Source organism: Plutella xylostella, chromosome 26 (assembly GCF_932276165.1).
Source record: "Plutella xylostella chromosome 26, ilPluXylo3.1, whole genome shotgun sequence".
In the NCBI taxonomy this organism is placed as follows: domain Eukaryota; kingdom Metazoa; phylum Arthropoda; class Insecta; order Lepidoptera; family Plutellidae; genus Plutella; species Plutella xylostella.
The window spans coordinates 6555517-6841980 of NC_064006.1; the positions used below are offsets into that span (position 1 = coordinate 6555517).

Genomic DNA, 286464 nt, shown 5'->3' on the forward strand with positions numbered 1-286464 from the left:
TATTAAATATTAAAATTAAATAAAAAATTAATCCATTCCAACATTTTCCCTGTGCGCCCGATATTTTGTCCCGCGACTTGCATTTTTGCGAGTCATAGGTACCTACGCACTTAGAGTACTTACACACTACACACATACCTACACACAGGGTGTGTACACGTACAAGGACGGATGTGTACGAGCCTTAACTCCATTAGGCTGGCCACTTATCGCGTCTGGAATTCGGGGATAAGGCTTTCTTTTGCGTGTAGGTGTGTTTTAAATATTTTATTTCACTGTATACGAACATATTCTGATTTGTTCTCCCTGGACCTCCTGCAGGTTCACTGATAGAAAATGCATTTTATTTAAAGTACTTAAGCATGAAATAGAATAATTAAGTATAATTTATTCAACACACAAAGAAGATTCAACATCAATTTTACATTGTCAGACTTACCACCATTTCATAAAGGCTCATTCACTGACGAAAAGAAATAGCTAGAGAATTAAGTAAGTATTTGTTTTTCTAATTTTTGCACTAATTCCTCCAGTTTAAACCTTAAGTAAATTAGACATTAAATAATAATATTTAGACTTGGAATGTTTAACTAAATACTTAAATAAAAGTTTGACTTTGAAATTTATGTAAGTAAGTCCGAGAATTAACTTCAAGTGTCCCACTGCGACTTTTCGTTCTAAAACTGTCGATATGTCCAAGTTACGAAAAAGTTTGTGGCCAAAAAGTCTTGCATGATAATTTCGTCACACCAGCAACGGTCGTGCACCCTCATCATCACACAACATACATACATACACATCTGGGATATGCATCCGTCTCCTCGTATAGTCGGATGTCCCGACATCCGCTCAACATTTGGCTGTACTTTCTTATATTTTTATCGACGTATTTACTTACAAAGGGTTTCATACGTGCGAGCTTCATAAATCGGCGTGGAATAATCAGAAATTCGACTGTTTTTGTCAGACTATGGGCGTCTTGCACAACAAAGTTAAATAAAATTAAATAGTTTGTCTCTTGCTCTGACAGTATAATGTCAGAGCAAGAGGTCATAGATTTAATTTTATTTAACTTTGTTGTGCAAGACGCCCTAAAAGTCAAAATTGAATCTAAAATAAGTACCACAATAATTAGGTACGCATTGCAAGCGTCTTGTAAACTGACAGTTAGTTTCAGGAATATGGAGGTTAGTTTTGAATTAGTGAATCTACCACATTATGAAATTGATCGAAAAAGGGTAGCTTAATTTTAAATAAAAAAGGGAGTAAGTAATTAAAAGATAAACAAAAGCCATTAGGTAACCGTACCCAGAGCTATGAATTGAAAATATATCTAGGCCGCAGGCATTGCCACCCCAAGCTAATCACTAGAAAAAGCCTAGGATGCCTACATTCTGGTCATTGCACCCTACCCTCGTGAACTAAAATGGCGGATTTCACTGTTTTCGTTCGGGAACGCAGAAAGGGCTGTTCCAACGACCAATGGTAAGCGGCCCCATTCCTAATAGACAGGGGATGATGCGGCCAACTCAGCGGAAAGCGCCTCATAGACAAACCTATGCAGCGGTTAGCGCTAGAATGTGGGGGAGGGGGAGCGTTTTTGAAAATTTGTCGTTCTGGCTGAGAAAATAAATTGCATTATTATGTGATCAGGTGATCACTATTGAGGTGAAGTTAAAAGACAAAGTTCAATACATGGTTATACCGTGTGCTGTTCTTATGGGAATTTGACAGGATGCGCCTGAGGGCGCGTTCAAAATGTTTTTTTTTTCAGAAGTTTTTTTAGATATCTTTTTCACTTGTCTTTAAACAATAAATCTTTTTAACAACAAAATTACTATATGAAGTTATAAAATAATAAATTAAATTACTTTTAAGTTATAGTTATCTTAAAAAACCCGCTACATGTTGGTCTATGAAGCGCTTTCTGCTGCGCACAGCCGGCGCCCCCCATCCCGCGCGAGCCGCGATGGAACAGTTTGTTTTGTGCCTTTATTATACTAGTTTGATGAACTGGCGGTAAGGCTGGCAGGACGTTCAACTTTACTAGCCGTATTAGCTTTTTTCATTTACTGCGCAGATTAAAAAATACAGGGGATATTATTAATAATAATGTTATTTAGGGCTGATTTTTCAATAGCCAGATAAAAATGATATGCGATGAATTAAATTGTACCTGTCACTCTACTACAAAGATTTAGTCGCGACAGCATCAGAATCATTCCTCAGATAACTTTTATCTGACTATTGAAAAATCAGCCCATAAAGTTAGTTTGCAGGTACCTATTTATTGCCAATTTTCAAGAGATCTAAATCTGCCTGGTTTATACACTGAAATCCTTACGTTTTTAAACAAATATTACCGATGTGATATAAATTCTTTGATAAAAAATATCAAACTGTATAACATAGAATAGAGGTAGGTGTAATTATAGCATTGGACGAATGTAGGCTGATGATGATGGTCTCTTCTCAAGCCAACTTCACCACTAGAAAGCCATATTTCTCTAGAATCTAAAAAGTACAAGTACACTAGGGCAGATTTTTCAATGGTCAGATAAACGTTATCTGAGGAATAAAATTGCAACAGCATCAGAATTAGATATTCCTCAGATAAGTTTTATCTGACTACATAATATTTAAAAATCAGCTTTAAGGAAAACTTTCTAATTATTATTTTTATTCATTTGTAAATTAACATGGTTATTGATTACCCAGTTTTCAAAATGAGATGACGGTACTCAACTACATGGCTAGTCGCATCTCTTGTGGTACAAATCAGTTGGTTTAATAACTAGTGGAGGAGTCAGGGCCCTCCGGCCACCTGCCCGTCGCAAAAACCTAAACTTGAAATGTACAACTAGTTGCTACGGTGACCATGCGTTCGGGTTTTGTGCGGGACTTTTGGAAAAAAACTAACCAACGTTGAAAACTCCCGAAATTCAACACTGAAAATCGCATCACTTTTATTTCTAGAGCATTATACAATTAGCGATTCATATTTAAACAAAACCGTAAAGTTTTTTAATCACGGTGTTAATGCCAAACTCTAGTCTTGATCTAGTGTTTGTCTCCGAGAGAACCGAGCTAGAGAGACGCTAAGAAGAACGAGATACTTGGTATTCTAGTACTGAATGCATTAACTAGATGTCGCTACCGTACCTACAGGGCTACATTTATAAATTCAAGTAATCAGAAGAAAAACTTTTCTAGATTTTAAATTTACTAAAAAAAACTAGCATTACAATCCATGATTGATATACTTACTTAGATTTGAATTATTTTGATGATACTATTGTAAATAAGTAGGTACCTAAGTATGTCATGGTAACCCTCTTAGGACTAGATCTAGAGTTGATGACCTAACGAGCTCCTAAGTTTTAATGCTATCCAATCTGTTAGTGTAACTATGTTTTTTATAATTATATTACTATCCTAGGTAAGTGCTTATTACCAAGCTACAGTTTTGAATTTCTATCTTTATTTTGGTATTAATACTAACTGTTTTATGTAAAAAAATCAAACTTTTAATTTTTATGTATATATTTTTTATAATATTTATAACTGAAGACAAGCAGAATTTACAACGCTAACTTTGCAACGGGTAAAACATAGAAGCAAGTTTTTGGTACCCTAAAATGTATGAAAGATTATTATTTAGTCCTATTTTGGTTATTTAAATACATAAATACACACTAAATACATTTATTTATTTTGGTTCTTGTTAAAGTTAGTCTCAGACTCTATAATAGAATAGTGTAGATACTCGTAGTTTGAATAATGTATAGACGTAAAGGGATCTAATCTAATGCACTTCTAGGGGCGGACTACAGTATTGCCCAAGCCTAGGTGGCTAAATATTGGTGGCTAAATATTGGGGGCGCCAAATTGATTAAAGTTACAAATTTAAGAAAAAAAACAAAAATATTAATGTAAAGTGAAATAACTACTAACAAAAATACACACGTAGTTTTTTAAATATTTTCCCTAATCCCTACCTAAAACTTCAAATTTTCCTTATCTCGCTTGATTGGGATTTCAATATAAGAAAATAAAAACAGATTACAGCCAATTAATACCTCAATTTGCTCGATTCGTTTTTAATCAACTTTATAATTTTTTTTGAGTACTTACTTCATTGGTTTGTACCTACCTACGTCACGCACCTACATTAACAGTGAAATAAGTAATAAAGGAGAATGGCCAAATCTCTATGGCGCCATGACCCGCAAGAGCAGCCATTGATGAAACATACACTGATGTGTAGCCCATGAATACAGTATATTCTGGTGTTAACTTTATTATTATGACTTATGAAGCATGGGAGAACGAAAATATAGGTGCTGAAAGATCAAGTCTTTGTACTGTACTAGATGTTTCCCTTGAACTTAGTATAATTTTTAAAAGTTGTTTACCTAGATTTTTTTTAATATTATTCCCTTAGGTACTTAGAACACCTTTATCACTGAATAAAAATAGGTTTGGTTAGTGGCTGCAAAAGCGCGTCATATTTGGCCATTCTCTTTTGGATATTTTTGATTGATCTATTAACATCCACATTGAGTAGGTAGAGTACACCCGAGTCCGCGAGTTCTATGAACATCCATGTTTAATTTTATAAGTACTTAACAAAAATCTATAAGATTTACATTATGTACTTACCTAACTTACTAAACGAAACCTAAAAAATAGGTAGGTAGGCCTTAAAAGTCTTCGACCAATAAGAAGCGATAAAAAAATAACCCAAAAAGAGAATAAACCAGTTTGAATTGAAATTAGAATGCCGAAACCCTGCGCAGACGCAACAAACGAAATAAAAACAAACAAAACACTACACACACACCCATGATGACCTAACCCAACACGGCATGCCTTATCAAAGGAACGAACTTATACTTAAATTATGCGACCGTTACATAAAAATACTACACACACATTCAAACACCGAACAGCAAAAAGGAACAAGATCATCAATGTATAAAATATATCGTGAGCAGCGCAGGAAGAATCCAGAATAAATTATAAATGAATAACTTCAGCGAACGAAATCGAAATAGAATAGCGAAGAATCGAAATATTTAAACAATCGATTCGTATTCAATACAAAGGATCAAAGATATAATTCGTTGCGATCGCGATGTTACGCACACATGGAAGCGAATTTCAAAAAGCGAATGCTGAATGAGAGAATCGGAATTCATCACGCACTCGAAAATGAATAGGCCTTTTTAGAGGTGCGACAGAGACGGGGATAGCTCGGTCGTTTCGTTCGTCCAAAATGCGGCCAATATAAGAATGACGCTTTTGAGGTTGTTGACCTCCCTGGGTGGAGTCAGTTTGGCTGTTGAACACAATTTTGTTTTATTTTTCATCTTTCTTTTTACATTATTATTTTTGTTAGAGGGGAAGGGCTTTATGGGAAAGCTTTTAAAAGTAAATTAAGTACTTACTGATGTAAAATTTATGGCTACAATTTCGCAATTTAAAATTTACCAGGTAGAACATGCATGATGGCAATGACCAAAAAACCGATAAATTTAAAAATAACTCAAACCGTCCATGTGGCTGGACATTTCACATTACGAAGCAACATTGTCTTTAAGCTGGATCTTGTGTCTCGCTCTTTCGCGTTATTTTTGCGAATAATAAAAACTGTGAGTCGTCGACCGGCGTCAAGGCCGCGACGAATTCGCCTGCGCCCGCGCCGCCATGCGATCTTTGCAAAGGGGCGCTAAAATGAAGCTGACATTGGTAGGTACTCATCACGACCCATCACGTCCCTACTGCTGGAGCACGGGTCTCCTTCCAATGAAGGAAGGGTTTTAGACCTAGTCCACCACGCTGGCCTAGTGCGGGTTGGAGGACCCCAACACAAGCAAGCTTATTCTGAGAGAGTTGCCGGGTAAGTGTTCGGGCGAGTTGCTGTCAGATGTTTTCAAGGTAGGTAGGTAATTACAGCATGAAAAATAAGTTTAGAAAACGGAAATGGAAACTTAATTAATTATTGTTGTTGGCGGCTGGCTGGTACTAAACTTCGAATCGATAGGACAAAAAGAAGGTATTAAGATCGCCTCATCATCTATGAAAGAGCCGATGATCTTCAAACGGCTGATTAGGTCATGATTACATTACCTTAAAGGTACTTTCAATACCCTTGCAGTAACACGCACCACGGCACCAAATTTCGAAACGATAGGACGAATGGAAGGTAGTTAGATCCCCTGTTAGAGCTGATGACGTTCAAAATGCTGAATGTAATTCTAAATTCGTAAATGCTAAGAACACTCGGGTAAGCGAAAATTGGATCAGCCGTTTGGGTGCTATGCTACCATACACAATATGTCATAATTATAAACTGATACGTTATACTTATAACACCCCCCTTTTTCCGCCATTGTTATGCCAATGCACATAAGTCTCAAGACGTCGATATTTTATATCGAAATAAACGCCATCTTATTGCTCCTGCGCTGCAATTTTCGATGCAGCGCGCGCATTCGTTCCAAGCGACGCTCCGTAATGATATGACACTTTTGTTAACTTTTGTTTTATTTATTATTTTCCACTTTTGTTGCTTCATTCTTCACAGTTGAGGTAAGATGGAGGAAATTCTTTGTATTTTTGTACTGAGGTCATAGTCCTTTGTCGTGGTTTTCGAAGCTGGCATAAGATGTTAGACGTGGTACCAATTTGGCTCGAATTACCTGCAAGCTTTGAAAACCAAAAATTTATGTGACTAGGCTGCTAAAATATTAGGTGCCGGACAAGACTGTCCAATTTTCTAAAGGATAAAATATTTTTGAGGACAATTTGAACGAAACGGTATTCCTATGTACGTCTCGTCTGGATTTACTAAAGTCTATAGTGGCTATAAAGAAAGCAAGCCTTCTTTAGCTAAAACTAGACCCTTGCTGAAACTAGCAACACAAATAATTGTGTATTAAGTAAGTACTAAAGCACGTATAAGCACCAAGCATCCTTTAAATGTAGACAAGGGACCTTTCCCTCCCAGCAACTCTTTAAATCAGTCAGCCGAAAATTTTCTCGACAAACAAAACCAGCTCGAAACCGGGTCGACCATGACCTATGAGAACAAGAAACGAATTTCCGAGTCGCGGCCGCCGCCATTTTGGATTTTAAAGTTTTATTTCAGGAAAAGAACGCGACAGCGACCGTGGCCTTGGGGCGGGCGTTGACCTGCCAACTTGCATTTTGGCGCCCCCCTGCCGCCGCCCCGCGCCGCCGCCGCCGCGCCCCCGACGTCCGTCACGTGGTGCGCTTGCGCATGGCCGACCAACGCACACGATGCAGGCATCCTGGAGATGGAAAAAATATATATTATGTAAGTAGGTATATTAGAATTTAGGTTTTGTAAAACCTTTCCACGATTCGATGATTATCATAAAGACGATCAGGGTCCTTCGTACGTTGGTAGTCCACTAGTCTGATGAAATAAGTAAAAGACATAAGGAATGAGTCAGTATTTTTTATTTATACAACAGAAAAAAGCCTATGTCAGTTACAGTTTTTTGGTTTCAGGTTTTACCTAAGTATAAAATACACGGTCAAAATAATGATAATATGCACTTGATAGGAAAACGGAAACGTCCGATTTTTCCCAAGAAACACATTGCATAAAAAACTCATCAATCACACAATCTCCAACCCGATCCCAAGACCTCGAGTCGTGTGCATCAAAATTAACTTTCGTGCTCGAATGATGCATGTATGCAACTGAAATCCCGTTCTTGATTGTGTCAGTGTGTGTGTGAGCGTGTGCGAGTGTGCGAGAGTGCGTTGACACGGATTTTTTTGCCAGCTGCACAATCTTGGGATAGGTCGGTTCATTATGATTGAGTCTGCGTTTTGAGTTCTGCGAATTTTGAACTTGAAATAAGAGTTGGCAGGGGCTTGATTAATTAGTGCTTGTACTTGCTTACTGATGTGATTTTAATTTGGTGGTCCGTTTGTTAGTGGCTAATCTCTGCTAGCTTTTAGAAGTCTGACAAAACAGCAAGCCTTTATACATAGAATCTTCAGATGTGACTGTCGGATTTCTGTCTAGACTAGAGTACTTACCGATTAAGACTTCATTAGGTCCATTTAGGTTAATTAATTCTTCTGACCGCTTTCCGTTTTTTATAACTTCATAAGGTAGGTAAGTATAAAATATACTTAGTACTTACCTATCCCCGTTAAAATGTACTAAACGTAGGTACGCAACGAATAGTTAAGTAGTTCTTAAAGCTCCCATTAATAATTTACCCCTACAAAGTAATTAATAAATAAAAAACTAATTAATATTCAATGCAACTCATACTTTTGGATGACATTTACTTAACGTATCTTATCATGCAATTAGGTATTTGACATCTTCACTCTACATTCTTTGTACTCGTATGTTACTATTACTATTGTTATTGAACTAAGGTTGAAAACCCAATGTATGAAGTATTTCCCGAGTTGGAATGGGTTGTATGAACTTGTATGAATGTATGGGGACAGGTGGCGCAGGTGCTCTTGAATGGTCTAGAGTTCTAGACCAGTTCTAGTCTAGGCTAAAGAAGGAAATGCGAACGTTAGAAAAATACATTAGTATTGTTTAATTTATGGCGGAATTATCGCTTTCTTTACTTTGTATGTGACAAGTAAAGTGGCAACGGTGTGATAGTGATAAGTTGCTTGTAATTTAAAATTTATTATTATAATTTGTTGATTACAAACGGTGTTTCATTGAAGGCTGTCTGGATAAGGTTTCTTACTTCGCAAAGCTAACAAGTACCTAACAATTATTAAATTTTAACCCCAATGCATGCTCGAAAATAAAATATTTCTTATATTTCAAATTACATTCTCAGTCTCTGTTGTAAATAGAAATGGGTATCTGTTGTAATACACACAGGGTGTACACGTACAGGTAAGTATATAGGGCGTTATTTACATAAAATATATTAGATACAAGGGAGTCACAAGGGACCCTAGGGCTGGCTCGTACCTCGCTCAAAGGATAAGCATCGCCATACAGCGGGGTAACGCGGCCAGCGTCTTGGGTACCCTACCCGACAGTGGCAGCGATCTGGCCAGCATCTTCTTTTTAGTTTAATTTTAATTTTATATGAGTTAGTTTTAGTTAGGGATTAATAATTATAATTTTATCATGTATTAGACACTTAAGTAAGTAACTACCTACCTAATAACTATATCCTACCAATAGTTCACACTACCACCACCAGTGTAAGTAAGTAATGAACGGAACACACCGTACATGAACCAATCGGCTCGGCCGGGACTCGAACCAGCGAGCGTCCACAAAGCAGCTCACGCTGCGCGCGTTTAGGACGGCGTGACGCGTCGCCGGTAGCGATAGCAGAAAACTAATTTATTTATTTATTTATTTATAATAACAATAATGCTTAACAGCTACGGCCAACACGCAATTATTGCTAAAAGTACAAAAATATATAAGTACCTACTTACAAAAATTATATACAAAATAGAATTTAGCATTCACAACAAATACAATTAAAATTACACAAAATCAAACACTGATAATGAGAATGTAACGCCAATCAGTGATAAAATGTTTTTTTTAATATCATTCATGTCATTTTATCATTGATTTATTGAGGCACACATGAAAATGGTGCTAAAAATATTACAAAAAAATATCTGTTCTACATTGTTACTTACCCAAAATATGCATGCATTGGATTCGCCATAATAATAACTAATATGCTTAATCCACCTCCGAGGTCCATTCTCGTCAATATCTACGATTCATAAACAACCTGTTTGAGGTTAGGTTACCTAACTAGAGTATGGTGAAACTGGGGCTAAAAGGCTTATAGGTAGGTACTGGGTGCTGGGAGGAAGGTTCTAATAATTTGAATTAGCATGATGAACAGGACGTGAAACGTGGCAGTTTTGGAAAACGCTTTCAAACGGAAGTTATGATTTTTTTTCAATTGGCGGCGCTAGTTGAGCTTGCGTTTACCTGAGGTAAACGCAAGCTCAACTAGCGCCGCCAATAAACTATTAGATCATAACAAGACACATCTGTCAAGAATTTAATATGGAGATGACGTATAATTGATGACATTAAAGTGTAACAGGGGTGTTAATGATCTAACTATGGTGAAATTCGGGCTTAAAATAGTAAATTATCACGAGCACGCACAGTCGCTGCCGACGCTCCCGGCATGTCCATCTGGCTGGGTCGTACTTTCGATTGGGCAATAACCTGCCGCCTGTGATCATAGGCGGCACCCCACACGTGTTTACGTGGATCAGCTTCACAGTACTTGTGGGCATAGGCGCATTTTCAGTTTTCAGTATTCACCAATCATGAAATTATAGTGTGGTTGTGTATCTGTGTGCCTGGGGCTTTCGGTTCTGGCGAGATTCTATACGCTATATTTTTAGGTCATTATTTATTTATTTATGCTTTTATTGCACAATTTACAAAAGTCATTCATTATTTATTTAAATTTATTATTGCACAAATATTATAAAATAACAGTAAAAGGTTGGTGGTTTGGTTAATGCTAAAAGCGTTATCTGATAGTCAACACACACGAAAATTATGTACTAATAATGGTGTTATAGTATAATAAGGTGTAACACAAAAAAGAATTGAACTTAATAATTTATTTATTTTCAGATATTAATAATAATCAGATATTAATTTCAGATATAAATTATGGTATGGTTGTGTATCTGTGTGTCTGGTCTATCTGTCTGTAAATATCTACCAGACAACCTTTGGAAGGAAGAGAGTTTAAAAAATAATGGGATTAGAGGTTGCTGTGATATTAACTAAGTAAAGATGATCAAAGACAAAGAAAATCTTAAAATAGAATCACTGAAGACATGAATAAACCTCGTTTATACAGAAAACACCTGCCTCCCGACAATCACAATAAAAAGACAAACGAAGAAAGCTCTTAAAAGAGTTCTAAAAGACAATAAAAGCTGTAATCCCGAGCTTTAAGCTTTATTGATCTGAAATGGAGCCGTCTCATCAAGTGATTGGAGAGAACACCCAGTAAACATTAATTTATTCATTTATTTTTAATAGGTACATAGATAATTAATAAGGGCTGATTTTTCAATAGTCAGATAAATGTTATCTGAGGAATAGAATTGTTGCTATTTAATCACATCTGAATATTTGTATTAAAAGATTAATTCATTTAGTTAGAGTATTATGAAGATGAACTTGACTCAAACACCCATGATTCCCTTTAGATACAGAGATATAATACCTTTACTTCATTTGTACACCAAAATCTAATAATAAAATTTAAAAGTTGTACTTAACTTAATTAGGGTACAAAAGCTGATCTTATCACTAAAAGCGATCTCTGCCTGACAACCTTTGAATGGAGGGAATAAGAAATTAAGACTGGGTGCAGTGTATATGTTAGGTTTACTTATTACTAGGTAAGTATGTACTTACCTATGTCTATAGTTACAGGCTGATTTTGCTGATGACACCGTGCTGGCTGCAACATCATTGGCCAAAAATACCAACAGAATGTCGAATACATTTGAGCCGTTTGGGGTGTGCAGTGGACACGCATGAAATATGGGAGTCACAAACCAGGATATCTATTAAAGAAATCTCCAAATGGCTGGTCGAGGCTGCATAGAGGTTCGTAGCATTTGCCTATCCCTTTGGGAGAAAGCTGTTAGTAGGTAGACCTGCGTATTCTCTCATTTTTGCTTATACAGGATGTATCTTCTGAAGGCGGTCGATGCGACAGCAGTCCCAGTTTATGTTCCCATAAATACGGAGTGGTCGTAACTACGGTGCATTAGCCGTATACACAGGCTGCTCCAGCGATATATACAGGGTGTGTATGACGACTTTAATGACGGGTGCTATGGTTTCTTGAAGTGAAAAATGCAATTTTCGATTATCGTTAAAACGGTGGTGAAAATATAGTTCAATTTTGTTGGGAAATATTTCGATATACTTACTTACATCGTAATTTATTCTTACCGGGTAATCTCTATCCCTACCATGCCAGAAATCTAACATTATCTATTGGTAAGGCAAATTTTAAACTTAAGTACCTATGTGATTTGCATTGTGATTGATTCAGTTTTTTATTTTACTCTTACTTGAATGATGTCTATGAGCTATCCAAATGGAACATAAACTTTGATAGATTCCCCAAAATGAATCACTTGTACTTACTAGATGTAGAGACTATAAATGTTTTTACTGAAAGGTTGCTAAGCAGGTCAGGTCAGACTCAAACCCTACCTACCCCTTTCCCATCAATCATATTCAATCTTCACGTCAGATAAATCTAGTACATAAAACTTCACATGACCTACATAAAGCACACCTTATTGCCAACACTCGATACCTATATCAAAATAAAACACGGTATATTAACGCATTGAAACCCCCCCCCTCTTCCCCCCTCTCGTACGGAAACACACGAAGTTGTCCGACGATTTCCGACAGATGGCGATACTGTCCGGCAAAAATAACGCGATGCAAACTATGAAATGTGTCGTGGAGGTAGGAACTGTAGAATACGATCTGGGTTTTAGATCCGGCAGTTTTTAGTGCTTTCTAGTCATGATGGTAGGCTGTAGTTGTCCACTGCTGAACATCTACCAAGGAGCCAAGCAACCTTATGTCCTCGGCCTTACTGGTCTAGGTACTACCAGACCATCTAACTCTAGTCTGGGTTTGTATATTTGTAAAAAGACGGAAAAGTTTGCTTGTTGTAAGTGTTGTAACATACAAAACAGAGCCTCTAGAGGTCACTACTTAGACAATGACATTTTTCTTTCTGGGTCACTATCACTACGATAAAACAAATTACAGAAATGTGTGCAGATGACAGATGAATTCGCTAACACCCTCCTTTGGGTAATTAATAATCATCGAAACTTATACTTCAGGCACTATCAAGTATAGTATCTACCTCTATAATGCTGTTATGTATTGAGCGCTATTTGACAGATTTTCAGTATTATCACTAAAATAGTTTTCCTGAAAACTTGAACTGTACCTACCCTTAAACCCTTAGTATACTTACTCATTTTTTAATACTTTGAAATATCGTAACTCGGCAAATTCCTACATCTTTGTACCTTTATGAAATCATAATAGATTATACCGTTTCCCATATTTCCTTTTCAGAGTTAGTTTTCCATTTAATCGCTAATATTGTGTATGTGTGTCAATGTTCTCGATGGCTATTCCAATTTTCCATTCATATTGAAAAGTTATAGATATTTTTTTCGACAAGCTTCTAACTTTTGATTGCCACACCTTTGATAGAAATTACTATGCTACCCGGGTTAGTATACACTCGCAATCAATGAAAAAGTTCCAGTAAAAATTACTCCTAAACGGAAAAGGCTTGCATAAATTATGATCTCTACAATATTGAAGTACATTTAACAGCGCATCAGAATATTAGCAACTGCAGTATATTATTGTGTTCAAAGTTTAAATAATTTATAATAATTTTTAATTAGGGCTTTTTGGTGTCGGCTTTTGTGGGTGGATTTTTTTAATTACTCATTTGCACCCTGTAAATTGTAAATGGATCAATAAAGTGATACGCAGCCTATAGTTGAAGTAAATACGGTTACAGTTAATGCTTGCATTACGAAACGTCGCGATTCGACCCCGGCTAATGAGATTTGTTAGGCTTTCACAAATTAGTGCTTAACTCGCAGTCTAGGTACTCCCGGTGGCCTAGTGCTTGCGGGATGCACTTGGTTTGAACTCCATTCGGACCTATGACTACAATTTTTTGACCTGAAATATTTGAGTTTACTGAGAGTGATGAAACTTTTATGGTTGGATTTTTGGGTCTCCATTACGCAGACCAGTACCCGTATCATGAAAAACCGCAGCATATTCAATTCAATTCAATTTTGGTTGAATGGCTCTTTGCCGTGTGTGACTAACACGGCTAACTGGGCCAGAGTCACGTGACCAATGCTCACAGTATTGGAAAGCAGTCGTTACGGTTATTTTAGACTATTTACACAGTTAAAACCTGAAACAACCAGACAAACACAATATATACAAACAATAAGTGGACATCACAAGTAATGGTTAGATTTGTTAGTATATATGTACAAACACATTTACAGTTTAATATTGTTAGTCTTAAGGAATTTGTACAGTATATTAACAAGGGGAGTATGTACAAGGGTAAGAAGATAGTTAGTATTTACAGGTTTGGGAATGGTGGGGGGGAGGATGTCATATAGGGAGGTTTGAAGGTTGGGACATTCGAAAAAGAGATGATCAACAGATCCTTCACTGGCACCGCAGTCGCAGACAGAGCTATCACGGACCCGAATCCTAGCCAAGTGCACCGGTGTGCACGCGTGGCCCAGACGCAGTCTACAAAGAGTGGAAGTTGCTGGTTTATCTAAGTGTTTTGCTTTAAAAAACCATGGCTTTTTTGGGATATGAGGTTGGATATGGGAGTAAAATTTACCTTTAAAATTCCTAGAAGTGTCCCAGGACACTTTCCAGGATCTATCCAGCCTCGGTCCTGCGAGCGAGGCAAGGTCATGGGCAAAATTTTGGTAATGAGTGTCCAGGCCCAAGCTAACGGCATCCTTAGCAAAGGAATCTGCACACTCATTACCAATAATACCACTGTGCCCAGGTATCCAAGCGATAGCTACTTCTATACCCTGAGTCATGCAACGGAATAGGGTTTCTCTAATTTTTAAAATGATAGGGAATTTGGATTTGGATTTAAAGGGAAAGGAAATAATTGCTTGTAATGAACTGGCCGAATCAGAAAGGATAATAGTTTTGTTAAGTTTGTGTGACTCAGCGTACAGAAGCGCCTCGAGAATAGCTGTTGCCTCGCCCGTGAAGACCGAGGACTCAGGGGGACGCTTAAAACTGAGTGCAACTTTGTACTTGGGCAGCCATACGGCCAAACCCACGTTGCTGTTTTCGGAGAGTTTGGATGCGTCAGTGAATATGGGGAGCCAGCCTGACCACTCTGAATTGAGTTTCGCACTTAGAGCTTTTTCAGCGGCAGGAGAGTCTTTACTGATACCTAAATCCATTACTACATTGGGCTGAAAAACTAAGGCGTCGTAAGGAACATCAAACAGAGGGTAAATACTAAATTTGGATGTAGGGTGGGGGAGGTTAGAAGAAAAGATATAAGTTTTTAGTAGATAGGAAAGTCCATGGGTTTCTTGAGCATTACACAGACGCTTAAGGATATCAAGTTTGGGCAACAAAGGATGGGAGTTAGATTGCCAGATTCGAAAGAAAAACCGATCACATAAGTATTGTCTCCGAAGTGAGAGAGGAGGGTCAACACACTCAACCTGGAGGGCATTGGTAGGGGAGGATTTCATCGCACCTGAAACTATGCGAAGGCACTTGTACTGCACTTTGTCAATTTTCTCCAGAGCTGCTTTATTGCAAGGGTCTATAATGAAGGCAGCATAATCGAAATGGCTCCGGACAATCGCATTATATAGCAGTTTTTGTGAGTAAGGGTGGGAACCCCACCAAACACCCGACAGTGATCTGAGGACGTTGACACCCCCCTCACACTTCCGAGCCACATAGCTCATGTGATGGGTACCTGATAACTTGGAATCCAATATCACGCCTAAGAATTTTACTTCACTTGATACAGCAATTGAATCTTCTCCAATAACGATGTCCACGTCAGGGACGTTGCGCTTCTTGGTAAATACGACTGCTGTACATTTTTGAGTGGAGAGGGATAAGCCATGTCGAGTCAGCCAGTCCGAGAGGTATCTTAGGGCCAGGTTCAGCTGGACATTTGTCTCTCCTAATGAAGAAGAAGCGTGGTAGAGTGCAAGGTCATCAGCATATTGTAAAATGTCGCAAAAGCAGTCAACGGACCGTTCAAGATCGTATGTATAGAGGCTGTACAGGAGAGGGCTCAAGACTGATCCCTGGGGGAGGCCTTTCCAAACAAATTTTGGGTGGTCTAGGGAAGATGATGGGGATTTTATAAATATGGATCTCTCCATTAGTAGGCTGCAAACAAGACGGGTAAGCTTCACTGGAATACTCAGCTGGCGCATTTTCTGCCTGAGCACAGGAAGAAGTACGTTGTCGTAAGCAGATGCTACATCAAGAAAGACACCCACCAGGTATTCTTTCCTCTTAAAGGCAATTTGGATGTCTGTAGTGAGTATCGCAAGGCTGTCCAAAGTACTCATGCCTTTCCGAAACCCAAACTGGGTTTTGGCTAAGATACCTTTGTTTTCGACTAGCCATTCGAGCCTGCACTTTATTATGTGTTCGAGAATTTTAGCCAAGGAAGAGGATAGGGCGATCGGTCGACGGGAGTTTGGATCACGAGGGTCCTTTCCGGATTTCAAAATAGGTACGACTATTTGTTTACTCCATGAGCTCGGAGTAACTCCGTACTCAAGGAAGTAATTTATCAGCTCCAAGTAGACCTGCTTGACCTTGAGGCTTGATTTTGAAAGAAACGAATATGGAATGCCATCAATGCCTGGAGTTGAATCGGATAGACCTGATAGAGCAGATTGAAGTTCGTCCATAGAGAACGGTGAATCCAATCTGTCTGAAGATTGTATAATAGACGGGGGAGGAGGAAGAGAATCATAGTGTGGGACATATGGAGGGGCCAGCTTGTCGCTGAACCCTTCGAGCCATACAGAGGGATCATTGGATGTGATGTTTTCGACGTTCAGAGATCCACGGAAACGTCGAATGTATCTCCACACTAAGGAAGGGGGAGATCTGGGGGAGAGACGTTCACAAAACCTGAACCAGCCCTGTTTCTTCTTTTTTTTAAGAAGCCTTTTAGTGCGAGCCGCAATGTGTTTATAATTAATAAAATTTTCCATGCTCATGTTTGAGAGATAAACACCCTCAGCATTATTGCGCTCGTCTATGGCCGTGGTACAGTCGGAATCCCACCAAGGCGGTGAGACTCTTTGGCATTTGCGAGTTTTCTTGTTTTTCGCTGAGGATGTCAATGCTCTCTCAAACATGTCGTAGTTGGCGAGAAAATTGTCACTAGTACAGGGCTGGATCAGGCTAAGTTTATCTTCTACTGATGAGATGAAGTTGGACCAGTCTTTCTCGCCAACCATGTACCTTGGAAAGGCACATCTGTCGGTAAGAATGCTGGACCTGTTGGGAATAGTGATTGAAATGGGAAAATGATCACTTCCAAAGGTATTTGGAAGGACCCTCCAGAATATTGATGATGAAAGAAGAGGAGAGCAGAAGGATAGATCCACTGCACTTTTAGAGTTTTGATGAGGATGGACTCGACGGGTTGGAGACCCGTCATTTAAAATGCAAACATCTAAGGTATCAAGCACGTCTAAGAGGGCGACAGAGAATGAATCAGTACGATAAGAGCCCCAAGAGGAATGGTGGGCGTTAAAGTCCCCCATGATCAGGAGGGGATGAGGGAGGGAAGAAATTAAATTGTAGAAAGAAGGAAGAAGAGAAGGGTGAGGATCAGGGAAGTAGACGGACACGAATGTAACGCCTATAGCCCTAAGAGCCACGACGTTAAACTCCTGCCCGTGGGGGGGGATAGGGATAGAAGAAAAGGTAAGGGAACGCTTTACTAGCAAAGCGCACCCAGCATACCCGTCATCCCTGTCATCCCGCAGACATGAGTAACCAGAAACCCGAAAACGGGAACCCGGCACAAGCCATGTCTCCGAGATGGCAAGGACAGCGGGCTTGATGTCATCAATTAATGTGAGCAGTTCGCTTTTCTTGCTGTTAATGCTCTGAGTATTCCACTGAAGAACCCGGATCGGGTTCGCAGCCATTGGGGATGGGTTCAGAGCCATTGTGGCATAGAGACGAGATAACTTGTAATTTTTGGGCAACGTTGGGCGGTAGGGTGTCACTGAATTTAGCCAGCAGACTAACAACCAGAGACAAGAGGTGGTCAAGTAAATTGTCATTAGGAGTGATTACACTCAGGGCACTTCCATTAGGAAGTGAAGAAGATGGAGAAGAGATGATAGCCTGATGGGCAAGTTTGTCGTATCCAGGACGAAGGGGAGACCTAGGCCTGCGTTGTGTGACTACAGTTTTTTTGTAGGAACGGTTGGGAGACTGGCCATTTGGTTTGGTTGAAGCAACTTCAGCAAAAGACTTTTTGCTTGAGGGTAAGCGAGCATCTGCCTCAGCAAATGAGATGCTGTCCTGCGACATAAGCACTTTAATTGATTTTTGCCTCGACTGTTCAGGGCAATTCTTGTCAGTTGAGGGATGATTACCAGAACAGTAAAGGCATGTTGGTTGGGAAGTATTGCACGATTCACCCAAGTGTGGTTGAGCACACTTGAAGCACCTTGGTTTTGAACGGCATTGAGCCTGGGTGTGTCCAAATCTACAGCAGGCATAGCATTGAATTGTGGGGTAAGTATACCTCACAACTTCTACTACAGCCCGGAAGGAGTAAATTTTCTCAGGTAGATATTGTCCCCTGAATGTAATCACTACATTTTGTGTTGGGACGTGTGTTGTAATACCTTCGTTGACCACCTTTCGGCTGAATCTGCGGGCTTTCAGGACAACCCCGCAGCCATGTGGGAGATCAAGGGAGTTGACAAAGTCATCTAGTGATAGATCCACCGGGACTCTTTTGGCAACACCCATTCGGGTTATGTTGTATGTGGGGATTTCAGCTTTAAATTTGTTTGGTGCAAGTGCGGGATGATGGACAAATTCATTGGCTGCCTTTGCGGTCTTAAACTCAACTGAGACTCTGTTTCTACCAGTCATTTTTACACCATCTCGTGTTATGTCAGCTACTTTGTTTTGATATAAAAATTGACCAAACTTGATAGCCCTAAGGGGGGCACCAGAAGCAGGATTTCCTGATGGGATCTCCTGACTAACATTAACAAGAAATGGACCTGCGTCTGTTTCGTCGTACACCTTGGTGGCGTCGAGGCTTGGGTGGGTATAGATAGTCTGGATGCTAGCGGATGCCAGATCTGGACTAACAATAACGCGCTTACCTTGCGTTTGCGGTAGTTGATCATCCCTGGGACGCTTTCGCGTCTCCTGGGACGGTTCCGTGAACATCGGGGGGGATAGCGGGGGTTGATCGGGTGTAAGCATTTCGCCATCAGGGGGATCCGGCGGGAGCCGGATCGGAGGATCCGAATGATGCTCCATTATTTAGAATGGAACCGACACTTTTAAAGAGAAGGGATTTATGGACGAACACAACACTAAACACTTACCAGCACCACAATTACGACAAAAAACAAGAGTTAACTGGTTAAATTGACCCAGAAAGGGGTCCAAGAAACGCGAAAATTGAGGAACACGTGAGCACCAACCAACGCGAACCCCGGACCGCAGCATATTCTATTCGATAGTCTATTCGAAAGTGCTGTCAACCTGTCAACAACAAAATGGCGGTGTATTGCGGTGTACAGATTTGCGAAAGTTTGACAGCTATCATTCCATAGGTCATTGTCAGAATAATATCATGTACTCTGTGGTCATTCTTTTCGAAACTCATTCGAAAGGTAAAAAGTGTTCGAAAGTGCTGTCAAGTTGACAATAGTCGCACTCGCATTCGATTCTATTCGTTAGTTCGAATTTTCATGATACGAGTACTGATAAAGGATTCTGCGGCCGCTACACGGGTTCGTTATCAACTGCGATAAACTTGCTTAATGCGTGATTCACCAATCACAGAGCCGTATTCATGGCGAATGGCGATATAGTGAAGTTTATCTACGTCGATAACGAACTCGTGTAAGGGCAGCTTTATCATATTTATGGTATTCATCGACTAATCGCGAATATATAATAAAATGTCCATGTCAAGTGTTAATCTCATAAATATGCAAAGTTTTATCCATAGCCAAATAACCAACGAACGCCGCACAAAAAAGCTAGCTTCTATAATATAAAAAAAAACTGAAAGTGATTCAGCCCATCCCTACGGCACGTGAAATGGACTTAGCTCCGAACAACGCGAAGCCTTAAAACCTCGCTAAACCCCGCCCAGCACCAACAGAGCCTAAAGCTGCCTAATGCCGGCTTCTCTAAACAAACCCACCAATATATTACTTAATATACGCATAGATAGATAGGCCGTTTTGTAGAACTGTAGGACTTCCATGGTTGTTAGAAAAAAATACTGAATATATTTCGGTTCATTAAGCAGATTTGTTTTCTCGGCATAACTGCTTATAGAAGTGAGGTGCCTTATGTTTTATTCTAGGTTTCGAATGAAAGACATATATAATAATAATATACTACGGTTGGACATAGGACTCTCTCACAGCTAAGCAGTCACGCTAAGAAAACGATCCCATGCAAAATTCCTAAGTCAGACGGACTATGCAGTAGCTTCTAGAATTAAAAAAACAACTGTATTTCAATGAACCAGTTGAAATAAACAAGCGAGTTATTATGTGGGCAGACGAGGCTGAGAGTTAACATTCCAGTCAAATTGATTTGTCTGTCTGTCTGTCTCTATTTTTAGACAAATTGAGACTATTTGTCTCGCCGTGGAGGTAGAGTTGGCTACCTGGCGTCATTATTTGAATTATTTCATGATGATACTCTGATATAAGTAAGTCATGATGCCATTTTACAGATGATTCCAAATCTAGCTTGTCTTCTAAGGGGTAGGCACAACAGCAAGAAGCTAGGTACCATTTGTGCCACATTCAATAGCATTTCGTTAGTTATTTCAGCTAATGTACGACCACCTGTCAAACTGAAATCTTGCTTCCTAATGAAAAAAGTCCCGTCCCCGAGCTGCTCGGAGTGTGGTGTCCGGATTGTCCGGAACGAATCTTTTAGACGACAGATATATCACAATGATATGTTTAATAACTTGGGCGGTTGTAACGTAGTTCTAGCTAGTCCCCTATCAGATGAAGCCAAAATATTTGTATATACACTACCTAGTTAAAATAGGTTTAAAAAATAGATCATAAGTTAGAATAAGATAAAGCCCCTACGAGGGTGACATAGTCACTTTAGTGTACTAAGCCCTCAATAAAACAAATAGATTTAAAAAAATATGCTTAAGTGCTAGTCCTCTCTTGCGGCTTTCTCCCAACTCGTTGACGATTATTATCGGCGTAGTTCTTGTGTCCAATTTATAATGTCACATACAAACATACAATACAACATACAACGTTGGTACATTTGTCACCTCGCTGTGTCACTTAAAAATGAGATATTCTTGTGATTCCCTTGTTATTCAAGATCAGCTGTTGTCCTACACGCATTTATACCTACAGGCTGTTATATTTTGGAACTGTATTTTGGCGTTTAAATTAATGTTACATGCAAACCACCAAACTTACAATTTATATAATATCCACTTCTAACTTAAATACGGCGGCAAACATTTTCTTAAATTAAATGCAAAATGCGGCCAATCCAATAATGAAATGTTGTAGAAATCAATAGGTCCCTTCTCGATAGTCTTAGCATAATCTATGCTATCTGTTAAATGTGTCTAGGTACCTACCTACAGTCGCCCACAGATGTGGTCTTAGATTAACAATACACGTACAAGATGGTTTCACACAAAAACAAAGAAAAAAACTATCCGCTTTTTGTTTCAAACCGTTTTAAGTTCAACCTAATCACAATTATTAATTGTAACAATTAACAAAGTCACAAATTTTCTTACCAAACTAATTAAAAATAACATCTCAGCAGAGGTAAAAGTGGGGTGTTATTTGTCGAGATGCTTCTTCTGCACTGACACTCCATCTGTTCGTATATTGTAAATCTAAGTCAGTGATCAATGACACATTTGCCCACAGAATTCTTCTGTGATACCTTAATTGACCACTTGCATATCTTCTACAATTAACTGCCACATCTGGCCAATTAAACAGGGACCCGTTACCTAGATATTTCTGAATAATTGTTTACTTGGTAATTGGTGTTAATTAGTAAGTATTTCGTTGAAAATGTACCTGTGTGAGGAGTTTAGATAAATAACACTCCCGGATCTACCTGTAAGAGATCTCTCTTAGCGATAAGGCCGCCCATTGTTCCTAGTTTAGAAGTATTTTGTGCTATTTGTGGTGACCAATAAAGTTTTATTAAGTACTAGCTGTTCCCGCGCGCTTCGCTTCGCCTTAAAAAGTTTTCCCGTGGAAATTCCGGGATAAAAAGTAGCCTATGTTCTTTCCCAGGGTCTAGACCGTATGTATACCAAATTTCATTCAAATCCGTTCAGTAATTTTTGCGTGAAAGAGTAACAGACAGACAGACAGACAGACACAGTTACTTTCGCATTTATAATATTAGTTAGGATATTCTATTCTACCTAGTCCTAGAAGAGAAACAGAAGTTGCGTTGTTTAATTATTAAAACAACACAACTTTAAAAAAACCCCCAAAGTTGCAATTTCCACTAAAAACAGCCAACATAAAGGTACAGTCAGACAACTAATTAAGTGCAGCATGTCCCTAACCTTGCATGTTTAGCGTCGTCGCTCGCCAGGGGGGTTACTCTATAAATAATATATATATAAATATGTGGGGACATCTCACACACGGCCATCCGACCCCAAGCTAGGCAGGACCTGTGTTATGGGTGTCGGACAGCTGATATATCTACACAAATACATAGATAGATACTAAATATAAATATCAACACCCAAGACCCAGGGTACAAATATCTGTCTTTAAACAAATATCTGCCCCAGCCGGGAATCGAACCCGGGACCTTCGGCATAGCAGTCAGGGCCACTAACCACTACGCCATTCGACCGTCTATATCACGAAAAACGAAGTTTCGGCGCGCTGCTGCGCGAGCCACGACTCTACCTCGTTGTATTAAACGTGCCGATTGCACGACAGCTCTCGTTCATTCATTTACCGTCAGTATAGAGTAACCCTTCAGTGTTGTGCAGTACAGTCGGAGTACACTCGGCGAACTAATGCCCCGTGTCGCCGGATGACATTGACGGACACCGATAATTAGTCTTAAAAATTGCGATCCGACTGTACATTTGAGGACAGCTAAATTGGAGTGACAATGTTTTTTATAGTTTACTTTAAGGACGTCAAGAACACTTTAACTGTATTGCCGATTGCCATTAGACGTTCAAACTGGGTTTAACTGGTGTTTAAAAGGTTCTTATGGTATTTAACGCTGCTAACCACATTTTAATGAAGGTAACTATCAAATCAGTCGGGATTACCTACCTACTTTTAATTTAATTTTGTAAGTAGGCGCTTTGATACTACTTTTTGCAATACCTAGTTAATGCCCAATGGCTATCTAATATAATATGCATTGGTGGCCGGTTTGATAGCACTTTATTTAAAAGTAAAGTGGGTAAAGTAGTAGTAGTTTTTTTTTGCACCTTTCTACTCGTTTTCTTGTACCTACCTTCTGTAAGTTGGCTGGTATTAAATGCTTTTATCATTAAGTCCACCTTTTGTACACTTATGTTATATTTGTGCAATAAAGTATTAAATAAATAAATAAAGCGTCTCTAATTCCCTGCCTTCCATTGTACCAGACCGGCACTAAAACATTGAGAATACTGAAGTGCTGAAAAGATCTGCAACATGTATGTCTGTCTGTAAGAGTTGTTCATGTCTATGTTATGTCCCTACCTACCTCTTACATTATGTTGTTTATGTGTTTAAAACTATCTTCCGTGTAGGTAAAGGCGTTTAGATAATTAAATTATGTACTCAAGCCTATATACATAGATATAGAATACCTATCTAGAGTGCTAGGGCTAATTTAATGAGAACTAACTTATTTAGGTAGGTAAATCTTCTATGGCATCGATTGAAATGTCGTAAAAAATAAAAAAAAAACATACTGTTAGGGGTGGACTGTATTTGAAAGTCTTCTTCAGTTTTCTTAGTTGTTTATTGTTCCGCTTCTGTTTTCTGAATGACAAATTTTCATACAAATTGGGCCTATATATATAGTCAGAATTAGTCACGCAAGCGATACCTGTCTGAGTGAGATACCTAACTCTAATTTACCTACCAATGAAATCAAAGTATTTACATCTTACAAACTATGATTACGAAACTATTATGTACATGTTATTTCTAAGCTAAACTTAATCTAATCTTCTTAGCCTAGGTATTTTCGTCGTGAACATTCTCCCGCCGTCGCTATCTTGCGATTCTATTGGCAGCACGACGATCCTCTTCGTTGGTCGACGCAGCACGTGCCCGTTGCTCGTAGTGATGTCGACGACTCGCACGATGTTGTCCTTCCCTGGATGGACAGCTGTGACTCGTCCTCGGGGCCAGGTGTTGCGCGGGTTGTTGGAGTCGCACACGATGACCAGGTCGCCGATCTTCGGTTGGCTGCCGGTGCTGTGAGGCTCCCGCCGGTGTTGGAGTAGCGGTAGGTACTCCTGCATCCACCTCTGCCAGAAGACGTCTGCCAGCCGTTGAGCTCGTCTCCAGTGCTGTCGTGCGTGGTCGTCCTCTTCACTGAAGGTCCCCGGCGTCGGCACGTGGCAGTTGGGCCCGATGAGCAGCAGGTTCGGTGTGAGAGCCACGGGGTCGTCCGGACTCACCGCCACGTGAGTGAGTGGGCGGGAGTTCACGGTGCTCTCCACCTCAGCCAGCAGGGTGCTGAGTGTCTCGTCGCTGGGGTACTTCTCGTGCAGCGTCGCTCGCAGGGCATCCTTCACCGTGCGCACCATCCGCTCCCACGCCCCGCCCATGAATGGTGAGGCGGGCGGTATGAAGCGCCACATGATGTGTCGGCGCGCAGCTTCCTCCTGCAGGGCCTCCGAGGCGGCCTCGGTGAGCTCCTTGTCGGCAGCCTTGAAGCCCGTTGCGTTGTCGCTCCACAGCTCGGTCGGACAGCCGCGCCTGGCTATCAGGCGGCGCAGCGTAGCGATGGTGGAGTCCGCGCTGAGTGAGGCCGCTACCTCCAGGTGCACAGCCCTCGTAGTCATGCAGGTGTAGAGTGCGACGTATCTCTTCTCTCGGTGTCGGCCCACAGTCACCTCGAGCGGGCCAAAGTAGTCTAGACCCGTGTAGGTGAACGGTCTGACATGGTGGGCCAGGCGTGCTGCAGGCAGGTCTCCGGTGGCGGGGCTGGACGGCTTCGCTTTCTTCATTCTGCAGGTGAGACACGACTTCACGACATTCTTCACAGTCGGTCTTATCTTGATTATCCACAGCCGTTGTCGTAATTCATTCACGACTATTTCAGTCCCGCCGTGGTGCAGCTGTTCGTGTACATGTTGGATGTACAGCCTCGTGTATCTGTGCTTTCCATCTAGCACAGCTGGGTTCGCCGTCTCTTCATTGATGGCGTCGGTGGCAGCGATGCGTCCCTTCAGGCGAAGTATCCCGTAGTCATCGGTGTAGGTACTTAAGCTTTTCAGCTTTTCGGTACCAGTGTGCGCGAACTCGAAGCATTCTCGTTGTGAAAACTCGATCCATAGTCGCTCGGCGTGAATTAGGTGTTCCGCCGCGACTGTCTTGTATTTTCTTCGTGGAGTGTTTTCGTGCTTCTTTTTCGTGTTCGTTGTCGGTGCTCTTGCTGTGTTCTTCCACTCGCCGTCTTGAGGTGCGTTTTCTCTTGTTCTCTTGCGTCGTGCGGCGTGAGTGGCGTGCTTGTTGGCACGACACAGGCTGACGAACTGTAGTACTCGAGCGGTAACACGTATGAGTCGTGTCCACCTCGAGAATCGCTCGATGTCCGGCAGGTGGGCGTGTCCGAGCGACACGACGGCGCAGCTCTCCTTCTCCTCGCCGGTCTTGGGTACTTCTTCCCTGTTCTCCGTGGGCCAGTGTTCTTCAGCGTGCCGCAGGAACTCGGGCCCGTTGAACCAGCGGTGTTGCGCGTCGAAGTCGTGCGGCGTGGCTCGAGTTGCGTCGTCGGCGACATTTTCAGCGGTAGGTACCCATCTCCACTCGCTTTTCTTCGTTGACTCTTCTATTTCAGCGAGCCTGTGAGCGACGAAGGTCTTGAATGTGCGTGGCTCAGCACGTATCCACGCCAGCACCGTCCGTGAGTCGCTCCAGAACACTCTTCTCGTGATGTCTTCATAATCGTGTTCTGATCGAGTTGTGTTCGAGATGCGAGTCCCGAGTACCGCAGCCTGTAGTTCCAGCCGCGGTATCGACGTAGGCTTGATTGGTGCCACTCTGCTCTTCGCCATGGCTAGTGTGATCTTCACGCTGCCGTCTGCTCGTTGTATTCTCCAGTAGGCGGCTGCGACATATGCCTCTTCACTTGCATCGACGAATGTGTGTAGTTCTCGCGTAGCAGTCGGCTCGTAGTCGTAGCACCTCGGAATTCGTAGCTCTCGTAGCGCTCGTAGGTTGGACAGCCAGTTGTGCCATCTGCTCTGTAGTTCCTCGGGGATAGGGTCGTCCCAGCTGGTCCCGTAGCGCCATGAGTCTTGCATTATTCTCTTGGCCGGCGTAGTCACGGGCGAGATCCAGCCGAGCGGGTCGTAGAGCGACATGATCACGCTGAGTGCTTCTCTCTTCGACGGCGGACGGTCCCCTCGTAGCACCTCAGCCGGCGTCTTATGAGTGTTAAGACGAAAGCCGAGATTGTCTTCGTGTACGTGCCACATGAGGCCGAGTGTCTTCTCTATTTCGCTCCCGCCGATGTCGATCGTAGCTGTCTCGGCGTCGGTGACGAGATCGCGTAGTACTCGTCGCTCGTTCGATGCCCATCCGCGTAGTTCGAAGCCCGCTTGTCGATGTATCTCGTTGACTGTCTTCGTGACGTGCTGGGCCTCCTCCACCGACGTGAAGCTTTGCAGGTAGTCGTCCATGTAGTGGTTCTTCTCGATTGCTCGGACGGCCTCGGGGTGCGTGTCGGCGAAGTCTCTGGCGTTTCTGTTCTTGATGAAGAGTGCTGTGCACGGTGATGATGATGCGCCGAAGATGACGGACGTCATGCGGTACTCGTCTGGTGTACCCTCCCGCCGGTTGCCGCGCCAGAGGAAGCGCAGCGCGTCTCGGTCGCACTCCTTGATGCGTATCTGCATGAACATCTCTTTGATGTCCGCGCTGACTGCGTAGGGGTGCTGCCTGAACCGCATGACCACCCCAGGGAGTGACTGAAGCAGGTCGGGGCCGGTCAGCAGCATGTCGTTCAAGCTGCGTCCATGTGACTTCGCTGCGGCGTCGTGCACCAGTCGTATCTTCTTCTTCTCGGGGTTGCAGACGGCGAAGTGCGGCAGGTACCACGTTCTGTCTTGCGTCGGGAGTGTGGTGGCGGGCTCGGCGTATCCGGACTTCAGCATATTCTCCATGCGCTCTTCATACTTCTTCTTGAGTTCTGGGTCACGGTCGAGCTTGCGTTCGAGGCTGCAGAGTCGTTTCAGTGCATCTTGACGGTTGTTAGGTATTTTCTCATTTTCTTGTTTCCATAGCAACCGAGTTTCGAAGCGACCATCGGGCAGCCGGCGACTTTCCTCTTCCAGTTTTCTCGTGGCTTGCTCTTCTGGATCTGTCGTCGGTTTTCTTGCTTCGATGCCCAGGGACTCCAGCTCGAAGTAGTGCTTCATCATTTTCTCCATTGATTCTTCAGCGCTCGTGACGTGTCCGCAGAAGTTGATTGGTTTGCTCTGTGTGGTGCGGCAGCCGTGCAGTACCCAGCCGAGCTGTGTGCGAGATGCCACAGGCTGGTCGCGGCGGCCGTCTCGGACTTCCCTCGAGACAATTAAGTCCCAGTTGTCCTGGCCGATGAGCAGCTTCGGCGATGCCCCCTCGTAGGCGAGTTCTTCTTGGATGTCGCTCAGGTGGCTGCAGTCGTCGACTTCTTCTTTCTTCACCGTCTGAGTGATGAAGTCGAGCTTCTCGACTGTGCGTGCGTCTTCAAGCTTGAACTCTTCTTGTGCGTGCTTGCCCCGTATGGTGAAGTCGACTTTCTTGCTCTTCGAGTGTCGAACTTCTTTGCCGCTGACTCCTTGCACCCACATCGGATCAGTGGGTCCGTCGAGGCCGAGAGTGTTGGCCACGTCTGCGTCGATGATCGTGATGGTGCTTCCCTCGTCGAACAGTGCGTAGGTTTCTATACTGGAGTGAGGGCCAGTAAGTACCACGGGCGCTATTTTCAAGTAAGCGCGGCGGCGCTCGCTCTTGTTCGCTGCGACGGTCGGCTTCTCTGTCGTGGACGCGGTGACTTCTTCGTGCTTCTCTTCTTTCTTCGCGGCTTCATGATGTAGGAGCTTGTGGTGGCGCAGGTTGCAGCCGGAGACACCGCAGGGCTTCGCTTTGCACGTGAAGCGGCGATGTGTGCTACGTAGGCAGCGGAAGCACATCTTGTTCTGCTTCGCTATTTCCCAGCGCTCGTCAGTCGTCTTCTCGTTGAACTTCGTGCATTCAGGTAACTTGTGAGCCTGTTTGCACATAGGGCAGCCGTCCTCTTCTTCCTTGTGTGTGTTCTCGGCGGCGTAGGTACGTTCCGTCTTCTTTTTCGCAGCTTTCTCCCTCGCACTCACGGGTGTAGGTGCGCTGTTGTTGATCTGCTCGAGCGCGGCGTATGGGCCGCACTTGTCCGCTTCGTGGTTCAGGTAGGTGGACAGCTTCTTCAAGTTCGCTTCTTCTCCATGTTGCGTGAAGTTGTACTCGTACCATTTGTCACGAAGAATCGGTGTGAGTTTCTCTATTGCAGTGCGCTCGATCTCCGGGTTGTAGAGGAAGTGCGGTTTCTTCAGTGCTTCGATCGTAGCTACGATGTTGGCCAGCTTGCTTGCAAAGATGCACAGGTCACGTGGGCTCTCAGCTAGCTTCGGTAGTTTCTTCACTTTGTCGAGCTCGTTGAGTATGAGTGCTTCTGGCCGCCCGAACCGTCGTTCCAAGCCCTGTATAATGACGACAGGGTTCGGATCGCTGATAAGTAGACAGCTGACGGCGTCGAGGGCGGCCCCACGCAGGCTTTTTCTCAGGCGGGCGACGTTTTCTATCTTCGTGAAGTACTTCTCGGTTTCATGGTAGGCCGCACGAAACGGTAGCCACTCGCTGCTGTTTCCGTTGAACGTAGGTAGATCTTGAATGTACCGTGGCGGCTCTCTGTAGCCGCCACCGCTCAGCACACTCTTGAATAGTGCGGCGAGCTGCGTGACGTCTTCACTCGACGACTTTTCTTGTTGGCGCTCGGGAGGCGCGCGCTCTTCGTGCTGCGGCGCCTCGACGACCCGTGGTGGTTCCGTAGGTATCCACGGGGTGGGAGGGGCCTGTGTCTGGCCCCTCACGGGGGACGAGCCTCTTGCATGGCCCGCTGTGAGAGCGAGAGCAGGGGGCGGGGGCTTAGAGGATTGCTCCTGCACCCACTGCTCGATGCGCTCGCTCTTGTCGACGATGTCTTCGTCTTCCTCGTCGGACGAGTCCTCCGCTTGTATCCGCATGAGCTTCACCTTCGCTAGTTCGGCGGCGGCTTGTGCTTCCTTCTGTTGCGCCTCGGCCAACCGCTCCTTAGCCTCCAATTCCGCGAGGAATCTCTTGCGGGAGGCTTTGGAGTGATGTGACCGGGGCCGTAAGGTAGCTGGCTGCGATGTGACTTGACGCACCACAGTGACCACGCTCGTTTCCTGAGGTGGCGGCGTCGCAGGGCGCTCTGATCCGGTAGCGCTTGCGTTCGCTGCCGACGTGGTCGTGGCGGATGTCTCAGTCGCACCGCTTCCCGTAGTCGTAGTCGTCGTCGCGGTGTTGCTTGTGCAGACCGTGCTTGATTCGGCGGTACTGGACTCTTCCTTCCGGCTACTGTGGCTTCTAGTAACCGGCATGGTCGTTCTTCTTTATTCCCTTTTCGGCTCTTCGATAGACCACTGTTCAGTAGGTCTGCCAATTTTCTTTCTTCTGATCCGGCTCCTCGAAGGTCCAATGTTAGGGGTGGACTGTATTTGAAAGTCTTCTTCAGTTTTCTTAGTTGTTTATTGTTCCGCTTCTGTTTTCTGAATGACAAATTTTCATACAAATTGGGCCTATATATATAGTCAGAATTAGTCACGCAAGCGATACCTGTCTGAGTGAGATACCTAACTCTAATTTACCTACCAATGAAATCAAAGTATTTACATCTTACAAACTATGATTACGAAACTATTATGTACATGTTATTTCTAAGCTAAACTTAATCTAATCTTCTTAGCCTAGGTATTTTCGTCGTGAACACATACCTAAGTAAATATTTTTGTTTAGTCAAACGTAAACAAAATCTCGCACAAAAACTAATATCTACTCGACCAACCAAAAACCCGTGTAACCAAATAAATATTCTAATCACAAACAGTTGACACTTCTATTCACTAAATGCTAATACACACACACACACAGAAAGCCACTCACGATAACGCGAACTCCATCATACAAGTATTTATGCGGACACGCACACACAGTCGAAGTCGAGGGTCTGTGACCTCGAAGCGTTAGAATTTCGGCCACTCTTGCGCATCTCCCAAAAATGAAGCGCTCCGATTGGCCGAAAAGAAATTAGAAAAAAATTGGAACGCCTTTATTTGTTAGAGGGTTCCTGTCTTGTGTGTGAAGCATTGGTAGGTTGGTAGTGATTGGTTGTCTATTTTTGTTAGTTTAAATTGGGTATACTATGTAATCACACGGTGATCACGATGTAATCTAGTAGTTTCGAACATATACCTACTTAAAAAATTATGTGACTGTTTATGTTAGTAGTTCATCAATATCACCACGCTCTCATATAAGAGATAAGTAATGTATTTTATATTTTTACTTATAACTTTAAAAAAATCTATTTTCCAAAAACGCAACGTATAATTATTATTATTTAAAAAAAAAAAAGCGATGCAAAATTTGCGTAAATTTGTATAAAATTTTAAAATAGCCCATTGATAATATAATACTTCCTATCAATAATAATTCCGTTTCTAAGAAACAAAACACGTTTTACAACAGTATATGAATAACAAATTAACGTCTTTTCCTGCGCCGAACCCCAATCCAAAGATATCGCACACAAATACACCCTTCTTTATTTGCTCTATGGTACAACCATTAGATATGCGTACCAAACCGGTCTTATCTCCTGAACAACTAGGCTTATTTTTGTTTGCAATGGGCGCAAGGATAAAGTTTTTTGTTTCTGAACAGCTTGTTTCAATGTGTGCATCTAACGCTTGCCCCTCCACTCCTGCACATCCGAAATTTAAACCCTGTTAGATGATTGGACGGCAGCCATTTTCTATTTTTTGCGTCTAAAAACCGGTTAGTTACCAGTTGTTCAAGTTCATTTTATATTCTAAACTTGTATTTATGTGATGGTGGGGATCTGATGGCGTCTTTTATGGCCACTTAAAATGAATTTTATAGCAGATTTGAAATAAAAATGTTTTGTATAAATTTGAATTTAGGGTACCTGCCTACACAATGAAATGATAATTCTTGGTTATAATAATTAGTGAAAGAAATATATAATATAGGTATTATATAAGAAGGTACACAAGACAATATCTATAGAGACCAACAATGAGATAGAATACGCTTCCTTGTCAAAATAAAAATATATGTACTTACTCAATCGAAATATTAGTACTTGTAGAAAATTAAGATGCATTGTACCTATTGTTTTACTTAACATGGTTAAGAATGTAGATAAGTTCCTAGACTATAATAGGTAGGTATATGTTACTACTGTAAAAACCAGAACTACGGTCAATCCTAGGATTTAAGAATAAGTCTTAGGATTTATCGACATGAGTTGGTATGGTAAATGTAAGGATTTATTAAAATTCATATTTTTTTCGGACTTTTACCGTTATGAGTTGGTAAATCTTAGGTTTTACCACAAATTCTTAGGTTTCTCCGTAATTAGGGAATTTACAGTAACATATACCTACCTACTATATCGATCATTACGTCATTACAACAAGGAACTAAGCACCTATTTTACATGTGCTGTACTTAATCATGATGATCGAGCCTAGCAGCAGCCATTGATGGTAGATGATGCTAATGAGTTAAATAAAACATTTTATTGTTTAAACATAGCTAGTTTTTAAATAATATGATGGCTAGACTATGTACCTAAGTAAGTACTGGATTGACCATAAATAGGTATTTAACTACCTACTTACTAGCACTTATACATGTATTGATTAATTTTTCATTTTAATTTCACATAATAATTAAGAGTCACATAGCTTATGATGACTAGGAGGTTATTTATAAAAACAACAGTGCGTAAAAATAAAAATAAATAGTGGTTTATCAGATAAGTACCTACGTCATTATCTAATTCGAGAAACGTAAACGTAATAAACCCGGAATTAACCTACCCACACAGACACAATCAAAACGTTTGGAACGTGCCTCACCCAAATACGAAAACCATCTCTCAAGAGGATTCTGTCAATGTCTGTCGCTTCACAAACACTAACAAAAACATTGACAATACAATCGCCAAATAACACGAAGTTCACGCACACTATCAAAAAACTGCCAGACAGTCTTTTCATTCAGCCTCGACCCACACAGCAACAGGATAAGGTTGAAAATGTATTATAAGTGAGGAGTTCATAAATTGGCAAAACTGTAGGCCTCAATTCGAATTCCGAATGCGCGCAACACAGTTTCCGCAATGGCTGCGGGGTCGTCGACCTCGGTTTTGGAGGGCGCCTAGTGACGTCACGGCCTGACCTCACTCAACGCGACCTTGAATCGCTGAATCGAGCCAGACGATTTTCGGGGCTTTGTCCCCTCCTTGCGTAATTCGGCCACCGGTTGTTTGAATTTGAAATTCGAACGCGCGTTGCGTTCGGAAACACCATGGGAACCAATAGGCGGGTCTTGGTAATCTTTTGTTTTCATTTTGAGTCACGAGTGTGTTGGTTTTTTTTCGTTTTATATATTTTTTATGTGGTTTATACGAGTATGATATTATGTATAAGCAAGTAATATTTAAGTACTATTAGTTAAGTAAGTATGAATTTTTGGTTTATAAATTTTATAATAAGCTTGGTGTTGAAACTAACCAACTACAAAAAAAAAACACAGATAATCCTGCATGCAAGAGCGTGGGTCTCGGAAAGTCCGCAAAAACACTCGTTTATTGTCACCCTATTTTTGTTTACTATCCGATTTTTCCAAAAAAAATAATGTTATATAGGTACTTATCTTAATATGAATACCTTATTCTTGCCTTAGCCTCAAACAGCGAGAGTGAAAGAGACAACAAATTCACGAAATATAGGTTGGTCAGACAGAGACGATTCAGACAGGTCATTGAACCTTCATTTTGATGATGTTTCATGCTTTTAGCTTCAAAGTTAGTTCATTTCGCAACTGCCATCCGAATTTTAACCTTATATGTATTGAATAAGACCACAATTCCTATAAAAGTAGTTAGTGTTTCAGTTAAATAAATAGTGTCAGTACCTTATGTGACGTGTTAAATTAATTTTCCAATTTCTTTGTCTAAAAATATCTTTGATAATGGATCCGTACTGAAGTCAAATTATAATTTTAGCGCAGAGGCAAAATAAAATAAAAAAAATACTTATGTAATTTTTGACAATGCTAAGATTTCTCATATTTTTTTATACAGCTGTGGCGTTACGCCACCACCGAACATTAGCAATAAACAATCCTTAAGCAGCGACGCTTGTCCAATCTGACGTAACTTGTATGGATCTGACGGAAGATGTTTTCAGGCGAGCTGCTTATGGATTGTTAATTGCTAACGTGTGGTTGTACCTTAGCTGGAGTAACCCCAGATACGTACCTAGGTACTTACGTATACTGCGCATGCGACATACGTTACGTTATCAGGAGCCACTGACCTGCTCAATGTCAGTTTGAATATGGAATGCCTTTTTTATTTTTTTCCTGGTTCGTAATATTGTATGTAACCCGTGAAGAGGTAAGGTTAAGAAATTAAGCCACGGATTATAATTAGGTAGAGAATATGCACGAATAGGTATATAATATATATGGCTGGTCCTTAGCTACAGTATAACATTCATAGAAAAGTTATAGAACGTTTTTGTTCTTTGAAAGAAAGGGACAAAACAATTAAATAGCAAAAAGCTCCCCGGCTCTGAAAAAGATACCAACATGAATATTTTTGTACTCAATTACTTTTTTTTTAAAGCGAAGCGAAAGTGCCAATATCTTGCCTATTCTCAAGTCGCATACCCAAATATTTGTAGACTGCAAATAGAATACAGTTGCCAATAATTGTTTACACTTATATATTTTGTTATCGATCGATTGTAACCACATGCATTGGTGTTGATTCAGCTGTGGTGTTAATGTACTTTTGACTTTTTGGTCCCGGGTCGTTTAATGCTAAGTCACACATTAGTCATAGTTTAAACCTAGTTTATTTGAGCTCTTTAATTTGTGTAGAAGCTGATGTTTCGGCGCTCATGTTGTAAGTTGAAGGATACAGGAATTATCGTCAATTTTATGAATTCATAGCTCATAAGATAATGTACAGTTGTTTGCACAGAAACCAGACCGCCTCTCAGTAGAAATGTCACTCTAACAGAGGTCAGGTTTCTATGTAGGCCGATGTAAGTACACTGACTTATACCACTGGATAGAGCTCGGTACAGAAGGGTTACTTTAACTTGCATCAAACGCACAGAATCGCTATATTTACTCGAAGAAGATGTAGAGTGGTGACTGGCGCGGGATGTTCAGCAACTTTGGTGTTTTTCTTAATGGATATTTTTCATTGCCCGTGAGTGTAAATATGTAAACAAACAAAAAGCGTATTTGTCAGAGCAAGACGGCCATTTTACGTTACGGCACATTTAAATACGTTAATGTTTTAAATGTTTCGTGTAAATCGTCCTCAGAAACTGCACACAGTCGCAATGTTTTGTAACTGTTACGGAGCTAAATAAAGTTTTAAATAAAAATGAGGCGTTTGTTAAAAAAAAAAAAAGTTCCTTTTTGGAGAAATAGATGGCGTTGTCTGGGGTTGTACCAACTTTCAAACCCTCAGAACACACTCAGATCCTCAGATCACAATATGTTATTCTGTGGGGCTAACGAAATGTGAAAGTGACGTAGGTAGGTAGAATTATAGTATTATTTTCTCTATGATGTCGATGTCACTGTTGCTTCAGCGTTCAGTGCGATTGTGCGTAAAGCCGTTCTTTTCAAGTTTTCTCAGTTTCCTTGTGTTTCTCCTGTATTAATTGAGTTGTAGTTGAGCTATCTGCTCCTCCTCCCTTGATACTGTAGAGTTAGTGCACTTGAGATAGTGACTCTTTTGAGATAGTGACTCTTGTGATAGTGACTGCTATACTGTAATAATGCCTAAGGACTATGGATCATGGTCCCTTGCCAATCTGAAGATAGAGTTACGAAAACGGAATGCCAAACTAACTGGACGGAAAGCCGTCTTGGTTCAGAGGTAAGTTTGATCAAAGAATAAAATAAAATAGAAAATCAGTTCTCGCACGCAGCACCCGTTCAAACGGCGCGCATAGAGAAAAGAACACTACGTGACGGCGCGGGTAGAACTATTCACAGAATACTTAGCACTATCCCAAGCCACATGCAGTCTGAGCCTCGGAAGGATGGCTCGCGCTACCACCCGACATTTAATCACAACTAGTGAGTTCTTATTCTGAGTTTAGTACTCTTTGCTCTCTATGTAATTTTTGACAGTTGGTACACTGCGTTTTCACGCCATCTATCGGCTTACCCAAAAGCTCAACTGACAGCTGTCAAGGAAAACGGCTCATTGCGCCTAGTATTGTTTAGTCTGATTCGGAATGCGCCTAGAACGGAACGTACCTTGTTCAGTACAAGACTGCCACCAAACCATACAAATAACGCCAAATGTGAACACAAACTGAATATTCGCATTCGCATTCGCATTCGCGAATGTCGATTTCAGATATTCGCATTCGCATTCGCATTCGCGAATGTCCAAAAACACACATTCGTTACATCACTAGTACAGATACAAAATCACTGCACATTGGTTGTCATTGCACTTTTTCAACTTTTATGACACCAACATAATTTGATTTGAAATTGAGGAAGCATAATTCTTACACTATATTCAATACATTAAATTAAATTAGATAGTGGGCAATGTTCTCGCGTGACATTACAGTCTCGTAAAGGTCCGATGAGGAGCAGGAATATAGCGAATGGATCTAAGTGATGACAATACGTAGGAACATTAGGTTAGGACATCAAAAACACAGTCTCATGGTACTGGTTGAGGAATGGTCTCGTGAGGATCTGATGAGGGCAGTAACAAGGTGGTGACTGAATTTTATTTCAAAGATGTTAATAGCTAAAAGCATCGAGTTTGGGCTATTAAGTACAGTATTGTGCAAATTAATGTGAACACGAGTGAAAATTTGAAAAAAATACATTTATTGGCTCTAAAATAAAAAAAACTGATTTATGTTAATACAATTTAAGTTATTTTAATAGAAAAAGTGTCAGGGAGGGCTTTTATAACTTCTTCAACACGTTTTGGCATAGAATCGACATGATTTTAACAGTTTTCTGATATTTACTGGTCTAAAAAACTTGTATGGATTACAGCCTCAATCATTTTAGTTTTTCTTGTGCAATCCGTTTTACGAAGTCTAACTTTGACGATGGCCCACTTATTTTCAATGGGATTAAGTGCCGGTGAGTTCTCTGGCCATCCAAAGGCATGATATCTTGTTGTCCTTGAAATATTTAAGCATAATCTTGGACACGCGGAATGGAGGCGAATTTTGTTGAAAAACTTATTGACCGATAGCATCAACTTTTCTTAGTTCAACTTCTAATCTCCGTTCTTGCAATCAATCAATCAATCAATCAATATTTGCTCTCATCTTACGAGTATCTATAATGTATCTATAACAAAAAAACCTACTTAGGTATACTATATCATAATAATTACACACCTAAAGAGTTTTGTTTAAATTAAAGAAACTACAATCCCACATACAAAATGTATTTATAAAAACAGTTTTATGGGACAGCAAATGTAAACCAAAAGATACTTTAATAAATAAATAAATAAAATAAGAGTCTTAGTAAGCCGAGGAGGGGTGCCTCAGGGAGACCAACTGAACCACTTTTGTTCCACGACTTCTCAACTATTTACGATGACGAAGATAATTTAGTGGTATCAAAGAACTCTCGTGAGTTCAATGGCAGGCTGAGTGTGAAGTGTGAATAAATCGTTGTACAAAATTGACGTAAAAACACTATTATCTGGGTTCTTCGACCGATATCCGGGCAGACTCGCAAATGTACGGCTGTTTGAGTGTGTCATCATTCTGTGTGCAATAATTATTGTACACTTGAAATAAAATACTTATCGGGACAAAAACCTATTTTTTATACTAAATACTTACTTAGTTAAGTACTTATATTTTTTTTATTAGCCTGAGATTATTTTTTTGTAATTTCGGGTCTGATAATAAGATGGGTGTCCCGGTTGCTGCTTCGGCAGCAGTCGTTAAGCCTAGTCAGAGGCCTTCGGGCAGTTAGAAAACATCTGACAGTCGGGTTGCCCACTTACCCGACAACTCCCTCAGCACAAGCTTGTGTGGGGGTCCACCAACCCGCACTAGGCCAGCGTGGTGGACTAGCCCTAAACCTTTCCTTAATAGGAAGGAGACCCGTGCCCCAGTGGGGACGTGATGGGTCGTGTGATATTGAATAAGATGGAACGCACGCTTAGATTAACAATGAACACGATGAAGTGTCAGTGAAAAAGAAACGTCTCGATACATAGCACCCCGTTTCTACCACTAAGCTCGTATTTTGAATTAGTTCGGTTAGAAATTTTTGACCTTATTCATTGGCACAATGTTTGTCATTAGGTTGAACAGTAAACAAAATGCTGACAGTTTTTACGTTTGTTTTTTATTTACATTTGACACACCATCTTGTTCCGATTATTGTTAATCTAAGATGCACGTTTGCAATGTCTTAGTACCTATCGAAATCACCACTTCAAAAAGTGTCTTGTTAGTAATAAAGTTAGAAATTTTCAGTAGATAAGTGTATGATAACGGGCAGAGGTCGCCTTGTATCTGTGGGTCAATGTCGAAATGTCGAAGAGGTAGGTATTAGAACATTAAATGTTTGATGCATTTCGAACACTAACTTAGTTTGTAAATAACTCTACAGATAGTACCTAATATTCATAATATAACTACATAAGTATCTAATTGAATATTCGCGTCTGAGTTGAATTCTGAAAAATTAACACCTGAATAAGGTTCTGGTGTCAATTTTTCAGTAACATTCCTTATAGGTACCTACTTATTTTTGTTTTAAATTAAAACATCTTCATAAGTAATATGTATGTATATTAATATTTATTAATACTTAATAGAGATTTATACTTTGGATGCAAACTGGCAAATTATTAGGGGAATCATTAAAATGATTGAAAGTAGTGGTAATGGAAATAAAACATACTGTAAGTATAAGAAGTTATAGTAGGGTACCTACCTAGAGTATATCTACATTACAATTTTTTTATTTTTCTTTCACTAAAAAGTTATTTAAGTATAGAAATTGTTTCGTTCTGAGTTGGTATGTTCCTGTATCTAAGTATAAAGAAATTTCACAATTTTTTACCGACTTCGAAACAATATGAAGGCTCTCAATTTGTCTGTATGTAGGTAAGTATGTTCTTTCCGTGGTTTGTTTCAGACTACTATGTTTATTATCGACACAAAAAGCCGCGTCACTCGAGCCGCTTTGTGTGACGAGATACATTTTTATCTCCAAATTAAATAGCAATTCTTAGCCGAAATTGCCAGTTATCTTATCTGACTGTGGGTATATAATGTAGATACAGACCACTGGGTGACTGCCCGACTGTTTCGGTGGTTGAGAAAGGTCATGGCAACCTATTAGAGGTAAAGTCAGCTTTATAAGTAGCTAACTAGCTAGGTAGGTATACACTTTTGTACCTTGTCGTCAATATTTTAATTAATAAAAGGCAGTTTGTGAGTTTAACAAGGTTCAAAAGTAGTTTAGCTTCTTATGCTAGGTAGGTACTTAAAATAATGTTCATAAGTAGGTACGTCACATAATATTAAAAAGGTATACTTATGCATAACGCTTCCAAATTTTCTGTCACGTACAGAAAACCAACCCATCCCAATCAGATTTTAAACTGATACCTGCCACAAGTCGATGACACACAATTTATATTCATCATCACATTCGGAAACCGCAGCACACATCGAAAGTAAAAGGGCTACACGTACAGACCTGACCTTCCACAACGAAATGCATTCTGACGCCCGAATGCAGAGGTCAAAGAACTTTCCAATGAGGCTGCATGTTGGGTTCAAACCTCTTTGCAAGTTTATTTTTTTACACTTTCACCGAATGAAATGAGTTTCGGGATTGGATTTAAATTTGGAATTCGAAATTGATGGCTTCCCTTTTTCAAATTCAGGGATAAATTGGTTCGATAGCGTTTGAATGTTAAATTGTAGGGGGCTATTAATGTTACGTTGCAGTTAACCAGTTTGATGGTAATAATGATTGGATTGAGTAAAGGATGGATTAAATTAGGTACTCTACACATCTTAGTACTTATACGTATGTAAGTATAAGTAATATAAAAAAAAACTTGCTTTGATTTAGAGACCTAAATGTATATGGTAAAAATGACAATACTTTCCAATGACAGCTGTCAAATCCGCACAATTTGTTTGACATTTGTTTTTTTTTCAATGGAAAACTTACTTTATTTACCAGACATAAGGATCCGTCAATCAAACATCAACACAAAAATTTTGATGGACTCATGCTGTATTTTACAAATTATAATTTACAATAATAATAAGCAATTGATTTTTTTTTCAGGGATAGACCAAGCCCAGCTGTGGGACACAGTGGTTGAAAAATAAATATTGTTATTTTTCGTAGCATTAACGTGAGATTTTGTTTTATTTTACCATTTCCTATTTGTTGAGCTGTGTTATTTTTATACATCATTCAATGGCATCAATCACTGCACTGTTTATTATAGCATTTAATGTGTTTCATACGGAAATTATATCAATACAAATATGATTAACATATTATTATCTATTGTTTCCTTAATTCCCTATTACCACTAGCTATTGAAAAATTACGTAGCTTTTGACTCATACGAACACAAAGAGTGATGATATTCACGTATAGCATCAGACATAACGACATAGGATGCTCAAAGCTTATGGTTGTGTCGTGTGACTCGTGTGATATAAAGTTACACCGACGACGGTTTGTTGACGCGGTGCTGAACTTGGTTTGAGGCCGTGAATGTCATCTAGGCTCAGTGCAACGGCAGTTCCTTGCACGCATGCACGGTCGCGCGGCATAATAAACCTGTGACAGTGGCCCTCACGAAAAAAAAGAAAAACCAAACAGTTCCAAGACAATTCCAAACTCAAAACTAGTATTTTTTATCGCGCCGCTGCACTTTGCGCGACAGGGACAGCTATAGTTCCGTCAGCACGCGATTTCGGTGACGTCGACCGGTGCATAGCGAAATATAATAATGAAAAGTGGCATTCAGTAATTTCGTTGTGTTTACGCGCGTTGCTAGTTTATTTCGTTTGTTAATCGGACAGTTGTTTCGGCTTCCTGGACGGGGGCAAGTGCAGTGCGACTGTGGCGCCCTCTGCGACGCATGTGTCCCACATTCGCGTTACTACTAAATACACATGGTTGTAATTCATGGATCTGTCATAACAACAATAACCCGGTGATGCCTTGAAGGACGGTCAGGACTGATTCAGTGTGAAATTTAGTGTTATCGGGATTCCCCGCGATCATGTGTGGGAGTGTGTCATTATTTTGGAACAGCGGTGAAACGGTCGCAGGCTCGTAAGGCGGAAAATTGAGCTAGCGGTGTTTTTCCAAACTTAACCTACGACAATCTTCAGTTGCGCGCGAGCGGTGCAGCCCGCACGCGCCTCGCGTCCCGAACACACGAAAATCCACGGAAAACTCCCGAACAACCCCGAAACAGTGACAGTTCCCGCCCAAATCCACAACGGCCGACTCCGAATGTGTGGAAAGTTTGAATATCGAATGCAAAATAGTTAACGCGCGTTCGATGACCTCATAAGGTGAAACTATTTTTTCTTTCACTTTGCTCAATTTTGTGATTCGCTAGACATAGTGCCTTCTTTGTACAAATTATTGTATTGAATATTTGTGATGTTAAAGTGCAAACTAAGTTAAAACTAGTTATTAATAAGTAAAGTGATAGTGAGATTAAGAACATATTTTTCGAACACTGATGTATCAAATCGACAAATTAAATTTACGAGCTTATGGACAAGCGGCGGAGGGGAAATTTTAAACGGTACGTACATTTTTTATTTGTTTCTCTGCAGCTCAAAACGCTTCGTTTCAACATTAATTTATAAATCGTCGGTTAAATAATTTAATCTATGAACTTGATTGTGCATTGCCGTGAAGTTGACCACGTGTGGCTTGCATTCCCGTTTGCGACTTCAAAACCGCTCATGTTTCCACTGCAACGTCACGCCAAACTGCATCTGAGTCAATGGCAACCAATTTTGGACTCAAAAACGTTGGTTTCCTTCGACTGTTAAGGTTGAAATTCGTCGGTGGTCTGCCATTTTGGGGTGAATAAAGAGCTGTGCTATTTTAGTTTCATAATGATGATTGTCACATAGGTCTTTTTGCAGTGCATCGCCTTACTGAGTCCAATGGCCTTCATTTTGCTATCACTATGTTCACAGCTATAGCTATCGCAACTATACTGGGTCTCATAGATCTAGCTACTCGTGATGTACGTAGGTAATTTACTTATTTGTTACTTATCAAAAAGTATTTTAGGTGTGGGAAAATTACTGGTTTTTGAAGCGCAATTTTCATGTTGCTTACATTTTTACGCTTAAAATCAATAAGTAGGTACTTGAGTACCTAAAATCATAGGAAATTTACTACGTTCAACTCCTTACAAACCTTGTGAAAATGCATCGATCAAAACTTCTGAAGTTGGAAATAGATCGAACAATTAGAAGCATAAAGGAAGAACTAACTAAAACATTCATTTTAATTCCATTCAATACATAAAGAATGTCACATAGGCAGTAGGACAATAGTGAAGTTTTGACTTTAACAAAGGGCATTCAAACCTACAAATTAATCACTATGACCTAGGTACCCAACAGCTGCTTCTACTTTTGTGATTTACTTAATGGTAATCTTTAAATCCTAACTAATATTATAAATGCGAAAGTAACTGTGTCTGTCTGTCTGTCTGTCTGTCTGTCTGTATGTCTGTTACTCTTTCACGCCAAAACTACTGAACGGATTTGAATGAAATTTGGTATACATACGGTCTAGACCCTGGGAAAGAACATAGGCTACTTTTTATCCCGGAATTCCCACGGGAAAAACCTTTCTAAGGCGAAGCGAAGCGCGCGGGAACAGCTATACTTAATATAAGTATTATAATAAGTATTCCGTAGACAGGTTAACTTGAATTGATCAGACATTCGAGTTGCCCATTTACCCGACAACTCTCTTATTAGCACAAGCTTGCTTGTGTTGGGGTCCACCAACCTGCACTAGGCCAGCGTGGTCTAAAACCTCTCATTCATCGGAAGGAGACCCGAGCCCCAGCAGTAAGAACGTGATGGGTCGTGATGATGGGTACAGTTTCAACACAACATCTGATTATGATCAATGAAACGATCAATAGCAGATCAGTGCAGCAATGCACCTCTGCCTGACCCGCAAGGGAGTACAAATTAGTACAAGGCGTGAGTGCGTGTTTTTTTGTTTTTTTTTTTTGAAACGATCAATAAGACTATCCAGAGCCCAATGTCCCTGTAAAACAGCTGGCCATTATGTACCTCTAGATCTTAGGCAGGGAAACTCACTAGATGCAAACATACCTAAAGCCTCCCCAAATCAATTCTCACTTAAAAACAACCTACTAACCAGCCTTGACTCTTGTCTCTTCGAAAAAGGTTCCATATTTTTATTTATTCATCTATTAAAAGGCCGTAGTGACGTACTTTGCTACTAAATTCTTCGTACAAAGTTTCACGGCACAATTCGGTGAACCCATATCATTTTCATGTCGCGTTTAAACAATGTCCTTTTAAAATTTTAATGCCAAAAATGCATTAGGACAGTACATTTCGTGCGGCGCCCTGCTATCGATTGTGTATGCATGTCCCAACGAACATCGAAGAGGGAGAAGTGCTATGAAATACATATCCGACTAGTAATTAAATTAAATTCATTTATTTCAGGTAACTTGATCCATATTCAGTACATGTCATAAAAAAAAATAAGTACATTAACAACGAGCACAAGAATTAACATACAATTTATCATAAATCAAATCAATTCAGGATTAAATACAATAATAAAAATAACAATAATAATAATGTCAGATTATAAATTTAATTACATGTGTTATAATAATAATAAAATAAAATGATCAATACTTCCTTAGCGACATAGTTTTAGCGACGTGTCTGTCACAGCAGTGTCGGAGAAATGGACAGTCCACTCTGCCGCCAATCATTTTCAGGACAATATTGGAGCTGGCCCGGACCCTGCGCACCAGGGACGAGGCGCGCTTGCGCATGGTGTAGTAATAAACGCGAAAGTTTTGTAAGTAACTCTTTCATAAGAATAGGACTGGACCATTTTTTTATTAAATTTGACATTTAAAAATAAAATGTCTATCATAAGTTTTATGATAGTTTCCGCTAGAGGCGCCACTTTGTATGCGAGAGATCGTAAACTTTCAATGACAATTCCAGTGACAATCTTCTTAAATTTAAGAGCCTTGCTCTTGTCGGTATAGGACCAACAATATAGCACCAAAAACTCTTAAAAGAAAAATACTAGCTTAATGCTACAATATTATAGGCTACAATATTGAAGTACCCACATTGAATAGCTTATTATCCGTATATTACCAACTAAAACGTAAATATTTTGATCAAATCCATATTTGTAAAATTTTGCGGCATTTGGTGTCGACATTTAATTTTTGTCATGGAACTTTTCCATTCCTCGCAACTGCACTATGTCCTAAAAAACTTATGCTACTTATTAAAACTTAACTAGCTGTTTCCGCGCGCTTCGCTTCGCCTTAAAAAGTTTTCCCGTGGGCATTCCGGGATAAAAAGTAGCCTATGTTCTTTCCCAGGGTCTAGACCGTATGTAGGTACATACCAAATTTCATTAAAATCCGTTCAGTAGTTTTGGCGTGAAAGAGTAACAGACAGACAGTCAGACAGACAGATACAGTTACTTTCGCATTTATAATATTAGTTAGGATAACGTAAATTCCACTTCTCCCACACTAGGTGCTCGGAGGCATGTCCGAATTTCCGTCTCCTAGTGAAATATTAAAAAGCTGTTTGGACATTTTTGTCGTTCGATCGATAGTTGGCGGGAGCTATCATGGCACTTTGAAATGCAACCGTTATTTTTACAGTTAAATTGGTACATAATCGCTTTTTAACTACGACTGTTTCTGAAATTAACTTTATAATTGTTGCAGATTTTGAAATTAACTTTATAATATTTGGGACAAAAGTACCTACCTACACGGACTTAAAAAAAAGAATGATGATTATTATGTATACATACGTTTCTAAAAAAAGATTTAACTTTTCCTGTCAAAGTACTTAAGTATAGGACCTATTATTGTGAAGGCATAAAAATAAAAGCTCTACATAAATTAATAGGTCAAAGTAAGGGGTTTCAATAGGTCAAACGTGCGTTTTTAAGATAACCAATAACTTGTAGGATCACATTTACAGTTGAACAGTTAATTTTTAAAAAAGGTAAAGATTTTATCCACAAAATGGCACCATTTCCGCTTCCCGCCCTCCATTCTGGGGGTCACTCTAGATAACGAAAAACTATCGGAGCGCTACTTCGCAAACCACGTCTCTTTCTCGTTATATTATGTACTAGCTGTTCCCGCGCGCTTCGCTTCGCCTTAAAAAGTTTTCCCGTGGGAATTCCGGGATAAAAAGCCTATGTTGTTTCCCAGGGTCTACACCGTATGTGTACCAAATTTCATTCAAATCCGTTCAGTAGTTTTGGCGTGAAAGAGTAACAGACAGACACAGTTAATTTCGTATTTATAATATTAGTTAGGTTTTAACACTCCGCTTGTATAACAGTCCTCGTTTCTTCTTTTTTGTCAAGCTAGACTAAACCTCTGGTCCTTTGGTCAAATAGCTCGGACATACTTGGAGTTGCACTGTTTGTATGACTTTTAGCTTTTTTTCTGTATTAATATTGGGGTTAGTCACGAAACTAAACGCTTGTACAGTGCACCCTTAACGGCCCTTTGTTTAGTTGCACGCTTTTGGGCCGACTGAAAACAGTGACAATGAGTAAAGTTGACCTAAATCTTTCAGAAATCTGAAACATAGAAAATATTAAATACATAGATAGATAGAGTACTCTTTATTTGTGCACCAAGAAAAAAAAATCAATTTTACATCAAAATTAGGGTACAAAAGGTCTTATCGCTTATAGCGATCTCTTCCAGAAAACCTTAGGAGGATGTATGGGTAATACTTACTAAAGGAGCTTTACCATACCACCATGTTTATGCGATAAATCTGACATAACTTGTATTGATTTTTAACAAAGCTGGTTAACTAGGACTCTATCTCGTTGCATTTAACGTACAGATTGCTTGGCGATTCGTCAGTTCTTAGATGGAGGGAAGAAGAGCATAGGAATATTCTTGGACCTAAAAAAGGCCTTTGACACTGTGGCTTTTCCCATACTTCTCGGCGAGCTCGAAGCTCTGGGTATACGTGGACTACCCCTGCAGTGGTTTGAAACCTACCTTATGGATAGAAAACAGCTTGTTTACGCTTCCCAGGAGTTCTCTGATGAGCAGAGGGTGAGCTACGGTGTGCCGCAGGGTAGCGTCTTGGGTCCTGTCCTATTTTTGACATATTTAAACGCACTTTGTGACCTTAGTCTTGATGGAGGCAACGTAATATCCTTTGCTGATGATACGCTACTAATATTTACTGGTGACACCTGGGAAGCTACGTTTGAGTTTGCTCAAAAGGGATTTACGACAGTAATGAAATGGCTAAACTCCAAACTATTGACTCTCAATAAAACAAAGACCAAGTATATTTGCTTCTCCATCTACAGTAACTCACAGCCATCTACATTATTCACTTTAAAAACGTGTCAATTGATGTGCTCCTAGTCTGCGATGCCACTGTGTTAATTTGGAGAGGGTAAGCCAAATACGATACCTAGGAATTATCATTGACCAGAATCTCTCTGGGAAACCGCACATAATCGCCATTTCCAAGAAACTTCGGTCTTTGATCCACTTTTTTTGGCAGCTTCGTAACATCGCTGATAGTAGCTTAATGTGGAGTGTCTACTATGCTCTTGCACACTCCGTCATTGACTACGGCATTTTAGCATATGGAGGTGCTTGCGCCACTACGCTTAGTTTGGCTCAACCTGCCCAAAATAGTATAATTCGTGTGATAAACAAAAAACCGTCACGCTATCATAATGAGGATCTCTATAGAGAAGCAGGTGTCCTTAATATTCGACAACAGTATATGTACAGGCTGTGTAATTATTACCACAACAATAAACATCTACATAAACTGAATACTCGAGTTGTTACTCGATCCGCACACGTAGGTAAGTTACTGGTAGATGCTACAAATACTGTTTTTGGGCAGAGATTTTACTATTGGCTTGGCCCGCGACTGTATAACAAAATACCAGCCGATGTAAAATCTCACTTAGAGCGTAATAAAAGGGCATGTAAAAGGTGGATAAATAGTATTGGTATTGTGGACTCAGAAATACTATTAAAACACATCAATAAATGAGAATAGTTACTTATACTTAGTGTCACACACATTATTAACCTATTATATGTAAAATTATATTGAGGTATACATTACTTTTCCTATATATATATATATATATATCATATCTTATGTATAATATATATTATATTTTAGGTATTCTACCCAGGTTTAATATATTTATGTTAAATTATCCTGTTTATATACGTATTATATATTTAAATTAATTAGTTTGTTTAATACAGTAGGCAAAATAAAATATAATTTACTTACCTAGTTGTTGTTTAATAATAATATGTTCAAAACATTCCATTAATAAAATTGAAAGCATAATGAGGAACGGAACAGAACCTTCACACTTCAGCACGGGCCTGCCTAGTGAAGTGTGCAGACAACTTACTGCGATCTTATGATCCTACAAAATTGTAATCTCATTATGTAATAAATAAAAATAAAAATAATAAATAGTTATTTAAGCTAGAGTAATCTCCTTTGAATCGTTAATATGTGGATCGGTTCGGTACCTTTTTATGTAAGTAGTACCTAAACATCTTTTAGGTATATTATGTAATTACTCGTATGTAGGTAAAAAATTAAATATAGTTTTTGCTTCTATGATTATTTATAAGCCTTGCATTCTTTCATGAAAAATAAGTTAAAAAAACTTTTCAATAAAAGGAAATAAAAAAATATGGTCTACATGTGTATGTACTGAGGCGTTTTTTACTACAAAATGCCAATAAAAGGTCACAAAGCAAATTCGGACTAAAACAATTACTGAATAGTCCGAAAATAGTTTCCAACAACAACAACCGAATGCCATTTAGCATTTCGAACAAACAAATTGCACTCGAATTATCAAACGTACACTCGTGAATTTAGCCGAAGCATTTCTAGTAATTTCGAAGTAATGCGCCTAGAGACATTACGCGAAGAACACTTAGATTAACGATGTAAGAAGTAGATGTTGTGTTATGTACAAAAAAAAGCAAAAAAGTGTCCGCATTTTTTTACTGTCAAACCGTTTTATGTTCAACCTAATGACAGCCATTATACCAATAAATAAAGTCACAAATTTTCTAACCCAAATTCAAAATAAAAACTCAATAATAGAAGTGGGGTGTTATTTGCCGAGACGATTCTTTTACACTGACACTCCATCCAGTCCGTATATTATTAATCTAAGGAAGAAAACTACCATCAGGTTTACCAAGATGCAGTTTTTGTCATCACCAACGGCTATCCAGGCTTAGAACCAGTTTTATATGCTTTAACCTTGTCATTAGACCTGCGTAGACATTTTTAAATTTCGAATGGCTTAGTCTAAGCTGCCAGCGCGTTTGAGTTTAATGGCAAAACTTTTTGCTCTGGAACTCGTTGGGCGACTGTGGAAATTGGTACCAAGATTGTTGTGTTGATGTGTTGGTATGAAGAGGCAGTTGTGCGTTTGTTCTTATTTGAGATGAATTTAAGTATATATTTATGTCATAATATGAGTAATATGAATCGAAAAATAATATCGATAAATACATATATAATTACAAAATATCTAACCTACCTACCTATGTAGAGATGTGTCAATCACGACTGTAATCCCCGAGGGGGTAGTCAGAGGTGGCACCCACTTTTCGCAGCACATTTTTACTCACGTGATAGGTTGCGAACCATATCGCCGTTTTGGAATAAGTACAATGCACTTAAGATACACATCTAGAATCTTTTATTATTTTACACAAATAAAAAATCTAACACAACTTGTAACAAAATTAACAACTAGAAAGACTTGTTTCTCATCGCAATTCCATCCAAGGTCTTTAATGGAGCATCTTTGCACGCGACTCTACGGGGTCTCTCTAGCTTACAAACTAAGTGCCAATTTCTCCATTCTCGGTTAGAGCATAACCAGGGAGTAATGGTTATCTTTTGACACATCTGTCGTGAATTTTATATGGAGATGACGTTTAATTTATAAATCAATCCCTGTTGGTTAGATAACCGACAATGGAGAAATTGGCACTAAACGAAGCTTCGGAACGCTGCTGCGCACGACTCTATATCGTTGTAATAAAAGAACGACTGTAAGACAGGTCTCGTTCATTTGTTTTTTGACAAGATAGAGTAACCTTAATGATGCTTGGAGATAACTGTCCTCAGTCCATCGTCATTCCTCACAAATAGATTGATATTAAACAAAACTATTGTAAGTCAAGTTTTACCTATGTAATGTTGTCAACTTCTCTGACAAGAAATATCATTAAAAAATTAGTGTTTTTTTTACTTGATCTTGATACCTAACTCCTGTTGCACTATTACAATCCCATAAGTTTTGGATCTCAGCTATAATCTTTCTCATAGTACCTAGTCTTAACATTACCAATAAACTATTATCCAATCTAGCTCTAGGCTAACTTGCCATTTACGTTCGACCTCTACAGCCTAAGATCATAGGCGTAAACTTGAATATTCTAAGTTCAAATTAAACTGGTGGCTGCCAGTGAGCGTAACCGAAGTTTCGCGACGCAATCCAAGATGGCGGCTTCACGGTTTTGAGGTTAAGGTTTGACATTTCCACGAGTTCTAAAATGGCGGGAGCGGCTGTCATTTCTTACGTTCACAGCGGTAATAGAAGGTCTTGATCTTTACATTGAATTCGCGCTTAGGTTAAGGCTCAAACTTAGACGGACTCATTATTACTTAGTGTTTTATTTGGTCTTGTTAATTGAAGGATTTTAGGACATAGGTTATTTTGGAATTTTACCTAAAGTTTTGATATGCTTTTATTAATCTTGGTGCTTTCAGAATCGGATACGTAAATTATGAAAACTTACTAACCTAAATGAAATAAACTTACGTGGGCTAGTTTTACTCGAAATTGTTGTTGTAAATTATCATTTTCGTGGCACAATAAAATTACAAATTAAATCGAATAAAGTCGTGAATAGAACAGTGAAAGGTGACGGTTGGCTGCAACCAGGTCTTAAGGGGAAGCACTTAAACCTCAGTTATAGCACTAATCATCGTTTCTAAAGTGGCTCACCTATTCTATTCTCTGTGAGGGTGTAAGTACCTGCACCTGTCCACCTGGCACTATCTAATGGGAACTTTGTGCATTCCCTTATTGCCCTCCTAAGCTTGGACCATTTCCCACCACGCTGGTCCAGGCTTCACATATCCAGATGTGCTAAATCTAGATATGCAGGTTTCTTCACGATGTTTTCCTTCACCGTTACAGCGATGGTATACATGCCGGGATTCGAACCCGCATCTCTGGCGTAAGAAGCGGTCGCTTACCCGACTGAGCTATCACCACCTATTACTCCATTCATTTTATAGGGCCATGAGATAAATATTTTCAAATGGATTAATGTAGAGCCCTACCTATTGACATTTTCGTTTTTAAACACCTTTGAAAAGCTCAGTTTCGCACTTATGTACTTACATAAACGAACCAAGGCATGGAGTTAAATCACTTTTTGGTGTCTTCGTAAGACTTGACTATATACATAAATATGTATAAATAGCTAAGTACCTACACATTTTAAAGTTCGTTGTTAAAAATAACCAATAAACTGCAAATATTTAAAAAAAAATAAAAAAAAATCTATCTATCTATCTATTTTGAAGAGTTGCGAAGAGATGTGCCTTAACTAGTCGTCTTGTTCTCACGGATGTCCACATTATATCAGCTCGTATATTATTTACAGGTGCATATTTGCCATTGTGGGTGTAGTTGATTCTTGCTTATTATTGTTTTATTTCGTACCTACCTTAGATAAAAACATATCAGCCTTACCAGCCTTAGAAAAGTGTAGAAAAATGATCGATTTTGTCACTTTGTCAAAGTTGTCTGATACCTATAGTTAAAAAGATAATGTACAAAGACACCCGAGTCCGCGTTGTTCTATGGTACAAGAAGTTAAGATACCGTGTAAGAAATCTAATAAATACTTTAATAATAATGTACTTATAGTAAAAAAAATAACCATAATAATGATTGCATTCCCAAATACGGTGGCGCCAAGATTAGGCTGAATGGCGAATTGAACCCACTGACATTACAACAATGCACTCTTATCAACTGTGGCGTCACGCTTGTGGCAGGAATATGATACTTTGCCTACACTTGCTCTGGGGGGTTACTCCATACTGACGAAAAACGAACGAACGAGAGCTGTCGTGCAATCGGCACATTTAATATAACGACAAAGAGTCGAGCCTCGCGCAGCAGCGCTACGAAACTTACTTTTTCGTTAAATAGTGAACCAATGACCCCCCAATGAACGCATTTATAAAAAAATATAAGTATTTTAAATTGATTTTACATTATTGTTGTTGTGATATTTACTTATTACCAACATAATTTATTGCTATTGTTTTTTTCTCTACTTATTAGGAGTATTTTAGACTAATATGCAGATCTAATAGCACCACAGGTTATAGTCTCACTCAACCACAACACAAGGTAGGTTTTTTTATTTATTTATTTAATACTTTATTGCACAAATATGAGATATAAGTGTACTTACAAAAGGTGGACTTAATGCTAAAAGCATTTTCTACCAGCTATGTTTAGGTACGCTATTTTATTAATTTAGCTTATTTTTATTTTGTGCGTCTCTTAGGCATAACACTCCATTTAACCGCCGCTCCCGATATTGTGTTCTCAATTCGAAATCCATTCGACGAACTCGAAAAGATAACAAAAATTTCCGCGCCACTTCCAGACACGACACCCGAGCCGCAGAATAATAACTAGTACCACGAGCCGCGCTGTTTGATTTCAATTTCAGAACGATTTCGGCGAACGCGCGAAAACTTTTGAATTTAGAATTTTGTAAACACTATTGTTATCCCGGCGGTTCTGTGGCCAGCGATAGAGTCGCATGCAGTATAAGTTTGGTGTATTCTGCCACAGAATGTACCGAACTTATTTTTCCGTATGTACGCAAAAACTTTTTGCCAGCAACTTTCATTCAGCCAACTTTTTTTACTCGTGTATCTATGAAACGTATCTTTACGGTTATATTCGAAATAATATTAATGTAAATTATAAAATTAAATAACATATCGTTCCACACGTGAATATGACACCAGATCCGCAGTTAAATCCCAAATGAGTTTTCTAGCTTTAGAAAATTTCTGAACGTGTCTTTAACCGACTTTCGCCTAACTAGGAAGTGACAAATTATCCAGTAATGGCCGCCAATGAACCTGTCATCAGAATACGGCCGTAGCCAGAGATAACGAGATAGTTTAGGATCTATGCCTAATAGGCGCTTTTATTAATTTAGATGCAACGTCACTACTAGTTTCTACGAATTTCTATGGGATTTATTACGCGAACGGTCTGACAGACTGACATGACAAATCTATAACAATTTGGATTTTGCCGCATTCCGCTATGTAACCCAAAAACAGATTGTGAATGTAAATAAGTGAGTACCTAAAACAATAATAGTTTTCCCAACAAACTCATTTAGCGGTAAATCAGTACTTAGTAAACTTTGAAACACAGAGCTGTCCCAGAAATGGCGGTAAAAGCCGACAGAACGGTATTGTTCCAAGAGAGTGAAATTCTTTTTAATAAAATAACAACGCCATTCAGAAATAGTTCCGCATTTCCAGCCAGTTGCCAAGTTTTGTCACCATGGAGGTTTAATTTCCTTTCGTTACACAATATTAATAGCAGATGCAACAGGCACACTGGCAGCTTACTCTTGCACCTGTTTAGAGAAAAAAAAACATGACAGTGAACTTTGTAAAGTGCGTTCTTGTACTTCTAGTGAACACTTAGTTGTTCAGTAAAAAACAAGTGGATTAAATAAATTTACACCTGTATGCGTTATTATGGTAAATGCTTACATCTAATCGTAACAGAGAAAGTATAAGTAGGTACTTATGTACGGTCAGCTGCATAAGTCGTTTTACACTTCTGTACCTTGTCAAACTGACGTACCGTCAATGTTTCAATGAATGCATAGGCGGTTTCAGATTGACAAGGTACAAAAGTGTATCTAAGCTACTTATGCAGCTGACTGTACCTACCTAGTTAATTTTATACGTCTGTATTACGTAGGTACTGAATGAAACTACTTAAATAAATCACAATTGTAATTCACAAGTTACATGGACATCAGACATAGTTAGACAGAAACAGATGCCTGAAAAGACCATTGAAAAACTCTGTGACCCTGGGCCCACCCATTAAGACCTACAATGTCAAAACTATTAACTACGCCTAACAACTAACAACCCTCTTCAATAGTAAGCAAAATGCTTTCAATAGACACACACACACACACGCACTCACGCCTTGTACTAATGTACTCCCTTGCGGGGTAGGCAGAGGTGCATTGCTGCACCCACTTTACGCCAGAGTGTTATGTTAGTCCCAATGTAATAGGGGGCGGGCCTATTGCCATTTTACGGGCACATCCAAGACCCGAGAACAAATATCTGTGTTTAAACAAATATCTGCCCCAGCCGGGAATCGAACCCGGGACCGTCGGCTCAGCAGTCAGGGTCACTAACCACTACGCCATTAGGTCGTCCTTTCAATAGAGTAAGATATTTTTGAACTGCTGAGCTAGTGGTTTCGGCCTGCTTCGGCTAAGTTCGGCTAATCTCGACTGTCGATTGCCTCGACAGCTTTGACGCGAAAACTGCGCTCAATGCGTACCGACAGCAATGCAATTGAAATGACGAGAATTGAAAAATGCTTGCATTTTAGTATAAAAATGGCCTCATGCGAATTGTACTCACGTGATAGGTCACGAGCCGTATCGCTGTTTTTGATGAGTACAATGCACTGAAGTTGCCGGGTTAGTGCAATGGGCAACCCGACTGTCAGATGTTTTCATGCTGCCCGACTGACTAGGCTTAACGACTGCTGCCGAAGCAGCAACCGGGACCGTCCGAAGCACGGAAGCGTCCAGAAAAAAAACCATTTGAAATCGGTCACCTATCCAATAGCTGACCGTGCCATGTGCTGCTTAACCTCAGTGATCAGTTACGATCACTGAGGCCCGCTCGACTACAGACACTAAGCCATGGCTTGCTTGTGTTGGGGTCCACCAACCCGCACTAGGCAAGCGTGGTGGACTAGGACTAAAGAACAAATTTCCATTCTGTACTTCCTAGCTTCCTACCCCGTATTTTAAGCTGCAGACTTATTTTTTTCAAATTTAAATATCGAACGTTGTCAACGGTCCCCACTTCCGGCCGCGTCGTGTTTCGTTGTTGTGTCTGTGCGATTTGGCCGCCAACAGATCCGTTCACAGAGTAGCTAGACTGCACTTTTGGCGCGCTTCCGTGCAACTCTTTCATCTGTGGTTGTTCTCTATTCAAAATCGTTGGTTGGGTTTTCGTGTTGCTGTTAGGGTCTGTTTGCCTGGTAGAACTTTTAGTTTTAGCTGTTTGATACCCCTATTTAGTAAATTCACTTCAAATATGGTAAATCTGTCAGAATAGTAAGCATTAAATAATATACTTCCCCCGTATTCATAATCTTTTTTGTCTATTATACAAATTTCTAACAGCTGTTAAAGTTTGTAAGGTGGCGTGGAGCACATACATTCAAAATTACTAAAAAAGGTTATAAATCAGTGTGAAAAAGAAGTATGAACTATGAGACTATGTAAGTAACTACCTACCTATACAAATAGGACATTAATAGCAGCGATTACAATTCCGCTATTTCTTTTCTTCAGGCCGAGGTTTCAGGACTTGCAGGCGGCGCAATTCAGCGCAATTATGTACGAATAGTGCAATTTAAGATTCGTAGCAACCGCCCTACTTGCCCAAATTGAAGATTGGGAACAAAAAGATACAGAATAGTGTCTTTTAATAATACAAAAATTTGCTGTATGTTTTTACCACGAAAAGGGACTTTTTAACAGCTATGTGAAAGTGGTTTTGAAATCCGGAATGATCGCCTCTGTCCAAGATTTATAAAATCTGTCTTTCATAGCTTAAAAAAGGTGCCTTTACTAAACAAACACACTTTCAATACATATACCGATGACAATGACCTAAATTGTTAAAAAAAAAAACAGAAAAATACAGCCTAAAAGCTGGCCCAGATTCTGAAAACGTTACTTACCCGTAAACAATGGGTTTAAATTTAAATTCGTCCACTGCTCGTCACGAACAATATCTGGCTATTGTAGCTTTAATAACTAGTTCATCAAATTCAACGGAACAGAGCGGGGATGGATGCAGGTTTGACTTAAAAAAATTGAAATTTGTTTGAAACAATTTGTAGTGAGTTAAAAATCCACAAAATGTGAGTACAAAATACATAAGCCCATAGGTAGGTTGTCTTCTCCTTTTATGTAGAGTAGAGTGGTGTAGCTCTGTATACCCTGTTAGAAGAGGAGCAATTAGAAGACGTTAGGGTAGACGTTGGGGAACATAAATACGGAATTCAACGACTTACAAAAATAAAGGATCACGACCCATCACGTCTCCACTGCTGGGGCACGGGTCTCCTTCTAATGAAGGAAGGATTTAATATTAAAATTTAAGATTTACATTAAACAATGAACGCTTTCTCCACGCACGCCGCTGTTCCGAGGTTGTAACGGTTTTTTTGTGAAAAATCCAGCCGAGTGAAAAACTCGGTGAAATTCGTGGAAAAACACAAAACGATCCAAACCGCTCGCCTCTACCTATGGCCGGGGCGACCCGGGTATACCCGGCCGGGTTCCTCTGTGGACCGGGTAATACCGGGTGATACTAGAATAAATTTTGAGTAAGCAGTGTATGCTGTGTAGGTCACCCAACTCAAAATAGTTACTGAATTTATCCATTTTTACTATAGGAAATTTGGAAATATGCCTAAAAAATTAAAAAAACTTCGAGAATTTGATGGTTACCCCTTGTGAATACCTGCGAACCTACAGTGCAGCGATTACAGGGTTCGATACTATTTTCGAATCTACAAACAAACATAAGGAAAAAGAATAGTTATCAATCGACGACTGTCACTGTGAAAATGTAAGGCAAATTTGTCTGTTCCAAAAGTGACATTTGTTTTTTCCATACGTTTGTGTAGATTCGAAAATAGTATCAAATCCTGTGATCGCTGCACAGGGTGAAATTTAGTTTGTTAGGACACAAAATAACCTCGATCATCTTAAAATGTCGAATGGTTCGATCCGAATCATCCCTGCGGGTCCCAATTCCGTGGTGAAACAGAAACAAGGTTCGGATGACACAAAACGACAACTGCAAGCCTCGTGTCAGGAGGGTCACTCTATACTGACAAAAACGAACGAACGAGAGCTGTCGTGTAATCAGAGCCGCGAGCACAGGATTCGAAACTTCCGTTTACGTTGCGTATCGTCAAATGTCACTGTCAAAATGTAAGGCAAATTTGTTAGTTCGAAAAGTGGCATTTGTTTTTTCCATAATATGTTTGTGTAGATTCGAAAATAGTGACAGTTGACGATACTGTGTAGCGACCATAGGATTCGATACTATTTTCGAATCTACACGATGGATCACTTTTACCAAACGCTAAACGTATTTATACATTTTTTACTAACTGACAGGCTACTAAATACGTTTAGCGTTTGGTGAAATTCCACCTAAAATATGGAAAAACCAAATGTCACTTTTGGAACTTACTTTGCCTTACATTTTGACAGTGACAGTTGACGATACGCAACGTTAACGGAGGTTCGAAACTTGTGCTCGCGACTCTGTTCTTTTTCCATATGTTTGTGTAGATTCGAAAATAGTATCGAATCCTGTGCTCGCGGCTCAGCATGTTTAATACTACGAGATAAAGTCGTGGTTTGCGATATAGATTTGCTTATCAGAAGCTGCGGAGCGCAGCGAGAGCCACGACTCAGTCTCGTTGTAATAAACTTGCCGATGGCGTGAAGTTTCTTGTTCATTAGTTTTTCGCTAGTATAGAGTAACCCCACAGCTACTGGCTCCAGTAAGTGGTTCTGCAATTGAAACTTGTGTCTATTCCTTCACTTCTTGTGTTCGTTTTTGGGGACCGTTGGGATTGTTAGTTGGGGTTTTTTTGGCTGTATTTGGGCTACATTAGTTTAGCAGTAAGTGAGTTTAATGATAACAGAATATTGATGTTTATTCTAAACGCACAATATTTAATTTTAGCGATGTTCTACTATAAATTCTGCCAGTGAAAAATAATATTTACGAAAGCCCTCATAAGGTCTAATTTATTGCGGTTCTGTCACATTCCTCCCGCGCCTCACCCCGCACTTCAAAGGGGGCCTAAATAGTGTCTTCTGTTGGTGAAGTTACGTGGTTTTTAGCTCAATTTCTCTATAGTCGGTTATCTAACCGAATAGAATAGAATAGAATAGAATAGAATAGAATTCATTTATTCACCAGAAACAAGGTATACAGTAGTTCTTAAAGTACAGTTTATAGAGACAATCATGTTTCACCGAGCAGACGGTATGTGAAATACAATTTTAATGTAATTATAGGTACAATTTTAATTCATGCAATTTATTTATATTGATTTAATATGCTATTAAGTCAACAACAATAATAATTTATAATACTTTATGTCTATTTATAAAAGCTTAAAATACAATTTATATAATTTAATTTCATTCTCATTTCTAATAATTAATAATACAATTTAATAACACTTAATATTAGTTAATAACTATTATCAAAAAAATCTTTAATTGCATAAAACATTTTTTCAGTCAACCACTGTTTTAGTTTTTGCTTAAAATGATTGAGTGGCAACTGCTTTATATCGTTTGGAATACGATTATAAATCTTTATGGTCATGATATGACAGTTTTTGCTGTATAATGCACTTTTATTTTTAGGTAACACAAGTCGTTCTTGGTTCCTGGTGTTAAAATTTACAACATTACCTACTTTTGTATAAAGATTTGGGTTACTTTTGACATGTATGCCAACCTCTAGTATGTACATACAAACAAGTGTCATTATTTTTGATTTTTTGAACAGTGGCTAACATGAGTCTGTTTGTTTTTTGCCATATATTGCCCTCAAGCATTTTTTCTGCACTATAAATGCCTAATTGAAATCTGTGGAATTTCCCCAAATTAACAAACCATATCTTAGTACAGAAAGTACATAGCCGTGATATGCTGCCAATGCAACTTTTTGTCCGGATATTTTGCTTAACCTGTAGAGAGCATATACAAATCTATTTAACTTCTTACATACAATATCAATATGGGATTTCCAATTGCAGTGTCTATCAATTGTTACACCAAGAAATTTGATTGATTCAGACTCTTTTATTATTATATTTTTATGTTTTATTGTAATTTTAGCTTTTTTATTATTATAATTATAAAATTGTACATAAGTAGTTTTATCTAGGTTAACTTTAAGATTGTTCGACCGACCAGGGATTGGTTATCAATTATACGTCATCTCCATATAAAATTCTTGACAGATGTGTCAAAAGTCAACCACTAATACCTGGTTATGCTCTAACCGATTATGGAGAAATTGGCGCTTAGTGTACCATTGATGTTATGTTAGTTTAAATACTAGTTGACATGCTTCGTTGCTTCATTTGTACCGATTTTCGTGACTAAGTCCTAAGAGTTAGTTTGAAAGGCGGTCAGTTTTGTGATAAAGTAAGTAAGTATTTGAGTTATGTGAGTTTGCGGTGGCTAGTGCTTTTTTAAAGCACATTTCAGACGACCGAATGGCGTAGTGGTTAGTGACCCTGACTACTGAGCCGATGGTCCCGGGTTCGATTCCCGGCTGGGGCAGATATTTGTTTAAACACAGATATTTGTTCTCGGGTCTTGGATGTGCCCGTAAAATGGCAATAGGCCCGCCCCCTATTACATTTGGACTAACATAACACTCTGGCGAAAAGTGGGTGCAGCAATGCACCTCTGCCTACCCCGCAAGGGAGTACATTAGTACAAGGCGTGAGTGCGTGTTTTTTTTATTTTTTTTTATTTTTTTATTTCTATGAATAAAGGTTTTGTGGAGCTGAAAATTATGATACATAAATGCAAAGTTATACCTGTATGTAGAGGTACTTCAAGTTATTTTCAAAAACTCTTATGTGCTGTAGACAGCGGTAGTTATAATAAGGACTATTCAGAAAACCTATAATTTTAAGCTATACTTATATAAAAAATATGAATAAATAAGTATCCCTTTCATCCAAAGGTTGTCTGGTAGAGATTGCTATAAGCAATAAGGCCGCCTCATTGTACTGTTTTATTTGAAAGTTATTGTTCTTGGCACAAATAAAGTACCTATAAGAATGTTTTGTTTAGAGTAATATGTTAGGATAGCAACAGAATCTTCAAAGAATAAATAATTAAGTGAAATTGTAGTCATGGCTCCAAACCGTCTCAAAATTACGTCGAACAAGCAAATAGTCACTAATAATAATAATTAGTAAACCGCCAAAGTTCAAAATAAACACTTAAACAGCTTACAACAACAATTCTAGGCATTCACCGTATAACCTATATATTTACGACACGAGTTAGACACCAAATCGCTGAGTTGTGACCTAGATCTTAAGACCTTCAGGCTGATAGACCTATAGGCACAGATACTATGTCTGATACTGTTTGATGTCATCATTGGTAGTTTGTATTTAAACTGTTTTCTTTTTTTCCTCCCGCGAAGAAAGGGGTCTTATAAGTTTGGATAATGCCTATTCACATCGAGCCATCAAAGATATTGATGTCCTTTGGATGTACGCGAAAATGACATATTTTACAGTTATCTGGTAGGCAAATATGTAGGTAATTTTCCTCGTGTTTAAATGTAATTGACATGTATAAAATTTAGCAGACTTGTGGCTTGGGTTGGCTTATTTATTTATTTTATTTAAACTGTTTATTGCATACACATAGAAACATACAAAGTAGGTACAGATCATTACAGGTTGACAATCTATGTACACAAAGGCGGACTTATCGCCTTAACGCGATTTCTTCCAGTCTACCTTATGTATAGGAAAATAAAAGGTTATTAATTTTGTGCATGGTGTACAGAGTGTTACAAAAAAGCTCGACAAAGCTCGCCATAGTTGGCAAATTTAATAAATTTTGAAAAAATTGCCCAATCTCAAATTCTCAAAAAGCGTATGAAATGTCTCAGCCTTTCTCATCCAGTCCTTCTGCCATCAGACAAAACCAAAACAAACCGTAATAAAAAATAAATCATTAGATGTTTTCAAAAAAAATATGTGAGACTGACCTAGCGTAAGAATATTATAATAATAGATGTTTTTTATTTTACTTCCTATTCTTACCAGGAAAGTTGTTTAAGTATAATAATATTATTATAATATCCAATGAAAAAGATTTATTCTATTCTATAGCTTCCTAATTATGATTTTAAGTGATGTTTACAAATTGAAATTAGTACTTTTTTTTTACTTTTTACTTTTGTAATGTTTACAGACATAACTTAACTTACTTATGCAACTGAAAATGTCACTGTTGTAGGTAGGTAGACAGGCGACATTCAAATCGAAATTTTATGCCAAATTATTCGTTGTTCTGTCGGTCACTGGGTCTAGATCTAGAGAATGCGTTGTTATTTATGTATTTCTCCACATACCTATCCGTCTAGACTTCTGTGGTCAAGGGCACTGAATTTCAAAAAGTTCTCTTCATTCCTGTTATAAAAGTTACTACTTATTCTTGACACTTAAAGTGCTGGTAGCACGATTATAAAATTACCTACACTCAAATTGCCAATAAGATAAATAGAAACTATTTAAAATATCTGAAAACAGGCTGACTGAAAAATTGCAATTTTGCAAAACAAAAAGCGAATTAATTGATCGTGATTTTCACTGACGACAATTTTTTTTCATACTACCAATAGCCACGATATCTTAACCTAGTTTACCGTCATTTTAAATAATTATGACAGACACTCAGGCAGACTTAGTTAATATAAATAGCTCACGTAGTTTAGTATTAAGTATAAAAGTTAACCTTTGAGGTTCATGGCTTGTAATGTCCAAGCAATAATATCTATAGGTACAAAGTGTATGGTAAATTTATCTGTCAGAAGTGTCAGATCCATACAAGTTATGGCAGTTTTGACAGATAACCAATGCTGCTTAGGATTGTTGATTGCTAATGTGCGATGGTGGGACGCTGTACCATTTGTGTAATCGCTAGGTACCTATGGTATAAAAGTCATGCTGTCACTGTCTAAGAGAGTGACAGCATCTATTTTATCGTACAGTTATGCATTATCCAGACATTGTGAAAAAGGTCCTTAGAACAGATCTACTATTTACAGTACAATACAATACTCTTTATTTGCACCAAAAAAGAACAACACACAAAATAAAATAAAACTTAAAAATAAAAATAAAAACAGTACAAAAAGGCGGCCTTATTGCTTATAGCAATCTTTACCAGACAACCTTTATTTACGGAAAGAGTAAAAAAATAGATGCCGCCCTAAATTGTTGAATAGTAGTCGAATTTCGTGAGCTCACAAAAAGTGAGTCGTGTGAAACAACAGCTTAATTAATTCGCAAGTAACATGACCTACTAATTATTTAGCTGCGATTAAGAAGGTTTACATACAGGCTGTTTTTTCTTATAACAAATATTTGAAACATAAGTGCATATTAAAACTTAGCACCTTTGTATATTTATAACCTTCTTTGCAAGTGTTCCATTCTATCGATGTTCAGGTTTTAGATCAGACTCAGTTTGTGTATAATGATTCTTTTAATTTAAATTTTATGAAATGCCATTCTTGATTCTAACCCTAAACTAGAGATTATATATTTATTATGAATACTAGATTATATTATATATTGTTATTTACCTAATCCAAACGTTAGTCGCCTCTCTAACATTTGTCAGTTAGTACAAAAAAAATACGTTAAGCGTTTGGTAAAATTTACTGTAAGGATCACCCTGTATTTTTATGGTAAAATATAATTAGTCGCGTGTTTTTTTGCTCGCGTCTTCTGTCTGGGTGTAAACTAAGTGCTGGCGGGCGTAAAATGACACCTTGGACGAATATTTTTTTTCTTATGTTAACTACTGAAGTTGCAGTTTTAGGTATCCTTACGAAATTGGAGATTAGAACCATAGTAAATGCACCACTGATGATAGTTGATTGTACCATCCGGGATACAGATGTGGGATTCCCGGGATTTTTCTTCGCATTATATATTTCTGCTAAAATTAAAAACTAAACAACTTGTTGCTAATTTCTCCATAGTCGGTTATCTAACCGACAGGGATTGATTTATAAATAAAACGTCATCTCCATATAAAATACATAATTCATACAAATAGATGTATCAAAAGTTAACCACTACTCCCTGGTTATGCTCTAACCGACAATGGAGAAATTGGCACTAAAGGAATTAGCCTAAATAGTTCTACATTGATATCGATTATGAAGGTATAAAATATAATTTTAGCAATGCCATAGGTACTATAATTTTTTCCTGCCGAATATGAGATTTATACAAACACTCATAGAATATCATTTTAAAAACTTATCCCCTTATTCATAGAAAAGTTTTAGGACGTTTTAACTATTGCACTGTTTGGTCCATCTCTGTCAGGGAACAATTTATTCTTATTTAAGGTTTAGCGGGTAGAAAATGCTGCTAGCTTTAAGTTCGCCTTTGTACCAGTTTACTTTGTGCAATAAAGAATTTAATAATAATAATCACAGGGTAAGAATTTTTGTTTTTTTCAGCACTAAAATTAGACTTGACATCATTGTCGTATGTCCCTGTAGTGCAATGACGACACAAAAACAAACATAAAATAATACTATTGATAGAAGATTACATTACAATACGATTGTCCCATTTACTGCATTGACTTTGTTGATGGCGGATTTTATACATCAAAACAAAGCTGTGTGTTTGCTTACTCATTTGCTATAATTATTCATCATCAGTGGGGTTACCACCATCGAACATTATCAATTAACAATCCTTCGCTCGCCCGTCAAACGTTTGTCAGATCTATACATAGGCCTATCTACAGCAAAAGGACCCCTCCAAAATAAATTATACATGACATTTTTACAACTAAGGGCTGATTTTTCAATGGCCAGATAAGTGTTATCTGAAGAATAAAATTGTTGCTGTCACTGTCTAATACAAACATTCAGATGTGACAGCAACAATTTTATTCCTCAGATAGCACTTATCTTACTATTGAAAAATCAGCTCTAAATACAATATCAGTTGTGCTTGTGTCTGATTTCAAGCCAATCTTGGGGTTAATGATTTATTGGACACATACATAAATATATAAAATAAAAGTGTGCAAAGGTTGACAAAAATATTCCTCATCTAGCAAATTTTACGATGCGTAACAGCAGCTATATATGCGGCTAGATCAGTAACGAATTTTCCTCCAGTGCCTACAAAAGTATCATAAAAGTACTTACACCGTTACACCTCGCATAAAATAATATAATACCTAGGTACAGAATATCCTAACAGCAGCGTCGTTGCATAAGTTATTTTCTAAAACCCTTGGACTTTGCGTTCAAAAGGAAGCCATTTTAGCATAAACAAAATCCAATATTGCACTCACCTACACACCGTGTGTTTGTGTGTGTGTGTGTTTGTATGTGTGTGTGTGTGTGTGTGAACGCATCGCGTAGACTGATCACTGACGCTGCCAAGGGTGATGGGACGTATTCATAGACACGACCCAATGCAATGTAAATAATATTCCATATTAATATATTATTGTGATTAAGTACCTATAGGTAGGTATGTGTTTGGCATTTACTTTGTTTTTAGTTCCTAGGTCCTTTTGTTATTTTTATGCATTTATTAAAAGGAAATCAAGTAAATAAAGTAGGCACCTATTAGTAAGTTACTTATAGCAGACAAAATCATACTTTTAACAAGCACTCACGCCTTGTACTAATGTACTCCCTTGCGGGGTAGGCAGAGGTGCACCCGCTGCAAAATCATACTTATGACCAAAATAATATTTGAACGAATATCCCTCTTCATCTTTGAATTATTTTTAGGGTTGGACCCCTAATCTTTAAATAATCTGTCCGACCAATCCTATCAACACGCCGGTATGTCACCTAGGGGCCTATCGTTACGTCAAAACGAAGAAACATTTGCGTAGTTATTAGTATAGTGTCAAATTCAATACAATTTTCATTTTCAAAAATTGAAATTTTGTAAAAAATGTAGCTGTAATTTTTTTTTCTACTTTGTCTGTGTATATGTATATGTATGATAATAAACGGTTTCTATTCTATTCTACAATTTGAATCCCAAAATCTTTGTCAAAATAGTGTTATGGGTCGCGATAGAGGACCTATATAGTGTACCTTTATTTAAACAAAACTATTATATTTAGCATTTAGTCCACCTTTTTCACTTTTATTTATAATATTTGTACAATAAACAAGGAAAGGCACTATGGGCTCGGCATTTTCAGCGGCAGATCTATACTTGTTGATTCAGTCAGGCTTCTCTGTAACTTATTTGTAACCCGCCCGTCGACAACCAAACACAATTAGTAGAAAAGGACGCCTTATCCGACTGCTGTAGAAATGTAGATTATGTAGCTTGACAGATTTGATGCTTTAATGTACTTACTTACTGAAATACTTATTGTGAGTTTGCTCTAGGTTTTGTCTTTCGATGATCGGCTCAGAAAGATGGACTCTGATTTGAAAAATTTATGATAAATGATGAACATTTACTTATAGTCGGATCATTTTATAAACTACTTATCAGACGATTTTGATACGGTTTGATAGTTAAGTACCTACTAACAACTTCAAAATAATTAACAAATCATAATTGTTATTTAGCAAACCAAACCTGTCAATCATCCAACCAACTTCAAAACAAAACACGGTCAGAAACAAAACGCACCTGACACATCTGTCAAAACTGCAAACGCGTTTAAAAAGTGCAGCCATGTAAAAAGTGGAACGCCCAAAATCGATACCGACAAGGGGAAGGGAGGAGGGGGGGGAGGGCTAAGTAAGTGCCACGGATAGCCCTGGGGCAGGACAATGGGTTAGCTTCAGAATTCGAACGTGAATTTTGGAAGTTTTCTTCCATTTCTTTGCGGCCAGTCTTGCTCGTAAGTTTGTTGGAAATGTAAGGAGGTTGGGTGTAAAGAGTATGTTATAGTTGGTTGAAGTTTTTGGTAGGACAGACATAGTCAGAGTATTGGGTCTGTCTAAACTTATATCTATTTCCCCACATATTTATTTATCATGCCCTTACATATTTATTTATTTATAACTATCTCGATAGGGGTTCATATTTTTCTAAGTACTGGCAGGTTTTAATGGTAAAAAGTGATTTGTTACGCTAATTGCGTAGCTCTTTGAAGTCTAGACCGTATCGAAGTCGTTTTATTTTACGAATCGTAGGAATCGGTTTTCGGTGGGAGGGCCCTTTCAAAAGCTACTGGAGACAAAATAAATATTATGTTTGGAGAAAATAAATCTGTCGATTCTACAAGAGATAATGTCAGGCTACTTTGCTCCAGACTGTACTGAAATTATAATAAGTGAGTCAAAAATGTAACAAAACTAGGTTCTAACCTGATAAATATTAAAAAGTGAGAAACATAAATAGAAAATAATATTCGCAGAAATCTACAAGTTGTTATGTGTGACCACAATACCCTTTTGAAGAAAATCTCTATACCTATACATAGAATGTAGAAACGTATGGTATTGTGAAGGTTTCATTTCGGCCCCAGTCGGTCGGTATACACTGTACAGTCAACCTCATAAATATCTGTTCTACAGGGTGTTGCAAAAAGGGTTATACTAAGCCGAAACCTATTAAGCATATTTTGAAATTCTGATGTCATTTTCGGGCTTAGATATACCATGCTGCACATTTAGGTTTCGGCTTAGTTTACCCTTTTTGCAACACCATGTATAGACACTTTAATACCATTCATGAAAAAGTAAAAATACCGTAGCTGTCAATTACTTCATTGTCGATTTCTTGAGTTTTTCATTGAAACGGTACAAAAGTGTACACTTACATTATAAAAGTGTACATGTTAGTGGAGGTGACTGTACAAATGTACAGTCGCGGGAATCAATACAATTGTATAGTTTTTAACGTCAATACCTGTCCCGGTCGCTCCGTGCAACAGTTACTGTACACTCGGTGGCAAAAGAGGTGCAAGGAATGATTTTTTTAAACTTTATTATAATTTCAAAGTAAATTGAGGAAGATTCAAATACTGTATACCTACTATTACCTACAGCCTACAAAAAGGTAACGTAACGGATCATCAATGAAGTAAACAATACAATATGACTTTATTGGTCACCACAAATATTAAAACAGACATACAGACAATACTTATAAACTAGACACAATGAGCAATAGGCGGCCTTATCGTTAAGAGTGATCTCTTACAGGCAACCTTAAACATAAATAAGTATCGCAAATACTTTCTATACCTATTAATATTTGACAGAGTCGACTGTCTCTGCATAAGTATTCAAGTTAAGTACCTATAATCCTATTTTTTTTCAATAATGACTCCACATTCTGCCTGATATAGACTGAGGTGTACCTATTACATAAAGGCACAGAATAATAACTAGTACAAGGTATTAAAGGTAGAATATGTTTGAGTTCGCTGCTGTGCTGCGTCACACACAATTTTGAAAGGCCATTTCCAATTTGAATGTGTAAAGGCATAACAACGTAGAGTTATATATAGAATAGAATAGTAAACATTGCCATATACAGGGCGTTGCAAAAAGGGTATACTAAGCCGACACCAGCATGTGCAGCATGTTGTATCTGAAGATGGAGAATGAAAATTTGTTTTCGCGAATTTTCAAATTCTGATTTCAGATTCGGGCTTAGATATAACATGCTTACAAGCTGGTTTCGGCTTAGTATACCCTTTTTGCAACACCCTGTAGAACACGGCAAGGCGACGTCGGAATGAGTCTCCTTTGTAATTTAATTAGGCCTAGTTTCTGAATGCGCCGATTCAGAAACGCTGTGCTAACGCTAAAGCGGTTTTGAAGTCCTACAGTTGGAATACCACCACCGAACATTAGCAATTAACAATCCATAAGCAGTGGTAACCCCACAGATGTTTGATATAAAAAAGTAAATTACCTATAAGGCTAAAGCTGAGATACTATTACTTATGTCTTAAATAACTGATATCATAGATAATTATACATTGTAAAAAAAAACATTCATGTTTTAAAGCGTAGTTGATAGAGTATTTGGCCTCATTATCATACTTGTGTAGTAGAAATTTGACAGTGCTAAATATTAACCTCTAAGGCCCTGTTTCACAATGTCTGGTTAGCGGCTACCTGTGGGATAAAATACATGTTGTCACTGTCAAAAAAATTATAACAGAGAGTGACAGCATGTCTTTTATCTCACAGGTAGCCACTACCAGACATTGTGAAACAGGGCTTAAGTGTACTTATAAGACCTTGATTTTATCATAAGACTGATATAGTATTAAATAGCTAACTGTAGATAATTAATTATACTTATCCATCCAAATAAGATCTCTTTTATGTTAAATACTTACCGATATTTTGATCCACAGTGAAATAATTTTCATATTATCACACTTGCACACAATTTACAGAATAAGACCACGGCATTACCATTTTGTCAATGACGCGTCAGCTATCGGCTACACCTGCCAAGGTTAAACATTAGCGTTTACATTACATAACTAGAGAGTTTGCTGTGAACCACCGTTTCAGCCTAATCTGGTTTTCAACCAGTCTTCGATTTAGGTTTGCTCCGGCACTCTAGGCCGGAACTTTTTTAAATATAGGTACTAAGCTATTTTCTTTTTACCAGTGGAAAGTCTGATATCTTGGGAGTAAACAACTAGAGTTCCGAGTTTATTGATTAATTTTTATTTAATCTCTCCTTGTTACTGTTTAATTAAATAAAAAAGTTGGTGGCCAATCATTTCACCACGGTGACAAATCCAAATCAAATATTATAAGCTATTGTTTCTAACTAACTCGCTAAGACTAAGAATAAAATACCATGAATAAGATTTTCCACATATTTTCATAAGCATCAACAGCAACCATACCATCAGTACCGACAAATTAGCAAATACAAATTTATAAGTAGCATCGCTCGCCCGTCCAACATATCTCAGATGCAGACTCAGATGACGACCGAATGGCGTAGTGGTTAGTGGCCCTGACTGCTATGCCGAAGGTCCCGGGTTCGATTCCCGGCTGGGGCAGATATTTGTTTAAAGACAGATATTTGTACTCGGGTCTTGGGTGTTGATATTTATATTTAGTATCTATCTATCTATGTATTTGTGTAGATATATCAGCTGTCCGATACCCATAACACAGGTTCTGCCTAGCTTGGGGTCGGATGGCCGTGTGTGAGATGTCCCCACATATTTATTTATTTATTTACACAAGTTACGTCAGATTTGACAAGCGAGCGACGCTTAAGGATTGTTAACAGCTAATGTTCGGTGGTGGTAACCCCACTGTATCCACCATACTGTGCCTTGGGCTAAACTATTTGTGCCATGACCTTCTTTACTCGAAAACTGCATTAAATCATTTGAACATTTAGGTTACAATCTCTCGGTGGGTTTATTATTTAGGATTAGGCTCGACAAGGCCGTTTAGATGTCTTTTGAATTAATCTGTTTTAAATCGAAATGTTTAAGTTCGTAAATTATTATCTTCTGACAGTTTATCCTAATTCGCAGACTCCAGAATATTATACAGAGATCCGTATGTACAAAGAGATTGATTTTAATTACATCGTCACTTTGTTAATTAACTAACCATAAGTTATATCAATAAAAATGACAGACGGTGTTTATGCAGTAAAAATTATAATAAGTTTTATTTAACTACAGATTTACTGTTCATACATCCGTTAAGATTTTAGACAGAGCATCCAAATTAGTTTCATCATGCCTAAGTAAAAGCAAATTCAAAGCAATAAATACACCACGACTACAAAATCTATTACTGCATTCGTTCAAATAAGACATTTAGTCCACCGACAACAAAAAAAGTCTTAGCTTCCCGTAGTCCATGTCCGAAATGTATGCAAAGTGATTTCCCTGCCATCTGTCCGACTCCCACATGACTGAAAAACTGAATGTGGATCGATTTTCAGGCCAACATTATCTACTGGTTAAATTGTTACATCTTTTTCATGAGTTTATGATGATTGAAATGTCATGAAACACATAACTCATAAAAAGGATGTAACTATGTAGGTATAGAAGGTAATTAATCAATTATTAGATATGTTTTATACAGTGTGGAATTAGACCTAGCATTTTATAGAGTCAATATTAAGTCTATTTAAGGAATTATTTTGATAATAAAATATTTATTGATAAACAGCACATTTAGTAAGAATTCCACAGGTTTGGTGATAATGGAAATAATGAAATAAACTTCCACAGGTAAACTCGAAAGTCAAAGCTTGTACATTTAATATGCCTTTTCATAGCTTTTGTTATAGCCGGGAGCTATGACATAGAAAATTGCACCACTCATAGCAGGCATAAACGGCTCCATTAGGAATCATTTAAAAAAAGCCAAATCATTTTGAATTGTAGCAATTTTCAAGCGTTCTCTAATTTTTCTGTGGGAAATCAACAACTGTAAAAAAAAAACTATACAAATTACAAGCAAACTGTGAAGTAGTCAAGTGCCAGTTTATGTAGAAAAGAGTACCAACATTCTTCTGCCATTGTTTTTATCGTCTACTAAAGTCTGTTTTTTAATATCATATACTAAATTGACAAATTCTGAACGGTTCATCAACAGTCGATTGTCCCACGACAGTTGTTAAGTGACGTATCGTTCTATCATCTATTGACTTTAGGCCCATACTTTTTTTGTTGTTGAATTTGTGAGAACTGATAGGTACTTTTGTGGAAAATATCGTAGAATTTTTCTTGAACCATTCGTGCCAGCGTCTGTACACCCGGTATCACAACCTGTGGCTTCGTAAATTTCGTCTACACCCGTCCTTTTCCGGCACAAAAGGATATTCTATACCCTTCTCCCTCGCACAGTATTTTCACAAACAACTTCCATCCGAAAACAACATAGAAAACTACAATAGTTCCGCTAGAGGAACTTGGTCTTTACCCAGCTGGTTTGAAAGTTCAGTTTGTCTTGGTAATGTTATTTGGCTGCTGAAAGTTTCAGGCTACAGGCAGCGTCACGTTGTATTCTCTGATTGTAATATAACGCGATTTAAAATAAATAGAGATGGGACTTTGTCGATTCGATATGACAGCAATAAAATATTAGAAATTGGGACTCAGTTGTTTTTAGAATGTATAATATGTATGTGTCATTATTATGTATTTAAAAACATGACACATTCTTGCCTAAATAGATTTAGGTACAGTTTGAAAGATAGCATTTGCTATAGTTACCATTAGTCTATGGTTACCGCCTACGCTTATCAATGGTAAGTATATAACTAATAAGTAAGTAATTATTTTATGTAGGTATTTTTTTTTTTACAAATTATTTTCAAAACACTATTTTAAGCAATTTTTTTAATAGTTATAATTATTCGATTTTATCTACGGCGATACCGAAACCTTGGGGCCTGAATCATCTGTTTTCTGTAAACCTATAGAACTGTTCGATAAGTGTCCCGCAATACAAGCACATACCTACTAAGTGAGCCGACTGAATTGAGGCTCTAGGTTATGTAATGTAGAATTGTACTGGAATAACGTTAGTGGAGCCATGTTTATTAGTTCAATTTTGGCTTTCGTGTTTGGGTATCTGAAACTGGAGAACTACCTATTTATGATAGAGTTACATACATCTACCTATAGATAGGTAGATGTATGCTACTCGGGAGCTAGGCTGGCTGAGCTGAAATCAAGGGGATATGTACAAAGGTTCCACTCGAGAGAGCCACGTACAGGAACTTCACCCCCTATGAGAATAGAATAGAATAGAATAGGTAGATAAGTTAATACTTACTTTATAATAGTAATAGGTGGGGATATCTTACACACGGCTATCCGACCACAAACTAGGCAGAACCTGTGATATGAGTATCGAACAGCTGATATATCTACTTACATACTATAGGTACACTTACGAGCGATGAAAAAGTTCCAGTGATATATATGTCGCAGGCAACTGGTTTAATCTCCTGTTTGATTGAACCACTAGCCCATTCATTGGATGGCGCTGTTCAGTTGTATGACTAGGCCGAACGTTGATTGTACAAGCGTCACAAAACGTCCAACTAGTTAGCTGACTTAAAATCAGTCAGGTGGTGAATAAAACAAATATGGCGTCTAACAGCTAACAGCTGACACAAAAAGCACCTATATTGTTAGTTTTTTGCAAATAAATTAGCTTTAAAGTGCGTTATTTGTGTTAAAATAGTGTGAAAACATTGATTTACCTATTATTACGCCGCGGGCGGATAGTTTCAAAGAAAAAAAGTGGCGAAACTGGATAATTATGAACAACAATATGAAGGTACGTTTATTGTTATTGTTAAGTTCATGTGTGAGATAAGAGCTTTGTAACATAGTGTTTTTGTTGACTCTTGTCTGGTGATGTTCACCCTAACCAGACATTACAAAGTTGCTATACTATATCCCATTCAACGACTTCGCTGAATGACGTTCAGTCAAGACGTCGAACGTTACAATCAACGACTTGACGAGTTGTCCTTTAGTCATTCAACTGAATAGCGCCATCCAATGAAAGGGCTAGCGGTTCAATCAAACAGGAGATTAAACCAGTTGCCTGCGACATATATACTGGTAGCACTAAAGTACTCCTAAACAGGAAAGGCCAGCGTAATACGCCGCCTGAAATAATGGAGTAAGTACTTACATATTTAACAGCCAACCAGAATATCACGAACTAAAACGTAAATATTATGGTCAAATTTTAAATTAAATCTTTTAAAAAATTGGGTAATTTAGTGTCGGCAAAACAAGTAAGTGTAAGTAAATTTTTTTCACTACTATTGCAACAATGAAATGAAAGCAAAAATACGCTCCGACATCACCTAGATCTGAATCCTTCTGCTGAAGGATAAACACTGCCCACTCTTGAAAGCCCACTGGTTTCCCTGATCCAGTGGCACTTCGATAAACATAATATTATCTTCATGTTTAAAAACTAGATCAAGGTTCTGACACAATACACAACCTAGATGTTAGAATAATAATACGCGTGGGTTGCAATCCTGAAGGATGTTAACAATACACAATACAAGTACCCAATGTACAGACAACAAAAAAGATTAAGACTCACACCCAGCCTTATCCTAATCCTAACTATCCTAACTAATATATATATTATATATCCTAACTAATATTATAAATGCGAAAGTAACTGTGTCTGTCTGTCTGTCTGTCTGTCTGTCTGTCTGTTACTCTTTCACGCAAAAACTACTGAACGGATTTGAATGAAATTTGGTATACATACGGCCTGGACCCTGGGAAAGAACATAGGCTACTTTTTATCCCGGAATTCCCACGGGATAACTTTTTAAGGCGAAGCGAAGCGCGCGGGGACAGCTAGTAATATTATAAATGCGAAAGTAACTGTGTCTGTCTGTCTGTCTGTCTGTTACTCTTTCACGCCAAAACTACTGAACGGATTTGAATGAAATTTGCTATACATACGGTTTAGACCATAGGAAAGAACATAGGCTACTTTTTATCCCGGAATTCCCACGGGAAAACCTTTTTAAGGCGAAGCGAAGCGCGCGGGAACAGCTAGTTATGACTATAACTACATACTTACTATGAGTATTTACATAAGTGACAAATCAAGTGACCTTTCACATCATTGGTCCATCTGTTTTGGGACTTCACTATACTACCTACCTAGACTTTGTTTGCACGAAGAGGGCTACTCTACCTTAACAAAAACAACCGAACAAGACCTTATGCAATAACTAAGTGTAATTCAACGAGATAGCGTCGTGGTTAACGCACTAGTGATACTACATAAGTGCCAATTTCTCCATTGTCGGTTAACTAACCGACAGGGATTGATTTCGGTATAAATTAAACGTCGTCTTCATATAAAATTCATGACAGAAGTGTCAAAAGTTAACCACTATACTCCCTAGTTATGCTCTGACCGAGAATGGAGAAATTAGCACTAAAGCTATTAGTATTTCATAATGTAGAGTAGCCCTGCCTTTTCACCGAAACGGGGTCCAACGAGTTAGACAGTCCCAAAGCAGTAAAACAAACAGGCGTCTGTGCTTTAAGCCCTAGGGGGGAAAGTCGACCTGTGACCCCAGAAACCTGTCGGTGCGCTGAATCGGTAATTTGTGATTTTATACAATAAACGCGGGAATGTTTCGCGAAAATTGTTACGAATGTGAAAGTTTATCGCTTGTGAGCTTTTGCCTGCGTAGCCATTATGTTTTGTTTCATTCGGAATTTAATCTATTAGGCATACTTTTTTAAACTTATTTAAAGTATTTGGGTATGTAATGTTTGACTTTTAAAATTCGACACCTTTAAGAGGCGTTTGATAATCGGAGGGCGTTAAGCATGTCTCTATATAAATTTTGATGGTAAAGCCCTTAGTTTTTTGGTAATTTATAAAACTGATTAGAGATCTAGATATACCTATGTACGTTATTTGTACACTTTTGTGTATAAAGCATGTTTATAGGACTGCTCCTAATTATCTTATGAAGTCTTGAACACTAGGCGTTCTAGACCATTGGTACTCAACCTTTTTTATATAAGGGCCACAAACACGTTCAAGTCATGGTGTCGCGGGCCGCAAGCAATTTTTTTTAACTATTATAAAGCGTTGTAAACTATCGAATAATAATAAAAAACACATGCATACACTATGGCCGAATGGCGTAGTGGTTAGTGACCCTGACTGCTGAGCCGAAGGTCCCGGGTTCGATTCCCGGCTGGGGCAGATATTTGTTTAAACACAGATATTTGTTGTCGGGTCTTGGCTGTTGATATTTATAATTAGTATCTATCTATCTATATATTTGTGTAAATATATCAGCTGTCCGACACCCATAACACAGGTTCGGCCTAGCTTGGGGTTGGATGGCCGTGTGTGAGATGTCCCCACATATTATTATATTATTATTATTATTATGTGTAAAAAGTATCGGGATTCGGGATCAATAAAACAAAAACAAAAAATGTGGGTGTGCGGCAAATTTTGAAGATAATAAAATAAATTTGGATGAATATCCAAAATTTTGAAGGTGATAAAATAAATTTGGACGAATATCCAAATCTATTTTATCACTTTCAAAACTTGCACCTTCAGAAACGATACACATACGCCAACGAATTATCCAATCACCACAACATTTTTTTAAACGCTGTTTTCAGAGTTGTGTTTAGTAGTCGCGGCGATTTTTCCTTATTGTCTTCTATCGATTGAAAACAGTGCCTCGAAGTAGTAATTCACGGCTCTAGCTTCTTTTTTAGAGCTAGAGCCGTGAGCTGCCGCCATATCTGGTTAATATGGTGGATGCTCGATGGTATTTTTTGAGTGTTTGCTCAAAAATTCATTGACAATGATGATCCTTGTGCGAAAGGCGCGATATCGTAGTGCAAAATCTTTTCTAGATTTTTTTTCCACAAATCTGGCCTTCTTCGTCGAATTTGCTGTACTAAATTCTACATAACCCACAAATAATATTATTTTCCTACCGTTTGACTTTATGGCAAGAATTCCGAGTGCACAACACCACGATAGTCATAGAAAACAGTCAACATGACTCTGACTAACAATCGATAGACGAAAAAAGAAAATTCGCCACGAGTAATAAACACAACTCTGGAAACAGCGTTTAAAAAAAAGTTGTGATGATTAGATAATTTGTTGGCGTATATATCTTTTATATGGCATGTGTATCGTTTCTGAAGGAGCAAATTTTGAAAGTGATAAAATAAATTTGGATGAATACAAACATTTCTTGTTTTTTATGGATATAATCCCGATACTTTTTACACAGAATGTATATTCTCTATTATCTCTCATGGCACGCGGGCCACTGAGAAAGGCCCGGCGGCGGGCCACATGCGGCCCGCGGGCCGCAGTTTGAGTATAGCTGTTCTAGACTCTATCTAGAGAGTTCTTATCACTGAACTTTTTTTAATGATTAATCTGATCTAAGTAACTTTAACCTAAACGTAAAATAGTTAAAACCTTTTTTTATGTTAGTCAGTCTGCTGCATACCTCACTTATAATAAATAACTTGTAAGTCTTATAACAGTTAAAAACACTTAATGCCATAATTATATGACTACAATTAGGTAGCTACAAAAGGTCGAGATTGTTTAATACTTTTCACCTTTCTCAAGCGGCCATAAAATAGTGTTATTACGAGGTTATTATAATATATTATTTGTACTATACTTACTTATATGTATAAATTTAATTGAAATGACTGTAATAAAAACTACACTAAACTGCTTGTATTTTTGACGTTCTTGTAAAGTTAAGGAACCAGTTGAAAATTTATTACTTATCAAATAAGCAAAAAAATATAAACATGCTCTATGTTCCACCACTCTCAACAAGCTCCAATCAAAAGATTCCTACAGTATTTTTTTCCATCACAACAAATTGCACCAATCAGGTCAAATATTCCAATGTCAAACTCGCCTATTAGTTTTCAAGATGGCGGATGGCTAACGAAACTGTTATCTATCATAGCAATAATGTGGCCTAGACAATCACTAGGAAGCGAAGTAGACACGATAGCGCGAGTTTTGACATTGCTCGCGACCTTGGCGGGACCGCTTCTGATTGGCCGACGCGCCAAAATGGCGTCGCCCGCGCAGCCCATGTCATTGTTTCCTCTAATTAGATGACCGGTTTTAGAAGTTTTTCAAACGCAAATGTAAATTCAACGGGCTAGAACTCCAATGGCGGACAAATTTGCATTTTTATGTACTGCGCAGTTTTTGTTGCGTTCGCCATGTTTGATTAGATAAGACTGTTGCCTATTTTCAGTATTTGATAAGGTTTACGGTCTGATTGCGTCAATTTGGCCTACGATATCTAGTTTACTGGTAATTCGCCTATCATAGTCATATTATTTTCATTATCAGTTGATAGTTTTGCAAGGGATTAGGTCGTAAGTAGTCTAAGTACCTACCTACATACATACCTAATTATCTTAGTAAGTAAGTACTTAAGTATATCATGATATACTTAACTAATTTACCCGAGTTTATGTAGCGATAATGAATGATCATAATAAACGAGTGATTCATTGAGAACAATAACTTGTCAATGTAGGTAAATAATACAACATAGTAAGTACTTAGGTACTTACATTCTTATTTACAATCATTATGTAACATTACATAATAGTTAATGATACGACCTACTATTACCTATATGTAATTATGTGTGTATGTATGTAATATGTATGTATGTATGTGTACATGTGATAATGATAACATAATCTTTGCAACCTTCCCGATATATAACAAAACTAGCTGTTCCCGCGCGCTTCGCTTCGCCTTAAAAAGTTTTCCCGTGGGAATTCCGGGATAAAAAGTAGCCTATGTTCTTTCTCAGGGTCTAGACCGTATGTATACCAAATTTCATTAAAATCCGTTCAGCAGTTTTGGCGTGAAAGAGTAACAGACAGACAGACAGACAGACAGACCGACAGACACAGTTACTTTCGCATTTATAATATTAGTTAGGATTAGGATAACACACAAAAGTACTAACCTAGTAGTTTTCGACAATGGTAACTTTGCAATAGAAGCAACTGCTAAAACAAAAAAAAAATTTCTTAGGGCACTGATTATTCTATGGGCGTCATGAGGACTGGAGGGTTAATGCCATACTATCAACGTTTGTCAACCTAACCTAACCAGGTTAAATGTAAAAACTTGTATGAAATATACACAACCCTACATACCTACTATAAGAACTACTTACACTAAGTAGGTACTTATACTCTGACTTTAGAACGTCATTTTTATAAACCCAATCCACAAGTTATTTTTGCATACATCAACCCCTACGAGTATTAGAGCTCTGAGTTCTGACACGGTTCTAAAAACTCAACTCGTGCTGCCAAAAATAGTGATCGAGTAGTGGAATTTATTCAGGAACTTTGAAGAAGTAAGAACCTAGGAGGCCTCAAAATAATAAATCTTCGTAAAGGCGTTCCAGACGCCACCCATAATATTTTTCAATTTCAAAACGAATAAAAAACCCATTTGAAAATCCACCAGAATAAACTTAAAAAGTTCTTTTTATTAACGGCACTTTACCTTTAGAAGGTGTCCGGCGAAACCTGTTCTAGCTGCATTTCGGATAGACATCCCCCCTAAAGGGGGCATTCAAGAAAAATATTAATTATTCCGGACAAAAACTTAAGGCGCCGTATAATAATAACGACGAGAAAAACTAAAGGAGAGTACTCTACGAAAAATTGATAAAGGGAGGTTGATAAGGAGCACCCCCGCTCTACTATTGATCGGATCCCCTTACCCCCCTCCAGTGTATAAGTATAAAAAGCGTAACAAATTTTCGTCTTAAGAAAAGGAAAAGAAAAAATGTATACAGCCACCCGCGGGCGGGCGCGGGGCGGGCGCGGGGGTGGGGAGGGTGGCGTGCATTTTTCTCGCGGTCTCACTCGCACGTTTTCCGGGTCCAGAAAACGTTAAGACGCTCGCTCGCTTACAAAGCTCTTTGTGCGTTATACACTTAATTAGTTTTGAGGTTATATTTTATGCAATCACGTTTTTAATTTCGATTTCCTAGGGTTTTCAGCTGGAAGACTGTTAAGTATCGAAATTCAGTTTTTGTTCCATTATTTATACTCGTTACTAGAATCTTAGATGTTTTGGCACGTTGCACTTTGGACACCTCAAAATGAAATTGTGATGGTATGATGCTACCAACCAAGCCTTTGTAATTCCCTATACTTATTTATGTTAAAGTTATAGTGAGAGATGTGAATGATGTGATCCTAAATATAGCTGACAAAGACCATCTCGTCTTATTAAAACCATGGTTAGGTTTTACAAGCACCTTCTGTTGACACCAAATAGTGACCACTGGTAAACTATTTATAGACACAACACTAAAACATGTTTAACATGCAGTTATCGTCTCAGTGTCAAGAACTTCATTCAGACCAGGCAATCTGAATGTATCATTATATTCAGAGGCATAGAGGCAAAAATAATGCTACCTCTGCATATAATTTTGTAAATTCGTGCAAGAGGATTCACGTTTCGTTAAAGCTTAATTTTCCTTAATAATAGTATCTATGCGTACTTTACCTATGTATTCAATTGTGTGTCTTACAAAAGAACTCATAATTTCTAAATATTACCTAATTATTCCTTGTCATTATCAGTGCTTTTCCATACATACAGATTTTCAAAAATGCCAAAAAAACTCTTTCGACACATTAGGTAGGTAGGCGCAGTAATAAGTATGTTTATACGTACATATGTACCTATGCAAAAGCATATACATATACTATGTATGTTCTGTACCAACCAACATGGTAAGCTATACATTATTTATATTGTTTCTTTCGCTAGAATTCTATAAAACACAGGCTTCCATTAGGAAATAATAAGATATGCAAGTATTTCTAATCAATAAATTCTGCCAAGCAAATAGAAAAATACGTCGGCGCAACACATGCAAAAAGGTTTAACAAGAGGACGTTTAATATGTATACGGACTACTTAGTGAGAATAATAAAAAACGTCATAAAAAAACAAAACACGGCGCGCGCGGAAAGAGTGTGTGCGTTCGAAACCACCCAATATCCTCGAGTTCCATCTAAAATATTCACAGAACACCACAAAATTCAATTTGTACGTTCAGAAAGTGCGCTTCCTTGGTCCAGAGCAGACGAAGTACAAAATGAAAACAGGGTTCGGAAAAAAGTAGGGTGTTATACCAGGAATTAAACTTAGGGGGGTAGCCGGGCTATTCGGGGGGTGGGGAGAAGAAGTGGGGAAGACGCTGGATGATTAATTATTAGTTTGTGTGTGTTGGAAGATGGTCTAAGGGGGTGTGTGTCGAAAGTGTGCAATTTCAGGCGATATTGGCAGGGGGGGAGTTCGCTTCTTTTCGGCATTGATTGTCTGGGTTGTTGCGCTTTTTTTTTAATTGGTTCAAGTTTTTTTGTGTCTGATTAGCGAGCGGGTCTTTTAGTCCTAGCCGTGGTTTTTGGTGCGAAGCGCAAAAAAAATAGGGGTGTTTAAAGGTTGAGAATGTGCTCATAGTAGCTAACTAGCTAAGTACATACAAACTTACATTTTTTTTAAGTTATTTGTAAGATGATTCAGTATGTGGTCGTTAAGTTTTTTTGTTTCAAAAGTTTTACAAAAACCCTTCAACTTCTTTTGAATAAAAATAAGTACATACTAAGTAAAACTACTAACACTAACATAAAACACTGAAACCTACAACAAAAAAGAGCACGAAAAACCCAAAACACGTGCACCATAAATCAGCAGCGGGACAAAGACTTGTCAGTCGTCCGCCATATTGGTTCGCGAGGTCATTGCCCCTGAATTTGGGCAGGGTAGGCGCGCCAAGGCCAGACGCTGACCGAGATCGAACCCTGACCCGCCTCAACGCGAGCCTACCAGACCCGAGGGGAGATGAGTGCGCGGATTTTGCGTAGCGAAATTTATATTTTGAAAATGAAAATTTTGCTCTTGGTGTTGCTTTCGCCATTTCTTTTCCTCAGTGACTGAGCCTTTGTGAAATGGTGGTAGATGCATTATCTTGGCAATCACCAATAATTGAAAAACGTTTACGTTAAAAGCTAGATAGTTAAAAACGTAAACGTTTTACGTTTTACATCATAATGTTAGTCCACCCTCTACCACAATGAAGCGAAAGCAATTTTTTAGTAAGCATTTATTTGTAGTTGCTGTTTTGACGGCACAGGGGGGTCATTCTACGTGATATATATCACGAAAAGCGAAGTTGCCAAGCTACGAGTCTATCTTGTTGTATTGAACGTGCCATTTTCACGACAGCTCTAGTACTTATGTAAGTTTTTCCTCAGTATAGAGTACTGATTCATTTTCGGAATTTTTTGTAAGTTCTTATAAATCTTGTTAAGGAATTTTTACTAAAATATTAGTGAAATAATTAAGTAAGTATGTTTAGTCTATCCTACTTACTTAAATTTTTTACAGTGCTTGAACTCTCAGGAATATTGAGTATTTTTTATTTAAATTTCAATCACAATAAGTATTATATTTATAGTAGTTATAGGAATCTCAAAATCCTATTCCAACAAAACAACAACATCTAAAACATAAATAAATGCTAAAAACAAACGAATCAATCATGTCGTCAACATTTTAATGCATAAAGTAGGTCCTTTATAAGGATTTATGTAAAACAGGCTGGCGTAATAGAATGTAAACCAAGGTCAATTCCTGAATGCGATTGTTAACGCAGTTTTCCGACGTATAGGATGCTGGAACTATGCCAATCGACAGAGAGAATATAACCTCTCTGCCAACGGTTTGTAATATACACCATAGACACGATAGAGCAGCTTTTTTTGCTGAATTGGCAAAAAGGTTTCATTTCTAGAGCTTAAAAATATTTGGTTATAATTTTTAAAACTAGTTCATCTTCATCATTTTATATAAATTGATGAAATACATATTTATTTAATGGGAATAGGTAATGTTTTAAAATCTCTGCAATTCTTTAGACTTCCATAGGTAGAAGGAAACCTAAAAATGGGTTTAAATTTTGCCAAGCGTCGTCGTCGCTTCACACAATGCAACCAAACAATTATAAAATTTATAAAGCTTTTTTTTTAATTTCATCTTAAACCCATTGTATTTTAAGTTTAATTTTGACTTCCGTCAACTGAAGAAGATGTGGCCTGGCTCATTATGTAATTAAAAAAAAACAGTTGTGGCCCAGTTCTTCGCACTGTCTCCTGTAGTGTTGCCCAAATTCAGTCTTGGTCTTGCAGTCTTGGTCTTGTTCTTGCGTTTTTGCAAGACCAAGACCAAGAACAAGACCGCGTATTTTTTGCAAGACCAAGACCAAGACTGACCGTGCAAGACTTGAGCAAGAACAAGACATAGCCTGCAAGACTCTTGCGTCTTGCAGAGCGCTATTTCACTGAGTAGTTAGGTGTAACAGTTCGGTGTATAGGTAAGTACGCTTAGGAATTCTATGAGATGCAAAAAACTGTATCAAAGAAAATGAAAAACTGGACCTATGCGCATTACGACTTATACCATAAACATAGCGAATAAAAAAATATCTATTAAAATCAAAAAGTAAACTTTAATAAATAGTAATAGACTAATAGGTAATTGCAAGACTTGCAAGACTCTTGCTGCAAGACCAAGACCAAGACCAAGACTGGGAGCGCAAGACCAAGACCAAGACCAAGACCAGGTGTATTGGCGCAAGACCAAGACCAAGACCAAGTGTATTGGCGCAAGACCAAGACCAAGACTGGCTAAGTCTCGTCTTGTTCTTGCATTTGGGCAACACTAGTCTCCTGTAAAAAGGTTTTTGTTAGTAGCGTCTAGAAACTCGGTAGCTCCCTTGGAAAATTTATTTGTTTTTTGACGTTTTTGTATTAGGGTTTCGTATCTGTCACCAAAGGAAAAAAAACGGACTTCGTACAAGATAACTTTGCGTAGGTAGGTATGTCAGATAAGATCGTTTATTTTTTTTATTTCTTATAAGTAAATGCTAAATTTTTGATAAACCTACCTTAAGAACCTACTTTAGAAGTATCAAACTTATTTTAAACAAAAGCAGGCTGGCCAAAATAAAAAAAAACTCAACCGTCCGAAAAAACCGCCAAAACTGGGACAAAAGGAGGTCAAAGGCTGAGCGCGCCTCGAGCCAATTTAATGAGCGGCCCGTATTGATTCCCTTGCATTCTTTCACACAGGCGCGGAAGACTTCCCCCCGCGCTCCCCGCCTCCCCCCGCCGCCCCTCGGATAAGCGGCGGGCGAAAGAAGTTTTCGGCCATATCTCTTGATAAAGGTTTGTTGCGATATGCAACCTCCGCGGAGGATGCAGGAAGTTAAGAACTCTTTGGTAGAGGGAGGATTGTGAAATATGAATATGCTTTTTTGATTGCTAGAGAATCTGAATATGTAGTTTCTAATGTGTTTTAACGACTATAGTACAAGAGTAAAATAAAGTAGACAGTTAAATTAAACTGTTCATTTGTAAATGATGTCGAAACACAAACGAACCTCGAAATCCGACACAAAAGCAATCTCACTGCAGCTGACATTTGAGCGAGTCAGCGCCAAACAATGCGAATCCCTTTCTGGGAATCAAATTAAACGCAGCCAGCCCACTAACCCCGAAATCGAGTAAAACGTCCCCTAAATAACCAGAGGCTGGCGTTCAAGCACACATGGCGGTAAACAGACCAGCTGGCAGCGCAACAGGTCTGCTCCATCGCTGCGATGTTTGTTTCTGAACGCAACAGACGGATTTTGAAAATGGAAGCGGGTTGGAGACGCAGCCTGGAGTGCAACCTTCTTTTGAGCGATCGATAGCGTTATTGTCTTGAGGATGAATATACTTGGCTGGTTTTTTTGTCTTTTTTGTGTGGTTGTTTGATTTGGATTTCCAAATTATCGATACCTATGTTGCAGTCATCGGGTTGAATCCGCTTTTTATACTATAGGTAATATAGCTTGAGTCCTATGACGTTTTATTGACAGATGATTATGCCATTAGACAGCAGCAGTTCTTGGGGTCATGCTATATTTTGCAAAGTATACATTTTAGACCTGAAGAAGATTGAAATTAGTACATACGTACATCCAAACATTACATTGATTTTTGTTTCGATAAGCTTAAATTTTTTTGCATTACGATTCAGGTTCTCAATCAAACCTTCACGAAGCTCACAACTGTAATCCCCGTGGGGAATGACTACGAAAACTAAACGCAGAAAACCAGCGAATTCAGGAGCCAGCACATCAAATAATTACATTTCTAATAACTAGAAAGTTGTCAGCAAGAGCGATTCAAACTCACATTCGAGGCTCCAACTCCGACTCATCTCGGCAAACGCAGCCTCAAAATGTATTTAAGCGAGACCGAAGCTAATATACAGTTAAAGCAAGTTTAAACGTTAAATGCCCGCGTTCATAATAAACTTGTTTCGAATCTAAACTGTGGAACGGCTCCAAACCGAAACTAGTCGGCTATCAACAAAAACAAAAGCCGACGGTGCAACAGGTGCCTCTGCCTACAATAAACACTCACAGAGGAATGCTGGCTGGATGCGTTACGGTCACTGAAGGAATTTCATGTATTACATACAACCCTGGCGGTGATAGCACAGTCGGGGACCCGCAAGCTTCTCACGCCAGAGATGCGGGTTCGAATGCCGGCGCTGACATTCTTGGGAATTTAAGTACAATGTATACCATCGCTCTTACGGAAAAGAAAAACATCATGAGGAAATCTGCATATCTAGATTTAGCACATCTGAGAACCAATCAACTTGCAGTGGACCAGCGTGGTGGAAAATGGTCCAAGCTCAGGAAGGCAGTTTAGACCTTGGGGATATGCACAAAGGTTCCATTAGAGAGAGCCAGACGCAGGGAGATACACCTCGCAGAGATTTGAATAGAATGTTACAAAACAATCCTGCTACGGTAGTGTCGCAGCTAACGCAAAATAATCAAAACTGTCACCATACTACCGAACATTAGCAATAAACAATAAATCCAGTAATCCTTGTATGGATCTGATAAATGTTTGACTTTGCTTTCCGTACATCCAACTTTACCGCAAACATCCTATTTCCTAAGGTTACTTACTTTGAAAGAAAGAAAGAAAATACAGATAGGTACTTGATGTATATATATTGAACGAATGTTGACTTGATCGAAATTGGTTCAGCCGTTCATAGCACCAATTCTAAATCGTCTACGTTATTTCAAAATAAAAAGTCCATGCGCTCAGAGCCATGGCGCCGGAGAGTTCTGAAACTCTGAAATTAACTTGCAAATAAAATAAGTTTCAGTCAAAATATGTACCTACGTTCAAACGTTTCGTTGTTTTGAATTTTCATGAGTAGCTTTCATGGTAGGACTCTTGTCTGTACTTAATACTCCAGATGGAGATAGTGCTATTACATAAGGTCTCAATTTAAAAAAAAACACACGCACTCACACCTTGTACTAATGTACTCCCTTGCGGGATAGGCAGAGGTGCATTGCTGCACCCACTTTTCGCCAGAGTGTTCTGTTAGTCCCAATGTAATAGGGGGCGGGCCTATTGCCATTTTACGGGCACATCCAAGACCTGAGAACAAATATCTGTGTTTAAACAAATATCTGCCCCAGCCGGGAATCGAACCCGGGACCATCGGCTCAGTAGTCAGGGTCACTAACCACTACGCCATTCGGTCGTCTCAATTTACTACATAGGTAACCAGGCGGGTTACTCTATACTGACGAAATACGAACGAACGAGGGCTGTCGTGCAATCGGCACGTTTAATACAACGAGGTAGAGTCGTGGCTCGCGCAACATCGCTCCGAAACCTATACAATGTGTTGCAAAAAGGGTATACTAAGCCGAAACCTACATGTGCAGCATGTTATATATCTAAGCCCGAAACTGAAATCAGAATTTCGAAATTCTCGAAAAAAAATTTTTTTTCCATAGTAAAAGTCACGCGACCAACAAAGTTTCTATGAATTTTTTTTTTTTTTTTATAACTTTCCAAATTCTGATTTCAGTTTCGGGCTTAGATATAACATGCTGCACATGTAGGTTTCGGCTTAGTATACCCTTTTTGCAACACCCTGTATACCTAGTGTAATACCCCAGTTTTTGGTCATATAGAGTGAACCCTCAGTATTAGATATTTACCTATATGCCCGGCGTACCCTGGGCAGTGAGCGATTGACGCTACCTGAGTCGCCAATTCTTCCACCATGGTGATAAACCCAGTGGGTTTGTCACCGACACGCTAAGACGGAAGAAGGTACTTTTTGTGTCCTAAAATTAAATAAATTTCTTTTAAAAATACTTACAACTTTTTTCTTGTTCTCATCATGTCAGATATATATAATTGAAATAACATACCTAACATCGAATTTTCGGAATAACTTAGAATTAAATTGACGCCTAATGATTTTATGACCAGGGTCGCCCCTGTTGCTCTCGGCATATGCGGGTGACGCTCACAAAATGACCTGTCCATTAAAAGATATAAAGTGAACATGATAGTTCTTTCATTAAGCCTTTGACAGCGAAGGGCGGCGCGGCGCGGCAAACTTCTCTCCTATTGAATTTTCCCTTACAAAAGGAAACTTCCGTCAAAATGCCGGTTTCGCCGCCATGCTCAACTTTCGCCAAACTCTTTTCCCGACACACTTAACAATGCAACGCTTTTAAACCAACCTAATACAGGAATTCGATTAGAACATTCGAGAGCGCTCACAAAATATTGTCAGATACAAAACAGCACTAAAAGCGATCGACTAATTAAAAACATCAATTCCCGGCTCCCTGGATATTTCAGCCACACGCACACACACGCCTCGCCACCCCTACCACGCACACACGCTCAGCCAAGACGCATACAACGGTTAAAAATAAGTTCCGGGCCATATCCGTGCGAGAGAATAGCTTTGAGACTTGGCTGTATGGAACGAATCTTTGCCGTCAAGAAAAAAAGATAAAGGAAAAACGTCACACTCATTTCCCACGTAAATTCCCCGGTTATCTGAAAGATGGTTAAAGCTTATATTGTTTCGGGAAATGCAGTTTTGTGTTGGCTTGGTTGTCGTTGTGTGCAGATTATTCTTAGGTGTCTCAAGATGGAATGAGAGGGAAGGTTTGCGGGAGCTATCGTAAATTGATCAGGGCCGGGGTGGCGGGTGGCACTGACGTTCATCCAAATTTGACAGCGATGGAAATTGGCGGGAAGATTATTGCTCCGTTTTTACTGTTATTCCTTTTTCAAATATTTGAATTGGAATTCGGAATAGTCCGCCTTTCCCAAGTAACATTTTTGGTTTTAAAAAGGAATTGAAAAGGTTCTAGAACCTTTGTATGGAAATCAACTCGTGAGACTTAGAAGGCTCGATAACCTTATATTAACCTTATATTAACCTCCTGAGTGCAAAAAGGGCCCACGTTTTAGAACCTTTCTGAGAGCTACAGCAAAACCTATAGCTCAAACCCAGAACCTTTTGAACAACTTACACAGAACCTAAATAAAACCTTCACAACCTTAATTTAACGTTAACATAACCTTGGAAGACAGCTTTTAAGTTCTAAATTAGTCCTGGATGTAACTCTACTATAACTTGAAACATATTTGATGGATATTTGTAATGCCTTCCCAGGACTCTCGGGTCTTAAAATGTTTCTGTGTAAGATTTTATAATAATTATAATAAATGGCGCCATTACCTGACACTTTCCAAGACTCAAAATGGCTAACTTGTAAGTGTTGTATTAATACAAAATATAGTAAGTAGTTAGGCTGAAGTCAGGAAATATGAAAACCTTGTGCGACTAGCACTTTATTGTGATACTTTCGGATAATAGTTCTGTATAAGTGACGGGCCTTTTGTAAATGATAAATTTGAAGATATTTTAATTTAAAAAAATAGATAAAATTTTATGTTTGGTGTAAATTTATATTAGAAATAAAAGTACTGTCTATATAAAAAAACATATATTTGGAATAGTATAGGAAAAGCTACTGAATTTTCCCTTATTAATTAAAATGTATCTTTTTGGTAAGTTTTTTTTTTATTTCAGTGAAAAAATATGGCGGCCGTTAGGAATTTCTAAAAAGCATTAAACATATTTTGAGGATGCCTCTAAAGCTTTAAAATATTCTTGTAGGACTTAAATCATGCCTTTAGCTCATAGCCAGTGCTTAATGCTTTTGGTTTTCACCAAGTAGTCCTAATTTGTTTGCCTAGACAACTCTTATCAACCTAAAGGTTTAAGATAGGTTTTAAAAAATACTTATAAGTAATTTAAATATTCCATAACTTTATGGTTGTATCAAGGTTAAAAATTTAACCTTAAGCTCTCACTTTAGCATTAATGCTAGCTTTTCTAGAAGTAAATCAGGAGTCTACGACAACTATAAGATCCTAGAACTATATGCTCCTGAAATACATGTTAAAATAACGTTAATATAAACTCTTATCAGCAGCTACAAGGTTGTATTAATAAACAATTAGTTTTAGGACTTAGTAATCATTCTCAAGTACTCAATATGACCAGATAGCAAAGCATTAACCTTTTCACAACCCTTATAAAACCTAAAGGCATTTCTTACAACCTAAGCTCGAATGAAATGTTACTTGGGTTGTTCAGAACATTTCTGAACTTTCTGGAAAGAAAATGGAAAACTATCAGAAAGCTTTGTGTCTAGCTATAAAAACGAAACAGTATTTAAATTATCGGTTTACCCCTCTCGTTATGCATCTGTAAAATACCATGTTAAATATGTCAATATCGAAAATCAAAAGAGTTGTTCCCAGAATAAGATTACGGCCTAAAATCACAAAACAACTACACAAAAATATCATGTCAGCACGCGAGGCTGAACCAGCTATATTTATTGCCGACTTTTAATATCCGAGAACCATACACAGTCCAATATAAAGACGCAGCCATTGGTCTTAAGAAAGTCCCTTTTGTGTTCTCCAACGTTCTGGTGGTCTCATAAAGGGACCAACGTCTTTATGTAACGAAAAATCGGAACGCTCCAAGCGATTTAAAATAAGAATACCATAACTGGCCACGGGGGGAGTGGGGAGGATTTCGAAATAAGAAAAGGAGGTGCGAACGTTTTTAAAATAAGAAAATTTCGGTGGAGCGTGATATTTTTAAAAGAAGCGAGCGTATTCCGCGGGGAAAGATTTTGAAATAAGAATAGTTTCGCGATACGGGGGTCGGGGGGTGTCTGGAGATTGAAATAAGAATTTTCGGGGTACGGGGTGGTTATTAGGGGGGGCATTTCGGCGGTGGGGGCGCCTCCCGGGTTGCCGATACTCATATTTGGTAGAAATTTTCTTCTTATTGGGAATTTCACGAGGATGTATTTTTAATCGTGTGCAGACTGAAAAGATCCTTATATGCATTATCGATCAGTAAATTTTAATTTTTCATACACACGCTTAGTATAGCTTTGAGCGAATGTGTCACCAGACTCATCTGCATTAGCCGAAAAAACGTTTTCTCACACTTCAAAATGCTACGCCGAAATCCAATCACCCGTCCTCCTTGCAGCTTCATGCTTTAAAAAACCGAACCTTTTTTCAGTCTGGCAACACAGGGTGCACTCCTTGATGAGAGGAGGTTTTCGTGAAATTCGCAACCTCCTTGCTGGGGGTCATTGACCGGCGTGCGTTCGATGTTCGATGAATTTCATAGTAATTGGGCGGGAATAGCTATGTATGTGTATTGTATTTGTATTTGTATTAAATGTTGCCGTGTTGGCTTTGTTTTCGGCTAGACGCGGGGATATTGGGTTTTTCGATGCGATGTTTTAAATTCTGTTTTCTTTTTAGATTCTGTGCCGTTTGTTAGTAGAGCGAGTTCTTGGCTGTGATGTTTGGTTGTGAAAACATTTGTATGCCTTTGAAACTCAATCACTCTCATGTACTTATTAGGTTGTTGTATAATGTATATAATCAAGGAGGCTGGCACTTTTCGTGCACCCCAAATACAAGCGCGGATCCACGGAATTTATTATTTGAAGACCGCCTGGTGTAGTGGTTAGTGACCCTGATTGCTATGCCGGTCAGATATAGATATTAGTACTCTGGTCTTGGGTGTTCTATACTATTCTGGTCTTGGGTGTTAAGTCTACACTGTAGATATATCAGCTGTCCGACACCCATATTACATGCTCTGTTTAGCTTGGGGTCGGATGGCCGTGTGTGAGATGTCCCCACATATTATTATCTGTGTAGATTTATATCAGCTGCCCGACAGCTTTGGGTCCGATGGCTGTGTGTGAGATGTCCCCACCTTATTATTATTATAGAGACATGCTGAAAAAACAGAGCGTTGCACTGCCCTGTAGCTCGCAGCAGATGCTGAGTCTGGACCTTTTTGTCTCCAAGTACCTATTATTATTTTTTATTTATTAATGACATCTTTTTTTTCTTTTATTATTATATGTATAGGTTAAAATATTTTTCTTCCACAGAGGCGTGGAGCTACGATGGCCGAGTGCTCGTTCTCGCGCTGCCAACAGGAGCGACGCGCCATCAGGAAAGAGCTGCAGCGGTGGACTAAGAACATGGTCTACATACTCGGTGAGTCACTCACAACTTCACAAGATACACATTACACACACACACACACACACACGCCTTGTACTAATGTACTCCCTTGCGGGGTAGGCAGAGATGCATTGCTGCACCCACTTTTCGCCAGATATAGAATTAAAAAATACAAACCACCACGTTTTGAACGGAAAGCTGGAGATCGCATCCAGTGGCGTGCTTTGGGAGAGGCGTACGTCCAGCAGTGGACTGCTATAGGCTAATGATGATGATGACGTTTTGAACAGGATACTGTTTATTTTGTTTTGAACCATTAAAGTTGTTTTTATGGTGCAAAACAAAATAAACCATGTCTTTTACAAAATAACAACTTAAAAATAAAACACCAATGCGCTTAGGCCAGCGTGGTGGACTAGGTCTAAAGCCATTCCTACATTGGAAGTCCAGGACAACAGGAGACCCGTTCTCCAGCCGTGGGGACGTGGTGGGTCGTGGTGATGTGATAAAATAAAAGACACAATAAGGCGGCCTTTTGCTTAAAGCAATCTCTACTAGATAACCTTTGGATGGAAGAGCCGATTTTAACATAAGGTGTGCGAGTTGTGGTTTCTTTATATGTTTGACTTATACAGGGGGTTGCGAAAAGGGTATAAGTAAGCCAAAAGAAGGTAACGCTAGGGGTCAATCTAGGCAGCAATTTTTTTTCGGGAACGATGAGTCGCCCCCTTTCGGCTTACCAGTTTTCCTGTACCTCCTGTAGGTTGGCTGGTAGAAAATGCTCTTAGCATTAAGCCCACCTTTTGTGCATTTATTATATATTTGTGCAATAAAGAATTAAATAAATAAATAAATATACTGACCACTTTACCAACATCCTTTACGTATAACATCTAACACTTAACTTACATTCAATTGATTCTACCCGTCTTCGCCTTTCGTAGCTTCGAGATATTTACGTACAAAGTACAACTTACAAATTGTTATTCGCATCTTGAATAGCTTTAGACGGATTTGGGCCGGGTGGGTCTGGGTGATTGACCTTAGGAGATATTGATTCCTTGTTAGGAAACCTAGGTACACTGCGTCTTAGCCTAACTGTAGCCTAACCCTGTTACTGTGTAGAGCAACAGGATGTTACAAAATTGAGATTCAAAGGGTATCTGCCGGCGTGTCGGTGTGAAGATATAGGTATATACGGTGTTCATGTGTAGGAGTGCAGGGGGTTACCTGAGAAACTGTGATTTTCGGTCATGTATTGATTATTACGAAATAGGTAGTCTGTTTGGATTAACAGTAAGTATTCGAACAAGATGGAGTGTCAGTGCAAAAGAAACGTCTCGAAACACACACACACACACACACTTCTACAAATGGTTCTTATTTTAAATTAAGTGTATGAGGAAATATAAACTTTTTCTTTCATTCTATTTTCTGTACATTATAATGTCTCCGAAGTTGTGGTTTGTTCACCATTACATTTATCATCAAACAGAATGATTTAGATGCTAAATAGGCATAGGCTATAGGAGATCTATGTCATGAAACTTCCCCATCGAGGCTCCACAGCCTTCAATCTCAGTTAATGTAATGAAACCTGAAAACCCGATCGAAACATTACTTAAAACAAACAAAATGCCCCAAATTTTTATGTCTGACAAGTTTCATCCCCAATTTATTTGTGCAAAAAGACTTTTGTCCAATCCACACTAGACCTTGTTTCATAGAGTCCTGAACACAATTTCGACTGGTAGAGTTTCGGGATATATGTATTTCGTATGCTGCGATGTATATTATACAGAAGTGCATACTGGATCCGTATATTTGGGCCTTGTCACATGGATGTTACTTTGAAACTATGAGTTTACCGATAATTCTGATGAGTTTTTTTTTTGTTTTATAGAATTAAAATATTGAGGCTTTCTCTGAAATTTTCTATTCTATTTTCTTTGAAATTTTTATCGGGATATTTTACACAAGGGTGTACGAGAAACTGTATATTTTTCACCCCCGATAAAAAAGCAAGCTGTTATAAGTTTAACGTGTATGTGTATCTGTGTATGGTGGTATATCTGCTGTCTGTGGTAGCGTAGCTCCCGAATAGGCTGAACCGATTATCGATTTGTTTTTTTTTTGGTTAAAAGATTATTGTTAGTTTTTTTATTAGTTATATAATAGAATTCTGTAATTTCTTATTGTATTATGTATGTAGAGATTTGGAGATATTGGTTCCTTGTTAGGAAACCTAGGTACACTCACCCTACCTAACTGTAGCTAAACAGAATTATTATTATATTATTATTATTATTATTATTATTTTAACATCCACAGGCGTAATACGAACTAGATGGAGTGTCAGTGGAAAAGAAATATCTCGCGAATAACACAGGGAGTGTGTCCGCCACTGAGCTCTTATTTTGAAGATTTCGATTAGAAAAATTGCGTCTTTATTCATTGGTACAATGGTTGTCAGTAGGTTGAACTTAAAACGGTTTGACAGCAAACACAATGCGTTTCTTGCCATCTTTTTGGTGTGTGACACACCATCTTCTCCTTACATTGCTAATCTAAGTCTACAAGTGTTAAAAAACTCGAGTTTCATTTGGTCGCTCGTACTTTTGTCGCTAGACTCGGCATATTGAGCGGTTAGAGCTGGCTCCCAATTGTAATCACATTTGCATACTTCGTGCCCCATTCTGTTTTACTGTGTACCACCAAGTATTGTCCTCATTACCTACCGATTATATTTAGGTATGTATTTTGTTTAGTGTACTTAGTGTTTGTCAAACTAAATAAACGGCTAGATAATTTAATCTTGCAGCCTTAAAATCGCTTTAGCCCTGTGCACAGCATTGAGTTTTTTCATATTGCATTGAGCGACAGTAATTACCTGCAAATAAATCAATAAGGATTTTCAAAATTATGAAAAACTCAAGCCAATCAACATTGCAATTCCAGTGACTCAATCCGCGTCTGACCCATCGGCCACAGACGTGTCTGCTAACAACCAAGCATCCCAGATTCTAGAGGGTTAAGTGTTTCTGTGAATTTCGCACAAATTTCCACGACCACTGTGGATGCACCGTCCACCGCGCATGCGCGCGCCGCCGCTGCGTTGTATAGACAACCTGTTGCAAGCCGCCCGCGTGCAGTGATGCACCCACTTCTCTCGCGACACAACTAAATTCTAAATTCAAAAAACACCCTCTCGGCTCCTCTACACCAAACGGATACTATTCCAAATTCAAAATTTTCAATATTCAAATCGGAATTCCATTCGCGGCGGTCGATAAAAGTATTTTCTTAATATTAAAGCGCCTGAAACGTCTTAAGACGGATTAAGGGACGCAGTTAAGTGCAGTGCTGTGAACGGAATTGAGATACGCTTGGTGCTTGCAAATTGTAATTTTTATACAGATATTTGTTCGTTGTCCGGTTTTCGGTAAAGTTTTTGAACTATTTCGTGAAGCGCATTTTTTCGTTTTATTTTTTTACCGATAGACAATTTATACAATACATTCATAATAAAATAGTTCCTGCTTCAAATCTTCCCATTGCTAGCTCAAGTGCAAATTTAAAATACGAACACCAACATTACAATAATCAGCTGATTTTAAATCCGTGGTTCCGGTCGCGCCGTTTCGAAATTCGAACTTGAAAACAGTGAAGTCGATTCTGAATTCAAATTTTGGCAGCCGTTTCGTGTGAGAAGTTTCTGAAGCCGGGAAGTTGGCTGTGAGAAGCAACAAGTGGGCCCCGGATGCCTTCCCCGGTAACTATTCCAGCCTTGCATGCCAGCAGGATTATGTGCCGACCTACGTGCTGCGAAATTCGGGATTTGCAAACTCTTTTGTTTGTTGATTTGCTGGCCGTTTTGTGCCGTATATTTTTTCTGTCTCGTTTAAACTGGCTTGCAGGCTTCGCTTTTTATCGTGCTTTTTGTTGACCCTTTAAATAGTGTTCGCTTTTTTAACTGATTAACTGAAATTCGTTTTTCGAAAGTCGTCTTTGAGAATTTTCTTCGAGTGTTACGCAAGTCGGTGCAGTTAAGAAAGGGGTGGGGCGCTTCGATTGGATTTTCTTTTGTTTTAAGCTTCCGGGACCGCCATCTTGGAAAAAATGTCTTGACACCCGGTAGGTACTTGCAGTGCTGGCTTCCTAATTCTATTTTTTTCTTGACTTTTCCACTCATTTTCATATAGTAACTTCATTATTTATGATTATGATTTATGTTGAATACGTATGTACACCTATAATTATTTTGAATATTAACATTTCCATAAGGACTTATAATTGTTTTAGCGTGTACTAATTAAATGCTTGAGTAGGTTAATGTTATTATTTTTAGCTTACAAGATACTTCATGATTCCCTTTAGTGTCTGTATAATAATTTCTGACTTTTGAAGATAAATATACAAACTGACATTTGAAAATTTATTTTTTAATATAATACAATGCAAACTTTTTATCACTATAGTCTTTTCTCTTCTTGGTATCTCATAATAGTTGTGGCTAGGTGCTGAATTCAGATGACATGCAAATGAAATTGTTTTAGCACTGTTGCTAGATCTGTATTTAGCTAGGATATATACCTAGGTATGTAAGTAGTTAATATTCAAAATATGTTAATAAAGTTCCTATATCCTTTATAATATTTTACATAATTGTATATTTTATAATTTATTACTCTGTATTTGTAATTATGTATGACTACATTTAAATGGGGTTTCTTGTGATATTGCCTGAAATAAATGAATTAATAATATGTTATAATGTATATTATCATCATCAAATTTACCATACTTACGGCTGTCTGGACTGAATTGATGGACTGCAATGGACGCCTAGAAAGACTGTAAAAATAATTTTCTTTCCACAATATTTTCGGCATGTAATTGACGCGGCCTCACGCTCAGTGGTGGCGCGTGGGGGTCCCTGTCAGACGCACGCCGGTTCGATGCTCATCGGTGACATTTCAAAATACCCTTTTCACCCATTTCCCGGACAGGTGACAAGACGTTTTTGCATTAGATGGAAATAAAACGTGGCTACGCGTTTCATTGAGGAAAGGTTAGCCTTTTTTGTAACGCAACTACTTAGTCAGAATAATATTTATAGTTTGTACACATAGATACCTATATAATATGTGTTTTAATCCCCGAAGGGTATAGTCGGAGGTGACTCACTAGAGAACCACCCACTTTTCGCTGTACATTTGCAATTTTGCACTCACGTGATAGGTCTCGAATTCGTATCGTAAATAACATAATATGTTGTCAAATATTTTCATAAATTTAGTACGAGTACGGTAGTTACTTATGTAATGAAATTTAATTATAAGAAGTCTTGATGAAATGGGGCTATGATACAGACAAACGTACAGGTACTGGACATACGTAATGATATTATAGCACCCTCCTCTTCATTCATAGGTTAGAAATCGCCAAATTTCGTCGAACAAAATTGAACTTAAAATGACAAAGTAAGGACAAAGTACAATTCCTTTAATTAGATAAGTCGTACAGGAAAATATGTAAGGCATTACACAATTATAATTACCCAGCTTCTTGCGGCAATCTTCACATTTTTTGCGAAGGTTAAACGAGAAAAACTCAGGTTAATAATAATCTGGAAACCCTGGAAATTTAATTCCTAAATTATACCTAAATAAAAGTTTAGGTAAATAGGATGTTATGACAGGGATTTCGATCTACAATAGACATTTTGCGCAATGTGTTTGTTTTAGGCAGCTAGAGACTGGGCTACGATTACTAAGTGGGTTATTCCGAATGGGTTTTCGGTAAGTGTATACTTGAATATCCTACCTTCTAAAAACCCACAAAAATCTACATTACCTTATTAGGTAATTACAAAAAAAATATTTTGTACAATTTTTTTTAACTCCAATGCCACTGTAAAAAAAAGTTTGTGCCCCATTAGGCTACATTGTGCTTCTCGTGACGAGATTTAGCGTGGTCACTGCTATTCCTCCAGATTTGAGGTCTGAAGACCAAAAGTAATGACATATTTATTTAAATCAGTAGCTTCTTAGAAATAGCAAACTAATACTCGTACTTACACTTTCAGTCGATATCGTCATAATATAATGCTTATATCATCAATTGTCGTTTTGCTACATCAGTGTTTTAGTCTGACCTTCTATGTAATAGACTTTCTAGATCAAGTCTAGTTAGACTGTATGTCTGTAAATAGAACACTGTACTTATACTTATGTTATGCGATTACAAAATCACTTTATCATCAAAATCTTTCATAATAGGTATATTATAATGAATGTTGTATTGTTGCAATTATACGCTCACAAGCATTGAAAAAGTTTCAGTGACATAGCAACAATAAACTACTCCTAGACGGAAAAAAAACTAGCTTAATGATGCCGTCTGCAGTATTAAAGTATATTTAACAGCGCATCAGAATATTTATTTTGTCGAAATTTTAAATTAGATGTTTGAAAAAATTGGGGTCGTTATGTGTCGGCTTTTCGTGTATTTATTGCTCTATGTCCTAATCTAATATTGTACCATAAAGTTGTTACTCCTGACCTCCTCAGCCACCCCCTTTCGGCTTAGTATACCACTTTAGCAACATTCAGTACTTATAGCTATATGACTTTTTTTTTTTTTCTTTTTTTTTTTTTAAGGTTAAACTACTCTTTATTGTATACAAAAAACAATTGTATATGACTTATATTTTATTTTGGAGAAATACAGTTCAAATCAGTTAATGTTCAATAAAACTATAAAGTCCTGAAAACGGAAGTGGATTCTAACTAATACTTACAGACCGTATTTAATCGAGGTATTATATTTATTTAAGGCCAAATCCGTTTAAAAACCATAAGTATCAAAACGATATATTTTTTTTTAAATGTATGTAAATGTAAATAACTGGTAATGATAAAAAGTCTTAGAAAAATCGCACTCTTTATTGTCATTACTTTATAGTTAGACTGTGATGCAGACGTGACAAAGGTTACATACACACACACACACACGCACTCACGCCTTGTACTACTGTACTCCCTTGCGGGGTAGGCAGAGGTTACATCTGCATTTAATAAATACTCAATCTTACAACTCACGAATTAAGGATTTATTTATTATTTATTTATTAAGCTTACATATTAATTCTAGTTTTACAGTATGTCCCACAAAACTGTTTGTATACAGTTTGCCTGTGGGATCGGAGTCTCTTTATACTAAACAAAATACGTTTTAAGTATTATTATACATAATTGGTAATATCTTCATACAACAAATAATAACTAATGTTAAACATTAGCCTCCTTATTATAAAACAAAGACTAAATACTATACTTAGTTCTAGTTTAAATCCGGGTTTAGGCTACTGATTTATATGAATCGGACTATAACCGGTTCTAATCCAGAACTATCTTCAGTCTACGTTTTATAATAACGTAGGTTAAGTTTGTAACAAAAGGTTACAGTTCATAGCATAGAATAACCCCCGAATTCATAGAACTAACAGTCAGCAACAAGAGGCTTGCAACTCTTGCAAGCGTCATCGTGATACTAAAGTTTTTGACTTTTTGTCTAGCACAAAGAGTAGAAATACAATATTTTAATCATCATTTAAAGGAGTTATAAAAATAAATGCCCACTAACAGCCAAGTACATGAATCGTGATTCATCTAGGTACTAGCTAACAGCCCATTAAAAAAACACCGATTGTCATGAAACAACATTTATTAATTACAATTCGTCTTTTAATTCTAATTCTAATTAGGGCGTGCAAAACCGGAAGGTTTTCAAAACCGGTTTTGAATTTTCGGTTTTTAGCATCAAAACCGGGTAACCGGTTTTTCACCGGTTTTGATATTACTTAAATATTTTTTGTCATACAGTACTAATTAAACAAGGAACCCATATTCTTAGATAGAGATATCCACAAAACATACGAATAAAACATTTTTTATGATATACTTACCTATTTTTAATCAACCATATGACAAATTAATAATTTAGTGAACAGGAAAAAAAGTTAAATAAGAATTATCATAGTACTTACTGTTATCACATCTAAAAAAAGTGTGTGGCACCTTAATGGTGTTTTTATATCGTTCTGTTATCATAAATAATTGTATATTTTAAACATACAGGCAGATTTTGAAAAAAAAAAACATTTATCGTCTGATTCTTACGACCACTCTATAGTAGCAGTAAGATGATGAATGTTTTTTTGATGTATTACAGATTTGTTCATATCAACGCAACGAAAGAAAGCCTAACTCATTGATGGACACGACTGCATTTGATTTGACGTCCTCAACACTTCATGAAAAATTCCATAACGTCGAATGCAGTCCCCGCACTTGGCCTAATTATATTTTCAACAACGGTCAATGCAGTCCTGTTTTACCTAGAGTTAGTATGAAGACCACCTTGTTGTGCTTTATTGGGCCAGATTTCAACGTTATAATTATGTGCACCCAGAGTACATTTTTTTCACACAGCAATAAGTTTTCATACAGCAAAAAATGTGAACTCACACGCACACATCGGTCACTGACGTCGTGTTTGCTTTACTGCGCCTAGGCAGAGTGCCGGCATGTGCACCAGAAAATCGTCACTCAATTTCCATACAATATTTTAGTTCTTTTTTATGAGTTTCAGCATTAATCTAGTGTCCATTATGTGCCAACCGATATACAAATTCTTTTATTTTTAGAGTTTATGGGTTCAACTTCTAATGTATGTAAAAAAAAACCGGCCAAGTGCGAGTCGGGCTCGCGCACAAAGGGTTCCGTAGCAGCAAATATAATAACCAAAATTACAGTTAAATCAACCTATCTCAAAAACTATAAGAGATACTTTGATCAAACCAAAAATCGTTGAAAGAGTTAATTAGCATGCATCACCTCTATTTTTTTTAGAATTTTATACCCTGTAGTTATAAAAATAGAGGAGGGGGACATACTTTTTACGACTTTGAGAGCTGATATCTCAAAAACCGTTCACTTTAAGAAAAATGTTTTTTAGAAAACTTTATATCATTTTAAAAGACTTTTCCATTGATACCCCACACGGGTATGTACATCGAAAAAAAAAATTTCATCCCTCAGTTACATGTATGGGGGGGCCCCACCCCCAATTCTTTTTTTTACTATTTAGTGTCATATTTTTGTAGCGGTTCATACAACACATATTCCTATCAAATTTCATCACTGTAGTACTTATAGTTTCCGAGTAAATCGGCTGTGACAGACGGACAGACGGACAGACGGACAGACGGACATGACGAAACTATAAGGGTTCCGTTTTTGCCATTTTGGCTACGGAACCCTAAAAAGTATATAAAAATACGATCAAAATCGGTGAAAACCCGGTTTTCGGTTTCCGGTTTTGAACTCTCAAAACCGGTTATGAAAAACCGTGATATATTGTCCGGTTAACCGGTTTTCCGGTTAACCGGTTAACCGGTTTTGCACGCCCTAATTCTAATGCAATAGTAAATTTATTCTGAGACGACGCTGATCGCCGTCTAATTGGCTACTTCCGCGATGACGTCACAGGTCACGTGACGGGCTCGGCCAATCAGCGACGAGCTCTCGGCTGAAATATGCGCGTGACCTTCTCCAGTTTTAATGAGGCATTTTTTAGCGAGATCGTCACTTGTTTCCTGTTAACATGGAAAATTCTACATCTAGAGTTCTAGAGGCTCAGTTAAAAGGCGATTATATTTATCATGCGAATTGTTTTGTCGTCTCAATTGATTACTTGTAACTGGGATACTGTTATTTCATACAAAGACATATTTGTTATTTCATTCAGCAAATTCAGATCCGTCGAAAGTAAATGCAGTGTGGTAGCTCAGTCAGCTTCTCACGACAGAGACGTGGGCACAGCTACCACCTAACTTTTAAACTGTCTCTTCCACCCAAAGGTAGTCATTGCTACACGCAATAAGGCAATTTTGTAAGATTTTTCTCACAAAAATCTCTAGTAAAAAATCACGTGACCATCAGTATCTATGGAGAAGCAAAATTTTTGTTCCAGAATATCCAAATGTCGTTGAAAAAACATGTTCAGGCTGAACCCCCTGAGCCCCTGAGTCACCCTCTTTCGGCTTAGTTATACCCTTTTTGCAACAGGCTGTAAGTACTATAAGTTTGTGTCTCCATAAAATTTATTGCAATGACATTTCACATTCCTGACTACACACAATTAAAGCACTTGTTATAAAATTGTATATAATTTTCATGAAAATGCATTTTCATAATGCTCATTGCACGCAGTTATGTACATACACCTATGTTAACAAATAACTGACCTTACTTACTCAGTTAATGTTAAGTTACCTAAAATAATGCACATGTTACAACAATACAAGTATCAACAAGGTAACATCTGAGCATATAACATGTCAGAATTGGAATAAGTTATTTAATATCTATATTCGACATTCGCATGTAAGTAATATTTTGATGATGGAAAAGGTTAAATTTAGAGCTGTCAAACTGAAATCTGAATTAAAAACATAATATACTACATACAGACAAATTCAGAACCTCTTCTTTTTTCGGAGTCGGTAACAAAAAGTATCTCAATCAATTATTATAATAGTTCTCATAAGTTATTGTAAGTATAATATTGGTTTTAGTGTTATCTTTAAAGGATCTGCTACATCAAATACATTTTCTAATCTTTGGATTATTTTATTTGCTATCTATAGTTTTCATACCGCTACTATACTATACTAGTAAGTACAAAATCATTTGTTAATCAGGTACAAATAAGGGCTAATACTGTTACTATACATTATATATATATATATGTGACCTGTTTTTGTACAAATAAAGAATACATGTACCTGTATTTTTAAACCGAAAAGCTCAGTAACATACAAAAGCGATCAAAACCTTCAACAAACACATTTGATTGATTTATTCCTTGGCATACAAGTTCATTTTACACTTGACTGGGCTGGTATCTTTCATACCAACGCATATCTATAGTATATTATAGTTTTCGAGGTTGCCCAGTAACACGATCTATGTAGCCGGGATACGACGTAGTTCGATTTGTATTCCGTAGTGGTTACAGTCGGATTTTGATTGCAGCTGCGGTGCTGATAGGTTGGTTTGTGTGCAAATGTTGAGATGTGGAATGACCTTCAAGCTAGGTTCTAGATAAACTCTAGCATTTAATTTAAGACCTGTGTTTGGATGTTGGAGGTTTTTGGTCCGGTTTGTTAAGGGTATGATACGATAAATGATTTGTTTGATGGGGTAAAATCAGTATTTTAGTTCAATTGATTTTGAAGCGGGGGAACATATCAGACCAAAGCACATTTTACTACATTAATGAATTATGTTTTTTCTGACCGATTTACCTAAATACCTGTAAGTAGGTACCTACATACAGGGTGGAATTTCATCAGTGATCCTCCCATTATCAGTTCAATTTCCAAGGCATATAGGTACCTCAGTATACTCCGCAGAGTATGTCTCATAATGAAAATAAGTAACTCAGGAGATGTGAGGGGTACATTGACCTACCGACGGGAAACTCACTTATAAAATTTAAACTAAATAAAAATTTATTCTCTTTGTTACAAAATGTAAATTTAACTACTTAGGTACCTGTATTGTTATGAGTAGGTATAGTTAGCATAATGTAGGTATAGATGAGTCAGATTTATCCTAATACAATGTGTCATTTCCTATATTATTAATTGTTTTATAAACATTGCCTAGGACCTAACTAGAAACTGGTTAGTTCACATAGAATCATATAAGTATTATAATATTTTTAGAGATGAGAAATAAAATAAGTTCCTATAGAGATTTATATTGTGATGCACGTATACCTAAGTAAGTGGAATAATTTTATGTTCTGGAAATCCTATATCAATATACCTATATAAGTAAATTTAGTGTTATCCACTTTTTTGTCCAATTTATTTCTAATCTAATTTTAGCTGGTACCCAAAGTACACCCTCCCAACCTTCCATAGCAATTTCTGAAGGCACCAAATTCAATATAAATGTCTGAAATTTCAAACTTTGGTATTTTCATGTAGCACACTAAAAATACTTACATTAATATAATAAAAGCAAGATGTTTTAACAATGTAAGCAATCTCTCCTTAACTTGCACTGTAAACTGTAAGCAATTGTATTTTTTAGGCGCAAGTGCAACGCAGAAACTGAAATTACTTATAACAAAATGAAAAATTATCTGATGTACTATCTACATATTTTCATTAAATTATGTTCATTAAGTTCATAGCAACCCGGCCAAATGACATAGACCTCGGCAGGTCGGCAGCCTCGCAACAACCCAACCGACTTGTATCAGCCGCCAATGCTCATCTCATAACTCCTATCCTAACGCCATCTATACGAATCCAGACAAAAATCCACCCAAGCATTTCTTACAAGAACACACACACAAGCACACTCACACACACAGCCGCACTGACGCGACGCTACACAATCGAACGCACCCACACGCCGAGAAAAAAACGAAAAAAAGCGCGCACACCAATATCTATACCCGTGTACGGACACACACACCATCAACCCCTATTGACGAATTCAAATGTAGAATCTTAAGTTACTGGCCGAAATTCCTAATTCAAATTTTCTATGCGCTGGTTTTGCCGAAAAAAAAAGTTACGGTTACCAAAAAGTTGAAATTGATAAGTTTAACTGAAATGCATTGGTTTGTATTGGAGCGCACTCACACGACTGCAGTTTCATACTTGGACGACATTGCACTTTGCGTCTGTAGTTGTTTATAGTTGGATGGAATGGTCTTGAGCTGCGGCGCTCGCTTCAGTTTCAGGACTTGCGCTGCTGTGCTACTTAGTATTATTTAGTAGATTTTCATGAAAGTTTGGTTTTATTGAAGCTTTTGATGGATTGATATTTGGTGGAAAATTACTGTATTGAAAAATGATTTATTGGCTTACTTTTCTTTACATTACTTAATTAGTCATCATAGGCGTATAATATGTATCATTTATGTATGTCATAAAAATGGACGTCCTAAAATATCAGTGCTTTTTGGAAAAAAAATATGCTTATTGCATTAAGCTTCATTTTTAAAAAAAACAACGGTACTTATTCCATTTTGTAGCTACTACTACTTAAATTCCATACTGGCAAAGTCTACTAATATCTCATGCCTTCGGGCTCAATATTTTTTTTCAAATTTAGCTTTCTAGACAAATTGGACGTAAGAAGAGACTGTTTAAAAAATATCCATTAAAGGGCTCTTTCGATGTGAATCATCAGATCACAGAAAAATGCTAATTGACAGATTATTTCACTAACATCCTTTCCTAGACGCCAAACCTCTCAAAACTGCACAGAACCCTCCTTGCATCCCCTAACCCGCCGCTCAGGCAGGCTGCTGTCAGTGCAGACGGCAAGTATCAAGACCGCTCGCGCCGCTGCTCCGGCGCGCAGTAAATACAAGGTAATGGCTAAGTACGCACGCTCGCGGACCTAGTACTTGGCGCGCATTCGGTGCACAGCCGCCTATGCACAAACTAAGGAAACCCGCATTTCCTACTCCCGACCACAACGCGAAAACCTCCAAAACTACCTTGAAAAAAAAACATATTTTCGAAATCGGAACTCTATTTACCAAACTCAATCGTATACCTTGTTCATATCATTCGTGTAGTGGTGTTCTAATTCTAAATTTAAAATTAAAAGAAGAAAAAATATTTTGCGAATTTGTAGTAGTGTGTTTTTTCTAATCTTTAAAATTAGAGTGCGGCTGTTTATTAGCGACCTGCGATGCCCAACGACACATATCAAGAAACTTAGGACCCGAACTATATTTTTTATTTACCAAAAATTGCCTAAAAAGTTGTAAACAAAGGAATATTTTGTTAAATTCAGTGACTTGGATAGTGATGTGTTTTTACAAAACTTGTGCCAGTGTATTTGCTGTGAAGTACGGTTGAATGATTCTGTGACAGTGTTTATGACAGATCGGTGACACGGATTTCGAAATTGGAACTTATACCTTTTCAAAAATTACCACCAAAGTATCAAACTGGAGCGAAGAAGGCCAGGCCACCTCTGACGCATGTGAGTTTTTCATACTGCCATTACTAGAAGAAAACTAAACTCGAAATTCAAAATAGTGATTCTGTGATTTAAAAATTTTGAGTCCTCATTCGATTCCATTTTTAAAAGTCAAGTACGCGCCCTTATTCTGCCGTTTCCGTGAACTTAAAGGGTTGTGCGTGTGTGCGTGACGCACATTCAAGTTCCCGCCTAAATATTTGTCTGTGTGCGTGAGCTCACGCATTTTTCGTGTTTTTCTTACGAGGCCCCCTCCACCGGCCCCACCTATAGTGGTATCATTTATCTATCCCACTCTTTTTCTATGACGGCACGCGTCATGCGCGTGTGTGCGTGAGACGACACGTATCCATGTGTGCGTCGATAAATTGCAACCTATATTTTGATCGAAGGCCATGAGTCCAAGGAGAATTTATGCGATTAAATTATTATTTTTCATGTCTCCATAATAAACTTTAACGTTTATTGTTATTGTCTTTACGCGGGACAGCTTAATCGACGATCGTCAGATAATTATTTCGGTAATAATTCGACATTGACAAAAAATATGTACAAAAGTTTATAATTTCTCCCTTATTATTCATGTAAATACACTAATTTACGGTTTAAGATGAATTTAAAGATATAATTAAGATTTATTGAAGACTTTTGAAGTTTTCCAAAAGGATATAATTTTCGGCTGCGATACACTAATAGCCTACGCGCGTAGGCTAAAATATTGCCGTCGGGAGTTGATAGTTCATTGTAACTGAACTTTTTTGCAATTTAAAAAGCAATAAACATCGCAAACAACTCGTGTTTTAATATTTTAATTAATAAAAAGTCAAATATTCCTTTTTTAATTGGTAAAAAAATTGGTGCTACGAAAATTGAAATTTGGGCGCTACGACGCGGCGTAGGCGTTAGAAATAAATTTGGCAATATTTTTTTGTCTTTTTATGACAAATTATTTGTACATTGACTTTGTGTGGCATGATAAAAGTTATTTTTGTCAGACAATGCACAATAAATATTGCACTTTTTATTGAAAAGAGGTCAGCGGTGCATTCAGGAAGTCCGATAAAAAAAACATTATTTAGTTCGAACTTAAAACCTACTTTGTTATCTGTGACTTATTTACCAAACAAAAAGGTCAACCTCATTTCCACAAAAAAAAATCAACTAGCCCAAAATCGAATTTGGAATACAATAAACCATTTGAAAAATGTCAAATGAGTGTTCGCTCTAAAAGTTCATTAATTCTCCAGTCAGCCAATCCATTTTTGAATTAAGAACCACTTCATAACTTCGAACATCCTCATTCCTTCCTCACCTTGGACTGTGAAGCAACAGAATACCGGCCAAGTTTGAACATCGAACGCCGCGAAAAGTCCTTGCGCGCGCGCCTTGTGGCGGCCAAGGCGAGCTTACACAACCCGCGCCGACTGTCAATGTTACTACATAACCTACAAACGCTACCAGTTACTTTAGATAGTTGATTGCGTCCGCCATCTTGGATTTAGGATTAGCGCGGCTTGAAGGTTATGTCTCCATTTTGTTTGCGGGTTTCAAGTTTATGTGCAGACAGGTGTTTCTGTATGTGCTCTTTGCGTGTGTTTTTTACTGTTGGCTCTTAGTTACAGCATTGTTCGTTTTAGTTTTTACTGAAACAACACAACATTTTTTTTTTGATATTTTTCGTTGCTATCAATTAGACTCTTAAGACACAACACATGTACTGTACCTACCACCTATCTAAGGAGGACTGTAACCTTCTCCACAGCACCCCAAAAAATGGCAATCAAAAACCAAAATTATCATTTCTATATCCGTTAACCCACATAGGTTTTAGGGCAGGCAGCCTCGACTCGCTAATCGAGGTGAATCAAGTCCTAGCTGCGCCCGCGCAAGGGGCAAGGCGAAAGCCGTGATTCGTGCGACCGAGTGCCGAGCAATGGGGGCGCCACTGCTGCCGGCATATTTGTACAGTGCGGTCGAATACCACTTTTAGAGATATTTTATAAATGTTTTATGTTCTCTTAGATAAATACGGCTAGACAAATTTCAAAATGTAATAGAAAATGTATCTAACGCCTGTTTCATCAAAATCAATTTAGTTTTAATTGTAGTTTGTTTTTAACGCCAGTTAGAATATTTTAATTTTAATAGTTTAATTTTTTAGGTAAGTATGCGAAAGATTAAAGCAAAGAGATCGATTGGATATTTTCATAGACACATTTTTATGCATATTTTCGTCACGCTTCATATATATAAGTATACTGATTAGGTTAACCCATAGGTTATGTAGCAACATAACTTATGTTAAACAACAATAAACCACCAATGAACTTAAAAACCAGCGATCTAAAAATAAATTCGCTCTTGTGACTCAATTTATTCGGAAAACATCTGTCGCTCTCAGTGTACTTGCATTATAACAATAAAACCACGAGACTGACCGTGGCCGCCAGACTCCAAAACGAAACGTAATGAAGGGTTAAGAAAAAAAAACAAAAGTTTCTTTATGACATGAGCACTTTCGCTCTCGCCCGCCAAAATTGAGCCGACCTCATTTCTCGAGATGCGTCAGTCTGTGAGCCCGAAAAAAAAACAAAACGAAAACTGACAAAGGAGTTCCGATGTGTTAAATAAAAGTGAGATTTTGGACTGGTAGACAAAGCGCACTACTTTAGGCAACGAATTTTAGGGTTCGTAGGGTTGTTTTGGCTATGCTTATTCGTAGGGCTACCTATGTCAAAGGGCCCTTTTTAAGCGTGCGCTATCTGTCTATAACATAGTTTGAGACAGACTGTTTTGCATCAATAGTCAGGCTTTTCAGGAGCATATAGGTGATCAATTATCACTAGCAAATAGTCTTAACCGAATGTCAAATGAATAATGTTTGAAATGAAATGAAAACTTAGAATCGTCGACATTGTTATTTTTATCGTTAAAATATTTAAACGGCTAACGTTCTACGAACCTGCAGCTCCTATTTCGCGTCTTTAAATATAAAAAACAAAATCTACAAGCCATAAACTTATTACAAAATGGCCGCCTTTGGCAGATCGGGTTATCTATCGCAACTAGCTCGCGAGCGGGAGCAAGCAAAATTAATTCCTTCAAGTAAAAACTGATGTGCCTCGTCCATCCTTTGGTTAAAACGAGAAATAAGACCCAACAAAAACTCGGAGCAGGTTATGTTCTAGCATTTTCTAAGGCGGACGCTGGCAGTTATTTGTTTAAACCCATTTTTATCTTGTCTATGTCTTTTTCATGTTGCCAACTTTGTAGCGCTTTTTAAGCAGAAAGTTTTCTTTTTGTTTCCAGCCAGCGTGAACAGATGTTTTTGTAAATGATTGTTCTTAATTTACTCTTCCTGTTAAATAAACAAGTACTGAGATAGTAATTAGCAATATAAATTGAGATATATTCTGTAATTAAACATTTAATTATAGACTTAAATTGCATTATAAGACTTTAAAATAAATATTAAGTTTGATTCGATAAGCTACGAGTCGTCTGTTTGACTCTAATCATTCCTCATTTATTTAAGTAAGTATATAAGTGTAACTACTTAGAGATCTTATCCAAAAATCTACCATAAACAAAACAAAAAAGAAGTAAATGAGGGTTGTTGCGTCCGCGGTCCAACGGCCTAAACTAAAGCTACCGGGCGCCTCATACATCAACTACATAAGAATCCGGCCACAGACCAGTTCCGAACGTCAGATACGAGAGTTATGCTTTATATTTATATCTAAGAACGCACTTATTACGTCTCTATACGTATGCATTTAGTTTGTATGCGGGTAAAAAACGAAATAAATCGCCGGTGAACGACCGCCGTTGAGGCAGGGCAGGTTTCTGAACGCGGTGTCAGCACAGCAGTTTGACAGCTTTTGAGATAGGTTCTCTTTTTGAAATGTGGGCGGCGTTCCACTTTTTCTTTTTTAAATTTGATTGGCTTAGACGCAGAGTGCCAGTCATCCTCGCGCTCTTGGCATTTTGATGGTGTGCCATTGCCATTTTGCTTTTTTTGTTCTGTTGGGTTGTTATTGGTATTATACTCGTATACGAAAATATTTTAAATCGACTATGTGCGATTGTGCGCCCAAGCGAACATCAACAAAATAAAAGTAATTTACTTAAATGTTTTTATTACCTACAGTACTACATGTTTTGGTCGTTATGTTGTGTTTTTAATCGACTTTTTTATCAGTTCAATATACGGTTTATGAGCCGATCGATCGTTTAGTGCGAATAAATATTACTATTGGAATGGCAATATACGAGAGTTATTACGAGTATTGAACTTTGGCGGAGAAAATGTCGAGAATTTTAACCTTTCGGCAAGTTCTTGAGACATTCAAGTAAATGCAGTCTTTTTCCGTATTTTGTATGAACCAAGATATCACACTCACCCTCAATGTCCCGTAAGAGATAAGTTTCCTGAATTTTAATTATTAGTCCACTTTGTAAATGAGATAAAAATATGATACAAGTATATATAATAAGAAATAACAAAGTTAGATTATCATAGTGAATAATAAATATATTGGACGGTCTACTTACAGAGTTTAAAATGACTGGTATACAATACAAATTTCTCTCCTCTGATGTTAATTTTAGAACCGCTTCTTGCTAAATAGTGAAGAATGTATGCTGAGACACTTACACGTTGGGTAAGTGTCTCTATATTTCATATAACCTTACATAAAAGATTCTATGCATAATTTAAAGTGAAATATAATTTATCTCGTCAAACGTCCAGATGACACGGCAATCTGCATTTAATTTTATTTATTAACTTTCATAAGCATTTTGATTTCTAGGTTGTTGTAAAGTTGTAAACTTATTTCTCCAAGATCTTAAGAGTAATACAAAATGTACGAATTTTAACACAAACCTTCCACGCTGAGATAGTCAAATCTCTGAAATTGCTAGAAAAAAAACAGTTTTGTATAGATTTTGTATTAGAAAATGTTCTGCCCATAATACAATTTTTTTAACTCAACTGAAATCGCAGACATCAATCCCTAAAAAGTAGAAAAAGAAACCCATCCGCCATCTTGACTGTCGTTTTAAAGAATTTCGCCATATCAGTTTTAACATCGGATCAATATGGATGGATACCCTTGAGTGGAGTGGCCGAGACGGCCAGGGCGACCTATAAAACTGCAAGATCGGAGGGGCAAAGGGGGGGCAGCTTCAATAAGTGCTTTTTGGATGTGGCTGTCTGACGTTTGCAGTTTTTTTTCGAATCGCAAAGATTTTTTTGGCTAAGGAGTGTTGTTTGCGAAGCTAGTTTCTGGTTATTTTTCACTAAAAACTCTTTTGTTGGTTGGTGGTTTAAAACAACGATTCAGAAGCAACATTACAAAATGATGAATAAACTAGACAAGAAAAATAAAATTAATTAAAAAAAAAATTGCGATTCATAAACAAACATTATTTTTTTACTAGGTATGTACTATTATAAATAACCGATGACAAAAAATTAGTTTCTTATAAAACAGAATTTTTGTTTTTTTTTTGTTTTTAATGCCGCCTTCTTCGCCTACACAGCCTGGTTGAAGGACCTGCCAGACGAGACGGTCAAAGATCTTGGCGGGAAAATGTCTTCCTTCCCTCCCAGACAAAGGGACGGGGCACGCCACTTTTAGGTCTTTAGGTTGCCATCGATTTTTATACATCCGTTGTTAACAAAAAAGGGTTTGTAACTGTCTTTATTAACTTTATTTTACGAACGATGATTTAAAAATGACTATGACTAAAAATTATTTCTTTATCTCAATACCACGCTTAACGTACCTACCTACCTACACTTATCTTTTGAATAACGTTTGCTGACATTAATAGTTTTCTTATAAAAAAATAATGATTATAATTAGGTACTTGGCTAAGGTGTCACTTTAATGCAAAACAATAAAAAAAGTATTAAAAAATATGTTAGTTTTTAAAATATTTTGCTTTTAAACATAAATTTAGGCAAAAACCTAAAAAAAACTTAAAACTTAAATACTTAACTCAGAAATGGTTGACTTTCGGAAAATGCATTATGGAATTCAATCGACTGGAAATGCCTTCGTCTATAACCCATTTGAAGGAATACATCGACTTACCAATCACCCTGTATATATTTATGTTTAAGCATGTTTCAAATGGTCAAAACTGTTTAGCTGATGTAGGTTTAGAGTTTAATCGTCAGAGCTTGTCACGTGTATCACCGAAGTCTAGACTTAAGTCGTTAGTTCTGAACGTTGCATTGCCTAGGTTTCGTTGTTCGATCGAATTTCAATACAAATGCGTTATTTCGTATGGATTCCGCAATTAAGGAAACTGCACGTTTTAAGGTACTCGAGAGTTGTAGTAATTATAAAGCCTTTTTAATAAACTATATAACTTTTAATTCAACAAATTATTGGAATAATTTCAAGGCAAAAAATAGAAAATGTTTGATTAAATAATGATGCTATAATATGCCCATAAAAATGTTCGTTTCTAGAACTGTTTGTTCAAATGTAATTTTTAGGTGGAAAAACTTTAATTTCGGTAAGAATAGAGATTCAAATATGGTTGTTTAGGTGAAGTTTAGCTGTAGGTGTGCTTTAGCCTAAGTGTGTTACTGAAAAAATAAGTATTTTTGTACTTAACATTTCTATTCTATTCTATTCCATTCCATATTCTATTCTAACCTACCAAACAGCTAACTCACATGTTAGCCAAATGCACATTTCATGATTCTCATGTACAATTCATATTATTCTTATCACCAGCGTTTCATGAAATTTTATAACCAATATACGAGTACAATAAGGTTTAATACCTACATCGGGATACAGTTTTCAGGTACGGTCAGCATCAGAAGTAGCTATTCACTTTTATGTGGTACTAGCTATTATTCTGTGCTTTTATACCTTGTCAAAATATAATTGTTTGAAAATGAATAGGCGGTTTGTGAGTTTGAAGAAATACACAAGTGTAGATATAGCTACTAAAGTATTTTCTTTTATCTCAGACACTAAATTGACAGGTACAAATTTAATGTCAAGTTGAATAAAAGATTTACAAAAAACTATGCGCACTTTGTTTACTGTCAACCGTTTTAAGTTCAACCTCCAACCATTGTACTACCAATGAATAAAGTTACAAATATTCTAACCAAACTTCAAAATAGGAGCTCTGTGGTAAGGTGGGGTGCTATTTGTCGGGACGTTTCTTTTGCACGCTCCATCTAGTTTGTTTTAAAACATCGTTGACTTTAATGAAGGTGACTGTACTCAGGTACTTATTGTTATCGTTATTAGCCCTGTGTTATCAGTTGATAACACTTTTACTTGCGGTATCTAGACCTATCACTATGGAGTGGCTCGGTCTATGTGGCCCTGATTAGAAGGTGCCGTTTGACCAACCATAAGCCAATTTCATAGATATTGGCAGATATCCGCTATGCTATGGTACGAGTTGGGTGTTTTTTATGTCTATTAGTTTTGTTGTAGCAAAATTAAGCACATTTTATAAATACTCACATCATTTGATAAAATCTTCTCCAAACATGACTTAGGGGATATTCTATTTCTTGGGCTTTCGCATTGCAGTCTGATTTAGATTGAATTATTTTACATGATAAAATATTATGTAGGTGATTGATCGATATCGAAGTAAAATAAATATACTTAAATACTAGTTAACAGTAATTGAAAAACTTTCCCCACTCGCAAAAAAACAGTTCAAAATATTAATTGAAATGGGAATTAAAATAGTAAGTTGCTCTTTGGAGGCTCGGAGCGTTATCGCTCTAGCAACATAGCGCTTTACTATTAACGAAAAATAGAACAACGTTCAGCCATTTTGCTTCATTAAAAACATTTTAGAAGGCGTAACTAGGACTGGTTTTGTTCAAAATTCGAACGGCCGCCCTCCAATCGCGTGCTGGGCGGGGCCTGTCAATTCTACTGACTTGACTTTTTTTTCGGCCGATGATTCTGGCTGGCAAACAGCCTGACGGGCTTGCGTTAGATTTTTCTTTTTTGTGGCCAGTCTCATTTTGGTCAGTTATTTTTGGTCGGCTTTTTGTCTGTGCACAATGATGATTGCACGTTCCATTTTTGTGAGTCGCTGTTTTCATTGTTGCTTTGCAGATTATATTTTGGACGGCTTTGTCATGTTTGTTTTTTAATATTTTTTGTCCTCTTTGAGTTTGCAAATCATAGTAAGCTCAGTAAATAAATGGGCACAACAAAAGTTATTTTTTGTGATGTTCATACAAAAATTGAGCCTATTTAGTTACAGGTACAGGTAATACTATTATGTTTTTCATATTGTTTATTTTTTGCCAAAAAAGCAAGTATATTCAATAAGTAATTTAAATATGCGAAGAATTTCTGTAAAAACTAATAATTTACCATTTCAAATACAAAAAAAATATTTCGTCTTAAGTAAGTACTTAGTTCATCATCATCAGCCAATAATCATCCACTGCTGGACATAGGCCTCTCCCAAGGAGCGCCACAACACTCGGTCCTCGGCCTTCCTCATCCAACCACTATAACTACTACTGATGGATCGTATCAGAAATGAGGTTATCCGTCAGAGAACTAAGGTTACCGACATAGCTGTCAAAATATGCAAGCTGAAGTGGCAGTGGGCTGGTCATATCTGTCAAAGAACCGATAACCGTTGGGGTAGACGAGTTCTCGAGTGGAGAACGAACAGGCAAACGCAGCGTGGGACGCCCTCCTGCCCGCTGGACTGACGACCTTAGGCGGGTGGCGGGTAGTGGTTGGATGAGTACTTAGTTATAATGATTAATTATACTTTTTTAATTCTTTTCTCTACTAGTATTTAATTATAGTTAATTAGGTAATAAGTTATTTTATAAGCTTGTAAACATGCTTTACATTTTCTTTGATAAATCAAATTTATTCTCTCTTTCCATCCGAATTTTACAATACAATCAAACTAATCTCTGAACTCCTTCTCCTCTATGATCGAACCACATCAAACCAGAGACATTATAGAGCGCGTGGAAGTTATTATTCTGAGGCTACATTCGTAAGTTATCGGTGCGTTCAGTAATGGCGACACACCTCGCCCCGCATCGCTCAGCCAGTGTGTGCCCTGCACACCTTACACACCTTTATTTGATGAAGATGTGTTTGTTTGCAGCCTTATAACTAATTGTTGCACTTTATTTCGCTAGCTGTTAGAAAAACTGCAGGAAAGTTTTAAAATATTGGATGGCGGATTAAAAATTTGTAAGCGCTAACATTACACCCTGAATTAAAAGAATATAAGTAATTTATCCAAAGTAAATTTTACAATTATGTGTTGATTGTCAAGTTACACAGAAATAGAAATGACGAAAGATACATAAAAATATCTAATAGTGTAATGAATAAAAAATATTGCCAATTTTGAGAAGAGCTTTGTGTCCATCCAACCATCAGATAATTTATGATATTGTATGATGGTTAAAGACAATTAAAAAATATAATACGGATTGTTAAAATAATCTTCGTACTTACATAGTAGTTACTTATAGGTACAACGATACACAAATCAATTTAATTTAATAGAAAATTCAAATCCCAAAAATAGGTACTTGAACGAGATAAGAAATTAAAAGCTCCCAAGCTTTTTGAAACTTTTCTTATGCGCAAAATTAGTTTTACTTTTTTTATACATAAACATATTATTTTTCAAGTATTTTTTAACTTATGATCAAGGCCTATCTACTTTTGAACCGGTAGTTAATGAAAATAGTACCTAGATATTTATTATTTTTCTTAGCGTGTCGGTGACAAAACACTAGAGTCGGTCTAGGGTTTGTCACAGTGATTAAAGGAGTAGTCAGTCAGGTCAGTGGTGCGTAGTCAGACTAAATACATACTTATCACTAAAATATTAAATAAAAGCTAAGGTAAGTACTGCTATAGGTATTTAAAGAGATTCATAAAGAGCATCAAAAATATTTTTTTGTTCAATAATTATCTAGTAACTAAATTAAAAAAAAAACCCAAGTAGGTAGTTTGTATTCGCAATGAAAAGTGCAAATTTGTCTTCATAATTACTTTTCATCGTCCTAACATCACGCAAAAAAGCATTATTTAATTCATTAAATTTCTTCGACGCAGCTGACATGGTCCAACTATTTCATTCTAGTAATTCTCAAAACACAATTGCTGTCTTCAGTCGCCGTAGCATCTACAGCATGATGTTTTTTCGAACGCAACATGCCATTCCGTTTCGAGTGAAATTAGTGGCCATTACGGCACAAGCATGGCCACAGCAACAATCCAATGTGGGCAATTTTGTCCACATTGTGGTGCGTAATGACAAAATTAAGAGCGAAACGCGTAACCGGGCACACTGACGCAGGCACGCACACACGCGCGCGACGGATGTTACACTTTTACACACGCACTTACGCACACAGACGCGTTCGAAGGACACGGCGCTAGGTCGTTAACCCTCGGTTTTTTGCGAGCGAACGCAGCCCGCGCACTGCCTTCAACGTGCATTGGCCTGACGATTTTTTTGTATTCATTTTTTTCGCGCGCAAAGATCGTTCGCTTACTGCGCGTCAGTTTATCGCTCGCTAGTTTATGTACTGTGGGAATACGGCTATGATGTCAGTGCCATTTTCTTTTTTTGTTGCGCGTTCAGATGCCTGTTTTAATGATGCTCTAAGATTGTGTGTGTGTGTTTTAATTTGAATTCTTTTTTTGCATAAATTATAATGCGCAATATATTTCTGAGGACTGATCGGTTTGCCTCAATGTATGTTTTTAAGGTTCATTTTAGCGCCGAGAAATTTCATGTAACCCTGTAAATAGCGAAAACATCGTTTACGGTAGTCAGACCTAGATGGCAAAGGACAGTATGACAGAATTTTAATACCGTTAACGAAGAACTTCCTTTAATAGCTTTAAGAAGCCTTTCTAGTTAAACCAGTTGAAGGTGTTATTTACACAGTTACCCTTTTTAAATTCCATTCCTCGCGAACTTATCTGGTGTGGAAATATTTATATATTATTTAACATAAACAACGAGTTAATTTAAAACTAAGTTAACCTTAATTACTTACTAACATTACATCATCATAAGTTTTTTTTCTCAAAACAGTTTGTAATCAAATATGCCAATCCACATTTGCCGGACTGTATCGAGCAACGACCTAACCCAACGTAGGCTGACGTTGGCCACCCCAATTCTGAGCCTACCCCAATGTTGGGCCACGCACCGCGCGCATGTGTGCGTGACCCAAGATGTCGTCGAGTAAAGACGCATTTGCCTCTGTGTGCGTGTCAATGTGCGTGTAAACTTTGTGATTGGCTGGTTTTTATATTTTTAATTCCGATTGGAGATATTTCGATATGCATTACTTTGATTTACGCTATTAAAAATATTTTTCCGATACTTTTATTTTGTATAGTGATTTGGTAGTATCCAATGTCTATGTTTAAAGTAGTTCAGTAATAAGGGATACGCATACGACGACCCATATACACCATGTAAGTGTGCGTGCCCCATATCCACATAAACACAATTTAGAGCCATCAACAAAACGTGACCATGTATGTGTTTACAGAAGTACCTGTGTAGGTTTGTGTGTGTGGAATTCTTCTTTCAAAATTCTCGTTCGAAGTTTGAAAATCGGAGCGTTGAGAAGAAAAAACGTTTCACCTGACGCAATCAGCCAGTATTTATTTATTGAGCAGAAAAAGGTTTCTCTACTTTGGGAAATCTTTGAAAATTTATTTGACTTACTTTTCAGATGTGGCTTTGTTTTCGGCCAGTGAACTCTGAAGTTCTTAAATCTTGTTTTGTTGCCGCTTTGCCCAATCAACTTTAGCAAACTGAGATTATTTTCTGATAAGTATTACTAATTTAACTGAGCTTTAAAACTTCATTAATATTAATGTAATGTTTATAATTAGCTTGGCTTTTTTGTTTGATAATAAGTAAGCTAGATCCCTTTTAGAAAACTGGGTTATATATACGATATTATGGTGCATAATTTAGAAATTCTGGATAATACAGAAAATTGAAATGAAATGAAATATTTATTCAAGTATACAGGATAAGTTATTCAAAAAATATCACTAGCCCCACACTAGGATACCCTGTGTTGTGGGTACTAGTCTCTTCCGGTATTGTGCAATATAACTACTTATAACTAAACCCAACACTCATTAAAAATGAATTACTACTAATGAATAATTTACTTTCAAAAGTGGGCATTGTGCTCACTTATTCACAAGTTTCGTTTTACCGTTCCTTATAGTTTTGTCTTGGACAACCTTATGGATGAAATTAGAATATTCCAGTAGATCCGATTTTAAAAAAACTTAGGCACAACCTACTTATGGGTTGAAAATTTTACGACCGTGCTACTATTTACGGCTTATGTGTAATGTGTATGTATGTATTTCTTCAAGCATAATACATGTTATTGTAATAAACTTTTATTATATCTCTAAAAGAGAAAATAAATAAACTTTTCCGTTAAAATCTATTGAAGTGTAGCCGATATTGTACAAGATTATTTGGTATAGGACCGCCCTTTTAATTATTATAACTAGGTATAACTCAAAATAATTTAAATCATACCAAACAACCATTTCAACCGTAAATATAATTATTTTTTTGTGAAAATTATCCTACCTAGGTAATTATAAAAAAAACAATATCAAAATTTAAAAGCAATGTAGGTACTTAGGTACCAAAACTCGTTTCCGGGTTTTATAAAAAAAACTATAAGAGCCCATAGGGTTCCGTAGCGTATTTCCCCAATGTGTGCGAGAGGGATAGAAGATAGACAAATAATAGAGCAAGACAAGGACGGACAGAGGGCGACGACCTCTAAAACAAATCGTCCGAAGAGGGTTCGGTTTCAGTAGCGATAGCAAAAAAGGGTTACTAAATTTTGGGCACCCATCCTACCTGCTGTCATTTATGTTTAATTAGGTTACATGGACCTTGCTATTGCAATTGTCATATTTGACAGTTATTTGGTTAGCAATTATGTAATTTCGTCATCATCACGACCCATCACGTCCCCACTGCTGGAGCACGGATCTCCTTCCAATGAAGGAAGGCATTAAGGAAGGAAGGCTAGGCATTTCTTCATGTTTAAATCTAATTGACTAATATGTTTTTTAATGTACCAATATCTTTGCCAGTTATGGACCGATTTATGAGGTTGGGTTTAACAGAGTTGTAATATTTTCAAATATAAATTGCACCCCCAAGGGATGAAAAAAGATAATTATAGGATATGAATTTCCATTGGGGCACCTAATTTCAGATCCTAATCTAGGCATATCTATAGCAGCTCGTATCGAAATTCGGAATCAGATTAAAATGTTTTCTTCAGTGCAAAACAAATTTAATATCTTGCTAACCGTACACTGATCTAGGCGCACCCTAGTCCCTAGCATCGTTACAAACCTAGACCTAGGCAAAAATTGCAAACACTAACTCACTACCCTCTCACGTAAGTATAGAGTTGAGTTGCATTAGTGTGTGAGTTTTTTTTGCCATGTGTGTGTTTTTGGAAGGGTATTTTGATTGTGTGTGTGTAATGACAATTGTATTTTTATAGACTGATCTGCCTTTATAGTATTTTTGTCTTTATTTAAATAGTGGAATACTTTTACAAAAAAAATATATTCAATTAATATTATCTCGTGTAAAAAATTATTTAAGAAACATACTTAAATTATTCCATTAACGTTATTGTAACATCTAATAATAGCCCAGCACCAAAAATAAATGCTCACAAAAATCCGCACACTTTATCACAAAATAAACAAACTTTGGACGAAAAAAAAAACAATCAATAAAACAAGTTAAAAACCTTGAATGAACCAGTCTCTCCGTCATAATCACATCCCGCGCCTGCCGCTCCAATCACGTGCAATAAATAAATATATATGTGGGGACATCTCACACACGGCCATCCGACCCCAAGCTAGGCAGAGCCTGTGTTATGGGTGTTGGACAGCTGATATATCTACACGAATACATAGATAGATACATACTAAATATAAATATCAACACCCAAGACCCGAGTCAGCTCAATGAGCCGAACCGTTAAGAAACTATCTATAAATGAACGTAACAAAATCTATGTACCTAGGTACTTTAAATCATTACATAGGTATAACGAAACAACATCCACAATCCTAGAAAATATGATGTTACTACTAGAAGATTAGGTACCTGGGGGTTTACTCTATACTAACTAAATACGAACGAACGAGAGCTGTCGTGCAATCGACACGTTTAACACAACGAAATTGAGTCGTGCCTCCGAAACTTAGTTTTACGTAACATAGAGTGACCCCCCTGCTACGTAGAACCGTAGCCACTTGGCGTAGCATCTATTTTTTTTCTCTGCATCAAACTTTTTGGCAATATAATTTTAAGCGAGTGAAAAAGATCCACTTACAAAATGTCAATATTTAATACACGTCATGCGATTAAAATTTGAACACAATATTTCGTTTTTAGTTGGCAAATATTCTGATGCGCTTTTCAATCAGAACGACTTTAAAGATGAAAATTTTGTGCTATGCCTTTGGAACTTTTTCATTGCTCGTGAGTGTATTATTTGAATAGATAGATAGATATTCTTTATTTGTTAACATTACAATAAATTAATCTAACACATATTTACAAAGGCTTGTATTTAAACCTCCACCAGAAATTATATGATACTGCCGCCAATAAATTCGAAATCTCCGCCAAAACGGATAAATCATCACCAAATCATGCTTCCCAAAATATTTTTGAAATGAACCAAATTATTTTTTACTGCATACTGTAAAACTATATTGACACCATTAAAATTTATTTCAAACCAAATAAAGTATATCATCGCTAAATAAATGTAACCAATATATTATTTTATCAGTATCATTTTAATAATACTTTCTAACCAAAAAAAGTAAAAATAAATATTAATAATTAAGTTTATACCAAAAAATCAATAGCTTACCCTAAAACAAAGTCACTTGTTAAATTGCTTTATGAATTAATTAAATCATTAGTATGTGCCTAGTAAAATCTATCCGTTACTCCATCTCGACTCCCATTCGTGTGGCCGTGTGGCCGAGGGTTTGAATTCTGTCATGTACCAATAAATTCTATAGAAATAAGGAATTGAAATACAATTTATTATAGTTAAGTGCTTGGTGCATGGGGTTTCTCTGATGGATCATATCAGAAATGAGGTTATCTATCAGAGGACTAAGGTTACCGACACAGCTGTCAAAATATGCAAGCTGAAGTGGCAGTGGGCTGGTCATATCTTCCGAAGAACCGATAACCGTTGGCGTAGACGAGTTCTCGAGTGGAGACCTCGAACAGGCAAACGCAGCGTGGGACGGCCTCCTGCCCGCTGGACTGACGACCTTAGGCGGGTTTCAGCCGGTAGTGTTTGGATGAGGAAGGCCGAGGACCGAGTGTTGTGGCGCTCCTTGGGAGAGACCTATGTCCAGCAGTGGATGATTATTGGCTGATGATCATGATGATGATGATGGGTAAATGTATGTATATGAGTATGCGGGCGTGGGGGGATGGCGCCGCTCAAATTTGACCTTGTCCAGAATTTGCCGCGATGTATTGAGGTCGATGTACTAGACATCATTGATACATTGCGTCCACAAGCATCGCGCGAATTCAAAATTCATGCCGCACCACTCGTAGAGCCGCAAATACCTACATATTAAAATTAACAGGTAATCGATTACCTTTATACTATACTAGCTGCTCCCGCGAGCTTCGATTCGCCTTAAAAACTTTTCCCGTGGGAATTCCGGGATAAAAAGTAGCCTATGTTCTTTCCTAGGGTCTATAGTCTATACCATATGTATACCAAAATTAATTCAAATCCGTTCAGTAGTTTTGTCGTGAAAGAGTAACAGACAGACAGACAGACAGACACAGTTACTTTCGCATTTATAATATTAGTTAGGATTAGTTAGGATATTGTTTTTGGGTAGGATAATTTGGTGATATAAAAAAAAATTTAACACTTAGTTTTGGTGTCAATGTTTATATTTTAGTATAGCATAATTTGGTGATGATTTATCCGTTTTGGCGACGAAAAAGATTTTCTATTGTAAACTTGCAATTATTTGGAGGCGTGTTTATTTATTTTGGAACGTAAACGTTTTTTTTGGGATTTCGATTTTGGAGTTGGTTTAATTAATTTGGTTTTAATTTATTTTTTTGGTGCAATGTATTAGCGTACAATTATTTTTTTTGGTGATGATTTAAATTGTATCCATTTACAAATGTCGGTCTTATCGCTTAAAGCGATTTCTTCCAGACAACCTATATATAATATCTTGGAACTCGTTTAAATATGATCAATATAAACATGTCAGCTGTTCCAGCCTGGAAACATACGGGCTCAGGAGCAAAGTACAATTGAATAGTGCGGCCTAATTCATTAAATTGACTGACAGAAACTGACTATGTTGTTCGATCGATGGTTGTTGGTGTTAGGATTCCGTGGTCGTGTATTGTATTTTTTATTATACACTCACGGGCGATGAAAAAGTTCCACTCACAAAAAGCCGACACCGAACGACCCAAATTTTCTATTATTTTTTTTTACATAATATAACAATTTTTTGTTGGTAATATCCTGAATAATCCTGATGCCCTGTTAAATGTACTTCAATGTTGCGGAAAGCGTCATTAAGCTAGCCTTTTCCGTCGAGGAAGACTTTGGTGCTTTTTTCAGTGGAACCATTTCTTTGCCCGTGAGTGTATTATATTAAGTACATGTCAGATAAAATCAATAAATACTTAATTTAAACAAATTCATAAAAACAATGATAATACTATAAATAAAATTAGTGATATCATCTAGTTTCTTTCTTTGTATTTTAACACTCAGGTTTTCTCTACACATCTCTAAAGTATGTAGTAATTTTGGTTAGGTAAAGTAGGTTAGGATATTTCTTAAAACTTAACACCAATCGCCTAAACAATACTTTTGGAATCTAAAAATAACAATATGACACGACACATTAAAGAAAATTAGTAAAAGCAACTCTACAAATGTCACTGCTCCAATACACCCCGCTAAATGGATATTTGTTAATTAGATCAGAACGGCTTAATAATTGGACCCGTGCGAGGGAGACGCCAACACACCCCCCAAACGGGGGCGAGAGAGAGAGAACACCAGACGAACGGAAAAAGTACGAAAAATATTCAAAACCAGCGACGGACGCCTAGAATTTTAATAAGAATCGTATAGAATATTGCATTGAAATTGCCTTATTATATCTGTATCGATCTGAATTTTTAAATATAGAATTCTCATTCTCATTTGGAGTTGAGATGTTTTTTTTTTATTTATTTTGTTAATTAGTGTGCGTTCAACGTTTGATTAGGGTGCAGAGTTGCAGACTTTGGGAAGCTAATAAAGTCTTAATTTTGCGTTTTCCGCTAAACGTTCACGACTTTGTAGCTTTCTTAATTCGTGCGCGGTAAGAGATATATTTGAATGCCATGTTCATTATTTTGGGTGTCCAGTCAGTTCCACTATAGATTCATCAGAAGTAGAAGTGAAATACCTAAGACTTTATCTGTAATTAAACAAAAACCTTTTCAAACATCTATACATATCATTTTAGATTATACTAGTTAAAATTTGTTTGATTAATCAACCAAGTAAATTTCAAAACTAATCAGCAAGATAAACCTCTTGCGAACTCGAGATCCCTAAAACTAACTAAAAAAACTTCCGAGTAAAAACTAGAAGACGCAAAATTAAGTTTCTTAAAAACTAAAAGTCGGACCAACGAAATTGCTTCCTTCGGACAGTGCAATAAAACTCTTTGGGGGATAGTGTGGGGTGGCGCTGGGTTTGTCCTCGTTTGAACCTGGGGGAGTTGTCCCCGTTCGGATCTTTAATTGGACCAATGGATTTTAAATCTTCCATTAATTATTTACTAACGAAGGCTTGATAGTAATGTCGATTCTGAAGGCAGAAATCTAATTTTAGAGCTGTCAAACACTTAATTTTATAGTTAAAATTCGACTCTATGAGTGTTCCCGTAAATTTAATTTTTCCTAAATTTATAGTCTGACAGCCAATTTCTGCCTTCAGAATAGCTAACAAACCAATATACTTGTTCTAAGCTTCTAAGTAATTTTGTTTACTAAATGTTACTATTTGTTTCAGGTAAGTTGTGAAACATAACATCTGTACTACTGAAAAAATGTAAGTTTATATTCTCTCCTAGAGCTCCTACCACTAGACCATAGAAGGAATTAATCAATTCATAATGATATCATATATTACCATCAATCATAACATAACCGAAAAACAATAAGTAAACCTATTAGAAACTGTGGTGGCGCTGGCCAAGTCAGCAAGTACTTATCCTTCCTAACTAATATTATAAATGCGAAAGTAACTGTGTCTGTCTGTCTGTTTGTCTGTTACTCTTTCCCGCCAAAACTACTGAACGGATTGGAATGAAATTTGGTATACATACGGTTTAGACCCTGGGAAAGAACATAGGCTACTTTTTATCCCGGAATTCCCACGGGAAAACTTTTTAAGGCGAAGCGAAGCGCGCGGGAACAGCTAGTTATGTATAAAATTAATATTTAAGTTTTTTATTACAATTTAGTACCTAATAAACAAAGGCTAGATAATTGTCACCCGGAAACCGTGGGTCCAAACAGCCACCCCAGTCGGTCTAAAACCTCTCAGGAATGAGACGGGGGCGCGGGGGCGGCAAGACGAGGCGGGGGCGGTAACGTAATTGGGACTTTTTCTTCACTTGACTTCTAGCTTTTGTTTTTTTAAAGTGACTTCTTTCTCTTCGGAGAATACGATCGATCGGGCGCATAGGAAAATGGCTTAAAAGAAAGCCTTTTTTTTAAACTCCGACAAAAATAGATGAGTCTTGGTTTGGACGGTTGAGGGTCTGAAGAAAATGGAGAACCGTATTGTTTCAGCTGAAAGAAATTGGATAGCTTCGGGCTTTTGATAAGTTTTGTATTGTTTGCATCTTCTATGTAAGTAGATACAGAAAAGCTATGCATCTATCTGCGTAAAATATGTATGTAGAGGAAGATAGATACATACATAGGGCTCTTTATTTGTACACCAATGTCACCAATGAATACCTAATAACAAAATAACATTACAACAAAGGCGGTCTTATCAACAAAATCTACCTTTGGATGGATGGATGAATTGTCGATAACTAAAGTATTCAAAATACATAAGTTTATGTATACCTACGTATTCAGTTTGTTTGTTCCTATTTAATAACTTTATTGTGCACATTTTACATTAATATTGCTTGAGCTCACTTATAGCCAGCACTAATTCTACAGACCGACACTTATAACACCCAATTTATTGCCAAATAAAATAACAATACTTTTCATGGACCATCAGACATTGCACGTGCAAACTGAGAGAAAGAAAAAATAAATAACACAGGCTCAGTACCTTAAAAAAAAGAAAGAACAAGCCCGATTCTGGTAAGGAGTTATATCTCACTGGGGACGTCTGGATATCCGGGTTTGTTTTTTTTAATTGTCCGACTGAAAAACTCGGGACGCTGTAAGTTTGTTGTATGTATCTGTTTGAATTCGTTAGGTATTGTTGATCGTAACTGATACCTAAATTGTTATATTTTTTCGAGTGTGCAATTTTAGTGAAAATTAAGTGAGTAATAAACAAACATTTAAAAAAGTAGAAAGACAGAGTCATACAGTATCTATTTAGTGCCACTTTCGTTCAAATAAGTCACACATCCTAACTAATATTATAAATGCGAAAGTAACTGTGTCTGTCTGTCTGTCTGTCTGTTACTCTTTCACGCCAAAACTACTGAACAGATTTGAATGAAATTTGGTATACATATGGTATAGACCCTGGGAAAGAACATAGGATACTTTTTATCCCGGAATTCCCACGGGAAAACTTTTTAAGGCGGAGCGAAGCTCGCGGGAACAGCTAGTCATAGATAAGTCATAAATAGATTCGCCGGATTTTTATTTTAGAAATTTGTAATAAACCACGTTGCTTCCTGCTTACACATTTTAGCGTATCCAAAACGAAAGTAGATTCGGAGTACCAATATTGCTTTTTTTTCTCAAATTCAAAGATGACCGAATGGCGTAGTGGTTAGTGAGACAACCGAATGGCGTAGTGGTTAGTGACCTGACTACTGAGCCGATGGTCCCGGGTTCGATTCCCGGCTGGGGCAGATATTTGTTTAAACACAGATATTTGTTCTCGGGTCTTGGATGTGCCCGTAAAATGGCAATAGGCCCACCCCCTATTACATTGGGACTAACATAACACTCTGGCGAAAAGTGAGTGCAGCAATGCACCTCTGCCTACCCCGCAAGGGAGTACATTAGTACAAGGCGTGAGTGCGTGTGTGTGTGTCAAAGTTTAAAGCATCAACGAATTCACTTTTACAAGTAACTATGTATTTAGTTATTAACAGTCAATCAGTACCTAGAGGCCTATCACAATCACAAGTGCTGTCGACTAAATTCGCTAGCGTAATTCGATAGCAATTTGTATGACATCTTGCTCAGCGCACCTGTCGGTAACATTAGAAACCAATAAAACCCATACAAATTCCAATGCCTTGCCTACCGAATTCGTATCGACAACGACAACACTGGTGATCACACTACAGTGCTTTTTCTTCACAAACGTCAAAACGAAATGAGTTGCAAGTACAGTGCGACAAACTTATCTGTTCCGGTGAGAGCGAACTAAATTTATCCATATCTCATTATTTACTAATGAATTATATATTGATATTGATAAGATGGGTTTATTGAAACTACAAGAGCGAATTACCACTACTGGCAAACTTAAAATCTTATATAATAAAGAAATATTACACATTTACGTGAGCTGTCACCGGAACAGATAAGTTTGTGGCACTGTACCACGGTGTCTGTTTTAGTAGAATCGTGACTTAAGGCCTTGAATATCTGAGAGCCGACGGAAACGGGTCGGCACCGGCAGACGGTGAATAATTCGGTCGTTATGACTGACACACTTTTGTGACTGTCTGTACAGATTTGGCAGCCATTTTGTATTTTAGGTAGGCCGAGGTAGGCTTAGATTAATGATATACGTACAAGATGGACTGTCAGTGCAAAAGAAACGTCTCGACAAATAACACACCACTTCCACCACTGAGCTCTTATTTTGAACTAGATGTTCCCGCGCGCTTCGCTTCGCCCTATAAAGTGTTCCCGTGGGAATTCCGGGATAAAAAGTGCCTATGTTCTTTCCCAGGGTCTAGACCGTATGTATACCAAATTTCATTCAAATCCGTTCAGTAGTTTTGGCGTGAAAGAGTAACAGACAGACAGACAGACAGACACAGTTACTTTCGCATTTATAATATTAGTTAGGATGAGTTCGGTTAGAAGATTTGTGACTTTATTCATTGGTAGGTACTTGGTACAGAATGTTTATTTTTTATTTTTAACAGAGTGCACAGTAGATCTAAATTCATGTAGGTAGTTAAGATGTTATTTTGAAATACTACTGGAAATTCGCGAAAATTCATAATTTTAGCATCACCGTATCTTACATACTACGTCCATATATCACAGAAATATAATAAATTATCCTATCTCAGGGCCACTGATAATGCCTGTAGATATACAAACACATTTACATACCAAACTATGCCTAGTAGACATTTATTATAATGATGAATAAAGATAATAGTAATAATATACTTCGGTTCGGGATTTTAGACTCTGACAGCAACGGTTTAAGGTTTTTAGTAGAGTGTGTTGGGAGGAGCCATCTTATAATGATATAGCCTTAAGTAAAGAAATTATAAATATATTCATCTTATAACGAGTCTGGATTCCGGCTTTCAATCATAATTTTGATCTTCAGTAACCGTTTATTTGCTAATCGATAATAGGCGAGATTATAAAAGTACACCCCTAGAACATTTTGACGGCACCGTAGCCTAAGCGGTAGTGAAGCTGCTTCCGAAGCTTGGGCCAGCCAATATTCGTGTGATAAGCACTTGTGTTTTCTTGTCGTTTATCTATTTAAATTGTATCTATTATAAACAAAATTATACCTTAACAGATGCTCAATAACACTGACGATAATTTGAAAGAAAGGAAGCAAATAAAGGCACCGAATCACCAACTAACAATAGGTAATAAATTGCAATTTTCAATCCAACCAAACAATCTGTCTTTCCTATTTTTTTTTCTAAGATGGCCGGCACCGGATCGTACTTCCTCTTTCGAATCACAGACAAACCATAGACATTGCGATTGCTCCGTTCCAGCTATACTCTAGTCAATCCCAGATCTCAGAATAATAGCTAAATTACAATAAGATCATTATAATGGAAAAGAGTGTTACTTATTTAATACAAGAATAGTATTTAAAAATGTAAACGCTAACACTATCTATATATTTGTGTAGATAATATATCAGAGGCTCTGCCTAGTTTGGGGTCGGATGGCCGTGTGTGAGATGTCCCCACATATTTATAAAATCTTGCTGAAATATTTAGTTTCTCACTGCAACCATTCCTCGAGTTTAAAACTGTACTAACCGAACAGCCTAGGTCTAGGTAACCCAGGTAGCCTAGTTCTGCCGGTTTCACCTCGGTACAACAATATCAAAAGTAACCAGAGCGTGTAGTGTCACTTCGGGGGTCACTCTACCTTACGAAAAACTAGTTTCGAAGCGGGGCAGCGTAGAATACTCGACTCTATAGTAGTGGCGTTAAACGTGCAGATTGCAAGGTAGTTTTCGGTTTTTGTGAAGGTAAAGTGACCCTCCTGAGCATGCGCATGGGACGAGTCGCTTTGCTATCAAATAATACATCTATTTGGAGAAACTACACGTAAGATTTTCGCACACCATACTTTACTGTTAAAAATAATTCTATTTCATTAAGTACCTAATTTATTGATACCAGTCAAAGACAAAAACGCTCAATCTTCATTTTGAATAGAATAGAATATGTTATGTAAGTACTACTTTTTGATAAATCAATTTATTACTTAATAGGCGGCCTTATCACTGAAAGCGATATCTTTCAGGCAACCTTTATGTAGGGTAAGGACTGGAAAAATAGATTTGGAAGGTGAAGTAAACATTCAATAAAAATTATCAAAAATATACGCCATATAACTTTACCAGACCAAAGCAAATGGATTAAAGAATTGCATCATAATAAAACTAAAACCTGTACCAACCTATGGACTTAGACCATTCCTCCATGGTAAAGTGAGTACTAAACTATAAACTAAGCCTAGGTCTCAGAGCAGCAATGACCTAGCACTAGAACCCTAGAGTCTAGAGTCGACTGAGCGTTTGTAGGTGAACAAACGTTCATTCAAGACTCAAGGGCCTATTCTCGCTCTTTTCATTTGGACGTAGTTACGCAGAAAGGACTCAACCCACACAAACCTAGTTCTGAGATATAGACGTTTAAAGTTCTAATCGGTATTCTTCAGCAATGAAAAGCATCTTATATGTGGAAATCATCTTAAATTATGCATATTTATTGTTATTTTACTATTGCAAATCATGGTGTAGCTATAACGAATATTTATTGAGTTATTAATGAAAATATGCACTTGGATCCTTTCTCCTAAATTGCTTTTTCTATGCAAGCAGGGAAATTCAACGTTTCGCAGAAAGGATCCAACCAAATATTTATTTTTATAAAATATTTTTTTTTAATAACAATATGGTTTTTAAAGTAAAATATTTATATTGTAGACACAAGACATTACTTTTTTACACAAAATAAAAATTATATATCAAAAGTAAACCTATTATTAAATAATTTATATTGAAATGTAATCGGAAACAACATTTCACATCTATATAAAAATCTAACCGGAACTTTATTCCCAAGCGCAAAACTCTGGATCCACTTAACCGATTTTGATATTTTTTTACAAAATAGAAGCCTACGTTTTTAGTGAGTATCTAAGACCCGTTTGTATCCCATAATTTTCAGGATAAAGCATTTTGACGGAAAGCAAACCTCATAGAAAAAAGTTGGGCATGAATAAAATTCTAACCGGAAATGTGTTCCCAAGCGCAAAACTCTGGATCAACTTAACCGATTATGATATTTTTTTTTACAAAATGGAAACCTACGTTTTTAATGAGTATTTACGATCCGTTTGTATCCCATAATTTTCAGGATAAAGCATTTTGATGGAAAGCAAACCTCATAGAAAAAAGTTGGGCATGAATAAAATTCTAACCGGAAATGTGTTCCCAAGAGCAAAACTCTGGATCAACTTAACCGATTTTGATATATTTTTTTACGAAATGGAAGCCCACTTTTTTAGTAAGTGTCTACGACCCGTATTTATCCCATAATTTTCAGGATAAAGCAATATGAACATAGGCAAACCTCAAAGGATAAAGTTGGACATAAATAAAATTATCTTTCACTCTTACTTCACTTCATCATCCTCGGTATATTGCAACTATCCTCGTTTTTATGCCTCCGTAGGATATCCGTCGCTCCCTGTGCTTACCATACGATCGCTGAAAAGTGGGATTTCAGCGATCGTATGGTCCTTATCACATCGACTTTACTTTGGGGTTGGATATTAAAATTTATGACAAGATGCAGAAAGATACCTAATAAATCTCATAATCATTAACCATTATCACGACCCGTCACATCTCCACTGCCGGGACATGGGTCTCCTTCCAATGAAGGAAGGGGTTAGGCCTAGTCCACTACTCTGTCCCAGTGTGGGTTAGTGGACCCCAACACAAGCAAGCTTGTGCTGACAGACAGGGGCGTATTTATCCTAGGGCTAAAAGGGCTACAGCCCGGGGCGGCAGGCGGCGAAGGGCGGCCCAGGGGCGGCCGGTAGGCCGCCCTTGGACTTTAGGTTGGAGGATTAAAAAAGTACAGAACAATATTTTAGGACGTAAGCCTAGAACGGCCCTGAGCCATCTTTCCAAACGTTGGTTTCATGTCTTAAGAAATATGACTTAAAGTATGAAAGCCGCCTTCGTTCTTTTCTGAACCGGTGGAATAGTAGTATAATTTTTTTCCGCCTTGGTAGGTATTTTCTTGAAGGAAATCTAGAGTTTTTTTTGCCGAACTCAGTCGCCCGCCCTGCACAAGTTTATTTCTAAACGTTTTAAAATGTACTCGTCTATCCAGAAAAATCTTTTTTTTTTTTTCGGAAGGTATCATTATGTATGCAAATCTATCACCACAATGTTCCTATACATATGTAGGTCGGTAGGTTCTCTACACTTCTTCTTCTTTCGTGTCAGTGAACATGCGATTTTTAAATTTGTCCAGACCAAAACGAAGCAACTTTGATAGCATTCTGGTTGGCCTGGAGTAAGTCTTCCCGTGTGCAGGTGGAAGGGCACAGGGGGCAGGAGAGTACATGCTCCATAGTCAGGGGGGCGGTACCACAGTCGCATAGGTAGGTTGGTACCAACGGTATAGCCCCACTTGCAAAGATTGTCCTTGCAGCCGCCTACCTCTGTTGCATCCGATTTAGAGTCTTCCAAATGTGCCAGGGGAGACTGATACCGGGACCAAGTTTTTCCTCAAGAGGTAGGAAAGGATCCTGGGGGTGCTTTTCCTACCAGAGCCATAGCCTTGCGTTTTGTGGGTTTTCATCCGTTAAGGTCACCTCACTATTTAGAAACGCTTTGCGGCTCTTTAGGCGGGAGGGTGCGGCAGTATGTGAGTAAAGTGTATGTCTGGAGTCGCATTCTTGTTTGCCTTTCTCAACAGAACATGCCACTTTTCGCCGTATGCTAGGGGGTGCTATCCCAGCCAGAGAGTAGACCTTGTAGAGCGGTGTCGGTTTGAGGCATCCCGTTACTATACGAACTGTGTCGTTAAGAGCAAAATCTACGTCTTCGGCCTTCCTCGTCCAACCACTACCGGCTCTACCCGCCGAAGGTCGTCAGTTCAGCGAGCAGGAGGGCGTCCCACGCTGTGATTCGAACAGGCGTTCGTGGTCTCCACTTGAGAACTCATTACTCCAATGGTTATCGTTTCTACGGCAGATATGACCAGCCCACTACCACTTCAGCTTGCATATTTTGACAGCTATGTCGGTAACCTTAGTCCTCTGACGGATAACCTCATTTCTGATACGATCCATCAGAGAAACCCCAAGCATAGCTCTCTCCATGGCAAACTGAGCGACTTTAAATCGGTGGACCAGTCCTACCGTCAGTGTCCACGTGTCTGCACCATACGTCATCACTGGCAGGACACACTGGTTGAAGACTTTTGTCTTCTGGCTCTGAGGAATGGGAATCTTGCCCATATGGGGCAGGCAAATCCAGCTGAGAAGCAGAGTGCTAAGCTACTTGTTCGTAGAACTTGCGTTGAGGCGCCCCAGCTGGTAGAAGAAAGCCGTCGCAGAAGTTTGTTTCGAGAGCTGACTTTCTTCTTGGTGTTTTGGCAGTAGGTTTTGTACGTGAGGGATCTATCCAGGGTCACTCCGAGGTATTTTGGTGACGAGCAGTGCGGGATTTTTTTAGTATGAATGCCGGCCTTTGTTCTTTTTTTAACCGGTGGAATAGTTTATTTTTTTCCGCCTCTGTATTTTTTAAGGAAATCTAAAAAAAAAAAAATTGCCTCACTCAGTCGCCAAAGTTTATTTCTACGTTCTAAAATGTACCCGTCTATCCAGAAAAATCTTTTTTTTTGTTCGGAAAATATCATTTTCTATGCAAATCTATCACCACAATGTTCTTATACATATGTAGGTCGATAGGTACTATACACTGACTGCTATTTTTGTTTTCTTTCATTCCTTGATGGGGCGGAAAACTACAGGAGCCCAGGGCGCGCAATCTTTAAATACGCCCCTGCTGACAGAGTTGACGGGTAATTGGGCAACCCGACTGTCAGATGTTTTCAAGCCGCCCGAAGGTCTCTGACTACTACTGACGGACTAGGCTTAACGACTGCTATCGATTTTATTATAATCATAATGACTTCGATTATGCTTCTTGACATACATCAAGATCTGGATATACAAGATGCTCCTGGTATATTGAATCTGCATCCAACTCCTCAGATGCAGACTGGTTTAGGTCTTTAAAAACTTCGGCAATGTGGTCATACCATCTTACAAGTCGGTCTTCCATAGTAACAAGGAGATATCCTGGGGTTTGTTGCAAAGTTTATTTGATTCTTTCTATAGATCCTTCATGGCAGCCGCTGTTTGTTTTCTCCAAGATATAGAATCAGACTAACAGCGTTGGTCCTTTTTTAAATTACGTTTGATATTTTGTTCACAAAGAAAATACTCGTACGCAACTCGTGCTTCTTTAGAATGGTAGTCTAGTTCGATGTTAAGTCTTTCTTGGAGAGTTGATCATATGCCATGTTCCTTTAGACATCCATTCTTTCTTTAAGTGTTCCTTGTGCCTTATTATTTCTTCGCAACTTTTTTAAAACATGTCTTTAATGCCATTGCAGTTATCTTTGAATGAGGCGCGTCGCCCACACTTAGTAGGTTGATGGTATTTGTTGTGGATCTGGATACTAAGATATCTTCTGACTTCTGGGTCCTGCAGCTTATTTACAGCGACATCTTTGGCAAATCTTGTGGCCTGCTTCTGAGCTCCCGCTATCGTCAAGCAGATTTTTCCAACGACTAAGTGGTGATCACTCTTGACTTTAGCAACCCTTCTTATTTCTAACATCTAGAAGTGAATGTCTTCATTTTCTAATAATCAAAATGTGGTCGATTTGGTTCCCGGTCCGACAGTCGTGTGAGAACCAAGTCACCTTGTGGCATTCCTTTGGAGTTATCACCACCGAAAATTAGCCATTAACAATCCTTAGGCATCGTCGCTCGCTTATCAAATCGGGCGTAACTTGTATAAATCTGACAGATGTTTGAGAGTCGAGCGACGCTGCTTATGGATTGTTAATTGCTTATGTGGCTTGCCCACACTAACATACGGTGCCGATACATGGACGATGACCAACGAAACTGTGCACCAAATCAGAGTTCCACAAAGAGCTATAGAGCGAGCCATGTTAAGTATTCGCTTAGACGTATTCCCAATGTGGTGATCCGTCAAAACAGGAAAGTGTTCAACGTCGGTATGCGGGTCGCCGAACTCAAATGGGAGTGGCAGGACACTTGGCTCGTGGGGGGACGGAAGGTGGAAAAATGCGGTGACAGAATAGTGGCCAAGAGACGGAACAAAAACAGTTTGAGTCCTTTCTGCTAAATACAAATTGACTTCTTTCAATCAATAAGTATTTCGCTAAAACGACTCAAGACGGTTTGAGTCCTTTCTGCTAAATACAAATTGTCTTTTTTCAATGAATAAGTATTTCTTTAAAACGACTCAGACGGGTTGAGTCCTTTCTGCTAAATACAAATTGTCTTTTTTTAATGAATACGTATTTCTCTAAAACGACTCAGAGCATTTGAGTCTTTTATGAAAAACTAAATTTATCATGGTTTCATAAGAAATGCGTTTCTGTAAAAGGACTCAAACAGTTTGAGTCCTTTATGTGAAACTAAAAAATGTGTGTTTCATACAATGTGGGTTGGTCCCCCATATCAAAAAAGTATGTTGTAGTTGGTTTTTTACTGTGTTTGTTTTCTTGACAGGTAGACCCTACATTAAATAGCATGTTCTAGTATATAACTCAATTTTGACGAAGTTGTGGATTGAGGCCTTTCTGCGTAACTACGTCCATTTGATATTCTTATCCGAATCCTTTCGGATTGTCTTACTAATTCCGTACCAAACAATTATGTTTTATTATATAACTAGCTGTTCCCGCTCGCTTCGCTTCGCCTTAAAAAGTTTTCCCGTGGGAATTCCGGGATAAAAAGTAGCCTATGTTCTTTCCCAGGGTCTATATCGTATGTATACCAAATTTCATTCAAATCCGTTCAGTAGTTTTGGCGTGAAAGAGTAACAGACAGACAGACAGACAGACAGACACAGTTACTTTCGCATTTATAATATTAGTTAGGATTAGGATAATATTAGTTAGGATATAAAAGTGTTCATGAATGTAGAGTATGATATGATACTTTGGGTAAGGTTCTAACACTTTCAGTGCTTTAATAGTCAGTCACTGACTGCCAACGGTGTGCTATTACATAGTTATTAAGTCAATGCAGGGAGGCTTCTTTATAAATGACCAATTAAATGATGAATGAAGAATTATGATATATCCATCTAAGACACATTCTCCGTGTCCGCAGCAAAAAAACAGTAAAAAATACACTCGAAAGCAATGAAAAAGATCCAAAAGTGCTTTTGGATTTTTTTTTAATAACGCGCCGTTTAATGTGCCAATGAAAGGTTCCGACTGTTTAACCGATTTGTTAAGGTCTCATAGTTTTTTGTAAGTACCAAAATGCATAGACTTATTGTAACAAAGTAGAAAAATGTTCTACTGTCTACGCAGCGATTGTTAGACTACTTAAAATAAAAAAAATAAAAAATTGAATACTTAGCTAAATTTTTTATCGGCTCAATTTGATAAAACGCCTATTCTGTTCTGCTTAAGAAAATATGTAAGTATTTAATTTAATGAATGCCGTATATAAATCCGCAGTAATAATCATTATTTTAAATTAAATATCGAAGCGATTCGTTTCGTCCACCGAAGATCAAACCAAACCAGAATGAAGCATCAACCGGTTGTTGTACGCCGAGATTCGCAGCCGCGTGTATTATTAGTTCACTCCGAGATCCCACCTGTGTAGCAACTAGCTGCTGCCAGCTGCCGTACCACCACCGATATGTTAGCAATTAAGGCCCGGGTCTCCTATTTACGCCGTAGGTCGAGTCCAGCGTCACGCCGGAGGCCGCGTCACAATGCTCACTATAGAAATGTACTGATGCGGTCTCCCTCACACGCCGACGTTGGCGCGTAGACGTAGTGAGAATCGTGACGCGGCCTACGGCGTGACGCTGGACGCAACCTACGACGAGAAATAGGGGACCCCGGCCTAATACAGAGTTTTGGACGTCTGACAGTTAGTACTTAGTACAAATTTATACTTATTATATATAAAATTAATAATTGAAATTGGATTTAAATACAATTTTATATACCTAGGTACAAGTCATCCATTTGTAACAAAATTTCGATTCATCAAACTTAACTGCGCACTTTAGCGTAGATTAACCAATAAAACTATAATACAAATTTTATCAAACGCCCCGCTATCTATGAAGATAAGACCTTAGCGATACGACATATCTGTTCCTATCTAACCAGCCTTAGTTAATAACTAAAACCTCAATTTAGGTTAGGGCAAGCAAACAGCGTTGCCCAGATTATAACATTATATCTAACGACGTAACAAATAAACATACAGCCATCCCTTTTCTATTAAAGAGTGTGGCAGCTGTCTCTGTCCCTCATTCGAAATACCGTAAGCTGGTGGGCGGGGTGTAGGTTTTTTACGGTTACAGATAACGGATTCAAACGGTTCGTATCTAAGTCGTTTCCGCAGAGAACTTGAAGTTTTGGGTGCGATGAAAAACCTTTTTCTGGTGACAACTTCGGTTCTGTTTGCTTTCGTAAACGGGTTAGAAAAAGAAGGTTTTTAAATTTCTAATACCAGGCTGAAGTGAATTTATTAGTTAGAATATAAGAATACTAGATAAAATTTACATTATTAATAGGTATTACCTACCTACTCAAACATTCTAATGATTTTATAAAAACACTAACATTTAAAATAAGTCTTGTAATGACAGTGAGTAATAGTTAAACTATATAAGCAATAATAAATAACAAAATATTTGTAAGTAATGTTTAGTGTTATAAACAATGGTTAGGAAACCATTTATGGGAAACCCAAACCAATAGTTAATCATCGGAAATAGCTTTAGTTGGCGCTCTTATTATTATTTATTTAATTACAAAAGTTTACAATATATTTTTCGCTTAACCTAGTGATACTGAAACTTGTTACAGTTTGTACGACCACTAGTAGATTACAATTAATAGAAAAAAGAACTTATTATTAGGTAGGTATACAAATCAATTCATAACGACATAAGGTACAGTCAGCTGATTCAGCAGCCATACACTTCCGCACCCTGTAAAAACACCTACTAAACAAAAGGTCAATGTTTGAATGAATGAATAGGCAGTTAGTGAGTTTGACAAGGTTCAAAAGTGCACAGCTACTAAAGCAGCCGACTGTACGTCAGTAGCTGATTACTAATTTTATTGCATAAGTAAGATAGAACCTAGGAACAGATTTATAAATCTTAGGTAATATTTATTTTACAACGGTCATACTAGCAATTATTATGTGCAAAGGTGTAAATATAAAAAATTATGCGTAATGTAAATATGCAATAGGTACCTAGGTGTAGGTACCTACTTACCTACTACAATATTATTCTTCTCCATACATAAAACAAGGTGTAAATCATTAGGGGAAACGTGATCAGCAGTGAACGTCCAATGGTTGAGATATTGAACATTTATTTGTTATCCCAAAATCAAAGTACAAAGTTAGCGTTGTCGGGCTCTACTCTATGTAAATGAATAAACCTGATCAGGTCTAGATTAGACTTAGCTAGATGTACTAATCATAATCGTGGAGCCATGCTCCATAACCGTGATAATAAAATCAAATAGCAATACCAACGATGTAATTACACACTTTTAGTATTCTAGTGCTAAAGTTAACTTGAGATCTAACTATTGGAGCAAGGTCTAGCCCTTGATGGACAGGTTAGGTTACCTACAGAACGACTAGACTAGCCTAATATAGTTTATAGCCGGTCGTTATGTAATGCCTAAGTTGAGTTATTTTCGTGTAGGTAAGGGCGTCGTGGTTCTACCTTTTTTGGCATAAGATTTATTTGCCTAATCTCGTATTGCATAGTAACGTTTGGTCAAAGTCTCGTTACGCCGAAAATCGTATGGCATAAATCTCGTTTAGTAAAAAGTTATTTCGCATAACATTGTTTAGCCTAATAATGGTATGGCCAAATCTTGAATAGCCTAATAATGCTATGGCATAGGTTTATTAGGTTTATACAAAGTAATAATATTCGTTTGGCTTTAACTTTGACGGAGCGTCTCCCTACATAGCGTAAACTGGTGCCTTGTATTGTTTCCGCTGTTTGGAAAACGCTCCGCTCCGCTTCGCTGCGCTCCGCTTTGGTTTTGATGAACATGTGCACCTAACACGCTCCTCCTCGCTTTGCTCGTCGTCGCACCTATTTTTAGGTTTCGATCTCATGGGGTTTGCAATAATTGTATTGGTCGTTAACTTTCGATTTTTTGATCATACAATATCGTGATTTTCGGGGTGTAGGAGAAAAATACCACAATTTGTACATTTACTACATACTTAATATATTATTTATTAAGATAACATTACGAGAAACAAGATTATACATAGGTATAGACGAACATAAATTTGAGCAAACGAAACTTAGGTGTTTAAAGATTGTGCCTAAAGAGTTTTAGACGAAACGAGCCTTATGCCACATAAGTCTTGGCAAAGTGATGGTTCGGCCAAAAAAGTTTAGACCATACGAGTTATGCGAAATGAGTTTTGGTCAATAAAGATTATGCAAGATGAGCGGAACCCGGGCGTCGTATTTATGGACTGATTGTTAAGCCAATTTAGTTCTTACGGACTTTGTGGAAGGTATAAAATAGACTCGACAACATAAATAAAAACTACAGCTAAGCTTAATATAAGCTAATACAACTCAACACAAGACAAGTATATTAAGTAGAATATAATGCATCAGTCTGTAACCTGTAAAAAACCTTAATTCTCAAACGTAAAAAATACTTCCCTGAACGTAATTACAAAGTAAACTCAAACTTTAAATAGGCCTGAACAAAAACTAAAGCCTTTTGCATCGCGAGTAGGATGACCATCCATCCAAGTAGCGTTAGGACTGTTATTACTATACCATAGACAAGACTAGTGCTGCCACCTGCCACTTCCGCCGAGAACCGGTATAACGACATCTGGCGGTCATAGATGGAGTCGTTAGATTGGAGCCTAGATGGAGGGAAGGAAACACGCGGGAATGAAATTAGAAAAGAATATAAGTAGATATTCATTGCCTGAAAATAATGATGAATAGTATAAATAATATTTGAGTAAAATGCTAATTGTTCTTCTGTTGGACCGGGCATTTTGCGACTTGGTCACCATTTACTACATTATAACTTATATTATACCTACCTAATAAATTTGTTTTTTAAATTACGTCGTTTAGGAATATGTTTCATTTGATTTGAAAAAATATATACATGATCATGTTTATTGATAAAAAGCAATTTAAAATATAAGTACCCTAATAGATACTGAGTTCAAGGAATGCCACTTCTGCAATCTCTACCTAGTCTATGCTTATCGCAAGTCTGTGATAGCTGATAACCACTACCTATTTAATATCTAATGTTTAGTTTATAATGATTAAATTCTTGCATTTTAGTCGCGTATATTTTGCGAAAGTTATACAGAGGGCAGAGGTATTAATTTTATGTAATTTGTGAACAGACTTCCGTATGTGCGTGCTATCAGTTTTAAATCCTTCCTTGTTGAGAGATACTTATAGTGTTTGTATTGATATTAAACTTTGTTGTTTTATGTCTTACGTGGCTCTACACATATGTACATGATTTCATTTACTTAAATACTATCCGTGAATACCCAAAATTTAAGCCTGATTGAATGTAATATAATTTACAACGATATTTTGTCTACTGATCTGACACTTTATAAAATATAATTAATGTTAAATCGCTAACACCACTCTGCGAAGGTAATTTTATGTGTTTATGACGCAATCACACTAGTTGACGTAGTAAAGGCACTTAAAAGATAGTTCTAATTATCTCCATTAAATACCTGCCCCAACATGATAAATGTACCTATGAAATGAAAACCGACATTTTGAAAGTTATTGTTTGTTTTCAACGGTTATGTTTGGTTGGTTTTATTTACTTTTTACAATGCGATTTTCAATGCGATTTACAATCTGTACCAGTGCAAGTATTTCGAACTAACTGCGCAGTTTTAAAGAAAATATAATACCTACTGTACCTTACTACAAGGATCCGGAAGTAATAGGTGAATAGAAACTTGATCATCTGACAATGGTGTCGATTCTGAAGTCACAAATTCTAATTACTTATAGAACTGTCAAAACCTAAAATTCTTTGTTTAAAATTTTACTCTATTGAACTATCAGCAAATCTAAATGAGGTCCACTGGCATTTTTTTCGTTTGAAATTGACAGTTCTAAATTAGAATTTCTGCCTTGAGAATCGACATAAATATTATACCTAATGATCTGAACTTTGAACTTCGAACAGTGACAAATTTACTGTTCGAATTTCAAATGAGTGAAAAGACACACACGAATACAGAAATAGGATCGTCAATTTAGCATTGTCAGTTTGATGAATCACCGCTAATCGAGATCGAATGAGTGCTTGTTGAAACGAGCAGGACAAAAATATTGTTCTTCCATCAGTCAAACTGAGACGGGAGATGTTTGCTATTATAATCAGTTTATTGGCGATTGATTGTCTTATGTTCGGTGGTATATTTCTTTTTAAATTCATCTTTGTATAATTAGTTTTTTTATTAAGTACAGGATGTATAAAATGTTCAGTAACAGGTGCAAAAGTAATAATTTTATCAATAAAATACACGCGTAATACACACACGGGAATATGTAGAATAGGGGTTCTCCTCATCAAAATAGTAAATTTGGTGAATTTTCTAAAATTATATGAATATTTGTAAAAAAAATGCATAGGTACAACAAAAATGTACAAAATAAAACAAAATCAGCAAATTGGTAAATTTTTGGTTGCAAACGTTTTTAATAAAATAAAAAACCGCTTATAATTACAATTAGGTAACTATGCAAAACAATCAGCATAAAACAAAACGCTCCATACAAAATACTTCGATGCAACAATCCTAGAACGATGTAGTGTGTTGCGCAGGCGCAGCTGTACGACTCCAGTCTAGGCCGAGCGGGTGAAGGTCACGCCACTAGGTCTTGCATTTATGCACTAGAGATACCTAGCGCTTGTACCCGCACTCACAGGCGGATCAAGGTTAATTTTAATACTGAAGTTTAGGTAAATAGATTTTTGTGACGTTTTCGTTTGAAACAATGGACCGTTGAAGGTTGTACCGGCAGGTCGGTAACAAAATAATAATACAAACGTATACTTACACGTATCCCTGTGAATACTTCTAATTATAATAGTTCTGTAGCTAAATTCGGTTTGCAAGGTGTTTTAAAAATACGTAATCCACTATATGCGATACTTATCAACTTTTGACGGACATACCTAAATAGTTTCTCCTAGTATTTTTTTTTCAATAATACATAAACCTACGATTCAAATACGTAAGAACGGCAGTAACTACGTAACAAGTACTGTTCCTAAATGGGAATAAATTATTGTCACTCTACGCGCCAATTCTGACCCAGTTCTAAATTCAAACTAGAAACGGGCTTATCTCGTGACATTCAACGTATGCGTGTGTGTGTGTGTGATGATGGCTGCGACAGTGTGTGTGTGTGTTAGAGTATTGCGGTTGGTCAATTTTCGTGTGTGGTGTAACTATTTTATTAGCACTGCTACGTCCGTCTATTTGAATGTGTGCAATTTTGAATGGGCGTGACTACTTAGCTGTAATGCCTATAAGTTTTATAATATACAGGGTGATTTGTTAAATTTCCCAAATGCTAAACGTACTAGAAATTGTATTTACTTAAATCAAATTTTAAATATTTTTTTTCGCTCAGACGTTTGAAATTCCACCTGTCTCGAAAAACATGTTCACCGCTATCTACTGACTACTGATTCGAGTATACTTTTAGGTATAGTTAATTGATCAGCACAGCACAGCACAGTTAATTGCACAGCACCTGAATCACCCTTTATTACTTTCTTAGAATGAGATTGTCTATTCTTGGACCTACAGAGCGCCTAATTCAGCTTTTGCAATATCCAGGCTTGCTGCTCCAGTTTCGGGAGCTAAGCAGGCTGAGCTGAAATTAAGGCAATATGTACAAAGGTTCCACTCGAGAGAGCCTATAGGAGCCGACCCCCAATAAGTATAGAATACGTTCTTAGAATTATTAACTATAATATAAATGATGAGTTTTTTTTATTTGACTCTAATATGACTGGCCAAAACTTTCACCATGTTGACAAACCCTACTCTAGCTCTCGTTTTTGTCACCGATACGATAAGAAGATAATGAATTAAAGTACCTATATGTACTTATCTACTGTCTACATAATATTATTTGTGCCATTCTGTGTTAGAAAAACAACACAGCACAAAGCATGAGAGGCCTTGAATTTTAAATCTGTTACATGCATACCTCGTATGGCATAATGCAATTTATGTACCTAGGTACCTATGTACCTATGTATATGTAGGTACCTATGTTGTTGATGCTAATACAAATCAGGGATGCTAATAGAACCTACTAGCTTTACAAAAAAGAACGAGATCTGTAATCGGTACTTTTAATGCAACGAAATAGAGTCGTTTTTTTGGGGAAACACTACAAGACTTCGTTTTTAGATTTGCATTTAGAATCATCATCACGACCCATGACGTCCCCACTGCTGGGGCACGGGTCTCCTTCCAATGAAGGAAGGGTTTTTAGGCCTAGTCCCCCACGCTGGCCTAGTGCGGGTTGGTGGACCCCAACAGCATTTAGAATATTATTTGTTTATTTTACACCAATAACAACACACACACACACACACACACAGATTAACAAAATCAATTGTAAGCTAAAGTGATCCCCTCACCTGGGGCTCTATCGCGAAGGCAAAACGAAATAAAATAACACAAGGTGTGTGAACGCCTCTAGACTGGGTTTAGCACACAAGTTTAACATGTGTTTTTTAAAAATTTATGGAAGAAATTAATCGTTATTCATATTCGTTACTATTCATCATCATCATCATCATCATCAGCCTATAGCAGTCCACTGCTGGACGCCTCTTCCAAAGCACACCACTGGGTGCGATCTGGAGCTTTCCGCATCCAATCACATCCAGCAACTTTTCGCAAGTCGTCACGGCATCTAGCCGGAGGGCGTCCCACACTACGTTTGCCTAGTCGCGGTCTCCACTCCAGATCGCGTCATTATTTATTTTCTTATATAATACTAGCTGTTCCCGCGAGCTTCGCTTCGCCTTAAAAAAGTTTTCCCGTTGGAATTCCAGGATAAAAAGAAGCCTATGTTCTTTCTCCTGAAAAGACCATATGTTTACCAAATTTCATTCAAATCCGTTCAGTAGTTTTGGCGTGAAAGAGTAACAGACAGACAGACACAGTTACTTTCGCATTTATAATATTAGTTAGGATTAGGATTCTATTAAAGCTACAAACTTATTCAGTACGACGATCTAACCACGCCGCGCTTAGAAACGTGTCATAAGATTCAGCACAGCTCAGTGTGTCACGGTCAAAACAGTCAACCGAATAGCTAACATGGTGTGTGTTTAGTTTGACAAGGTTACTGTTACATATGTGTGGGTTGTATATGTTAGGTATGCTTTTTATACAGGGTGTTATCACACTTTCCTCTAGATGTATTCATTTTTTCCACCCAGAATCTTTTTTATTTTTCATTCTTCCATACCACTCTTTGTATGGGAGACTGATACCTATATGCAGTGCCTATTAGGTATTGTATTAAAAGTATGACAACATTTTTTTTCCGTCGGAGGTAAAAGATCAACACCGTTAGTCCTACCTAAATCCTTGTAGGAAAACCAGTATTTTTATGACGACGTGTATAAATTGTTTACTGGTCTTAAAATTATATTATCGCGTGTATGGAAATCTTCTGAAAATTGTCGTAAAAACTTCACCATTAGTACCTATTAATTTCAAGATGTTTTATGATAATAACCCTGTAGTTGACGGATAGATTTTAGGAATGACCGAATCTTATTTATGTAAAGGGTCAATAAGTGCCCCACATGTTAGGAATTTAAATAAAAGTCGGTATGTAATCAAAATGATGTTTATTCAGAAATTAGTTACTTACTTTGTAATGAAAATAAAATTTAGAGATTATAGGAAGCTGATCGACACCCTGAATTAACATAGGTATTAGGATACTTTTTAACCCAGAATTCTCACATGAAACTTTTTAAGAAAAAGCTCGAAGGTAACAGCTAGTATTTTATAGGTATTATCGGGGTATTTTAGGTTATAGTAGGAACCTATGTTATGTTATAGGGCACGTCCGTTTATAACTGCTGAATGATATCATAATGATTTCTATGTCATGGCCGTTGCGAGGCATTCCTATTTTGTCGGTGTTATTAATAAAATTGTAATCGGACCTTGTCTGCTGGTCATAATATTATATTATCTACTCCTACATACCTAACTAGGAAAGTATAAATTTAGTTTGTCCTAGTTTTATTTGTAGATTAGCTTGTTTAACCATTTTTTGTTTATACCTACACTCACTGGCCAAGGAAAAGTTCCACTCACAAAATGCCGATACCAGAGGACCCCAATTTTTTCAAAGATTTAATTTAAAATTGGAACAAAATCTTACTGGTTTTAGTTGGTTATATCCTGATGCTCTGTTAAATGTACTTCAATTTTGCAGAAGGCGTCATTAAGCTAGCTTTTTCCGTTTAGGAGTAATTTGGTGTTTTTTTCAGCGGAAGCTTTTCATTACCCGCGAGTGTACCTATAAAAATGCAGTAGGTATAGGTAGGTAGTACGGGAAAACCCATTAACATAAGTTCACAAGAGAAAAGTCAAAGTTTAAGCAACATTAGTAGATTTTCCCCCCAGAATTCGTTTTCTTATGATGTATTGGATAATTTGTCTAGCTTACACCTACATAGTAAGATGGCTGAGTGGAGTCAAAGGTTGTACGGTACTTTCTAGCTATTTGACACATTACCTTTACCTCCTCGTCGTCGGTAGATAATGTGTGTTTAAGGTTCATCAATTTAGGTACTTATGCAGGTATGTACTTAGGTATTATGAGTAACAGTTTTCAAGTCTAAGGGCGTCTTGCAGAATAAAGTTAATCAAAATTAAATTGTTTGTCTCTTGCTCTGACAGTATTATGTCAGAGCAAGAGGTCATAGATTTAATTTTGATTATCTTTGTTTTGCAAGACGCCCTAAGATCTTGCCTTCCAATTCATAAAACTACTAAAAGTTTCTTATCATAGTTCAACTTCACACTTATTCAATATTTGAGTATACATACTTAGATGTTTTCTTAGCAGTAACAGTAAAAACAAGACCAACACGTTTTCTGTGAAGCTGAAATTTTTCAGAACAGAAACATGCCATTTTTACACGAAGTCTAGTTCCGGAAATCGGTGGCTTTACTGAAAACAGATATCACTATTTGACCGGATTCGCTGAAGCACAAATATGTTTGGTTATTGATGTTCTTATGTAACTTATTTACATACAGGGTTTTGCAATAAGGGTATGCTAAGCTGAAACATACGCGAATTTTGACATTCCGATTTCATTTCCGGTCTTAGATATACCTAAAACTAACATGCTGCCTACGTAGGTTTTGGCTTAGTATACCCTTTTTGCAACACCCTATTTAGGTAGGAAGACTTTTGTACTAGTTTATCATAATAGCTATAATACTCAACATAGGAAATACTTATAATTATCCTTATTTTGATAACCAATATCCATAACTTGGGGTTTATCACCGTGTTCAAATTATTGGCCAATAGTATATAGCGTATGACGCTGACTACTATATTATGTATTGTCAGCGTTTTATTTCTACAAAATGTGCGATTTCTTTGTTAGTACCTACTAGTACCGAAACACCAGAAAGTCTAGCGTTATTATTTTATAAAACTTCGAGACTTAATAGCATTAGTGGCATGAATCATTCCGCTATCGCCCAACAGTCAGCAAACCACACGTGCCTAAAACGACTCGCTTGTAACATTCGTGACTATTTTCGGTATGTACACACGTTAAATACTTACGTATGTATATTTATAATATGCAATAATGTTCTATACCTACCTGCGTATGTATTTTGAACGATTAAGGGCGGATTCGGCCAACGTCGAGTAACTGTTTACTCACGAGTAAAGTACCAGTTACTCGCGAGTAAGCAGATTTTGCATTCTACCAAACCTGAAACCAAGATAACTAGCTTATCCCAAGAATAAAATGTTATACCGCCAAAATTGACCGTGTAACGAGCTTATCCGAGAGTAATTTTGTAATGGCGGCAGCACATCAGCTGATTAGAAAACCGTCATAATGACATATAAACACATCTGTCAAAACATAAACAAAAGTACGTTAAAAGGCAAAGTCTCAGAATAACAACAGCGAATAAAATATTAAAACATAAACAATTTCATACTTTTATAATCCATTCAAACTAAGTTGGCATGTCATTTCTATTGCATGCTTTGAAACGCAGCTATTTTTATTTTAGTTGCATTACAGTTTCGTTCCTCGTTCATTCAATTTAATCATGGTATAACTTGGTAGAATGCAAATGTACTTATCCTAGATATTTACTCGCGTATAATTTTAATTCCGGTATAGTTATTCTCGTGTAACGTGATGTTTGGACGAATCCACCCTAAGTTGTGTTAGTTTAAATTTATGAGTATAATAAATGAGTTAGTGACACTTGCACCCAATCGGACAATTAATGATTGAGCTCAGTTGTTGCACGTATAATCTTTATCAAAGTATCCGAATATGTAAGCCGAACAAAGGGAATATACACATCACACTATAATGGTATACGTAGAAATATATATTACCTAGTTACGAAAAATTGAGGCTTGTTATTGGGTTGAAGAGTCTGTAGCAGTTTTAGTTTCAGCTATCGTAACTGATCATTGAAGTTATGGGTGACCGATTTGAAGTTGCTGTTTTATTGGGCGCTTCTGTGTATCGGACGGCACGTTAAGCTGTGGGTCCCGGTTGCTGTTTCAGCTGAAGTCTTGAAGCCTAGTCAGAGGCCTTCGAGCAGCTTGAAAACATCTGACAGTCGGTTAACCACTTATACCTGACAACTTTCGCAACACAAATTTGCTTGGGTTTCACCAATGCACTGGGCCCTCGTGGTGGACTAGTCCTAAATCTAAAACCCTTCCCTGGAACTGACGTATCAACTGTACTCTATAGGTGATCGGCGCACCCTGGACAGCGCCGGGCAGTCATCGACTGACGCAAATCTGACCGAAAAACACCCTGTAGTTCTTAGGATCTGACCGATACGATAAGAAGTAGACTGGTTACTGCTCTAGCAGCTCTGCTTGCCTAAGGACCTGGGTACTGATTATCTATAGTTTCTATCAAACCGTATAAAATGGTACATTGGTCGCATTTCATGCTGAGTAGTGAACTATTCGGGCGTGCGTCGCTTGTATTTAGTTGTGTGATCGCGACGACAGGTGTGCATGACGCAGCGACTATCGGGCGAACTATTTTAATAATATCGTCCATTGTTTAGCGTCGTCGCTTGTCGCCGCGACTGGCCGCGACTAAAATGGTCGCGCAACTATTTTGATTAAAATAGTTTCCGACTCGATCAGTGCTTATTGGAATTTTTCCCTTCATATTGATGTAACTTGATTTTCTGATGGCGAAACTTTTTGTTTTGTTTACTGGTGGCGCGTCGGGCTGAAATGAAATGAGTTGACTATTGGTTTTAGTGACGTAAGTTTGTTGGTTATTAATTTAATACTATCATCAATATAATGTCTCTACAGTTTTAATTAAGTGGCTGGCTTTTGAAAACGTTAACTAAGTAGAGTAAGAGCATAAACAAAACATGCCATGTATCTGTAAATACCTACCTAGTAAATATGATTTAATTTGACTTATGTCGCAATTAACTTCACAAGGAAACCATGCTAAACACCTTTTCAAAGAAATATTTATCAGGAATTTGTAAAAAAAAGTTCTTCACTTACAACCAGCAACAACAGTTCGCAATCTGTGCTCGGCTGCCATAAAACAGATAAATCAATCGAAAATATAGATCCCACCCTTACCGAGCTCAAATCATAGACAAAAAGATACATTTTTAAAAGTCTATAAATAATTTCCGCCTCACTGGCCGCCGCGCCGTGAGAAACTAATAAAAAAGAAGAAAAAAAGCAATTAATTTGCTACGAAGCACTATGTACTCCGTGTAGTCTCGCGGAAACTAACCTCATTGAGATTTGAGGATCGACCATACGTTTGATGCGTGACTGCTAGGTCTGTCTGCAGTGTCTGCCGATTTAGTATGCTGTCCTGTCGACGAAACTTCCAATAGCTTGACCATAGTAGAATGGTTGCAGGATCACATTTGTAGCATTAATTCAATATATCTAATCTCCGTTGCGCAACCTCGTTTGACTTTATATTTGTATCAATTTATGAATGTAAATCCAGCTAAAAAAGCAGTTGATACATCAGGGAATTATTTATCAGGATTCATGATTATTTATTAAAATAATATAACTAATTAGTGTCATTTCAAAAATATATTATCAAGACAACGTACCTATCCCTATGACTTCATATCAGATGGTATAATTCGCGTCTACTATTAACAGATTTATAAGAAAGAAGCCTAATTATCTCATCGCATCTGGCTCCCATGCACGCAACCTTTGGTAGCGATTACAACAAAAACAATGCAGTTTGTTCAATAAAATTGATTCCCATTCGTCGATAGCCATTCCTGGGGGTCTCGGCATAGCTACGTGAGTATTGGCAATTATAGGTAGATACAGTGTTTATTTTGTATCTATGCGTAGGTATAGAAACAATTAAGTAACTAAAAGGTCATGTGACAAATATGACAAATACGTGAGTTTCTGATTTACGTCTTTTTATTTTAAGGGTCTTCTGTCTTGAGAAAACCTGTTAGGTCAATAATGAATCTTTACCAGATTTCTAAAAGATTACTTCACAAAGAAAAACACTCAAAAAACGTTTATTAACCGTGCCGATTGCATGACAGCTCTCGCCCATTCGTTTTTTATAGAGCTAGTTAGAGTTACCCTTCTGCCCTCCTGTGCTGATACAAAATTCTTACGATTGGTAAAGTAAATGCTATAATTTCCCGAAGCGTTTTTTGTTGCTGTTTGGAGAGGTCCAAATTTAGAATTCATAATCGCTCCTAATAGATAATATAAATAGGTACTTCTATTCTATTCTATTCTCTGTGGGGGTGTAAGTCCCTGCACCTGGCTCTCTCGATTGGAACCTTTGTGCATATCCCCAAGGTCTAAACTGCCTTCCTAAGCTTGGACCATTTCCCACCACGCTGGTCCACTGCGGGTTGGTGGGTTCACATATCTAGAGGTGCTAGATCTAGATATGCAGGTTTCCTCACGATGTTTTCCTTCACCGTTAGAGCGTTGGTATACATTGTACTTAAGGTACATGTCAGCGCCGGGATCGAACCTGCATCTCTGGCGCGAGAAGCGGGCGCTAACCCGACTGAGCTACCACCGCTCCTGTACCAATAGGTACTTTGAATATTATTTATCCACTTGCTCACCCGCCTCTTCATACAATGTTCAGAAACATGCCTAAGGCTGGTTAATAAATACTTAACCTATTATTGGGCAGACCATCTGCTAGCCATAACCAATAGCCTGATGGCACAAAAAATAATTATAATTAAACCGATGACCTTAAAAGGAGTAACATTCAATAGAACTAAAAAAAACATGATAACAGCGTATTGAAAATACAATTTGCGTACATCGACCCACAAAGAAAGAAAAAGACATGCCCACTGAATAACAAATTATATCGTATACCGATAAATTTAAAGAACTATTTCGAATAAACATTAGCCTGGCAGATGTTCGAAACGAAGATTAGGGGAACTAAGGCATAAAAAGTTGTTGGCCAATCATGGCGCTCGGAGCCGTGCCTTCCTTGTCCCGCGGCGCTCTGTCCCTCTCTATCTAATGTTAAATTTTTTGCTATCTTATTCTAATTCCTCATTCAAATGGTTAGCGTTCGATTGCAGGGGCCGCCAACCTTTTGCTCTTTTTTTGAATTTGTTATGTAAAACTGAATATGTAGTTGGGTAGTTGATTAATCATAGGTATATTTGCATGATTCATTTTACTTTAATTACCTACTAGACTAGAAGTATTACCTACCTATTGTTAATTAAAAAAAGAATTGATCAAACATATTTTTAATTAAACTAGAAATATTATGTAGAGTAAGTATTTAAAACTAAAAGATAGAGCATAAAGCGTGTTATTATAAAATAGATTGTTTGTGGTTGGAAGGTGCGTGTACTGACATCACATCTTAACGATCATTGAATGTTTTTTACAATAATTATCGCCATGTTTTATTAATTTATCGTTTTGCTACAGTTCCTAACGGAAAATTCTGCGCTAAGCAAAAAAAAAACTAGGTTAAACGGCAATTAGTCTCATAACAAAGTCGAATTTGTTTAAAAAAATATTAAGATTACAATGGAATTATGTTTTAACTACAATTAACACATTTTACTATTATGGACTCAAAGATTCTTTGTTATTACGAGTAGGTACATTGTAATGGAAATGAACTTCAAAGTGAAAATAATGATTAAGTTTAAAAATATGGAGAACTCTACTTTACCTATTTGGTTGTAAAAACACTTAACGTGAGTACTTATAGAGATCCTATTGAAAGAAAGAAAATACATCTAGGTAGGTATCTATCTAAATTGTTAATAGAAACAAAATTTTCTGCTTGTGTTTTGAGGTGATAGAAAGCGATATTTAAATGTAGGTACCTATGTGACAGGTGCCTATAGGCACTACATTTTACTATACATGTATACATACATACTAACCCCCTTATTCATAGAGAAGTTACAGAACGTTTTAACCAATAAACTGTTTTGTGCTCTCCAACAAAGTACAATTTGTTCTTTGACAGAGAGGGACAAAACAGTTTATGAGTTAAAACGTATTGTAACTTTTCTATGAATAAGGGGGTAAATGTCTAATACCAACATTATTATAATAGGTAAATAATAAAATAAAATAAGACACTCAACAGCAAGACGATTGCAACATCATATCGCCAAGGAAAATTGTAAAGAATGGAGTGAGACCTACATAAATAAATACTGAATAAGATTTGAAAAATGTTTATAGCTCCAGTTCCATAGAAGGGCATAAGTAATGCAATAAGTTGGCAAATACTCAGCTAATGTACATACTTGTGACCAAACTGAGATGTGGCTTCCGCATCTCAGAACAATGACTGTAGCGACTGGCAGGGCTGATGTAGTTTTTCATAGATGCTCTATACAGTGACAGCAACAATTTTATTCCTCAGATTTTTCAATGGTCAGATAAATGTTATAGTGCGACAAACTTATCTGTTCCGGTGAGAGCGAACTAATTTGATCCATATCTCATTATTCACTAATGAATTATATATTTCTATAAATTAGGTGGGTTTATTGTAACCACAAGAGCGAATTACCACTACTGGCAAACTTAAAATCTTATAGAATGAAGAAATATTACACTTTTACGTGAGCTGTCACCGGAACAGATAAGTTTGTGGCACTGTATCTGAGGAATAAAACCGTAGCTATCACTGTCTAATACAAACATTCAGATGTGACAGCATCAGAATTATTCCTCAGACAACTTTTATCTGATTATTGAAAAATCAGCCTTAAAGGATTTAACTACAGTTGATAGATGATTATTTAAGTAATCTATTCGATACCAATAGTAAGAATATAAGTGGGTGTCATATGTATTGTCATGTGGAAAGCACGAAAAACGAAACATGAGACTATAAAAAATACTTGGCAAATAATAGGTGCTTAATGTTAACAATATTATACCTAATGGGTCACTAACGTAATAATGTGTTAATGTAGGTATAAAATAGTATTAAATACATCGCTTACATAATTATCACAACCCTGAACTCTGTACTTACTGTTAAATGGGTACCTACTAAGTACCTACGTATTTGTTCTAACTTTAATCGGTATTTATGAACCTACCATATAATAAATGACTCAATACATTTAGGTTATTATTATTTTTGTTCCTTCTTTGGACTTAACAGTACCCTGTTGGTAATAAGTATGTAAGTAAGTAAATGGTGTTCAATAAAACAATATTATATTCTATTATATTCTAAGTAGTCTTATTTCACCTACATTTGTTCTAATATTCAATGATAGAGTTATTGCCTATTTCAGTAAATTAGCAATATTTTTGAATTCTAAGCAATAATTTTGACTGAATCTGTTTCTGATTTTTGACCTATTCTTTCAGCAAATGTTTTTTTTTAGACTAAGTATATAACCTTATTGTGCATTGTACGGTCATGCATCTGTATATTATGTAATCCTTACTTTAATATTATAAATGCGAAAGTAACTGTGTCTGTCTGTCTGTCTGTCTGTCTGTTACTCTTTCACGACAAAACTACTGAACGGATTTGAATGAAATTTGGTATACATATGGTATAGACCCTGGGAAAGAACATAGGCTACTTTTTATCCCGGAATTCCCACGGGAAAACTTTTTAAGGCGAAGCGTAGCTCGCGGGGACAGCTAGTATATAATAAAATTAAGCATGAGAGGACTAAATTATTCATTTCTTTCAGTCCATGACAATATTTATTTCAGTCAATGAATATCTAAGTTTATCTATTGAATTAAATTAAACTGTACATTCTTCTTCTTCTTCCTAGCCTTTTCCTTATTTAGGGTCGGCTTTGTGCGTCAAATTAAACTGTACATTGTTTGTACCTATAAAATAAAATAAAATAAAAATTCGTTTATTTGAAAACCAACAAAGACACATACATATTGTTGAAACCTTGGTCCTCAAACTAGGATTCCCTGTGCTACCTGCATAATATCATTAATTTAAAAGGTATAAATTGCTACCTACTCAATTCCTCTTTTCAAACAAGGACCAACTGTAAACTATGCCTTGAAACTATAATTATAATCGCTACATACAAAGCCTTGATCTTCTAAATTCAAAGTCCCACACCTAATGGATTCTATTCTGTATGCATCAGCTATAAAACTAAACACGTTAGTGACTCATGACCTTGACAATTCTAATCGGAGGCTCGACCAATCAACGCTCGCCATTTTCCGGCCTTTGTTGGTTATCTATGGTCGAGTCACTATTGGGGCTTTTTGTTAAAATAACCTTATCTGGTTGGTTTTTCGAGTGGTTTAACTGGTGGGGCATTTTCATTTTGTTATGTTTCATGGATGGTCCAGAATAAGTGTACTTACTGTAGGTTTCGATTTTGTAGTTGGATGCTATCAAGTTAATGCGAAAAAAGTGCGTGTACCTACTTACTTATAGCAATGTTATTGGGTATGTAGTAATCTAGAGACTGAAGACTTGACTTAAAATTTTAATCATTTTAATGTGACTTTTTACTTCAATAAATAGTAAAAGTACACTTACCTACCATTTCAAAACTATTAAGGAAGAAAGTACTTATCTTAAATTATTTTTGAAAAAATGTATAAGCAGTTACTTATGTTTAAAAAAAATAAGATTGCTTTCCTTTCAAGCCAAGTCTCTGTTAATAGAATATGGTTGATTTAAATTTTATTGCAGTCACTTTTCATCAGTCATTAATGAATCCACATTTTTGACATTTATTATACAACTAGCTGTTCCCGCGCGCTTCGCTTCGCCTTAAAAAGTTTTCCCGTGGGAATTCCGGGATAAAAAGTAGCCTATGTTCTTTCCCAGGGTCTAGGCCATATGTATACCAAATTTCATTCAAATCCGTTCAGTAGTTTTGGCGTGAAAGCGTAACAGACAGACAGACAGACACAGTTACTTTCGCATTTATAATATTAGTAAGGAAGTAAGGATTAGTAAGGATGACAGACATTTGACAGGTTAGATTTAATAATTCTATGTACAATTTTAGGTTATGTCGGAGGTAAAATATCTTTTGACGGAGTAACTTGTCCATTACCCTACAATTTTCCTAAGTAGCAAAGAGAGTACAAATTACTTTCGTTCAATTACAAAAAACGATTCTCAGAATACTCATAAAATTCAGCCAAGCGTTTCCGAACTATCGTCCATAGAACATAGAACATGGTCGTTAGTTTTTTTTTATTTTGTTTCCATTCGGCCTAGTGTTGATCGATAACTCGCGTCATGGGTTGTAAACAACGTTGTTTATGGTGTTATGGCAAAAAAACACAGTCAAAATTATAGGTTTATAATTATTATTTTCGCTTTGAAAGGGTTTGTTGAGTATAATTGAATAAGATTAGAATAAGAAATGCCTGAGAATTTTAATTTATGTCTGATAGGTAATAATATCGTAACCTTTGTCGAGAGAAGTTCTTTTGTTTTACAATTCGACAATCTTTGTGTAATTTTTGACGGTACACAAACTGCACATAATATGGCCGCTGGCTTCTACTTCTATTAACATGAAACCATATTAGGGCTGGTTTGACTTTTCGTGAACATACTGATAATATTACCTACATAAATCTAAAAATTGGCACAAAATTAACAAAAAAAAGTTCTACAGGCGCATTAAGAAGCAGCACTTGGAACCTTGTCATTATAGCTGCTTTCGAAACGCATTAGCCGATTCACTTGCAGCAAAGTAATGTGTAATTATTTTTTTATTATTTCCCCGCAAGTTCATCGGCATTGACGCCATCGCTATATTAACATGGTGTCGTGGTTCAGGTAAGATGTGAAGAGAAAATACTTACTAGATTTTAAAAACAACATCCCATCTTTTTTTTCAGTATAGAATAAACTTGTGTTACCTAGTTCATACCTACTATCAAGAAATGAAAAGTAAATAAAATTTACGAAGTAATTAGTGAGAAATTCAATTAAAAAAATGGTTGTCCAAACAAGTTCGCGAGTATACAGTTTTTTGGAAAAGATTATGACATAGGTATTAAACTCTGGTAGCATTTTGAACGATCACGACGTCTACCAAGGTGAAAAACCCTACATATCTGAGCTAGTGTTTGTCATGTGACACGATAAAAAAAAGTGTCAGTTCTATACAGGATCATAAATATTGTTATACCTTACTGAGTAATTGAAGTCACCATCAGGGCTGCACTATAACATAGTTTATTGTCAATTATTATAATAAAATGCTAATTCACAAACAGTCGTTTTCAAAGTAGCCATTGCCAGTACCTAATTATTTCATAAATTAACTTGAGGCCGTCAAAATACATGTAAAATACTGTCCTACACAAACAAATAACAATTAAAATGATCTTGACCTTTGCTTTTTTGTAAATAGCAAAAAAACTGGCATTGCTATTGACGATCGATATTTAAATTGCTAATGAATGAAGTCGTTAGGCAAACGTCAAACTTTCAATTAGCTATTGAATTTAGTATTAATAAAGGCAGTATTTAGAAATTAAGAAAAATAATTGTGAAAAAAGAATTTTTTAAAGCTTTTAGAATTTTAAAAGTGCACTATGACACAATAAAACCCATAAAAATACTTATTTATAAATATAGCTGTTAATAAGCTATTTTAACACTATCTCGCCTATGGATAAGAACTAAATTTAAGTTTTTTAAAACCAGTTCACTTTCTCGTCTGTGCATCCAATTTATAAGTTAAGGAAATAAACATAGGTACACTAAACTACACATTTCATGATTAAATTGATGTAGGTAGGTATGTGAATGCATTTATTATTATTGTATCGAATAGCGCTGGAGGTTGAAGACCTCTTAGCATAGATAATTAACTTTTTTCTAATAGCAGCCTCGTATGCAAAGTGTGAACTGTAAGGTGGTAATTAAAATATAATCTACTTTTGTACCGTAACATGCAGATGTATGCTGCACCTACCGCTATCTACCCTTGCCGCAGTAGGTAATCATTTACTTATTGCATAAGCTACTGATGACCAGACCTAATTCTGTCTTTTAAAAAGTCTACCTACTAATAAATCTATTGGTTTTATCAGTAAAATTTTTGATTTCAGGCCTAAAATAGAGAAATAACTGGACGTTATTTTTTAAATATCTTTAACTATTTTTTCAACGGAATACCAACCCAATGGTCAATAAAATGTCTGAGTAACAAACTAATTAAAGAATGGATCGTGAAACTGTATAATTTCTCCAATTAACCCGTCAATTGCATTTACACCGAAACACTGACCCGCTATCTTCGACATAAATCATTCGTTTCGATAAAGGACATAAAAATGCATTCAAATCGTAATGCGAACCTTGGCCATCACTATCGACACACACACACACACACACACACACACACACACACACACACCGCCTACGTCTGTACAAGCAGGGCGGCCAACTTGCAAGAAATTTTATCGCGATGCCTGCTGCGAAGTTGCAATAAATTAAATTATCGAAATTAAATATGAATTTTTATTTATAAAATATATTTTTGAACTGTCTTGTAAGTTTTAACTCCAAATAATTATACTTACTTGTTCTATAACCAAGTTTTAATGAAAAAGTTTTTTTTTTTAATTTTCCTTGTTTTCCTTTGATTGCAGGTCTAGAACGGGTGGCGGAGGAGTTGATGGGTCGCCGAAAATGGAAATTATACCAAGACGGTCTCCTGCCCCGGCGAAGCGAACCCGGCGAGCGATCCAGCGACGACGAGTCTATGCCGGCCTCCGACGGGCCCCCACCCGCGCTCAAAATCAAAACCATAGAGCAGGTAAATTATATATTTGTCTTTTTTTTAAAGGCAATGGAACGGGTCTTTTGAGTCTGTTCGCTTTGGCTAGAGCAAGGAAATACGTTGTTCTCTTTTTAAAATGTTGGCAGTGAAAGTGGGATTTTCGACGGGCTTCCGTGCTCAAAATCAAGCCCTTAGATACGATAAATTCGTTGTTCTCTTTTTAAAATGTTGCCAACGGAAGTGGAATATTTGGCGGGCTTCACCCACGTTCAAAATCACAACCATAGCGCAAGCGGCATATGCAGGACATGTAATGGAACGGGTCCTTTGAGCCTGTTCGCTTTGGCTATTGATACCTGAACGCTTGTAGTGTTTTCCAGACCTTAAGATTGAAAATGTGTTGATAACTGACGTCACTGACGTTCAACATAGTGAATCCTCACATGTCTAAACCTCACCTGGTTACCCATACCCACGATTTGGAATGTTTGTGAGGATTCATTAATTTTTCACCTGATACGCCAAGCCTTTCCGTAACAGTAGTAGACTCCTACCATTTTATAATTTAAAAATAAGTTCCAAAACCTGAACACCATTCCTTGTCCACCAGATCAACGCCCCAGACGACGACGTGAGGCCCAAAACCGAACCAGAACCAAACATGGAGGAGGCGAACGGCTCCCGACGGGAGACCATCCTCGAGAGCCTCATCAGGAAGCCGGCGACCCAACCCAAGCTGGAGTACCAGGAGGAGCCGTCAGACTGGCGACCTTCAGACAAGTGCTACTTCTGCGTCGACGGAGATGGGGCGGAGCGCCCAGCCGCGGGAGGGGCCCCGGTGAGTAACGCCCCAGTTTTTGGCTGCGGTCAGTGGTATGAGGGTAAGGGGTTTCGGCGGGTTTTTGGGTGGCGTTTTTGCAGTGCGGTCGGTGCGGTAGGGGTTACTCTGTCCTGAGGAAAAACTAGAGAAAACGGCACGTTTCATACGACGAGATAGAATTGACTTCGTTTTTCGTCTAGAGTGGTGGGTTCCTCAGTGGTGTGAGGGTAAGGGAAAATTTAGGCAGTTTTGGGTGGTCTTGGTGGTGGTTTTTGTTGGCAGGTTAGGTCAAAGTTTGTGGTACCTAGTCGCTGTGGTGTGAGTAAGGTCACGGGGGGAAATAGGGGGGTAGTTTTTTGGGTTATTGGTATGTTTTAGATATGTGGCTTGGACAGGTTGTTATAAAAGCTTATCGGTTGGTATATCTTGATGTGCTAATTTAAATGGGAATTCTTGGACGTCGTAAAAATAGTTAACAAAAGGTCAACTTTGCCTGACCTTTAGACAATATTTTTCACTTGCTATTTTTAGATAGCTATGGATACTTAATAACCATAATAGTAAATACTAACAAAACTACTTTAAAGTGGTTTATTTTATTAAGTGATGTGTTAATAGATAGATAGATAAATTATTTATTTATTTAGGTACGTTGCATTTTTTATTGAAGATAAACCTCTCTATCTACTTCTTACGTAAATGTTCTTTAGTTCCTTATCAAATCACATCACACATCATAAAAAAACTGGCCATCCATGAAAAAAGCTAAAGCATCCGCATCTATGCTTAGGAGTAAGGGCAAAAAAAACACTTCCTTTTCCAGCCAAGGGGGGTCACTACATGACAAAAAACAAACGCTTCAGAGCGATGTTGCGCGAGCCACGACTCTATCTCGCCGTGTAAAACGTGGCGATTTCATGACAGCTCTTGTTCGTAAAATTTTCATCAGTATATTGTTAAATAAATTAATCCGTAAGTACTACTTAATAATATACCTATCTATTTAACCCTAATTCCAGGCTTTTTGACAATAAAAACCACGTAGGTTTACTCATAAGTGCACAAAAGCTCGATGCCCGACTACCTAAGGTATATTTTAAAGATAAACACGATATAACATTCTGATTTAATTCTTGGGTTTAGATATAACATTCTGCATAGGTTTCAGCTTAGTACATCCTTATTGCAACACCCTGTAGAGGTAGAGTAACCCTACAGCCCCGCACTAGCAAAGAGTACAAAACGTAGCACCTCCTTGCTCTGACCTGGGACCTTGGGCCAGATTGTGCGATTAAGACGCCAGATGTTCTGAAACCATCATTGTATAGAATGCAGTGAAAATAATATGTATTTATGTTAGTTCGTATAGGTGTTTGTAAATAATTTAGGGTGTTAGCTACATTTTAACTAAGTTTTTGTAATGATTCGTACGTCATAATTTGAATTGAGTCGGTGAGAATATCGTGTTTGTCTTTAAATATATCCTAGTGATCGAGCTTTTGTGCACTCGTGAGTAAACCTACGTAGTTTTCAATGTCAAAAACCTGAAATTATGGTTCAATTGATATTTTGCGTACTTACTTTTAATTTATTGTTCAATATAACGTCGAATCCTTACTAGAAAATCTCAATTCAAGTCCACGCAATTCCTTAACAAGTCAAAATTATAACCAATTAAACTGCTTCACAAGTCACCGTGATAACAATCACAGTATCGTTGACTCAATGTTGGTACCGCCTCTAGTAGAGATCAAGGTCTGCTGTATTGATGTCATAGACAATTAACTTTACTCTTCGCCTCTTGTTTTTATTTTTATTATTATTATATTGGTATCCCTGTTTCCAACGCTCTGGCTGGTGAGAATAATAACAATACTTTTTGGTAGTCCTCATTTATTTCTGAGTGTATTTATTTATTGATAACCTTTTTTATAAACTCGATAATTTTATGAATACAAATTGAAAAATATTTTACATTCAATATTTGTGCTTAGATTACATGCGATCATATCGCTTGGGGCTTGTAAATCTTGTAATATAATAACGTTTATCTAACGCAATTTTATGACCAATAGGTAAAGTAATCAATCACTTAAAATTACCAGTTTGTGAATTTGATGATGCATAGATAAACGCAGACATTTAAAATAATTACAGTGTGTTATTAAGAGATCCTCAAAACACCATTAGCATTATACCTAATATTGTGGGTTAAATTGACACTTCAGACATTGAAAATGCCTGTAATGTTCCAAAATATGAATACGTTTATTCAGTGCAATGCACACACACCAATTACAAACAGAAAAAAATAAATAGTAAAAAGTACACAAAAAATAAAAATAACAGTACAAGGTCCTGAAAACGGCAGTGGATCCTAACTTATTGTTGAAGTCCGGATTTAATCAATCTATTATACTCGTATTTATTAAAGGACAAAACAAAGGTATTTTATTTTGAGAATGTACTTACTTACCTATGTTAATTACCTTCAGAAACTATGCTGCCCTTCAGGGATTGATCGCAATCAGGGATAAATATTAATAATCAGGCGTCATTGTTAAATAATAAGAATAGGCAAGTCGACAACCAATTCACCGTATTATTAACTGGTGCAAGTAACTGTAGACTCCCTCGTTTGTGAAAAGCACAAATTTCAAAAAATTTCCGCTACGAATACAGCCTTGCAACAATAAGTGTGTAATCTGAAAAAGTAGTTTTCGTCTCTACCTGCATTTCACAATGGGAGCAGTACATTTTATTTCCCCGATGGGCCATTGTCATTCGATTCTCACAGTTAAGACAATAATAACGAAATTATTGCTTGCCGAACAAAAAATTCACAATTACTCCCTACAGTTTGCTAGTAGATGCTCGTCTTCGTATTTTCCGTTATTTTTATTGTCAGGTTGGCAACAACGCGGATTGAAAAAAGAGAATGCAAATTATTCCTTGTTCGTTACTTTTAACTTCACTCTTATTTTTTATATTAGCTAGATAGGTACCTAGATAGAATATTCTTTATACACACATTAAATAAACTTACGTAACTTAAATACTAACACTTGTACAAAAATGGCGGTCTTATCGCTTAAAGACAACTTTAGGGTAAAAGCATATTTTGAGTTGTTAAGTTATTTTTGTATATTTTGTTAGGCAAAAAAACAGTAACAACTAAGTATTTAACTAGTTCGGTAATGTAGAAATTTAAGCCTTTTACGTAGAGCTCTTATCTAAGCGCTTCTGATGTAAGTTTCATCAAGGATTTTTCTATGGGTAGTTATTAAAATTCTTTTGACACAGTATTAATTCCCGCAAAGGACAAATCGCTTGCAGTGATTTCTAATAAATAAATAAACAACAATTAAATTAGCAAGGATGCGGCAATGCCGCCACACCCGCCATTAGCGTCCATAATTTAGCGGCCACTTCGTCACAGGCTCATTCAGAATCAGAACTGAGCCACGCAACTAATAATCATCACTAGTAATTATACCTTATTGTAAACTACCTATTATACTATGAACAATTTACATCTGCCTGTCTTAAATAGCATAACCATCGGCCAGTGTATCGCGACCCCTGCATTCCAGGCTCGCCTCCCCTCGCGTCCCATATTTGGGCTCGACTGCGAGGGGACACGAGGACCTCGCAACGCTGGTTATTCCGCTACCCGTAGTTTCAATTTACGAAACAATACCTTATCCATTTGCTACTATTCCACGTCAAAGTAGAAAACTCGTATTTTGATTAATACGCGGGAAAAGGACGGGATTACCCCGTCGCACAATTGTCGACTTTGTGCCTGAGGTTTTAGGGTGGGTTTTTATTGGGGCGAGCCTTTGACGTGGTAGTTCTGAAATAGTGAGTGTGTAGGCGTAGAGCATGAAAAGTAGGCAGCGTTCGGACAGAATGGCGTGGAGTGGCCGCTGAAACTTCAAGCCTTTTTGACTTTCCATTTTTAAATTTACTTTTTTTTCATTTTTATTATTATGTCGGAGGAGTGGGCTAGATTTATTACGAGTTAAGTTAATTTAATACGTTATGTTATTTTTCTATTGCAACCAAAAGTTTTATTGCCTGTTATTCCCAGTGTAACTTAACATTTACGTGCCATAGCGAAATTATAGAACCTGCCAATTTATTTTTTATAAACTTTAACTAAAAATAAAAAGATCTCAAACGAATGGCTCTTAATTATACATCTAGAATGCTAGACGCGTGAAATTAATTCATTCCGCTATTTGTATTCCGTTGCCGATTTCATTTTGACGGACTCCATTTTAAAGATGGCGGCAACTTTAATAATGGTTTACGCGCTTAATGGGTCCGTTGTAATTTAAAATTCTATTGCGCATTTTTAATTACAGCGCTTCGGGCGATGATTTTAATATTCACTAACACGGTGGATCCTACAACTTATTTAAATTAACGTTTTTTTACGATTTTTCTTTTTGTCGGAAAAAAACTATTAGATACGCGAAGCCACTCTAGCCCACTTGGTAGCCGATCGGTTAAACAGCATAGGCCGGACAGAAAAGCCTATATAGGGGCGGTCCGCAGGGGTGGGAACGTCGGAAAATTCACGTGCAAGGCCCTCCCCCTGAACACACGTGCGCTCCAAATAGCCTCAGTGTATGCACGCCTTTAATAATCATTGCCGGCTAAAAAAAAGAAAAATGAACGCGCGTGCTCCAGAATGACATTTCAAATTTTCTCGATGTTTGAATTTTCGAACGACCTTTTGTTTTTTTGTGCGCGCGCTTTTTCGACCGGCATTTTTTAATCGCTGGCCAGTTGTGTTTTTAAAAAGTATGAATTGTTTCTGGTGTGTGGCGTGTGGTGTGGAAGCGTTCGTTTAGTTTTCGCGGTATTTTTAAATGGTTGTGCTGTTGTTTAGTGAGCTGGAGCGGGACATGGGCGACGCGGGCAAGTTGTGTCTCTCGGTTCGTAGCTTCTGTTAATACGGTTTTACTTTTTATTAGATACTTACTTACTTCCCCCGAATTCATAGAGCTTATAGAAACTTGATTTTCTCCGAATTGATAGAGCTTTTTGACACTTTAAAGGTCTTCGCACATTATAACAACTCCACGCCAACGCGGCAGCAACTCTACTCACACTCCTTTAGTTTTTCTAGACATTTAGTGTACACACGATGCGTAGGCCACTCGTTGTACACTACTTTCTAATCATTTTTTTAAATTAAACCTTGAACATATGACACAGGGCTTAAATATCAATGTCTAGCATAGAGTCGAGTCGCCGGTGAGTTGTTATAATGTGCGAAGATCTTAAAATAGGTCTAAAATTTACGTTGTGACACGAACAAGTACCTCTCAACTTTTTCAATGACGTAAAGAGTCGAAACTCGTGTGTTTCAAAGTCAATTTAAGCCTTGTTGTAAATTTACAATACGGTATATAAATTTGAGGGTAAGATTGGGATCTAATTAATCATAGGTGCTTAGAAAATTATAAAATATGTATGGGGTTAAGTACTTACCTAAGTTATTGAACACCACGCTCATAATCCATCATCATCAGGTCCTAAAATCACTAATCAATACATAGTAGATATACAGGCAGGTAGGTGATTCTGTTAATTTTTTCATAAAAAGATCATATTTTTTATCGGTATAAGAGAAGAACTCTTCACGAAGTTATTTTTTAATGAAAATATTCTAGAAATAAATATATTCTAAACATAAAAGAAGAAGAGAAAAAAGATTTAGATTTAGAATACACATTTCAAACGACCTACACCTTGGGGGTAAATGTTAAAATATTTTTTTACATAAAATGTTTTTCATTTGTAGCCTCCACGCTTACTGCGCTTACCTTTGAAGTAACCTTTTCTTTTGTCAGTTAGATTGTAAATAAAAAGAAAAAATACATAAAAGGAAGGCAAATGTCCCAATGGTAGGACACATAGGGAAAAAAGCAAAGTAAAAACTGGGAAAATAAAGATATTATTATCTGATATAATTATACGTTATGTGTTAAGTATAGGTATGTAGTTAGGTACGTACCCCACCCTTGAGGACTTTCGATAATGATCAATTGATCATAATATTATATGGATAAATCAAGGGATAACTAGCACACTTTTTTATTTTCTCATACTCTTTTTAGTACCTACCTGATCAAATTTATAATAGAGTAAATATAAACTCTATTAGGTAATCAAACAATTATATATATTTTTTAATTATAAACGTTTCCGTTATAATCTTACCTACGTAACGTAGGAATGTTGATAGCGGAATCAAACAGATAATTATTAGCTATTTATTTCGGCTAACTTTGAATCAACAAAATTTTAGAATAGGCTTTATTTATAGGTAAGTTATTGGGGAACCATTTAATTGAATGCTATTTACATGCAATACCTACAACAATACATATTTTATGTAGAACATAAGCTCTAAGCTCTTTCATAATAATATAAAGATAAAAAATAAATGCTAGAAATTAAATGATATCAGATATAAGTACCTAAGTAAATAAATATACCTACCTAGTTTATTTAAAAAGGTAAGTTGACTTAATCAATCGCTCACTCTTTATGCCGTATAATATTTACCAAGTTCATTTATTATTCCACAAGACAGCTGTAGCTACCTATATTAAATTAGAAGAAAAAAAAACACAATTGTTCTCGAACACAACTAACGCACTAATAAAAATACCATTCTAAATTCAAACGGACCATTAACCGGTTCCCACGGCCGCCATGTTGGCGCGTCCTGGCCTGCCATTGGTCGAGGCCGCCGGTTTAGAATTAGAATGTGTAGACCCTACCATTTGGCCTACCGTAAATTATGTATCCAGCTGCTGTTTTTAGGGTTCGGCATTAGAAATTTAAACGCCGGCGCTGTGTGATGATTGGCGTTTTTTATTCGCTGTTGTATTCAACGGGAGCGTTTATTTAGTTAACATATTTTTTGTGTTGGCTATTTGTACGTTGGTTCAATAATAATCCAAGCTTAAATGGGTTTGTTTATTAGGCCATTCCAAATAGCCATGCCTTTAGAAAATTCTGATAAATAGTTAACTCTCTACTTCTTAGTAAAAACCCTCATGGAACCCTAGGATACTTCAGTTATTTTATTAAAAATACAAGCTTCATTTAGACGTTCTGTCATCGACCATTCATTATTATTCACACAATGGTTTAGAAAAAGAAAAGAGAAATAAGCCATGATTGTAGGTTTGGTTAGGTCTTCCGTGTTCGAGGGAATATGACAAACCATTTTATTTCGCACAATAGTCAGTTCAAGTACCTATGCACCGTTTTAAGTAGGTACCTAGTTCTGTATTATACCATTATACCTACCATACTTACCCATAGATAATAATTGGCACCTAATGGAGACACTTTTGTAGTGGCCTACTTGGTAGAAACGAAAAAAGTTAAATGTAGGAGGATAGTGAAGTGAAGTTTAAAATAGATAATATTATCGTCAAGTTTTAGATCCCTTAGCTACTGATTGTACCTACATTGTTTCTTATATACATAGTACAATAAAATAATAAATGATAATTAAGTATATAGGTAGGTACTTACACAAAAGATTCTTAATCATGCCTGATTTCACAAGATTCAACTGATTAAAATTTATTCCATTAAACATAAATTTTCCACGACCTTAAACTTGCAACAAGGATGCTCAAATTGCTCAATCTTCTTTCATACTTAATCAACTTATTCAAGGCATAATTCAATGTCGATTGATTACAAAATGATTGATCGTTGAATTAGATGAGAAAAATCAGAACGAATTATAATTTTATTTGGAAAGAGATGGGAATCGGGTTATCTCTTTAATCATCATCATCACAACCCACCACGTCCCCACTGTTGGGGCACGGGTCTCCTTCCAATGAACGAAGGTTTTTAGGCCTAAAGTCTACCACGCGGGCCTAGTGCGGGTTGGTGGACCCTAACACAAGCAAGCTTGTGCTGAGAGTTGTCGGGTAAGTGGTCAACCCGACTGTCAGATGTTTTCAAGCTGTCCGAAGCCCTTTGGAAACGCCCAGAAAACAACCACTTGCTAGTTTCATCTGCCAGTGGCACTTTCAATAAAATAGTGACCATTGAGCAATTCTAACACGAGCGCGAGTTTGAAAATTTTAACCCATCTGATCAGAGCCCTTAATACTAATGAATATTAGAAAAAAACTATTCAGAAACACAAGTTGAATACAATTGCCCATACGGCTAATGAAACAAAAGTGGGTACAAATATATTCAGCAGTGGAACCGGCCTAGAGCTCACCTTGACGTTTTGCTAATCATGTCCACCTTGAATACTAACTATCGGATTGTTTAGTTGAGTTTAGCCACCGTTTGTCACATGTGAAAAATATACCACACACATAAATAATACATTATATTTAGGGCCGGTTTCACAAAATCTGGATTGAAGCTACCTATGGGATAAAAATCATGCTGTCACTCTCTGAATATAATTGTTTTAGACAGTGACAGCATGGCTTTTATCCCAACTATCGCGACATACATCGTTGGTGCTTTGTTGTTTTTGTAATATATAATAACATTTAGACAGCTACCATGTTTCTGAGCCTTTCCCAACTCAAAATCATCTGTTGAGAATGTTTAAATCATTTTTTCTTTTTAAATCTTTTGTTTCTTTATAAATTGATTAAGGATTTTGCCTTGTTCTTTGCCCAGCATCGGCCAGCATGTAAAGGATTTATTGTTTCTTATTATAAAATATTAGGATCATCAACGCCGATCTTCTGGCTTATAAATATGTTGTAAATTATAAACCTCTGATTAAAACAGTTTCAACTTAATATCGTCATAAAACCTCGAGTTTTTGATACCCACCTAAACCTAATGTTTAAATTTAGCTCTGACTCGTTTCATACATATTTGTTAATAGATAAAACCAGTTTCCTACACAACAAGGTCACAGAATAGACGCGTTGGGAGCCCAACACGCTAGCCGACAGTCCAGCTACTTTTCCTCAAGCGAGACAAACGGAAATCATACCTCAATGACATCTATTTCTTGAGGAAAATAGTCCATTTCAGTCCAGTCGATTTAACCTATTTTGCCAGCAGGGTCAGTTCTAAAAATATATTTGTTAAGTACTTAATTGTTTAATTTTCCTATCATTCTTTTAGCTACGTTTGTCTAAGGATCAAAATTAAATAATTACCTACCTTTAATAATTGTGATTGATGACTATTAGAAGTACTTAATTGACTCTATAATGTAAATTTTTGGATGTTTTTGATTGAACCTATAATTTTGGCTTCAACTTTATTCCCTTATGCCCATGCCATTGCCACACATTCAATTTAGTTTAGTCTGCTTATTCAATGAAATCGGACATTGCATCAGGTGATAATTAAGTTATCAGTGTCGGAACAAATTGCGGATGATCTGATGATGATAATTGTCATTTCTAGGCCAGCGCCGTTTGGTAACTAAATCTGCAATTGTATTGTTTGCATTCGAGAGTAGTTAATTTTAGATTGACGCAGATAAGTATATACTAATTTTATTTGTTTTTTATTACCATTGCAGTCAATTTATAGCACTTAACTTTTTATTATTTAGGTACCTATCTTCTATTTTTACATTGTTGCAGTTAGTTAGAAAACGACTTCTTCTCTTCCGTAATTATGGTGGCTTTTCAAATTGACTGTAGACAGATTTTATACGTTAATAATATTTCAATAAGTAGGTAGGTACTAAATAATAGTCAATAGTAGGTAAGTACCTATAATTCAAGTAATTTGGAAAATTTTGCGACGAAATACCTACCTACACGATTTTCTTTTTTTTCTGCACCTATTCTCGCTGCTTTGCTTTGCCTGCAACTGTTATCTCGTAGTTTTTCAGGGAGGTAGGTTCATATGAGAAAACGAAAATATTTTAATCCAATTGTAAATTAAATGTTTTTAAAGATTCTGGCCATTTCTTGTCGCCATTTTGTTTTTTAAGTAGAACTTTTTCATTGCCCGTGTCATGTTATTTTCAAAGCCCGCAAATCTAGAGCTTTGAAACCTGAGCTAAATCACTCCACAATCCTTATAATTCTATCATAATCCCCCCATGTCTCTTGCAGAGTCCTGCGTCAGAAGGCCTATATCCAACAGTGGGCGATTCGAATTTTGATGATGATAATGATGGGTCTCCCACGTCTCTTGCTAATCTAAGAGCTAAAAAGTTTCTATATCTAAGAGTGGGCGATTCAAATTCTGATGATGATGATGTTAATTCTAATCCCCCCCCCCTTCCTCTCTTACGCCTTCCTTCAGATCTCATTTCCAACACTTTCTTTGTAATATAATAAATATATTATGTATCATCTCTCCAAGTAGTCTGGAAGAAATTACTCTTGGTACTAAGGCCGCCAATTGTACCGTCTATGTTGTGCATTTCCTATTGTAATTTCTGTGTTTGTGTGCAATAAATAATTATCTATCTATATGTATCTATCTATTCTAACTCCCCATGTCTCTTGCAGAGCCCCGCGTCGGGAGGCCTATGGTTGAGGATAATGATGAGCTAGTCTAACCCCTCTTCCTCATACAGAGCCCAGCCTCAGAGTCGAACAGCAGCTCGATTCTTGTATTCTATTCTAACCCCCTCTTCCTCTTGCAGAGCCCAGCCTCCGAGTCGGACAGCAGCTCCGTCTCCGGCGCCAAGTCGCCCGCCGCGCCGCCGCTGTTCCAGCACCTGCTGCAACTGCAGGCGCAGAACCCGCAGGCCATCGCTCAGGTACTGTAGAATCATAGAATAATAATAATAGGTGGGGACATCTCATCACGGCCACCCGACCCCAAACTAGGCAGAGCCTCTCGGAAAGCTGATATATCCACACAAATTCAAAGATAGATACGTATTAAATACACAACATTCGTGATGTTCACATGAATGTTTGCCCTGGGCGGGATTCGAAGCCGCGGCCCCAAGCTTCAACAACAGCTGCAGCTTTACTACCGCCTAAGCTATGGTGCCGTCAATGGAAAAATAGAATAGAATACTACTTTATTGATTTGACAGAACACAAATTAAAAGTTTAAAATGGTATTTTGGGTGCACCGGATGTAAATGACGAATAGATCCCATTCATATCGACACAATTATTTCTAGATCTTCTTTTTTATCTACAAGTATAGCTTAATAACCAGTAAACCCATGCTAGACATAAGGCGGAAGCGGCGCTATTACAATTCGTATCTACATAATCTTCTGAGAAAGCAAGCCTAAAGCTTAGCATTGGCCATATGGCAAATGCACATTGCCTATAGAACAGCTGTTTAGAAATAGAGAATTAAATCCAACAGCTGTTCTTTCTTTATGTCTACTAGCGAATTTATATCAGTAATACAATCTGTTTTTTCATCCGTATATATTACACAATTAGCTAATCAGAAACTAAAGTTTCTTAAAGTTATTTTACCAATTTTCTAGATTAAATAATGATCATTTTAATTTGTATATTTCACTAAAAAAGGATATCCATTCTAAAACAATAAACTAGTAAAGGGATTATATAATACTTATTTGACAATGGGCAGATTGGGACCACCCTCCAATAGCATTAAGACTAACATCGTTGGATAGGTCTTGTCAATAGGAATAACTTTTGCTATGACAGCTTTGTTGTCACAGTTGTCCATTCAGAGATATTTGACTTATAAGTTCCGATACTCGTCAGTTCATCTTACTGCTATTGGAGGCTGGACCACCCTCCAATAGCATTAAGACTAACATCGTTGGATAGGTCTTGTCAATAGAAATAACTTTTGCTATGACAGCTTTGTTGTCACAGTGGTCCATTCAGAGATATTTGACTTATAAGTTCCGATACTCGTCAGTTCATCTTACTGCTATTGGAGGCTGGACCACCCTCCAATAGCAGTAAGACTAATGTCGTTGGATAGGTCTTGTCAATAGGAATAACTTTTGCTTTGACAGCTTTGTTGTCACAGTGGTCCGTTCAGAGATATTTGACTTATAAGTTCCGATACTCGTCAGTTCATCTTACTGCTATTGGAGGCTGGACCACCCTCCAATAGCAGTAAGACTAATGTCGTTGGATAGGTCTTGTTAATAGGAATAACTTTTGCTTTCACAGTTTTGTTGTCACAGTTGTCCGTTCAGAGATATTTGACTTATAAGTTCGTCAGTTCATCTTACTGCAAAAATACATTGCGGGTTGGCGGTAATTAATAATACAATTGCTTGTTAGCTGCCATTTTCCTAATAAGCGTGACAGGTGAACTTTCACTTCACAAAGAGGTCACCATATACGATGACCACAAACACAACACTCCTCCACCATTAATTTTAAAACTACATTTTATCCTATCGGAACTTATATGTCATAAATCTCTGAAAGGACAACTGTGACAACAAAGCTGTCATAGCAAAAGTTATTCCTATTGACAAGACCTATCCAACGACGTTAGTTTTACTGCTATTGGAGGGTGGTCCATCCTCCAATAGCAGTAAGATGAACTGACGACTATCGGAACTTATAAGTCAAATATCTCTGAACGGACAACTGTGACAACAAAACTGTGAAAGCAAAAGTTATTCCTATTAACAAGACCTATCCAACGACATTAGTCTTACTGCTATTGGAGGGTGGTCCAGCCTCCAATAGCAGTCAGATGAACTGACGAGTATCGGAACTTATAAGTCAAATATCTCTGAACGGACAACTGTGACAACAAAGCTGTCAAAGCAAAAGTTATTCCTATTGACAAGACCTATCCAACGATGTTAGTCTTATTGCTATTGGAGGGTGGTCCCAGCTCCCATATATTTTTGCCCATCCTCTGAACACGAGAATTTTCCTGAATAGCACATTGGCCATAAAAAAACCGTAATCAAATATTAGACGGATTTCATAACTTGTATTGGTCTGAAAGATGTTTCACAGATTCGCACTGCTGCTAAAATTTTTGATTGCTAATGTATGTGAGGTTTTAGCGTGATAGTGTGTGGGTACAAGTTGGGCGAAAAAGCTTCCGATATGAAAAAGTACAGGCCGAAAGTTTTACAAACCTTGTTAATTATACCCTGTCCTCTTCCCAAGTGAGCTGAACTAACAACACCTCTCGTTGCAGTTCCAACAGATGATGGCGGCGCTGGCAGCACTGGGCACGGGGCTCGTGCCGCCCGCCCTGCAGCAGGCCTGGCTCATGCAGCGGCTGCAGATGCGGCAACCCACCGATAGGTAAGCTTATTACTAACTTTTCTACTTAGTGCCAATTTTGCCATAGTGGGTAAGATCATAACCAAGGATTATTGCTTAACTTTCGATACATCTGTCAATAATTTAATATGGAGATGACGTATAATTGATCAAGCTTTCCCTGGTTACGATCTAACCGACTATGGAGGAATCGAAGCTTAAGCTTAAGGTTGAAGTGGTTGGGTGGGTAGAATTGGAACCATTGAGGTCCCATTGTGAATATGCGATAGAGTTGTAAAGAAGAGGAGAGTATACCAAATCTTAGCTTATTGTTTACAGTTTGAAATGCATGGTGTAATGCTACATGGGTTAGGCGAATAAATGCTCAAAAAAAAGAGTTACGATGAGCCAAATGAAAGATTTTATGTACTTATCTATTTTCAATTGTCATAAGCCAAAATGACACTCGTTATAGAACTTAATTCATATTGAACATATCTTTAAATAAGCATAAGAAATTCATAATGTGTAAAGTAAACTATCACTCGAGGAAACAAGTCATAAAGTCATCGACATAATCAACCAATAAATCAAGCAAGTAAAGCGTATGCATAAAGAATGCAAAACGCCCGGTGACACAATAATAGCCTCAAATTACTGAGGGGAAAATTATAAAATTAGTGCGGGACATCAATTAAAGTAAACGAGCCAACATCGAAGCGTGTAATAGAATTTAATTATGTTTTTGAAAAACATAATAATAATATTACGTATGAGTTTGAATGTACTAAAATTCTAATAATAATAAGACATTACATAACCATTGTTAGAAGTTATAGCTTAGAGCCCTGGGAGATCGTTTAAGGCATAATTCACAGCAACAAAATAACTCTTTGGAACGGTTCACAATTTTCAACGATTTATTACCCAAATTACTTTAGATTGAGACCCACAATCTGACTGATGATTTATTACTAGACGTTTTACGGAAAATGTGAATATTAATATCGTTAACAGCTCATCACTCAAGTTATCATATTTATTGTTAATGTACCTTTGTGTGTTATTTAAAATCACCCTAATTATTTCGTTACAAAAACTGTTTTTATGCTAAAGGTCCACTGAGGAAAGTATTTTTTGTGGATCCACCTAATCTCGGTAGATACAAAATAAGCAAAAAACTTCAATATTGATCATTTGCACCATATAACCTTTCGCTATTCTGCGTCCGACTTCTATAAATATAGATGAATCCATGACTCGCGCACCGGAATATCTACTTTATTCTGAACGACCTATGTAAAGCCTTCGATACAGCGTACCTCGGATACGAAAACGCAAAACGTTAGCATTACATGTAGTCCGCGTACTGCACGAAGGTCGTTTTAGAATTATAAGCAAACAAGATGCTGCGCCGCAAATCGTTAAACGCAAAGCGATGCAGCGCTAGAATCTTCAGGTGTGCCTCAAGGTCCCCTCCTGGGGCCTTTGTTATTTAAATCAGAGTTACGATTCATGGTATTGTTTTTCAAAGATTTTACGCCTAGATTAAGGTTTCCGATTGTTTTTATTTCAATCGGAATATTTATAATGGCTTCTATGAATAATTTGATGAAAATCAAACTGAGTTGAATTACAATTATCATTACAAGAATATTATCTGTACCTACTTATTAAATTATAGTTCTCAGCAATGAGCTGGTTTTATTTTTATAAAACTACAATGTAAATATCTACAAAACTCTACAGTACTCTACTCTACTTTATTTTTTTAAACGTTATATCTCTTTTTAAACATGGACTCATGAATACAAGTACCTATTCCAGCTATAAGGAAACTTACAACAATAAGCTATTTTGCAGGTTAAAAAAGTCGTGACTTGGATCAATAAAGCTTAAGTATTACATTCCATATTCCAAAAAGCAAAACGATGAGAAAACCTACGACGAACATTAATGTATATTTCCGACTCACCGCCTGTCAAATCAAAACTAATTAAGTTACGTCGTACAAATGTACATTCGAATAGACGAATGCATTCAATAACTAAAACGTTATTAAACATAACAATACAGAAAAGCCTGAGCGCGATCACAATAGCTTTACTAACCTGCTGACATACATTTCCTAATAAAAGACGTCTTCAAGACAATAGTTGTTTTAACGTCTCCTTGCCGCAAGCTGGGTGACAATACAGTTCGAACTGTACCTCGCTACAGCACATCTAGCGCTGAACAGTTCTGAACCGAACGGAATTCTGCTGTGACGTCTGTTTAGACAGCCTCTTTATTCAGAAATGTTTTGTATAACCGTCCAAAGGAACGGTTTTCAATTTCATATTCCATTCTGGCCGTTTAAAACTTCGATTCAACGGATCCGCCGTCGGGATGTCGATGTTGATTCTCAACTTTAAATTCTGTCTTTCATTTTTGAAAGTTTTAAATACCTTTGTAGTTGAGGTTTTTCGGAAATTGTGTTGTATCAATGTATGTTTATTTCAAGCACATCAATAATGTGCTTCCAATAGAAATCCTAGCTAATGCGTAGGGTAAATTTGAAAATCGGAGTAACTTAAATGCTAAGCTAGTATTTAAAGATGCATTGGATGGTATTTTCTCGGTTGCTACCGAAGTATCCCGTTTCTATGAGCGGCTGTGTCAGTTGTTTTGTATAGGCAGGCTGCCGACTATGCATGCGGTGTGGCTATGAAATGAGCGATTTCTTTTTTACCTGATTATAATTCCCTTGAATATTCTCTAGGTATTTAATATAAATTCAGAGTAGAAGATATAACAGTAGAATTTTATTGCTATGATGATAATAGGGTACTCACTGAGGAAAAAAACACCCGTCTTCGTTTTTTTTTTAATTGTCAGTGCTAGCTAATGGCTGGTACTAGTTATTATTCTGTGCTAATGGTAAATTTTTAGTAGGCATTAAGTTCAACATCCTTAAGTTTATTAGTAACCGAGTAGGTATATATCGGAAAAAACGGCTGGTGACCTATTTTTAAACCGCCTGCCTACATGTTCATTTCAACCACAAAAGCTCGGGATACTGTTTTCAAAATCGGGCCAGCATAGATTTTCCCGACGGCATTTTACTTCCCGCTCGTTTCCCAGCTGCAAGGCTCGCCGTCTATTGAGACATTTCGAACAAGCCTCCTCACACCTCGGTCTTGTCACAAATGCATGGAAATTTATGAGCACTATTGCGAAATAGGTACCATTGTACCGCGCCTGACAAGGAAAGTGAAGATGTATGGCAATTTACGCTCGCACCGAAACTGGTTTAGTTTGTTTAGCGTCTGACTGATAAAGCCTTATGTGCTTAAGTTCATAAAATACGTATTAGATACTTATATTTGGAAAACATAGGTCTAACTTTGGAATACGTGTACATTTGTACCAACAGAATGTAATTTGATTTAAGCTGAAATTTGAAAAGATGCCCAAGGAGTCTCTTCCGCCGTTTCTTCTCCATAGTCACATTGCCTTTGTGAAATGGTGGTAGAGTTATGATTATCGACAAATAGTGTAAAATTTTACTACCAAACCACCAACCCGCACTAGGCCAGCGTGATGGACTAGGCCTAAACCCCTTCCTTCATTGAAAAGAGACCCGTGCCCCAGCAGTGGGGACGTGATGGGTCGTATTGAAACATCGTTTTATATTATTTGGATTAAAAAACCCTCTCATTTCCCTCGCAGGCTACCATCAGAGAGTGAGAAGGTGGCTCCGTCAGACTCCTCGCCACCACAGTCGTCAGAGCAGCCCCTGGACCTCAGCGCCAAGTCGAGTAGCACCGGTGGCAGTCCCCCACCTAGCGGGAAGCCGCTGGATAACAACCGGTAAGGAACATTATAATTATACTGACTTGTAACCGACTGACCTGCCGTTTCACAAAGCAGTTTTTTTTTTAATCGTTATTAAAAATGATATTTAATGGGTCCATTATATGAATTTCATGTAAGATTTTGAAGACTATTTGCTAGATAATGTTTTTGGTGTGTATGAATTGATAAGGCTGTTTGTTTATTATGAAAATGACAAACAATCAATAGAGTAATTTTATAGGCTGAAAATTACTGTAGTATTGAACAACTTTAGTACCTACAAATAGAGAAATAGACATAAGGGAAAATACATCTTAGCGGAGGCTTTTGCGTTTAAAGTTTGTTGACGGAGTCAACTCGGAAAAATCTAAGTCTAAGTAAGCATAATCTCAATCCTTTTGAGCCGACGAAGACCGGCAGCTGAGAACCTTTATAAATGTTTACAACTTGCTCGTCCATACATAATGTTGTTTACCCCTTCTGGTGAAGAGTTCTAAATCGATCGACTGCTAAGCGAGTGTCGTCCGACTGACCACTCTTAGTGACACGCGCTAAACATAGATTTTCATCAAATTAAGGGCACTAGGTTAATGTTTAATCCATTTAGTTTTGCCGTCAAATAAATATGTTGAAAGCTCTTTGAAAATATTGTTGAACGCGTTCCGCTGAGGATCGCGCGTTTAAAAAGTTAATTTTCTAAATAAATTGCAATCATTTAGCTGTAGGAATTCGTGTCTTCACCCAAGGTTAGGTGCTGGACAGGGACATGCACGATAACTTTAATTAACATAGTTTTTTAATTAATATGTTTCGTATTTTACTTATTTACATCATCTAATAAACTATAAACATTAATATAATCCCCTTATGAATTAGATACTCAACATGTTTAAAAAACTAACTTCCATATCTCACCTATCAGAATTGATCTTCCTCTCTAACTAAAATCCTTAAACCCTTATACCTAAATCCCTATCAAAAACGTAACAAAATGCACAATCGGTCCGTTGACCTGCACCCCGCACCCCGCGCCCCTCGCACCGGGGTTTCGTTTTCATAGTTTAATGGGCACATTCACTGCCATTGTGATGGAAACCCGACCAGGGAAGTGTTGATAGCAACTGCCGTGGCGAATAGCCCAAATGTAGGAAGTCCAACGCTAGCTGGACTCGAAGGCCTTCGGGTTAACGATAATAATATGGAATAGGTGGATGTAATTGATTTGCTACTTGATATATATGATATATACGTGGTGTAGACTGTTGACGGAAGTAAGGTTTTAAAAGATTTTATACCCAATTTATCACAATTATAGAAAAGGGGAGAACAGCCATTCGAAACTGCGACCTAAAAGATGTATTAATTCATCCTCAATTAAAGTAAAGTACTAAAATTCGGATTTACTTATCGAAAACTTCATAGCTATCACCGCGGGCAAAGACTTTATTACCACCAACCCGTCCTTCCTCTTATCTAAAGAACTTTTTGTCTCTAAAATTATTGATAGTGGTAAAAACACTTTAAAGCATTATACAAGTCTTATACTCAAGATTGGATCGATTAACCCGATTTCTATTACGCGTTGTTCTATATTGTTATCTGCCATTTCGGATTTATAAATAAATAATTCGATGTACATTTTTTGTGATTTCTTTGAGTACATCATCATTATAAACTATTTACATATAATGCCTTTGTGTTCAATATTCCGGGAGATGTAAGTAATGTATCTAATACACTATTGAGAAGAATAATATCGTAATTTGTCTCAAAACCTGATGACACAATAATCATTATCAAAGTCGAGACCAACCCAGACAGACTTGTAGCAGATCGAGTTACAGAATACTACCTAGTGGACAATGCGACATACGAGTCACCGAAACACCACTAATAAACTAAAACTGATACCCAGTGGCAAAGAACTCATATCTGGCCAACGGGTGTCATTGCACTAAGTTTTACTACTCGGCGCTAGGCTAAAGAAATGTCAAGTTTATCGACTCCAAGGACTGACTGCTATATTTGCTTCGCATTTTTCTGTTTGCTCTGACTCAAAGGATTATGGCGGCATTTAGTAAGGAAGACGATTATTTGTCATGTGATAACGGGGTGGCTTGTTGGGTTGCGAAATTGTGTGTCAGATTGTGCAATTAAGTTTTTAAAGACAGATTTAGATTTGCAAAAGTTAAATTCTGAAAATTATTCCTAATATAAAATACAAGGTAACGAGGTATTTGCAAATATCAGGAGAGCTTTTCAAATTTATAACGAAATAGGTAAGTAATATTTATTATTTCGCAATGCAATATTGAAAGCTGCCTCGCTGAAGCGACTTCATTTGAACGACTCTCAATTAGAATGTTAAAGTGAAACAGAAAACTTTTCCAATTTCAAATCACTAATTTATTCTCATCGAAATAACTCAATAGAGAGGGAGATGCATCCGCAGACGAAGAATACAAATAACACAGACAATGTCCGCGATATCTGCTCCAGTATTATACACAATACCCAATCGATAACTGAATAAATTCATTCGACGATGCCGCGATCTGGGTCGTATGACTCGCCCAAACAAATAAAAATGTACCGATAGTCTCTCCAGTACATCGACCTTGCATCCGATCACTTCAGACAATGCAAAACACGACCTAAGACATGCGCCACAAGGAGCACACTCCCTCAACAAACCCCGCGAAAAATAAGAAGGCAAAACATAAGATGAAACTGAAGAAGCAGAAAGCTCTGATACGGGAATTCGCAACTTTAATGACTGACCACTGGGTCGGAATTCGTGTGGAGCAGCTTCTGAAATAAAAGACGAGGGAAAGATAAAGATGCATTCATAGCCCGCTATCGGCGCGAGTAAATAGTTCCATTCGGCTTTATCTCAGATTAATACGGGGACGACTGTTTTGAAATATTGAATTTAGATGATTACTTTCTGACCGATAGCGGCCAGGTGCATGCCCTCTGCGTCACATCAACCGCCGTCGCTGTAATTCTTTCGAAATTGCACTCGCAATACTTTTTTGCGATGCAGTTATTTATTTAGGTGTGTAGGGCGTAAACAACTTTTTGTCACAGTTCAAATATTTTAATAACTTACAAAGTCACCTTCGCTTTAACGCATGACATTACTTATCCGAAGTGAAAGTGATACCGATGTAATCGTGGTAATTTATGCGCGCAGCTGGGTTTAACTCGTTTAATGTGTGAATCTGTTTGTTGCAGGGCGAAGGTTGCGGGCGCGGATAGCGGGCGGCGCGCCTACACCGAGGACGAGCTGCAGAGCGCGCTGCGCGACATCCAGGCGGGCAAGCTGGGCACGCGCCGCGCCGCCGTGGTGTACGGCATCCCGCGCTCCACGCTCCGCAACAAGGTGTACAAGCTGGCCAGCGAGGGCCACTCCGACGCCGACTCCGACCCCGAGCGAGACCCCGACGAGCCCCCGAACAACATCATCCTCAAGATCCCCACCTTCCCGCTGCCCGACGACAAGTCCCCCTCCCCCGCCGCGGCCCCCGCGCCCGTCGCGCCCGTGACCCCGCTGCTGCACGCGCCGCCGCACCCCAAGCTGCTGCTGCCGCCCTCCGTGTACGCCGACCCGCCCTCCACGCAGCACCTCTTCACGTCGCTCTCCGACGTCATCGCCAAGAGCATCAGCCAGAAGTTCCAACAGCCGCTGGAGCGGCCGCAGGAGCTGGGCTGGGCGGGCCGCGCGCCCGAGCGCCACGTGTCCGTCATCAAGACGCCGCCGGAGCACGCGCGCTACCCCGCGCCCGGCGCCTCGCGCGCCCCCGCCAACAACGGGCAGGCCGGCGGCGGCAAGGGCACGCGGCCCAAGCGCGGCAAGTACCGCAACTACGACCGCGACAGCCTCGTGGAGGCGGTGAAGGCGGTGCAGCGCGGCGAGATGTCCGTGCACCGCGCCGGCTCGTACTACGGCGTGCCGCACTCCACGCTCGAGTACAAGGTGAAGGAGCGCCACCTCATGCGGCCGCGGAAGCGCGAGCCCAAGCCGCAGCCGGACGCGGGCGCGCTGGGCAAGCCGCCGCCGCCCAAGCCGCAGCCGCCCAAGCCGCCCGCCAAGCCCTTCTCGAACGGCATGAACGGGCCGGACGCGCCCGGCTACGCGGCCGGCTACCCGTTCTGGCCGCCGCCCGGCTTCGCGCCGCCGCCGCCCGCGCCCGAGCTGTACGCGTCGCACATGATGCGGCGCCTGCGCGAGGAGGCGCCGCCGCCCGCCAACGGCTCCTTCCTCGAGGGCATCATCCGGTCGAGCCTGGAGCGGCAGCCGGGCGCCGCGCTGCTGCAGCGGCTGACGGGCGAGCAGCGCGCGCCGGCGGGGGACGCGCCCGCGCTGCTGCGGCGCCTGGCCGGGTCGCCCGCGCCCGACGAGCCGCCCGCCCGCCGCGCGCGCGTCGACAGCTCCGACCAGCAGCTCGCCGCCGAGATGCGCGAGGTGGTGCACCGCCTGCGCGCCGACAAGCTGCGCCCGCGCAACGGCACGCCCACCCCGCCCGCGCCCGCCTCCCCGCCGCCCGCGCCGCCCGCTGCGCCGCCCGACCGCGTCTAGCCGCGCGCTGCTCGCACCCTGGCTTCCAGTGATACACGCCGGACACTCCAGTAGTGAAGTGAAGTTCGATCCTCGGCCGAGGACGGCGTCGTCGGGAGAGATCACCACACAGATTCTGTTCGCACCGAAGCGATTTCGATTTCCTCAGTCTTTGTGATAATATTTTCTAAACATACTTACATTCCGATGGGAGGAAACCGGCTGATCGCCGGCTAAATGCCAAGGTCTTAACGTTCTGATTGTTGTTGGGCCGATTACAATAGTGAATGTAGAGCACCTCTCTGGAGCTGTTGCCTGTTCGCATACACGAACACCACAGGGCCTAGTACACAACCTTGAGGTGCACTACTAGTATCTAACGATTCAAGTAACTTCTCAAATAGTAAAGACAGTATACAAATTAATCTCCATAAAAATCAATGGATTATTTTACTGTTTAAGTTGTTGTAGTGACAATAACATTAGTACCGGCTTCAATACATACCTACTTACAGATGAATAGATTAACCGGGTTCAATTGAACATTCTATTACGCATTTACGTTATTTTAGAATCTTAACTGTTTTCTTTAAAATCTTCCCCATCTTCAATACTGTTTAATTTACTATACATAGTACAAATATTCGTTAACAATCTCAGCATTTTTTTCTCAATAGACACGTTACACACCAAATACACAATAGTTACCCCCACAAGCTCAACAAACCCACAGCTTTACATACATGCAATAATAGGTTCACGATACAAATAGTTGTTAGACCCACCCGCAGCAATTAGAAACTCGATAGGCGCATCGATCGACGGGACGTGCCGTGTTCTCAATTCCAAATCAAACAGAAATCTTTTAGAGCAAAACCTATAATTTATATTAATTGACGTAATGAGAGTTTTCTTAAAGATCAAGGTAAGGGCAACTTGCACTCCGTTCTACTGTTAAACAGTATGGAAGGAAAGAGTTCGGACCATGACTGGCCGTGGATCAGGCTTAAATAATATTGGTACAAGTTGCATCTACAGCATTTTTAACAAAAAAATTATGACACTATTCTCCGCGATCGATGTAAGATGTGCAAAAACTTCTGGCAAATTGACACGCCTCAATTTTTGACATTGTTTTAAGTAAAAGACAACCAAAAGTTAACGTTATAAAACTATTTAAATAATTATAAGTAAATAAAAAAATGTAACAAATTAATTATAAAGCTAGCTATGAGTGTAAATGTTATCGATTTTTAAGTGACTATTGCAGATTTTGTGCGGTGTTTTTATAATTAGATAGGTAATATATTGAATGAAATTATTAGAGCTGTTGGAGGGTAGTGGAGTGCGGTTAGTTTCGTAAAGAGATTATTTGAGGCGAGCTGTGTCTCAGACGCTAGACATGGCGATGGGATACCATCAAGTTCCAACAGTCACACGGGTGTCGGTTTGAGCTTCAATGTATACGCGGCTAGTGTTCGGAGTTATGTGCAATTATTATTTTGTATAAAATAGTAATCTAACTGTGTCTAAGCATACACGTGGATTTCCATATTTCTGAATGTGATATTTAGGTATTACGAGTGCGGTCGTACATACGTAGACGATCTAATGATACCGCATGCGGCTCGGCGCTATATACACGTACGTATATAAATACATCTAGTGAACTTCTATATATTTTATGTACTATTATTGTATCTTAAGAAAATATATTCTTATTTTTCATGGTCCAAGTTTTAAATGTTTTATCGACTATACAAAATATGGATAATCATTATTATATTCTTATCAACTTTTAAATTGTAATTAGCCCATAAATTCTCAAAAAAATCTAAAGATATCTTCAAAATGTGAAAAGTTTTTGGTGTTCAATCAAAATTATATTACGGAAGTACGAGATGAAAAATGTATACGCTCTCCCAAGTAAAATTAGGTAAAAACTATTTGGATATAAAATTATCATACGATATTATGTAAGACTATGTGTACTAGGGCATGCAATACCGCAATACCGGTATTCGTAATACCGGTATCAGGGACAAAATTTACGCTTTTTTCAATACCGGTATTGAAAGTTAATACCGGTATTGAAGTAATACCGGAATCGGTTTTTTTAGGCTATAATAAAGCAATTAAGATATAGTATCCCTATGTACTTTGAAAGCGCACTTGTTTCCAACCGTTTGATGCAGTTTTCGGCCGTTTGATATCTACTGTTGTCCATGCGTAAACGGACACTGGATGTAAAAATAATAATTTATTGTAAAATTTAAACTCTAATACTCAATTCTCTTATTTTCTATTACAAAAAACTGATTTTCATTGCTTTTTCTCGTTTTATTTTGACCTATACGACCTTTAATCACAATATATGCCATTTATTACAAGGAAATCTATAATACCGGTATTAATACCGGAATCCCGGTATTGAGTTGCAATACCGGAACTCAATACCGGTATTGAAAATAGTTCCGGTATTGCATGCCCTAATGTGTACTTGTGCGCCTCATGAAAATTAAGAAATCTTTGTATAGTGTATGTAACTGAAATATACATATAATTATATACAAGTTAAAGTTAATATCGGACATTTTTCTTCAGAGACCATGAGTGATGTGCAAAATAGATCATAAAGACGATTGAGAGCCAGCCATATTGCACTTTAATATCATAAACAAGGTTTATCATCAGGAAAATTTTCAGTTCTAATAATATATACATATGTTTTAAAAGATGTAAAAATGTATCCAAATCACAAACATATCCCATATGGCAAGCTCTCAAACGATTTTAAAGATAACAAAAATTTATATTCGGAAATTAAAATTAGTCGATAGAATGTCTTACGTCTTAATTTTACTGTGCATAATTTTCGACGTCTTTTTAGCATTTAATCCTAAATCGTTCTATATTAAATGTTATTTGTGCATTTAAAATATCTGAGTGATAGAAACTTTTGTATAATATTGAAAATTAACATTATGTATGAAAAAAAACTCCTATGTCTATCTTTATCAGTTGTATTTTTACTAGTGATCAGGCCACGTACCGAAGAACATCAGACAAAAAATGCTTGTAGATACGATTTTATATCAAATCTGCTATGAAAAATGAACGTGTAGGTCATCAAGTCTATCACTGATAAAAATGCACCTGTATTGTATATCTTCAGTCGTGTTTTATGACGTCACAGCCACACCGAACCGCATTTCGAATTCCGTTTGAAAATTTAAAAGTCGAACAACTTTATTTAATACGTACAGATCTGTGTGTTATGCCTGACATTTGTTGATAGCTTAAAAAGTTATTAATTTGAGTAAGTTTGTACAGAAATAATAGGATGGGACAATTTGCAAAGAGAACTTAGATATTAACGAACATTCCGCTTAGAATGTTATTAGGGATTTTTTAATTCAAATATAAATATTTTTTGCATCGGGAACAAATCATTATGTTGTTTAATCTTATTTTGTAATGTTAGTTATTTTTTAAGTGGCTTTATTTTAAATAACCATATGTGTAATGATTATATTATTATTATATTGAGATGTTATAGATGTGTTTGTTTTGGTGGGTTGCACAGAGTTGGCGGCAGGCGACGAGAGTGAGAGAGAAGCGACTGATAAGTAGTAGGATATGCCGAGCTAGCTGGCCGGTTTGTACAAACGGTATACGCCGCCTTGTTATAACAGTGGTCTCTTGAAAGATGCTCAGCAAATATCTTCCGAATTCAATAGATTGTAAGAAGTTCAAAAAGAACTTCAGCAGATGCGGTTAATGAATACAAAATCGATGCTATTACATTGATCCGAAATTTGTATGTCGTAGTTTACTAAGCCTTTGAAGAGAAGAATTTGAAAATTTTGGTCACGTCGTTGATTGCATACTTAGGTACTTTACTTACTAATTTAACAAAAATACCTCAATTCCCCCAAATAGGTGGTTACGTCGTGTTTCAAATTCTCTTTCACTGGGTTAGGTTTTTTCTTGCCTGTCAAGAGATCACTGGGTTATTAGTGAATCATTTTTATTGTATAGTGTCGTTCAATATTTTTTTCCACATAGTTTAAGCATTTTAGTTAATACAGTAGTGTAATTTTATTAAAATATAGACAATAGTTATTCTTATTATGTATTTTGTTAATTTTTTCTCGTAAATATAATTAAAAATAGTTTAGTGTCTTGCACGGTCCTCGGATCAAAAACAAAAGACAATGAAGGGAAGTTGCATTTTTTTTTAATTAAAAAAAGGATTATGCTCTAGGAATTCTGCAAAATTAGGAGATTTGCAAACGTGTCTCCTCCATGTTTCTGACTGACGAGATCGTCGCACCGATAAACACTATTAAACACGCAATGAGTTTAAAACAAACACAAGCTAAATGAGAACCTCATTTTTGGAGCCGGTGAGAAAAACCAAAACCCTTGCTTATGACGTTTTGTTGGTTTTGTATGGTGCGAAGGTTTCGTCAAGATGTAAGTATATGTAATAAAAGACATTGCCAGACCTAATTTCTAAGCGTTCTTATATCACACGTTTGTTGTTTGTGTGACTGTACTTGTATATTATTAAAAAATCGTTTCTAATGTAAGATTCACTTTTATTGTCTCATTGTTTTCCTTATATATACAACTGTATATGTATTTCTAGATGGTTAATTTTAAAAACTATTATTATTGTACTATTATTACAATAATTGACTAATTAATATGAATTAGATTTATCGTGGAAAGGCTAGGGATATTCAGAAAATGGATAAAGTTTTTTTATTTAATTTAAAAAGAGTCTTGCTAGTTGCAGTGATTGATCATTCAGTTTAAAAATATGTACAACATAAAGCATTTAATTTTAGACGTATAATTAATCAATTTATCATAATGATATCAAGGTACCTATAATGTAAATTTTACTAATTTCTTCGATATAATTAATTTATCAAATGATAAAAACGCTTATTTACTTATAACATCACATTTCTGGGGATCCTTTTATTTTTTTAAATGATTCGTAATATCGTTTTTAATTTTAACGGACAAGAAAATCTGAGAATGGACCAATTGTAATTATATTACACAAATATTCCGCAGGAACTATTAAATGGCTCACATGTTTTTTTTAAATAATATATGAAAGGCTAAAGGAGCTAACGAGATCAAATTATAATATTGTTATTTAATTACTGAGTACAAGTTTTAAATGAAAATATTTTTTTCAATATATCTTACTCGCTTCTATATTTTTGTTATTTTGTTCCTTTAGTTTTATCTTTGTTTAGTTATTAAATGATTCAATTACAGTTTAAATAAATAGTTTTCCACCAGTTCAGTTGTAATATTATATTTTTTCTATATTTTCAAGTTCTGAGTAAGTAATATGTTCTTATATAGGTTTTACTTTCGAAGCTCACACAATATTTTGTTACAACGCGTAAGAAGGAATACAAACTTACACACATAAAGCAAATTGAATTGGCATATTCATGTGATTGGCATAACGTTAATTGTATTTTTAAATCTAGTCAAATTGTTTAGAGAGAAACGTGAAAAAGCTAAGCTTGCATAGATTCGACTGAAAAATAACCTTTTTTGGTAAAAAAAAATAAACATGAAAAACGTCCAGAAATATAGTCGCGTGGCGGCCGAAAATTGACGTGTGGAATTGTAGACGATGACGTAGATAACAATTTCTTACTTATACTGTAACTTTAGCATGTTTTGAGATGATCATTTTTCATATGTACCTACGCTAGTGTCCCTATTATATAAGAACCTTATGTCTTACGTTACATAACATAACGAAATGAATGGTTTGGCAGGAGAACGAGTGTGCGAGGATATTTAAAAACCTGTATACAATAAATTTCTTTCATTTGTTGATTTGTTTGTTTTATTTACATTTGTCTCATGTAATTTAGAGTACTTTTTGTCAAATAGATCTCTTTTTTATAGATTTCCCCTTATTCATAAAAAAGTTACTGAACGGATTAACTATTGAACTGTTCTGTCCCTCTCTGACAGAGAACAATTTGTTCTTTGACAGAGAGTGACAAAACAGTTCAATAGCTAATCCGTTCAGTAACTTTTTTATGAATAAGGGGGTTATTCTATTAAAGACTTCTTAGAAACGATTCTGAAGGCATAAAATATAATTTTAACACATTCATAACCTGCGAAATTGGTTAAATTCATCCTTCATAATTGTTTGTTCACTTACATTTACAATTTAGTTTTGTGAAATAAATTATGGCCACGTGTGATGAATAATAGTATTATTGGGCCAGTCACATAGTCATCACATTGAACTGTTTACGAAATATACCTAGGTAGGTTCTACGTAACAAGAGACCAAAAAGGTACTTAAGTTCACTCACCACACCACACATCCGCCAAATGTTACAACAAAAACTAGTCATAGCTTCTGCTAAAGAGAAGACAAATTACAGTGAATTTATAAAGAAGATTTAAACGAACTGAACAGTTATTTAACAAAAATAGGAATTACCGACAAACCCAGTAGCCTAATGATTGTGTCGAAAACCACAAATTGCCCACTTCCGAAGCTCTACATTCAAAATGAAAATAAATTCAAATTTTGACAGTTCGATTGGCCGCATATTTTGACGCCCGCAGGCGGGAAGCCACTTGGTCTCATGGCCACAGACTCGCGGTTAAAAAAAAAACTATAGGTAATGGCGGTCGGTTTTGAGCCTGGCAAAAATGTACTCGGAACTCGTTTTTAACAGTGCCATTGCACTGTAGTAGTATTTTCGTTGAATGCAATGAAGTCTATTTTGGTGCAGCAAAAAGAAAAAAGAGTAAGAAAATTAAGCTCTGTACCTTGTGGTCGTGGTAAGGCGAATGAACTCTTAAGCTGGCTTTTTTGCCGTTCGGTTGAACTTCCAAACTAGCTATTTTAATGTTGAATAACTACCTAGCTCATTGTGATTAAGCGGAATTACTGTTTCTCTTATTGCTACGTAATTATGGTTGGAGTAATTTCCATTGGTAAGATTAAATTACGAAGTTTTTTGAAGGATAGTAGTACTTAGTTACAGGAGAGTTACAGCTTTGTGCTTCGAGGAGATTCCATGTCATACTACTGGTGGACTATTCTGTGTATTTGCCACGTGGAAGCGGGATACAGTAGGTGTAAGTACTGTATACTGTACATCTGCATAAGTAAAAATCGGTCACACTGTTGTTTCAGACATTGGTATAGAGTTACCTAACAAAAAAGCTCACATAAGGGAGGAAATTTTGATATTACGTTCAAGTAAGCCGCTTAATGTTTGCAGTTAAGCTGAAAAACGGGGTAAGTAACGAACTACTTAATTATTATATTTAAGTACTTTAAGTTATAAGTTAGGTATAAATCGGCCACATAAGTAGTATTAAACGTATTATATACTTACCTAAATTCATCATACGAGGGCAGAGCGGAAAGTAGGCCATTAAAGTCGCGTAACCAAAACCAGTCTAATCCCTGTAACAAAATACTAAAAAAAACCTCGCTTATATGGCTGTAAACTGTAGAGGTATATGTATATAACCGGCCCTAAACAGCCAACGAAACTGAGAAACCATTACCTACCCTAAAAAGAAAAAAGTATGCGCCCGCGCAGCATAATGAAAACGAAACCGCCTTCGCAAAAACTTGGCCGTGACCTTACATGCACACTCTTGACTCATATTGACATTTGTATGTATGTATAGGTATGCTATACTTATGTATGTATGTTGTAATGTGGTGGTGTGCGTGCAATTCGGCCACTTTCGCCGAAGAAAGGTTTTTTGGTTGTGTTTTGTTCAAAGAGTAGTTAAGTCGAGATCTTTATAACAGATATGCCAGGCTATAGGTATAACAGATTTCGCCTAATAATAATAAATATTTATAGTAAATATCAGCACATTGAACACACATTGGAAATTTTATACTAATTATCCTAAACAGAATTGAAAACACAGGCTTAAAAATTACGCTGCGCTTCCTGGTTAGCACGGTGTAATCTGTAATGCACGGTAACTGTTTACTGGTTTTACCTCAATCAATAGTGCAATAGTTAAATTACATCGTTTAAAAAAACATAAGTAAGTAGGTGCCTAGTAAGGGCCTAAATAAACAAAATAGAGTTCACTTAGGTGTGGCCTTCGAAGACCAAAACTGAAAAACTGAAACTCCAAACAGAAATAAATACCTACTGCGAGTACCTACTTAATCTTTGACGCGTAATTTGGATACTTTTTGTCGGCGCAAGCGCACACCCACACACACACGCGCGCACGTCTGCATTCGATGCGCTTTGAGCTTGTGTGCGTATATTTTCGCCACATGCATTTTGGGGAGGCACTTTGGCAGTGTGTTAACTAACAACACAGAGGCATAAACTGATATTTCATTGCACAAAGGACCTTTAAGCTAATGTCGGCATTAAGTGTATCATAATATTATTATGTGGGGACATCTCACACGCATTTATTGGTGCCTTGCTTTGGCAGTGTACGGACAGAAAGAGATAGATTTATGCCGATTTCTGAAACTTTGTATAAGTTACGGACTATCGACATGAAATTATTAGAGCTGCTGGTGTTCCAGTTGAAATAAACAAATAAACAAATAAATAAATAAAGGTAAGTATTTACAATAATTGAAACAGAAATATCACCCTTTACAGTTTTCTACATCCAAAATGCTTCCAATCTACGATTTTCTTCCGCCCAGTACGTCTAGTACAGTGGGATTACCACCACCGACTAACAATTAACAATCCAGCAGCATCCCTCGCTTGTCAGATCTCACCTAACTCGTATGGATCTGACAGACTGTTGACAGAAGAGCGACACAGCGCAGCTTATGGATTGTTAATTGCTATTGCTATTGCTTTTTGGACTAGGCCTAAACCCTTCCTTCATTGGAAGGAGACCCAAGGAGACCCGTGCGGCCGTGCCCCAGCAGTGGGGACGTGATGGGTCGTGATGATGTTCTGGTAAGTAGAACTTTTCAATTACACCCAAGACCCGAGTACAAGTATCTGTTTTTAAACAAATATCTGTCTTTTGAACGAATCGATCCCGGGACCTTCGGCATAGCAGTCAGGGTTCACACCACACGACACCACCAACCATTCTGTCGTCCAAGTTTTATACCCAGGTTGCCACTAGTTGCACCACTGCCGTCTGTAGTCCCCCTGCGTTTGGGCAATGCACTCCGCGACACTGACCTTGGCCAGGCAGCTGCGTCCACGGGGGGAGAATATTTGGCTGTATGCGTTCACTTGTATGTGTGTGTGCCTTTATGATTTTTGAGGTATGTGCTTTTTAGTCGCGGTGGGGTGTTTGGGCCGCCGGCGCGGCTTTAGCTATATTTATGTAGAGAAGTTAGGTAGTTCAGTAGGTACTTCTCCTTTAGATCCAAAGAGCAAATAACATTATTTACCCTTAAACTTACACACAAACACACAGTGTTAAAAGGCGGCCTTATCGTTTAAAGCGATGCAACAGTCAAAGTTGTGCAGAAATACCTAGGGTGGTACTTATGTCTTTTCAGAAGCAACTTCAACATGCAGGCTTCGTCAATATTCTCCTCGGCCATCCCTTGAAGCTTGAAGAAAATAGTTTTCCACCAGTGCATCTTGCTGATGATGATGGATGATGTAGAAGCTCACGTTAGCTAGCAATGAAATAGTTCCAGTGACAATAGCAAATATATACACCAAATTACTCCTAAACGGATAAAACTAACTTAATGATGCCGTCTGCAATATTGAAGTAGGCAAGTAAACATTGGGGGCTGTTAACTTGGTTAATTTTTAATGCCGTTGCCGTCACGGTTTCACAACATTAAAATATGAGTAGTTTTGAGGTAAGTATTATTTTATTATAAATAGGTTAATATTATCCAAAAATCATCACCTGCCGTGGGGTAATGTGAAAATTGCACACTGGCGTGGCGTGCAGCCTACGAGCAATTTGCCTCAAGTTATTTTTATTGCACTCATTTAGTGGTTTTAGGGTCCAGCTAAATATGCCGAAATGTGGTGGACTTCCGCCCATCCTGGCAGTTTCGGCTTCATTATTATCCGTTGCCGAAATTATTCTGTCAAAAGTAGAGGTCAGTTAAGTAATGTGGGTAATGAGGACCGGTGGTTGCTCAATCGGGTGCTGTACTCGCTGCTCACAACTTGCAAAATTAATTTATTTTTGGTTCAAATCCTGATAGACTAGCACGGGGCGCCAAACGTGATAAAAGTTTTGAATTGCGCTCACTCACATCGCGCATCTTCAAGAGCGAGGGCGTCGGAAAACTTGTGTCTCGTCTTGGTGTGTGTCTGGCCCTTCTGAGATATCCTAATAAGTACTTAACTCTACAAGACTACAAGTTCTATCGGGGAAAAGGCAACAGCCCATTCCTAACAGGATATTGTTTTAAAATATCAGCATGGATCGTACCTTAATTAACCTATCTGTTAACGGAAATCTCTTGACGAAATGATCTCCCTGAAACAAAACCAAGGACAGGGAAGCATTTTACTCCACTTCAGTTACATGACGATCACCCTTTAATAGAAAGATGCACTTTGCCCTATGCTCATAAGAGTGGGATTCGCATACGAAGCCATCGTTCTGGTACATTTAAAATGCATTTAAAGCCTTCTAATGTGAGCTAAGCATGACACCGCTCTTATTAGTTTAGGACATGAGGGCTAAAGTTTGAATGGTCAGTTTCCAGCTATTGTCGGACGCCCTTCAGTACACTAGGAGGTCGACTTTAGATGGGATGGGTAGCCTGATGGAAGAGGAAGAAAGAGGACATAGTTGTCAAGGCTAAGAAGAGAAATGAATGCATGAAGATGTAAACTTAGTAAGTACTAAGGTAAGTATTACAGTTGGAGCTCTACCTTCAGTTCTGTAGGTACTTACTTAACTGTAACTATGTAAGTAGGTCAATTTCTACTATAAATCAATCCTGTAAAAATAACACTTAGTAGATGAGTATCTTAGTGCAGTGGACTCGCAAGTAGTGCTTATTATTATTAATTTTATAAAAATATCACTGCATCATTAAGCATGAAAGTGTATATTTTACGACCGTAAGTTTCCTGAAACTCATTACTCTTCGTCCACATTAAAATTAGCTGAAATTGTTGTTGCGCTATTCATCATAGTTGAGTTGCAGCCAAAAATGCCAAAGTTCTTTCTGAAAAGGCGCCCTATTGTGTATAAGTTGGTAGGTAGTTACTTCATAACGTCAGCAGCCTTCTGTTAGGAAAAAAATTCTTCAAATATGAGCCTTTATAACGTTATTCAGAGAATTTCAATACTTTTAGGAAAAAATATGATTTGATTTTTATTACTTATTACCTACTTACCTACTTAACTTATTCTTTCTTCGTTATTTTTAATCCATGGTTTATTGAATAAAATTTTACTCCAAGCTCTAGATATCAGCACTCTGCACTAGTCTGCACCTGCTACAATAGATTAAACTTAATACTAAATGGATAACTGAGATAATTTCCGTCAAGTAACTTATTCATTTTACTACTATTATGCATAGGTTAAGGTAAATTTAGTTTTTGATACCTCTGATATACTTCACACTTATCACCACCATTATCTATCATCAGGGATCTGATCACCAACCAATTTTTATAACTTTTTAACCCAATAGGGCGCTTTTTAAACCTCCATCGCCGCGTCCTGGGCACGCAAAGCGCGCGTTAGTGTTGCCATTCTCGCCACGAAAACTAAATGTGGCCAAATTGTAGCCCGTAAACGAATAATGATAGTCATTTCATAATTATTGTTTTACTCCCTTGTTAACACTTGCCGGCACGTGCTGAATGTCATTTGTCTTTGCCTGGTTTTTGATTGCTTCGAATTTAAATACGAAATTAACGTAGGTACCTATAGTTAGGTATACCTAGTTATTATAAATCTGATATGGGAGTGAAGTCGATGGCAAACGGGCATGTATAGCGTTGGACGTCTCCCTTCGCTGGATATCTTTACAAGTAAAGCCAAGATTACTTTTTTAACTTGTCAAACTCACAAACCGATGAAGCTTAGGTAAGTTCTAAAGTGTATTAGTATTAGCTAGCTACTTATTATGTGAACCGAACCAACCTACCCCTTTCCTACCCACAGGCTGCACGGACAATGCATCAGTTACCTAGATTGCCTACCTGCCTAAGCACTATTTAATAATTATACCTGGACAAAAACCACCACAGCTCCATTATTTTAAGCTTACGACGCGTGAAAAAAAATACGGCCCCAAGAAAACAAAAACTGGCAAGAATCTGAAATGGTTTTTCTTTTTTACGAAAGAATCTTTGTCTCAGCAATATTCGCTTGAGAAGGCGAGAATTTTAGAAAAGCAAGAATAAGAGCTAAGAGAAGTAATAGTCATTGTCGTTTTATGAAAAAGTGCAATGTTAACGAAGCATTTCTACGAAAGTCTTTCGATTAAAATGTTTTATTTTTATGAACTACCTATATAGTACATCATGCCATCATAACCAATATATTAATATCATTAGATCGTATTAAATAATTACGTTACAGTTAAATTAAAACTCAGTAATCAAATCTCCGCAGATAGGTAATAAGAAGGACACTGAGATTGAATCACTACCACTAGGCCACTAACCACTAACTGCCAGTTTCAATGAGCCGTTTTCCTTGACAGCTGTCAGTTGAGCTTTTGGGTAAGAGGATAGATGGCGTGAAAACGCAGTGTATCAACTGTCAAAAATTACATAGAGAGCAAAGAGTACTAAACTCAGAATAAGAACTCAAATTCAAACTATCTCAAAAGAGTCACTATCTCAAGTGCACTAACTCTACAGTATCAAGGGAGGAGGAGCAGATAGCTCAACTACAACTCAATTAATACAGGAGAAACACAAGGAAACTGAGAAAACTTGAAAAGAACGGCTGTACGCACAATCGCACTGAACGCTGAAGCAACAGTGACATCGACATCATAGAGAAAATAATACTACAATTCTACCTACCTACGTCACTTTCACATTTCGTTAGCCTCACAGAATAACATATTGTGATCTGAGTGTGTTCTGAGGGTTTGAAAGTTGGTACAACCCCAGACAACGCCATCTATTTCTCCAAAAAGGAACTTTTTTTTTTTTAACAAACGCCTCATAACTCTATTTGACACATATAGTAACAACCTGTCAAAATTGAATGAAAGTACCTAGTACCTAGGTAACTACCAGTAACCGGTAGATAGAGTGGTATAGTGATCGGAGCGGTGGTAGCTCAGTCGGGTAAGCGCCCGCTTCTCACGCCAGAGATACTGGTTCGAATCCCGGCACTGACATGTACCGATGAGTTCTTTAAATTTAAGTACAATGTATAACATCGCTCTTACGGTGAAGTAAAACATTATGAGGAAACCTGCATAATAATATATAGATAAATGTGAACCCACCAACCCGCAGTGTACCAGCGTGGTGGGAAATGGTCAAACTTAGGAAGGCAGTTTAGACCTTGGGGATATGCACAACGGTTCCATTCGAGAGAGCCAGGTGTAGATACTGTCACCCCCACCGCAAATAGAATAGAATAGAACTACCAGTCATCAATAAAATAAAATAATCAAATCAAAAATAAAAGCTTACAATTTTCTTTTGTACCTCCACCATAAATTATTTAGACAAATTAAGAACCTTCTCCTTTTTTCTAAGTCGGTTAACAAGTACCTACCTCTACCTCCCCAAACAAAGTTGTTTCTTGCAAAAGTCGAAACAACTTTGGCAGTAAGTAATGCCATCTAGTGGTAGGATGCAAAACGATCAGCTTTTGACTGTGGTTTTAGATCTTATCACTAGATGTCAATACCTTGATTGTAAAGAAAATTAAGAGGATTTGTAGTAGTTAGAGCTGTATATAATTATAAGTTTATTTAGGTATTTCTTTGATGTTTTTAATAAAAAGGTAGAACATAATAAATATAACTATATGTGAAAATATTATCTTGAACGCATCCTATTTGGCTAATATCTAATTTTACTTATGGCAATACTGCACGTCAAAATATTATAATTTTTAATTTGCCAGGTGATAAAATCGTTCCCGATTAAAGGGTAAAAATAAAAAAAAACCCGAAATAACTTTACTGGGTGTAAAAAGTGTAAAAAACTTTTTTGTGAATAACCTCTTTTCATACTTCTTAAATATGTCCTCACAAGAGAACGGAAATTAGTTTTTTTTAAATTATTTTTACTGGTATTGAATAAATTTTATTAACCTATTATTTGTAATTTTATTTTCGATTATCTTGAACCTGGTCATTTTTACGTGAAACCTCTTCAACATAGGCAAAAAACGTACCTACTTTTTTACACTTACTCTATTTTATGAATTCTACATTTTGACCCGCTGTAATAATTTTGGCATTATTAGAGTTGTCATTTAGGTTATTCAATGATTTTGAACTGGTATCCCCAAATTTAGTACCGTACGAAAACGACGTTGTTGGACCGCTTTGAATCGTCCGAAATAACAAAACTTGTTGAAAAATGCATCTAACAAAATGGTAGAATCGGTTCAAATGTTTCTATTCCTTTTCAAATCGAAATACAGACGGAAATACAGTTGGTTCTCACCATTCCTGTGTTCAGTGCTCATAGTGTTATTGTTTTGTAACTATGTGGCTTCTAGCTGTAGTGACCAAAACTGTTTAAATGGTAAATGTGAGAATGAGACTTGTGTCTGTGCCGAGGGCTGGCAGGGCCCGGAGTGCCAGTACTGCGCCGGGAAGATCAAGTAAGTACCGGGGCCTGCAAACTAGAGGTTTTCGAAAAAGTTCAGTGACCTATTTGACAGGAGTGGTAGTGGCCAAAACGGGCTAGTTAGTGGAGAAAGCACGCGAAGGATTATCCAATTATGACTTGAGGCTTCTTCTCAGCCTCTCTGGTTGAGTCTCGAAGGCCGCGGCGCAGCTAGGCAAGGTTAAATAAGCACACAATGCTGGGTTTTAATTACATTGTATTTTCCTCTTGATAACTGCTAACACTTCCTACAACCTCTTTGCAGTCCTTTAAAACGTATAAAGTTTTAAACGACTTGATAAGTTCAAAAGCACTGCACTAAATAATTTGGGGTGTCACCTGCATAAGTGCATAACATATTGGTGCAGAGCTAATGTAAATAAACAATGTTGGTACTAATTCTTGTTTATGATCTTATTAAGTGAGAAATTATACAACCTATAGCCTCAAACCAGGAAGATTAAAGCACAGAAATTTTATCTTAAAAGCTGTAACAAAAGCATAGGAATTAGTATGTCAAACATCAAACTTGCATGTGCGGGCAAGAATAGGACTATGATGAAGACTTAAGTCTTGACACATTTTAACTTCCGTAACATATAAGTATTATAAGAATTTCATCATTTATCATTCAGAACCTATAACAAGCTCGTAAACACTTTGCACTATCCTTTTCCAGGCTGACAGAACTGTCAGGGACGTTGACGGACGGGCCCGGCAACTACAGTGTGAGTGTGCAGTGCACATGGCTGATCCAACCGGAGGCGTCGGGAGGAGACCCTCCCCCTATCCGGATCAGGCTGGAGAGCTTCGCCACAGAGTGTGGATGGGATCACTTGTATGTGTACGACGGTGACAGTGTGCGGGCTGAGAAGCTATTGGCTGTGTTTAGGTAAGTGTGTTTTTTGGGTAAAATTATTATACTTATTGCTGTATTAGCCCATATTATTATTCATAATCAGGATATGAAAGAGATTTTAAACTCAGTTTTGACTCTTTGGGTAAGTCAAAAAGTCATGCATCATCTTGCTCTTGTAATTACCTTTAAAACTGGTAAGAAATAACATAAAGTACATACAACCTAATGTTCAATGTAACATAATATCTCTTTGATTAAGTATTCACAAATAACACCTGTTTCTATAACTAATTTATTTTTATTTGATAACATCTCATGAGTCTGCACAGTTTAAATATTTTTCTAAAATTCATAAATATTAATGATAATACATGATGTGTGATGAATATTGGTGATTATTGGGTTTATGTATGGAATGTATATCTTTAAGTGGAGAATGTACTCCCTAGGGGACAAAATATTGATTAACTTGTATACCCAGACATTGGGGGACATGGCTCATTCTTGATTCTGGTCTCCATTCACATCAGATGTCAAACCTACTTTATTTATTTATTTAACTCTTTATTGCACAAACATTATAAATAAAAGTACAAAGGGTGGACTTACTTACATTACACATAGTCGGTGGTATTTCTATTTCTATTTCTATTTTCTGTGGGGGTGTCAGTACCTGCACCTGGCTCTCTCGAATGGAACCTTTGTGCATATCCCCAAGGTCTAAACTGCCTTCCTAAGCTTGGACCATTTCCCACCACGCTGGTCCACTGCGGGTTGGTGGGTTCACATATCTAGATGTGCTAAATCTAGATATGCAGGTTTCCTCACGATGTTTTCCTTCACCGTAAGAGCAACGGTATACATTGTACTTAAATTCATAAAAGAACTCATTGGTACATGTCAGCGCCGGGATTCGAACCCGCATCTCTGGCGTGAGAAGCGGGCGCTTACCCGACTGAGCTACCACCGCTCTTGCAAAGTTGATGTTTCTCATCTTAAAGCAGGCTCCTGTATTCTATCACCCAAAAATAATCTCTAAAACTCTAAATTTAAGATTCAAACTTGATTTTTCTCTGCTCCCAGCATGGTCTGACGACACGGCAACCTATATTTAGATGTTCTTAAAATAAGCTCTAAATTTAAGATTAATATTATGTGTTTCTGCTTCCAGCGGTGTCCTACAAGACGGCGAATCCTCCTGGACGCGACAAGTCGTGGCGCGCTCGGGCTCCGCTCTGCTGCACTTCTTCTCTGACGACGCGTTCGCCATGGAGGGGTTCAACGTGACGTACCTGGCGTACGCGTGCCCGTCCGACCAGCATTATACTAATTGTTCTAGTGAGTATAATGTGTTAAAATACACTCACGGGCAATGAAAAAGATCCATTCCGAAAATCACCACATAACTCCTATACGGAAACAACTAACCTAATGACGCCTTCTGCAATATTTAAGTACATTTAACGGCGCATCAGAATATTAGCAACTATAAACATAGTCATTTTGTTCAAATATCAGATTAAATTTAAAAAAAAATTAAGCTATTTGGTGTCTCTATTTTGTAAGTGGAACTGTTTCTTTGGCCGTGAGTGTACAATAAAACCTCAAGCATAGCTCTTTCCATATCCCTCTGAACGACATTTAAATTCTGGACCATTCTACTACTCAGGACACTGGACTCATTTGTTGATCTGATTCTTGTCTAATAATGATGATGTATTAAAACAGTTTTCTCTGGTATATTTCAGACCACGGCGTGTGTGAGGGCGGCATCTGCAAGTGCGCGGAGGGGTGGGTCGGCGAGGCGTGCGACGAGCCACTGTGTCCAGGTTAGTTATTATACAGCTAACAGTTTTAAGACCATAATCCTAACTAATATTATAAATGCGAAAGTAACTGTGTCTGTCTGTCTGTCTGTCTGTCTGTCTGTTACTCTTTCACGCCAAAACTACTGAACGGATTTGAATGAAATTTGGTATACCTACGGTCTAGACCCTGGGAAAGAACATAGGCTACTTTTTATCCCGGAATTCCCACGGGAAAACTTTTTAAGGCGAAGCGAAGCGCGCGGGAACAGCTATACAGTTATAAGTGTATAATAGCACTGAATATCACCAGCCCGCCTGCCAAGCATGGAGATTATAGCAATAATCCGTCAGTGTTCGAGGAGGCTCATGTCCTGCAGTGGATTTTTACTTCTGTGGATGTGCCTTAGCGTCTTACCACTGAGTTAGTGTTTTACATGTGATCATAGCTTGAAATACGATATAAATCTTTGAATAAAAGATACATTTTATATTTAATTAACCAAGACAAAAATGCTCTGCCTTATTGCCTTAAGCGATTTCTTCCAAACAACCTTTCGATGGAAGATACTTTGAAAATAGTAATACTTCAAGGTAGCTTAGCTGTAACAAATTCGACACAAACACCTTTCTAACCGAACCCCCCTAATTAACCCCCTAAACGACTGAAACTCAGCGACAAATACCTACACCTACATAATAAATCTTTACCCCCCAGACGACTGCAACTCAGCGTACGGTGCCGGCCTCTGCACCCCCACCGGCTGCGAATGCACCCCCTCCCGAGCGGGGGCGGACTGCGCGCGCGACGCCGCCCTCGCCGGCTGGGGGCGCGCGTGGCGCGAGGGGGCGCCAACTGCGCCGCCCCCCGCGGCTGGCCATGTGATGGTGGCGAATCAGCATTATGTGTTAAGGGTGGGGGGAGAGACGTTCGGGGATGACCATTTTGTTTATAGGTGAGTCGAATAAATAAAGAAAATAACGCTTTTGTTAGTAAAAACACATGAATAAATGGCGGAAAATGCAAATGGTAATGAAATTTTCAGAAAAAGCTGTGTCAGTAAGTAAATCTAACATACCTACACCCATTTTGGTAGTTACTAAAACAGCCATCTATATATACAAGTAGTTTACTGCTCGCGACGCCGCCCTGGCCGGGCGTGGGCGCGCGTGGCGCGAGGTGGCGCCAACCGCACCGCCCCCAGCTGCAGGCCATGTGATGGTGGCGAATCAACATTATGTGTTGAGAGTGGGGGGTGAGACGTTTGGGGATGACCATTTTGTTTATAGGTGGGTTAAGCGCTTCCAAAAGTTCTGATAAAACAAAGAAAAATTAGTTTTTTTTGGTAAAAACGCAAGGATAAATGACGGAAAATGCGAATGGCAATGAAATTGTCAAAAAAAAAGGTGTGAGAATTTAGAATATTATGTTTTTCTTTGAAATAATTCAATAGAAAAATCGGAATATTTTTTTTTGTGAATATTAGAGCCATATCTCTAAATGGTTTTCGAATTTCAACTGTATAAAATTTTGAAATGTTGTCAATTAAATCTCCACCTTACTCCCTCAGATACAACGTGGCAACTCTCACATGTTCGCTAGTAGAGTCGTTGAATACCTAGCTACAATTAAAAGTTAACTTTACCCTCACAGATACAACTTAACAAACTAGCACATGGTTGCTACTTAGCCCTTTAATTCACAGCTAAAATTAAACCTCCACCTTACCCCCACAGATACAACGTGGCAACCCGCACCTGGGCGCCGCTAGAGGCGCGTGGGTCGCCGGCGCCGCGGCTTCTACACACCGCCATCTTGTTCCGACACGAGCTCATTGTGTACGGCGGGATAGTGGTTACGGAAGAGATGAGAAGGTATTTAACACTATGAATAATGAGTTATTGATGTCGATTCCGACGGCAGAAATTTTAGGTGTAATGTTGACTTGCTTTGACAGTATACGGAAAGAAAAAGACAGACATAAATTTAATGACTACATAAGCTTAAAGTTCCTTTCTGCAATTCGGCAATAGCCGCTAACTAACCATGCAAAACGAGGGTTGTTGTAAGTAAAATGTGTCTGTGTGTTTGTTTATCTGTCTGTAGTAGCGTAGCTCGGAAATGGCTGAACCGATGTTTTCTCTCGTGAATTGATCTACATCGGTTCTTGGATCTTCTGCCTTTATGAACGACACAGTGTGAATAACGAAATACAATTGGTTGTTTTAAAATCATAAATATTCTTTCCCAGTGGCGTGTGGACTTTAAGTTTGCCCTTAAAAATATAATGTAGACTAAATATAGTTTTGGTTTTAAACTGGGTACAGTCCAGATATATTCAGTAGCCCAAAGTCGGGTTGAAACCAGAACTATCTTTAGTCTTCCTTTTATAATAAGGGGGATATGAGACTAACAATATGTTTTCCCATTCGCAGCGGCGGCCTAGCCGGCCTAGAAGGGCGGGCCGGGGAGGTCACCAACGAGGTGTGGCGCCTCCGCCTGGACGCGGCGCGGCCGCAGTGGCGCAACGCCACGCCCGCCGCCTGCGCGCCGCCGCGCCCCGCGCCTCTGGGCCATTGTGGTATGATATACAGGGTGTTACAACACGCATATTAGCCCGAAAATGAAATCAGAATTTCTAAATTCGCGAAAAGATAGCGATAGCACGGCCGCTAATCACAGCGAAAATGGGCATTGATGGGCAGCTTTGTATATTTATCTCTGTCGCACAGTAATAGTGCCCTCACGCTCGCCTAGTAACCTCTGGCTGAGCATAATGCTATGGTTATTAATAAATGATAACAGCGCTGGTATTCTACCGGATCGATCGACATATAGGTACTTACACTGTCCCACAAGACCGTAGCATGTGAGGAAATGGTTGTCCAATTTATACTACATGCTGCACATACAATATAAGACAGTAAGTGACAGTGGCGCCACGCCACGCCCGCCGCCTGCGCGCCGCCGCGCCCCGCGCCACTGGGGAGAGAGAGATAGCACGGAAGCTACATAGATAAAGCACGGTCGCTAAGTATAAAGCGAAAAACGGGCATTGCCCAAGTAACATTTTTGGTTTTAAAAAGGTTTTGAAAAGGTTCTAGAACCTTTGTATGGAAATCAACTCGTGAGACTTAGAAGGCTCGATAACCTTATATTAACCTTATATTAACCTCCTGAGTGCAAAAAGGGCCCACGTTTTAGAACCTTTCTGAGAGCTACAGCAAAACCTATAGCTCAAACCCAGAACCTTTTGAACTACTTATGAGTGGGGATACCCCGACAAGTTCATTAGTAGCTCCGTAATAATTCGGCCCTTAAAATTGCATAACCATGTCTAAAACAGTGGAAAGTGTAATACGTGAACTCCAAAAGACACTAGAAAGTCTAGTTATTAAAGTCAGTGCTCTGGAGCTAAAGATTGGTGAGCAAAGTGCAATAATTGCTAGCCAGTCGAGTCTGATATCTCGCATCAGTCCGCCATCACCAGCAGTAGCCACGCCCACTCGCGAGACAACTACCCCCAAGGTGACGCCGCAGCCAGCACCGGCCCGCAACGCGCAAGCAGCGCTACAGCGCCCGGTCCGCCAGGCCCGTTTAGCAGCTACCGCAGCGATCAGCGGAGGAAAAAGCGCTGCAACGACCGTTGGAGTGAAACAGGTACAGCCCCGTGCGTCACTCGGCGAGCGCTCCGCCGCCGCCGCCGCCGCCGCCGCCGTAGCCGAAGTTCGAACATCCAACGGACGAACATCCAGCGCGGTGGCCACTAAAGGAGAGTCTGTTCCGCTTAGCAAAATAGAAAATACTCATGGTGATAGTAAGGAAAGTGAATGGACCATAGTGGGGAAAAGTAAACGTCCACGAAATGCCCGTTCACATAATACTGTTATTGAAGGCGTCGGTAAACAGAATTACGGAATCAAAACCGTAAAAAAGTTAAAATACATTCAGGCTTGGATGTTCGCCCCAACTACAACGACTGACCTTATCATTGACTTCCTAAAAAAGGTGATACCGTCACTGACTACGCATGAAGAATTTGATGTTGAGAAACGTGTCATCAACACGGACAGACACTCGTCCTTTATAATCGGCATACGTGAAGACAAGTTTGACGAACTTAAAACTCCCACTCTATGGCCACCGGGTGTAAAATACTCGGACTGGTTTCTCGCTCGTCCCCGCCACCAGCGGGGCCACCGTGAGTCATCCCCAACCCGAGGCAGCGGCCCCGCGCCCCGCGCCGCCGCCGCCTCCGACTAGCCCCGACGCCGCCCGAGCGCCGCCGGCCACTGCGCGACCAGCCCCGCCGACTTACATTACTGTGACTCACCAAAATGCGCAGTCACTTAACAATAAGACAAGGCGCCTCGAAGCGCTGCTACTGCACGATTTAAAATGTGATATTTTAGCGATAAGTGAGCACTGGTTACCATTAGATAAGTTAAAGTCCACAACTATCCTTAATTATAAACTTGTGTCGAGTTACTGTCGTCCCAACATTGAGCATGGTGGCACTTGCATTTATATTAAAAATAATTTAAAAGCCCAACCTATTGCCGAATTGTGCAGTCTATCTGTAGAACAGGTTTGCGAAGTGTCTGCGGTTAAACTCGTAGACTTAGGACTAGCGGTAGTTTGTGTGTATCGCTCTAATTTAACGCACTGTAATGAATTCTTCCCCGTGTTCGAGTCTTTTCTGAGCGAAATTGTTGTACTTAATTTTCCTAGCGTAATCATTGTAGGAGATTTTAATATTGATACCTTAGTAGTGTCACATAATAACAAAATGCTACTTGACACAATCACATCGTATGACATGGTGAATATTGTGGATTTCCCAACGCGCGTGCATGGGACATCCAGCACATCCCTGGACCACGTCTACGTGCGGCGCCGCTCGGGGGGGCCCGGCGGCGCGCGCGTGGCGCCCGTCACTACGCACATCGGCGACCACCTCGCCGTGCGCGCGCAGCTAGACTGTGCGCCTCCGTCTCGCGCGCCCCACACTGCGCGGATCAGAGAAATGAGTCGTGCTAATAAAATGAACTTTGTTGCCGCCGTACGAAGCGTCGACTGGGAAGCCATCTACACTGCACCAGCCGATAGTACCGACGTGCTTGCAACACGTATTCTTGAGATACTGAGCAGTAAATTTAGTATATGCTTCCCCTATAAATCCAAGACGTTTACTGCAAAGAGTGAGCGTTGGATATCGGAACACACTCTTAACATTAAAAGATTACTGTTCGACCTACTAGAACTCAACTCTAAAATTGACGATCCAGACTTGCACACTATGGTGAACGAAACAACGGACAAGTACAAAAGTATGCTAGCTCTGGAGCGCACGAATTACTTCACTAAAAAAATTGCCAGTAACGAGAACAAGTGCAAGGCAATGTGGGGCGTGATTAACACTGAGCTGGACCGCGGCAACCGCTGCTCACTCGATTTTACCGCTTTGGTGAAAAGTCCTGATGGCTCAAACTACTCATCCAAACGAGAGCTACTCGATGCGATGAATGAGCAGTTCGTTGGCGCGGCGGCGGCGTGCGGCGCGCCGGCCGCGGCCGTGCCGCTCGCGCTGGCCATGCTGCACGGGACGCGCCGCCCACTCGACCACTCTCTTCGACTCAAGCCATTTACTCCGCATGAAGTTTACGCGATTATCGTGAAGAGGATACCCCGCAAACCGAGCAAAGATATTTATAATATATCTTGCGAACTACTGAGCCTTGTAGCTGACTCGGTCGCCGTCGCCTTATCCACCCTATACAATCGATGTATAAAGGAAGGCATCTACCCAGCAAGCCTCAAACGGGTGAAAATATCACCGCTGTATAAGGGAAAGGGTAAGAGAGAAGACGGCAATGCATACAGACCAGTCGCTATAATACCTACACCAGCAAAGGTCCTGGAGAACGGACTAAGCGCACGGCTCACAATGTTCCTGGATGCTGGTAACCTCCTCTCCGATAAACAGTTCGCGTACAGAGCTGGCCGGTCCACCACGGACCTCGCGCGGGAGGTGGTGTGGGGAGTGCTGTCCGCACGAGAGTCCAACCGGCACGTCGCTGTACTCTGTTGTGACTTGTCGCGTGCCTTCGATGTGGCCGACCACTCCGTCATAGCTGCGAAACTCGAGCACTACGGCATCAGGGGCCCAGCCTTGCAGCTCCTAGTTGACTTCATGTCTAACAGAGTGCAAACTGTGGTAGGTGAGGGAGGTGCATCTAGGTCGCGAGAAATGAGTACTGACCTCGGCGTTCCACAAGGTTCGTCGCTGTCAAATATCATCTTCTCGCTACTAATGAACGACCTCCCAAATTCCATTCCTGATGCCCAAGTCACCATGTACGCGGATGACGTGGCCGCGACGGTCACGGGCAGCTCGGTCGACGACCTGGAGCGGCGGCTGTGCCTGGTCGCTGGGCAGCTAGCACACTGGTTTCAGGCTAACGGGCTTGCACTCAACCCTAAAAAAACTCAGGTGATGCTGTTCAACCTGGCCGGTAAACGCAGCCGTCCGCTACAAGTGAAAGTAGGGAGCGAAGACCTGTTCCAGGTCGATACATCTTGCTTCCTCGGATTCAAAGTCGACTGTGGCTTGTCCTGGAGTGACCATATAGATTGGCTCTGCGGACGCCTGGGCGGCGCTTGCTTCGCTCTCCAGAGACTTGCAGGAACGGTGCCGCGCGAGGTGGCCAGATCCTGCTATTTTGCGACGATCCAATCCCTCCTCACGTACGGCATCGAGCTGTGGGGCCGCGCGGCGGACTGGCACCGGGCATTCGTAATGCAGAAGCGGGCAGTGCGCGCTATGGCTCGAATTAAGTCAGATGAGTCGGCACGCCAGTATTTCGTTTCTCTGGAGATACTGACGTGTCCATCACTGTACATACTTAGTGTAGCCTTGTTTGTGCGGAAGAACCTGCACTTGTATAAAGAATGCCGGGGAGCCCGCCGCCGCGGCCAGCTGCTCGACGTGCAGCACAGGCTCGCGAGGAGCGAGCAGTCCGTGTATGTGTGTGGTCCGGGAATCTACAATAAACTACCTAATGATGTAAAAAGTATGCAGACACTACAAGGATTTAAATACAAACTCAAAAAATGGCTCGCTACGCAGGCATTCTACACGGTAGGAGAATTCATCGACAGGTAGAATTAATGATTGTCTCTTTATCTGACAATTTCTATTTTAATAATGTCCTATCAATGTGATAATTTTAATTTGTTTTTATATTATATTATTTTATTATTTGTTACTGTGACATTGAAACTAATTGAATTTTCGTAATTATTCTACGTTTCTAATTTTATCTTGACATTGTTTGTGACAATTTTTGGATATAATTATATAATTTTAACTTTTGTGTACTGATGTATAACTTTTAATATTGACATGTAATGAATAATTATCAATAAACAAATCTAATCTAATCTAATCTACTTACACAGAACCTAAATAAAACCTTCACAACCTTAATTTAACGTTAACATAACCTTGGAAGACAGCTTTTAAGTTCTAAATTAGTCCTGGATGTAACTCTACTATAACTTGAAACACATTTGATGGATATTTGTAATGCCTTCCCAGGACTCTCGGGTCTTAAAATGTTTCTGTGTAAGATTTTATAATAATTATAATAAATGCTGCCATTACCTGACACTTTCCAAGACTCAAAATGGCTAACTTGTAAGTGTTGTATTAATACAAAATATAGTAAGTAGTTAGGCTGAAGTCAGGAAATATGAACCTTGTGCGACTAGCACTTTATTGTGATACTTTCGGATAATAGTTCTGTATAAGTGACGGGCCTTTTGTAAATGATAAATTTGAAGATATTTTAATTAAAAAAAATAGATAAAATTTTATGTTTGGTGTAAATTTATATTAGAAATAAAAGTACTGTCCATATAAAAAAACATATATTTGGAATAGTATAGGAAACGCTACTGAATTTTCCCTTATTAATTAAAATGTATCTTTTTGGTAAGTTTTTTTTTTTTTTTATTTCAGTGAAAAAATATGGCGGCCGTTAGGAAATTACTAAAAAGCATTAAACATATTTTGAGGATGCCTCTAAAGCTTTAAAATATTCTTGTAGAACTTAAATCATGCCTTTAGCTCATAGCCAGTGCTTAATGCTTTTGGTTTTCACCAAGTAGTCCTAATTTGTTTGCCTAGACAACTCTTATCAACCTAAAGGTTTAAGATAGGTTTTAAAAAATACTTATAAGTAATTTAAATATTCCTTAACTTTATGGTTGTATCAAGGTTAAAAATTTAACCTTAAGCTCTCACTTTAGCATTAATGCTAGCTTTTCTAGAAGTAAATCAGGAGTCTACGACAACTATAAGATCCTAGAACTATATGCTCCTGAAATACATGTTAAAATAACGTTAATATAAACTCTTATCAGCAGCTACAAGGTTGTATTAATAAACAATTAGTTTTAGGACTTAGTAATCATTCTCAAGTACTCAATATGACCAGATAGCAAAGCATTAACCTTTTCACAACCCTTATAAAACCTAAAGGCATAATCATTCTCAAGTACTCAATATGACCAGATAGCAAAGCATTAACCTTTTCACAACCCTTATAAAACCTAAAGGCATTTCTTACAACCTAAGCTCGAATGAAATGTTACTTGGGTGACCTTTGTATATTTGTTCCTGTAGCACAGTAACAGTGAAACACACGAACCTATCCACAGTAACCTGCCCGTTCTTGGCTGTGTAGCGTAGCTGGTTTACGCTAGCAATATAAGTGAATGCTAACCCCCACTTGTCTCTTGCAGGTGGTCTAGCAGTCTCCGGGCACACGGCAGTGCTGGCGTACATCGGGGCCACCAGGAAGCCGGTCATGCTGGTGTTCTTCGGACACTCGCCGCACTACGGCTATCTGCATATTGTGCAGGTGAGAGAGAGAGAGAGAGAGAGAGAGAGAGACAGAGAGAGGTCTAGCAGTCTCCGGGCACACGGCAGTGCTGGCGTACATCGGGCCACCAGGAAGCCGGTCATGCTGGTGTTCTTCGGACACTCGCCGCACTACGGCTATCTGCATATTGTGCAGGTGAGAGAGAGAGAGAGAGAGAGAGAGAGAGAGAGAGAGAGAGGTCTAGCGGTCTCCGGGCACACGGCAGTGCTGGCGTACATCGGGGCCACCAGGAAGCCGGTCATGCTGGTGTTCTTCGGACACTCGCCGCACTACGGCTATCTGCATATTGTGCAGGTGAGAGAGAGAGAGAGACAGAGAGAGAGAGAGAGAGAGGTCTAGCAGTCTCCGGGCACACGGCAGTGCTGGCGTACATCGGGGCCACCAGGAAGCCGGTCATGCTGGTGTTCTTTGGACACTCGCCGCACTACGGCTATCTGCATATTGTGCAGGTGAGAGAGAGAGAGAGAGAGGTCTAGCAGTCTCCGGGCACACGGCAGTGCTGGCGTACATCGGGGCCACCAGGAAGCCGGTCATGCTGGTGTTCTTCGGACACTCGCCGCACTACGGCTATCTGCATATTGTGCAGGTGAGAGAGAGAGAGAGAGAGAGAGAGAGAGAGAGAGAGGTCTAGCGGTCTCCGGGCACACGGCAGTGCTGGCGTACATCGGGGCCACCAGGAAGCCGGTCATGCTGGTGTTCTTCGGACACTCGCCGCACTACGGCTATCTGCATATTGTGCAGGTGAGAGAGAGAGAGAGAGAGGTCTAGCGGTCTCCGGGCACACGGCAGTGCTGGCGTACATCGGGGCCACCAGGAAGCCGGTCATGCTGGTGTTCTTCGGACACTCGCCGCACTACGGCTATCTGCATATTGTGCAGGTGAATATATGTTTATCTACTTATGATAAGAGAGAGAGAGAGAGAGAAAGAGAGAAAGAGAGATATCTATATATATGATGATGATTATCATGATATTTACTTATATCATGAATCAGAATGTGCTATAGTCATTTACCTATGCAACGGAAACTCTTATAAAAAAAACTCTTGAAACACAAGCAAGTAACCGACCGAGCGTGACGATTGACGTAAAAAAAAATAAGCGTTTTCGCAGTGACTGACTTATTATCCTTATTTACAACCGAAATTAGTACCTATACATTTTTGTACCTTATCAAAACTTACAGACCAAACTTCATTCGTTTGAAAAGAAGAAAAAAAAATGATAGCTGCTATTGAAGCTGACCGTACCTTTACTTAAAATCTTAATTGTATTACCACAAAAACCTTTGAACACTGTTTAACAAGTGTTTAAAACGACATGTTTTGTAGGCGTTTCACAGCGCTTAACATCTGTTAAATATTGTGTAAGTTTTTGTGGTAAGGACCTCAGTTTTTTTTTGTGTACCTGTTTTCCATCATTAATTCTTATTACACTTTTTCCCCAGGAATACTACATAGAAGAGGGCATATGGCAGGCGGCGGCGACACGCGGCTGGGCGGCCCGCGGTGGCTTCGGGCACACGGCCGCCTACTGCCCGCTCACCCGACGTGTGTTCCTTCACGGCGGGCTGCTGTCCCAGTCCGAGGCCACACAGGTACCTGCCTCACTGTAGTCACTAGAGCAGGCATGTGGCCATGTTGACATAGGCCTCTCCCAAGGAGCGCCACAACACTTCCTCTTCAACCTTCCTCACTCCACTACCGGCTACCCGCGGCAGCGCTGCGTATGTATGTATGTATTTTGTTATAAATCGTATAAGAGTTTTAAGAATTTAACAAAAAGTTATAAGGACAGTGATAGTGAGTAACCACGCACGGCTTCAAAATGAAGCAAAAAACGATTTGCAATCTCAATTACATTTTCAGTCAATCGGAATTCAAAATTAATTCCCACATTATTTCAATTCCAGGCGCCGTCAGCAGCCCTACACGAGTACGATATAGAAGAGCGAGTGTGGCGCCCCCTGCCGTCCGCCAACGCACCGCGGTATCTACACACTGCCACTTTTGTCACGCCAGGTATGTCAGAGAACCGAATCTCGGTAGGGAAGACCAGTGCTTGAAGTGGAGATGACGAAATCCTCGGATTATCTACTACATATACATATAACAACTACAGACCAATATCTGTTCTTCCAGCACTTTCAAAAATTATAGAACGTTTGATAAACAATAGACTTATGTACTATCTCGAGGACAAAGGCCTACTGTCACAATTTCAATACGGTTTTCGAAATGGTAAGTCCACATCTCACGCTGTCCATGAGCTTGTGGACCATATCGTCACCAATCTTGATGAAAGAAAGAAGTGCCTATCTGTTTTTCTAGATTTGTCAAAGGCGTTTGACACGGTCTCGATCCCCATCCTCTTAAACAGACTGGAAAGGTTGGGAGTAAGAGGTCTCCCACTCGCCCTTTTCAAAAGCTACCTCACAAATAGAACTCAGCAGGTTGTTGTCGATGGTTCCAAGAGTTCTGAAATGTCGATCGAGTATGGTGTCCCACAAGGGAGTATCTTAGGTCCCACACTCTTTCTTGTGTTCATCAATGATATGTGCAATTTAAAATTGGAAAACTGCAAACTGATATCATTTGCTGACGATACAGTTCTGTCCTTTGTTGGAAGCACATGGGAAGGGGTACACTACATAATTCCGAATTACTTTTTTACGAATATGAAAATAACGATTTTTAAAATTTCGAATTTCATAGTTCCGAATAATTCACAATCCCGATTTTTAAGTTTCCGAATAACGAAAATCACGAATAGTTTATAAACGAAATTTCAAATAACACATTTATTAAAATGACGAAAGTCAATTTTCCGAATATTATTATTTCGATGTTTCAAAAGTACGATTTTTTATTATATCGAATTGTTAAAATTACGAATCCCGAAGTTTTAATATTCCGAAAATATAAATTCCCGAATGTTTCTTAGTTAAGAAGAAATGGTTATATGAATAATGCAGCATAATGCGTATAAAAACAATATTTTTTAAGCTATATTATGTGAAACGCTTTGTTTTTCGCTATCTATGTGCACCTAAACCGCTCCTCCTCGCTTTGCTCGTCGCCGCACCTATCTTTAGGTTTAGGTCCTAAGGTTTTTAAGTTTAAACATCATAAAAATCCTAGCAATTGTTTTGCTCTAAATTTGAAACGCTCCGCTCCGCTTCGCTGCGCTCCGCTTTGTTTTTCGATATCTATGTGCACCTAACACGCTCCTCCTCGCTTTGCTCGTCGTCGCACCTATCTTTAGGTTTGGGTCCTAAGGTTTTTAAGTTTAAACACCATAAAAATCCTAGCAATTGTTTTGCTCTATATTTGAAACGCTCCGCTCCGCTTCGCTGCGCTCCGCTTTGTTTTTCGATATCTATGTGCACCTAACACGCTCCTCCTCGCTTTGCTCGTCGTCGCACCTATCTTTTGGTTTTGGTTCTAAAGTTTTAAAGACGTTTATGTTTTTTTGTCAAAATCACGAATTATCATATTTCCGATCGGGATTTGACTTTTTCGTGATTATAATAAATCGGTATTTTATTTTTCGTATATTAAAGTAATCGTATTTTTTAACATTCGTATATTTAACAATCGTAATAACAATATTCTTGATTATAATATTCGAAATTATAATTTTCGTGATTATTATAATTCGGTATTTAAAAAAATCGGTATTGCAATATTTCGTAAATTACATATTCGGGGTTATCAAATTCGGAAAAAAGTTTTTCGGAATATTTGGGTGTTCCCCATGGGAAGATGTATACAAATCCGCACAAATTGGTTTTAACACTGTAATCAAATGGCTAAACAACAACTACCTTACCCTCAACACCGACAAAACGAAACACATGATTTTTGCAATTAGGAACTCATCACTTCCTCCAACACACACATATTCACTCGTCGCTCATTACTGTAAATTTCCTCACCTCACCTGCTCCTGTCCATCAATTGAAATTGTACTTACTATAAAATATATAGGTATTATCATTGATCGCAATCTCACATTCCGTCCTCATATTAACCTTTTAGCAAATAGAATTAGAAAACTGATGTTTATTTTCAAAAAACTGCGACATGTTGCTGATTCAAACACCATGAAGATGGTTTACTTTGCCCTCTGTCAGTCCCTTATAACATACTGCATTAATGTCTGGGGTGGCACGTACAAGACGCACCTCCTACCTCTTGAGCGAGCTCAGCGCGCAGTTCTCAAAGTAGCAACATTTAAGAGCTTTCGTTTTCCTACCGAGTCACTGTATGAGTACTGCCAAGTGTTGACTGTTCGCCAATTATTTATTCTACAGATTTTAATGAAACAACACCAGAGTTCTCCCTTCAATCATGAAGACGCAGATAAAAGACGCAATAACCTAATTGTGACAAGAAAAGTTTTTAAGACAACATTTTTACATAACTTTTTCTGCCACCTCGGCCCAACCTTATATAATAGAATTCATCGCGAAATTCAAATTCATCACCTAAATACACACATAGCTAAAATAACTGTACTAAAATGGCTGTTAACTCTAAACTACTCCAAAACTGAGTGTTTTCTTCATCCACCTACCTAAATCACCCATTTGTCCAATTCCAACACAGTTTTCTATCTATTTAACATACATCTATACTCTCTCTCACACACACACACACACACACACTCACACATATATACACACACACACTCACACACATATACACACACACTCGCATACACAAACATTCACATGAATAAAGAGCCATTAGCTTTATTTAACATATGTAATTAATTAATTCATGAATTGTTTAATGTTAATAATCTTGTGTAACTAAGTAAATCTAATCTTAAACCTTAAATATAATAAATATATTTCTGTGTATACTATTTAAGCCTAAGACACCACAATTCTGTTATAATAAGTCATATATGGCTGCTAGTTCCTGGGGAGTGGAAGCCAGTGCCTATAGCACAGGTCTATTCCTATTATAGGCAATGGCTGTCACCTTTTATGTCACCTATAAATTGAAATAGCCAACTTGTAACGTAACTAATATATCTTACTAATTTAATTGTAACCCAAATATTGGCAAATAAATTATTATTATTATTATTATATTATTATTATTATTATATGTATTGGTATTAGAGGATCAAATTCGGTTTTATTATAGTGATACCCTGAGTAGCTCCCTTCCGGCTTACTGTAACATTTTAAAATCAATGTAACAGTTGTATTTAATTTAATCCTTTCAATTCCTAGGTATAAATCTGTATGAGTTTCTATATAGCATTATATTATTATATTTTGACATATGAAAGAGATTTACATCCACATTGGTAGATCACGATCGTTCTTCAGTTGATTAAGAGACACGAAGATCACTTAGGCTGTTTTTGACAGCTTGCGGATTTAATCACGCACACGAGATTATGTCTAAAAACGTTGTGAACTAATAGCTACAATAATATTTTGCAGGAGTAATGCTAGTGTTCGGCGGCAACGCCCACAACGACAGCGCGGCGGCGGCCGTGTCCAACCCGGCCGGCTCCAAGTGCTACTCCGGAGGCGCGATGCTGTATGACGTCAGGTAACGATTTCATTTGGTAGTGTAATACTGTGTGCGTATTGAAGCTCCTGTACAATTTCACATAGTGCTTTTTTTATTAATTCAGATAGTGTAATACATGGCTTCGTTTCCTGGTTCGAGCAGATTTGTTCTCGAGACTTTGATGCCCTCAAAGATTATAACACGATCTCATCATCTACAATCATACAAATAATAAACCTATAATAACATAACAATCGCGAAAACTTGGTGCAGTTAGGCTCTTCGATCTTGGATGGAATTAAGGAAAATGCAGTTTTAAGGTACACTTCCGAGTCGCTTCAGCGACGGACTTGTCACTGTGACACTTCGGTCGAACAAAAGTTACTGTCGCTCTGTGTCGCCGGAGTCGCTCGACTCATAAATGTGTACCGTTTAAGTGAATAGTTTACATCACTCTAGCCTCCCTCCATCTATTGGATAACTGGATTGGATGTATTTATTATTTAATGACATATGGCTGCATATCTACATATCTAACCTATCTTTCTTTCTTCAACCCGCAGATGTCAGAAATGGCACGACATCCCCTCCCCCAAGGGCTCGGCCCGCGCCGCCGCCGCCGCCGTCGCGCTGCCGGCCATCGCGCCGCACTCTGTGTTGATACACGGAGGGTAAGTGTTGACAACATATATAATTAAACATTGTCGGGCATCGGCCTCCTCCAAGACTGTCCTGCAGTGTTAGTCGATGACTAACCAGGGTCATAAGTGACCTACGCAACAGATGCATCAGTTACTACAATATTTAGAAAATAATGATGTAATAACCTACAGTCTACACTGTAGAAGCAAGCGCTGCGGACTAAAAATTTAATAACGCGCGTGAATTTCGCTTGCGAAAACGACATTGAATGTTAACCGCCTCTTGAACGCCCGCCCGCGAAGAACATGGTGACGAGTGCACCAGACGTACAATAAGATACAGTTGATACGTCACTCGGGCAGGCTTCTTTCCTACATATTCATAGATCTTTTTTTGAAATATTTATAAGAGTATGTATCTGATTAATTTGACACTGAAATCAATAGTTTTCAACATCCTCCCTCTCCCCTCAGATTCGACGGCCGCCTCCGTTCCGACGGTCTCCTCTACTCGGCGGGTCGAGCGTGCGACACCATCACCAGTTCAGCCGCCTGTCTCCACAACGCGCGCCTCGGGGCTAGAGCCTGTGTGTGGCGCGACCACGCATGCGTGCCGGTCAGTCGTCTCTGTTGTATACTATACACTCGAGCTAGTGCTGTATAAGTGTCCATGCTAAAGGCCTCAATACGCAGTTATCCGCTGCCGCTGTCGTCGTTCATGAGGTATTAGTGCCGCAGTGCCCCTGTAGCCTCCTGTACTGGGCGGGGCGTGCGCCTCCATCACCAGTTCAGCCGCCTGTCTCCACAACGCGCGGCTCGGGGCGAGGGCCTGTGTGTGGCGCGACCACGCCTGCGTGCCGGTCAGTCGCCTATGTTGTATACTGTACACTAGCTCGGACCCTATAAGTGACCCGTGCTAAATGCCTCAATACGCACAGTTATTCGCTGTAAATGGGGCAATAGTGACACAGTGCCCCTATTGCCTCCTCTACTCGGCGGGTCGGGCGTGCGACACCATCACCAGTTCAGCCGCCTGTCTCCACAACGCGCGGCTCGGGGCGAGAGCCTGTGTGTGGCGCGATCACGCTTGCGTGCCGGTCAGTAGTATATGATGTATACTCACGGGGAATGAAAAGGTTCCACTGAGAAAAGCATCAAATTACTCCTAAACGGAAAAGGATAGCTTAATGACGCCTTCTGCAACATTGAAGTACATTTAACAGAGCAACAGGATATTGCCAACTAAACACTGTTATGTTCTGTTCATATTTTAAATTTCATGTTTGAAAAAATCAGGGTTATTTGGTGTCGGCATTTTGTGAGTGGAACTTTTTAATTGCCCGTGAGTGTATACTGTACACTTGCACGGACCCTTTAAATGACCCGTGCTAAAGGCCTCAAAACGCAGAGTTATCCACTGTCGCCGTTCATATGGCATTAGTGTCACAGTGCCTCTGTAGCCTCCTGTACTGGGCGGGGCGTGCGCCTCCATCAGCAGCTCGGCGGCGTGTCTGCACAACGCGCGTGAGGCGCGGGGGCCAGTGTGGCGCCACCACGCCAAGTGCCGGGCAGACAAACATACATATTGTGAAAGAAAAAAAGACACATTTATTTGACACACTGAAACAGAACAGTAAGACAGAAAAAGAAGCAACAACAAAAGAAGCGTCCAGAAAAGGGTGATCCAATGACAGACCGTGCCACTTGTTGCTTAATCTCAGTGATCAGTTACGATCACTAAAGCGAGCTCGACTACGGACGCTTCTCGGTCTTCTTTCTTCAGTTCTTGCCGGCCAGTCGTCTCTGTTGTATACTGTACACTAGCTCGGACCCTGTATAAAGCGACGATTAGACTAGAATACATGTAGTGTACTACCTCATATAGTTTCCTACGTATAGACAAGTGTAATCATAGTTAGGCATGTAGGATCATAGATCGTAGCATCGGAGATTGACGGGTCCCGACCGTCCTGCATCCTAGGTAGGTCGCCAATTTGTAGTACACTACATGTAGTCTAGTATAATCGCCGCTTAAGTGACCCGTGCTAAAGGCCTCCAAACGCAGTTATATCTGCTGTCGCCGTTCATGTGGTATTAGTGCCCCAGTGCCTCTGTGGCCTCCTGTACTGGGCGGGTCGGGCGCCTCCATCAGCAGCTCGGCGGCGTGTCTGCACAACGCGCGTGAGGGGCGGGGGCCAGTGTGGCGCCGCCACGCCAAGTGCCGGTCAGTCCAACATACACTATGTGAAAGAAAGAAAGACACATTTATTTGACATACTGAAACAGAACAATAAAACTGAAAAAGAAACAACAACAAAATAAAGAGAGTACTTATTATTTATAATACGTAAAACATGCGTTAGAATATGGTCACGACTGTAATCCCCGAAGGGGTAGTCAAAGGTGAGCCGTGTCGCCGTTTGTGAATGAGTACAATGCACTGAAGTTGTCGGGTAAGTGGGCAACCCGACTGTCAGATGTTTTCAAGCTGCTCGAAGACTAGGCTTAACGACTGCTGCTGAAGCAGCAACCGGCTTAACGTGCCGTCCGAAGCACGGATGCGTCCAGAAAAGAACCACTTGAAATCGGTCACCCATCCAATGGCTTCTTTCTTCAGTTCTTGCTGTCTCTGTAGTATACTGTACAATAGCTCGGACCCTGTATATGTGACCCGTGCTAAATGCATCCAAACGCAGAGGATAGCAGTCGCCATTCATGTAGGGATACAGACACACACACAGGGACACAGTGCCTCTCGCAGAGTTGTCGCCGTTCATGTGGTATCAGTGACCCAGTGCCTCTGTAGCCTCCTGTACTGGGCGGGTCGGGCGCCTCCATCAGCAGCTCGGCGGCGTGTCTGCACAACGCGCGTGAGGGGCGTGGGCCAGTGTGGCGCCACCACGCCGAGTGCCGGGCAGTCGGACACACGTATCTGATGAAGTCACAACAGACTTTACACAAAACATCGAACCTCAAAAGGCTACAATAATCGAAAAAGCTTCTGAAACTGTAACCGTCACGCAAGTTAAAACTGAAACAGGCGATGTCAAAAAGGTCAAAACAACGAAACGGGTAATCAAGAAGAAACAAGGACCGTAAGCGGCATACATGCATATTACATACATACATACATAATTATGCTCACGACTGCAATCCCCGAAGGGGTAGACAGAGGTGACTCGCAAGCGAATCACCCGCTTTTCGCTGTATAGTCGTCTCTGTTGTATACTGTACACTAGCCCGGACCCTGTATAAGTGTCAGTGCTAAAGGCCTCAAAACGCAGAGGATCGCATTCGCCGTTCATGTAGGGATAGTGGTTCATGTGGTATTAGTGACACAGTTCCCCGTTGGCTTCAAGAAGCAGAGTTATCCACTGTCGCAGTTCATGTGGTATTAGTGTCCCAGTGCCTCTGTGGCCTCCTGTACTGGGCGGGGCGGGCGCCTCCATCAGCAGCTCGGCGGCGTGTCTGCACAACGCGCGTGAGGGGCGGGGGCCAGTGTGGCGCCACCACGCCAAGTGCCGGTCAGTACATACATATTATATGAAAGAAAGAAAGACACGTTTATTTGACACACTGAAACAGAACAATAAGACAGAAGAAGAAACAACAACAAAATAAAGGGAATACTTATTATTTAGAATACTTATATGCTCACGACTGTAATGCCCGAAGGGGTAGTCAGAGGTGATCCGTATCGCCGTTTTTGAATGAGTACAATGCACTGAAGTTGTCGGGTAAGTGGGCAACCCGACTGTCAGATGTTTTCAAGCCGCCCGAAGGCCACTGACTAGGCTTAACAACTGCTGCCGAAGCAGCAACCGGGACACACGGCTTGACGTGCCGTCCAGTTACGATCACTGAAGCCAGCTCGACTATCCAGATCGTGCGTGATCGTTTAGTCGTCTCTGTTGTATACTGTACACTAGCTCGGACCCTGTATGAAGCGACTATTAGACTAGACTATATATGTATACTCACGGGCAATGAAAAGGTTCCACTGAGAAAACCACCAAATTACTCCTAAACGGAAAAGGCTAGCTTAATGACGGCTTCTGCAACATTGAAGTATATTTAACAGAGCATCAGGATATTGTCAACTAAAAACTGTAATGTTCTGTTCATGTTTTAAATAGAGTGTTTGAAAAATTGGGTTATTTGGTGTCGGCATTTTGCTGTCCAGAGCGTTAAAAAGGCACCAGCTCAGCATGTGTTTTGGATAATAAAGCCGCAGCGCTGGTTTTCTGCTGGCCCTTTGATGAAACTTATAGGTGATAGATAAATGAAATAATTCTAATTAATGTGTTTTCTATTTACAGATAGAAGACGTCGGCTACAGATCGTCATTCGACAGGAATGTGCGAGCGTGCATCGAAGAGCCAATACTAGGTACGGTCATGTGCAGAGAAACCTGACCCCCCTCTCATAGTAACAATGGTTCTGAAAGGGGTCAGATTTATCTGCTTATACTGTACTAACGTTGTATGTAACTTTAAGATAATACAATAAGTAAGTCAACGAAGTTTTCGAATTGGGACGCAACTACGCATTTGAAAACTTTAAACTCATACATTATTTAGTCCCAAGAGTGAACGCTAGAGGGCGAGATGTGTTTTTATGTAGCCTACAGCTACAGTAACACGAATCACGCTTCAGTTCCCTCAAAAATTATACAGCATTACTGAAAGTGTATAAAATTCTGCTATAATTTTCCTATTCATCAGCGATCCTTATCATTCACATTTCACCCTTATCAACCTCACCTTGCCCCTACTCCCCTACTAATAAACCCCACATCCACAGACGAGCACCGTTGCCTCTCAGGCGACAGTTGCGCGGCGTGCGCGGCGGCGGGCTGCGCGTGGTGCGGCGCCTGCATGTCGTCCGCCGCCTACTGTCCGAGGCATCGACACCAGGTAATATGGGGGGACATCTCACACACGGCCGTCCGACCCCAAGCTAGGCAGAACCTGTGTTATGGACAGCGTCGTGTGTTAGAACGCGTAAGTCTCTCCGTTTGAGTAGAAAATATGGACATTCCACAGATAAAAGCGTGGAATATGGCTCTCAAAAAAGGACGGAATTTGACATTGTCAGTATAATCCTTGATTTGACAGATTTGACAGTTTCTCTACATTACCAATATTCGTCGACACTAAGCTACAATTTCTCCATAGTCGGTTAGATCGTAACCAGGGATAGGTTGATTAATTATATTAAATTCTTGACAGATGTGTCAAAAGTCAAGCAATAATCCCTGGCTATGCTCTAACTCTAACCCACTATGGCGAAATTGGCACTGAAGCCACCTTTAGTTCCACAAACCGCAACTCTATCTCCGCATTACGGCATCGCATGGCATTATATGGCATCGGCACCAGGTAATGATCATAACATAATAATAATATCCGGCTCGAAGGACCAAACAAACCAGGTAATGTTGTCTCTCTACGTATGAAGAGGATAGGCTGGAGGTGATGGAAGGCATACGCCCCGGTTTATTTCGGCCATCTTGTCTCCTCAGAGGCAAACTTCAAGAGGCTGCGCAAATTCGCCGCATCATGGCACTACAAGAGAAGTGTATAACGATATAAAACTTTTCCCGTCTACATTACCAATATTTGTCGACACCCACGCCATCCCTACCCCCAAAACCCATAACTCTAACTCCGCATTTCCGCCAACAGATGGCGCTGTCCATAGAGGAGTGCGGCGCGAGCTCCGAGAGCGCGCGCGAGGCGTGCGGCCGCTTCCACTCGTGCCACGCGTGCCACAAACACACCGCCGCCACACACGTGAGTGTCTCCAACAGATGGCGCTGTCTATACAACAGTGCGGCCGCTTCCACTCGTGCCACGCGTGCCACAAACACACCGCCGCCACACACGTGAGTGTCTCCAACAGATGGCGCTGTCTATACAACAGTGCGGCCGCTTCCACTCGTGCCACGCGTGCCACAAACACACCGCCGCCACACACGTGAGTGTCTCCAACAGATGGCGCTGTCTATACAACAGTGCGGCCGCTTCCACTCGTGTCACGCGTGCCACAAACACACCGCCGCCACACACGTGAGTGTTTATGAGCTAAAATTATTGATTTAGCCTTTAATAGCGCTGTTTAATGAATTTGTTTACCATGATTCTCACTAGATAGCGCTGGTATGAAACATTCTACTTCGCGGTATGGTTTTGTTGTATTTTCCCACCATGTTCCCACCTTATTTTGAACCTTGTACCTTCAGTTACGGGCGAAAATCAATGAAGAATTAATTGTACCTATACTGCCTATTGCCATTCCATGTTAAAAATCGAACTCTATGATCGTTTTCGTAAATTAAATTTACAGCTTGTAAATTTTGTTGTTTTTAATCGATCAAATTAAATTTTGTGCCTTCAGAATCGACTTCAATAGGCAAATATTCGTCATAAAAAGCTTTCGCGTTTTGGTTTCCCCAAGATAATTGGCAATTAATTTAATATTCCTACACGCCAATTCAGTTTTTCAGGTGACAGAGTAACAAACTAACAAGCGTACTCACAAACTTTTGTGTTTTAACCTGAATATTTTCTGTTTCCAGTCAGCGGACGAAGTGGGTCCAAGATTGTGCTACTGGGACTACGAGACGATAAAGTGTCGCCCCGCCAACATCACTGAAGATGTCAGGTAACTTCCATATTACAATTTTATGTAAAATCAACGCACGTTTGACTGTACGTGTTTTCTACAAGGTGTTGCAACAAAGGTATACTAAGCCGAAAGGGGATGACTCAGGGGGTCATTCTGAACAACTTTTGTTCTACGAGTTTTGGAAATGGTCACCCCCTTTCGGCTTAGTATACCCTGTTTGCGACATCCTGTATTTCAGATCTCTAGCGTTCACGGAAGGTTCGCGCCATGTTTTACCATTAGAAACGGCCGGTAATAGCGGCGCTCATCAATCAGTCGCAAAGTCTATCCGCGCCTCACGTCAAGATAAAGTCTGATAAAATCAGTCTGATTTTTTTAATCTCACATACTAAATTGGCAGTTTCTGAACGGTTCATCAATAGTCAATTGTTTCGCGATTAAGTGACTTATAAACATCATTTATTTACTTGATTCCTAGCGTACCTTACTAGGTATGATACCTTACTAACCTATAATTTCTATTCCAGGAGTGTATCCTCTTCAGGAGCCTGTTCAGCCCCGTGTGCCACGTACCAAGCGTGTTCTAATTGTACAGCTGAAGAGTGCATTTGGTGCGCGTCGGCCGCGCGCTGCGTCGACAAGGTACGTAGTAATAAACAAAATAATTATTTCAATAAAAACAAAGTTTCGATAAAAGGTGCAATGCTCAGCATGTGCTATCGTAAACAAAAGCATTATACGTGCGTATAATGTATGTATGTAGGTACGTAAGTTGCACGTAGGTGCACTAGGAGCGTGTGCGCCAGACACGTTTTATGCTGGGTCCTAGGTCCATTTCTAGGACACTACTACATTAAAAAATATGTGTCCTCTGTTATGCCAAGGTATTCGAGTTGGATATATCACAGAGGTGGAGTAGCTACAGACGTTGTGCCCCTATAATACCTAAAGGACCATTAGGTACGGTCTGCGTGTTTTCGATTTATGCATTTTAACTATCCATACTTAAACTAAAATTTTATAACATTATTTCAGAACGCATACGGCGCATCATTCCCCCTCGGCGGGTGCCGCGCGTGGTCGTCCTCTGGAGGAGCTTCCACCTGCGCCATGTGGCGGCCCTGCGCCGCGCACGCCTCTTGCGCCTCTTGCCGGTATTCTATTCTATTATTCTATTCTATTCTACCCGTTTCCGCCGGTCGTTTTCCGGCGGCGCGTCGGAGCCCGACGACTGTGCCTCTTGCCGGTATTCTATTCTATTATTCTATTCTATTCTACCCGTTTCCGCCGGTCGTTTTCCGGCGGCGCGTCGGAGCCCGACGACTGTGCCTCTTGCCGGTATTCTATTCTATTATTCTATTCTATTCTACCCGTTTCCGCCGGTCGTTTTCCGGCGGCGCGTCGGAGCCCGACGACTGTGCCTCTTGCCGGTATTCTATTCTATTATTCTATTCTATTCTACCCGTTTCCGCCGGTCGTTTTCCGGCGGCGCGTCGGAGCCCGACGACTGTGCCTCTTGCCGGTATTCTATTCTATTATTCTATTCTATTCTACCCGTTTCCGCCGGTCGTTTTCCGGCGGCGCGTCGGAGCCCGACGACTGTGCCTCTTGCCGGTATTCTATTCTATTATTCTATTCTATTCTACCCGTTTCCGCCGGTCGTTTTCCGGCGGCGTGTCGGAGCCCGACGACTGTGCCTCTTGCCGGTATTCTATTCTATTATTCTATTCTATTCTACCCGTTTCCGCCGGTCGTTTTCCGGCGGCGCGTCGGAGCCCGACGACTGTGCCTCTTGCCGGTATTCTAGTCTACTATTCTATTCTACTCCTGCCGGTAGCTATAACACACTCGCGAGCAATGATAAAGTTCCGCTTACAATACGTCGACACCAAATAGCTACAAAAAAATACTGTTTTTGAGTTGGTACCTAATATTCTGATGCTCTGTTAGCTAATACCTAATACCTACATACATAGTTGTCTGAATGTTGGTAGGCAAAAAAGTATCCGCTGACAAAGTTAGTTAGTAGCGTATCGTTTTAGTATGCCGATTGTTCATAGTTTGCTAGTTTTGCGCCCTATCTAACAGTTATAGCGTTACCTAAAGAGTAAGCCGTTTGCGTAATTGAAAGCGTTTCAAATTGCAAAAGGTACCTTAAGGCGGAAACATACGTGTCGTGTCGTGACGCTATCGGTTTCACACATTTAATATGGTGCACTTATTTGTTTATTTGTCATGTCGTGTTGCAACGCGACAAGTTATACGAAATGTATGAAACCTATGCTTATGGCGCGTCACGAAACGATACGAGACGTAAGTGTGCCGGGATCTTTATACTATCTTTCATTGTTTATATACTTACAGGAGCGAGCCAGCGTGCGGATGGTGTGACGACGGGGGCCGCGGGGGGCGCGGGGCGTGCCTGCCGGGCGGCGCCGCCGAGCCGCACGCGCCGCACGTTTGTCCCGCGCACAGGTACGTAGTTAGTTACTTACTTAGTTCCTGTAGTGACCGTTAGATGGCGCTAGTGTCTATAGGCGCTAGAATAACGCTAGATGATAGTATGTCATAAACACAGATCTGTAGAACGCTGTCATAGTGCCGCAGTTGTTGATAGATAGAGCTAGCGTATCTTAAAGACCATGGGAGATGTAGTATCGGAATGGATACATAGAGGCTTTAGTAGTTCCGGGAGCCGTAGATAGTGTAATATACAGATGTGTGTCCCGCGCACAGGTATGTAGTAGTTACAGGAGTGGACGCTACATTTATACGATTATAATAGTATGAAACGTCATATGACAGTTTTCTAATCAGCTTACGTGCCGCCGCCATTACGAAATTACTCTCGGATAAGCGCGATATACCGTCAATTTTGGCGGTGTAAAATGTATTCTTGGTACCTTAATAGGTATGATACTTATCTTGGTTTCAGGTTTAGGCTGATTTTTAATGGTCAGATAAACGTTATCTGAGGAATAATTCTGATGCTGTCACATCTGAATCTGTGTATTAAACAGTGACAGCAACAATTTTATTCCTCAGATAACGTTTATCTGACCATTGAAAAATCAGCCCTTAGTAGAATGCAAAATCAGCTTACTTCCGTGAAACTGATAGTTTACTCTTGTTTAAAAAGTTACTCGAGCTTGGTCGTATCCACCCTGAGTGTAAAATGTCCAACACTAAATATAAACAGAACAACACAAAGATAACGCCCCCAATTCCTTCCAGATGGCACTTCACCCGCTGCCCGCTCTGCCAGTGCAACGGGCACTCGGTCTGCGCGGAGGGCGGGGGGCGCTGCGTGCAGCCGTGCGGGGGGCGGGCGGTGGGGGCGCGCTGCGAGACCTGCGCCCCCGGCCACTGGGGCGACCCGCTGAACGGGGGGCGCTGCGAGCGTGAGTACCTAGTAGGGGGCGGGGGGCGGGCGGTGGGGGTGCGCTGCGAGACCTGCGCCCCCGGCCACTGGGGCGACCCGCTGAACGGGGGGCGCTGCGAGCGTGAGTATCTAGTAGGGGGCGGGGGGCGGGCGGTGGGGGCGCGCTGCGAGACCTGCGCCCCCGGCTACTGGGGCGACCCGCTGAACGGGGGGCGCTGCGAGCGTGAGTATCTAGTAGGGGGCGGGGGGCGGGCGGTGGGGGCGCGCTGCGAGACCTGCGCCCCCGGCTACTGGGGCGACCCGCTGAACGGGGGGCGCTGCGAGCGTGAGTATCTAGTAGGGGGCCGATAACCGAACTTCCACGTATTATTTGAAAAACTTTTCGTAAACAATAGAAAAACATCATTTTCATACTCTGTGGGGAAAAGCTAGTAAGCATTATCCGAATATGGATCCATGTCACGCAATTCCCATTACTTGTACAATTCAAAACGTCTCCTTTTATCTTTCGAATTTAACTATTATAAAGCAATTTTCTATCCAACTCTATCGGATAAAGCTAGAAAGCGATATCCGAAAAGGTAATCCATTTCATGGAATTCCCACTACTTATACAATTAGAACGACTCCTTTTATCTTCTGAACCCCGCGTTTGGTGTATAAAACCCCAGAGATTTCCATGCAGTGATTAAATCACAAACCTATATGACTCATAATGATCAACCTTTGGTTCCAGTCTATGTTTGGTTCATGTATTTAGTTCCGTCCAGCTGTCATTATCAGAGTCACAAATAATAATTCCTATACAAATTTCGGCACGCCCGGTTCTCATAGAAGTGAGTGCATTTGTCGCATCTAGTCAAATAGGTCTGTGGATTCATCATCATCATCATCATCATCAGCCTTCTATCGCCCACTGTTGGGTATAGGCCTCCTTATTTGTACGCCAATTCTTCCGGTCCTGTGCCGCTCTGGTCCACTGCTTCCCTGCAACCTTGCAGATGTCATCGGACCATCTAGCAGGTGGTCTGTGGATTAAAAACAAGATATTTATTTATGTTTTTTTCTCCTTGCAGCGTGTGAATGCAACGCGCAAGCGGTCTCCTGCGCGCCGGACACCGGCCGATGTTACTGCAGCACTAAAGGATTAGCGGGGGAGAGGTGTGACAAGTGTGATAACACGAACCATTACCATGCTGACGCGATTAATAAAGGAGCTTGTTATTGTAAGTATACATAAGAATAAGGTTATAAGAAAGAGGTGAAAATGTGCTATTTGTCAAAACAAAAATGCTGAAAATCGGATGAATTTGCGAGGTATGAGTGTGAAAAGAAAGCGTGTCAGTCAAAATGCCGATGTTACTGCAGCACTAAGGGCTTGGCGGGGGAGCGCTGTGACAAGTGTGATAACACGAATCATTATCATGCTGACGCGATTAACAAGAGAGCTTGTTATTGTAAGTGTAAATAAGAATAAGGTTATAAGAAAGAGGTGAAAATGTGCTGTTTGTCAAAACAAAAATGGTGAATTCGGATGAATTTGCGAGGTGCGACTGAAAAGATTGCATGTCAGTCAAAATTGCGCTATTACTGGGCTACTCAAGGGCTTGTAGGGAAGCGCTGTGATAAGTGTGATAACACGAACCATTATCATGCTGATTCCATTAATAAGGGAGCTTGTTATTGTGAGTATAAAGAGCTGTTTGTCAAAACAAAAATGAAGAAAATCGGATTAATTTGCGAGGTGTGAGTGTGAAAAGAAAGCTAATAAGTCACTGGGCCTCTCAAGGGCTGGTAGGGATGCGATGTGATAAGTGTGCCAACACGAATCATTACCACGCTGAAGCCATTAATAAAAAAGCGTATTATTTTAAGTATAAGGGGAAAATGAGCTGTTTGTTAAAACAAAAAATGGGAAAATCTAATTTTTTTTTATTTTTTTTTACATCTCACACACGGCCATCTGACCCCAAGCTAGGTAGAACCTGTGTTATGGGTGTCGGACAGCTGATATATCTACACAAATACATACATAGATACATATTGAATATATAAACGACAACCAGACACAAGGCAAACACAAATGCTCATCACACAAATGTTTGCCCTGGGCGGGATTCGAACCCGCGGCCCTCAGCTTCAGAAGCAGCTTCACTACCGCCTTAGCTACGGTGCCGTCACTAATGTATAAGATGAAACTATGAATAAACAATTAACAACTACCTAACCCACCTAAACCTTCCCTAGACGACCTAGCAGTAGACTACCAGTTCACCTTCAACCTGTCAAAAAAAGAAGACCGTCACCTCTCCGCCATCAACTTCCGGAACGCGCCCGTGAAACCGGATGTGGACGCGGACTTCAGCATCACTTGTTCATCACACGCGAGGATGAACCTCACCGTGCGCACCCGCAGTGACCCCGCCGAGCGCGCGCTCTTCACGCATCTTAATTGCACCAACTTCAAGTACAAGTAAGTCTATCGTAGATATCGTAAATTATACTAATACACAATGAGTATTTTGGTTCGCAATTCGCATTCGCAATGTTCGCAATTCGCATACAACATGAAAATTAAAACAATATAGCTGGATGGATAAACCAAACCATACCGCGATGTAGAACGGGGACGACACCGCCATCTAGCGAAACTCTAAGGTAAGCAGAATCGCGCGGCGAGTTAAGATCGCTCGGCGAAACTGGAACGGGCATTCTGACGCTTGTAGTGAAGCGCGACTGTTCAACCAATAGCAAGTCAGCACGATCTAGCGATCTAAACCCACCGCTCGACCTGGGCTAGTAGCACGGCGAGCATTTAAGAAGTGACATAAGTTTTGCATCGCGCTCACTCACATTGCGTAGCCTCAAGAGCGAGCGCGACGGAGAACTCTTGTCTCGTCTTAAATGCGCCTCGTACTAGCCCTATAGTCTGCTGGATGGGATAATATTACAAACAAGATCTTAAAAGAATATAAACATATCCTTACTCCTCTTCTGTGTCATATATTTAATGCTTGTCTTGAGCATATCTTTCGACCAAACTACTATTAAATAAACTTGAACATCTTGGAATCAGAGGCACACAACATAATCTGTTTGAGAGTTATTTGACAAACAGACATCAGTGTACAAAAATAGGGGAAAATATCAGTTGCACTCAAGCTATAGAATGGGGCGTGCCCCAGGGTAGTATCCTTGGGCCAACCTTATTTTTAATTTATATTAATAACCTTTGCGGACTTAAATTATCTCAAGGAATCATTGTGACGTATGCTGATGATACAGTAACCCGAATCGTCGTATAATCCTTCACCACGATAATGCAAGCTCTCATACCGCTCGCAAAACAAGAACGTTTTTAAATATGGAAAACGTGGAGTTGATGGACCATCCTCCGTATAGCCCTGATCTGAGCCCCAATGATTATTTTACATTCCCAAGAATTAAAGATATGCTACGTGGTCAACGGTTTAGCGGCCCAGAAGAGGCGGTCGAAGCTTACAAATCAGCTGTTTTGACAGTATCCACTTCAGACTGGAATTACTGTTTCAATGATTGGTTTAATCGAATGAAAAAGTGCATTGAATGTCACGGAGACTACTTTGAAAAACAATAAAAGTAAATAATATTATGATATCTTTGTACTTTTTTCTATTCCCGATCATTTCGGTATCGCCCTCGTAGACGCCAATTTGCTGCGAAAAATTAACTACAACTATCGCTTTTTTACCTTGAAAAACAAATGTGAATAAGTAAAAAATAAATGTGTAGAATTGGGGATCTGTAAAGATGGGATTGGCCAGCATTCTACCTTTTTTAGCCAAAGATTTATTTGCCTAATCTCTTATTGCATAGTAACGTTTGGTCAAAGTCTCGTTTCGCTGAAAATCGTATGGCATAAATCTCGTTTAGTAAAAAGTTATTTCGCATAATCTTGTTTAGCCTAATAATGGTATGGCCAAATCTCAAATAGCCTAACAATACTATGGCATAGCTTATACAAACTAATATTCATTTGGCTTTAACTTTGACGAAGCGTCTCCCTACATAGCGCAAACAGGTGCCTTGCATTATTTAACTTTCCGCTATGTGGGTAACGCTCCGCTTTGCTTTCGACGAACATGTGCACCTGTAACTTGTAGGAAAGTTGATGGTGGCGTAGATAAGGCGAAAGACCGATTTTTGGACAAACTCAACAATTATTTATTTCGGAAGGTAGCTTTACACTTCAAAAGGCAAGAGGAGCGTGCGGCGGGCTTGGGTCTCGAATTTAGACTAACTTTGATCGTAGAAAAATTGTTAAGATTAATAAAATTACTACCCGTCGCACGCCCCTGACAAACAGGTATAGCTTTAAATATCACATTTGTAATAAATAGCAAATATCGAAATGTGCGTCGCTAACATGCCCCACCCCAGTGCGGCTAGCAGCACTCCACCTCAATGGGAACTCGAGCGACGCGTGCAGCGGATCGGGTGAGTACTCCCGACTTCGTTCTTATCTTGACCATTCTGGTCCGGCCATCTCTGCCTGGGCATACTTCGTTGATTAGGCCTTTTGGCCATAAGTTTCTTGGTCCATCTGGGTCAACGAGGTACACAAGATCTCCCACTTGCAAGGGTCTCGCCTCTTTGGTCCACTTCTTCCTGGGTATCATGTCTGGCAGCACTTCTCTGACCCACCTTTTCCAGAACATGTCGGTTAATCGCTGTGCTATTCTCCACTGCTTCCTCAGGTACAGGTCTGAGTCATCAAAAACTCCCATCTGTGGCAAATTTGATGATGAGCCAAGGAGGAAATGGTTTGGAGTTAGGGCTTCCATACTTCCGGCTTCCACTGAGACATGTGTTAGTGGGCGACTGTTGACTATGTTCTCGACCTCAGCTAACAGGGTTGACAATGTCTCGTCTCTCGGTGCCCGTTCTCTCAGCACGACCTTCAGTGAAGTTTTCACTGATCGGATCAGCCGCTCCCAGGCCCCACCCCAATGAGGACTGACGGGTGGTATAAATGTCCATTTAGTGCCGTGGTTCATGGCTTCATCTATCAGAGCTCGTTGGTCTAACTCAGCTATTGCCTTCTTCATCTCAACGTCAGCTCCTCTCATGTTCGTGCCGTTATCAGAGAACAGCTGGGTTGCCCATCCTCGCCTCGAGGCCTTCCGGCGGATTGCCATGATGAGGGAATCGGAAGTAAGCGAGGGCACTGTCTCAATGTGTATCGCCCTTGTAGTGAGACAAGTGAAGAGAACTCCATATCGCTTTTCACGGCGCCTTCCGACTGTCACTTCCATCGGGCCAAATAAATCTAAGCCGCAGAAGGAGAATGGGCGCTGATGATGGGCCATTCTGGCCGCAGGTAAGTCACCAATCCTTGGTATTTCCGGTTTACATTTCCTTAATTTGCATACCATACATTTAGATACGACATTTTTCACTGTAGGTCGCAATCTAGTGATCCAGTACTTTTGTCGCAGCTCGTTTACTACCGTCTCTTGGTTTCCATGCGCAGCGGCGACGTGGTAATGCCTGACTATCAATCGTGCGATGTAATTTCGTCCGTCCAGTATCGCAGGTCTTTTTGTTTCAGGTGACACATCGGGAGCAGCGTCGATACGGCCGCCAGCACGCAGGACTCCGTGTTCATCGAGGTACGGCGATAAGGTAAGTAGTTTACTGCAGGTAGGTATGCCTTTTGAATTTTTCAGGAGAGTTATTTCTGAGCTGAATGACTCATATTGTGAGTTCCGTATCAGTAATCTTTCAGCTCTTTCCATTATGCTGCCGTCAAGGTCGTAAGTGTATTTTCTGTCTTTAAATTTTCTTTTCAGTGCCAGTATTCCTGTGTCCAAGAATATCATCATTCTGTAGGTAGATTTCAGCAGGCGCAGCCACGAAGAAAAGGCGGTGGGGTTAGGTACAGGTAAGTTCTTCTCTTCGGTTTGTACGACTGTGACGCATTCTAATGTTATTTCATTTATTTCAGGTTCAATGACGTCACGCGGCCAATCAACTTCACTGTCCTTCAAGAACGCAGGTCCATACAACCATTCCTGCTGCAAAACTTCGCAATCATAGCTTTCTCTAGTAGCGACATCTGCGACGTTCATCTTGGTAGGTATGTAACGCCATTCATTCATTTGTGTAAGTTCATCGATCTCACCCAGTCTGTTCGCCACATAAGTTTTATAGTTGCGAGCGTTATTTCTAATCCAATGCAGCACTGTAGTCGAGTCGCTCCAATAGTACTTGCGTGTAGCAGTCATGTTGTGCTCTTTTGTTATAGTATCAGCCAGTCGGGCGGCCAGTACTGCGGCCTGTAGTTCTAAGCGCGGCACTGTTATCGGTTTATTTCCCGCCACTCGGCATTTGCTTGCTATAAATGCTATTTGCGCGCGGCCATCATTATTTATCCAGCGCCAGTAAGCTACGGCGCAAAATGCTTTTGTTGAAGCATCGCAAAATATATGCATCTGTAGGTTTCTATAACAGTTGGCATCGGCTATCAGCTGTTTATCGCTCGTAGCGTCTCGTAGCAGCGGCGTAGGCGCAGGCGGGAGCGGGGATGCTACGGACTGGTTTCGTAGCAGCGGCGTAGCGGCTTGTGAGGCGCTGCCTGAGTGCGAGGAGGACGGATGACTTGTCGGTTCTCTCTCTGTCTCGCTTGCTCTTGTTTTCGCAGCTACATAGTGCCTTGGAATGCGCAGATCGTGTAATGATTGTAGTAAACAAATCCACTGTTGCCATCTCGCGTATATTTCGTCTGGTACTTGATTATCCCATTGAATATTATTAAGTTTCCATGTATCTTGCAATATTATTTTTCCATTGATAGTGAATGGTGATAAGAATCCATGAACATCAAATATTGACATTACAACTCTCAACATTTCTCGTTTGGTTGGTCTTTGTTTTCCGTTTATTATTCTTTCAGGTATTTTCTTGAATGAGATATCGAATCCTAGTGAGTCATCTTTTGTGTGCCATATCAATCCGAGAGTTCGTTCGCCTTCATATTGTTGTCCGATTTTGAACTTTACGGCCGCTTCACCGAGGGTCTCTTTTGGCACGCTGTTTAGTACACTCTCGCTGTTGCTGTTCCAGTTGCGTATTTCAAAGTTACCTTGTGAATGTATGTAGGTAATTTGTTTGATAAGCCTGATAGCGGTCTCCTCGTCCGGCACGCTGTGGATGTAGTCGTCCATGTAGTGCTGGCGGACCACGGCGGCGGCGGCGGCGGGCATGGATTGCTCAAACCGGCGGGCGTTCTTGTTTTTTATAAATTGTGCAACAAATGGTGAACAATTAGCACCAAATATTAGGGATGACATCACATAGGTTTTCACTGGCGGTGACTCATTATTTGTGCTTTGTTTCTGTGGTGGTTTTTTATTTTCAGAGTTAGGGTTTCCTCTAAAAACAAAGCGTAGGGCATCTCGGTCTTCTTTTTGAATTTTTATTCTCAAAAACATGTCTTTAATGTCTCCTATTACGGCTATTCTTTTCTCTCTGAACCGCAACATTATTCCAAATAGTGACATGAGTAGGTCCGGTCCTTTTAGTAGGTAGTCGTTCAGTGACAACCCTGAAGATTGAGCTGCTGCATCAAACACAAGGCGCAGTTTCTTTTTGTTGGGGTTGTCCACGCCGAAATGCGGCAAGTACCATGTCTTAGGTGTAACTTCACAGTTTTCCAGCTCTTCTGCATAATCGTTATTTAATAGGTGCCGGATTCTCTCTTTATATCTCTCGGCATATTCTTCATTTTTGTTCATCTTTTGTTCTACTCCTTTCAATCTAGCTATAGCATTCTGATAAGAGTCGGGCATTACGCAATTAATATCCTTCCAGGGTAAGCCGACATGCCACTGACCGTTAACAAGCCTGGAAGTTTGTTCCAGATGTTCCCAGGCTCGTTGGTCCTGCGTGTTCTGCCGCGGGTTGCAGGCGGACACGCCCATGGACTCGATCTCAAATGAGCGGCGTACTACTTCGTGCAGATTGTCGTGATTGTGATGATGTTCAGCTTCGTCGCTGATGAAGAGTGTAGAATGCGTGGTGAGCGGCGCGGAGGCGGCGGCGGCGGGGCCGCGGGCGCGCGGCACGCGGCCGTGCACGCACCAGCCCAGCGGCGTGCGGGTGGCGCACGGCTCATTCTGACTGCCGCTTAATGTTTCCAGCGGTAGCAGCAGGTGGTAGTTGTCCTGGCCGATCAGCACTTCCGGTTTTAAATGTTCAGTACACAATTCACCTTTCAGTTCACGTAAGTAATTAAAGTTCTCACAGTTTATTTGAGTTAAGTTCTGTACCGGTAAGTTAAGTTCATTCACACTACGCGCACTGATTTTATGTATTGTTCCTTGTTTATTAGATAAAGTAAAGTCTACTAGTTCGGTATCACACACTAGGTCGGTATTGTCCCAGGCGCCCCGCACACGCAGCGCCTGCCTGCGCCCGCGCAGCCCGGCCCGCGCGGCGAGGGCGGCGCTTATCAGCGACACAGTAGAACCATCGTCCAGTAATGCGGTAGCACTGATAACACCGTTAGGTCCATGAATGTTTATTTTCACTACTTTTAGTAACACTGAACAGCCGTTTGAATTTATATGGGTAACAGTTTCGTGACTTTCACTTTGTTGTTCAGAGTCATTTTGTTCACTTTGTGACACTTGCACGGCGACGGTATTGTTCTGACGCGAACTAGGTACGTAGTGTAGTAAACGATGGTGAGATTCACCGCAATAGTCTACGTCACACACGGCGGCTGGACACGTTTGTCTATCATGATGCGATGATAAACACTTGTAACAAAGTCCCGTTCGTTTCACATACGCCCAGCGGTCCTTACGTAATGAACGTTTAAACTTTTTACACTCAGTTAACTTGTGTTTTGAAATACGACAAAACCGGCACTTTTCTTCTAATCTGTCTTTGTACTGTGCACTTTGTACTAAAACTGTTTGTGGTTGGTTGTAATAACTGTTCTCCATTTGTTTACGTTTATTATCACGAATGTTCATCAAACTAGCACTACATGTTGATATTTTCACTGCTTCTTCATTTAAAAAGTCTGATATTATATCCAATCGTGACTTGCATCCCTGTGTGATGAGCGGGTAACTGTAGTCAGCCCATTTCGACACTAGCACTGTAGGCAACTTGGAGAGCACTATGTTGACTACGCTGACTCCCTCCAGGTACTCATCGCGGTGCAGCGCGCGCACGGCGGCCACGTAATTCTTCACCTTTATTGAAAATGGCACAATGTCTTTCTGATATTCTGGTGAAACTGGATTTAGTTTTTTAATATCACTCATAATCTTCGATAATATGATGTCTGCGTTCCCAAATTGTAGCTCAAGCGTGGCCATCACGTCGCGCGGCGCGGCGGCGGTCATGAGCAGGGCGGCCACGGTCTCTCGCGCGGCGCCGCGTAGACACCTTCTCAATCGCCAGACGTTCTCCCTCTCACTGAAGTTGCATAGCGATGTGGACTCCTCGTAGGCTTGTTTGAACGCTAGCCATTCAGTTGGATCCCCATAGAACGGTGGCAGCTCTTTAGGTGTGCTGATCCTAGTAAGTAGGTTGTTGTTGTTACCGGCGACCGTGCTGGTAACTAGCTCCTTCATTGCACTAACAAGTTGCAGAATGGGTCCATCAGTGCCGGCTTGACCCGGCGGTGGAGCGGCGGCGGCGGCGGTGAGCTGCTGAACTGGACCATCAGTGCCGGCCTCAGCCGGCGGGCGCGCGGGACCTGCGGTTGCACCATCAGTGCAGGCCCTGTGCTTCTCCAGTTCTCGCTGACTTTGATCGAGCCATTTCTCGATGTCCTTGCCGTCACTGCCGTTGGTACTCCTCGACGATAGTGAACTGTATTTTTCTTCTACGGCTGCTAGGTCTGCTTCTAGCTTTGCGTCTATTAATTCCATTTGGATCCGAGCCTTTGCTGTTGCCGCTTCAAGTTCTAACTTCTTCTTCTGTGCCAGAGCTGCAGATGATGAGGATCTGTTGGATTTTGACTTCCGATCCTTTTCCGTCGGCAACTTGAAGTTGGACAAATCCTTCGCTTGTCCTTCTGTTTTCACGCTGCGTGCACTGGTGGTGGGCTTCTCTTCGTTTGGTGAAACAAATAATCGTTGCGTAACGAGCGTGTCCGAGTGCGCCCTGGTCGGTGCCTCCATCTCCTTGCGAAGGGCACTACGGGTGTTCACCATCTTCCTTGGAGCTTGCATGGATTGATCCGGTTCGAAGACCACTTTGTAACTTGTAGGAAAGTGGATGGTGGCGTAGATAAGGCGAAAGACCGATTTTTGGACAAACTCAACAATTATTTATTTCGGAAGGTAGCTTTACACTTCAAAAGGCAAGAGGAGCGTGCGGCGGGCTTGGGTCTCGAATTTAGACTAACTTTGATCGTAGAAAAATTGTTAAGATTAATAAAATTACTACCCGTCGCACGCCCCTGACAAACAGGTATAGCTTTAAATATCACATTTGTAATAAATAGCAAATATCGAAATGTGCGTCGCTAACAGCACCTAACACGCTCCTCCTCGCTTTGCTCGTCGTCACACCTATCTTTAGGTTTCGATCCCATGGGGTTTAATGGCGTTTGTAATCTTGTAATGGTTATTCACTTTCGATATTTTGATCATTCAATATCATGATTTTCGGGATGTAGGAGAAAAATAACACAATTTGTACATTTAAAACATACTTAATATAGTATTTATTAAGATAATATTAGGAGAAACAAGATTATACCAATAGGAACAATTTGAGCAAACGAGACTTAGGTGTTTCAAGTTTGTGCCAAAAGAGTTTTAGACAAAACGAGTCTTATGCCACATAAGTCTTGGCGAAGTGATGATTCTACCAAAAAAGTTTAGACCTTACGAGTTAATAAATATTAGGCGAGATGAGGGGAACCCGATTAGCCACCATCTACTATTACCTACTTACTCCCTCCGAAACATTTAAACTTTTTTCCCTACAAAGGCTCAACTAACAAACCCTTTCCCCCCACAGATTCGCCAAATCCGAGCACGCTTTCGGCATAGAAGACAACGTCACACTCACAACTTTCTTCGTATACGTGTACGACTTCAAGCCGCCGCTGTGGATACAGATCTCGTTCTCTCAGTACCCGAAGCTGAATCTGCAGCAGTTTTTCATTACTTTCTCTTCGTGCTTTCTGCTGCTGTTGCTGGTTGCTGCGGCGGCGTGGAAGATTAAACAGGTTAGTTAATGAGTGGTTACTAACGAATTGATATGAATTTGCTTACATGTCACTTTTATATTGAAATTGAGTGGTCTTATTGATTACCCAATATTAAATGTTATCAATCGGAAGCTTAATTCTGTATTGAATTTTGGTTCCATTTAAATTCGTCTACTCTTTCTATCTCCATTCTGTCACATTGTACATTCGTCCACAGATACACACAGGCAATCTTTCAATTGTATTCCGAAACTCACTCTTGCCATATCCATTCTGACACACTTCACACTCATCCAAAGAAACAAGAAGTCTTTCTATTTCCATTATCACACACTTCACATTCATCCACAGAAACACCTACTCGTTCTTTCTTACTTTCTGTTTTTATATTCACACATTTGACACTCGTCCGCAGGAACACAACACACACTCTTACCATTTCCATTGTTTCCCATTTTACATTCATCCAAAGACACACCCACTCACTCTTTCCATGTATATCCATAATCACATGTTTCACACTCATCCTCAGAAATACGACATGTACCGGCGGCGGCAGCGCCTGTTCGTGGAGATGGAGCAGATGGCGTCGCGCCCCTTCAGCCAGGTGTGCGTCGAGCTGGACAAGTGCGGGAGCGGTGAGGACATCTAGTTTATCTAGATCTAGTCATTGAAACGCTAATAATAAAAGTCAGATAATCTAAAAACCATTAAAAAAATGTTAAATCTTTAGAGCGCTATGCCGCTACGATTATTGTAATAGAGGGAGAGAGATAGCGATAGCCTTCAGCCAGGTGTGCGTCGAGCTGGACAAGTGTGGGAGCGGTGAGGATATATACGTTTGTTCTGGGAGAGGGAGAGAGATAGCGATAGTATTTTGAAGCTGGAAAAAGACACTTACAAGATCAAAATAAAAGAATGATAAAGTGTGTAATGTTATTATGATAGCAATCATTGTTTAAAATTTATCTTGACATTCGATACAGTTGTCTGAGATTAGAGGCATATTTGCACACTAAAATGCGTGCCAGTGTCAACTGCCTGTGGGATTCATTGGAATATGAGTTCTAGTGGTAAAAGTGTCGTTCCCAATGCATAAATGCACTTTTATCTACTCTCAAAGTCAGTAGACAAGTATTTATGTACGTGTTGACGAAAAAGAACATGAGTGTTAAAAGTGTAATACTGAATTGTAAACATAAGTTTATGTTTTAGGCGCAGGCGTCCCGGCCCCCGTGGCTTTAGAGCCGTGTGTGGGCGCCAGAGCGGCGGTGTTATCGCTGCTAGTGCGGCTTCCTACAGGTAAGATAAGATTATGATTTTATAAACTTATTATACAGGGTGCTGCAGCTGCTGTTTATAACTGAGCTGAATCACATTTTTTCTCTAAAACGGTCTGTAGAATGCAATGACGAAAACAGTCTTGATCCAAAAAAATAATTATAAAGACTTTTTTTGACTTACGTATTTTTATAATATCTTAAAAAACTACAATGTCTCCCTCTATATAATCTGTCGTCCACAATCCCTCCCAACGCTCACTCTACAGAGTGTTAATGTTTACAATCTGCAGTCCACACTCCCTCCCAATTCTTACTCTACAGGGTGCTCATATTTTCAATATATCGTCCACAGGCGGCACGGGGCGCGCGCCGCCGCTGGGCGGGCTGGCGGTGGCGTCGGCGCTGGTCACACTCGGGCAGCACGCGCACAAGCACGCCAAGCCGATACGACACTGAGGTAATAGTCATAATATGTGGGGAGATGTTACACACGGCCATCCGACTCGAAGATGGGCACCGCCACCACCACCAACACATATACATAATTATTGTATAAGTACATAATATGTTAACACCCAAGGTGCACGAAAAAAGCCTCCTGGAGAGACGTATCAACAGTACTGTTCTTTATGCTATACTCTGTCCATCTTATTATTGGTTTTTGACATTCGAAATGCCATAAATATTTGATGACTGCAAACGAAAACCAACTTCAATTACCAGACATAAGCGAACGTCAAAAAACCATTAATAAGATGTATAGATAGAGTATAGGTGTTGCAAAAGTGGGTGACAATCTGGTTATTCTGATAAACATTGCAAAAAAAAAATGCTTCCCTATGTAAACCTTTTTAGACACCATGATGGATAGCATGAGTACGTTCGCGCTTCCATATTGTTGTTTATACATAGGTGTGCTGCTAATGTAAAATATCGCCCTTACTTTATTAATGCTGTTTTCCTTGTTACAGATACACAAGTGGCGGCAGTGTAAATAAGAACTCTTATAATATGATGTACGTACACAATGTATATTGTATTGTATATAGACTGTGGTTCGCGTATTGCTCAACACTGGTCGCCTGTTGGCGTACATTAATACTCACGGTATGTTTGTTTGTAACGTTATTTAATAAATGGAACTCGTTGTAAGGGTGAAAATTGATGTCCGACGACATGAGGTTGCAGCACACGACACGTAGTTTCTAGGTACTTATTTCTACAGGGTGTTGCAAAAAGGGTATAATACGCCAAAACCTATATGTGCAGCAGTGTGTGTTAAATCTAAGCCCGGAAATGAAACCTAAATGCAAACTTTTAGTATGGAGACCCAATTTAAATTATCGCGAATTTATAAAACTCGTAGAATAAAAGTTGTTCACAATGGCCCCCTGAGTCCCACCCACCCCCTTTTAGCTTAGTATACCTATTGTGCAACATCCTGTATGTCATTATTTCTATAAACGTATCGTCGAGCATTATATCGCTACCCGCCTAATGAGTCGTTTAGAAATATTGCATAGAAACCAGTATAGACGTTGCATCACGTCTGCTGCAACCTTTTGTCGCCACCAAATTGCACCCTAATGACTAATATTTTAATATTAGTGGGCACTGTCAAAACTTATAAAGTTCCACGGGTTTTGTCAGCTCTAAAATTAAGAAGACAGTCTTCAAGATGAGTTCAGTAGCTAAGTAGTTGATCGCTGGCGATGTTTTTGACTCGGCTTTGTGACGCCATGATTTTCGAATAAGAAACAGTATTAATAAACGGTATAGATCTGCATATTTATTTATGAAATTAAATCGATAGGAGGTTCGAAGAGTAAATTTCAAGATAGTTCCTATTTCTGCCGCTAGTTGCATTGTTCTAACTCTGCAGTTTGTGAATTTTCTTGTCAGTTTCTGAACCTCCTATTTGTAACTATACAAGCATGAATAACTCACTCAAATACTTAAAAAATTCAAATTTTTATAAACAATGTTTTAAATGATATAATCTAGTTTCGATTCGATGCTATTATGTAGAAGAAACGTCAAGTTTTATTAACTAAACAGATCTGAAAACGCAGTCTTTCAAAAATAACATTTAAACTTAAGTTAAACTTAATAAAAAATGAAACCTTCCGTTTACTATGTTGCCAAAATAGACACACTGTATAATTGTATATTGTACTTTAATTGATCAAAATGATACTGATTACGGCTATCTATTGATGGGTAAGCATTTATAAAGGAACAGGCCCTAACAGATTGTAGGATTTTGTTCACATAACTGTCAACCCGCCTATGAATTCGCTACGGGGTAGGCAAAGGTGCGTTGCTGCACCGAGTGTTTCACCTATAGCGGTATTGCTATTTTTAATATTAAAAGGTCACCCATCCACTTCGTGACGATCACATCAGTTGCATCTCTTGGTAATTGCCACATACGTGTAATGGAAGCCTGTTTCATTATAAATGCATTTTAGTCGCACTATGGTATAAGTAGGTGTAAATTTTGTAAAAGGATTTAGAATTATAATATTCACTGACTCCCGTATTCATAGAACTGGCAAAGGGCTTTGTAGTTCTTTTTCTAGATTCGTTAAGTATACGAATTTCGACTTTTTGACTGACACATAGCTTTCAGGTTAATGTTGCCAGTTAAGTAACTTCTATTCAATTATAAAAGCTTAATAACATTTCATAAAATTGAAAAGTTTCTGAATTGCAACATTATTGTAGTGTATTAAAGAGTTCTATGAATACGGGGGTAAGATTTTGTAAGTATATAATTGTGTTGCCTGCCAGTAAAGTTTAGCTTCTCTGTATAATATAACTGGATAAGCGAGTAGTTGTAAAGTAAAAAAAAAATGTACCAGCGTGACGTTCTGCAATAGGTTTGTTTTTTTATAGCATGTTGACCACTAGTCAATCGAAATGAACACTTATTTATGTAACACATACGTGTATTCAATAATGAATATATTTACAGTCGATTCCATAGTAAAATTATGTGTACACTTATGTACCTTGTTAAAATAAAAATTCCGAAAATCTTATTTGTAAAGTTGGCGGTTTGGAAGTTTTATTTTGACAAAGTTATACACATACTGAAATCATACGGTCGACATATCCTGTATGCCACTTTCTCCTTTCAACTAATAAAACCTTCAAATAGTTTATTGTACCACATAGCATATCAAATTCATTGATCCATGAAAAACCTGGATACATCGACAACCTTCACATAAATCTTATAAACTAAACTACATCTGTAAACAAAAAAGTGTACTTTAGAAATTACTAGTGGATCTAGTATATTCGTTTCGTTTAAATGGAAAGTTATAATTTAATTACAATGATACGACTGAAAAGATTTTTATAGTTCTATATATATAACGCATTTATTTGCAAGTATATAGCTTGAGTATGAATTTTGCTAGAGTTTTCATATTTTTTGGAAACAATAATATAGTTTTACAGTTATGTATGTTACATTGTATTCGTGCGTCATGTAAAGCCTTAACTATTTTAAGTGTTAATTGTATTGTAAGTATTTTTTAAGATAATTAATTATTATCACAAGGCAGATCTTATAAACGTAGCTAGATTTATAAAATGTTTTTTTACAAAGTTTTCTGATTTGAAACAAATTTTACGAACTGCCAACTACTGTTAACGCTTCTAGTAATAATTAAGCGAAAACCAATTTGTATTTATGTGAAATTATTTTTATTATTTTATCACGTTTAATTTGGCATTATTAGTAAGTCCGCATTTTTTATGACCTGTAATATTAGGACGCCTCATACTGAAATAAAAATACGTTATTGGAAATCACATAAGTAATAATATGAATTCGTTGGATTTAATTTTCACAATATTTTAACTGAACCGAACTGACATTCCGATACATTTTTACCCTTTATTTATTATTTATATTATATCTAAACGAATTTTATGCTTCTGAGGGTTTGTAAGGATCTGGCCATAAAGTATGCCTTTTTAATTATTTCAAGAATCCATAAATATTGGAAATCAGAAATACACCACGAACAGTAAATATAAATTTGAATGATGGTTACAGCAGTATATTTTATATCATCAAGATGGACATTAAACTTAGATATAAGAAGAAACGAGTGAGGTATGAGTCTTGAATGAAGTATATATTCATCATAAATGCTTAGCTATGTAATATAAACTGTGTCGATGTTTTTCAATCAATTATCGTTTAGTTAGGACATTCATAATAGATTTTTTATTTTACGAATTTTGTAGGTTTTTATTCTATTGTTATTTAACTTCAACTGTTTTCATAGATGTTCCCCATGGCATGCCCTGCCACTAGATTTAATATCGTACTGTAATTTTAAAGATCTGATTATCTTCAAAGCTTCTAATCTTTTCCTTTCGTTTAAAAACTACGTAACACTTTTATTAAGCGTAATCTTGTTCTAATGCGGTGCTAAATACAAGTAAGCAACTTGATAGTTGATTGAAAAATATTATTGTTCGTAATTTCATCCCTTTCTTAATTATGCATTAAAACTATGCGTCAATGCGTGGTTTCTGAGTTCTGATTTTGTTAATAGGTGTTTCATAAGTGTGTCAGTAAAGGCCTTGTTTTCCTTTAAAAGAGATTTTCTTCTTGCATCATGTCAGGTGCATCATCGTTTGTGAAGTTTTATACAGAAAGTCACTTTTGATAACAATATCATTGCCACAAGAGTAGCATAACTATATTTCTCATAATAAATCCTCAATTTTTTACTTACTTACACGTAAACTGAACACATCGATAGGGCTCGCGCCTTTCTCGGAGATTTTTTGTAGTCCTTGAAGCAATCTAGTGTCGTATACCTAAAGGGTCCTATTCCTATTGACACACGATTGAGGCACTAATTCATGGTGTATCAGTTTGTAAGTTAGTGTCTTGATCGACAAACCCGTAGAATACAGTATGATTTTGTGTATAATGTTGGTAATACATGTAAAAATAGAATAATAGTTTAAAGAAGTGAGCATTGTAAATATTCAGACAAATAAATTATTGTATTTCATAATAAAACAAAATATCAATCAGCTTTTTTGTTTCATTGAATAGATAGATCACCTATAAATCATACACTGCTAACTTCAGCAATTTGCACTTTATCCTCAACTAACCAAATACCGAACATCTATACTCTATAGGATCTCGGTACAACGGGTTGGAGAGTGTTTAATAAAGACTATTTTGCCTTGTGGTCTACAGAACTTTGACTAGCCCGAAGGATAATATTTATAATGATAAGTTTTTCGCTAAATAAGAGTGATTTCAGCAGGGCGATCACGAAAAAAAGAGCTAACGTATAGAATCGAATGCGAGTGCGACAACTGTCAATTCGATAGGTAAAAAGTGTTCGAAAGTGCTGTCAAGTTGACACTAGTCGCACTCGCATTCGATCAGTGGCGGATTAACGTATAAGCACAACAAGCACGTGCTTGGGGCCCCGGGCCTCCAGGGGCCCCCATCCTCTACTGCTTTTTCATTTTATGCCTACATTTTATTCATCCACAATATGTCCGATGTAATGAGTTTGCTCTGATTAAAGGGCCTACCACACGCGTAAGTATCACCACAGTTTTGCCTGCGCATGCCGGCTTGTACTGTACCTACATGGAATACTGTGCGAATGGGTGGTAAAACTGTATACCGCGCCAACCCCGCAGCGTGACTTGCGCGTTTTTCGACATGTTTGAAATTTTAATAATTTAGCCATTCATTAGAGTCTTCTCTTAAATCCTTGAGTAGCGTGTGAATGATTTTTTCAGTTTTACAGCAATTTTTTTGTCCACTTCGATCTTGTACGGTTTGATTTTTGGGAATAGCAGGCAACTAGACTTATTTGTAGTGAAAAAATCTAGTTGTGTGCAAATATTGAAAATATACAAGTAGAAGAAATTTGTGGTTCTTCGAAATCCCATTCTTCGTCTGATTTATATGGCCATTTTTTTATTTCATTTTTAGGTCCATAACATATGTTTATATGAAAATGGATATAGCAAATAACAAGTATAATTGGAAAAGGCACTCGTAGTAAGTAAAGTAGTTTTTGAGTTATTGTCGTTAAAATTTTTTGTTGCCATATGAATCAGAAACAGAAAAAAGAACACCATGGAAAACCATCTTTTTTTAAAACATTACAGCATTTTTCGTAATTTTCTTGGACTATCGTCAATAGAATAACTATAGAAGGTTACGCAAAATAAAATTCTAACTTAAAATATTGAATTTACAAAATTGACATGCAAAAAACTGGTCTGGGGCGACAATTTTCAGAAAATTTCTAAAACTGTCAATATCGCAAAAACTATGGAGATTTTACTAAGGTTATGAGAAGGCATTTGACAGTGTACCACGTGAAGCCTTGTGGTTGATGCTGGTGAAACTGGGATGCACGGAAAAGTTCGTGAGGATACTGCGGCTCCTGCACGACGGCATGGAATGCTGTGTTACTGCAAATGGGGAACAGTCAGAGTTTTTCTCTGTGATCTGCGGCGTAAAGCAAGGCTGCGTTCTTGCGCCAACCCTATTTGCCCTATATTTTGCAGTCGTAGTCCGTGAAGCTCAACAGAACTCTTCCGAAGGCGTTCGTATTCGGTTCCGCACAGATGGGAATGTCTTTAACTTAGCAAGACTCAGAGCACGGACCAAAGTATCGTACGATATCGTGTCGGAGATAATGTATGCAGACGATCTGTGCTTCGTGGCGGAATCCCCAGAAGGTCTGCAAGAGCTGATGAGCAGTCTGAATGAGTCATGCAGTAAGTTTGGCCTAAAGATCAGTGTGAAAAAAACGGAGGTCATGGGTTTGCACACACATGGTAATGACGACGTGCCACTTACTATAAAACTTGGTGAAGACACACTGAAGCGAGTGGATAAGTTTAAGTACCTGGGTAGCACAATAACATCGAATTGTGACCTTGACGCCGACATCAACAACAGGATCGGAGCAGCAGCTGCAGCGTATGGCAAACTACGGGTCAAGGTATTCCGGTCGCATGACTTAAAGTTGGCTACAAAGGTGTCGGTATACATGGCGATTGTTTTGCCCAGCCTCCTCTACGCCTCTGAGACTTGGTGCCCATACCGCAAGCATATACGCGTGCTGGATAGATTCCATCTTAAATGCCTTCGAGACATACTCAACATCAGATGGTCTGATCGCGTAAGGAACACGGCTGTGTTACGACGGGCCAACGTTGGCGGAATAGAGGCATATCTGATGAGGCGGCAGCTGCGCTGGTGCGGGCATGTCTCCCGGATGTCCACAGAGAGAGTCGCAAAACGCATCTTCTACGGCGAGCTACAGGAAGGCAAGCGGAATCAAGGCGGCCAGTTCCTGCGGCACAAAGATGTGTTAAAGCGTCACATGAAGAGGTGTGACATAGATCCGTCACACTGGGAGATGCAGGCTGAGAACCGATCAGAGTGGAGGCTCACCGTGCGGAAGAAGGTCTTTGAGTTCGAGGCAAAACGGAGAGAAGATCTCGACGCCAAGCGTGACGAGCTCAAGGCTAGACCACCGAGAGCCATATGCTATAATGTTGTCGGAGGAGTGCTGACTTGCCGTCAATGCGGTCGCACTTTCGTCAATAAGTTAGGCTATAACAGCCACCAGAGAGCACACGAGAGAAGCTCGCAGTCACACTGACCGAACACGGTCTGGAGAATATATATATATATATATATATAGCGATATTCTGGTCACTCCTAAGGTGTTCTACCAGCCTTCCAAAGCATGAAGTAAACTTTTGGAACATTCTGTATAGGGTGAGGTTTTTTCCCGTATGAATCATATACATATGAATCAGGATTTTGCATAAAACCTTAGGTAGTTCATAATACATACACAGTGCAGTTTATTTTTTTCATTAATCTGTAACCCAAGAGCATTACTTACATGAAACTCATCTTGAAGAATCATACTCTGAAAATATATTTTTTACAGGAGACATACATATTTTTACCTTCTTTTCACCTGGATGTTGGCATACTAGGAGCACTTCCATCTACTGGCTGGTCCGTTGGAGAGCTGGCTTCTAGCGAGCGGACAGCCAGACTCCAATTGCCACTACAAGACCAAGTATGGTCATCAACATGTTACGACATATGAATCAGTACTACCAGCCGGACACTCCCTTATTATTTATTCATAAAAAAACTTACGTATTTATAAGTACCTAAATAATTTTTTTTATGAAAGGGAAACTTATTGCCCTTTGATAAAATTTTAATTTATGTTAATAAATTAAAAGGGAAATGTGATACTGAACATTTTGTTCCTCAAGGTGGCAAACGGACGCTCTATATGAATCAGAATAACACACATCAAATATATTTTTTTCAGTACTGAAACAGCATTTACTGAAAAAAATAGATTGGTTACAAATAGAGATAGAGCTAGACTGTATTGAAAATAATTACGGGTCATCTTAATTGGTTACAGAGATATTATCAACGCCGTTGAAAATACGGTCCCTGAAGAATCACCCAAATAGTTCCTCATTGGGAAACATTGTTTCCAGTTTCCACGCAGACGATTTTGACAAAAAATGAGGCTTGCGCGTACTTAACTGTGCCGTGTGATAGCTCGGCGTACCTGCGCAGTTGTAACTGTGGTGATACTTGCACGTGTCGTAGGGCAAGCAATTTTTTTTTTATATTTTTATATTATCCTTTTTTTATAGAAAAGTTATAGGACGTTTTAACTATTGAACTGTTTTGTCACTCTTTGCCAAGGAACAAATTGTTCTTAATTAGGGGCCTACACAGGATTTGTGCTTAGGGCCTCCGATGCTCTTAATCCGCCACTGCATTCGATTCTATATTTTTCGTGATCGCCCTGCTGAATATTCTATTATTCATGAGGTGTTTACATAGGGGAGGCGGGCTGTGAGATGCCTAGTCCATGACCGAACAATAAGAAGATACAATAACATATCGAGTGACGTATGTCAGTTATAGTCATGTTACAGAGAATAGCCAACCGACGCGTATTTTGTACTGAATATATTTTGATATGCATTTAATTTAAGATAATGTTTATTTTGATAACCTTATTTAGTTTTAGAATGTTATTTAGGAAGTGAATTTACAGTGTGTGTGGTGTGCGTGTTTTAGGTAAGTACCCGATAATTTTATTTATTTAAGTAAGTATTGTATAGGTTAGGTATTGGAAACAATTTTGTATTGGATACAATTTTGTAAGATTTTCCTTTCAGAAATCAAGCATAGAAATGTTTCTTTTTGTGTCCTTCCACAGTAGTCTAACCCAAAAGCCTGCATTACTAAATTACTATACCTAGGTATGCTCAGTTAGCTCAAATACCTAATTTATACAGTAGGTATTAGAATAGAACCTACATCATGGAATGCCATAAGAAGTGAAGAAAGAACCCTGTGCAGTTATCATGTGACCGGCTAATACAAGTTGGGAGCGATTATACATTTGTACCTTGTCAAACTAACAAACCTATTCTTCAATCATTGACGGTTGGTGTGAAGTGTAATAGCTCGCAATTTCAGAACTATCTACTCGCCTTCAGGTTAAATGTGATCTACTCCCCACTATTGAGTCGGCGGCCTACTGGAGATGAAGCACCCTATCTAGCAGCTCACTGTTCCCCTCAGAATGCGTCACTCCTGGCCACAACTGCCACCGCTGCTGCTGCTGCTGTCACTGGTGTGTGCGGAGCTGCAGTGCGGCGCGCGGCTCGCCCGCCTGTGCCGCGGGGCAGTGCACGTCGCCTGCCAGTTTACTGAGGTCAGAGTTGTAGGGCTCTATAGATAAGTAAAGTAGGTACTTATACGCGTTTTGTAACTAATTGCTAAAGTATATAGGCATCGCGTATTAGAAACAATCTGTAAGCACTAAGCACGCCACACCGCCAGCTAGGTATATAGCAAGATTATAGTCGGTAGCTAGTAGTGTGAATCAAAGTAAGTATGTAAAGAGATGAAACGATGTTCGCTCGACTAGTTTGCTCGCTTTGCTAGCTGGCGATGTACTGTGTGTGCGAGATGTTTAGTTAGACAGCGGCAGCGTGCATCTATATGGGGCGTCGTCGTGGGCTCTTGATTGCTTTTGTGTCGCTAGAGGTTCACCAGTCCCCCTCAGAATGCGTCACCCTAGGCCACAACTGCCACCGCTGCTGCTGCTGCTGTCACTGGCGTGCGCGGAGCTGCAGTGCGGCGCGCGGCTCGCCCGCCTGTGCCGCGGGGCAGTGCACGTCGCCTGCCAGTATACTGAGGTCAGAGTTGCGTTGTAGGGCTCTATAAGTACACGTTTTGTAACTAATTGCTATCGTCGTATTGCTAGCATCGCACATTAGGTAAAATCTGACTACTGAGGTCAGAGATGCGATAGAAACCATGGAACTCTTACCCACGAATGTCCAAAATACCATAATTAACGGTTCTTTTTACAGTTTCGTAACGCTGAACTGAAAATCCCATTTACAATCGCCGTTTAAGTGAAAAGAGAGATCCTCAATAGTCAATAAACATCTGCCTAAACAGTTTAGGCTAAACTCAAATTACAAGGCAGTACCTAGATAGTCTCTAGGTATGTACCAACATTTTGAGTTATGTAGTTACGTTGTATGTTTCCAGCCAGGTCCGGGAGAGGCTTGCGAGAACTACACGGAAGTCAAGTTCAACGACGAACTGAAACATTTTATGATTCACTACATCAACAGGTCAGTATTGATTATTTACTTACCTATCTATTTTATCGTGCAGCCTTTTATTAACCAAACTTTAATACCTACTTTAGAGTGTGGGTTTATTCATTTTGCTTGCAGACGACGGCAAAAGGTAGCAAGCGGACATGAAAGAGTTAGAGGTGGAGCCAAACTACCAAAACCAGAACTTATGATGTTTGTGGTAAGACTCAAATAGATATCTAGTGCATGAGAACTATTGAGAACCTAATTAAAATAAACATAACAAATTAGGATTCATTATTGTCATGCATTTTAGGTGGCATTCATTAAACGAAATTTAACCAAAGAATAAAGTTTATGGCATGCCTTCTAGAAATGCTCTTTTAAACATACTTTTAAGTTTTTTCCAGGAATGGGATCGAGAGCTCGCCATGCTAGCTCAAAGGCTCGCTGACCAGTGCCTGTTCACCCACGATGAGTGCAGGGCGACAGGTTCGTTGTCAAATGTACCTACTTACAAACTGTTCGGTACCGACGAACACTTTAATAATTGTATGTGGGTAGGTTCTTATATTTGTATGTGGGTAGGTTCTTTTATTTTTGACAGTCTACTCAGTCGTTGGCAGCCTCTCGTCGGGTTATCTGCTCTTGTATTTCGGCGCGGTCTCGATATTCGCAATATTTGTATTTTCGGTTAAATATTACCAGCTGCTATTAGGCATTATATTTGTGTATACGATTATAAGTGGACATGTGATTTTGTGTGTGAGAACCTCAAGATTAAAACGGATTACTCAAGCATCGGGAGGGCCCTCCACGCCGAGCTTTGGACCTTGAACCATCACGTGAGCAAAAACCTATATAATATTTATTTTATTAAATATATTTATCCAACATTTTGGTAGCAGAGCGTGGTTTTAATACGGCTATATTATTAGGTTTTCGTGTGACGTAAGTTTTTGAGGTTAGCTCAGGGCGGCGTTATCAATTCGGTTAGCTTCATTGCATATTGTTTACGTAATAATTTTACTTTCGGAATACAGTTTCTATTGTACTAAGTATAGGTATATTTATTTCGGTTCGGTCAATACTTATATTTGTGTTGGTTTTCGTACGGTAGGTACTACGGTAGCTACGGTAGCTAACTACTTAACTTTACGGCTATAATTTGATTATTATTGTAACTCAGATATTCGGTAGGTACAATTAGAATAGAATAGAATAGAATAGAAATCATTTATTTGACACACAGCAAAAAAAAATATGAAAAAACAAAAATACAGTAACTTTCAAAAACAGCTAAGTACTTATACTTATATAAAGAACTTAAGTAATAATTAAATCAAACAAAATATATATATATATATATATATATGTACCAGTACAAAACATTGGACAATATGCTGCGTGTCAAAAAGGCACATCCACTCAGCTATTGCTGCGCCTTAGAGGAACTCGAAGGACACAGCACTGCACGCGTAGCACAGTATGGCGGTGACAAGATATAGATGACAGCTAGTTGCAACAAATTGTGTGATACCAGTTGTCCTCACAAATGCTAACATGGCCAACACGAAATAATCACTACAAGATGTGAGTTTCAATTTTGACAGCGAGATTGGAAGATTTGTCTTATTTCCTAACATGGGTGTACCAATTTATCCACACAATGTCTCAGTTTGACATTTGTTTAGGTAGCATTATATCACTCAAGTTCGAAGGTGGTGATAACATGTGACACAAATAATTATTTGTTTAGTTTTTGTTAATTTCATCCTTGCTCTACAAGAAGAGATGCAGGAAAGGAAAATTACTATAATACTTATAGGGAGGATGATCCGGGACTCTAATAACCCGTTGAAAATGCTTTAAAAACAACATTTGTCAAAACACACATCCTCTTTTTATTTGACTAAAATTATAGATCATATTACTTATATGTAGCGGTGTTACTTCAGACGGGTAAGCGCCCGCCCCTCACGGAAGAGATGTGGTTTCAAATCCTGTCGCTGACATGTGCTAATAAGTTAGATAGATAGACATTAATTTGTTCCACTTAAACATTTGTACACTTAAATTAAGAGGCGAAAAGTGTGTGTTGAAGCAGACCAAAAGGGAAGCAACTCAGCGCATATGTTTGCCCTTAGGAACAAATCACAGATTTTCAGTTGTCTCCCATACTTAAGTATACTTTAAGTTTGCCTATTCACGTCAAAGTATGTAGGTAATGAAGTGGCTAATTGAATAGCTTGAATGCTAAATATAGAGTTCACGAAATGTAAATAATATAAACTGTACATTGAATACATCTGGCACACCGGGCAGTCAGCGACTCATTCTAATCCTTCACCACAGCGACAAACCCTAGTCAGGCTTTATGATTTATCAACAACACGTGAACAACACACTAACTGAGATGAAGTGGCTAATTGAATAGTTTGAATGCTAAATGTGGAGTTCATGAAGTGTAAATCATATAAACTGTACATTGAATACATCCGGCACACCGGGTAGTCAGCGACTAATCCTTTCACTACAGTGACAAACCCTAGTCAGGCTTTATTATTTATCAACAACACACTAACTATAAAAAAATAAGTGGGTATGCTAGCATGTACTTACAACTATTTTAAATGGTTATAAAAATATAATATTTTCTTTAGGTAAGTAAAACATTTATTAAACTTTTAATTAATAAATTATAAAAAGTAAGTCTGAACAGTCTGAACTTTGCTTATATCAGTCATCAAATGGGTCTCATAGTATGTATGCCAAGTTTTTCAACTTTTTCAGTTCGGTGCCGCTCCAGTTCATTGTTTCACCACAAGGTTGCTAATGTCATCTGACCATCATTCAGCACCACCATTCACCATTCAGGTGGTTTCTGCCAACAAGAGCTCTCCAACCGTGTCTAGGGCATCAATTTCTGACCGGTTTTGACCATCTTCCGTCTTGCCTAAAAGCCAATTTCAATGTTCTGTAACAAACAAAAATGTTTCATTAGATTTTAGTTATACTTATGAACTAATATTATGACTCCTATTGTCCTCTTCATCATCATCATAACCCATCACGTCCCCACTGCTGGGGTAGGGGTTTCCTTCCAATGAAGGAAGGGTTTAGGCCTAGCCGACCAAGTAGTGCCATGTGAAAAAAGTTTTTTGAGTTGTTTTGTGTGCATATGCCCAATTATAATAACATGTCACGGGTACTGGCACTTACCTACTGTTTTTTTCCTTCCATTGATTATATAAATATTATTCAGTCAGGCCGTGGGACAAGCATCGAAGTTGATATTCTAGCCCGCCAGGATCCTGCCCGGGCTTTTTTCTCAAGGCCTTCTAGCTCCTGGGTCCGGGTAGACAGTGGGTGGGTCATCAGTCAGGTGGCATGCTGTTTTTGTTCTTCGTCTCAGGGATCCGATGCATCGACGGCTGCCGATAGCAGGAACTCCCAAGGAATCTGAGCGTGCTTGGTCGTATATCATTTGATGAGACGATGTCCAAGAAACTCAATAAAGTAGTTTAATGAGCCAATATGAATCCATGGGGTAGCGCAAAGCAAAGTAATATTACCAAAATAATACACTCGAAACTCTCGAAAGCACCAAAGAGTCAAAATTATCTTCAAGTTTGACGTTTGGTGACATTTTAATTGTCAAAAAACCATAGACAATACAAACAACTACCACAAATGAGAGATTTTCGGAAAAAAATAACATTTGAAAAACTTATTTGCACAGAGCAGAAAAGTTACAGTGTCACTGGGACTAATGCCAAATCACATAAATAAAACGAGTCCCATGTACACCCTATGCTAACATTTAAGACTGATATCAAAAAGTGACTCAATTTAATCAGTCACTTCACATGTTGTCTTATTATGGCCATACTAGCCGTGCTGGTGTTTCAGTGGATGCCCAGCGTGACGCACGAAACAAATACAAATAATATTGACAAAAAAACAGTTATTGCGCGAGCGACGCCGCAACGTGATCACGTGTACTCATGAAAACGGGATTTCGCACCGCCAGGGCAGAGAGGCCCGCCCAGCTGCGCTCGTCGCAAGCGCACATTGCCAAATAGATATAACAAAATAGAAACAAAATAATTAAAAAAAAAACAAAACAAGACTTGACAATAACCTGTGATGCATTATTAATGGTGAGTGTGTGACAGATAATATCTTATAGGACTAAACCACTTTGCTATATACCTACCTACTTAGTTTAAACAAATACATACATATTGTGTACCTAGTGTGAAATTAAAATGTGAGTTAGTGAGTATAGTATAGTATGCCTATGTGTGAGTGTAATATGCTAGAAAGTGTGTGTGTACCTAAGAATGAAATAACATATAAATATATTTTTAATTTACAGATTACCTATGGAGACAGTATTTATTATACAAATACATAAATAAAACCAATAGTTTGTATATATTATTGCACATGCCATCGCCGTGTTCAAGCAGATCCAGGAACAATGGAAATCCTACCTTACGCACTGAGGATAAGGTCGTGGTAAGTGCAATTTTATAAAATAGATTTTTGCATTGCTAATAAATACGACTTAAAACGATACTTAAAAGAATTAATTGTTTTCAGACCTCGGATAGGCGGTGGGAGATTGTTGTATATGTCGCTCGAGAGATATTTAAAACTATGGCGAAACATGGCAGATTTATGTTTGGGAGTCAGCATGAGATAAGTTGCAGCTCTGGTATTAATAGTGTGGTGATTACGGGCCCAGGCCAGCTTATCATACAGATAATCTGGCGACTGGTGCTTCACCACACCGAAGAGGAGAGTGGCCAGATGCAGTTTCCACCTCGCAGCAATCTTCAACAGGTTTGAACGGTTAAGGAACGGTGTAACATGAGCGCGCGGAGGTATATTAAAGCAGAACCTCGCGCAGGCGTTCTGTACTCTTTGTAACAATCTTTCCGTTTTGCGTAATAAACAAGGGCCGTATACGGTGTCAGCATAATTTAGTTTGGAAAGTACAAGCGATTCGCACAATTGGATACGGAGGTCAACATTTAAGTAAGGTCGCATTTTGTACAAGATTTTTAGTCTATAAAAACAGTTTCTGATCATTTCCATGACATGTTTTTCAAAACGCAGACTGCTATCAAAAATAAGACCGAGGTTGCGCGCCTCCGTAACTCGTTCTATAACCGCTCCATCTAATATTATATTCGGATTATGTACAATAGTGTCTTTAACCTGTTTTTTTGTACCAATCACCATGTACTTGGATTTGTTTGGATTTAGATGTAATGAGTTTTTATTTGACCACTTTGCAATCCGTTCAAGATCTTCATTGATAAGTTTACATGTGTAATCAGTATTAGATGGGGGCCCCGCCAAATATATTTGAAGGTCATCGGCGTAAACATGGAAATTACAGTTTTGCACCTCACTAGTGATGTCTGCGGCGTACAGAATGAACACGAGTGGACCCAGAATAGATCCTTGCGGTACACCCCTGGTCACTGGATAGCTCGCTGAGAGACTAGTACTGCCATCATTTTTTCTCAGTTTCACAATCTGCGATCTTTGGTCTAGGTAACTGTAAAACCATTTCACCGCGTTAGCGTCAAACCCGTAGTACGATAATTTTGCCAACAGCAGCGAGACATTAATCGTATCAAATGCGCGGGAAAAATCTAGCAGCGTCAAGATGGTGGCTTTACCCTTATCTTGGGAAGCCAGTAAGTTATCCACCACGTCGAGGAGGGCTGTAGATGTGCTTCTACCCTTACGGAACCCGGATTGAACAGAAGGTAGAATTTTATTCAGTTCGAGATAATTCGACATTTGCCGGTGTACAACTTTCTCCAGGATCTTTGATAAAGTGGATTGCAGGCTAATTGGCCTTAGGTCTTTGTAGTCAGTGGGGTCAGGTTTTTTAGGAATAGGATTGACTAGAGCGATTTTCCATAGTTTAGGGAAAGTTGAAGTTTGTAAGGAGTAATTTAATATATATGTTATAATTTGTAATGTACGTGGAAATGTAAGGACCAACATATCCAGAGATATTTTATCATATCCTAGTGCATTTGATTTTAATTTTTGTACAATTTTGCAAACTGTTTCTTCATCTACTAGGTCTAGTTTAAATGTGTGTGGGCAGTGGCGGATTAAGAGCATCGGAGGCCCTAAGCACAAATCCTGTGTAGGCCCCTAATTAAGAACAATTTGTTCCTTGGCAAAGAGTGACAAAACAGTTCAATAGTTAAAACGTCCTATAACTTTTCTATAAAAAAAGGATAATATAAAAATATAAAAAAAAAAATTGCTTGCCCTACGACACGTGCAAGTATCACCACAGTTACAACTGCGCAGGTACGCCGAGCTATCACACGGCACAGTTAAGTACGCGCAAGCCTCATTTTTTGTCAAAATCGTCTGCGTGGAAACTGGAAACAATGTTTCCCAATGAGGAACTATTTGGGTGATTCTTCAGGGACCGTATTTTCAACGGCGTTGATAATATCTCTGTAACCAATTAAGATGACCCGTAATTATTTTCAATACAGTCTAGCTCTATCTCTATTTGTAACCAATCTATTTTTTTCAGTAAATGCTGTTTCAGTACTGAAAAAAATATATTTGATGTGTGTTATTCTGATTCATATAGAGCGTCCGTTTGCCACCTTGAGGAACAAAATGTTCAGTATCACATTTCCCTTTTAATTTATTAACATAAATTAAAATTTTATCAAAGGGCAATAAGTTTCCCTTTCATAAAAAAAATTATTTAGGTACTTATAAATACGTAAGTTTTTTTATGAATAAATAATAAGGGAGTGTCCGGCTGGTAGTACTGATTCATATGTCGTAACATGTTGATGACCATACTTGGTCTTGTAGTGGCAATTGGAGTCTGGCTGTCCGCTCGCTAGAAGCCAGCTCTCCAACGGACCAGCCAGTAGATGGAAGTGCTCCTAGTATGCCAACATCCAGGTGAAAAGAAGGTAAAAATATGTATGTCTCCTGTAAAAAATATATTTTCAGAGTATGATTCTTCAAGATAAGTTTCATGTAAGTAATGCTCTTGGGTTACAGATTAATGAAAAAAATAAACTGCACTGTGTATGTATTATGAACTACCTAAGGTTTTATGCAAAATCCTGATTCATATGTATATGATTCATACGGGAAAAAACCTCACCCTATACAGAATGTTCCAAAAGTTTACGTCATGCTTTGGAAGGCTGGTAGAACACCTTAGGAGTGACCAGAATATCGCTATATAACCTTAGTAAAATCTCCATAGTTTTTGCGATATTGACAGTTTTAGAAATTTTCTGAAAATTGTCGCCCCAGACCAGTTTTTTGCATGTCAATTTTGTAAATTCAATATTTTAAGTTAGATTTTTATTTTGCGTAACCTTCTATAGTTATTCTATTGACGATAGTCCAAGAAAATTACGAAAAATGCTGTAATGTTTTAAAAAAAGATGGTTTTCCATGGTGTTCTTTTTTCTGTTTCTGATTCATATGGCAACAAAAAATTTTAACGACAATAACTCAAAAACTACTTTACTTACTACGAGTGCCTTTTCCAATTATACTTGTTATTTGCTATATCCATTTTCATATAAACATATGTTATGGACCTAAAAATGAAATAAAAAAATGGCCATATAAATCAGACGAAGAATGGGATTTCGAAGAACCACAAATTTCTTCTACTTGTATATTTTCAATATTTGCACACAACTAGATTTTTTCACTACAAATAAGTCTAGTTGCCTGCTATTCCCAAAAATCAAACCGTACAAGATCGAAGTGGACAAAAAAATTGCTGTAAAACTGAAAAAATCATTCACACGCTACTCAAGGATTTAAGAGAAGACTCTAATGAATGGCTAAATTATTAAAATTTCAAACATGTCGAAAAACGCGCAAGTCACGCTGCGGGGTTGGCGCGGTATACAGTTTTACCACCCATTCGCACAGTATTCCATGTAGGTACAGTACAAGCCGGCATGCGCAGGCAAAACTGTGGTGATACTTACGCGTGTGGTAGGCCCTTTAATCAGAGCAAACTCATTACATCGGACATATTGTGGATGAATAAAATGTAGGCATAAAATGAAAAAGCAGTAGAGGATGGGGGCCCCTGGAGGCCCGGGGCCCCAAGCACGTGCTTGTTGTGCTTATACGTTAATCCGCCACTGTGTGTGGGCCGTGCTTATTTGTTTCGTAGTAAATTATATTAGATAAGTTTAAGTTATTATTACCGGGAAGGTCAAGAAAATGTTTATTGATGTCATCTGGATTACTGAAATATTCTGGGAGATCGCTGTTATTGTGACTGCGTAGTAAAGTTTGTTTCAAGTTTTTCCATAAAGCAGATAGGTGTGTGAAGTTAGCAGCCTAAAGTTAGCAGCCTTTGAATAGCCGACCAAATTAAGATGGTCACTTCAGTCATTGCATACTTTATCAATTAAAACACGTAAAAAGCCCCAAAACATTGGAATAACAATGCTAGGTATTCATATAAACACTATAATATGTTCTAAAATAAATAAATACTAAAAAATACGACGTTTACTTACCGACGCCCTTGTTGGTTTAATGGATATTTTGTATGGGGGCACCAAGATGGCATAGACCTGCCAGCATCTCACCTGGTTTATTATGTGTGTTGACTCATTAGAAAACACTGACAGAAGTTTCATCAACATTGAAACGGTATAGCAGGTGTCCAGGAGCCAATTTCTTACAGATTTTGGGTGAAAAATTTACAATATTTGACGAATATTCAAGTTTTCAGGTAGAACCTGAAAGAATTCAGCTACAAATGATAGTTCATATGAAAGGTATTATTAATACCTAGAAACGGTTTTCAGCAATTTCAGATTAAATCACTTTTGGTGAATATTCAAGGTGAAGATCAGAAAATAAAAGTTAGCAGCCCAAGATTACCATTTTGTATGGGGGCACCAAGATGCCATAGACCTGCCAGAACCTCACCTGGTTTTTTATGTGTGTTGACTCATTATAAAACACTGACAGAAGTTACATCAACATTGAAACGGTATAGCAGGTGTCCAGGAGCCACTTTCTGACAGATTTTGGGTAAAAAATCACAATATTTCACGAATATTCAAGTTTGCAGGTGGAACCTGAAGGAATTCAGATGCAAATGATAGTTCATATGTAAGGTATTATTAATACCTAGAAACAGTTTTCAGCAATTTCAGATTAAATGACTTTTGGTGAATATTCAAGGGGAAGATCAGAAAATAAAAGTTAGCAGCCCAAGATTACCATTTTGTATGGGGGCACCAAGATGCCATAGACCTGCCAGAACTTCACTTAGTTTTTTATGTGTGTTGACTCATTATAAAACACTGACCGAAGTTTCATCAACATTGAAACGGTATAGCAGGTGTCCAGGAGCCACTTTCTGACAGATTTTGGGTAAAAAATCACTATATTTCACGAATAAACAAGTTTGCAGGTGGAACCTGAAGGAATTCAGCTGCAAATGATAGTTCATATGAAAGGTATTATTAATACCTAGAAACGGTTTTCAGCAATTTCAGATTAAATCACTTTTGGTGAATATTAAAGGTGAAGATCAGAAAAAAAAAGTTAGCAGCCCAAGATTACCATTTTGTATGGGGGTACCAAGATGCCATAGACCTGCCAGAATCTCACCTGGTTTATTATGTGTGTTGACTCATTATAAAACACTGACAGAAGTTTCATCAACATTGAAACGGTATAGCAGGTGTCCAGGAGCCACTTTCTGACAGATTTTGGGTAAAAAATCACTATATTTCACGAATAAACAAGTTTGCAGGTTGAACCTGAAGGAATTCAGCTGCAAGTGATAGTTCATATGAAAGGTATTATTTATACCTAGCAACAGTTTTCAGCAATTTCAGATTAAATGACTTTTGGTGAATATTCAAGGGGAAGATCAGAAAATAAAAGTTAGCAGCCCAAGATTACCATTTTGTATGGGGGCACCAAGATGCCATAGACCTGCCAGAACCTCACCTGGTTTTTTATGTGTGTTAACTCATTATAAAACACTGACAGAAGTAACATCAACATTGAAACGGTATAGCAGGTGTCCAGGAGCCACTTTCTGACAGATTTTGGGTAAAAAATCACAATATTTCACGAATATTCAAGTTTGCAGGTGGAACCTGAAGGAATTCAGCTGCAAATGATAGTTCATATGTAAGGTATTATTAAAACCTAGAAACGGTTTTCAGCAATTTCAGATTAAATGACTTTTGGTGAATATTCAAGGGGAAGATCAGAAAATAAAAGTTAGCAGCCCAAGATTACCATTTTGTATGGGGGCACCAAGATGCCACAGACCTGCCAGAATCTTACCTGGTTTTTTATGTGTGTTGACTCATTATAAAACACTGACAGAAGTTTCATCAACATTGAAACGGTATAGCAGGTGTCCAGGAGCAACTTTCGGACAGATTTTGGGTAAAAATTGACAATATTTCACGAATATTCAAGTTTGCAGGTGGAACCTGAAGGAAATCAGCTGCAAATGATAGTTCATATGAAAGGTACTATTAATACCTAGAAACTGTTTTCAGCAATTTCACATTAAATGACTTTTGGTGAATACTCAAGGGGAAGATCAGAAAATAAAAGTTAGCAGCCCAAGATTACCATTTTGTATGGGGGCACCAAGATGCCATAGACCTGCCAGAACTTCACTTAGTTTTTTTATGTGTGTTGACTCATTATAAAACACTGACAGAAATTTCATCAACATTGAAACGGTATAGCAGGTGTCCAGGAGCCACTTTCTGACAGATTTTGGGTAAAAAATCACTATATTTCACGAATAAACAAATTTGCAGGTGGAACCTGAAGGAATTCAGCTGCAAATGATAGTTCATATGAAAGGTATTATTAATACCTAGAAATAGTTTTCAGCAATTTCAGATTAAATGACTTTTGGTGAATATTCAAGGTGAAGATCAGAAAATAAAAGTTAGCAGCCCAAGATTACCATTTTGTATGGGGGCACCAAGATGCCATAGACCTGCCAGAACCTCACCTGGTTTTATGTGTGTTGACTCATTATAAAACACTGACAGAAGTTACATCAACATTGAAACGGTATAGCAGGTGTCCAGGAGCCACTTTCTGACAGATTTTGGGTAAAAAATCACAATATTTCACGAATATTCAAGTTTGCAGGTGGAACCTGAAGGAATTCAGCTGCAAATGATAGTTCATATGTAAGGTATTATTAAAACCTAGAAACGGTTTTCAGCAATTTCAGATTAAATGACTTTTGGTGAATATTCAAGGGGAAGATCAGAAAATAAAAGTTAGCAGCCCAAGATTACCATTTTGTATGGGGGCACCAAGATGCCACAGACCTGCCAGAATCTCACCTGTTTTTTTATGTGTGTTGACTCATTATAAAACACTGACAGAAGTTTCATCAACATTGAAACGGTATAGCAGGTGTCCAGGAGCAACTTTCTGACAGATTTTGGGTAAAAATTGTCAATATTTCACGAATATTCAAGTTTGCAGGTGGAACCTGAAGGAATTCAGCTGCAAATGATAGTTCATATGAAAGGTATTATTAATACCTAGAAACGATTTTCAGCAATTTCAGATTAAATGACTTTTGGTGAATATTCAAGGGGAAGATCAGAAAATAAAAGTTAGCAGCCCAAGATTAACATTTTGTATGGGGGCACTAACATTTTGTATGGGGGCACCAAGATGCCATAGACCTGCCAGCATCTTACCTAGTTTATAATGTGTGTTGACTCATTATAAAACACTGACAGAAGTTTTATCAACATTGAAACGGTATAGCAGGTGTCCAGGAGCAACTTTCTGACAGATTTCGGGTAAAAAATGATTTTTTGTACTTACGACAAAAAATCTGTACTTATAGAAAAGGACAATACTCTTATCAGTATCACAAAAGGTCATCTTTTCAGCCTTACTCTTTCCGCCATACAATACGCATGACGCATGACGCAGGTGTGAGCATTTGATGGCATGCCGACTAGTGTTATTTTATAGTTGGGAACCCATTTACCTACCTGCCTAAAACAATGAGTTCATCACACCACAACAATAGAATCTCTTAACTTATTACCTGTTGCGAACCTAAAGAATTGATTATTGTTATTTTTTTGTGCGTTAGTATACAGAATATTTTTTTACCTTTCATCATAAACCGACTTGCAAAAGTTTTTATTGACAAGACGTTCAACTGGCAAAATAATGCTATTGTCTCTCATATTATGTTATTGCGATTCAATGTATCTTGAGTTTAATTTTTGTTTTCTTACCAGTGCATGAAAAGTAATTTATTCTGAAATTGCTGAAAACTTTTTCTAGGTATAAATAATACCTTTCATATGAACTATCATTTGCAGCTGATTTCCTTCAGGTTCCACCTGCAAACTTGAATATTCGTGAAATATTGTAAATTTTTCACCCAAAATCTGTCAGAAAGTGGCTCCTGGACACCTGCTATACCATTTCAATGTTGATGAAACTTCTGTCAGTGTTTTATAATGAGTAAACACACATAATAAACCAGGTGAGATGCTGGCAGGTCTATGGCATCTTGGTGCCCCCATACAAAATGGTAATCTTGGGCTGCTAACTTTTATTTTCTGATCTTCCCCTTGAATATTCACCAAAAGTCATTTAATCTGAAATTGCTGAAAACCATTTCCAGGTATTAATAATACCTTACATATGAACTATAATTTGCAGCTGATTTCCTTCAGGTTCCACCTGCAAACTTGAATATTCGTGAAATATTGTAAATTTTTACCCAAAATCTGTCTGAAAGTGGCTCCTGGACACCTGCTATACCGTTTCAATGTTGATGAAACTTCTGTCAGTGTTTTATAATGAGTCAACACACATAATAGTCCAGGTGAGATTCTGGCAGGTCTATGGCATCTTGGTGCCCCCATACAAAATGCTAATCTTGGGCTGCTAACTTTTATTTTCTGATCTTCCCCTTGAATATTCACCAAAAGTCATTTAATCTGAAATTGCTGAAAACCGTTTCTAGGTATAAATAAAACCTTTCATATGAACTATCATTTGCAGCTGAATTCCTTCAGGTTCCACCTGCATACTTGATTATTCGTGAAATATTGTGATTTTTTACCCAAAATCTGTCAGAAAGTGGCTCCTGGACACCTGCTATACCGTTTCAATGTTGATGAAACTTCTGTCTGTGTTTTATAATGAGTCAACACACATAAAAAACTAAGTGAAGTTCTGGCAGGTCTATGGCATCTTGGTGCCCCCATACAAAATGGTAATCTTGGGCTGCTAACTTTTATTTTCTGATCTTCCCCTTGAATATTCACCAAAAGTCATTTAATCTAAAATTGCTGAAAACAGTTTCTAGGTATTAATAATACCTTTCGTATGAACTATCATTTGCAGCAGATTTTCTTCAGGTTCCACCTGCAAACTTGAATATTCGTGAAATATTGACAATTTTTACCCTAAATCTGTGAGAAAGTGGCTCCTGGACACCTGCTATACCGTTTCAATGTTGATGAAACTTCTGTCAGTGTTTTATAATGAGTCAACACACATAAAAAACCAGGTGAGATTCTGGCAGGTCTATGGCATCTTGGTGCCCCCATACAAAATGGTAATCTTGGGCTGCTAACTTTTATTTTCTGATCTTCCCCTTGAATATTCACCAATAGTCATTTAATCTGAAATTGCTGAAAACAGTTTCTAGGTAATAATAATACCTTTCATATGAACTATCATTTGCAGCTGAATTCTTTATCAACATTTTTACTAAATTTTTACTAACTTTTCTTTTCCACCTGCAAACTTGAATATTCGTGAAATATTGACAATTTTTAACCAAAATCTGTCAGAAAGTGGCTCCTGGACACCTGCTATACCGTTTCAATGTTGATGAAACTTCTGTCAGTGTTTTATAATGAGTCAACACACATAAAAAACCAGGTGAGGTTCTGGCAGGTCTATGGCATCTTGGTGCCCCCATACAAAATGGTAATCTTGGGCTGCTAACTTTTATTTTCTGATCTTCCCCTTGAATATTCACCAAAAGTCATTTAATCTGAATTTGCTGAAAACCGTTCCTAGGTATTAATAATACCTTTCATATGAACTATCATTTGCAGCTGATTTTCTTCAGGTTCCACCTGCAAACTTGAATTTTCGTGAAATATTGTGATTTTTTACCCAAAATCTGTCAGAAAGTGGCTCCTGGACACCTGCTATACCGTTTCAATGTTTATGAAACTTCTGTCAGTGTTTTCTAATAAGTCAACACACATAATAAACCAGGTAAGATGCTGGCAGGTCTATGCCATCTTGGTGCCCCCATACAAAATATCCATTAACCAACAAGGGCATCAGTAAGTAAACGTCGTATTTTTTAGTATTTATTTATTTTAGGACATATTATAGTGTTTATATGAATACCTAGCATTGTTATTCCAATGTTTTTGGGGCTTTTTACGTGTTTTAATTGATAAAGTATGCAATGACTGAAGTGAACATCTTAATTTGGTCGGCTATTCAAAGGCTGCTAACTTTAGGCTGCTAACTTCACGCAGGTAAAGCAGATGAGTTTTTTATATTATTATTTATGTTGGACTGATAGTAAGCTCGTTTTTCATTGTGAATAACGGCTATAACTAAACATTTCAAGTCCTTATAGTACTTTTTGTTTGAGTCGGTGCTTGAGGTACGAAACTTATGGTAAGCAGCGTCTCTCAAGCTCATCATGTACTTCACGTTGTCGGTTATCCAAGGGTAGCTAAATTTCTTCACCCGTACGGTTCGCTCGGGAGCATGGAGGTCAAATAACTTAATGATGCAGTCATTAAACTCATTTACCATTTCATCAACATCTTGTAGATTTTTTATATTTTCCCAGTGAATGGAGTTTAGGTCGCTATTAAATTGATCCATGATAATATTTTTTAATGGCCGATATGTAATCCACTGAGGAGTTGGTTTCGGTTTTTTTATGTTGAGCTCTGCGGTTATGAATGCATGTTTACCTAGCGCTGGAATATGTTCTACATTCAAACTTCTAAGTGCGGTGTCAGCGCACACGACGTCTATCAATGTCTCACTACTGTCGGTGAAATGTGTTGGCTCCGTTACCAATTGAGTAAGACCCATACTATTTACGAAGTCATGGAGTTGCCGCGCCTTGCTTTCATTTAGGTAACCATGTAAAATATTAATATTAAAATCCCCAAGTAAAATGGTCTGGTCGTACCCTACAAATGACGTTAGAGAATCCGTCAGCGCATCAAAAAAAGCATTGCAGTCTTGCCACTGGGGTCGATATGCAATACCGATCAGTAGTTTAATTGTATTCACGGTACAAGTCAGCCACATTTGTTCTATACCTGTCGCGGCGGGATGAGTACGGAACCGAGCCTTGATACCGGTTTTCACATAAAAACCTACACCTCCACCGCGCTCGCGCTGGCCGCGGGGTCGCGGCGTGTGCCGCAGCCTGTAGCCCGGGATGACGGGGGCTCGATCGTCCTCAGACGGCCTCAGCCAAGTTTCACAGATAGCACAGATATCCACGTCATAGCGGAGTACAGTGGCTATAAGCTCGTCATGTCCGGTACCTAACGAACCCGCGTTAAAGAGACCAATAGATAAAGATTTCGTTTTATTTAACATTTTTTATAAAAAAATAAAACAATACCATTGGAAAATGTAGGCATGATAGGCATCAATATGTATTTTGCTCAAGTACTGTACAGACAGATACAATGATAATTATAATAAATAACTGGATATGGTTTCTGAAGTTTACATGAGGTGTAATAATTAGTTGTACATAGTACGTATAGGTATATAATTGTATATGCTATAAGGATAGGTGTGAGTTTGTGTTTTGTGTAAATAGTAGTAAATAGTAGTAAGTTTAGGTATGTATGTGTATATTTCATGGCGCTGTAGGAATGTGACTTGTACAATGAGCATATTATTATGAAACAATGATAAGTTAAGAACCAATCTATGAGTGACAAAACAATTAATACTGAGGTGGTTTTCGACTTGTGAAACAATGGCTTGAAGTTCAAACAAATTAGTAAGCAGTTTAAAATTAAGTTATTATCAATCTTAATGGTGGCAAAAACAAATACACTTAAAACAAGAAATAACGAGTGATCGATAGCGCTTTTATGAGTTTGATGGAACACCAAACACACGAGCAATGTCATCCACGGTGCGTATCCATTGACGGGGCGAGTCCTGGCACTTTCGCGCGTATATACGGCCTTTTTTGGTCCAGGTGAATCTCCAGGACTGGCTTCGCCCTGCCTCCCGTACTTGCCGAAATAAGTACCGATTGTTTTTTGTCAACCGTTCGTTGATGTAGATGGGGCGCGGCGCAGAGGACTGGCCGAGGTCGGCCGAAGTGGCTCCGCGACGGATGCGCGCCGCGGTCATCAGGTCGTCCTTGAGCGCGCGGCGCGTAAGTCGCACCACTAGTGGCCTCGGCCGGCCCGCCCCCGCGCCCGAGCCCTCCCCGCCCTCGCCCGGCGCCCGGCTCCAACGGTTCCTAGCACCGACCCGCTCGGCACTCACCACATCGGACTCACGAAGACTAACTCCAAGTTTATTGGCCACTGACAAAATGAGGTGCATTGGGTTTTCCCCGCTCTCTTCTGGAAGGTTGGAGACCTCGACGTCATTCTCGAGCATCTCCTGGTCCTTTTCATTCAACTCCAGCCGTAGTTCAGCTATGATGGACTCGAGTCGCGAGCCCGTTCCATCCGTGAGCCGCTGCTCCAACTGGTCAACTCGCGAGTCCAAAGCATTCAGACGCTGATCCGTTGCTAAGAAGGAGTTTTTAAGCTCCTGCACTTCACTACGGAACACCTTGATCTCCTCTCGGGCGGCGGTTAGCTCCTGACGAAAGAGTCTAATCTCGAGCCCGAGCTCCACCTTAAACTCCTCGGTGGTGTCGTTCGCGGTGGAGTTAAGCTGGTCGTCAGGCGCGACCACCTCGGGCAGCTCCTGGCAGCTCATCCGATCTGCTGCGGGTACTTCGGCGGTGAGAGTGGGCGCAGGGTGTTTGGATGCACACGACGGACACACCCAAGTAGCCGGATCTTGCTGACCCTCCTTCACGCAGTATGGGTGATACACCGTTGCGCATTTTGTGCATTTAGTACACTTAATTATATCGGCACGGGCCACGAATTTTTTACATCCCCCACATTTATTCATTATAACTAAGGAATGTGCTGGCGTGTGGTCAATAACTAAAGGTGGATGTAGTAGTTTACGTAGATCACTGTAGATGTCACTAGCGTAGGTTGCGATATAGGGGTCCCTAGGTGGCGCTGTAAATGATTTTTTGTTTAAGTATTGTGTTGGATAGTAGGGTAAACAAACGTAAAGGGTTGTGCAGAGTACCCACTTATGTAAACACCGTATCACCAAGGTACTTCGTAAAACACTTATAATCACACGTTAAAACAGCAATGTGCACCGAGATAACGATTGATACACGTATTCGTTGTAAGACGAAACTTTTTATAAACTTTTTATCACTGATTACTCGCTGTTTTATTTTTAATCTCGATATCATGTACACCCGTATAGCGACTCGGATCCGTTCGTGACGTCACTGCAATTACGTCTCACGTTAGTAATTACCATATTGTCTCAGCTCGCTATGGGCGTTGAATCATTTATCTTTTAAGTTAAACATACTTACCTATTTATTAACTAATCGTGCAGTATTGCTGTGGTGAGATTTGGTCGGTGATTTGGTGATTCGACCTGAGAAAGTACCTAGTTACTTTATGTTGAATAATTTACGGCTGTAATATTGAAGTGTAGTTAATATTATTGTGAATTTAAATGGCGGTTGGTTTAGTCACTTTGTAACTTCGATTTCTTAGTAACTATAGCTTTTTGATTAAAGATAACTGGTTAATTTCATAGTAAATATTATACTTATAATACGGGATAAAGTTTTATTTGAATAAATTTCAGGAGTTAGTAAATATTGACGTTATAAAGTGAGGTGATATTCATAACCGACCATCGAGTTCGGTATTGTTGCGTTGTTTATTGTTTAAGATTGTAATATGGCTTTGAGAGCATCGTTTTCGGTATTTAAAGTAAAACTTCAATGGCTTATTGACAGTGCTGACTTGCTGGATCGACCTGAACATGTCAACCGTGTCTCTGTTCGACTGTTAACAGTTAATACGGAATTTACGAGTTTAGAAGCTTCATATCAACGAATAATTGAACTCGCGGACCCGGAAAATAGTTCGGAAAATCAAATTTTAGAAGCGGCACGTAAGGAGTATTTGAGGGCATTAGAAGCTTTTGACAAATTAATGTATGAAAAATTAAAACAACGCCGGAGCACGAGCGGTTCCACGGACGAGTCGGAGCCGCGGTCAGACGGACACAGGTTCGACTCAGAGGCTTTGGTGTCGAGATTACCTACCCTGCAGTTACCTATTTTTACGGGTGATTTGGATCAATGGGTCGGATTTAATAATTTATTTGACAGCTTGGTAGATAATCGTACGGATTTGTCACCCTCACAGAAACTAGCTTATTTAATGTCATGCATTTCTGGTGAGGCTCGCGGGCTAATTCAACATATTAAAATATCGGATCCTGGTTATAAAACAGCTCGTGACCTTTTGATGCGGAGATACCAAAATTCCCGCCATCTAGCGGACGTTCATGTCGGTCAAATTATGAACTTGCCAATTATTTCGTCAAATTTAATCGGATTGCGATCGCAATTTTTAAATCCATTAATTATGGCAACAAACTCGCTGGAACGTTTGGGATTCCCTGTAGCTGAATGGTCCTTTTTGCTACTGTATATTGCTAGTACTAAATTGCCGCCATCAATTAAAACTCGGTTCGAACAAAAATACGGTACGGAAACAGATGTTATACTAACATTCTCGGAGTTGGTAGAATTTTTAGAAACAGAATGTCGGTTATTGGAGAGTACCAAGAGAGAATTTGTTTCTCATAATAATCGCGATCTTCACTGAAAACATACCTCAGTGTCTGAAAACAAAAGTTTTCAATCAGTGCGTGTTGCCAGTGATGACTTACGGAGCCGAGACGTGGTGCTTCACCAAAGGGCTTATCCACAAGCTCAGAGTTGCTCAGCGTGCTATGGAAAGGGCTATGTTAGGCGTGTCCCTGCGAGATAGGATTCGTAATGAAGAAATCCGCAGGAGAACTAAAGTTACCGACATAGCCAAAAGGATTAGCACGCTGAAATGGCAATGGGCTGGCCACGTAGCCCGCAGAGCCGACGACCGCTGGAGTAGAAAGGTTCTGGAGTGGAGACCCCGTGTCGGCAAACGGCGTGTCGGTCGCCCCCCAACCCGTTGGTCTGATGATCTGCGGAAGGTAGCGGGAAGCCGCTGGATGCAGATGGCGGGTGACCGTTTGGGGTGGCGATCGTTAGGAGAGGCCTATGTCCAACAGTGGACTACGGAAGGCTGAGAGAGAGAGAGAGAATAATCGCGAGGACCAGCGCCCTCCACGGCGCCACCAAAATTATGCGGTTGCGGCAGCGCAAGTCCCGTGCTGCGCTTACTGTGGTGAGTCGTCGCACTCGGTGTTGAATAGATGTTCACGGTTCAGGGAACTTACACCCGTAGCTCGGAAGGAATTTGTTACTCGGAAGCGGCTATGTTATTTCTGTTTGGCTAGTCATCACTACCGTGACTGCCGCCAGGTGCCGCAATGCGATGGATGTGGTAGCCAGAAGCACCATCCATTGCTGTGTTTCAATCGGGTAGGCACTGCACAGCCTCGTGTGAATAATGGTACATCGGACAGACGCTCGCCGCCGCGTGCGGGCGGGAGCGCGGAGTTTTATCGTCGCGGCGGCGGCGGGAATCGAACCCGTTCACCTCGGATGTCACCGGCTCGCGCCGCGTCCCCGGAGCGTCGGAGGAACGACCAGTGGAGCCCGCGTCGTGTGGCTCAAGCGGGCGGCAACGGTTATTCTCATCACCCTCAGCGTGACGGTGATGGTCGAAGGGATCAGCGGTGCGAACGTGAGGCGCCGCAGCGATCTTGTAATGATCGACAATAGGATACGGCTCCTACCTACCCATTGCAATCACCTGTTCAACATAAAACTATTTTACTTCGTACGGCTATTGTAAGAGTGCATGGTGATAACTTGGATGATTTTGTTGAAATTCGGGCTTTATTAGATGCAGGATCCCAAGGCTCTCTTATAACCTTAAATTTAGCTAGGAAGTTAGGATTAATGTTAGAACCTACGGATGAGCTGGTGAGAGGGGTAGGAGGATTAGAACTCGGTAATATTTTCGGTCGGTCTTGTGTTTCATTTTCACCTTCGGGAAAGCGGTTTCCGGTTATTTCCACTCCGGTTACTTGCTTACGGAATCTTGTCGGTAATCAGCCAACATTTAATTTAAATGAATCGGTATTAAATTTATGTGAAGGACTGTTCTTAGCTGATCCAGAGTTTCATAAGTCCAAACCAGTTGAGTTATTACTCGGTTCGGATGTTTACGGTTCACTAGTCGGTGGTGATAAAATTACTTTAGGTACAAACGGTTTAACGGCGTATAATTCGGTATTTGGTTACATTTTATTGGGACCTATTGATCATTCGTTTGACGTAACTTCGGAGCCAGCAGGTGATGTTTTTGCTTTATCACTTTCGGATGCTTTACAAAAGTTTTGGGAGGTTGAGGAGCCTCCATCGGTTTCACAGATCACCCCAGCTGATGAGGAGTGTGAACAGCTTTATAAGCAAAATACACATCGGCTATCAGACGGTCGGTTCTCTACTCGACTTTTATTTGTTTCCTCGCGTCCAGTGTTAGGTGAGTCTCGTTACATAGCCGAGAAACAATTTCATGCGGTAGAAAGACGGCTTATGAAAAATTCGGTCTTAAGAAAGGAGTACATCAGTTTTATGCGGAAGTATGAAGAACTGGGACATATGTCGGTTTCAAAATTTAATTATAAATCGGGCGAGGAACACTTTTTTATCCCACATCATGCGGTTTTTAAATATTCGGGTGACGTGCCCAAAATTCGGGTGGTTTTTAATGGCAGTTGCGTCACATCTACGGGCGTATCATTGAATCAGTGTCTTCACACTGGTCCCAAATTACAAAGGGACATAACGGACATTTTATTAAATTTTCGGAGACATAAAATTATTTTCATTTGTGACGTCAAACAAATGTTTCGGCAAACGGTAATAGACGAATCGGATCGGAAGTACCAACTTATATTATGGCGGGAGTCTCCTGATCAGCCTCTCCTCACATATGAGTTGTGTACTAACACTTACGGGTTGCGGTGTAGCCCGTACATTGCTGATCGAACAATCTTGGAGCTCGCCGAGCAAGAGCGTGAAAGCCTTCCTCGTGCGGCAGCGGTTTTAAGAACAGATGTGTACGTAGATGACATAATCACTGGTACGGATTCGGAATCTGATGCGTTGAGCCTTCAGCAAGAACTCATTACTTTAATGAAATCGGGTGGTTATGAGCTCCGTAAATGGATTTCAAATAGCTCAGCAATTCTACAAGGTTTACCTGATGATCATAAACAATTACCTCTCTTATTTGAAAATTCGGAAAATCCCCATACGGTTGCGGTTCTCGGCGTTTTGTATGATCCGGTTCGAGATGTCTTTTCTTATAAACTAAATCTTGGTGCATCGAGTTCGGACACTAAACGATCTATTTTATCTGTAGTTGCCCGGATATTTGACCCTAAGGGTTGGATTTGCCCAGTAGTGTATTGGGTTAAATGTTTACTGCAGCGTTTTTGGCTAAACAAGCTCGATTGGAATGACCCTTTACCTTCGGATTTGTTGCGTGAGTGGCAAGCGTTTCGGGAAGACTTGGTTAACCTTAAAAGGTTGGCTATTCCTCGATGTACTATGACTAAGCCTGCAAGCAGCTACTCATTACATGGGTTCTGTGATGCTTCGGAGTTAGGTTTTGCGGCAGTGGTTTATTTGCGATCAAGTAACCAAGACGGCTCGGTGTCGGTACACTTGCTCATGGCTAAGAGCAAGGTCGCCCCTCTCAGGACACGTCCCACCATTCCTAAATTGGAGTTGTGTGGAGCCGTGCTACTGGTTAAGCTTCTCAATCATGTGAGTCTTTGTCTTCAAAGATCCGTTGAATTTGAGGAGATAGTTGGATGGACCGACAGTATGATTTCTTTGGCATGGATTAATACATCACCTCATACTCTTCAAGTATACGAGGCTAACAGAGTTTCACAAATTCAAAATTCTGCGGTTACTATCACCTGGCGACATGTACCTAGCAATTTGAATCCGGCAGACGTCGCTTCACGCGGGTCAACGGCTTCAACGTTACTTTCTCATCCATTGTGGTGGGAACCTGCCTGGCTTACTCAACATGAGTCCGCCTGGCCCTCTCGCGAGGTGGAGAGGCCTTCGGAACTGCCTGGTATTAGATGTTGTGCAGTTACTAAAACGGAATCGGATTCGGAATTTGAGTGGATTTTAGACAGATATAGTTCACTTGATAAATTAATATCGGCTACAGGTTGGATTCGGAGATTTATTCATAATTGTAAAAATAAAAATAATCGGATTGCAAAGCAATATTTAACGGTGACAGAAAGGAAAGAATCCTTACTTTGTTGGGTCAGTTTGATTCAAAAGAAACATTTCGGTTCGGAAATTGAAGCTCTAGGTAACGGCGAGCAGATCAGAGGCAATTTAAGGAGTCTTACTCCATTCGTAGACTCTCGTGGACTGTTGCGCGTTGGCGGTCGGCTCCAAAATGCGGAGATCGGATTAGAAGCAAAACATCCCTTGCTTCTGCCAAAATCGGGACATTTCGTAAAACTTTTAATTTTGGATTTGCATTTGAAAAATTGTCATGCGGGACCAAATGCTCTTACGGCTATATTACAACGGAATTTTTGGGTACTTTCAGCTAGGAGAGCTGTCAGGAATGTCACTTTTAAGTGCATTCAATGTTACAAATTGAAAGGCCTGACGACTCAGCCTTTGATGGGTAATTTGCCTCGTGATCGCGTTACTTCGGCTAGACCTTTTCAAGGTATCGGTACGGATTTTGCTGGACCTTTCCAGGTCAAAACACATAAGTTACGGAATCCGAAAATCACCAAAGCATACTTATGCGTGTTCGTGTGTCTGGCCACAAAATCGGTTCACCTGGAGTTGGTTTCGGAACTATCTACTGAGGCTTTTATTGCCGCCTTGTCTCGGCTTGTGTCAAGGCGCGGCTTGCCCTCCCTTATTCGGTCGGACTGTGGCACTAATTATAAGGGTGCTGATAATTATTTAAGGGAAGTTTATCGTTTTTTGGAACAAAATCTAAATTATATCGGTCATAATATGTCCAAGCGCGGTATTACTTGGATTTTTGATCCTCCAGCTTGTCCATCATGGGGTGGTTTGTTTGAGGCTGCGGTTAAATCGGCGAAAACTCATTTAAAACGGTGTATAGGGGAAACAAAATTAACTTTTGAGGAACTTAGCACGGTTTTCTGCAAAATTGAGGCCGTACTGAACTCTAGAAACTCTAGAAACTCTAGAACCGTACTGAACAAAGATGTGTCCCATCTCCTCAAGCCCTCATGATCTGGAGGTATTGACCCCTGGTCATTTTCTTATCGGTCATCCGCTGGATGCTCTACCGGAGTATCCGTTGCAAGATGTGAAGATGAATAGATTAAGTCGGTTTCAGCTGTTACAGCAAATTTCACAAAGTTTTTGGCATCGGTGGCACTTAGAATATCTTCACACTTTGCAACAGCGGGTCAAATGGACGGACTCCACCTCTCCTCCTAAGGAAGGTGATTTAGTTCTGCTGAAAGAGGACAACGTCCCTCCTCTTCAGTGGAATCGTGGTCGGATAATTAAACTCTACCCAGGATCGGATGGTGTGGTCAGATTAGCGGATATTCGGGTTGCAAATGGAGCAACGCTCAAGCGGGCAATAGGTAGGCTATCTAGACTGCCTTTAGACTAATTACAAAAAAAAATCGGTTGTTCGTATATACTTGTATACTTATTTATTTTTAAGCAGCGGTTACTGCTTAGGCGGGAGAATGTTCGGTACCGACGAACACTTTAATAATTGTATGTGGGTAGGTTCTTATATTTGTATGTGGGTAGGTTCTTTTATTTTTGACAGTCTACTCAGTCGTTGGCAGCCTCTCGTCGGGTTATCTGCTCTTGTATTTCGGCGCGGTCTCGATATTCGCAATATTTGTATTTTCGGTTAAATATTACCAGCTGCTATTAGGCATTATATTTGTGTATACGATTATAAGTGGACATGTGATTTTGTGTGTGAGAACCTCAAGATTAAAACGGATTACTCAAGCATCGGGAGGGCCCCCCACGCCGAGCTTTGGACCTTGAACCATCACGTGAGCAAAAACCTATATAATATTTATTTTATTAAATATATTTATCCAACACAAACATTGTCATAAAAAGAGGATGGGCAAAAATATATGGGAGCTGGGACCACCCTCCAATAGCAATAAGACTAACATCGTTGGATAGGTCTTGTCAATAGGAATAACTTTTGCTTTGACAGCTTTGTTGTCACAGTTGTCCGTTCAGAGATATTTGACTTATAAGTTCCGATACTCGTCAGTTCATCTTACTGCTATTGGAGGCTGGACCACCCTCCAATAGCAGTAAGACTAACGTCGTTGGATAGGTCTTGTCAATAGGAATAACTTTTGCTTTGACAGCTTTGTTGTCACAGTTGTCCGTTCAGAGATATTTGACTTATAAGTTCCGATACTCGTCAGTTCATCTTACTGCTATTGGAGGCTGGACCACCCTCCAATAGCAGTAAGACTAACGTCGTTGGATAGGTCTTGTCAATAGGAATAACTTTTGCTTTGACAGCTTTGTTGTCACAGTTGTCCGTTCAGAGATATTTGACTTATAAGTTCCGATACTCGTCAGTTCATCTTACTGCTATTGGAGGCTGGACCACCCTCCAATAGCAGTAAGACTAACGTCGTTGGATAGGTCTTGTCAATAGGAATAACTTTTGCTTTGACAGCTTTGTTGTCACAGTTGTCCGTTCAGAGATATTTGACTTATAAGTTCCGATACTCGTCAGTTCATCTTACTGCTATTGGAGGCTGGACCACCCTCCAATAGCAGTAAGACTAACGTCGTTGGATAGGTCTTGTCAATAGGAATAACTTTTGCTTTGACAGCTTTGTTGTCACAGTTGTCTGCTATTGGAGGGTGGTCCAGCCTCCAATAGCAGTAAGATGAACTGACGAGTATCGGAACTTATAAGTCAAATATCTCTGAACGGACAACTGTGAAACAAAGCTGTCAAAGCAAAAGTTATTCCTATTGACAAGACCTATCCAACGACGTTAGTCTTACTGCTATTGGAGGGTGGTCCAGCCTCCAATAGCAGTAAGATGAACTGACGAGTATCGGAACTTATAAGTCAAATATCTCTGAACGGACAACTGTGACAATAAAGCTGTCAAAGCAAAAGTTATTCCTATTGACAAGACCTATCCAACGATGTTAGTCTTAATGCTATTGGAGGGTGGTCCCAATCTGCCCATTGTCATTAGGTAGGTACTTTTTATAGCTGTGCTTGTTACTTGTGAGTCACAACCTAAGGACCACTTCTTGAAGCTAGGAATGTATTGATAAGCTATTATGATAAATTGATGATTCATCCCTCCTTCATAATGTCAGTTCATCTTACTGCTATTGGAGGATGGACCACCCTCCAATAGCAGTAAGACTAACGTCGTTGGATAGGTCTTGTCAATAAGAATAACTTATGCTTTGACAGCTTTGTTGTCACAGTTGTACGTTCAGAGATATTTGACTTATAAGTTCCGATACTCGTCAGTTCATCTTACTGCTATTGGAGGCTGGACCACCCTCCAATAGCAGTAAGACTAACGTCGTTGGATAGGTCTTGTCAATAGGAATAACTTTTGCTTTGACAGCTTTGTTGTCACAGTTGTCCGTTCAGAGATATTTGACTTATAAGTTCCGATACTCGTCAGTTCATCTTACTGCTATTGGAGGCTGGACCACCCTCCAATAGCAGTAAGACTAACGTCGTTGGATAGGTCTTGTTAATAGGAATAACTTATGCTTTGACAGCTTTGTTGTCACAGTTGTCCGTTCAGAGATATTTGACTTATAAGTTCCGATACTCGTCAGTTCATCTTACTGCTATTGGAGGCTGGACCACCCTCCAATAGCAGTAAGACTAACGTCGTTGGATAGGTCTTGTCAATAGGAATAACTTTTGCTTTGACAGCTTTGTTGTCACAGTTGTCTGCTATTGGAGGGTGGTCCAGCCTCCAATAGCAGTAAGATGAACTGACGAGTATCGGAACTTATAAGTCAAATATCTCTGAACGGACAACTGTGACAACAAAGCTGTCAAAGCAAAAGTTATTCCTATTGACAAGACCTATCCAACGACATTAGTCTTACTGCTATTGGAGGGTGATCCAGCCTCCAATAGCAGTAAGATGAACTGACGAGTATCGGAACTTATAAGTCAAATATCTCTGAACGGACAACTGTGACAATAAAGCTGTCAAAGCAAAAGTTATTCCTATTGACAAGACCTATCCAACGATGTTAGTCTTAATGCTATTGGAGGGTGGTCCCAATCTGCCCATTGTCATTAGGTAGGTACTTTTTATAGCTGTGCTTGTTACTTGTGAGTCACAACCTAAGGACCACTTCTTGAAGCTAGGAATGTATTGATAAGCTATTATGATAAATTGATGATTCATCCCTCCTTCATAATAGTATCATTATTAATTATTCTTTCAATAAAATTCACACTTCACTTATCCGATATTTCCTCAACAATCGATGAATGTGACCGAATTTTTCACCCAACAAATAAATATACTTAAGTATCTTGCCCACAAACTAACGAACTACTAATTTATAGCGACGGGATGCTGGCCAACCTTTAAGGGTGTTCAGGCTAACGGCTCATTTAAATATTAAACTTACACACGCTTTAGCCGCCTCCGCCAAGATTCGCCGTACCCAAACCACCTAGTAAAAACTTTAAACGGATCAATGAACCGTTAGGAGTTTCAGTCTAATGCCTGCCTAACACCATGCCATGCACCATGCCTAGTGTTTCAGCCTAAGCCAGTTTATCACACCAGCACCTATACTCCCCAGTCCGCTACCCCTACGCGGGGCAAGCGGTAGGCGAGGTGCGGTGGCGCAAGACCTCCGACTCACCCTCCCTGATGGCCATGAAGGCCATACGGCGCGTGCTGGACGCGTGGTGGGGCGAGCGCCGCCGCGCCGCGCCGCGACAGCTGACGCAGCCGTTTCACCTCGGCAGGGAGTCTTCTGGGTGAGTTGATAGAATATGCAGTGGTCAATAAGACCGGTGATATTTTCCAGAGCCTAAAAACTTTATGCAATAAGTAGGGAGAAGCATGTGAATAGATGATAGAGCGGTGGTAGCTTGTTGGGTAAGCGCCCATTTCTCACGACCCATGGCCATACACGGATTAAAATTCTTTGAAGACGGTCACCCTGACTGTGAAGAGGGAATACGGCACGTGGTTGAGTGGTGTATCATCGAATAAAGCTTCTGTGATCGATAGGTAAGTACAATGGTCCAGCCAATTTTTTATTTTTACATCGCTAAACTTAAATCTTATGTCTTCATTCTTCAGAATCGACAATAATGTATAAAATTATAATTATATCTGACTGAACATACTAGTCGTATTTAATCAGTATATAATTACCTCGTACCAACTACACATTCATTTATTCATGGTTTTTTCCTTCTCACCTCTAGAGGTAGCTGGGGCCACTTCAGCCAGCTCGCAGTCTGGTCGCTCCGAGCCGTGGGCTGCGGCGCAGTCATCCACGGCACGGAGCCACAGAAGCTGCTGCTAGTCTGTGACTTCTCCCACACCAACATGCTGGGACAGCGCACCCTCAAGGCTGGTCCACTCGCGCCCTGCCCGTTTAATACTGTGAGGAAACGACACTCGCCGTACTATTTGTTGTGTGCTCCGGTGAGTGGCTTTTTGTTTGTTCGATTGTGTTCTGAAATGTCTAAATGATGTGTTCATCTTGTAGGTGTACTTAACTATATATAATAGTACCTCCACACCCGAGTCCCTGAGTCAGAGAGCTCTTAAGTCAGCCTATAGCACTTGTATAACATTTAACGTATAATATCGTAGATCCGGTCAGCTACAAAATTATTGGAAGATGGTGAGACGAATGAAGATGAAGAAGAAATTCGAGTTCCACCGGCAGAGCATCGAGGGTTCCACGCGGACGATACGGCAGACTACGTTGATACGGTCACAGACCTACACATAACTAACAAAACATTCAGTCATCGAAACAAAGATAGACCTAAGATTGGAGATAAGGAAGATAAAGATCAAAACGATAAAAGCGAAGCGAAAGTATACAATTATTTGTATGAATTAACAAAAGACATCGAAAATAATGATAAGCAACCCATCACATATACAACAACGCCAATAGTAACCGATTACGATAGTGAAAAACCTAATCAAGATCGTAACACAGAAGAAGACATCGAAAAAAATACAACTGAAGTCAAACCCGAAAAAACAGATAGAAGTCCTCTTGATGATGATAGGTTCTTAGTAGATGCGGGAAAGGGAGAGGTAGACGAAGACAAAATAGATGTTGATGATGACTTATCCGTGAAAGAAAAGGATGACTCTGTTATGTATGGCACCGACTCTAGAAGGATGGTGTTTATCAATACAACACCTGCGAAAGATGGAAAGTTAAATGAAGCTACTTTTCCAAATTTTGAAAGGTTAGTTATACCTTTATTGCATAATACTATCAAGATTTCTTATTTTTGCTAGGTTACCTATTGTTGTTAATCCTGAATCCATGACAATGAAACGCAAGAACAGTTAGTAATGCCCAATTTTATCCCGGAATTCCCACCGGAAATTCTTATGAAGCGGGAAAGTCTATTTAGTTACTAATATTATAGTTTTGTTCCCATTATAACTACTTGTAACTTTTATATGTTTAAAAAAGAAGTTTATTCTTTTAATTTCCTTCATAGGCTACCGAACCCGAGTACTGTGGGAAGGCGGAGTAACTTGGAGCCACACCAACAACACAGTCAGAATAACCCGCTCATGGTCGCCAAACATAATCTCAATGAGGTAAGCGACTATTTAACACCCTTTTACAGTCAACTACTACAAATGATGATAGATGTTTACTGAAACCTGGAGGCATAGCGTATTTGGATACAAGTTTATGCTGCTCCTACGTGCCAGTGCCTTTTGTCAACTCGACCAGTGATAAAATTTAACCCTGTTATGTACTGTGTAAGTCCACATGATATGACTGTAAATGTGCATATTTATAACTGTTTAATGTGACTTCAGTTTACTTTCGAGGCGCGGAGACTAACGTACGAAGACCCGCGTCCCCACAAGGTAATCAAATAACACAGAAGTACGAGTAATATATACCTACATTTCATATCTACTACTCTCAAGTCTCTCTTCGTTCATTTCTGAACTGTCTTCTTCAGCGGGGTACCTACTTAAAACAATACATGGCCTTATGGTTGTTTAACCGAAAACTCTGATTTACCTTTACTTATACTATCTTCCTATATGTAGCCAATGTAACTTCAATATCTTCAAATTGGAGACCAGGTCGATATCGATTCCAGTCGGGACAGGTAGATGTTTGTTGAAAGCAATTCAGGAAAGTTCAACATTTGTGTTGTGTAAAGTGTATGACACATTTTAGAAACAACTCTTTTCACTCACTACCTATATACCACTTAAATATTATTATTGTTTAAAAATTATGGTTTTTACGTGCAAAATCATTAGGATTAAGTATACTGTGTTTGGCAATAAAAACCATTTTCTTTCTTTCTTTCTTTCTTACACTCCAGTCTTGTGGGTGAATTTCCCGCGGCCAAAAATTGCGTGGCATCAATGAAATTGGTACTAAAAAACCAATTTATAATTTTCTAATATTTTTTTCCGGTTAAGTGAAATAGTTATCTATGTGTAGCACTAAATATTTTATTAATACGATTAATGGATATTTTTAAAAAAAATATTAAACCCCCAAATCTTTCATTGCCGTGTCTGTCCCCATGTTACCACGTTTTGTATTATTCTTCATTGATGAAAAAATATTGAGTATTGATAGTTAAACTTAGTTTCATTTGATACATTAATAGTTAAAGTATTGTCACGGAATACATTTATTGAAATATATAAAGAATATAACGAACGGTAAGTGAAAATTCATGTGTCCCAGAACTTCTGTTCATTGCCGTGTCCTAAACATGATCAAGGCTATTGTTTTACCTATGAACTTGGGTGCCCCCCTCAGTGCGCTAATCGTTTCTTACAAGTGTCGCCTAACTGCTCGACGTGGAAGGAGGTACATCGGTGCCCGCGTTTTTGCGCTATAGTGAAAATCAGTAAAAATTTTGGGGACTGGACATTTTTTCTTTCATTGCCGTGGATAGATATAACTTCTATAAAATTAAGTTTGTCTTCTAGAGTTAGCATTCAAAAGAAAGCTTTTTGAAAATATTTACCTTATAAAGTGTTTATTTCTTCGAATAGTTAATACTTTTTTAGTTAAAAAAATTCAAAATTCAAAATTCAAATGATTTATTGCATACTAAGTGTGTACATGGTGTTATATTCTTAATACTAGGCACTTACAACTTAGTAACCTATTTAATAGTAAGTTATTTATATATAATGCCTTGTTTTTCATCGCCATGCTTTCATTTCCGTGGCTTCCGTGGCCAATATTTGCTATGGCAATGAAAAAAAAAGCCACGGCAATGAAAAAAATTTCATTGCCATGTCTTGTAAAATAATTTGTATTCATTGCCGTGGTTATGTTATTCATTTCCGTGGCCAGGTTATTCATTTCCGTGACTTATGTTTTCATCGCCGTGGTATGTATGATTAGGCAAAGTAACATATCTTTTACCTGTAATACAGGTAATACCGATCACTGACATTACCTACAGAACTAGTCAAATTACCTCTTTCTGCAGTGCGTTAAAACGGGTGCGTATCGCGATGTATAAAAACGAAATACGAGTATATAAAATTACATTAATAATAACAATCACAACATAATTATAATGAACGTTATGTATAAATAAGACCGGTGGTAGCTCAGTCGGGTAAGCGCCCGCTTCCCACTCCAATAATGCGGGTGCGAATTCCGGCGCTGACATGTACCAATGTGTTCCTTTGAATTTAAATACAATGTATACCATCGCTCTTACGGTGAAGGAAAACATCGTGAAGAACCCTGCATATCTACCTATAGATTTAGCACATCAAGATAATATGTGAACCCACCAACTCGCTGTGGACCAGCGTGGTGGGAAATGGCCCAAGCTTAGAAAGGCAGCAGCTTAGACCTTGGGGATATGCACATTGCACAAAGGTACATTCGAGAGAGCCAGGTGCAGGTACTTACACCTCCCACAGATAGTAGAATAGAATATAATAGAACATACATCTCTGCAGGAACTCATCTGGATGCTAAGTGGCCTTAATGCTGCTTGCAACGTGTAGGCCTCCGTATGAACTTGGGCAAGACAAAAGTCATGTAGAATGTTCACATAAAACCGGAGCCGGTGATCGTTCGTGAGACAACTATCGAAGTTGTGCAATAATATGACTACCTGAGGCAGACTATTCGGCTAGGCAGAAGCAACTTCGACAAGGAGGCTGAAAGGCGCATCCAACAGTCTTCAACCATTGCGCCCTGCCAGTTATGACACATGGTGCAGAGGGTTTTACCTTTTTGGCCTAAGATTTATTTGCCTAATCTCTTATTGCATAGTAACGTTTGGTCAAAGTCTCGTTTCGCCGAAAATTGTATGGCATAAATCTCGTTTAGTAAAAAGTTATTTCGCATAATCTTATTTAGCCTAATAACGGTATGGTCAAATCTCAAATAGCCTAACAATACTATGGCATAGCTTATAAAAACTACTAATATTCATTTGGCTTTAACTTTGACGAAGGGTCTCCCTATATAGCGCAAACTGGTGCCTTGCATTAGGTATTTAATTTTCCGCTATGTGGGTAACGCTTCGCTGCGCTCCGCTTTGCTTTCGGCGAACATGTGCACCTAACATACTCCTCCTCGCTTTGCTCGTCGTCGCACCTACCTTTAGGTTTCAATCCCATGGGGTTTAATGGCGATTGTAATAATTATAATGGTCATTCACTTTCGATATTTTGATCATTCAATATCGTGATTTTCGGGATGTAGGAGAAAAATACCACAATTTGTACATTTAAAACATACTGAATATAGTATTTATTAAGATAATATTAGGAGAAACAAGATTATACCAATAAGAACAATTTGAGCAAACGAGACTTAGATGTTTCAAATTTGTGCCAAAAGAGTTTTAGACGAAACTTGTCTTATGCCACATAAGTCTTGGCAAAGTGATGATTCTACCAAAAAAGTTTAGACCTTACGAGTTATGCGAAATGAGTTTAGGATAATAAAGATTAGGCGAGACGAGGGGAACCCGGTGCAGAGACCTGGACACTGACGGTGAGACTGGTCCACCGATTTAAAGTCACTCAGCGTGCTATGGAGAGAGCTATGCTTGGGGTTTCTCTAATGGATGGTATCAGAAAAGAAGTTATACGTCAGAGGACTAAGGTTACCAACATAGCTGTCAAAATATGCAAGTATAGGCAGGTAGCCGGTAGTGGCTGGATTCGGAAGACCGAGGACCGAGTGCTGTGGCGCTCCTTGGGAGAGGCCTATGCCCAGCATTGGATGATTATAGGCTGATGATGACAACATGTACATTTCAAATTATTATACCAATTAAAATATACTATGATTTAGCATTAAGTTCATAATATATTCTATCATATCACATAATGTGTGTTAAATTATACAACACCATCAAAACCTTTAGCACCACAGCCTAAAGATAGGTGCGATAACGAGAAAAGCGAGGAGGAGCGGTTAAGTGCACATGTTCAGCAAAAGCGAAGCAGGGCTACATGGGGAGACGCTCTATGTTTAGGTTTTGGTGCAAGGAGTTTTGACTGCGTTATTATTATTGGCGCTATGTAGGGAGACGCTTAGCTGACCAATTTGTGCACCTAACCGCACACGCCTATGTTTATATGTTGGTGCTAGGTGCTTTGCCGGTGTTGTGTAATTCAGCATAGAGAATATATGTCATATTAGAGTATATTTTATGAATTTTACATAAAATGAACAGTATACATATTGGGTATTATACCTTATAAAAATATAGATGTTATAGGTAAGGTTTATTATATGTTGTGAACGTTATTAGTGTGAAATGAAACATTTTGTTTTATACTTCGCAATACGGACCCCACAATGCAGTAGCAAAAAGTGAATTCTCTAAGTATAGAGAATTCCATACTATATTCTTATTTTTTTATACATACTGTCGTTCTTTCTTTCGTTCCAATATCTATCCAAATATTTCTGCCATACATGCCTGTCTAAGTTTGCGTTTCCCTCACAGTCTTTTTTAAAAATTGCAGTGGATTGATTCTTTCATTTCCATTTTATACAGTTCTTTCATTGCCGTGGAAGTTTGTTTCATGCCGTGGGCCTTTGTTTCATTGCCGTGGACGCTTGTTTCATTGCCGTGAACGCATGTTTCATCGCCGTGGCACGAAATTTTTAATCATCTGTATCTCGTTAAGTTTTTAACTTATCTGCTACCCATTTAGTAAGAACACTAACATTAACAAAAACTTTAATAAAAGCGTTTTTCTAATATAAAAAACCTTAAGATAAAAAAGTCCACGGAAATGAAGATTTTTTAGGACTTGTTGAAATCCACCCTTGTAGAGGGTCCATTGCCAACATTGGATTATTTAAGGGCTGAGTGTATATGTTTTACGGATTAATTTATTTCTTTTTCAGGAGAAGATGAAGCGGAGGAACTGGCACCAGACGAGGCACAGGCCCGACAGGTATCGCTTCAAGTTTATCTTGCATTTATCCCTAGGAATGTGACAATATACAGGGTGAGTCTTTTATAGGTGCATATCCGGAAGTATGTTACAGAGCTCTTCATTCTGAACAACTTTTGTAAAAATACACAGTGTCACGTAAACAACCAATTTTTGTATGGGGAAGCATCTTTTTTTTTCGTTATATCCCAAGGTCATTATAACAAAAGTTATTCAGAATGAAAAGCTCTTCCGGATGTGCACCTATGAAAGACACACCCTGTATACGCTGTTATGAACGCGAAAATTTGAAAGTATGAACTCTGTATGGATACAACTACTTAACAAATTCTTTGAAATTTGGTATGCAGGATACTGACAATCTGTATTATTATATGCTACATTTCATGCCTACCAGCCATACTCGCTCCCTATCGTAAAGTTGGCAATACTTATCTGGTTATTCCTTATGTTGCAGACCAGGCGCAAAAGCTTTGTTAAGCTCAACTTTGCCCGCGAATCTACAGACACGCAGCACTACTAGGGTAAATATTTACTAATATTGTCCAGTTATAATATCCTAGTCTATGACCTTTAGTGTGAATATTTTCAGCTAATGAAATGGAGCTTCTATATTTCCCTCCGATGCACCGTTTTCGAGATATAAGCTAAAAACCAAAAATTCGTACCTTTATCCCCCCCTCCTTCCCCCCGTTCATCACCTAGGAGTCAGGACTTTTGGTATGTTAACAACCTAAGCCCCCTGAACAAGTTTCTGAAGGAATCGCTTAGTTACCTGCTCATGCACGCACTCTACACCTCATTCCTTGACTGGACTATTACCAGACATAAGGAAACGTCAAAAATGCAATAACATAGTGGAAGCTCTATAGCCTACTACGTAGGGTCACCTTGATAAGTATACACATTTTTTCATTGTGAAACTAACACACCTCAAACTTAGCGAAAGAGGCCGTTTATTGATATAAAAGTAGCTGTTCCCGCGAGCTTCGCTTCGCCTTAAAAAGTTTTCCCGTGAGAATTCCGGGATAAAAAATATCCTATCTAGACCATATATATACCAAATTTCATTCAAATCCGTTCAGTAGTTTTGGCGTGAAAGAGTAACAGACAGACAGACACAGTTACTTTCGCATTTATAATATTAGTTAGGATTAGGATAGTATCTGATCACAGATTTACAAAACCAACATCGCATTCAAAGCCTGATTATTAACTAATAGGTGCTACGAACGAGCGTAGCCAAAATCTCGTAGCAACTTGTGCTACGAATTCGTAGCTCGTAGCCCCACGCAACGCGTTGAACTCTTTTGAACGTGTACGAAAAATAATATTTTCAAATCCCACATGCACTTACAGCAGTAAATCGGTTTATCATTCGTCAGTTCAATAATTCTCACAATATATGGCCCAGGTTGGCCCAGCCTCGGCCAGACACTTCATTACACAGTAATTTTCTTTGTTACTTTCACGGCAATAATTCTTCAAACCATCTAGCGTGACCAAAATCGCCATCTTCATAAATTGATCAAGCAATAAGTTTCTTACACTGAGTTGCACATATGACTGCATTGTAACGTCGTGCGTCGTCATTAAATATATCGCTTCCTTGCTTTGACAGTATACGGGCAGAAAGAGACAAACATACTTAGATATAATGCCGACTTTAGCTTAGTGTTCCTTTCGCAACTCTGCATTAGAAATACAAATAATTACCTAAACGTGACGCACCTGTTTCAGGTGACCCTCATGATGGACAAGGAAGATGAAGAGCAACTGTACAAAGACACGGGATTCAGTATTAAATGGAATAGTTAGAAGTACAAGAAATAAATAAAAATATACAAAGTTTACTGTAAAAATTGCTATGATACCCTTAGGTTTTCGGTGACACTACCTTGGTTTTTCACCATGGTGAAAGTATATACCTAGACATCAAACAGTCAGTCGTTGTCTGCTCAGGGTCACTTTAAGTACTTATTACTTCCATGGGGTCAGCAGGATATAGGCACATCTGCAAATAGGTGGCTGGTGCTTAATCTAGTTAACTTTTAAGTAGATTTTCCAATTCTCAACCCAGACCTGGGAAATATTCTTCTCTGAAGACATATTTTGTTCATTGGTGGGCCCCAGTCAAGGATCATAAGTACTTCTCTAACGAGAAGGTTACAGTTCTCCGGATAGTCCGCTACCCAATAGCCCTGCTCCTGCTACAGGTGCTATCATTTCCAGTGGCAGGGATCCCTCAACATGAGCTCAACATAATCCCGCACCTGTTCCTACCTACCATAGACTACCTACGTTATATGTATTGCAGTCATGGAAGTAATAATACAACAGGAATGCGCACTCACCAAAATGATGCAAACAAAAATAGACCTTACGAATTCACCTTAAGATTTATATTTGAAGTGAAAGAGGCCGCGAGCCGATAGAGAGGGTTACCACAGAGCCCTTCCTCTCTTTCTAACAATTGCCAGGATTTAGTTGTGTAAACTTTAGTAGATTTGGTACAAAGAGAGCTATGCAAAAAAAATATTAAATTAACTCATAGACTACTGTATATCATATCATTTTCAAAAACAAATTTATAATAAATTATTATAAACATGTAATTTTAATGAAATATTTGGTATTTGTATGAATAATAATTTCATAAAAAATATTGGTAGTTTTTCTAAATACTTTACGACAAGACCGAAGTTGTCAAGATGACGGATGACGTTTTATATTGTTGTGAGAGACGTTATGGTTAGGGTGACCATTCATTCGTACTTTTGAATCACTTTCCATTAATTAGGACCGGTTTCATTTAACTTTTTGTTTTATTTTATACCTTAGTATCATTAGGTATTATTGTGGCTGTTATCTTATAAGGCTGGTACAGAGTTATGAGCTGTTGATTTTTTTGGTGATAGATATGAGTATTATATGATAATTTATCAACCTTAAAACCGGCGGAAGCACTTAGGCTGAGAAATCTTATGATTTTCATCAACTAGACTATGTAAACGGAACACCCACAGAGTAAACACGTTTTAGGTACATAGTTGCGTTTAATGTTAACCTGTTTCGAAACTTTCTTGTCAACACTACACCCAACTTAATTTTATTTACTTAAAATTATATTTTCCCAAATTTCAGCTTTCCTTCCAATGAAGAAACATAGCAAAGGTGGTTCCAAGTAATTCCCACAAATTTTCATCATTTTAAACCCGATGATAAATCCCGATTCATCGCAAGTGTTTATTATCGTTACAGTCGAACTATAAAATACATTCGTACCTAGGTACATTGCAATCGAATTATTCGAATAATAGGTGACTTTGAGACCATCGACAGTTATTCGCGACATGATAGATTATAAGTGATGTCTCATGAATTACCTAAAATTATGGTCACCAAAAATAGAAAGAGATGGAGGGCTCCGTGCTTACTATCTCTGTCGGCTCGTTTTTTTGGTGCAGTGCGCATTCCTGTTGTATTATTACTTCCATGATTGCAGTACCTTGCCTAAGGTAGTGTTTTTTTCCCTCAGTGACCTTGCCCCATTGACAAAAGAATAAAGAGGACTTGGCATAAAAATCGGTACTTAAAAATATATCGTCGTCTCTTTTTAACTTATTGGTGTTATCGTATGTAAAAAAGGACAACAGTAGTTTTGTCTTTGCCTAAAATTACAACATTGCGATCGGTCGCCATGTTGATTGACCAAGATTGACATCCAAACACAAGGTACTTCAGCTGTCAAACAATTTGTTTGTTTGAGGTTTGTTTACATTTTTCAAGAAAAAAGCCGCCATTTTAATTGACACCAAAGTTTAGGTAAGCGCATTTTTTTCGTTGATATGGCATGTCCTCTCTTTATTCTTTTGTCAATGCCTTGCCCCCTTGCCCATAGCCCTCACCTACAAGGTTGCTTGCTTTACTCTGTGACAAAGACATAACCATGGACAACCCTGTGTTCCCTCTTTCAACACTGTGTCAAAACAATCCAATATTTTGTCCTGTCAGTACAAAAACTCTTTTCCAAAAATATTTTCAATTTTCATACATTTACTTATATTTGAAACCGTTTATCCCAAACTATAGTATTCTTAAACTCCTGCAAAACAAACACACAAACTTCAGCTGGCAGTCCCCAATGTTGCAAGATGCGTAGTTACACGGCAGTACACCCGTAGCCATTCCTAAGAAACTCCTGTCATTTGGCATCAATTAGCTAGTGATGTGCTGTCCGTGTTGCCCGGGGTACAAGCCTGGCGGGTCCTGTGATTGCACCAAGAACTCTTGCGTGTCGTGCCTCAAGTGCTGCCTCTGTATTCCCTGCATCTGGCTGCCGCTGGCGAGGCGATGCTGTGGCCCCGATCACGTGGACGACAACGCCCCTCCGTGGATCCGTAGGGAGGATAACCTTACGGATTTCAAGAAGGACTTGGATAAGCAAGATAAGTAATGTTGTGGTGGTCTGGGAAGAGGGAAGATATTTCTATATTGATGTTTATTTAAATAGGTTTAGCGTTAGTTGATTATATTTCTTAGGTAAACATTTATCTTGCTTTGAATAAAACCTGGCATAAGTTCAGTTCGATACTTTTATTTGAAAATGTACCTCTGTAGCAAAAACAAGTATCGAGAAACTAATAGAAGACGGATGTATGGAATTAACAAGGTATGCCAGTAAGTAGGTAGAATGCTAAATAATGAGTTTAACTCTAGGTTGGTTTTATTCAGCTACTTCACCCAATTTCTAGTTAATCATCTTATCAGACCAGATAATGAATGATATCTCTACAGGTTTATTTACTCAGGACTTACTATCTAAGCTGATACTACCTGTACAAGCAGGTACAATAATAATATAGTGTTAGGACTTCAGTTAGGTACTTATATACTGATGACAAAACATTTTCAGGAATCAGGAATAGGCAGTGAATCACACACACGCACTCACGCCTTGTACTAATGTACTCCCTTGCGGGGTAGGCAGAGGTGCATTGCTGCACACACTTTTCGCCAGAGTGTTATGTTAGAACAAATATCTGTGTTTAAACAAATATCTGCCCCAGCCGGGAATCGATCCCGGGACCATCGGCTCAGTAGTCAGGGTCACTAACCACTACGCGATTCGGTCGTCCGGCAGTGAATCACTATACTTATACACTATTCGATACTTTCTCGAATTTCCATTGTTTCAAACGGAATCCCTAATCACATCTTTCTAAATACTTACTTGCAAATCTCACCATGCATGTGCATGCCTAACGTATTTTTTCAGCAAATAACTAGCCCCAAGACGCAGACCTACGTTTTGTTAAAAATACACGAATAGCGAACACAAAGAAAATGAATTCAACACATAACTAGCCCCAAGACCGAAATACCTTGTTAAAAATACACAAATAGCGACAATAAACACAAGGAAAACGAATTCCGAACCTTGATTGTACCATTGCGTATTGTATTGTACCTTACCGCGCTGTGACTAATCTGTAGCCATGACATCATTATTTTCACTTGAACACGACTCATTTGGTCTTTATCTATTTAACCTGATGGCTGTGTTACTAAAGTAGATTACAAAACCAAATAAGCAGTTATACAAAAGAAAAACAAACTAATAAAATACAGCAGTAAAAATTCATTCGCGCCAAAAGAAGTTGGGCCATAGAGGCGCACTACATTTTTTTGAGGCAAAGGTATTGGATCGCATTCAGCCAGCGGCAAAGACTGAAGTTTTTATTTTTTAACCATGTGCTGCTCGTGCACTTGTGGTTGTGGCGCGTGTGGGAGGTGCCTCAAGTGTCTCCTGTGTGTCACGGCGTGTGTGTTCCTGCTGAAAATGTGCGGAGTGGAAGTGGACGACGACTGCTGCGGTGGTGACGGCGACTGATTATGTGATTAAATAGTTTTGTGATGCTCATTTGTTGTTTTATTAACTTTTGTTCGCCTATCCGTTCACCTTCACCTATACTTAGGTACTGTAACAAGCTGTTTGCTTTTAATAAATAAATAGAAACAATAATGATCTTGACCACAAAGCAGATCTTGACACAAAAAAGTGATTGATTCAACTGCTGCTAGTATGTAGGAATGTCGGCTAATGGAGAGCTTTATTGCAGAATGACACACCACGGGAAGCTTTAGTAAAACTAACTCATTTAGATTCTGTCATAACAATTTATTAAAATGGATCAGCGAATTTACTTTTTTCTGTTGACATTGAGACTGGCCATCTACACAAGTATTTAGTTCACCACGTCGCCGCCGACCAGCCGCTGTAGTTTGCTCAGCGCTCGCAGATGGCGCTGCGCGCGCCGCACGTGCTCATTCATCAGTGCGCGAGCGCAACACTCGTTTGGAACCACGCTGCGGGGAAATAACACTGGTTATTGTAGGAATGCGGTTTATAATTTAGATGTGATATTGTTGGAAGAACTGGATTAGACCTTGCTGATAGTAAACTGTTTGATATAAGTTTTTGTAACCGACTCTTCGTTATTGGAGAGTCTCTGCACTTATGGGGTGCCATAGGATTACAATAACAACAATACCGGCTCTAAATGGCCTTGTGCCAAATGTTCAGAGTCCATCCGTGAGTCTTTTCTGTGGGTATGTCTAAGCATAGGTGTACCTATTGATAAACCTTCTGGACGTTCCCTCATAATATTCCACCCCGTCTAGACCGTCGCACATACCAGCTATGCACTCTGGGCCGCCCTGCCTGCACGCTCACTGCGCACGCGTCGTCACACGGCTGGTGGTCTTCCACTGACGGTGAAAGAGGGCGAGACAACGGCTGTTCAGATGGAGAAAGAAATATAAAGAATTTATTAGAAAGCTTATACTTTCCGTAGCCTTCGGGGAGGTCTTCGAGCGATTCATATGATGCCAGAAGTTGGTAACATTTTTTGTTGTATTTATCGATATTTCTGACGGTCAGGATAGTAGTTCTTTTTACTTTAGTTCTATTAAATGTTAAATATTATCAATAGACCGTTAATAATAGACCGCTACCGGGCCTTGGTTCGATGAAGAAGGCCGAAGAAAGAGTCCCCTAGTTAGTTATCTCTAAGAAGCACGTTTCCTCATTACCTTAGTAGACAAGATAGGCACCACCCACACTGGCTCGGACGGTGGGCTCGTGACATACTGAGCTAGGGCAACGTTCACTGGTGATGATGATGGTGATGGGTTGACGCTCAGTGTGTGTGGTGCCACCTCTGCCTTGGACGAGCCTTCCTGGTTAGACTTGTCGGATCTGAAATGAGAATACATAATGAAATTAAGATAGGGATGTTATCAATTCATTGATTCTTTAAAACCGTTCTAAAGAAAGCAATATGACATTCAGCATCACGCTCTTCTAAATCATGAATACATAGGCACATGTTGCAAAAGAACCCTGAACATAATAATCAAAGATTATTTAACTGATTCCCATTAATAATTACTGAGCCAGACCGTAATTGTGAGGAGCGCTACAGACCCTTCTGTTGTGGACATGAGCCGACTGAAAAGTCGATGATGATGACGATGGATGATGGACGTACCTAGGGTTCACCTGTGTCGCTGCAGCCTGCATTTCTCTTTGCTCCTCATCGGCAGCGCTCTCTTCATCGCCGTGTAGTGTCGAACTAGATGTTTGCTTCTGAGGAAGTGAAAGAAAATGTATCTAGTTAAGTTACATGTTATGTTTGAAGTGGAACGAAGGTTTCTTTGAGCCTCACTTTTATAGGAGAAAAAACGATTGATAGGACCGCTGCCAATCGTTTATATATTTAACTACGCTACAAAAACAACAATCGTAATAAAAATAAGTTACGAGTGCGAAACGTTATTCTTATAGGGCCAAAAACCTTACACAATATAGTGCCTGTAGTGGTTGAATAAGCAATACCCAGGACAGAGCCGATTGTGGCATGTTTAGCCGTTCCCAATGTATTTCTGATAAATAATGAGTATAGCTACAAATCGAGAGCTTCTTCAATATTTCTCCTCCTAAGACCAGCTGCAGCTGCTTATCTAAAGTTATTGAAAAGGAGACGGCAACCAGTGCCCATTCGCTCCTTGATAAGTAAAATCTCACTCTCCAGCTACTGTACCTACCACCACCGATACATTAGCAATTAATAATTAAAAAGCAGCTTGTAGCTCGCTAAATTCTTATGTTCGGTGATGGTAACCCCACAGTTATAGGACTTTTATAACCCGGAGGTACGAACTATCAGGCCAAGCTGCACTAAACACCGTCCCACATTCCTCACCCTGATCTCCACAACAGGCACCACCCACACGGGGCTCCGCGGGGGACTCCCACAGTACCGCCCCTGCATGGAGCCCTGGCTTGAAGGTCCATGCGTGGACCCCCTGCCGTGGAGGCCCCGGCTGCTGGCCCGGGGGCCTGGTTCCAGGCAGGACGCGGGGTCGTGAGTCCAGTCCAGGTTGATGCAACGCCATCTGCGGATTGAGGGTGTTAGATCTTGTGTGCTGTGTGTGAAAGGATAAAGATAAAAGATAAAACACTCTTTATTGCACACAAACAGAAACAGAGTTACAAACAAGAAAAGAAAATAAAGAGCACAATCGGCGGCCTTATTACTAAAAGTAATCTCTTCCAGACAACCAAATTGATAGGAAATAGAAAGAAAGAAAATGGGTATCGTGTGAAAACAAGAGATATTTATAAACTACATTAATATAAACTATAAACGATATGTAAATACCTACATAATTATAATAAGGAGTGTAGGCTAATGTTTTATCTGTGGTGTAGGCTGCCTGTAACTATAGGTACGCAAACAAATAGTGATTTGCAGGTAACGTATTTTTCAGCACCGTAAACTAGTGCCTGTGTTTATGGATATAGCATTGTGTAGTAAACGATATACCAAATGATAAGTAACACTAACGCTGAGTTACAGAAAGGAACTTTAAGCTAATGTCTACCTTCAATTGAATGTACATATTGCAGCCTAACTGCCTTGCTTTTACAGTAACAATACGGGCAGTCACAGACAAACATATTAAATAAAATTTAATGTCGACATTAAAGTATAATAATATTTGTGCAACTCGCGTGTAAGTCTCAAGTTAACCCGGGTACTTAGTCTCGGTACACGGGTACCCCTCGTGAACTCACCCAGGGAGTCCCTCGCGAGGCGCCGGTCCGTCCCCACTGTCGGCCCCGCCGCGGCTCGGGGACTTGGCTGGGCTGAGCGGGCGCCGGTTGCTGCGGGTGTGGATAGATAGATAGAATATTCTTTATTTGTACACACACATAAAATAAACTTACATAACTTAAATACTAACACATGTACAAAAATGGCGGTCTTATAGCTTAAAGCAATTTTTTCAAGACAACCTTACGGTATAGTAGGGTTGAGTTACAGAAATTTACTTAATAAGACCTATTCTATTCTGAGAGAGGGCGAAGTTCCTGTACGCGGCTCTTTCGAGTGTTAATAATACCATTTACTTACTGTATATTTTCATTTGCAGTATAATAATAAAATAGGTAAACTATAACCCACTAGCCGGTTAATATTATCTAAGTATAAAATTACTAACAGCAATTCCGTTGTCACCATTTTCCTGAAAACTATAGCTTACGCTTTAGATTTGGCTCTCTAAAACATACTAAAAATTGTTTTTGAATTAAAAACTATTGAAAAATTTGATAAAATCGCAAAAAAACATAAACTAGGTATGTCAGGGTGGAGTCTTGTCAGGAGTCATGTGAATTCACAGGATAACTCATAGATGATTGTACTAAAAACTATTTAATATGATGCTATAGGTACGAGCATGGTACGAGCTGACTGAAGGTGAATTCACTTCAAGCACCGCGAGGTGAGCCCCGAGCTGTACCATACCGTGGTCAAATCCGTCATCGCCCACACTCTACACTAGCCCCTAGTTGCATTCCAGTCGATTGTGAACTTTACGACCCTTGGACAAGGAACATATTAGTACTACTTACTTTCGCGGCGCTCGCGTCTCGCAAGCCGCACCCTCCAACCCATTCTTGTCACCAGCGACAAATCCTCGGATGGCGCGCCCGTGAATGGGTGCCCTAAGGGCCCCTACGCACCAGGCAGCCAGTAAATATATGGGAAGTCGTGGGTGCCGAGTGCTTCCCATACAACGGAATATGTTGGCTGCCGCAACCCTGGCTGCGCGGGCCTTAGCTGAACTAGGGTTAGCCACC

At 39.0% G+C, this 286464-nt stretch overlaps 6 protein-coding genes and 1 long non-coding RNA gene across 11 annotated transcripts; 4 read left to right on the forward strand and 3 right to left on the reverse strand.

The window, feature by feature from the left end:
- Positions 1 to 13909: 13909 nt before the first annotated feature.
- On the reverse strand, positions 13910 to 15563 carry LOC125490647 (ribonuclease H1-like). 3 transcript variants are annotated; one of them, XM_048630504.1, is made up of 3 exons: positions 14640 to 15563; positions 14487 to 14543; positions 13910 to 14036 (listed from the first exon to the last, which is right to left on the reverse strand). In XM_048630504.1, exons 1-3 carry the CDS (start codon positions 15373 to 15375, stop codon positions 14008 to 14010), a joined length of 822 nt encoding a protein of 273 aa, XP_048486461.1. In that variant the 5' UTR covers positions 15376 to 15563; the 3' UTR covers positions 13910 to 14007. The 3 variants fall into 3 exon arrangements, with proteins under 3 accessions (XP_048486461.1, XP_048486459.1, XP_048486460.1); XM_048630502.1 differs by having other exon boundaries at positions 13910 to 14543; XM_048630503.1 differs by having other exon boundaries at positions 14487 to 15563.
- An 8529-nt stretch (positions 15564 to 24092) lies between these two features.
- LOC105381631 lies at positions 24093 to 29747 on the reverse strand. Its single transcript, XM_048630492.1, has one exon. The coding sequence runs from the start codon at positions 29745 to 29747 to the stop codon at positions 24093 to 24095; it is 5655 nt and encodes a 1884-aa protein (XP_048486449.1).
- A 10535-nt stretch (positions 29748 to 40282) lies between these two features.
- LOC105385744 (mushroom body large-type Kenyon cell-specific protein 1) lies at positions 40283 to 177193 on the forward strand. Of its 3 annotated transcripts, XM_011556174.3 has the most exons (8): positions 40283 to 41299; positions 89023 to 89131; positions 153800 to 153966; positions 154541 to 154768; positions 165396 to 165512; positions 167873 to 167982; positions 171652 to 171792; positions 175015 to 177193. In XM_011556174.3, exons 2-8 carry the CDS (start codon positions 89038 to 89040, stop codon positions 176357 to 176359), a joined length of 2202 nt encoding a protein of 733 aa, XP_011554476.3. In that variant the 5' UTR covers positions 40283 to 41299; positions 89023 to 89037; the 3' UTR covers positions 176360 to 177193. The 3 variants fall into 3 exon arrangements, with proteins under 3 accessions (XP_011554476.3, XP_037967369.2, XP_037967370.2); XM_038111441.2 differs by lacking the exons at positions 40283 to 41299; positions 89023 to 89131 and adding an exon at positions 102587 to 103188; XM_038111442.2 differs by lacking the exons at positions 40283 to 41299; positions 89023 to 89131; positions 153800 to 153966; positions 154541 to 154768 and adding an exon at positions 159385 to 159696.
- A 13613-nt stretch (positions 177194 to 190806) lies between these two features.
- On the forward strand, positions 190807 to 236510 carry LOC105385734 (attractin). Its single transcript, XM_048630541.1, has 29 exons — positions 190807 to 191128; positions 191813 to 192025; positions 193164 to 193330; positions 193741 to 193821; positions 194516 to 194753; positions 195535 to 195672; positions 196234 to 196379; positions 202607 to 202725; positions 204194 to 204343; positions 204659 to 204767; positions 208211 to 208322; positions 208847 to 208954; positions 209399 to 209544; positions 213248 to 213313; positions 213728 to 213840; positions 214612 to 214719; positions 215505 to 215590; positions 216082 to 216196; positions 216590 to 216708; positions 217919 to 218029; positions 218789 to 218955; positions 220013 to 220162; positions 221184 to 221409; positions 223490 to 223504; positions 229965 to 230175; positions 230690 to 230795; positions 231373 to 231459; positions 231793 to 231897; positions 232412 to 236510. The coding sequence occupies exons 1-28, from the start codon at positions 190896 to 190898 to the stop codon at positions 231894 to 231896; spliced, it is 3744 nt and encodes a 1247-aa protein (XP_048486498.1). The 5' UTR covers positions 190807 to 190895; the 3' UTR covers position 231897; positions 232412 to 236510.
- Positions 236511 to 240438: 3928 nt separating this feature from the next.
- On the forward strand, positions 240439 to 278099 carry LOC105387749. The gene is made up of 13 exons (XM_048630567.1): positions 240439 to 240597; positions 241108 to 241240; positions 242089 to 242174; positions 242280 to 242361; positions 242552 to 242633; positions 269404 to 269584; positions 270047 to 270263; positions 270435 to 271051; positions 271313 to 271415; positions 271644 to 271694; positions 276205 to 276254; positions 276712 to 276778; positions 277995 to 278099. The coding sequence occupies exons 2-13, from the start codon at positions 241109 to 241111 to the stop codon at positions 278070 to 278072; spliced, it is 1746 nt and encodes a 581-aa protein (XP_048486524.1). The 5' UTR covers positions 240439 to 240597; position 241108; the 3' UTR covers positions 278073 to 278099.
- On the forward strand, positions 246227 to 247364 carry LOC119690477. The gene is made up of 3 exons (XR_007267823.1): positions 246227 to 246304; positions 246523 to 246665; positions 246750 to 247364. It is a non-coding gene; the product is annotated as an uncharacterized LOC119690477 (long non-coding RNA).
- A 3686-nt stretch (positions 278100 to 281785) lies between the features above and the next one.
- Positions 281786 to 285975, reverse strand: LOC105387747. Its single transcript, XM_048630708.1, has 7 exons — positions 285825 to 285975; positions 285397 to 285486; positions 284522 to 284714; positions 283808 to 283905; positions 283350 to 283515; positions 282953 to 283053; positions 281786 to 282623 (listed from the first exon to the last, which is right to left on the reverse strand). Exons 1-7 carry the CDS (start codon positions 285842 to 285844, stop codon positions 282503 to 282505), a joined length of 789 nt encoding a protein of 262 aa, XP_048486665.1. The 5' UTR covers positions 285845 to 285975; the 3' UTR covers positions 281786 to 282502.
- Between the last annotated feature and the right edge of the window lie 489 nt (positions 285976 to 286464).

What these genes read in the sequence shown, in the direction of transcription:
- LOC125490647 (XM_048630502.1), bottom strand. Translation starts at nt 15,375, where the DNA reads ATGAAATCCTCCCCTACCAATGCCCTCCAGGTTGAGTGTGTTGACCCT. An exon ending in TGGGCACAGTGGTATTATTG is followed by an intron (nt 14,544 to 14,639) that starts GTAATGAGTGTG and finishes CCTCGCTCGCAG; the next exon opens with GACCGAGGCTGGATAGATCC.
- LOC105381631 (XM_048630492.1), bottom strand. Translation starts at nt 29,747, where the DNA reads ATGCCGGTTACTAGAAGCCACAGTAGCCGGAAGGAAGAGTCCAGTACC.
- LOC105385744 (XM_011556174.3), top strand. Translation starts at nt 89,038, where the DNA reads ATGGCCGAGTGCTCGTTCTCGCGCTGCCAACAGGAGCGACGCGCCATC. An exon ending in AAATCAAAACCATAGAGCAG is followed by an intron (nt 153,967 to 154,540) that starts GTAAATTATATA and finishes CTTGTCCACCAG; the next exon opens with ATCAACGCCCCAGACGACGA. An exon ending in ATGCGGCAACCCACCGATAG is followed by an intron (nt 167,983 to 171,651) that starts GTAAGCTTATTA and finishes TTTCCCTCGCAG; the next exon opens with GCTACCATCAGAGAGTGAGA.
- LOC105385734 (XM_048630541.1), top strand. Translation starts at nt 190,896, where the DNA reads ATGGTAGAATCGGTTCAAATGTTTCTATTCCTTTTCAAATCGAAATAC. An exon ending in GATGACCATTTTGTTTATAG is followed by an intron (nt 194,754 to 195,534) that starts GTGAGTCGAATA and finishes TTACCCCCACAG; the next exon opens with ATACAACGTGGCAACCCGCA. An exon ending in GCCTCTTGCGCCTCTTGCCG is followed by an intron (nt 216,709 to 217,918) that starts GTATTCTATTCT and finishes ATATACTTACAG; the next exon opens with GAGCGAGCCAGCGTGCGGAT.
- LOC105387749 (XM_048630567.1), top strand. Translation starts at nt 241,109, where the DNA reads ATGCGTCACTCCTGGCCACAACTGCCACCGCTGCTGCTGCTGCTGTCA. An exon ending in ATGATTCACTACATCAACAG is followed by an intron (nt 242,175 to 242,279) that starts GTCAGTATTGAT and finishes TTTTGCTTGCAG; the next exon opens with ACGACGGCAAAAGGTAGCAA. An exon ending in ACTTTTCCAAATTTTGAAAG is followed by an intron (nt 271,052 to 271,312) that starts GTTAGTTATACC and finishes TTTCCTTCATAG; the next exon opens with GCTACCGAACCCGAGTACTG.
- LOC105387747 (XM_048630708.1), bottom strand. Translation starts at nt 285,844, where the DNA reads ATGGTGACAACGGAATTGCT. An exon ending in ATGGTGACAACGGAATTGCT is followed by an intron (nt 285,487 to 285,824) that starts GTTAGTAATTTT and finishes CCACACCCGCAG; the next exon opens with CAACCGGCGCCCGCTCAGCC. An exon ending in GCGACACAGGTGAACCCTAG is followed by an intron (nt 283,516 to 283,807) that starts GTACGTCCATCA and finishes TTCTCATTTCAG; the next exon opens with ATCCGACAAGTCTAACCAGG.